This window comes from Aquarana catesbeiana, linkage group LG08 (assembly GCF_042186555.1).
Source record: "Aquarana catesbeiana isolate 2022-GZ linkage group LG08, ASM4218655v1, whole genome shotgun sequence".
In the NCBI taxonomy this organism is placed as follows: Eukaryota; Metazoa; Chordata; class Amphibia; order Anura; family Ranidae; genus Aquarana; species Aquarana catesbeiana.
In genome coordinates this window covers 30,197,331-30,485,688 of record NC_133331.1, presented here as the reverse complement: position 1 = coordinate 30,485,688, position 288,358 = coordinate 30,197,331, and the positions used below count along the sequence as shown (strand labels likewise).

At 44.2% G+C, this 288,358-nt stretch overlaps 2 protein-coding genes across 7 annotated transcripts in view; one reads left to right on the top strand and one right to left on the bottom strand.

The window, feature by feature from the left end:
- Positions 1–62,786: 62,786 nt before the first annotated feature.
- On the top strand, positions 62,787–269,917 carry CTBP2 (C-terminal binding protein 2). 6 transcript variants are annotated; one of them, XM_073595662.1, is made up of 11 exons: positions 62,787–62,988; positions 122,519–122,637; positions 191,551–191,705; positions 209,155–209,299; positions 215,829–216,035; positions 228,144–228,358; positions 233,786–233,916; positions 238,543–238,670; positions 247,285–247,402; positions 260,203–260,258; positions 269,172–269,917. In XM_073595662.1, the coding sequence occupies exons 2-10, from the start codon at positions 122,580–122,582 to the stop codon at positions 260,240–260,242; spliced, it is 1,197 nt and encodes a 398-aa protein (XP_073451763.1). In that variant the 5' UTR covers positions 62,787–62,988; positions 122,519–122,579; the 3' UTR covers positions 260,243–260,258; positions 269,172–269,917. The 6 variants fall into 6 exon arrangements, with proteins under 6 accessions (XP_073451763.1, XP_073451762.1, XP_073451765.1 ...); XM_073595661.1 differs by having other exon boundaries at positions 62,787–62,995; XM_073595664.1 differs by lacking the exon at positions 122,519–122,637 and having other exon boundaries at positions 62,788–62,988.
- Positions 269,918–277,254: 7,337 nt separating this feature from the next.
- Positions 277,255–288,358, bottom strand: part of ZRANB1 (zinc finger RANBP2-type containing 1) — a 111,053-nt gene continuing 99,949 nt past the window's right edge. The window contains exon 10 of the mRNA XM_073595658.1: positions 277,255–278,446. Coding sequence (XP_073451759.1) covers positions 278,228–278,446 — 219 coding nt within the window. The 3' untranslated portion in view covers positions 277,255–278,227. The remainder of the gene's footprint in view (positions 278,447–288,358) is intronic.

Genomic DNA, 288,358 nt, shown 5'->3' with positions numbered 1-288,358 from the left:
CTCACATTAAGGTGGTTAATGCTTGCGGGGAGGAGCTGAAACAGCCGCCGAGGGACCCCAGAAGACCAGGTTCGGGGCCACTCTGTGCAGAACGAGCTGCACAGTGAAGGTAAGTATAACATGTTTGTTATTTTAAAAAAAAAAAAATTTTACCTTTACAACCCCTTTAAGCAGAGAAAAAGCCGCTACAGGAGGAGGGATCCTGCTATTGGAAAAGTCAGTGGATACAATGCCCTTGGCCAAGTACATCTGGTAAGCGGCGCTGTTTTTACTTTGTTTGATGAACAGAAAATTCGTTTGTCTTTCTGAGAAGTTCGTTCTGATTGTCCATATTGGGTCAAGCACTTTTTGGACTATACATCTACACTATAATTTTTGTTTTTGTGTTTTTTTCATATCTGTATTTTTTATATTCGCATTTCTTTATATTTGCACCTTTTTGAGCTTATTGGTTTATTGGAGCACATGCTGGCATTTGTACGTGCTTCCTTGTTTGGATGTTTTGGATTGCGCATCTTTATTGGATACACACGTTTATGGACTAAATATTTAGGTTTTTCAGATGCAGCACCTTTTCTTTAAAAAGGTGCTGCTTGACATATTTATATATATATATATATACACAGTTTTGTTTGTTTATTGGGTTTAGCACAGATATCCTGCTATACATATTTATTATTGCAAATGGTGATATACAGTAGGTGCATGGGTATATATTCTATGATTTGATGCTCTATATAGGATTGATTTATTTGAGTTTAGAGCAGCATATTTTTATAAATACACATAGGCTAAAGCCAGGCTAGGCATCCAACAGTCTCTTCTGGTAGTTAGAGGTCCGGTTGCATGTCCGAATAGAAATTACCGGGAGCCTATGAGTTCCATGGTCACACTACAGTTTCTGCCGGTGAGAAGCGGCGTTCTAGACTGGTTGGACAACAGTTGGAGGATCTTTGCTCCCCATCATGCATCACATTGCAAACATCCTCAGGGGCCCCTGTAACTGAACTTTGTGCAACATTCATCCGGAGGTATCTTTTTAAAATAAATATACATTTTTATTGAACATTTTTCAATACAAAAATCAGAAACCGCATACATAGCTCACTGCCAGCAAGGCATGAAGGAAGGTTACAAAGGTCATGTTATCGATATATTTCCATAGAGCATTTAAAACATATATTGGAGCATGTAAAACATATTAACACTTTTTACATGTGGTTTGAATACAAATGAGGCCAGTGTAACAGACGGTATGGTATGAAGCCTCTGAAACTGCCAGGGCACCGTGGAAAGTACCTTCCCAGTAAACATCACAAGGCACTTGATTATCAGTACAGCCATGTAAAGAACTAAGAAGGGGAAGAGAAAGAGGAGAAGAAAAAGGGGGGGGGGGGAGTCCCCATCTCTCTGTGAAATGAACACTGTTGTGTTCATTTGTACCGCCCCTTGTAAGGAACACAGCTGAATCAAGAAGAGTATCGTCTCCATATGATGGATGGATGATCCCTCTAGTTTAACAAGAATTGAGGAGTGACCGTGGACAGAGCAGATGAGACATATGAGCCCTTTTTGAAACCCCCCCCCCCCCCCCCCCCCCCAATAGGTGGTCAATACTCTCTGTTAAGAATACATCTTAACTTTTGGTGGTGGAACCGAATTTGATAGTGACACACACATATTAGATTGCTGTAAAGGCATCACACTGGTGCCATATTGAAGACATATGGACTGATTTATCTAATTTATCTAGGTCTAATAAATCACATCTTCTTGTATTTTTTGGATATTCCATTGGCAAGATAGCTACTTATTAGTTCTTCTACCACAAGTCCAATATCATAGGTTAACTCTCGCACTTTTGGACTAGCAAATTAAAAAATTATTCCAGGCATCAGCATGTTTTACATAGTTGCATTGGTCCAGTTTTGACCAATGTAACTATGTATTTACCATACCTGGCTGATGCCCCTGCAAGCTGGAAATTACTGAAGTAGGCATCACTACTCCAGTGATCTCCACTTGCTTCCGAGTCCCATGTTGAGTGGCTGCTCTCCTGCCTTGTGAACACAGGAGGTCTTCTGCTTAGCACTGGCACCATTCCATACCTCCCAACATTTTGAGATGGGAATGAGGGACACCTACTAGCAAATGTATGTAGGCATAGGACACGCCCCCCTGCCACGCCCCCCTTAAAGGAGAATTAACAAAAAAAGGTTTAATTAAATCCACAAGTGCTTTTTTTTTATCACTACTATTTCTTTATATTGGCTTTTAAAACTTACAAATGCAGCCATTTAGAAATTGGATGAAAGGTTTAGCACTGGGAAACACTATTTGAAAGATAAAAAGTGCATTTTATATACAACTATATAGATTAGACCAAAATGAGGGACAAATGAGGAAGAAAGAGGGACAGAGGGACATTGCTCCAAATCAGGGACAGTCCCTTGAAATCAAGGAGCTATGCCATTCAGAGAATATACAGACATTTGGGGGTGTTCTGCGCAGATGGTGACTTATATACTATTGTGGGAGCTGCTGCCTCCACTAAGACTACTACCTGGGTAGGGTCTATATGGGTCTTCCACTCAGTAATATGTGGAAAGGGGGATGTTATTTATTGTCCACATATTGCTGAGGAAAAGGGGAAAACTGGCTAAAGGAGAAAGGAGAGGAATATACACGTGGATCTGGGTCCTGTTATACAGCACATTAGCTGTGAAAGCGATACCCCCTTGAGGGGAGCACCTTTTGGCGAGTGCAATAGCATAGGAGGAGCACCGAGTGGAGCACCTGCACTGGATGTGTTACAAGCACCGATAAAGAGCACCTGTCACTTTATTTTGCAAACTCTTTTTAAATTTTTTGGTTATGGACAAACCATTCACACCAGGATTTGATTGTTTACAGATTGGGTGGTTATATTTACCACCACAGAGTTCAATGTTTACCAGTTTCAAGCACTTGTCACTTTATTTATTATTGAATTTAATTGTGCAATTTGTTTGCACATATTATAAAATGTTTTAATAGTAGATCACAAACATACTTTCTCATTATAAATAATGTGTTAATATTTGTGAAAGCACAGAACACCAAGCACTTGTTTTTTTAATTTTTTTTATTTTATCGATGTAAAGGGAAACACATGTTTATACATACTCTGCAAGAGCAGCACCATACCCACTACCCCTTTTTCTTTTACCATTCAGAGTATGTTTTGCAGTTTCTTAAAGCGTAACTCCACTTTTGTTGAGAAAAAAACATTCCCCTCTGAGTGATCTATGTACATTGCAAGGATTATAACAACCTTTGTTGCAGATTCCTACCTTTTGTTATTCTGAAGTAATGTATATATGTGCTTGTCTGTGCCTCTGTACCGAGTGGGTCTAATGGGAGTGGTTTCACAATTAACTGTCAGGTGTGCCGAGCAGGACACTAATGAAGAAATCTACTAGGTATGCATCCCTTTAGACGTGCTCCTACTGACAGTATCTCTCCAAAAACTACATTTTTGTTGCAGGGGATGCCTGAAATCTGACTTGTATCTTAGGCAGACTTCTGGGAAAATTGGTGAGCCAATCACATAAGCAGGAAATTAGTTTTCTGGGGAGTGGTCAGTACACACTCTGTGTACGGAACACCTCCAGGTAGCCATATTGCAATGCATTCTCAGAAAATTACAGCTGCTGCAGATTGAAAAGGAAAGGTTATTTTTAATAACATTCAATTACAATATGATTATGAATATGTGTCGCAGTTATATGTGCTATATTATTTTTTTCTTTGTTTGCTATTTTTTTTTCCCAAGAAAGTGGAGTTACCCTTTAAATGAATGCAAAGCACTCTTTGATTTGACGATGTGGAGAGGCAGAGCAGTGATGTCACGTTCTCCGCCTTGTCCACTTAGAAAATGCTGTGTATTCATTCAGAAAATGCAAAACATTCTCTGAATGTTGTTAGAAACTAATAAATAAGAATCCCCTTGTGCACACCTATTAGTGTTAATAAAACAAATAAATATACATAAAACCAAAAGAAAATAAAATCTATAAGTGTACCACTCACTCCAAACAATATTAGTGAGAAAACAATGATTTGGCACTTCACTGTACCCATTAATATAAAGTGAAAGTCCAAAACAATTCACTTGATTGATATATATATATATATATATATATATATATATATATATATATATATATATATATATATATATATATATACAAAAGGATAAACAAAAAACAACAAACAAACAAATAAAACAAATAATAAAATAAATAATAATTTTAAAATATAAAATTTTAAAGCGCCCCCATCACCCCATGGCAAACACACACGTCGGCACTGCACGCATATGTAAACAGTGATTGCACCACATATGTGCGGTACCACTGCGATCGTCAGGGCGAGTGCAATAATTCTAGCACCAGACCTCCTCTGTATATCTAAACTGGTAACCTGCAAATGCTTTTAAAACATCACCTGGGACCGAATCAGCCGAATGCTTGATTTGGCTCCTCCTGTGTCCCCGCTGGCGCCATTGGGGGGGTTCCTCTGGTTCCCTCCCGGAGAACAGATGGCATTCTTTGGACCCTGGGTGGATGATGGTAATGCCAGTTGTGGAAAACTTATGAGGAATGGAAAACTGTTGCCCTTTAAGACTCTGAAAGCCAGAAAATGGGGATCTCAAATGGATTTTTGGAGGTACAATTACACCACTTTTTTAAGGTGCATGGTAGTTCCATAAAAGTTATTACTTTTCTTACATTATTTGAAGGCCTTTTTATAGCTAATGAGCCTATACCGCATATGGTCTCTGAACTTTATCAACTGTTGGGGTCTGCCTCCTCAGCCGCTAAACCCACATATATCTGGGCCTGGGAAAAGGACCTAGGGTCCGAGCTTACCGCTACTCAACTGACCCACCTGTACCAGCTCACTCATTTGAGCTCTATTTACTCTAAAATGAAGGAGACAAATTATAAGATTTTGTCACGCTGGTGCCCGCTGACTTGGCCCGGATATATCCTTCTACCTCTGAGCTATACTGGAGGGGCTGTGGAGGCCGAGGTACGCTCTTGCATCTATGGTGGGAATGTCCTGTGATAGTACCCTTTTGGATGGACGTTAGGGCACAGATTAAAGGGATCCTAGGTCTTGATGTTCCCTTCTCTCTGACTCATTTTCTTCTGCATATCCCTCCCATGCCGATTAATCAGTATAAAAAGAGCGTGCTGCTCCACTTGCCGAACTCAGCCAAACGGCTGCTCCCAATCTACTGGAAGCGAACACAGATACCGGGTCAGGGGGAATGTGTACGTAGGGTAAATGAGATCAGAGAGGTGGAGGACTGGATTGCAACTTGTAAGGGTACCCGAGATACGTTTGCCAGCACATGGTCCTTATGGCTGGACCATATCCGTGATTCCGACCAAGTATCTTCCAGTCTAGACTTGGCGGTGTTAGAACTGGTGGAACCATTTCTTAGACAATGTATCCAACCCCAGCAGTAGTGGGGTTGGATTTACCCTTGGTAACAGCTGTGGCTTTGAATATTTACATCTCCTATATTCGGTGGTGGTGGGCTTGGCGTGGACGGTGACAGCTCTCATGAGATTTCAGGTATGATCCTGATTCTTCCCTTCTTTTTTCTTTCTTAATTTTTTTCTTTATTGAATTAAGATTTGGTTTATACAGTCTCCCAAAAGTGAGTTCACCCCTGACATTTTTTGTAAATATTTTATTATATCTTTTCATGTGACAAAACTGAAGAAATGACACTTCGCTACAATGTAAATTAGTGAGTGTACAGCTTGTATAACAGTGTAAATTTGCTGTCCCCTCAAAATTACTCAACAAACAGCCATTCATGTCTAAACTGCTGGCAACAAAAGTGAGTACACAATTAAGTGAAAATGTTCAAATTGGGTCCAAAGTGTCAATATTTTGTGTGGCCACCATTATTTTCCAGCACTGCCTTAACCCTCTTGGGCATGGAGTTCACCAGAGCTTCACAGGTTGCCACTGGAGTCCTCTTCCACTCCTCCATGATGACATCACGGAGCTGGTGGATGTTAGAGACCTTGCGCTCCTCCACCTTCCATTTGAGAATGCCCCACAGATGCTCAATAGGGTTTAGGTTTGGAGACATGCTTGGCCAGTCCATCACCTTTACCCTCAGCTTCTTTAGCAAGGCTTTTCTAACACACTTGGGTGGACTGCGAGCGCAATGCTCTGCGCTCCAAGTCCACCATTTTTTGAAGCCTATAAAACCCTTTGGCTCTAATCAGGTGCTTCAAAAAAACACCCCCGCCGCTGTAATTCCGGTGCTTGGCGTCCGAAAAGGGGCCAGATGGCTGAATAGGGGGTGGCTACAGTGGCCATGGATAGATTCATGCCATGCCTGAATCTATCTATTCTACACAGAGGGGGTGGAGTGACAGGGGAGTGGCGCCCAGGCGCCCCTAATGGACGCAATGCCACTGGGGTACTCTGTACTCCCTACTCAGTCACCAAAAAAGTGTCAAACATATATAAAGACGCAGTTTTTGACAATTCCTTTATTGAAAAAACAATCCGCTATAGCAGCTACTAGCGATAATTGAAAGAAAATCCGGCAGGCTGGTTGTACCAAAGTTGAACGATCAATCAACTTGGTACATTAAGCCTGCCCATTCACTGTTCGAACCCCAGACGGTTCCTGCTGAAACGGCTGAGATTTAAGCCGTGTATGGCCAGCCTTAGCCATACATTATACAATTTTCTTATACAATTTTCCTTTAGATTACTGTGAATATTGGACAGTCCAAAGCCTCACAGCTGGGGACCATAAGGCAAATCTCTTTGGCATCTGGTTACCCTGCTGGATTGATCCATCGAGGAGGTCGGATTACATATAGGAGGAATCCACATATCTGTTCACCTCATGCAATATATGATCTCTTATAACTTGGAGATCATTGGGATCTGGTAAGCGACACATTCATATATATTTGGAAAAACGGATTGAAAATATTCTTTCACTGGAAGTGGTTCACTTGATTTTATAGAAAAATTTGAACATGGATTGAAATGAAAACACCAGGACACTTTATATGTATATTTTTTTGAAGAAAAATTATAATTTCATTAAAAAAAATTTTTAGGAATTTTTATTTTTTGATGAATAATTTCCTGATGAATTTGGTTTCACATTATGTCATTATGTTCGTTTAATCACATGGTGGTAATTTTTGTGTTTGTTCACAATACTTCACTTTATTGATTCACATAAGACAGCACATATCTTTTATATTTTGAGCTCCATATCTGGTTACCCTGCACCACTACACAGCTATTGGTACCCAGTGCAAACTCCGGACCATTGTACAGTACAAGAGAGTACGCTTCTGTAAACTCACAAACCAGGATACTGCCAAGGATGGGGAATGGCCAGTATCTGAGACCCTATGAGAGCTGTTTCAGGATCATTACTCACAAGTCCTCCGGGCAGCTGCCACCTTGCAGCCTCCTCCGGACACGTCCAGTGAGTGAGACAGTCCTTCTCTAGACCCAGATACTTTTGGTGAAGTCCTACAGTCAGTTCCAGATCAATTCAAGGTCCCATCTCTGCCATCGCTAAGACCTCACAGAACAGCAACACAGTCTACAGACTGCCTCAGGGGCAATATGCCCTTGAGGCTTGTAATTCTCCTTGCTGGGGAAAAAGACCATCTCTCCAGGGCTCCAGACTATTTATCAGCTTCCCAGCCACCATCTGGGCACATCTCCTCAGGGATTGGCTAGGTCCTGATCATAGGCGTGTGCACAGGATGTGCCTGGGCACACCCTAATCATCTAGTGCGCATTAGCATTATTGCTCTGTGTAGCAGTACTTACTGCTTACGCACTTATTTCACTGCGCTGGCAGGGAGATCAATGTACCAGGGCCATTGATCTATATCTATCTATCTATCTATCTATCTATCTATCTATCTATCTATCTATCTATCTATCTATCTATATATATATATATATATCTATATATCTATATTCAAACGGAAGGTGGAGGAGCGCAAGGTCTCTAACATCCACCAGCTCTGTGATGTTATCACGGAGGAGTGGAAGAGGACTCCAGTGGCAGCCTGTGAAGCTCTGGTAAACTCCATGCCCAAGAGGGTTAAGGCAGTGCTGGAAAATAATGGTGGCCACACAAAATATTGACACTTTGGGCCCAAATTGTACATTTTCACTTAGGGGTGTACTCACTTTTGTTGCCAGCGGCTTAGACATTAGTGGCTGGCTGTTGAGTTATTTTGAGGGGACAGCAAATTTACACTGTTATACAGTGGTGTATTTAGGTTTTTCGCTGCCCTAGGCCTAACTAAACTCATGCACCCCCTAATTAAAATATGGGTCACGGCTCCCTGCCAAGGCCACACCCCTTCCTGTTAAAGACCTGCCCTATCTATAAACCACTTCCTATTTAGGCTCCACCTTTTCCTTTTAGAGCTCCACCTCTTCTGCTCTGTACATTAAAAGTGGGTACCAAGTGGCCTCGTCAGTGGCCATCAATGCAGCCTATTAGTGCCCATCAGTGCCGCCTATCAGTGCTCATTAGTACAGCCTCATCAGTGCCCATCAGTGCAGCCTCATCAGGGGCAACCGGTGCAGCCTATCAGTGCCGCCTATCAGTGGCCATCAGTGCGGCCTCATCAGGGGCAACCAGTGCAGCCTATTAGTGCCCATCAGAGCAGCCTCATCAGTACTCATCAGAGCAGCCTCATCAGTGCCCATCAGTGTGGCTTTATCAGGGGCAACAAGTGCAGCCTAATAGTGCAGCTTATCAGTGCAGCCCATATCAGTGCCGCTCATATCAATGCAGCCCATATCAATGCAGCCCATATCAGTGCCCATATCAGTGCAGCCCATATCAGTGCAGCCCATATCAGTACCCATATCAGTGCCGCCCATATCAGTGCAGCCCATATCAGTGCCCATATCAGTGCAGCCCATATCGGTGCAGCTCATATCAGTGCAGCCCATATCAGTGGCCATCAGTATAATAACTTCAAGAGCACTTGACACATGCACATTAGTTATACTAACCTTCTGTCCTGGCCACTGGCTGGGGATTCCCCTCGTGGTCCTCTCTCTCCTCCTAACGCCCGGGCTGGGAAGAAGATTCAGTGAAGTAAGCTATGCGGAGAAGAGTGGGCGGAGCATTGAGCTCCACCTCTGCCAGTCAGCCGGCCTGGCCAATCACCGGCTGCTTATGGGGGTGCTAGTCGTCGTCACTGCCGCCCCACCCCCAGCCCGCCGGCCATGCACGCTCCGTATACTGAGCACAAGTACCGCGCTACAGCAAGGCGGCCGCAGGAACCAGGACTTGGGAAAACGGGATGGGGGGGCTTTTTTGAATGCGGGGGGGCGGCTTTTTTGCCGCTCCTCGCAAAGTGCCATCCTAGGCCTGGGCCTTGTCAGCCTAGGCCAAGAAACAGCACTGCTGTTATACAAGCTGTACACTCACTACTTTACATTGTAGAAAAGTGTCACCTCTTGAGTTTTGTCACATGAAAAGATATAAAATATTTACAAAAATGTGAGAGGTGTACTCACTTTTGTGAGATACTGTATATATTTATATATATATATATGTAGGCACACACACACATTAATGTGTGTTTGAGCTTTGGGGTTCACACCCTAATGCAATAGGTTACGCACACCTATGGGCCTGATTAATTCAGGCTGGTTATCTGAATTCTTCCTCTCTAAGCTCTAGAAACTTCTTCTAGAGGCAGGGGGGAAGCAATCAGCAACCCAGCCTGTGAAACCCTGAACTGACCAAATCAAACAATTACCGTATTTATCGGCGTATAACACGCACTTTTTTCCCCTTAAAATCAGGGGAAAATCGCGGGTGCGTGTTATACGCCGATCCCCCGCTGACTGTGAGCGGAGTGAGCGCCAGCCGCCGATATACATAGAAAGCCGAGTGTACTTGGCTAGGTTCGGCTAGCTCCGCTCACAGTCACGCCCAGTCCCTCCCTATGATGGACATAACACAGGGACTGGGCGTGACTGTGAGCGGAGCTAGCCGATTCTAGCCGAGTACACTCGGCTATCTATGTATATGGGCGGCGCTCGGCTCCGCTCACAGTCACGCCCATCCTGGGTGGGACTACGAGAGGAGCCGAAAGCGTCCGGGAGCCGCCGAGATACACAGGACCGGCTCTGTGTGTCTCGGCGGCGCCATTTTCAAACTGCAGTGACACTGACAAAGCTGCAAATGGACACTGACAAAGCTGCAGATGGGCACTGACAAGGCTGCAAATGACACCAAGGCTGCAAATCACACTGGACAAGCATGCAGATGGACACTGATAAGGCTGCATTGATGGGCATTTAAATGTAAGTTTTTTTCCTTAAAACATTTTTTTCCTTAAAATTCCCTCCTAAACTTGGGGTGCGTGTTATACGCCGGCGCGTGTTATACGCCGATAAATACGGTATTGCTCCCTTGATTACAGAAGGAGCTAAAGACTACATTTAACTAGTATCCCACTCGAGGAGCGTGCTACATGGACATTTATTCACTGAGCATTTATCCAGGGGCATATTGTTTAGTAACTGTGCAACAGAATTCAGCCTATTTAATTGACTGTTCTCCCAAATACAGCAGGCAGGGAGAATTTGAGGCTACCCATAGACAATGCAGGAGCTGTCCAATCTGGGTGGACTAAGTAAGGATCATCAAAGGAGACCTTTTGAGCTCCGATGTCAAGTTCTTATATGTTACCACCAGAGGGTAGCAAAAGACTGAATGATTAAGACACCGAGATGGAATCAAAGATGTTATGACAAGCACACAATACTTGCAGGGCTAAAATTCTGCATTCTTTTATCCTTTTACCTGTGATACACAGCTTTAACCTTTTATGTTTTGAAGCTTAGTCTTAGATGTCTTTTAAAAATAGATATCGGCCTTGATATGGTGTGAAACAAAAATGAAATACTGACTTAGGTGATGATGGACATCATAGGTGTGCGCAGCCTATTGCATTAGGGTGTGCACCCCAACACATATATGTGTGTGTATATATACTGCCGGTGTCAGAAGAGCCGAGGACAATGTCAGTAGGGCAGAGGAAGGTGTCAGTAGTTTCCATTTTTATTATTATTTAACATTTTATTTTTTTAATTATTTTTTAACATTTTTATTATTATTATTTTTAACAAATTTATTTTGTAATTATTTTTTAACATTTTTTTTATTATTATTTTTAACAATTTTATTATTTTTTTATTTGTTTTTTCCAATTTTTTTTTTGGAGCCCCAGTAGGGGGGGCTTTAGTAAAATATCTAAACAGGGGGCATCCACAGCACACAAAGCGATGCACGCCTATGATGGACATGATGACGATAACAAATGTAGGCTCTCCTGAAGGCCGGTATATTTTGCTTGGATTTAGATAATACATCCTGGTGGTTCTTTGGTTAAAGAAAACATTCTAGGCAAATGTATGAAATAAGGGGTTTTTGTTTAATACAGCTAGTATCATTACCATTTTTTTTTTAAATTGAGTTTCTAAAAAGTTGAAATCAGGCTGGGAGTATCTTTGTAAACAGGCATTGGGGTTGCTGAGGTCATTTACTGATGGAGGATTGCTCAGACTGGGCTTTGCAACTGTGCTGATGGTCAACAAATGCAAAACATAAAGGTATAGTGTGGGGCAGCGACTCTGGGGTTGGTTTACTAATGTCATTTCTATTCCCGTGACAATGATTCCCTAGAAAACTACTGGAATGTTTGGATTTGATTGATTACAGTGATGATCTGTCCCATAACTGGACTCAACAGCCAGGGCTGTCTTAATGAGAGGGCACACCTGGGCTCTGCCCAGGGGCCCTTGCACTTCTCCCAAAGCAGCTGGTCCTTGAGCCCACGCTGCCCCAAATTTGGGGGCCCCCATGATGGCACTGAGAGTGATGGATACACAGGGGAGGCAGGCTGGCAGCGGTGCGCCATGCTGTGCAGAACGATACCAATTATTTCACAGCCAGCAGGGAGAGACGGGGCCAGAGCCCCAGTGATGCTCTGACCCCGCTCCATGCGGCTTGAATGCTCGGTACTCGAAGACTGCGGGGTAGGAGATGGAGTGGGAGCTGCTGAGTCGGCAGCACTGAGAGCCCACCTGCGGAAGTAGCATTGTGGGTGGTGTCATGGTGAGCCCAGCTGTCCAGCACTGTTTGCACCGAAGGGCTTGGAATGCCCAGAGGGATGCTCCCTCCTCCACCCCTCTTTCTGCCTGCTTGATTGGTATAGGTGAGTGCAGTGCTGGAGGTGGGCACATAGCCAAAAGTTTACATGCACTGTATCTCCACTGGAAAAGGGGATTCTACATGGATGGAATAATGAAGCTGGGGGATATCAAGGGTGTATGCTGAGGGGGGATCTGGGATATATAGGGGGTAGCAATGCTTGGGGTAGCTTGGGTGGCTATAGTGCTAGAATTATCAGGGATGTAGAGAGGCCACAGTGTAGTGGGTATCTGGGATGTAGTGGGGTCGCAATACAAGGGGTATCTTATGGTATATGGTAACAGTGCTGGGGGGATATCTGGGATGTAGAGGGGGCAGAGTGCTGGGGTGATATTTGAGATGTAGAGGGGTCAGAGTGCTGGGGGGATATCTGGGGTGTAGAGAGGTCAGAGTGCTGGGGGGATATCTGGGGTGTAGAGGGGTCAGAGTGCTGGGGGGATATCTGGGGGTGTAGAGAGGTCAGAGTGCTGGGGGGATATCTGGGGTGTAGAGAGGTCAGAGTGCTGGGGAGATATCTGGGGGTGTAGAGAGGTCAGAGTGCTGGGGAGATATCTGGGGGTGTAGAGAGGTCAGAGTGCTGGGGGGATATCTGGGGTGTAGAGAGGTCAGAGTGCTGGGGGGATATCTGGGGTGTAGAGGGGTCAGAGTGCTGGGGGGATATCTGGGGTGTAAAGAGGTCAGAGTGCTGGGGGATATCTGGGGTGTAGAGGGGTCAGAGTGCTGGGGGGATATCTGGGGTGTAGAGGGATCAGAGTGCTAGGGGGATATCTGGGGTGTAGAGGGGTCAAAGTGCTGGGGGGTTATCTGGGGTGTATAGGGATCAGAGTGCTGGGGGGGATATCTGGGGTGTAGAGAGTCAGAGTGCTGGGGAGATATCTGGGATGTAGAGGGGTCAGAGTGCTGGTAGGATATCTGGGGTGTAGAGGGGTCAGAGTGCTGGGGGGGATATCTAGGATGTAGAGGGGTCAGAGTGCTGGGGGGATATCTGGGATGTAGAGGGGTCAGAATGCTGGGGGGATATCTGGGATGTAGAGGGGTCAGAGTGCTGGGGGGATATCTGGGGTGTAGAGGGGTCAGAGTGCTGGGGGGATATCTGGGATGTAGAGGGGTCAGAATGCTGGGGGGATATCTGGGATGTAGAGGGGTCAGAGTGCTGGGGGGATATCTGGGATGTAGAGGGGTCAGAGTGCTGGGGGGATATCTGGGATGTAGAGGGGTCAGAATGCTGGGGGGATATCTGGGATGTAGAGGGGTCAGAGTGCTGGGGGGATATCTGGGGTGTAGAGGGGTCAGAGTGCTGGGGGGATATCTGGGATGTAGAGGGGTCAGAATGCTGGGGGGATATCTGGGATGTAGAGGGGTCAGAGTGCTGGGGGGATATCTGGGGTGTAGAGGGGTCAGAGTGCTGGGGGGATATCTGGGATGTAGAGAGGTCAGAGTGCTGGGGGGATATCTGGGATGTAGAGGGGTCAGAGTGCATATCTGGGATGTAGAGGGGTCAGAGTGCTGGGAGGATATCTGGGATGTAGAGGGGTCAGAGTGCTGGGGGGATATCTGGGATGTAGAGGGGTCAGAGTGCATATCTGGGATGTAGAGGGGTCAGAGTGCTGGGAGGATATCTGGGATGTAGAGGGGTCAGAGTGCTGGGAGGATATCTGGGATGTAGAGGGGTCAGAGTGCTGGGAGGACATCTGGGATGTAGAGGGGTCAGAGTGCTGGGGGGATATCTGGGGTGTAGAGGGGTCAGAGTGCTGGGGGGATATCTGGGATGTAGAGGGGTCTGAGTGCTGGGGGGATATCTGGGTGTAGAGGGGTCTGAGTGCTAGGGGGATATCTGGGGTGTAGAGGGGTCAGAGTGCTGGGGGGATATCTGGGATGTAGAGGGGTCAGAGTGCTGGGGGGATATCTGGGGTGTAGAGGGGTCAGAGTGCTGGGGGGATATCTGGGGTGTAGAGGGGTCAGAGTGCTGGGGGGATATCTGGGATGTAGAGGGGTCAGAGTGCTGGGGGGATATCTGGGGTGTAGAGGGGTCAGAGTGCTGGGGGGATATCTGGGGTGTAGAGAGTCAGAGTGCTGGGGAGATATCTGGGGTGTAGAGGGGTCAGAGTGCTGGGGGGATATCTGGGATGTAGAGGGGTCTGAGTGCTGGGGGGATATCTGGGGTGTAGAGGGGTCTGAGTGCTGGGGGGATATCTGGGGTGTAGAGGGGCCATAGTGCTGGGGAGGCATCAATCTAGCAGATATATTATATGCACAGGACAGCTTTGTTACTTTATGTATGTAGTATTTTCCCACTGTTTCTCTGCTGTACAGAATGATTGTTCATGTAGTTAATGTGGAGCTCCACCCAATGGGAAGCTCCGCTTGTCTGCCTCCTACCTACTTGATGTCTGTTTACCTGTGCTGTCTCCATTGTAGGGGCCCCAGAGCATTACATTGCCCAGGGGCCCATGATGCTATTAAGACGGCCCTGCCAACAGCACACTGACACACCAGTGAGAGCAGAATGGGCTTTATTATAAACAGGAATAGGCCCTGTAAGTGAAACACTGATAAACATAATGGATAGTGGCAGGATTAATACATTTCAAGACTCCAAAATATCCATAGGCACATTGGAACATTTGAGGTTCATTTCCTTTAATTCCCTGTGAAGGGCTCCGCCAGAAAACACTCTGCAAATGATAGAGTAACAACCCCGCATTAAAAAAACAGCCGCAATCACGCAATGAGCGTTTCCGAATTGTGAAGGTGAACGCCTGTAACCAATGGCCTACCTATGATGTCAGACCCTATCTAGCTATTGGACAGGAGATCAGGCTGATGCAAAGTCTTGGATTCTACGTTGGAGCGGTCACCTTCCAATCACGGGTATTTTTAGATCGGTGTTCCTTTCCTCTTTCTCCCTCCCCTCTCTTAGAACCTGTCTATCAAGGCTAATGCCCCGTACAACGCGATCCGAATATCGTACGAAAACGGTCGTCCGAGGAAGGATCGTACGATATTCGGATCGTGTGTACACTACTTCTGACAGCCGATCACGACCGTTCATCTGAAATTATTTGATCGGACATACCCGAAAATTTTCCTCGTACGATTCCAGATCGTACGATTTTCGTTTAGCCAGTATAGTTGTCGTCCGAAAATACAATACAAATATATTACAACACGTGACATCACTTCCGATTTTTTTGTCTGTCGTACGAGAATGTTTGTGACTTTATTTAGCTATTCAATTTCTACTTGCAACTATTAAGCGAGAACGGTCGTACGATCGGTCGTACGATATTCGGATCGTGTGTACGGGCCATAAGGGTGACAAAGGATTCTGTGGTGCATTGGTGATGGTCTGGACGGTGTTGCTCCAGCTAGTTTAAGGGACTACCAGACAGGGCTATGCATTTCGGTAATACTCAGAACCCTAACCACTTGCCGACCAGACGCCGTCATTATACTGTGGCAGGACGGCTCGTTCCCGCAAATCGCCGTAGGTGTACGTCGGCTCCTTTAGTAGCCATAGTAGGCACGCACCCGCTGCACGGCGGGGGACCCGATGAGCGTGGCCAGCAGTGGCAATGTCCGCCGGCCACCTGCGATCGCGGGAAAGAGAACCAGAACGGGGATCTGTCAATGTAAGCAGACAGATCCCCGTTCTTACAGGGGAGGAGAGAGAGATCTGCTGTTCCTAGTGATTAGGAACAGCAATCTCTCTCCTCCTCCAATCAATCCCCTCCTCCCACAGTTAGAAACACCTCCCAGGGAACACACTTAACCCCTTGATCGCCCCATAATGTTAACCCCTTCCCTGCCAGTGACATTTACACAGTAATCAGTGCATTTTTATAGCACTGATCACTGTATAAATGTCAGTGGCCCCAAAAAAGTGTCCGATCTGTCCGCCACAATGTCGCAGTCCAGCTAAAAATCGCATATTACTAGTTATTACTAGTAAAAAAATAAAATAAATAAAAATGCCATAAATCTATCCCCTATTTTGTAGACGCTATAACTTTTGCGCAAACCAATCAATATACGCTTATTGCGATTTTTTTTTTTTTTTTACCAAAAATATGTAGAAGAATACATATTGGCCTAAACTGATGAAGAAATTTGTTTGTTTGTTTTTTTTGGATATTTATTATAGCAAAAAGTAAAAAATATTGTTTTGTTGTTTTTTTTTTTCAAAATTGTCGTTCTTTTTTTGTTTATAGTGCAAAAAATAAAAACCGCAGAGGTGATCAAATACCACCAAAAGAAAGCTCTATTTGTGGGAAAATTTTGTTTGGGTAAAGCGTCGCACGACCGCGCAATTGCCAGTTAAAGCGACGCAGTGCCGTATCGCAAAAAATGGCCTGGTTATTAAAGGGTTTATAAACCCTTGTTTTTTTTTTAAATAAACATATCATACTTACCTCCACTGTGCAGTTCATTCTGCACTGAGTGGCCACGATCCTCCTCTTCTGGGATCCCCTGGCGGCGCTCGCAGCTCCTCCTCGCATCGGTAAACCCCCTAGGAGAAGTGCTCCCCCAGGGGGGTTACCTTGCGGGCGCGCTCCCAAGTCCAGCATTTGCGTCCACAGACACAGAATGCCGGAAATTGCATTAAGGTGAAAAAACACTAGGGTTTACAACACCTTTAAGGGAGAAAATTAAGTCCTGCTAGATATCTTCAGGCTGGCCCCTTTTGCAGGTATGTAAAACATTAAAAATAAGTGACTATACTGTTTATTAGGCTATGGAAGTGAACATAGCTTCACCCCATTCAGTAATAACTTTGCACAGTAAATATGCTGTATATTTAATTTCAAAATGAAACCCACGGAGTCTACGGGAACTGCAGTCTGTGAAAACGTTGTCGCCTGTCTTCTGCTATGTAGTTGGTTGAACTGGATGGTCTTTTTTCAGCTAGATTAACGATGTAACTAGGTTTAACATCCAGTAATACACTGTCTCACCCTGCTCTGCACGTGCTCAGTTGCTTTCCATTTTTGGCATTGTGCTGAAAATCAGAGCCATTAGAGGCCAAACTGCTGACAGCCCAAAGATTTACTGCTGTTCAGGGGATCTGGGCTTTAGCAAAATGGCAGCCTCCGGCAAGAAGAAACAGGGGCAATGCTGGAGGCTAATTTTGGTAGCATGATTATTAATGTGGAATGTATGTTCCTTCAAAGAATGTTGTTTTTTATCAAGTTTTCATGGGTAAAGTTCCGATTTAATGCATCATACTAGAGCACCACACCATACATACATTATGTGACTCATCTCTGCATTGTGGTGCAGTGAATTGAAAACAAATGGCCAGGTGTATTTTTTTTAAGTGCGTTTGGTGTGCTACCAACCTTTTTAAAATGAATGGGGTGCCTTAACAAATGAGAACGCATCATATTTTTGCAATGTGTTCAAGGCCCAACCCCACCCCTGGTTGGTCGGTCGGCGGCACCCTGCCCCCGAATCTTACCCCATCTTGATTGCGGGCCCCTATGGGGACAGTGGGCGGGTAGCGAGTTGCGGGTTCCTACGGGCAGCGGACGGGGTTGTGGGCTCTATGGGCAGCGGCTCCTGTGTCCTCTCCTCTTCTGCATCACGACGGCTTCCGCTGTGCGGCTCCTCCTAGGCGTCCATTAGGATCGCCTGTCTTTTCAGCCAGTTAGTGACGGGTCTCAAGACCCGCTTCCTGATTGGCCGGGTGGAGGATCAGTGTGGCGATAGTGAATTTTTATTTGCTGTTGTCACACAACTGGGTGGGATCACTGCGCCCCGAGCCCACCCTTTTTTAAAGCCTATTAGAGCCTCTGGCTCTAATCACATGCTTTAAAGAAACACACCCCCGCCATTGGAATCCATGCGTCCGGTGGCCTGCATGTAGATCAGGGGGCTGGACGCATGGATGGGGGGGGGGGCAGCGCTGGTAGAGGCTGTTCACTTTGCAAAGTGTATATTCACTTAACTTGATAAATATGGTAAAGCTGTGTTTTCTTTAACCACTTCCGGACCGCCGCATCCCGATATACGACCTTATTTTGAAGAGGAATATAGTTGTTATGGCAGATGCTAGCTGCCAAAAACTCAGTATCCTCTTCTTCCGCCGGCGGTCCGCTTTCCGATAAGAGTGGTCTCTACGGCAGATTCACCGCCAGATCACTTTTATCGGCGGCAGGAGAAGGGCCCCCCCACCGCACTCCGATGCCCTCCGCTGCCTACCGGAGCCGTCGGCAGCGGCGGAGGCGATCAGATCTTCACCTTTGCTGGGTATGGAGACAAGTGACTGGAAGATGGCCCCCCACCCGTCTCCATAACATTTCAGGGCGGCAAATTTTATATTTTTTTTATTGCAGCTTAGTGTAAATATGAGATCTGAGATCTTTTTGACCCCAGATCTCATATTTAAGAGGTCCTGTCATGCTTTTTTTCTATTACAAGGGATGTTTACATTCCTTGTAATAGGAAAAAAAGTGACACTTTTTTTTTTTTAAAAACAGTGTAAAAAAATAAAATAAAAAGTAAAATAAAAAAAAAAAAAAAAATTTTAAACGCGCCGCGTCCCGCCGAGCTCGCGTGCAGAAGCAATCGCATACATGAGTAGCGCCCGCATATGAAAACAGTGTTCAAACCACACATGTGAGTGGGAGCAATAATTCTAGTCGTAGACCACCTCTGTAACTTAAAACATGCAACCTTTTAAACGTCGGCTATGGAGAATTTTAAGGGTAAAAGTTAGCCACCATTCCAAGAGCAGGCATGATTTTGAAGCGTCATATGTTGGGTATCAATTTACTCGGCGTAACATTATCTTTCACAATATAAAAAAAATTGGGTTAACTTTACTGTTGTCTTATTTTTTAATTCAAAAAAGTGTATTTTTTCCCAAAAAAAAGTGCGCTTGTAAGACCACTGTACAAATACGGTGTGACAAAGTATTGCAATGACCGCCATTTTATTCTCTAGGGTGTTAGAGAAAAAAATGTATAATGTTTGGGGGTTCTAAGTAATTTTCTAGCAAAAAAAAAAACAGTTTTTATCTTGTAAACAACAAATCTCAATAAGAGGCTCGGTCCTTAAGGCTCGGTTCACACAGGGGCAACACGACTCTGGCCGCGACTTTGCGAGGCGACCTGGACATGACCTGAGGGCGACACCACAGCGTGACTTGGGGCGACTTGGGGCGACTTACAAGGTGGTTTCAAGTCGCCTCAAGGACAGGCGACTTTCCAGTGGCCAATCAAACAACAATCAGCTCTGTGGGAGGGAGGGGGGAGGGAGGGGTTTGCTTGAGAAAACCATCTTCTCTTCCTGTATTGTTGCTTCAGTTAAGACACGATCCGACTTTGGAGGCGACTTCCATTGAAATCAATGGGTACAAGTCGCCTAGAAGTCGGATTGAAGTAGTACAGGAACCTTTTCTGAAGTCAGAGCGACTTCAGTAGCGTACATTAAGACGGCTCTCATTCACTTAAATGGAATTTCTGATGTCAAGCGACTTGGGGCGACTTGAGGTCTGACAAGTCGGATCCCAAGTCGCGGTAGTGTGAACCGGCACTAAGTGGTTAAATAATCAGACAAGTGCAAAGCAAAAAAAAAAAACAAACAAACAAACATACAAGCGCAAAGCAAAAAAAAAAAAAAACAAACAAGTGCAAAGCAAAAAAAAAAAAAAAAAACAGGACTTGCTTGCACATGATTGTGGTATTGAAGTGAACAAAGCTTCACCCCATTCAGTAATGACTTTGCACAATAAATATGCTATATTTCATTAGTAAATCAAACCCATGGAGTCTACTGAACTGCAGTCTGTGGAAGCTTTGTCGCCTGCCTATGCAGCACAGCAGGGGTGGATGGTCACAGGAGTATTTGTAACACTTTACAAATCGTTTGGCAAATAAAACAGTTCCTGTCTGCAGACAAGGCTGCATGTTATCCCATGACTAGTTTTGACCAGACATCTGTAACTGTAACACGGTGCTGATAATTGAAATCTTAATATGGGTCATTTATGAGCTTATCTTTGTGTGCAGAGTGACGGAGCCAGTAAGCAGGCCGTATCAATGATTCATTGTCAATAAAGCTGTCGTGATCCAACATCCCCTATCTACCTTTTTTGCCTGTTTGTAGGGCAATGTTATGTGTTCATTGTAATAATCATTTCTAACAAACAAGGCCTTTCAGTGAAGTAAGTGATTCCATTATCTTTATTTTACTAAACAGTCACTTCGGTAAATGCAGCAGCACATCGCCTATCATACCGGGGGCCACTTTTTAGTCCAGTCTAACTTTAATAAAAAAATTTTTTTTTCTATTGTCAAGAAAAGTCCCGTATATGTATTTCAGCAGCAATATTTATGAGCTGAAAGAGGAGCTTCACTTTGCCATACAAAAAGAAAACTTAGAAGCCAAAAGTACTATTCTGTATAGAATATATATAAAAAAAAAAAAAAACACACACACACATACTGGCTCACGAAGTCCAGTGCGTCTTCCTTGCACCCAAAGTTTTTGCAGCGTGTCCTATCTTCCGTGCTGCCATCTTGGATTCAGGAGTCGTTAGTCACTTCCTGATCACTCACAGCCGGCCCCTGATGAAGCGCTGCTGCTGCACATGCACAATATCGGCCTACTGCGAGAGACTCCTGAAGCCTCCTGGGATGTGTGATGTGATATCTAGGTGGCTGACAGCTATGCCATCCTCATTTAGGCAAGAAATGATAAAGCGAGAGCAAGCACCCCCCCCCCCAAGGTTGGTCGGTCATCAACCCCATCTAGGTTGCAGGAAGGCAACAGGCAGGTTGCAGGCTCCTAGGGGCGGGCAGCGGCTCATGTGTCCTCTCCTCCTCTTTTGCATCACGGCGGCTTCTGCCGTGCGTCTCCTCCCTCCTCCTCCTCCTAGGTGTCCAATTGGATCGCCTGTCCTTTCAGCCAATCGGTGATGGTTCTCAAGACAAGCCTCTTCCTGAGTGGCCGGGAGGAGGATCAGTGTAGCAATAGTGAATATTCACTCGCTATTGTCACACAACTGGGTGGGCTCTGCGCCCCGAGCCCACCCTTTTTTGAAGCCTATTAGAGCCTCTGGCTCTAATCACGTGATTCAAACCCCACCCTCCCCCAATTGGAATACATGGTCCGTCGCCCTGCATGTAGATCAGGGGGCCGGACGCATGGATGGAGGGGTGACGCTGCTCCCCCCCCCCAAAAAAAATACATGCAAATGTGTAAAAAGGAGGGGGAAGGATTAGAATGATGCTAAATGTTCGTTTTGAGTGAAGGTCCACTTTAGAGAGGACTTTTCAATAGGTTGACAAGTCTGTAAGAATAAATTCCTGACTTGTACAGTATATACCAACATTTTTCAAAAGGGCTGTTATCTTTAAAAAGCAGTCCTTGGTGTCTAGTCCAGTGACTTTGCCTAGGTTGAGATGAGGTCATTAGTCTGCTGCAGGCAACAGCGAGCATTTTCTTATTCTCCTTTCCTCCAGAGATCACACTGCAACATTGCAAAATTGTAGCAAGACACAAGTTAAGAGGCCACAGCATGTGCTTATCTGTGTTAGACAATTGTTAACACAGCCAAGAACTGCACAGCCACCAGGATTTACATTACTTATCTCAGAACTGGGTTCTCAGTCCAGAAAGTACATGCTGACCCTGGGTAATGCTGGAACAAAGATGGATCTTGTGATGAGAAAAGCAGATGATGCATCCTCTGGGGCAGTTTTGTGAAATACCTGTAAGTGTTTCACTTAAATATTACTTAGCATGCATGCACTTAACATAAAAAAATTAATATCTGATGCCAGGTCCACCTTACAGCAGAACTGAAGTCTGCAAATACTCCCCTCTGCCCCAGGGATGTGATGTCCGCGAGCTTCCCTCACCGGTGCCAACACCTTCTCTCTGGCATCTGCACAACCACCTTGCCCATACACAGATCAAATTTGCGTCTGGTTCCTGCTGAACCGGCTGAGTTTCGATCCATGTTTGGCCAGAAGCAGCTTTCATTGCAAAATAGACCTCTTTTCTGTCTCTTCTGTCATAAAATACCTTCCTGCTCTGAAGAATTTATTTTGAGGCCACAGTTCCACTTTAAGTTTTTTGCAGTTTCCATTGAATTATCAAGAGTGTAGTTAATCACAGACCCTTAAGCTGTATACACGTTGAGTTTTTTTGTTCAACCGACGGATTGAACCAGGGCCGGGACAAGGGGTGGGCATGAGGGGCAGCTGCCCCTGGGCACAGTGGTATCATGTGAGGTGGGGGGCACCACAAGGAGATTGAGGGGGAGGGGATTTTTGTTGGAAAGGGGGGAATCTTGGGGGCGGCAGGGGGTAAGTATTGTTCTAGGAAGGGGAAATTTGGGGGAGGGGGTGATAAGAGTGATGATTTAGGGGAGTTTAGGGGAATTTGTGTTGGGAGGGGGGAAATGGGGGGGGGGGGATGATCTGTGCTAGGAGGAGGGATTTGGGGGGGGAATTTGTTCTGGGGGGGGGCAGAAGATGTGACTAAGGAGGGGAAATTTTAGAGGTAGAGGATTTGTGCTAGGAGGGATGATTTTTTTTGGGGGGGGGTCACATTTGAGCTGCGGCTATTTGGGGGATGGGGGGGGAGATATGTGCTGAGAGGGGGGATTTCAGCATGGGGCAGATTTTTACTGGGAGGGGGGCGATTTATGCTTAGAGGGTAGGCATGCAGATTAGTGCTCAGTGTTTTTGTGGGGGGGATTTTTGCTGACACATAATGCTCATACATCTTGGGGGAGGGGGGGCGCAATTTGGCATGTTTGCCCTGGACTCTAGATGATCTTGTCCCAGCACTGAGTTGAACGACTAAAAAAAACTCACAGATTCCTGCAGTCATGCAAGCAATCTGGATGCAGAGATCTCCCCAACTGCACTATTGTATTCCTACAGCAGGGTCCCCCCCCAGCAGAATACACAGATCAGAGCCACAGTCGTTGGCTGCAGCAGATAATCGGATGTTGGTTTTCCAGCAGGATCGTTCGACAGAAGCCAGTCTAACGAATGACTTGCTTCTGTTGAACAGAAGTACATATGTTCCAAAATGTGTCCACTTCCTGCTGATCCAGCTAAATTTCGCTAGGTGTGTACCCGGCTTAGAGTAAAAGGGTTGTGGATAAATACACAATTTTTATCTACAAGGTTATCTAAAATGTCAGCCAAAAACACAATGTCAGGGGTAATTAGGAAGAGAACAGAATCAAAGACAAAAACCAGAAAGATTTGTCAGCCCCGTACAAACACAATACAGTTGAACCTTGGTTAATGAGTAATGCGGTTAACGAGCGTTTTGAAAGACAAGCAACTTTTTTTTTTTTTTAATTCTGACTCGGTTTGCGAGCGTTGTCAAAACGAGCAGAATTCAAGCTAATGGGGTGTGCAGTACCGCATTTGGCCAGAGGTGCGGGGGCTCCGGTGACACTTGGAACGGTTCGGAGCCGTTCGGAAATATTCGGAACCACTCGGAAATACTCAGAAACACTCCGTTCCCGAGTGTTTCTGAGCCTTTCCGAGTTCAGCCGAGCTGTCCCCAAGTATTTTCAAGGCTCTCCGGCGCCCCTTCCCTCACCTCTGGTCGCATGCGTTGTTGCATGCAATAGAAGTCAATGCGGAACAAATGATCTCGTTTCCATTGACTCCTATGGGGAAACTCGCTTTGATATGCGAGTGCTTTGGATTACAAGGATTCTTCTGGAACGGATTATGCTCGTAATCCAAGGGTCCACTGTACAAAATACTGCAGTGTGCTGAGACTATAGAAAAAAATAAAGAATGGGCAGGTGGCATGTAATTAAATCTCACACACTCTTGGGTAACCTTAGTAACATAGTAACATAGTTGGTAAGGTTGAATAAAGACATCAGTCCATCCAGTTCAACCTGCGTAGGTGTGTGTGTGTAGAAAAATAATTTCCCATATGCCCTTAAATTGTTTACGTTAAGATTCACGTCCAAGAGTCTTTTAAAGCTATCCATACTTCCTGCCGACACCGAACGTGAAAGAAAGTTCCACATCCTTACCGTCCTGACAGCGAAAAACGCCCTACGTAGCTTAAGGTTAAACCGCTTCTCTTCCAGTCTCATCATGTGGCCCCCGTGTCCTCTAACAATCCCTGGTAGAGCTGCACGATTCTGGCTAAAATGAGAATCATGATTTTTTTTGCTTAAAAGATAGATCACGATTCTCTCATGATTCTCGCGGTGTAACATCTTTCACATTAAAACAAAACAAAAAAAAAATTGGGCTAACGTTACTGTTTTGTTTTTTTTTATTCATTGAAGTGTATTTTTTCCCAAAAAATTGCGTTTGAAAGCCGTTGGGCAAATACAGTGTGACATAAAATACTGCAGCAATTGACGTTTTATTCCCTAGGGTCTCTGCTAAAATATATATAATGTTTGGGGGTTTCAAAGTAATTTTCTAGCAAAAAATATTGATTTTAAGTTAAGAAACAAGTGTCAGAAAAAGATTTAGACTTTAAGTGGTTAAACTTCCTGCATTTACACGTTGTTTAAAAACTTGGCAGATTGCCTGGATTTTTTTTTTTTACACAGAAGTTTATCCCTTTGATCTAAGAAAGGAGAGTTAGTTACAATGTTTCATGTTAAAAACTTGGCAGACTGCCCTGATGTTTTCTTCTGACAGCTGAGTGAGCAGATAGGTCTCTCTCCAAACTCTGCAATTGAGATCTCAGGGGGGTTGAATAGAGATCATGATTTTTTTAACGATGAATTGTGCAGCTCTACTCCCTGGGACTGAAAAGTTTCATACTTACGCTGGGATCACCATTGAGATATTTGTATAACGCAATCATATCTCCTCTCAAGCATCTCTACTCCTGGGAGAATAAATTTAGCGCTTGTAGTCGTTCCTCATAATTGAGGTCCTCCAGTCCCCATATTAATTTAGATGCCCTTTGCTGTACTCTCTCCAGGACCGGTAACCAGAACTGGACGGAATATTCCAAATGCGGCTGAGCCAGAGTTTTATAAAGTGGCAGAATAATAATTTTATCTCCGGAGTAAATTCCCTTTTTAATGCATGCTAATATTCTGCTGGCTTTGGAAGCCGCAGCTTGACATGGCTTGCTATTGCTCAGTCTGTCTTCTACTAGGACCCCCAGATCCTTCTCCATCCTGGAAGCCCCTAGAAATTCTCCCCCCTAAACAGTAACTTGCATTTATATTTTTACCCCCCAAGTGCATTACCTTACATTTACTAGTATTAAACTTCATTTGCCATGTAGTAGCCCACTCCATTACTTTATTCAGGTCCTCTTGTAAAGTTTCTATATCCTGCTGTGTTGTTATTGTAGGGTTGCCAACCTCCCGCAGCATTTTTTACTGACAAAACATGGTAAATTTACTGGCGGAGCACATTTTTTACTGGCAACCTGAGAAATTACATAGTTAAATATTTAGTCAGGTTGGAAAAAGACACAAGTCTATCCAGTTCAACCAGAAAAAATAAATAAAATAAAAAATATCGTACAATCCAATATACCCAATTCTATACCTATAAATGTCAGTACCCAGTTATATTATGTACATTTAGGAAAGTATCCAGGCCTTTCTTAAAGCAATCTACTGAGCTGGCCAGAACCACCTCTGGAGGGGGTCTATTCCACATTTTCACAGCTCTTACTGTGAAGAAACCTTTCCGTATTTGGAGAAGAAATCTCCTTTCCTCTAGACGTAAAGAGTGCCCCCTTGTCCTCTGTGTTGACCGTAAAGTGAATAACTCAACACCAAGTTCACTATATGGACCCCTTATATATTTTAACATGTTGATCATATCCCCCCTTATTCTCCTCTTCTCAAGAGAGAATAAATTCAGTTCCTCTAATCTTTCCTCATAGCTGAGCTCCTCCATGCCTCTTAGCAGTTTGGTTGCCCTTCTCTGCACTTTCTCCAGTTTCCCGATATCCTTTTTGAGAACTGGTGCCCAAAACTGAACTGCATATTCCAGATGAGGTCTTACTAATGATTTGTACAGGGGCAAAATTATATCTCTCTCTCTGGAGTCCATACCTCTCCTAATACAAGAAAGGACTTTGCTTGCTTTGGAAACCGCAGCTTGGCATTGCATGTTATTATTGAGCTTATGATCTACCAAAACCCCCAGATCCTTCTCCACTATGGATTCCCCCAGTTGTACTCCCCCTAGCATGTATGATGCATGCATATTCTTCGCTCCCAAGTGCATAACTTTACATTTATCAACATTAAACCTCATCTGCCACATAGTCGCCCAATTAGACAGTGCATTGAGGTCGGCTTGTAAATTGGAGACACCCTGTAAGGACGTTATTCCATTGCATAGCTTGGTGTCATCTGCAAAGACAGAAATGGTACTTTTAATCCCAGACCCAATATCATTTATAAAGATATTAAAAAGTAAGGGTCCCAGCACTGAACCTTGGGGTACACCACTGATAACCATTGACCATTCTATTCTATTCAAATTGCAGAACTCCTATTAAAAACTAACACAGTGAATATTTGAACAGTATAAACATGATATGGAAACACTGACAATACCTATAACAAAGTAATTTGCTTGATTTACACTTAAAAAGTCAGCACAGCATGAAATTATCAGCCCCTGATATTTACTGGCAGTTGTAAAAAAAAAATCAATGATTTTTACAAACTGTCAGTAAATTTACTGGCGGTTGGCAACCCTGTGTTATTGCCCTGCATATTTTTGTGTCATCAGCAAACACTGAGATTGAGCTATTTATCCCATCCCCTATGTCAATTATAAATAAATTGAACAGAATTGTGTGATTAAATTCTCTCCATAGACTTCAATATCCCATCAATTTGCATAGTGATTGATCTATACTGTTAACAATTTTTTAAAATTGGCTTGAATTTTAACCCTTTGAAATGTTTTTTTTTTTTTTTTTGCCCACAATGTCGTTTGAATTACACTTCTGATAATATATTACAAATCTGAGACATAATTGAGAGTAGAAGCCAAACGGCTGACAATACTCATTCCTTATTTATCTCTGTTCAAAATCTTTCCGGTGAGCTGAAGGATGGATGGAGAGACGCGATCGCAGCGATACGCTGCAAGCTGTATAGAGAACAGGCGTGACAAAAGAGGTGATGTGACTGCAGCAGATTGAGGCAGTGATGGCAGAAGCTCTATATGTTCTGCTGCAGATGATGAACTTGTTCATACACACACACTTCTCCAACAGATGGTGGGGAATGTGAAGAGGGTGGAGGAGACGGCAAGCCTCGGAGGCTGCTGGCCTTCCAAAACACAACCATGTCTCTGTCACAAAGAAACCAGATGACATCTGTCACCGTCCTCTGATCACATCCCTTCCTAACCAGGACAATGGCCTGCATCCCAATTCACTTGACACACTGAAGGGTCTTGGGAATTTTAAAATTGGAAATGCAGTGTAAGAATCTGCTCTGCTTGGGGGACTGCATTTCAATACCTAGTCTTTACTAGGGATCGTCTGATCCAGTTATAAATGTATGCATAGAATATATCTTACCCCAGCCAGATTAGCTAGGATGTTTGGGAAAAGAACACTCTCTATGCTGGCGATGCTCTGCACCCCTGCACGTATTTTGGGACTGTCCCCACATTAAGCCCTATTGGCAAGACATAGCGCAGTGTACCAGGTCGGTCATCTCTATCTCGATTCCCCTATCAATTGAAGTATGCTTGTTAGACATGTGTGCCGTCAATACATTTATTTTGTTTCGTTCCGTTTCGTATTGGAATTAATTCATATTTCGTAATTCGTGTCCGAAATTCAATTTGGATTCGTACAAAAGACGAATTTTTGTTAGGTTCGTTAACTTTTCGTAACAATTAGAATGTTCGTTATGATGAATTTATCATTATGAGGGGCTCCCACCATCCCTGTGCTGTGCTGACTTCCTGGGTTTTGCTTTTTAACTTTTAGGTTCGTTAACTTTTCGGAACAATTACGAATGTTCGTTATGATGAATTTATCATTATGAGGGGCTCCCACCATCCCTGTGCTGTGCTGACTTTCTGGGGATTTTAACTTCATCATAACGGATAATTAACGAACATTCTTATTTTGTCCAATTCTGTTTTAACGGAATTTGGATCCGAAGTTCATAAACGAAATTGCGTACAAAATTCGTATGCATAAAAATTCGTACTTCGGACCCTCACGAATGTACGAATTTCCGGAAATTCATACGAAACTAATCGCACATGTCTAATGCTTGTTGCACCTGGTTGAACCTTTGGCCACGACTAGGGCTATACGAACTCTTCTCACCCTCCTGCTGTTTTACGCCAAAAAAAGGATTATCCTGTCATGGAAGAGTTCTTCTGCCCCAACTTTGGCATCCTGGAAATCTCTTGTTAACAAGGCAGTACCTTTTTACAAAGCAACTTACTTGAGTAGGGGGGCTTTGGCCAAATTCGACAAGGTTTGGGGGGGGGGGGGGGTGGATGGCATCTGTGGACACGGTTTCAGATTAAATTAAAATTAGATACAGTTAATGGTCCTTGGTATGGTATATAAAGACAGGAGGAGGGTGTTTCTGGGGTTATGGGTGATTACTGACTGAACTCATGTTAAAGACAGGATTTATGTTTTTAAATTATCCTGATGGGGGTTGGGGGGCTGGGGAACCGAAATGCTGTTTTTATCCTGTATGGTTGACTGATGCCGCGTACACACGATCGGACTTTCCGGCATACTTGGTCCGGGTACCGGAGTCCGTCGGACAATTCGATCGCGTGTGGGCTCCAGCAGACTTTGTTTTCTCAAAAGTTTGACAGGCTTAGATTTGAAACATGTTTCAAATCTGTCCGACGGACTCCAGTCCGGTAGAAAAGTCCGCTCGTCTGTATGCTAGTCCGACTGGCAAAAACCGACGCTAGGGCAGCTATTGGCTACTGGCTATCAACTTCCTTGTTTTAGTCCGGTTGTACGTCATCACGTACGAATCCGTCGGACTTCGGTTGATCGTGTGTAGGCAAGTCCGTTCATTTGGAAAGTCCGTCGTAAAGTCTGTCAAAGTCCGCCGGACAAAGTCTGCCGTAAAGTCCGGTCGTGTGTATGCGGCATTAGGTGTCATCAAGCTAGTTGACTTTATACCTACCTCCAGCCGGAGGTTTAAAGTAAAGTATGTACATATCTGTCTGGGCAAGTGCTGTATCATTTTTGCTTTTATTTCTATTTTTTTGTTTTTTGTGTATTTTGTTGTTGTAAGTTGTTGTTTTTTTTTTACTGTAATCGGTTGTCGGTTTCCCTTACTTGCGGTTCGATCTTGTATGTATTTACTGTAAAACTCAATAAAGAGTAATTTGCAAAAAAAGAACCTACTCTGTGTTGATGAATGAACATTCATTCATTAACCAACATAGTAAGAATGAATGATAACCTACCTTTCCCCCCTAATATACTTTGTGAAAGTCGAAATACAACATGTATGTGGCGAATTCAAAAGATCTGTGTGATAACATTTTTAGCAAATTGAAATAAAGAACAATAAATTATCAAATTGTATAGGGAAGTGAAAACATTGCACGTGTTGGGCTTTTTTGATGGGACATTTTTATGTTTCATACACACAAGTAACAATAAATTAAATAAAAAGAGCAGATTTAAAGCTGAACTCCACACACATACAGTATAAAAGAAACATAAATTAAACAATAATCAAGGGTTGGGGGGGGGGGTGGGGGGAACAGGTTTACTTACTTGATCCTCTGCTCCTCTGGCAGCTGTCACTTCCCCATGATCCGTTGGTTGACTGTCCCTCAGAGTCCTCAAGTCCAGAGCAGGACTACAGACCCTGCACTGGTCTTGATGACATCGGGACCCTAGACGGGTGAAGTGTGGAGGTGCAGACTCTGCGGGGACTGGTCTTGATGCAGGGAGGAGCAGAGGATCAGGTAAACAATTTTTTTTTTCCTTTTTTTCCTTCTAACGAAAAAGCCCACACTCTGCCTGAGTGCTTTTTGTCAGTCTCCAGTCTGAATATAGATATCAGATATTCCAAACCGTTGACAACCAATAACTAGACAGTACTCGTTTTGGCTACTGAACATGAAACTGTTTATTGAAATACAGGTACACAGGAGGTATTGTCCAATTACCAGGGAGAGCTGTTGGAGGAATTCCCCCCTCCCTCCTCACAGCAAACACATATATACATCCCATAATACCCAAGGCAGACAGACACAATAGAACAATGGGATACAGCCACACCCCAAACGACCCAACAGAGAGCACACCATAGTTTGAGACTATATATATATATATATATACAAACACACGCACACACACACACAACATGCCCCTTATAAACACAGGGTAAATTAGATATAGGAGGTGCATGGGGAGCTAAGGCAAGGGTTTCCCACCCTCTCCAAGGGATTTTGGGTTCCACAGGCCCCCTGGCCAAAGTGACCCCCGTCACATTCCCTTAGACATAACAAGAAATTAACCCTTGCAGGACAGGCACACTCCCACTGCTGGACTTTTGGTGGTTATACTGTGATGATGTTTGCAGCTGCAGGCTTCACCCGGTACCATTTTTTATAGCCGGCGGTTGTCTCTCTTGTAAAAGCAATCCTAGTGGCTAACTAGCTGCTAGTTTTCACAAGCAGCAAGAGAGGACCCCTCCCCCCCCCCCCGTTTTTCCTTCCACGGCTTGCTTAGGCTCTCCCGTCCCTCCCAGAGACGCGTCCGCTGGCTGGTCGGACAGCCGAATCAGCTTTGATTGGCTCTCCGCAACGGCGTGCGCAATTTTAAAGCATGACATGTTTGGTATCTATTTACTCAGCGTAACATCTTTTATTATTTAAAAAACAGTATAATGACTGCGGCTGGTCGGGAAGCGGTTAAACAAAGTTATACAGAAGGTACCATATAGCTGAAATCATTATATTGGGCTTGATTACGCAAGCCGCAACGCTAAAGTGTTTTTATGAAGTTTCGAGCGCTGCGGAGAAAATTGCATTACAAACTAAACTTCGCTAAAAGCGTCGCTGCTTGTTTAATTGAGCCCATTGTTAGCTAGATAGATTCATATGATTTACAGCATAGGCAGACATAGATTATAGTATAGCAATTGATCCTATAATATAAGCAATAGGATGATCAGCCAGGATCATCATAGGAGATTTTTGGGTCATTTGGTCATACATTTTCCAAAACACCCCAGTTTTATTCTGATGAATTATTTTTAAATTTATCCCACACCTGCAAGGAATGCCAATCCCTGGAAATGGAATCCTGCAGACAGTGTCACTATTCTTCCCTCCTATGCGGCTGGGAGGAAGTGACCTAATAAAATGATGCCACTTCCTCTCAGTGCGGAGGAGGTAAGGAAGAATAGTGAGACCTGACAAGCACAGTGATGAAAGTGTTAAAGGAGTTGTAAACCGCTGCGTAAACTGTCGGCGCTATAAAAATCCTGTATAATAATAATAATAATAAACCCTCAAGGTTTTTCACCTTAATGCATTCTATGCATTAGGGTGAAAAACCTCCTGTGATGCAGCAGTCCCCCAGAGCCCCTCGTTTTACTTACCTGAACCCGGTCTTTCCAGCAACAGTGACGAGCACACCAGCTCCAGCCGGTGTCTCGGGTCCTGATTGGATAGATTAATAGAAGCGCAGCTATTGGCTCCTGCTGCAGTCAATCAAATTCATTGACGCGGTAGCTGGGGGGCGGGGCCAAGTCCTGCTGTCTGTGTCAATGGACGCAGCAGCAGGACACGGAAGCGCGCCCGCACGAGTGCCCCGAGGGAGAGCGGCTCTCCAATGGGGGACTTGAGAAGAGGAGGAGCCAGGAGTGCCGCTGAGGTACCCCAGAAGAGGAGGATCGGGGCCACTCTGTGCAAAACCAACTGCACAGAGGAGGTAAGTATGAAATGTTTTTTTTTTTTTTTTTTAAAAACCTTTACATATCCTTTAAGGCCAGCCACTACAGTGGCAGCGGTCTTTTATCAACTTCACGGGAGATCTTTGTGATCTCCCCATGGGTTTCCTGATGCCTGACTCATGCCCCTAAGGCAGTCCCTCTTAGTTTCGCCACGGTGAGGTGGCTGAGGGAGAGAGCCCCGGAGTCTGTGTCAGGGAAGAAACCACAGAAGAACTGGCAGATATGCCAATATCCATTATGGCCGTGCGAATCTGCGCATGCGCATTAGCAATCGGTGCGTAACGGCGAACGTACGTATGCAAAACGTGCTAATTACCAGTGTTTTCCTGGCCTATATAAGGACTACAATTGCTCTCATGAATCGCTGGATTAACGTCAGCACTGTATCCCGTGTTCCTGTGTTTCTTGCTCCTGTTTGATTACCTGTTACCGACCAGCTTACCCTGACCTGCTCTGGCATCTCTCCTGGCTCTGAACCTGCTCTTGCCTGTTCCAGATTGACTTTCTTGTGTTTGACCCTGGCTTGATCACAACTACTCCTCCTGCCTCTGCTTCTGAATGCCTCCCTGTGTTTGACCCCCGGCCTGGCTTCTGACGACATCTCTGCTTTTCCACCTGTTAAGATCCGCCAGGGAATCATTGCCTGTGACCACCTTCTCTGCTCCTGGGTGTCCGCTTCTGGTACCATCAGACAGCTTCACCGGCAGGCAACCCGTGCATCTCTGGCCATAGCACCCTCTGTCTCCAACTCCAGGGGTACTCTGCACTCAGCCACAAGGGGAGCCCTCTTGTCACCTCAGACTCCAGCCTGGTAAGTGACAGACTGTGATATTTTCTCGGTGGGGGGCAATTGCCCCATTCCCCCCCCCCCCCCCCCCGGATCCGCCCCTGTGTCTAGGTACAGGGTACAGCTTACAGGCCACATCACCAGCAGAAAGTCAAAGAAAGCCTGTACAATTCAGCAGAAAAAAGAAATTCTGAACACAATTTCACCATCCAGCAAAGTACATAGTAAGGTACACAAAATCCCTAATAATCACGGGTGTTTATAATTTAATGCATGTTCACGCTGCGTATTCTTTGGAGCAGTACAGGACATGCAGCACAGAGTAGGTTTACATTTTTCACATATAAATTGCTTTGTTCCGTACTCTGCTGTTTCCATAATGACTCTATAAGAGGTTATATGCCTAAAGGCATGAGTGGTCAATAACTGATTTACTTGTTCACTTACTTTTTGTGCAGAGCTGAGGATGAACACATGGTCTTTAGATGTTTACAATAAGCCAGGTCACATGGGGTGGGGGGGGGGTTGGGAGGGGGGGTCAAATAGTGTTTGTAAATTCAAGGGACAGTATTGATTGTAGTAACATGTATTGATTTTCTTTTTTCTTGAAGTAATGGCAATGACACATCAAAGTGGCAAAGAAATAAACACTTAATGACCCTATTCAGTATGCATAAATAAAACACAGTATTGGTGCCAAATATCTGCCACACTGCTGCAAAAAATTGATACTTAATCTTTATCTAGGTATCAATAGATAGAGACAGATATATAGTAAACATTTAGTGCAGCAGAGAGTCTAGCATACATTTATTGTATTGTGTAGGATAAACCTTTTTTTTTTTTTTTGTTTTGTCCTCATTTACTGCTTCTCAGCATCAAGGAGAGTCAATATGGTTCTTTTAACCTGGATCTCCCCAACAGCTATGGTTGTTCTGGGTACACTTACAACATACTGTATATTAACCACTTCAGCCCTGGAAAATTTGGCCGCTGAATGACCAGGCCATTTTTTGCGATTCGGCACTGTGTTGTTTTAACTGAGAATTGCGCAGTCGTGCGGCACTGCACCCAAACAAAATTGCCGTCCTTTTTTTCCCCACAAATAGAGCTTTCTTTTGGTGGTATTTGATCACCTCTGCAGTTTTTATTTTTTTCGCTATAAACAAAAATAGAGAGACAGTTTTGAAAAAAACACATTTTGTACTTTTTGCTATAATAAATATCCACATTTAAAAAAAAAAAAAAAAAACGATTTTTTTCTCAGTTTAGGCCGATATGTATTCTTCTACATATTTTTGGTAATAAAAATTGCAATAAGCGTATATTTATTGGTTTGCGCAAAAGTTATAGCGTCTACAAAATAGGGGATAGATTTATAGCATTTTTATTATTACTTTTTTTTTACTAGTAATGGCGGTGATCTGCGACATTATGGCGGACACTTTTGACACATTTTTGGGACCATTGGCATTAATACAGCGATCAGTGCTATAAAAATGCGCTGATTACTGTAAAAATGTCGCTGGCAGGGAAGGGGTTAACACTAGGGGGCGATCAAGGGGTTAATTGTGTTTCCTCTCTGTGTTCTAACTGAAGGGGGGAGGGGACTGTCTAGGGGAGATGACAGATCGATGTTCATACTTTGTATGAACACATGATCAGCCTCTCCTCCCTTCAGAGAACCGGGATCTGTGCGTTTACACACGCAGATCCCGGTTCTCGCTGTGTCACGAGCGATCGCGGGAGCCTGGCGGGCCACAGGGCGAAGCGACATAACATAACGTCGTTTCGCCCAGCCATGCCATTCTGCCGCAGTAAAACTGCGGCGGTTGGTCAGCCAGTTGTTAAAATAGAACTTCTTGCAAAGATCATCCTTTTTAGGGTCCCACGTTTTATGAAAAAAATTATTTTATTTCATTATGAAAAATTTATTCTTTATTGATATTAATCCATACAGCAAGGATAAAAACCGCTAACGCGTTTCACACCGTCAAGGCAGGTGCTTACTCATAGCTATGAGTAAGCACCTGCCTTGACGGTGTGAAACGTGTTAGCGGTTTTTATCCTTGCTGTATGGATTAATGAGTAAGCACCTGCCTTGACGGTGTGAAACGCGTTAGCATTTTTAATCCTTGCTGTATGGATTAATATCAATAAACAATACAATTTTCATTGGACTGTGGCCATCCAGACTTTTGTTCTGTTCTTTTCCTGCATATGGTTGCATATTGAGCCGCACCCACACCTGAGGAAGTGCAGATAGAGAAGGTCTCAGCCGCATGTCCTATCCATGATACTAATACCAATCAGAAGAGATGATTATTGCCAGATAACTAGGACTGCGTTCCAGACTGGTTGGGTAAAGGATGGAGTGTCCTCTCATCACCGCAGATCTTGTCTTCAGGTCTCTGATACAAAGACAGATACTGCATCATCCTCAGGGGTCCCTGTAATGGGACTTTGTTGCAACATTCATCTGGATGTATCTCCATAAATAACTATATATACCCAGGTGCACAATTCCACCAGGGCTCTCATATGGTCCTCTGTTGATAATATCTATTTGGACATCAAATGTATCCACTGTTATTAATCTGCTCTTATATAAACCTTGTACTATTTCCATACTGATGTGCACCTCTATGCTTAAAGTGGATGTAAACCCGATTTTTTTTTTTTAAATTAAGGCTTGCACCTTGTACAGAAAAAGGGGAATGAGTACAGCGCTGCGCCAAACGTTGATAAAGCCAGAGGTGATTAAAATATACAGTTAGCAGCTAACACACCTCTAGACATAGGCAAAGACAGAAATAGTAAAAAATATATAGTGTAGCGCTGTGTATATATAAATCATAAATATAACATATGTGAACAGTGAGTTAGTTTGTCCTATGCGGGACCAAACCAATATAAAAACAACACTAAGTGGTACAAAATAGACGTATGAAAATGACTACAATAGATGAGTAGTATAAATCCGTATTATAAACGTAAATGTTTAGTATATAAAAACGTATAAATGTGATAAATCAAATAATATAGTCCATTAATTGTTTAGGTCAATAATGACTAATGGAACAGAAAACCACCACCAAAAGTCTATGAAGATAAAAATAGAAAATGAAATATATGAATATAAAGTAAAATAAATTCCCAGGGTTTCCTCCTAAGCGAAGTGGTTCACTTCTAGTAGATGGATAAATAGATCACAGATGGGTGGAAGGTCTAGATAGGTGGCAGGACCAACACCGAAGCATCTAAGGAGGCTTACCGGAATCAGGTGACTTGAGAAGACTTACGTCTCACAAGTCTAAGAAAGCTTAAAGGCCACCAGGTCTTGCAAAGTGAATCTTCAGATTGTCCTCAGCTTCCAAAGGAAGGGGGGGGAGGGGTTTCACCACAGCTTCAAACGTCCCCAAGACACTCCAACAGGCCCAATGGATAATTCAAGTATCATGCGAGAAAAAAAGCTCACATGGCATAATAATGTTTTTTAAAAAGACATAAATTTATTAAAATAACAAAATGAACACTCACATGGTAGAAGATCAGAAATAGCTCATATAAAATCGTTTGCGGTAATAGTGAGGGATCCACCCGACGTGTTTCGGCTACCAAGCCTTGCACCTTGTACAGTAAAGGATTTCATGTCATCTGTGCTCAGTCTTGCCACGAAGAGTTAATCCAGCTCTGAGCATTCCTCTTCTCTTTTTTCAATGAGATAAAAACAGACAGACAGAGAAATAGGAGTCAGTTCTTCCCCCTTGCTGTGAATGACAGGTGATTTACATATCTCATGCACAAGCCTGAGAGAGGCATTCTGTGTACTTCAGATCCCCTCCTCTTTTCTTCTCCAGCTCTCCCAGGATTGGCTGCTTCACACCTCAGCATGATTGGCACCACAGAAGTCATGTGGTGACTTTACTGGATTTTGACTGGATGTTAGTGATCATAGCAGAAGTTCAGTGTAAGAAATACACAGGAGAAAAATGCATGTTGACAAGGGGAGTGTAGAGGTGGGCGGGAAGTCTACTGATATCACAACTCCACCCACCGAGCTCCAGACAACAGACCCACCCACAGAATCTGCAGTTGATGAGTATGTCTGTCGCCTCCACAGCATCCTTGTTTGACCCTCCTGTGCCCCTCTCCCTCAGTAGTGGGGTCACGGTAGCTGACTGATGAAGAGAAATTGAGGGAGAAGAGAAACCTAGGAATACTAGTCAGTACCAGTGTGCAAAAAAATATTTGCTTTGGAAGAATAAATCACCTTTAACTTTGGATGTTCTACGTGTGGATGTAGCTGCATTGTGTAAAACTATTAGAACAGTTTTTTACATTTTAGAATGGGGTGCCTCGAGCCCGTCCATAATTTTAAAGGGGGTCTTAACTGAAAAAAGGTTGACAAACGTTAGTTTAGGACATTGATCGTTCATTAACTAAATAATATGTTGACTTTTAACCAAAATGTTTTCCTGAATGTGAAAATATTCCTCCTAAAGTTTTCACTTGTAATAACAATCTAACCCTGGAATGTTTCAGCAGTAGGTCACTTCCCTGGGGCCTCCATTTTATAATTTCTAGCATTATTTTAACCAGTAGCGGCCGGTGGTAATTTTTTTGGGGGGGGCAAACAGTATGCCACCCATCCCACCAACCCCCCGGTCGGTCGGTAGCACTTACCCCATAGCTTCACTGGCGGCTTCCCCTGCTTGGTGGCAGCTTCCTGTTGCCCTGCTCTCCACGGGTCATCATGGCGGCGGCTTCAGTTTCCTCCCTCCTCCTCGACAGCCAATCGAGAGTCTTCTCTTTTCGGCCAATTGGAAAACGGGTCTCACACCAGCTTCTGATTGGCCGGATTGAGGATCAGTGTTTCAACAGCGAATATTAATTCGCTGTTGTAAAACCTAGGTGGGCTCATGGCGCAATGCTCTGTGCCCACGGGTCCACCCTATTTTGAAGCCTGAAGGTGCTGCGCTGTAATTCTGGCGCCGGCTTCCTGAAAGTGGCTGGCTGCCTGAATAGCGGGTGGCCGCGGCAGCCATGGAGCCTACAATTCACGGAGCCTACGAGGGTGATGTCATCACGTTTTTCTCAGGATTTTGATGGGCAAAAGGAAAAGGAAGCGAATGGAAGCTGGAAGAGATGCCGCAGACCTCACTGATGAGACACGTGGATAGATTCATGCTATGCATATATTATACATATAGGGGGTGGCGTGGATGGGCCGCCACTGATATTAACAGAAACCTGAAGCGGGACAGTGATGTGATTTTTGTTTTCATATCATTTTATTGGTGAAGGAAATGCATAGTCCGGTGTGTGATAAAGTAATTACTCATAACAGTGAGCCATGGTGAGGTATCCAGCTGGATGTCGGACCATGGCTCACACCATTGTAGAAGAATTCTAGACCAATGCTTGTAAGCTTTGCACCATTTGGAGATCCTCAAACATAAACAGCCCTTTCCATGTCTTGCCACAACAGGAATAATCTTAAAGTGACACTAAAGGTTCATGTTTTAAAAAAAAAAAAATAACAAACATATTATACTTACCTCCACTGTGCAGCTCGTTTTGCACAGAGTGGCCCCGAACCTGCTCTTCTGGGGTCCCTCGGCGGCTCTTTCGACTCCTCCCTACATCAGATAACCCCCTGGGAGAAGCGCTGGGGGGGTTACCTTGCTGGCGCGCTCCCGAGTCCAGCATTCGGCGTTCGTAGATGCCGAATGCAGAACTCGACCCCGCCCCCCCTGGCGGTCACATCATTGGATTTGATTGACAGCCAATGGCTCCACTGCTATCAATCTATCCAATCAACAGCCGAGAACCCCCTAGCAGAGAGACAGCGTGTCCCCGTGGGTTCAGGTAAGTTCAAGGGTTCAGGTAAGTAAAACGGGGGTGGGGGGGGGGGCGGTCGCTGACAGGTGTTTTTTCACCTTAATGCCTAGGATGCATTAAGGTGAAAAAACACGAACCTTTACAACCCCTTTAAGTTATTCAATAACTTTTTATGTATTTATATTCAGCCCCTTTGTGGCTGTTTTCTTTGTATACAGCAGCTGTCAGACGAAACAGGAATGGGTCTAAATACCTTTTTTAAGCACTGTAGCTGGGCAGAAGCTTGCTAGAGGGTAATGTGTTTTCAATTGGTTCTTTGGAAACAGCTGTATAATGCGGAATACATTGGAACAAAATGACACACATATAATAATGTGTAAGTTAATTTCAATAACACAAACTATTGATCTAGTAGGGTGGCTGCATGACTAAATGCAGTGTGCACAGCATATTGAAATCCTTAAGCTGAGCTTAATTGTGTTATTTAATACAATTAAAGATTTTCTTCGCTTACAGGCAGCCATCAACGCTCCATCCACTATGCTACAATGACAGTCTTAGTAAGGTGAATATATATTGTGATATTCACAGTTACCTGGTCAGAACATCAAGGTGTAGTATATTAGGTGAGACTGGCCTACAGTATAACACACTTTGCTGATTGGGCTCCTGTGAGCAGAACTGTCGGGCCAATTATTATTGAGCCAGGGATCATTGTAAATAAAATTCTGTGAAGCTTTACCACGTTGTGCTTTATCTATTGTGTCATGCTCAACTGTGTATGGCTCAAGATATGAGACAGATGCTCATCTTCCAAGGTACCCAGGCTTTGGCATGAATGCCATTATTGCTTGATGCCAAACATGATGCAGATTACTAAAGTTCAACCATGCCAGGCTCTAGGACGTTAAGCAGTAACTTCTTGGATTGGCAAAGGTTTCTGGAATAAGTTCTGTGACCAATGCTCAGGCAGATTGCACTACCAGCATGATACTACATGTGATCAAAAAGCATTAATAATGAGTATAGTAGGTTCAATAATCCAGCTACACATGGAAAAGAAAAATGTACTTTCTACTTGGCTTTGCTGAGCCCTGTTGAGAGAGTGGGTTTTATTGGATAGCATTCTTGTTGTATTAATTATGCATTTTATGTGTTTATACAGACCACATAATCCTATAGACTTTAGAAGAGTGTGGGTTTACTAATCCAGCCCACAGGAATGAGAAAACTGGGTTTTGTCCTTGTTTTAACTGAAACCTGATGATTTAAGAGAGAGGATTTGTAAGGAAGCATTCTTACTATGTTGTTTTTATTTTATGTATTTATACAGAGTACATAGACCCATAGACCACACATAGTTTATTATCTAAGGACCCTGACAGACCTAATGATATTAGAGCAAGGTTTCTCAACCAGGGTTCCGTGGAACCCAAGAGTTCCTCCAATGGTTTCTAGGGGTTCCTTGAGCAATGACCAATTTTTCCCTCTCAGATAAGTTCCCAGTGACACCAATGATCTTTTTAGCTATTTGTAGGGGGGAAATTCTTCCCCAAGACCACAGATGTAAGGAGCACTCTTCCACTGACCATTACACCAATGTATCATGAGTTGTAGATATAGCCATTTTTAACAGAGGTTCCCTGAGAGCGAAAGGTTTTTTCAAGGGTTCCTCTGTGTTGAAAAGGTTGAGAAAGTCTGTATTAAAGGAATATTGTAGATATATGCCAATTAACCCGCTTTAAAATTTGGGTTTGGGGAGAGAGTTGGACTTGGCCACAGTAGAAATGTATATACTGGAAACCAATGAATGGACTTCTATTTAGAAAGGGAAGACTCTACATTGCGCACTGTAACTAATACGATGCTTTGGTTTTGACCAATTTGAAAGATTGACTGTGGCATGTGGATTGAGGGACAGGCTTCCATAAGTCCTATTTGTTTGCTCTACGTCCATTTTAGGCCACCGCACATACACTACCTTGAATGCCCTTTACATACCTCCCAACATTTTGAGATGGGAATGAGGGACACCTACCAGCAAATGTATGTAGGCATGGGACATGCCCCCTTCCCCTCCCCCGTTAAGGAGAATTAACCCAAAAAAAGGTTAATTAAAGTGATACTAAATGTTTGTGTATTTTTTAAAAATAAAATAACAAACATATCATACTTACCTCCACTGTGCAGCTCGTTTTGCACAGAGTGGGCCCGGACATCCTTTTCAGGGGTCCCTCGGCGGCTCTCGCGGCTCCTCCCCACATCCGATAACACCCTGTGAGAAGCGCTCTCCCAGGGTGTTATTTTGCGGGCGCGCTCCCGGGTCCAGCATTCGGCGTCCATAGACCATAGAATGCAGGACTCGGCCCCACCCCCCCGGGCGCTCGCATCATTGGATTTCATTGACAGCAGCAGGAATATTTGTGAATATTTTCAAAAGGACTTTTTTTTAACCACTACTATTCCTTTATATTGGCTTTTAAAATCTACAAATGCAGAAATTTAGAATTTGGAAGAAAGGTTTAGCATTGGAAAACACTTTTTGAAAGATAAAATGTGCATTTTATACACAACTATATGGATCAGACCAAAATTAGGGACAAATGAGGAGGAATGAGGGACAGAGGGACATTGCTCCAAATCAGGGACAGTCCCTCGAATTCAGGGACAGTTGGGAGCTATGCCCTTTATAGGAAGCCTGAAAGCCCAACTCCAGGCTCCACCTACTAAGTAATCCTCTTCCCCTGGAAGCCCCCCTTGTGTATTTTATGCTTTACAACTTGTATACTTCCCTTTTTGGTCATGTGGCAAGCAGAGTCCTCGTCACCTCTTCTCTGGCACTGGGCAGTTCTCAAAGCATAGCAAAAAGCGAAAACAAAAATGTAATATAGCTTACCAGCCCTTAGATATGGTGACTGCATTACATTCTTTTCCTAAAGCTTGAGTTCCTTCATTTTGAGCTGGTAATTCTGCTAATAACACACTTCTAGTCCTAGGATGACAATACTTATTTGCCCTTCTGTATCAGTTTAACAGGAACCAGAAAGGACTTCAGGAGCCTGTCCCTCTACTATTGTCCATAAAGGGTACAGTTCTGTAGTCTTTAGAGAACAATGTTATTGATAACAGTCAACGCAAGCAACACACAGGAAGCTTAAAAGATCAACAGATATTTTTTTAATTTAGCCAAAAGATATAATAAATTACTTTCAATGGTATATTTAAAGTAAAACTATTGGCAAAACTTTTCTTTTCAATTTGGATAGAGTAAGGGAGGGTTATAACGCTTGTCAGATTTTTTTCTGGCATCTGTGTCCCATTGCGGAGATTTCCCTTCACTTCCTATCCCAAAGCCGAACAGGAAGTGAGAGGAAATCCCGGCAAATTAGGAGAATACTGCAGGGACCCCCAGGCCACCAGAACTAGTGTCTCCATTGCCCCACTATTACTTTTCTGGGGACAACCCAAAATTTGGGATTTTCTTTTACTTTTACTTTCAATGATAATGGTAAACAGGACAAATAGAGAGTGTGAATTTCCTTAACAGGGGGCACATACAGCAAATTTAAACTGACAGGAGTTCTAATCCATCTCCACTCTGTCCAAAACTGGGAAAAAAGTTTTGCCCTTAGTCATACTTTAAAGTGGAGGGCCACCCAAAAAAAAAAAGAAAAATTGCACCAAAAATTAAAAAAAAAAAAAAAAAAAATGTGAAAAAAAAAAATTACTTACCTGAAACCCTTGTTGCTAGGCAGTCTTCCTAATCTGCCTCTTCCTATTCCGCGGCGTGTAATGCTCCTCGGTGAGCGGCCCCCTTGCCTTCTGGGAACTGTGTGTGTTCCCAGAAAACCACGGGGCCATTCACAGAGCGCCGCTCGCGCGTGCGCAGTAGGAAACTGGCAGTGAAGCCGCATGGCTCCACTGCCTGTTTCCCTTACTTAGGATGGCGGTGCCTGAGAGCCGAGGGACGGGTCGGCCTCGGGCGGCCGACATCGCGGGCACCCAGGACAGGTAAGTCTACTTATTTAAAGTCAGCAGCTACAGTGTTTGTAGCTGCTGACTTTAAAAAAAAAAAAAATTCGCTGGCCGGAATCCCGCTTTAACATACCAAAAGGGCCACAAAATCATAATTTTTTTTTTTTTTTTTAAATTTGTATTTATTTATTATTACATTTTTTAACTGCCCTTTTGGTTGGCTCTGGTAAAATATCAGGGTTCTAAACAGACCCCTGATGTCCTACATTTAAGACTGAAAAAGAGTCTGAGGACAGGATGGAGGCGCAGAGGCTAGAATCGATCTCCCTACAGTGCAGCCGGAGAGAGGGAGAGGAGGAGAAGCCTGAAGCGCTGCAATGGGAGGAACAAGAGGATCGATATCTGAAGTAAGGCAGTACAGCTGGTCCTCCTGCCCGGCAGATGCCTGGACCCCCCCTTTAGAATTAATGGGGCATGGGCCTGGTACAGGAGGGCAGGCTGTACTGCCTTATCATTGGCCCTGGCGCACAGGGTGATTAGGGTGTGCCTAGGCACACTCAGCGCACCCCCTGTGCACGCCTATGCCCTTTAAGTGCTTTGCCACTTAGCAGAACATTTCTAAAAAAGCTACTAGGAACATAATTAGCTTTTAACCAGTGAGTCCTATTATTATTTTCTGGGAACATCAGACTCCTCTATGCCTTCCATGGAAACCATGCTGGCAGTTACAGATCTGGGATTTCACTGACTCTGGATAGCTTGTATTATTCCACTTCTCGAAGGGATCCTTATCACCATCGTAGACTTATGCCCCGTACACACGATCGGATTTTCCGACGGAAAATGTTCGATGGGAGCTTGTTGTCGGAAATTCCGACCGTGTGTAGGCTCCATCGGACAATTTCCATCAGAATTTCCGACACACAAAATTTGAGATCTGGTTCTCAAATATTGCGACAACAAAATCCGTTGTCATAAATTCCGATCGTGTGTACACAATTCCGACGCACAAAGTTCCATGCATGCTCGGAATCAAGCAGTAGAGCCGCACTGGCTATTGAACTTAATTTTTCTCGGCTCGTCTTACGTCTTGTACGTCACCGCGTTCTTGACGTTCGGAATTTCCGACAAGATTTGTGTGACCGTGTGTATGCAAGACAAGTTTGAGCCAACATCGGAAATAAATCCAGGGTTTTCTTGTCGGAATGTCCGATCGTGTGTATGCGGCATTAGATTGTGGCTGTAAGTAGTAGAGGCAAGAGCTTCCTCAGACATTTATTAAAGGGAACTGAATCAACATGGACAGAACAAAACAAGTGAATTCATGTCACAATAGTTACACAATGTTGCAAAGTATTATTAAGGGACATTGATACAACATTGTGCAATATGAATGTATTCACTACTTTACTGTCTATTATCATCTTCCTATCTATACATATGCAAATGTTTTTTTTTTTTTTTCTTGTGAAGTTATGAATGAATGAATGAATGAATGATTTGTATAGCGCTGCACATGCGAACTGAATCGCCTCGAGGCGCTTGATCTCTCCTGTGTTGTCCAGCTCCTTAGAAGAGGTAGGTCTTGACTTTCTTCCTAAAGGCCTGATGGTTTTCTTCCATGCGGATGTGGGTAGGTAGAGCGTTCCATAGCCGTGGTCCTTGGACTGAGAATCTTCTTTCTCCTTTTGTTTTGCAGCGGGTTTTTGGAATAAGGAGGAGGTTTTGGTTTGAAGATCGAAGACTGCGATTGGGTGTATAGTGCTTTATTTTTCTCGCATAGGTATTGAGGAGCGTTTCCTTGTATACATTTGTGGGTGAGGCAGAGGGTCTTGAATTTGATTTGGTTCTTTACAGGTAGCCAATGTAGGCTCCTCAGGGAAGGGGAGATTGATTCCCAGGGTTTTTTTTCCTGTTAACAGTCTTGCCGCCGTGTTTTGGATGAGTTGCAAGCGCGCAAGCTGATATTGGGGTAGTCCTATGTAGTTTGCGTAGTCAAGTCTGGAATTGATGATTGTTTCAACTACTGCTGCTTTGTCCTCTTCTGGGACGAAGGGGATGAGTCTACGTAGCAGGCGGAGGAGATGGTGAGATTGGCTGACTACTGATCCTATTTGTGCATCCATTGTCATTTCTGAGTCCAAAATGACTCCGAGACTCTTGGCTTTGGTGCTTGGAGAGATGGTCTGTCCGAAGATGGTGGGTGGTGTCCATGGGGTCTTAGTTTTGGAATTTTGATTTGCGTGTAGGAGAAGAAGCTCTGTTTTTGATCCGTTGAGTTTAAGAGAGTTATACACTATATTACCAAAAGTATTGGTACGCCTGCCTTTACACGCACATGAACTTTAATGGCACCCCAGTCTTAGTCCGTAGGGTTCAATATTGAGTTGGCCCAACCTTTGCAGCCATAACAGCTTCAATTCTTATGCGAAGGCTGTCCACAAGCTTTAGGAGTGTGTCTATGGGAATGTTTGACCATTCTTCCAGAAGTGCATTTGTGAGGTCAGACACTGATGCTGGATGAGAAGGCCTGGCTCATAGTCTCTGCTCTAATTTATCCCAAAGGTGTTCTATCGTGTTGAGTTCAGGACTCTGTGCAGGCCAGTCAAGTTTCTCCACCCCAAACTCGCTCATCCATGTCTTTATGGGCCTTGCTTTGTGCACTAGTGCAAATCATTTGGTGGAGGGGGGATTATGGTGTGGGGTTGTTTTTCAGGGGTTTGACTTGGCCCCTTAGTTCCAGTGAAGGGAACTCTTAAGGCGTCAGCATACCAAGACATTTTCGACAATTTCATGTCCAAACTTTGTGGGAACAGTTTGGGGATGGCCCCTTCCTGTTCCAACATGACTGCGCACCAGTGCACAAAGCAAGGTCCATAAAGACATGGATGAGTGAGTTTGGGGTGGAAAAACTTAACTGGCCTGCACAAAGTCCTGACCTCAACCTGATAAAACACCTTTAGGACAAATCTGAGTGGGGACTGTGAGCCAGGCCTTCTCATCCAACATCAGTGCCTGACTTCAAAAATGCGCTTCTGGAAGAATGGTCAAATATTCCCATAGACACACTCCTAAACCTTGTGGACGGCCTTTCCAGAAGATTTGAAGCTGTTATAGATGCAAAGGGTGGGCGAACCCAATATTGAACCCTACGGACTAAAGCCTCATACACACGGTACGATTGTTGGCCAACCAATCGTCTGATTTTTGTCAAAAGGGTGTGTGCCAGGATCTTGTCTTGCATACTAACGGTACACAATTGTCGTGCCACAAACATGAACAGAGTGACGTAGTGAAGGAATTTCAGCTCTTGAGCGCCACTCTTTGGGCCCCTTCTGCTAGTTTCGTGTTTGGTGAGCATTGATTCCGAGCGTGTGTGTTTGTACTTTCGACTTTTGTGTGACGGATTTGTGTACTGACCATACGAAAATCAAGCCGTAGTCCGCCGAAAATTTACTAGCCTGTCATCCAACATTTGTTGGCTGAAAATTCGACAACAATTGTCAAAAGGAGCGTACTAATGGTAAGATTTTAGGACAACAGTCTGTCAACAGACAATCCTCTGCCAACAATCGTACCGTGTGTACAAGGCTTTAGACCCCAAACACTATACAACTTTTGTTGTTTGATTTATTTTAGATTTACCAAAACCATGTAGTACAAGGGCCTGCCTGATTGCACACAAATTGGAACGCTTAAGGTTTGACTTCATATTATATGATTTTGTTAAATCTGAAGGAAAAAAATCTCCAGAAAAATGTATAGTGTGTATCCAGCCTAAGACTGGAATGCCATTAACCTCCCTGGCGATATTCCCGAGTGTGGCTCGGGGTTAAACTTCAGTACCATTAGCAGTAACCCCGAGCCACACTCGGGATTGCATTGCAGGATCCTGGTTCAGTATACTTACCTTGTCCCCAGGATCCTGCGATGTCCCCCCGCTGTATCCGTGGGCTCCGTCCTCCGCCCGATGCCTCTCTGTGCCAGGCTCCGTTCCCTGCGAGTATCACGACGCACGGGGGCGGAGCCCTGCGGCAAATTCAAAAAATAGAAAATTCATAACACATTCAGTATACAGTAATCTTACAGATTACAGTACTGTATGAAATCATTTCACATCCCTTTTGTCCCTAGTGCTTTGGCCCATGTCCTGCATGCAGTTTTATATGATAAATACTGTTCTTTCTGTCTGGAAACTGGAGATTGTCCATAGCAACCAAAATGTGTCCCTTTACATCAAAAGTGGTTTTATACCAGCTAGAAAACAGCGATAGTAAATTAGAATCACTTGCAGAATTGAGCGATAGTGAATCGTGGGGAAATTCATTTTATTATTATTATATTATTATTTTTTATTATTATTTGTAGTTATTTATTATATTATAATTTATGATTTCGTGTTTCAAACTTTATCATACCCGGGATGTCTACTAGACTCTTGTTTGGACAGATTTAAGTGTGTTATTCCTAAGGCCCCTTTCACACTGGGGTGATGGGGGCGTCGGCGGTAAAGCGCCCCTATTATTAGCGGCACTTTACCGTCGCTTTAGCAGCTGTATTCGTGGCTATATCGCCGGCAAAGCACCTCTGCAGAGGCGCTTTGCGGTGGTTTTTAACCCTTTCTCGGCCGCTAACGGGTGGTAAAACCGCCCCGCTAGTGGCCGAGAAAGGGTTAAAAACGACCGCAAAGCGCCTCTGCAGAGGTGCTTTGCTGGCGATATAGCCGTGCTGCCCCATTGATTTCAATGGGCAGGAGCAGTGAAGGAGCGGTATACACACCGCTCCTTCACCGCTCCAAAGATGCTGCTAGCAGGACTTTTTTTCCGTCCTGCCAGCGCACCGCTCCAGTGTGAAAGCCCTCGGGGCGTTCACATTGGAGAGACAGCAGCGGCTGTTTCAGGTCGGTTTGCTGGCGCTATTTTTAGCGCAATAGTGCCTGCAAACCGCTCCAGTGTGAAAGGGGCCTAAGAGTTACAGGCCTACAATATAAAACGCCAAATTTCCATGCAAAACAATTGTGCCGCTTTGAGACGCAAAAATCTGACATAATCATACCGCCAGGGAGGGTAAAGTTCATGTGCATGTAAAGGCAGGCGTCCCAATACTTTTGGTGACATAGTGTATAAAGAGTGATTGTTTCATTGACATAAACCTCTTAAAAACATTTTTTTGCTATTTGGTCAGAAGAACCCCGGGATTTATGTTTTGTCATCTGAGAAGAAAAGTGCGTACTATAAATTTGTTTACAATTTGTTTGTCCCACAATCTCCTTTTCCCCCCAACGTAAGAAATGAACAGGAAGAATGAATCCTGAGCTCGCAGGCGTTCAATAAATCCCATTTTATTTTCACATAAACTGCACCGAGTGAATCTTTAGGCAAATATAATTTGATTTATCCTCACACATTCCTTGGCATGATAGGCCATGAACTGATTCATATTGATTGCAATTCTGTTAACACCTGCTTAATGTTCTCTTTTCTGCTGCCATGGCAACCGAGAAAAGATGTCCTGTCAAAATATCTTATAAGGGAAGAAATGGACATTTCTGTGTAGATGTGATGCACTGGGAGCCACTCGGACTCACATTAAAATCCTGCTTTCTTTGGCTGTCTCTGACCATGCTAGTAATGCGTCTTTTCCTGCCACGGGTTTATTATCCCAAGTGTTGTCTCTGAGAGCTTCTGCCTGTAATAAGATGTCAAGTTGGAAACCTGTGATGTGATGACTTTCAATGACACAATGGGGTTTATTTACTAAAGCTGGGGGGGGGGGGTGCAAAACCAGGCTCACTTCTGCAACCAATCAGCTTCCAGGTTTTATTGCCAAAGCTTAATTTAACCCTTTCAATACAGGGCATTTTCACCCCCTTCCTGCCCAGGCCAATTTTCGGTTTTCAGCACTTTCGCACTTTGAATGACAATTGCGCGGTCATGCAACGCTGTACCCAAGCAAAAATTTTTTTATCATTTTGTTCCCACAAATAGAGCTTTCTTTTGGTGGTATTTGATCACCACTGGGGTTCTTATGTTTGCTAAACAAATAAAAAAGGACCGAAAATGAAAAAAAAAAAAAAAAAAAAGTTTTTTCCTTTGTTTCTGTTATAAAATGTTGTAAATAGGTAAGTTTTCTCTTTCACTGATGGGCACTGATGAGGCAGCACTGATGAGGTGGCATTAATGAGGCACTCATAGGTGGCACTGATAGGCAGCACTGAAAGGCCGCACTGATAGACACTTAGGCTGGATTCACACCTATGCAGTTTTAGTGCTTTTTTGCATTTTGCGGATTTGCACTACAGTCCATATAACATGGTTTCCTATGGAACACGTTCTGTAGTGCAAATCTGCAAAATGTGAAAAGCACTAAAAATGCATAGGTGTGAATCCAGCCTTATAGGTGGCACTGATAAGGCGGCACTGATGAGGCACTAATATCCAGCAATGATGGGCAGTGATAGGTGCATTTTTTTCCCCCCACAAATGGAGCTTTCTTTTGGTGGTATTTGATCACCTCTGCAGTTTTTATTTCTTGCCATATAAACAAAAGAAGAGTGACAAGTTTGAAAAAAAAAAAACACAATATTTTTTACTTTTTGCTAAACATCCCAATTAAAAAAAAAAAAAAAAAAAAATTCCCTCAGTTTAGGCCGATATGTATTCTTCTACATATTTTTGGTATAAAAAAATCACAATAAGCGTATATTGATTGGTTTGCGCAAAAGTTATAGCGTCTACAAAATAGGCGGCCACGCGCATCGGCTCCAGAGTGACGCAGTTTATTTCAATTTGGGTACTAATATCTAGGGTTGATTATCATGAGCATGTGAGAGCTGCCTGGTGAATTGATGCAAATCTGCCATCCCTGCCCATCATTATAAGCCTGAAACGACCCCTAGACTGAAAAGCTAAGGGTCCATTCCATCCGGTGAGTGGGGACATAGGAAGGGGTGTTGCGCTCCTCAAATTTTTTGGAGCACTTTGCACTTTATGTATTGGAGCACATCGTTCACTTTTATATGGACATTGACTTAATAATGAATTGTATTATATGATTATCTAAGTTATTGTTTATGAATGCGAGCGCTGTAATATATATATGTTTTTGTTTGACAAGTGAATAGCACCTTGTGTACAGCAGCGGCAAGATATATTTTTGCAAAAATTCTTTTCACAATTGTTTCATTTCTAGCGGAAATATATATATATTTAGAATATATTTTGTTCACATTCATTTTGCATGGCAGCGCAACACACATTTCCAGAGCACTTCAATGCATTTGTGTGAACCATCTGTGGATTGTGGTGCGGCGCATTGGAAAAAAAAAGTGCAGGTACAGTTTTTCTTTTACAAGAGTTTTATTGGATTTAGGCCCCTTTCACACGGGCACCTCCGCTTGGCAGGCTCCGCTTGCTCAGCGGGGGAATCACTTCACTGATCCACGCTGAGCAGAGCGGAGACGGACCCAGTCCCGCTCTCCCCATGGGGAAATCGGGTGAAAACAGACCGACCTGTCCGTTTTCACCCAAACATATCCGATCCAGACGGATTGAAAATAGGACCACCATCTGTCTGGATTTGGGGGACAGGATCAGATCAGATAACGGGGGATGACTGGATAGGACAGCCTAGGTGAAAGGGGCTTAAGGGTGTATAAAGCATACATTGTCAACCATTTCAACAAAGAACTCCAGTATATTAAAGGAGCAATGTTACACATATGCACACCCTAAATTGTATAATAGTGCAAAGAGTCAAATTGGGGGGGTGAGTGGTGGTTAACAGAAAGTGGAGAGGAGAACTGACTGTGATGGGCGGTAAGGTAGAATGAGTTTTGGGGTATCACTGGGTAATAGCCAGGAGGTGGGAGGTGTCCAAAACTATATGGGGTGTGCGGTGGAGTGTTGGAGGTGTAGCTCCCTCCCAAATAAGCTGCTAGTTAGGTGAGGCAAATTTAGTTTTGTGGCTGTGCTGTAATCAGGGGAGCAGAAAGTGACTGCTTTGGCCTGCTCTAGGCTCTCTACGCTGCTTCCCATCTTCTGGTGGCTTTCAGAATTTCGTGGGTGGGAGAGTCAAATGAGCAGCCTGAATATTTATGCAACTCCAGCCAAGCCCTGGGAGAGAGTGCCCAGGTGGTGTCTGGGAGAGTGTATAAATAGTCTGGAGCCTGCGAGAGAAGGGTTCTTCCCCAAGAAGAGAGGTTCCCAGCCAGAAGGACTGCTGCCCCTCCTTGCAGTCTAGCTGAATGATCTGCTTGTCTCATTGAGGTCCCAGCTGTGCATAGCTAGGGGTACTCTTCTACTACAAATTCCTATTGGAGCTAGGAGAGACTGAGGTCCTGTCTAGAAGTTTTACAGAGGAGACTGTCTGGCTGAATCTGGAGGAAGGCAACCAAGTCCCGGGGACACCGAGTACAGACCTGCGTGCTGCTACTGTTAACCCCTGCTGCACCAAGTTTAAGGCTTGCCTTGGCCTGGAACATTACTAATGGTGTGCCAGTGCTTTCCACTTTATGCCCTACTGCGCAAAGGATATTGCTAAGGGTGCTGTCCATTTTAAGTCCAACTGCTCAAAAGGCTTTGTTAAGAAGTAGCTGTTCAGGGAAGAGTGTCCTCACATTCCTGTACAGTATTCTGGAGTATCCCACAACATCCCTAAAACCCACCCAAGCTGATCGGCAACCAATTTTAAAAAGGCAACCCCTAGACTGTTTTCTAAACCAGAGGAGTGAATGTTGCTGTTTGCCCGGCTGCCGTTGCACTAGTGGGAGAATAACCTAGGACACAATTTAGCGGGTGGGGGTCAGCACTACAAAGGGATATGTGCAGGAGATAGGGTGAGGGTTGTCAAAGGTAGGGTAGAGAGAGGAAGAAGCAAGGTAGAAGGGTAGAGGAAAGAAGAGAGAAGAGTGTGTATGGTCCCTTTCTCATGGGCTTTCCGATTAGGTCCGCCTGTCAGTTTTTCAGGCGGACCTGATCGGACGCCCCATTCAGCCCCTTTAAAGGAGAATTAACAAAAAAAAAAAAAAAAGGTTAATTAAATTCACAATAACTTTTTTTACCACTACTATTCCTTTATATTGGCTTTTAAAATGTACAAATGCAACAATTTAGAAATCAGATGAAAGGTTTAGCACTGAGAAATACTTTTTGAAAGATAAAAAGTGCATTTTATGTACAACTATATAGATCAGACCAAAATGAGGAGGAAAGAGGGACATTTCTCCAAATCAGGGACAGTCCCTCCAAATCAGGGACAGTTGGGATCTATGCATTACTAGACAATGTATAGTCTTAATGGGCCCTAAGGATTTGTTTATTTATTTATTTCAGTTACTTATATAGCGCCGTCAATTTACGCAGCGATTTACATATACATTGTACATTCACATCAGTCCCTACCCTCAAGGAGCTTACAATCTAAGGTCCCTAACTCACATTCATACATACACATAATAGGGACAATTTAGACAGGATCCAATTAACCTACCAGCATGTCTTTGGAGTGTGGGAGGAAACCGGAGTACACGGAGGAAACCCACGCAGGCACAGGAAGAACATGCAAACTCCAGGCAGGTAATGTCATTGTTGGGATTCGAACCAGTGACCCTTCTTACTGCTAGGCGAAAGTGCTATCCACTACACCACTGTGCCGCCCCATTTGTTTACAATTAGTTACAAATGTCCAGTTACCGTTTACATTTTCCCACTTACTAAATGACGCTTGAAGCTGTTTTTGAAGACAGTTCTGTGTTAAAATTTGATGCCCGAGTTGAAGTCCAATTGGACGAAACGCGTCGGACGAGCTACACTCTTCCCTACACTTGATTTTATATTTTGTACGTGATCACGCTATTTTAAACTGTTTTGATCATTGGTGTCATCCAATAAATACATCTTTTGATCTGCACCATTGGCGCTTTCCTATATTTTTTTGAGAACCATCCATTCATCTGTGACTTCCATGTGGCTGGGACTCCCCTTTGGCCTTTCGGACTGGCAGTCGTGACTGGGACAGCAGAAGGAAGATTCCCCTTGAGATCCGAGGGTTTCTTGGACCAACCATGTCCATCGTGGATCTCTGAGCCTGTTTGATTCGGTGTCACCGGCATCCGAATCCACCATTTCTGGTAAGCGTATTTCATCTGTTTCCTATTCAAGATCGTATAACTAATGACATACAGACGTGAAGATTCTCCATTCTGGTTGGATTCATTCCACACACTTACCATTATGGGACTATCATTCCATTTTTACCTATTTGGACACCATTGAACTTTATTGGTTTATTGTGCCATAATGGTCACACTCACGTTTTTGTTTCAGTGGATATTACCTCTGACTGGTTCATTGTTATCATCATTAGCGCTACATTTTTTCTATTACCTGTGTTAAAATTTCCCTCAATATCCTCATTTATACCTCCATGTATTAAATTCCATGTATTACCCAGTTTACAAGTTATTCTGAATGTTTTTCCCCAAAAAATAAATTCCAGTGCTAGAGAACAAACTGATTATGTTTGGGACTTGCAGCTTGTTGGCGTTTTATTGGCAGGCGGTGGCACGCACGTGATATTGCCAACTACTTTGGCAAGCGGGAGGATTTCATTGAGTGTCCAATGTATTGTGATTCTCACTTTTATAAATTGTGCATGAACAAAGAGTTGTACAAATACCTTCCGTATAGCAAAATCACCAGGTGTTCTCCTTCCAAATCCACAGTCTAAAGAAATCCAACAATTAATCACCTCTTGTGCAAAAAAAAAAAAAATAAAATCTATTATTACCTATTCGTTAATGGCAATGTAGTTGTCATGGAAACAGCATAATAACAGCCTTCTTGTTTACACACAGCTCCTGTTGTCGAGGATGGAAATGTTTGGAACTCGCTCATAAAATGCCCTTTTCCAGTATAGAAGCACCTTCGCCGTTTACAGCCGCAATCTGTATGTATAACCTTTAAACCTGTGTTCTCTAAATGCACTCAAGTTCGAGTTTGTATACACGCTTGTACATACATTACGTCTCTATTTGTCAATCCTTTTAGGTTCTCCGTCTTTTTGATCGGTGTTTGTTTCCCGACACACAATTATTTATTGCTATAGATACTAGACTTAGCAAATAGACAGATTTTTACATGACAGTCCCTCAATCTGTCTGAGAGCTGAACTCCAGACACGAAAACCTTTATCCAAAATCTATTCCTCAATATTCACAAAGGATTGAAATAAGTTTTGTGTGCAGCCTAATGTCTTTGCGAACCCAGATATTACCCTGTATAAAGTAGCAGTGACATATTACCTCTCAACTTTTTGAGATTTGAATGAGGGACACCTATCAGCAAAAGTATGCAGGCATAGGACACACCCCTTGCCACGCCCCCTTAAAGGAGAATTGTACAAAAAAAAAAAACAAGATTGGTTAAACCCACAAGTGCTTTATTTACCACTGCTATTACTTTATATTGGCTTTTGGAATTTACAAATGCAACAATTTAGAAATTGGATGAAAGGTTTAGTGCTAAAAGACACTTATTGATAGATAAAAAGTGCATTTTATATACAGCTATATAGATCAGACCAAAATGAGGGACAGAGGGACATTGCTCCAAATCAGGGACAGTCCCTCGAAATCAGGGACAGTTGGGAGCTATGGTGACATCATACCTGAGAAGAGCAGAGCTGTGGGAGGGGCCAAGCAGGCACACCCATTACACCAGCCTGTAAAAAAAAAAACTACAAGGGAGGGGGCGGAGCCCTGCATAAGGAGAGCAGCAATGGAAGTAAAGTTTCATGCTGGATTACTGTGCAGATCCAGAAGAAATTCGCTAAGATTACCAAGATTCAGGTTAGAATACGCAAGCCTCTTGTATTTAGATAATATTTGCTTATTTTGGAATTCAGCTTTAAAAATGAAATCTCCAGGTATGCCTGGAATTTGTATGTAGTTACATTGGTCTATATGAAACCACTACCCACCACGGCCTATAGCAGAATGACGGCCGGGAAGTGTCCCGGTATCCTGACTGGGTGTCATATGACGTCCAGCAGGATAAGCCGCGGGGGCGCGCATCGCGGCGATCGTTGGTGTGGTGTGTCAGTCTGACACACTGCATCACCGATCTTGGTAAAGAGCCTCTGACGGAGGCTCTTTTCCATTTGATCAGCTGTGTCCAATCACAGCGTAAACAGAAAAAGCCGTTTATTGGCTTTTCCGCCACTCGTACTGACAGACGCAAGTAGAGGAGAGCCGATCGGCTGCTCTCCTGACAGGGGGGGTCTGCGCTGATTGATTATCAGTGCAGCCCTCCAGAGGATGCCCATCTATGCCCACCAAGGATGCCCACCCATGACCACCAGGATTGCCAATCAGTGCCCATTAGAGGTGCCAATCAGTAATGCCTGCCAGTGCCTCCTCATCAGTGCTGTCTATGAGAGCCATCTATCAGTGCCACCTATCAGTGCCCAACAGTGCGGCATTTCAGTGCCCATCAGTGCGGCCTTTCAGTGCAGCCTATCAGTGCCCATCAGTGCTGCATATTAGTGCCTCATCAATGCCCATCAGTGCCGCCTTATCAGTGCCCGTCAGTGCAGCATCAGTGTTGCCCATCAGTGCGGCCTTTCAGTACTGCCCATCAGTGCCACCTATCAGTGCCCATCAGTGCTGGATATTAGTGCCTCATCAGTGCCATCTTATCAGTGCCCGTCAGTGCAGCCTCATCCATGCCCATCAGTCCCACCTATAAGTGCCCATTAGTGTGGCCTTTCAGTGCTGCCTATCAGTGCCGCCTATCAGTGCTGCATATTAGTGCCTCATCAGTGTCACCTCATCGGTGCCCATCAGTGCCGCCTTATTAGTGCCCGTCACTGCAGCATCAGTGTTGCCCATCAGTGCGGCCTTTCAGTGCCCATCAGTGCTGGATATTAGTGCCTCATCAGTGCAGCCTCATCAGTGCCCATCAGTGTCGCCTCTCAGTGCCACCTATAAGTGTCCATCAGTGCGGCCTTTCGGTGCTGCCTATCAGTGACACCTATCAGTGCCCATTAGTGCTGCATATTAGTGCCTCATCCGTGCTGCCTTATCAGTGCCCATCAGTGTAGCCTCATCAGTGCTGCCTATCAGTGCCACCTATAAGTGCCCATCAGTGCAGCCTTTCAGTGCTGCCTATAAGTGCCACCTATCAGTGCTGCATATTAGTGCCTCATCAGTGCCGCCTTATTAGTGCCAGTCAGTGCAGGATCAGTGTGGCCTTTCAGTGCTGCCTATCAGTGCCCATCAGTGCTGGATATTAGTGCCTCATCAGTGCCATCTTATCAGTGCCCGTCAGTGCAGCCTCATCCGTGCCCATCAGTACTGGATATTAGTGCCTCATCAGTGCAGCCTCATCAGTGCCCATCAGTGTCGCCTCTCAGTGCCACCTATAAGTGCCCATTAGTGTGGCCTTTCAGTGCTGCCTATCAGTGCCCATCAGTGCTGGATATTAGTGCCTCATCAGTGCCGCCTTATCAGTGCCCATCAGTGTTGCCTATCAGTACCACCTATAAGTGTCCATCAGTGCGGCCTTTCAGTGCTGCCTATCAGTGTCACCTCATCAGTGCCGCCTTATCAGTGCCCATCAGTGAAAGAGAAAACGTACCTATTTACAAAATTTTATAACAGAAACAAAGAAAAAAACTATTTTATTCTTTTTCAAAATTTTCGGTCTTTTTTTATTTAATTAGCAAAAATAAGAACCCCAGTGGTGATCAAATACCACCAAAAGAAAGCTTTATTTGTGGGAACAACATGATAAAAATGTAGTTTGTGTACAGTGTTTCATGGCCGCGCAATTGTCAATTAAAATGCGACAGTGCTGAAAGCTGAAAATTGGCCTGGGCAGGAAAGTTCACAGCGATGTGACGACTGGTCTGCGACTTCAATCCAGTCCTAAAGAAGTCTATGGAGCTGAAATTCGCACCGCACTAAACTCGCACGTTTCTGAACCGGATCAGATTCGCACCGCATATATGTGAACAGCCTCCATTGGAAATAATGCTTTTTTTTAGATGACATGCGAATCTATGCATTTCAAATTAGGATTTGCACAAGTGAACCGGCACTCAAGCTTCAGGTAAAAAAAAAAAGGGGGCTTACATGCACCATTGAATATAATGGAAATCAGTATTGACGCACTTCCGACAAATTGTGTAAACAGGGCCTAAGGAACATCCAGTTATTATACCCACCAGACAACACACCACACTTTACATGGTACACTTTATATAGCTCATAGAATCTATCCCTGCTGTGTAGGTTGTATGCTGAGCTCCCCCCCAGGGTAAAGATTTCCGGTCCTCCTGTCTAGACTGACATTTGGTGACGGTATTGTTGAGTGAAGGAAGTGGATGGTGAAGGGTCACAGATTCTGCACCATGTTGGGAAACGTCTGTGTGCAATAATGACAGTCCACATACTAGCAGGTGATTATTACTCAGCAATCAATCTTGTAGTCCAGATGCAAGTAATAGTCAGATCAGGGGAAAGGATTCTCAAATCTCAGGCCATGTTTAGTCGCCTGTTTTCTGAATGTGGCCCTTTTCAGAAGACATTGTAAAGCAGGCCCCCAATGCCCCCCCCCCCCCCAAAAGAGAAAAAGATAATCCTGTTTTCCTGGCACATATCAAATGTTAATCTTGCTTACATTTAGCCTTCCCTGGTTCCACTTTTCACTGCTCAGAAACATGCTAATGAAATTGTAAAATGTTTAAACGGCTTCATTTTTACGACATACTATATTTTAAAGCCAGTGACATCATCACTGGGTCTCTGTGCTTCTCTATGCAATGCAGCAGATTATTGCTGGAGTGAGAGGACAGCAGTGTGCTGTACATAGCTTTGGGAAAACATCATAGTACCCCAGTGGTGGGCAGCGTGGCGCTGGCAGCACCCACCCCGGGTGGCGCGGCACTGGCAGCACTCACCCCGCCTAGGGTTGCCACCTCATCCCTTTAAACCCGAACACATATGAATTACACAGGTTCTGAGGCTAATTAAAAGCAGATAAGGCAACAAGTGAGTTTAATTGCCACCTTAATCAGCCACAGAACCCGTGTAATTTATATGTGTTCGGGTTTAAAGGGATGAGGTGGCAACTCTAGCCCCCCCCCTCCCCCCCCGGTCCGGCACTTACCCACTCCTGTGGCGGGGCCGTGGTGTCCTCTCCTCAAATGTGGGCAGCAGCGGCTTCCAGTGCCCGCTCCTCAAGCTTGTGTATTGTGTCAAACTTGTGTCTCCTCTTCTGCCAAAGCGCTGGGCATCCAATAGGAGTCAATCTGATATTCCAATCGCACACGTTCCCGGAAAAATGGCACAAAAATGAATGGGTGCTGTAGCGATTACCATTTGGGTTCTGGAAGTATCAGACAAATGTACATCTTCGCCAGCACACCATGGATCACACCATTTTTTAATGGAAAAAAGTTACATCACAAGAGAGGTGCAACGTTTCGGGGCCGCGCAGGACCCCTTCGTCATTCATCACTTGCCTGACGAAAGGGGTCCTGCGCGGCTCCGAAACGTTGCACCTCTCTTGTGATGTAACTTTTTTCCATTAAAAAACCTTTTTTGGACAACTTTTCTTGCTGATCCACGGTGTGCTGGCGAAGATGTACGTTGGGCATCCAATAGGATCGCCTGGCGCTTCGGGCCGATCAGGAAACAGGCTTCACGACCTGCCTCCTGATTGGCTGGGAGGAACTTTAGAATTAATTCGCTATCGTCACACAACAGGGTGGGATCGGAGAGCAATGCTCTGCGCTCACCCTTTTTTAAAGCCTATTAGAGCCTCTGAGTCTAATCAGGTGCTTCAAAATAACCCCCCCCCCCCCCCCACATTGGAATCCATGCGCCCAATGTCCTGATATGTAGATTAGGGGGTTGGACGCATGGATAGGGAAGGCGGCGCCCGTGTGCCCTCTATAGACGGGCCGCCACTGATAGTACCCTACCATAGCTCCCAACTGTCCCTGATTTGGAGCAATGTCCCTCGGTCCCTCATTCCTCCTGATTTGTCCCTCATTTTGGTCTGATCTATATAGATGTATATAAAATGCACTTTTTATCTATCAAAAAGTGTTTCCAGCGCTAAACCTTTCATCTGATTTCTAAATTGCTGCATTTGTAAATTCCAAAAGCCAATATAAAGGAAGAGTAGTGGTAAAAAAATCACTTGTGGGTTTAACCAATCTTGTTTTTTTTTTTTTTTTTGTACAATTCTCTTTTAAGGGGGCGTGTCAAGGGGGTGTGTCCTATGCCTGCATACTTTTGCTGATAGGTGTCCCTCATTCCCATCTCAAAAAAGTTGGAAGGTGTGATGTTGCCAGGTACTTTTTTTTTTTTCAGCAGAACCGCTCCAGTGATTTCACATAACGTAAATAGCTCAGCGTGCTGGAAAATATCTCCCACCATTGTTTCATCATACTGCTGCTCAGAAATGGCTTTTTTTCCGGTTGTTGGCGATCCAGAAAAATAGCTGCATGCTACGCTAAAAACCTTCATCAAACCACCCCCCCCAAAAAAAAAAAAATCAGCTAAATGTATGTATCCATGTTCCCCTACATTGCTGTCTTGTAAAAAAAATAAAAATAAAATAAAAAAAATTTTAAATATTTTTTTATTTAAAAAAAAAAGATACTCAGCAGAATTTTCTATGTTTAGAGGATTATAGATTTATAATAAGAGAGATCTATGAAAAAGTTGGATTCACTTTCTTTTGGGGGGGGAGATTTCTGCACAGGGCGGGTTGTAGCTACGTCTGTCCATTGTCCTTTTATTATCATGAAAATCAGAAGCCGTCACTTCCCTCATTGTGCAAACCCTTCATAATGAAAACCAGCTGTGCAGTGTGTGCCGGATCCCACACAAGAGGACTGCTGTGTGCTATACCTTCCACCCATCACACCCTACCCTTCATACCAGGGGACCCCGCTCTGTGTCTATTCCAGGGGGCACACTCAAGCTGGGGACACACTTTCACTTTTTTTTTTGTACAACCAGCGGGAAAAAAAAAAAAAAAGGATCGCTGCATCAACACAAGCGATGTTAATGCAGCGATCTCTCTCGCTGGGACACAGTGGGGACAATTTACTAAAACTAAAGTGGCTGCAGTGCTGATCTGTGTATTTTGATGGGAGGGGGAGGGATTGGTGACAGGGGGAGGGACCTCCAGCAGATTGACAGCCTCAGCTCTGTTCCTGTGTGCTGTGTGAAAGGGGGGGGGTGCCCCTTCCCATCCAATCAGCTCACTGAGCTCTGCAGAATGTAACTTCAGCTCTCTCCGCCCACTTTTTTTTTTTTGGAACCCTTCGACAAGCTTTATAATTCAGCACTTTGAATGGATGTAGAGAAGAGAATGCTGCAGATAGACTGGTACATCTTATGTAGGAGGAGGGTTTGTTTGACCAGTCACATACCTCCCAACGTTTTGAGATGGGAATGAAGGACACCTATCAGCAAAAGTATGCAGGCATAGGACACACCCCTTGCCACGCCCCCTTAAAGGAGAATTGTACAAAAAAACAAGATTGGTTTAACACACAAGGGCTTTTTTTTACCACTACTATTCCTTTATATTGGCTTTTGGAATTTACAAATGCAGCAATTTAGAAATCAGATGAAAGGTTTAGCGCTGGAAAACACTTTTTGATAGATAAAAAGTGCATTTTATATACATCTATATAGATCAGACCAAAATGAGGGACAAATCAGGAGGAAAGAGGGACAGAGGGACATTGCTCCAAATCAGGGACAGTCCCTCCAAATCAGGGACAGTTGGGAGCTATGCAGTCTCCGACCAGCTGCTTTAATTATACTGCGGCAAGGTGGCATGATCCTGTGAATCGCCATACGTCCATTCGGGAACTCGCTTTTGTAGGGACGCGCCAGCGGGGGGGAGCCAATCAGCGGTAGAAACTGACCGGAAACTGACTGCATGGTGTGAACTACAGCCATTGGAATACATAGAAAACACTGTGCATGCATTTTGTGCAGGAAAAAAAAAAAAGGCACGGAACTGCATCTGCATAGCTCCCAACTGTCCCTGATTTGGAGCAATGTCCCTCTTTCCTCCTCATTTGTCGCTCATTTTTGTCTGATCCATATAGTTATATATAAAATGCACTTTTTATCTTTAACCGCTTGCCGACCAGCCGCCGTCGCGAGCACGAGGGACAGAACACGGAAGTGTGTGTGTAAACACACAAATCCCTGTTCTGTTCTGAGAGGAGTGACAGATTGTGAGTTCTTAATAGCTAGGAACCGCGATCCGTCACTTCCTCTAGTCAGTCCTCCCCCTACAGTTAGAATCACCTCCCAGGGGACACATTTAAACCCCTTGATCGCCCCCTAGTGTTAACCCCTTCCCTGAGAGTGACATTTTTAAAGTAATCAGTGCATTTTTATAGCAGTGATCGCTGTATAACTGCCAATGGTCCCAAAAATGTGTCAGAATTGTCCGATGTGTCCACCATAATGTCGCAGTCATGATAAAAAAATGCAGATCACAGCCATTACTAGTAAAAAAATAATAATAATAATAATAAAAATGCTATAAAACTATCCCCTATTTTGTAGACGCTGTAACTTTTGCGCAAACCAATCAATATACGTTTATTGTGATTTTTTTTTACCAAAAATATGTAGAAGAATATATATTGGCCTAAACTGAGAAAAAAAAATAGCTTTTTTTTTTAAAAAAATGGGGATATTTGTTATAGCAAAAAGTACAAAATGTGTTTTTTTTTTTCAAAATTGCCGCTCTTTTTTTGTTTATAACGCAAAAAATAAAAACCGCAGAGGCGATCAAATACCACCAAAAGAAAGCTCTATTTGTGGGAAAAAATGGACGTCAATTTTGTTTGGGTACAGCATCGAATGGCCGCGCAATTGTCAGTTAAAGAGCTGTGCCGTATCGCAAAAAATGGCCTGGTCATTCAGCAGCCAAATCTTCCGGGGCTGAAGTGGTTAAAAAAGTGTTCTCCAGTGCTAAACCTTTCATGCGATTTCTAAATCCCTGCATTCGTACATTTTACAAGCCAAAATAAAGGAATAGTAGTGGTAAAAAAAAAGTCCTTGTGGATTTATTAAACCTTTTTTTTGTGGTTAATTCTCCTTTAAGGGGGCGTGGCAGGGGGCGTGTCCTATGCCTACATACATTTGTTAGTAGGTGTCCCTCATTCCCATCTCAAAATGCTGGGAGGTATGCGTCTGGTTTGAACAGGCCCTCAAAAGAAATATAAACAGGGAACACATTTAACCCTTTGATCGCCCCTGATATTAACCCCTTCCCTGCCAATGTCATTAGTACAATAACAGTGCATATTTTTAGCACTGATCACTGTAATAATGTCACTGGTTCCCAAAAAAAGTGTCCAAAATGTCAGTTAGGTGTCCGATCTGTTTCCGCCGCAATGTCACAGTCCTGCTAAAAATTGCTGATCGCTGCAATTAATGGCACCCCTGCAACTGCTAAAGAGCAGCGCGTTTCATCTGCGAGTTGGGACATGTGTGCGATTTTGCAAGTGTTCCTGACCTGCACAGGTGTGAACCTTCAGAAGATCTGTATGTCTGTAGACACCTACGGCTGGAGGAATAGTCTGCAGAGCCTGTGCATTGCACCTAGGATGGAGGAAGTAATAGTCTGCAGGAGCCTATTTATTGTACCCATGATGGAGCATGGAGGAAGTAATAGTCTGCAGGAGACTGTGCATTGTACCCATGATGGAGGAAGTAATAGTCTGCAGTTCCCCATGGATGTACATTGTGTGTATTTGGTGTCCGGACATACAGATCTCCTATGAGATGGTGATGTGAAGTTTGTAGCCCCGCCCCCCTGGTATGGTGTCACCCCGCCCCCCCCCCTCCCCGTCATTGTGTGCGGTCCCGTCCCCGGTCACTTCCTCCGCACAGCCCGGACCCCCCCTCCCCCTCCAATCATTGGTGAGTACGGACAGACCCCGCCCTGACAGAAGTGGAGGGAGGTGTGGAGAGGAGAGCCCCCCCTCCCGTCCATCTCATCGCCGCACCACACTGTGCCCGGAGTCCGGAGGGAGCGCCGCTCCGCGGGTGGCAGCTGGAAGGAGAGGAGTTGGAGGAGAGCGAGAGGAGCCATCCCCGGCATGGTACAAGGTACACCCCCACCCCCTCCCCCATACCGTCACCCCCCCACACTATACCGTCACACCCCACCCCCATGCCGCCACCCCCCCCCCCCACTATACCGTCACCCCCCCCCATACCATCACCCCCTCCATACTCCCCCCCCCCCCCCCCTATACTGTCACCCTCCATACCCCCCCACTCTACCATCACCCCCTCTATACCCTCCACTCTACCATCACCCCCTCCATACTCCCCCCCCCCCCCCCCCCTCTATACTGTCACCCTCCATACGTCCCATCAAAACCCTCCATAACCCCCCACTCTACCATCACCCGATCTATACCCCCCACTATACCATCACCCCCCCCATACTCCCCCCCCCCCCCCCCAATCTACCATCACCCCATCTATACCCCCCACTATACCATCACCCCCTCCATACTCCCCCCCCCCCCCCCCCAATCTACCATCACCCCATCTATACTCCCCCCCCCCCCAATCTACCATCACCCCATCTATACCCCCCACTATACCATCACCCCCCCCAATCTACCATCACCCCATCTATACCCCCCACTATACCATCACCCCCTCCATACTCCCCCCCCCCCCCCCCCCATCTACCATCACCCCATCTATACCCCCCACTATACCATCACCCCCTCCATACTCCCCCCCCCCCCCCCCCCCCCCAATCTACCATCACCCCATCTATACCCCCCACTATACCATCACCCCCTCCATACTCCCCCCCCCCCCCCCAATCTACCATCACCCCATCTATACCCCCCACTATACCATCACCCCCTCCATACCCCCCCCCCCCCCCCAATCTACCATCACCCCATCTATACCCCCCCCTATACCATCACCCCCTCCATACTCCCCCCCCCCCCCCCCCTCTATACTGTCACCCTCCATACATCCCATCAAAACCCTCCATAACCCCCCACTCTACCATCACCCGATCTATACCCCCCACTATACCATCACCCCCTCCATACTCCCCCCCCCCCCCCCCCCCCAATCTACCATCACCCCATCTATACCCCCCACTATACCATCACCCCCCCAATCTACCATCACCCCATCTATACCCCCCACTATACCATCACCCCCTCCATACTCCCCCCCCCCCCCCCCCCCCCCCCCCAATCTACCATCACCCCATCTATACTCCCCCCCCCCCCCCCCAATCTACCATCACCCCATCTATACCCCCCACTATACCATCACCCCCCCCAATCTACCATCACCCCATCTATACCCCCCACTATACCATCACCCCCTCCATACTTCCCCCCCCCCCCCAATCTACCATCACCCCATCTATACCCCCCACTATACCATCACCCCCTCCATACTTCCCCCCCCCCCCCCCCCCCCCAATCTACCATCACCCCATCTATACCCCCCACTATACCATCACCCCCTCCATACTTCCCCCCCCCTCTATACTGTCACCCTCCATACATCCCATCAAAACCCTCCATAACCCCCCACTCTACCATCACCCGATCTATACCCCCCACTATACCATCACCCCCTCCATACTCCCCCCCCCAATCTACCATCACCCCATCTATACCCCCCACTATACCATCACCCCCCCCAATCTACCATCACCCCATCTATACCCCCCACTATACCATCACCCCCTCCATACTCCCCCCCCCCCCCCCCCCCAATCTACCATCACCCCATCTATACTCCCCCCCCCCCCCCCCCCCAATCTACCATCACCCCATCTATACCCCCCACTATACCATCACCCCCCCCAATCTACCATCACCCCATCTATACCCCCCACTATACCATCACCCCCTCCATACTCCCCCCCCCCCCCCCCAATCTACCATCACCCCATCTATACCCCCCACTATACCATCACCCCCTCCATACTCCCCCCCCCCCCCCCATCTACCATCACCCCATCTATACCCCCCACTATACCATCACCCCCTCCATACTCCCCCCCCCCCCCCCCCCAATCTACCATCACCCCATCTATACCCCCCACTATACCATCACCCCCTCCATACTCCCCCCCCCCCCCCCCCCCCCCCCCTCCCCCTCTATACTGTCACCCTCCATACGTCCCATCAAAACCCTCCATATCCCCCCACTCTACCATCACCCCCTCTATACCCCCCACTCTACCATTCCCACCACTCTACCATCACCCCCTCTATACCCCCCACTCTACCATTCCCACCACTCTACCATCACCCCCTCTATACCCCCACTATACCCCCCACTATATCATCACCCCCTCCAAACCCCCCTCCCCCACTCTACCATTCCCACCACTCTACCATCACCCCATCTATACCCCCCACTATACCATCACCCCCTCCATACTCCCCCCCCCCCCCCCCCCCCCCATACTGTCGCCCTCCATACGTCCCATCAAAACCCTCCATATCCCCCCACTCTACCATCACCCCATCTATACCCCCCACTATACCATCACCCTCCATACCACCCTTCATTGTCTGATCCCTCAGCCCAGCAAGGGGAGCGCGCCGGGGGGGGGGGGCACCTAATACAATGGAGGGGCCACACAGGGGGGTGTAGACAATCACCCCCCCCCCCCCCTCAGAGAGATGTGTACAGGAGGTCAGGGAGAACTTATACTGACAGCCTTTATGCCACCCAGACCATATGGATGACCTTGTGTGATCAGGTGTATTATATATATATATAATAGTACAGAGTGAGATATATAACATACTGTGTGACCATGATAGTATACAGTATATACTGTGTATGTGTCTTACACATAGGAAATTTAAATCGCAGGCAGAATCGCTGCGATTCTGCCTGCGATTCCGGATTTGCAGCAAAACACACGACGTGTTTGTAATGCCATTATTTCTTAACTTCTCCCCATACACAGTGCAACTCTGCTTTGATTGTCATGCGACAAATCACACGATGTGTGTGGCCTAAAATAAGTTCTGGAACTTCCTTCTTTTGGGCCACATGCATTGCAGGATCATCGAGGCAGAATCACACTGTATTTGGGGTGCCATTAAGAAATAATAGCATCGCAAGCGCGCCCCGCATTTTGCCTCAATTCTGAAATCGGGGGGGGGGGGGGGGGGATGGGGTTAGGCTGGCAGAATCGCAGTGATTCCGCCCAGGGTTCAAATCACCTGTGTGTGACCGGAGCCTAAGTGATGGTAGACAGCAGAATTTCTCACCCTTGGTAATACAGAGGAACCCTGAAAATAATATGTTTGTCTCAGGGAAGCCCTACTCAATGATGACATCTGTAGAGCTCACAGAACATTGTGTGGTCAGAAAGTTGTAAATATAATATATAAAAAATATAGAATGTTGTGTATCCAGTATGACTGATAAGCAGTGCGGAGAGTTTTGTTTTAATACTCCCCTGATCTATAAGAAAGAAATGTTTCAGTAACAATTGTGAAATGAGACAAATAATAACATTAGCCAGAAAGGAAACACCCCTCACATTTTTGTAAATATTTTCTTCTATCTTTTCATGTGACAACACTGAAGAAATGACACTTTGCTACAATGTAAAGTAGTGAGTGTACAGCTTGTATAACAGTGTAAATTTGTTGTCCCCTCAAAATAACTCAACACACAGCCATTAACCACTTCCATACCGGGCCTGTAATGGCACTCCTCTCCTACATGTAAAAATCATCATTTTTTTTGCTAGAAAATTACTCAGAACCCCATAACATTATGAACATTATGTGTGTGTGTGTGTGTGTGTGTATATATGTGTGTTTTGCTAGCAAACACCCTAGGGAATAAAATGGCGGTCGTTGCAATTTATCTCGCACGGTATTTGCGCAACGATTTTTCAAACGTGTTTCTTTTGGGGAAAAAAAAAAACTGTTTCATGTATTAAAAAATAACAAAACAGTAAAGTTAGCCCAAATTTTTTGTATACTGTGAAAGATGATGTTACGCCGAGTAAATGGATACTCAACATGAAGTAGATATTTGCCAGCACACCAAGGACCAGCACAATGTGGCGTCCAAACGGGTAGTTGATTGCATGAGCACAACACAATGAAGGTGCAACGTTTTCGGAGTCACGCAGGACCCCTTCGTCAGGCATGTGAACATCACATGCCTGACGAAGGGGTCCTGCGTAACTCCGAAACATTGCACTTTTCTTGTTTTGTGATCATGCAATAAACTACCACTTTGTGCCGATCCTTGGTGTGCTGGCAAATATCTACTTTGTGACTTGAATCAGTGTGCAGATTGTTGTTGCTACAGCACCCAAATCGTGAGAGCTTATACCAGGAACGCATGCAATGGGAATATGAAGTATTAGACACCCAACGTGCCACGCTATAAAATTGCGACGCTCGTGGAATGGCGCCAAACTTCAGTACTTAAAAATCTCCATAGGCAATGCTTTAAAATTTTTTAGAGGTTACCAGTTTAGACTTACAGAGGAGGTCCAGTGCTGGAATTATTGCTCGCGCTCTAGCACACGCAGCGATACCTCATATGTGTGGTTTGAATGGTGTTTACATATGTGGGCGGGACTAATGTGTGCCTTCACTTCTGAGCGCGAGCTACCAGTGACAGGCGTTTTAAAAAATATATATTTTTTTTATTGTTCATTTTACTTTTATTTTTTATTTTTACACTTTCTCTTTTACATTTTTTTTTTTTCCTTGATCACTTTTATTCCTATTGCAAAGAATGTAAACATCCCTTGTAATAGGAATGGTGCGTGACAGGTCCTCTTCATGGAGAGATGTGGGGGTCAATAAGACCCCACATCTCTCCACCAGGCTGGAAAGCATCTGCTTACCAGATTGCGGCTTTGTTTACAATCGTGGCCCGGACGTGATGTCATAAGGCCGCGCCCAGGCCTCCGACAGTCATAGAGATGATTGGTGACCATCTGATCACCGGAAATCTCTATGGTCATCACCCGGCATTCTTTCTCCGGGTCCACAATGGCACTGGAGAGCCCAGAGAAGCACCAGATGGCGGGGGGGGGGGGGGGGGAATGTTCCCATGTCCCCATGTCCCCATGTCCCCTCTTGTTGACTGTAAGAACGATCAAGCACTGAAACAAACTGCCGCTATGATCATTCGTATGGTGCACAGAATCGCTGGCTGAAAACAAGGATATCTGAATGATGCCTGTAGCTGCAGGCACCATTCAGATATTCCCACTGAAATTCAAGGATGTCCTATGACAACCTTGGGCTGGAAGTGTTTAATGTCTAAACCGCTGGAAACAAAAGTAAGTACATCCCTAAGTAAAAATGTCCAAATTGGGCCCAAAGTGTCAATATTTTGTGAGGCCACCATTATTTTCCAGCACTGCCTTAACCCTCTTGGGCATGGAGTTCACAAGAGCTTCACAGGTTCCCACTGGAGTCCTCTTCCACTCCTCCATGACGACATCACGGAGCTGGTGGATGTTAGAGACCTTGCGCTCCTCCGCCTTCCGTTTGAGGATGCCCCACAGATGCTCAATAGGGTTTAGGTCTGTAGACATGCTTGGCCAGTCCATCAACTTTACCCTCAGCTTCTTTAGCAAGCCAGTGGTCGTCTTGGAGGTGTGTTTTGGGTCATTATCATGTTGGAATGCTTTCCTGCTGTCCAGTCTCTGAAGGGAGGGGATCATGCTCTGCTTCAGTATGTCACAGTACATGTTGGCATTCATGGTTCCCTCAATGAACTGTAGCTCCCCAGTGCCGGCAGCACTCATGCAGCCCCAGACCATGACACTCCCACCACGCTTGACTGTAGGCAAGACACCCTTGCCTTTGTACGCCTCACCTGGTTGGCGCCACACACGCTTGACACCATCTGAACCAAATAAGTTTATCTTGGTCTCATCAGACCACAGGACATGGTTCCAGTAATCCATGTCCTTAGTCTTTAGAAAACTGTTTGTGGGCTTTCTTGTGCATCATCTTTTGAAGAGGCTTCCTTCTGGGACGACAGCCATGCAGACCAATTTGATGCAGTGTGCGGTGTATGGTCTGCACTGGCAGGCTGACCCCCCACCCCTTCAACTTCTGCAGCAATGCTGGCAGCATTCATATGTCTATTTCCCAAAGACAGCTCAACTTCTTTGGTGGACCATGGCGAGGCCTGTTCTGAGTGGAACCTGTCCTGTTAAACTGCCGTATGGTCTTGGCCACCGTGCTGCAGCTTCATGGTCTTGGCAATCTTCTTATAGCCTAGGCCAGTGACGGTGAACTTTGGCACCCCAGATGTTTTGGAACTACATTTCCCATGATGCTCAACTACACTGCAGAGTGCATGAGCATCATGGAAAATGTAGTTCCAAAACATCTGGGGTGCCAAGGTTCGCCATCACTGGCCTAGGCCAGCTTTATGTATAGCAACAATTCTTTTTTCAGATTCTCAGAGTTCTTTGCTATGTTGACCTTCCAGTGACCAGTATGAGAGAGTGAGAGCGATAATGCCAAATTTAACACCTGCTCCCCATTCGAGTCATGTGACATCAGGGAGGCAAAATGGCTAATTGGGCCCAATTTGGAGATTTTCACTTAGGGGTGTACTTGCTTTTGTTGCCAGCGGTTTGGACATTAATGGCTGTATCTTGAGTTATTTTGAGGGGACAGCAAATTTACACTGTTATACAAGCTGTACACTCACTACTTTACATTGTAGCAAAGTGTCATTTCTTCAGTGTTGTCACATGAAAAGGTTTAATAAAATATTTACAAAAATATCAGGGGTGTACTCACTTTTGTGAGATTCTGTAAATGGTCAGTGGGAGGACGACACTCTTACATTGGTGGTCAGTAGGAAAGTGCCCTCTTATATTGGTAGTCAGTGTAGTGGTTTCCTACATTGGTGGCCAACGGGAGAAGGACCCCTTATATAAATGGTCAGTGGGAGAAGGACCCCTTATATATTGTCAATGGGAGAAGGACACTCTTACATTGATGGTCAGTGGCGAAAACTGCCCCTCTTACACACAGCTAAAATGATTGATATCGGTGGTAACTGGGAGGTAGAAACTCTTTATTGCTCCAGGAACCCCTAGCAACCTCTCGAGGAATCCTGGTTGAGAAACCCTGGCATACAGTATATACTGTGTGTGTTAGTGATGGAATATACTGCGTTTTTCTGCCTGGAGACATCATGTATTAGGAAGTGCAGGGAGCAGGACTCCACGTGGATTGATAAGCTAGAGGAAATGTGATTCTGGATTATATGGCTGATGAACGTCTATAGAACTGCAAGAGTACTGTATATGTGCGACCGTGTGTAAGAGCCCTATATTATCTATGACGCTTTGCTATTTATGAGTATGTATTATCCATGACACTTTTCAGTTTAAAGCAGCCTTTCTCAACTGGGGTTCATTTGAACACTAGAGTTCATCCAGAGTTTGCTGAGGGTTCATTGAGCACTTAACAGTTTTTGCTTCTCAAATAAGTAACTCCTGATCTGTCTGTAAGGTGGCATAGTTTGCTGATCACCAATGTAAGGGTGTCCTTTGCTCACTGACTGCTAGTGTAAGGGTCAACTTTCCCCATTGAACACCAATGTAACGGGGGAGGGCTTTCCCCCTAGCCACTAATGTATCGGGTTCTTCCCCAGTTACCACTAATGTAAGAGGGACCTTCTTCCACTTACCACCAATATTTTTTCCCCCTAACCACCAATGTAAGGGTTTTTTCCCCCTTGTTGACCAAAAATGTAATGGCTGCAATTATCTCACTGATCATCAATGTAAAGGACCCTTCCTCTACTGACCATCAATGGTAAGGGTTCCTTCCCCCTACTGACCATCAATGGTAAGGGGTCCATCCCCCTACTGGCCATCAATGGTAAGGGGTCCATCCCCCTACTGGCCATCAATGGTAAGGGGTCCATCCCCCTACTGGCCATCAATGGTAAGGGGTCCATCCCCCTACTGGCCATCAATGGTAAGGGGTCCATCCCCCCTACTGGCCATCAATGGTAAGGGGTCCATCCCCCCTACTGGCCATCAATGGTAAGGGGTCCATCCCCCCCCTACTGGCCATCAATGGTAAGGGGTCCATCCCCCCCCTACTGGCCATCAATGGTAAGGGGTCCATCCCCCCCCTACTGGCCATCAATGGTAAGGGGTCCATCCCCCCCTACTGGCCATCAATGGTAAGGGGTCCATCCCCCCCTACTGGCCATCAATGGTAAGGGGTCCATCCCCCCCCTACTGGCCATCAATGGTAAGGGGTCCATCCCCCCCTACTGGCCATCAATGGTAAGGGGTCCATCCCCCCCTACTGGCCATCAATGGTAAGGGGTCCATCCCCCCCCTACTGGCCATCAATGGTAAGGGGTCCATCCCCCCCTACTGGCCATCAATGGTAAGGGGTCCATCCCCCCCCTACTGGCCATCAATGGTAAGGGGTCCATCCCCCCCCTACTGGCCATCAATGGTAAGGGGTCCATCCCCCCCCTACTGGCCATCAATGGTAAGGGGTCCATCCCCCCCCTACTGGCCATCAATGGTAAGGGGTCCATCCCCCCCCTACTGGCCATCAATGGTAAGGGGTCCATCCCCCCCCTACTGGCCATCAGTGGTAAGGGGTCCATCCCCCCCCTACTGGCCATCAATGGTAAGGGGTCCATCCCCCCCCTACTGGCCATCAATGGTAAGGGGTCCATCCCCCCCCTACTGGCCATCAATGGTAAGGGGTCCATCCCCCCCCTACTGGCCATCAATGGTAAGGGGTCCATCCCCCCCTACTGGCCATCAATGGTAAGGGGTCCATCCCCCCCCTACTGGCCATCAATGGTAAGGGGTCCATCCCCCCCCTACTGGCCATCAATGGTAAGGGGTCCATCCCCCCCCTACTGGCCATCAATGGTAAGGGGTCCATCCCCCCCTACTGGCCATCAATGGTAAGGGGTCCATCCCCCCCCTACTGGCCATCAATGGTAAGGGGTCCATCCCCCCCCTACTGGCCATCAATGGTAAGGGGTCCATCCCCCCCCTACTGGCCATCAATGGTAAGGGGTCCATCCCCCCCTACTGGCCATCAATGGTAAGGGGTCCATCCCCCCCCTACTGGCCATCAATGGTAAGGGGTCCATCCCCCCCCTACTGGCCATCAATGGTAAGGGGTCCATCCCCCCCCTACTGGCCATCAATGGTAAGGGGTCCATCCCCCCCCTACTGGCCATCAATGGTAAGGGGTCCATCCCCCCCCTACTGGCCATCAATGGTAAGGGGTCCATCCCCCCCCTACTGGCCATCAATGGTAAGGGGTCCATCCCCCCCCTACTGGCCATCAATGGTAAGGGGTCCATCCCCCCCCTACTGGCCATCAATGGTAAGGGGTCCATCCCCCCCCTACTGGCCATCAATGGTAAGGGGTCCATCCCCCCCCTACTGGCCATCAATGGTAAGGGGTCCATCCCCCCCCTACTGGCCATCAATGGTAAGGGGTCCATCCCCCCCCTACTGGCCATCAATGGTAAGGGGTCCATCCCCCCCCTACTGGCCATCAATGGTAAGGGGTCCATCCCCCCCCTACTGGCCATCAATGGTAAGGGGTCCATCCCCCCCCTACTGGCCATCAATGGTAAGGGGTCCATCCCCCCCCTACTGGCCATCAATGGTAAGGGGTCCATCCCCCCCCTACTGGCCATCAATGGTAAGGGGTCCATCCCCCCCCTACTGGCCATCAATGGTAAGGGGTCCATCCCCCCCCTACTGGCCATCAATGGTAAGGGGTCCATCCCCCCCCTACTGGCCATCAATGGTAAGGGGTCCATCCCCCCCCCTACTGGCCATCAATGGTAAGGGGTCCATCCCCCCCCTACTGGCCATCAATGGTAAGGGGTCCATCCCCCCCCTACTGGCCATCAATGGTAAGGGGTCCATCCCCCCCCTACTGGCCATCAATGGTAAGGGGTCCATCCCCCCCCTACTGGCCATCAATGGTAAGGGGTCCATCCCCCCCCTACTGGCCATCAATGGTAAGGGGTCCATCCCCCCCCTACTGGCCATCAATGGTAAGGGGTCCATCCCCCCCCTACTGGCCATCAATGGTAAGGGGTCCATCCCCCCCCTACTGGCCATCAATGGTAAGGGGTCCATCCCCCCCCCTACTGGCCATCAATGGTAAGGGGTCCATCCCCCCCCTACTGGCCATCAATGGTAAGGGGTCCATCCCCCCCCTACTGGCCATCAATGGTAAGGGGTCCATCCCCCCCCTACTGGCCATCAATGGTAAGGGGTCCATCCCCCCCCTACTGGCCATCAATGGTAAGGGGTCCATCCCCCCCCTACTGGCCATCAATGGTAAGGGGTCCATCCCCCCCCTACTGGCCATCAATGGTAAGGGGTCCATCCCCCCCCTACTGGCCATCAATGGTAAGGGGTCCATCCCCCCCCTACTGGCCATCAATGGTAAGGGGTCCATCCCCCCCCTACTGGCCATCAATGGTAAGGGGTCCATCCCCCCCCTACTGGCCATCAATGGTAAGGGGTCCATCCCCCCCCTACTGGCCATCAATGGTAAGGGGTCCATCCCCCCCCTACTGGCCATCAATGGTAAGGGGTCCATCCCCCCCCTACTGGCCATCAATGGTAAGGGGTCCATCCCCCCCCTACTGGCCATCAATGGTAAGGGGTCCATCCCCCCCCTACTGGCCATCAATGGTAAGGGGTCCATCCCCCCCCTACTGGCCATCAATGGTAAGGGGTCCATCCCCCCCCTACTGGCCATCAATGGTAAGGGGTCCATCCCCCCCCCTACTGGCCATCAATGGTAAGGGGTCCATCCCCCCCCTACTGGCCATCAATGGTAAGGGGTCCATCCCCCCCCTACTGGCCATCAATGGTAAGGGGTCCATCCCCCCCCTACTGGCCTTCAATGGTAAGGGGTCCATTCCCCCCCCTACTGGCCATCAATGGTAAGGGGTCCATTCCCCCCCCTACTGGCCATCAATGGTAAGGGGTCCATCCCCCCCCTACTGGCCATCAATGGTAAGGGGTCCATCCCCCCCCTACTGGCCATCAATGGTAAGGGGTCCATCCCCCCCCTACTGGCCTTCAATGGTAAGGGGTCCATTCCCCCCCCTACTGGCCATCAATGGTAAGGGGTCCACCCCCCCCCCTACTGGCCATCAATGGTAAGGGGTCCACCCCCCCCCCTACTGGCCATCAATGGTAAGGGGTCCACCCCCCCCCCCCTACTGGCCATCAATGGTAAGGGGTCCACCCCCCCCCCTACTGGCCATCAATGGTAAGGGGTCCACCCCCCCCCCTACTGGCCATCAATGGTAAGGGGTCCACCCCCCCCCCTACTGGCCATCAATGGTAAGGGGTCCACCCCCCCCCTACTGGCCATCAATGGTAAGGGGTCCACCCCCCCCCTACTGGCCATCAATGGTAAGGGGTCCACCCCCCCCCTACTGGCCATCAATGGTAAGGGGTCCATCCCCCCCCCCCCCCTACTGGCCATCAATGGTAAGGGGTCCATCCCCCCCTACTGGCCGTCAGTGTCCACGAATGTGAGAGAACACCCTACAATTTTTGCTGTCTTGTTTTTTTTCTGGGCATTATTATTATTTGGTTCATGTTATTATTATTATTATTATTATTTAAAATAAGTTTGTCATATTGATGTGAAATTTGGTAATTATACCACAATATCTATCTACATTCAGAAGTCGTTTTAGGTAAATATAAAATGAAATTTTAAAAAATGAAATCAGTTGGGAAATCCATGTGTCTATTCCCCATGTGTATAAACGTAGTGGGTCAGTAGCAGTAGGGATAATTGGCACATTAGTCCACCAATGCCAGAGATTTAATGACACCATTCATCAATAGTCCAATAATAAACTGGACAAAGAGCACAGAATTTGTCCCGCAGGGGACTGTAAAGTAATATTATTGTGTCCAGTATCCCCTTTATTTCCTTCTAAACTACTTTTATAACTGATAATGAAGAAATTTGCATTAGTGCTAATGATCTCATGTTATAAACCTCCCATGTGCTGAGGCCTAAAATCATCAGCACTTTGTGGCCCCCGGGGGGCTGCGCACAGTCGCCAATATAAGTGAATGGCTAAAGTGATGCACTGCTCAAGGTAACTAAATCCCTCCACTCCGCTGCCCCTGCGCATAGAGAGGGTGCCGGCCCTGCATGCTTTAGGAATGCAGGTCCGGGTGGCCGCACTCCTGTAAAATCACATTTATTGATCCGTATATGTAAAACGACAATCCATACAGTAAGATGGGGGTAACAGATACAGCACAGCTAAGGCATATCGCACCTTTCCTGGTGCTTATTCATAGCTGACTATGATTAGGCACCAGGAAAGATGTGAAACGCGTTAGCTATGCTGTATCTGTTACCCCCCCATCTTGTATGGATTGTCGTTTTACATATACGGATCAATATATGTGATTTTATAGAAGTGCGACCAATCCGGGCTTTCTTTCACTATATAAGTGGCTGTACGCACCTGTGCTTGGGTACATGCAGATAGCTTCTACATTGGCACACGTGCCGCTTTTGTTTTCAGATAGAAGCACCGTACACACATGCACTGTAAAGCGCGTAATGCAGCAGTCATCGGCTTTACCTGAACATGGCCACATACAGCTATTCACTTGTACTGGCGGCTGTACGTGGCACGTGCAGCTCCCTGGGTGCCAGAAAGTGACGGGGATTTTACAGCTCGGCACACAAGAGCTGCTAAGCATCTGTACACGAGGCCTTAGAAAAAATACAACAGAACAAAAAAAATGTATGTTTAAAAACCTATTGTATGCAGTACGGGAAACGAGCCCATGTTTAGTCTGTTTCTTTCTGTCCACCCTATGGCCTTGTGCAATATGTGGTGAAGAGCTCCTATGTGACCTAATAAGAAAAAGAAATGCACCAATCCTACTGTAGCTCAATTGTGTCTGTTGCTGCAGAAGGGAGTCTCACTAATCAAGCTGCATTTTCCATAAAACTATATTGTATACAGTTGATAAAAAAAGGAAAAGCCAGCAAGGAGGGTGAGACAATAATGTCATGGCATTAGAACTGGAATCTCATGGTTCCTGATAAATTCCGTTGGATGGGGATTCACCTTGACAACATCCCCAAAAATTGAAATGTGTATTTTTTGGCTGAAGTGATGTGATGACTATAGACAGAGCACCAGTGACCTTTACATTCCCATTCATTGTAGGCCTCTTAAAAAAAAAAAAAAAAAAAAAAAAAAAACACAAGAAAAAACTCCAGGCAAGCAGGAAGATAGTAATTTTTTTTTTAAAGCAGGGTGGATTTGATTTAAATCGCTAGTAAAAAGGCTTGATTTAAATCAACTCAATTTAAAGCGGAGTTCCACCCATATTAAGTCAGCAGCTACAAAGAGTGTAGCTGCTGACTTTTAATAATCAGACACTCATCTGTCCCACGGTCCAGCAATGTGGGGGAACAAAGCCTCACTGCCTTGACTGTGGGGGCGCCTTGACTGTGGGGGCGCCTTGACTGTGGGGGCGCCTTGACTGTGGGGGCGCCTTGACTGTGGGGGCGCCTTGACTGTGGGGGCGCCTTGACTGTGGGGGCGCCTTGACTGTGGGGGCGCCTTGACTGTGGGGGCGCCTTGACTGTGGGGGCGCCTTGACTGTGGGGGCGCCTTGACTGTGGGGGCGCCTTGACTGTGGGGGCGCCTTGACTGTGGGGGCGCCTTGACTGTGGGGGCGCCTTGACTGTGGGGGCGCCTTGACTGTGGGGGCGCCTTGACTGTGGGGGCGCCTTGACTGTGGGGGCGCCTTGACTGTGGGGGCGCCTTGACTGTGGGGGCGCCTTGACTGTGGGGGCGCCTTGACTGTGGGGGCGCCTTGACTGTGGGGGCGCCTTGACTGTGGGGGCGCCTTGACTGTGGGGGCGCCTTGACTGTGGGGGCGCCTTGACTGTGGGCCTTCACAGCCGGGCATGCGCAAACCGCGGTTGTGATTGGCCGGGCAATCTTCTGGGACCTGTGACAAGTCCCAGAAGATTGCACAGGGGGAAGGAGGAGAGGTGAACTTCCTTCCGACGCTGCGGAGCCTCGGGAGGAAGTGGGAGCTGGGTGCCTCCTAAAAAGAGGGTATCCACTCCCCCTCCTCAAAAAAATTACATGCCAAATGTGGCATGTCAGGGGGTCACCTTCACTTAAAGCGGAAGTTCCATTTTTGGGTGGAACTCCGCTTTAAATCATATTTTTACAGAGCAACTGTCATCTCTGTCCTGCAGAGGTGGCTCCTCTGACCCGCTGTTGACTCACCGACAGTCCCGTTCACTTTAATGGGATGGCTGGTGATGCGGCAGTGACACAACAAGGTGAGGGACGTGGCGGCAGCAAGTGAGTGGATGCCCGCTAACAGGCGCTGCCATGATGGATCTGAAATGACAGGTGCTCCTTTTAAATGTAAGGACTTATTCCTTCTGGTAGTTCGAATCTTTAATATTTGCAAACAAATTTAAGGGTTTCCTGTTTAGAATAATAAGCTGTCAGGTAAAACAGCGATATCGGAACCTATTCAATCATACAGTTTGTAGTGTACATAGATTTGCAAAACGGTGGGATAAAGTAATATTCCTGAACTTTGTTTTATCTCGTTACTGTATTACTGTGAAATTGTTTGCATCAATGCAGTGTTATCTCAGCTTGCAGTGCTTGGATTCATTGAATGAGTTTACCAAAAATGTAAATATTGCAGAATATACAGCCTTATGCTGCATAACTAAGCTCCACTTCATGATGAATAAACAATTATTAATGTATCTTACATAGTTATATAGTAGGTGAGGTTGAAGAAAGACACAAGTCCAATCTGTGTGTGATTATATGTCAGTATTACATTGTATATCCCTGTATTTTGTGGTCGTTCAGGTTGTTATCTAATAGTTTTTTTTAAACTATCGATGCTCCCCGGTGAGACCACTGCCTGTGGAAGGGAATTCCACATCCTTGCGCTCTTACAGTAAAGAACCCTCTACATAGTTTAAGGTTAAACCTCTGTTCTTCTAATTTGAATGAGTGGCCACGAGTCTTGTTAAACTCCCTTCTGCAAAAAAGTTTTATCCCTATTGTGGGGTCACCAGTACGGTATTTGTAGATTGAAATCATATCCCCTCTCAAGCGTCTCTTCTCCAGAGAGAATAAGTTCAGTGCTCCCAACCTTTCCTCATAACTAAGATCCTCCAGACCCTTTATTAGCTTTGTTGCCCTTCTTTGTACTCGCTCCATTTCCAGTACATCCTTCCTGAGGACTGGTGCCCAGAACTGGACAGCATACTCCAGGTGCGGCCGGACCAGAGTCTTGTAGAGTGGGAGAATTATCGTTTTATCTCTGGAGTTGATCCCCTTTTTAATGCCAATATTCTGTTTGCTTTGTTAGCAGCAGCTTGGCATTGCATGCCATTGCTGAGCCTATCATCTACTAGGACCCCCAGGTCCTTTTCCATCCTAGATTCCCCCAGAGGTTCCCCCCCCAGTCTATAGATTGCATTCATAATTTTTGCCACCCAAATGCATTATTTTACATTTTTCTACATTGAACCTCATTTGCCATGTAGTCGCCCACCCCATTAATTTGTTCAGATCTTCTTGCAAAGTTTCCACTTCCTGCAGAGAAGTTATTGCCCTGATTAGCTTAGTATCGTCTGCAAATACAGAGATTGAACTGTTTATCCCATCCTCCAGGCCCTTTATAGACAAATTAAATAGGATTGGTCCCAGCACAGAACCCTGTGGGACCCCATGTACTCACCCTATGGTCCATGCCAATGGACCTTATTTTGTACAGTAAACGTTTATGGGGAACTGTGTCAACTGCTTTTGCAAAATCCAGATACACCACGTCTACAGGCCTTCCTTTATCTAGATGGTAACTCTCTTCCTCATAGAAGGTTAATAGATTGGTTTGGCAAAAACGATTCTTCATGAATCCATGCTGATTACTGCTAATGATACCGTTTTCATTACTAAAATCTTGTATAATAGTCCCTTATCATCCCCTCCAAGAGCTTGCATACTATTGATGTTAGGCTAACTGCTCTGTAATTCCCAGGGATGTATTTTGGGCCCTTTTTAAATACTGGTGCTACATTGGCTTTTCTCCAATCAGCTGGTACCATCAGTAGACCGTCAGTAAAAATTAGGAACAATGGTCTGGCAATTACTTGACTGAGTTCCCCAAGTACCCTTGGGTGCAAGACATCTGGTCTCGGTGATTTATTAATGTTACGTTTCCCAAGTCTATTTCTAATTCTGTCCTCTGTTAGCCATTAGGGTTCTTCCTGTGTTGTGTCATGAGGGGATAAACACTGAAGTTTTGGTTACTGAAGCCCCCCGATTCCCTCGTGAAGACTGAGGAGAAGAATAAATTCAATACCTTCGCCATCTCCCCATCCTTTGTAAGCAGATGTCCTTCCTCATTCTTTATGGGGCCAATATGGTCTGTCCTCCCTTTTTTACTGTTTATATACTTAAAGAATTTCTTGGGATTTTTTTTTTTGCTCTCCTCTGTGTCTTGCGTGTTCCATCTTAGCCGCCCTTATATTTCTTGTTGCATTCTTTATAAAGTTTGAATGCTGATGATGATCCTGTAAAAGAGGAAGTAAACCCTGATGGGTTTTACTTCCTTTTTTGTTCCCTGCAAAGTAAAAGCTTATCTGCAAACGAAGCCCGCGCTGTCCCGCTGGAGGCCGCATCCATGTTCGCCCTTCTTCCTTCTGGGGCCGCGGACTTGCATGTAGGAGCCACCAGTCGTGGCACTCTGTAGTGAAGAAACAGCATGGAGAAAAGGTCCCAACGTCTATGGGGGAAAACACAATGCCCCATCTTTGTGTCAGTGGGAGGAATTGTGCCCCATCATTGGTGTTATTGGATGCCATTGTTGGTGTCATTGGGAGAAAGTGTGATAGGGAGGAATTGTGCTAGTTTATTGGTGTCAGTGGGGGAATGTGCAGTGTGTACCCCTTCATTCTTGTCAGTGGGAGGAATTATGCCCCATTATTGGTATCAGGGGATGAAATAGTGCTTCAAGGGCCAGATAAAAGCAAGCAAAGAGCCACATCTGGCCCCCGGGCCGCAGTTTGGAGACCACTGCCCTAAACCAATCCAAAGAATCAGATCTATATTCCACTGTATTCTCATATACGTGTATATATTGTATTTTGCTTTTATTGTATTCTATTCTATACAATTATTCATCCGAGAATTTTGCGTCACTAACCCTTTGGAGTTTCCAACAATATATGTCTAGGCATTATAAACGGAATGTGACCTCCAATGCTTGATAACACACAGTAGAGCTGCACGATTCTGGCTAAAATGAGAATCACAATTTTTTTGCTTAGAATAAAGATCCTTATTCTCTCTCGATTCTCGCGGCATAACATCATCTTTCACATGATACAAAAAAATTGGGCTAACTTTACTGTTTAGTTTTTTTAAATACATTAGCCACATGCCGACCAGCGCACGACAATGTACTTTGGCACAATGGCACGGCTGGGCAAATGGGCGTACAGGTATGTCCCCTTTAAATCATAGCATTGTGGGCACGCACGCGCCACCGCGTACTTGTGAGTGTGCCTGCGGGTCCCGTGGACTGTATGTCCGCAGGGGTCTGCGATCCTCCGCGATCTTTTGTAAACAAGGCATTTCCCCGTTCTGCCTTGTGACATGACGAAGATCTACTGCTCCCTGTGATTGGGAGCAGTGATCTCTGTCATGTCAGTGGTAGCCCATCCCCCCCCAGTTAGAATCACTCCCTAGGACACGCTTAACCCCTTGATCGCCCCCTAGTGTTTAATCCTTTCCCTGCCAGTATCATTTACACAGTAATCAGTGCATTTTTATAGCACTGATCACTGTATAAATGACAATGGTCAAATGGTGTCATGTGTCCGCCATAATGTTGCAGTCACGATAAAAATCGCAGATCGCCGCCATAAATCTATCCCCTATTTTGTAGACGCTATAACTTTTGCGCAAATCAATATATGCTTATTGCGATTTTTTTTTTTTTTTTTTTTTCCAAAAATATGTAGAAGAATACATATTGGCCTAAGCTGAGAAAGGACATTTGTTTTTATATATTTTTTGGGGGATATTTTAATATAGCAAAAAGTAAAAAAATTGCTTTTTTTTTTTTTTTTTTTTTCAAAATTCACCCCCTTTTTTTTTTTTGCGCTATAAACAAAAAAAGAGCGTGAATTTTGAAAAAGGAAAAAAAAAAAGCAAGATCGCACGACCGCGCAATTGTCAGCTAAAGCGACGCAGTGCCGTATCGCAAAAAGTGGTCTGGTCAGGAAAGAGGGAAATCCTTCCGGGGATGAAGTGGTATAAAGTGTATTTTTTTCCAAAAAATTTAGTTTGAAAGACCGCTGTGCAAATACCGTGTGACATAAAATATTGCAATGACCACCATTTTATTTTTTAGGGTCTCTGCTAAAAAATGTATATGTTTGGCGGTTCTAAGTAATTTTCTTGCAAAAAAATACTGATTTTTAACTTGTAACAAGTGTCAGAAAAAGGTTTAGTCTTTAAGTGGTTAAACTGACCTCATCTACAGACAGAAGTTCATCCCTTTCATCTAAAACAGCGGTTCTCAACCCGGGGGTCGATTGCCGATTCGCCAGGGGGTCTGGAAAGCTGGCATGTGTACGGTGTGTACGCCGGAGTCTGTCCGTCTCGGCCAGCGAGATGTCCTTTCCAGGAGAGGAGAGACCGCGCGGAAGTGACGTTCCATCGCCGCCATTTTGGTGCACTTTTTCCGCAGTGAGGCTACAGTTAGAAGTCAGCAAGCGGACATCTTTTTACACCCACCGAAGTCTTGCATTTTACACGTATTTTTACCAGTAAACTGAGCTTTTATACTATATAAGGCTTATAGTATATAAACTCCGTATAAGTGCAAAATAAAAGACTTTGGTGGGTATAAAAAGATGTCCGCCTGCCGACTTCTAACTGTAGGCTTGCTGAAGATGAGCGTACCAAGATGGCGGCGACGAAACGTCACTACCCTTTAACACATTAGACGGGTTGCTGATTCTGACGGAACACCTGAGTGACTGAGTGGTAAGTCAGAGACGCTAATTAATAAAAGCATTTCTGTACTGTGTCACCAGCGCAATCGATACTTAGATAGTGACTAAATAACTCTGACATGACTGTACAAAAAAAATTATAGAAATATATATATATATACATATACACATACACACATATATACATATACACACACGTCCCAGTTGGTTCCTCAAAAGTAGTTATCCGTGCCAGTGCTAAGATGCATGTTTGGATGCTATGTATATACTTTGTATAGCACTGGCACGGAATAACCACTTTTGAGGAACCAACCGTAATGTTTATATATAAATGATATGTCTTGTATCATAATATTTTTTTTTGCTTGCATAGTCACGTCATGTTGGACTTCTTTATTCAAATTCTGTGATTAATCACTACGCTTTAAGATGTAAAATTTTGTAAGACTGACAATACATCCTGCATATCAGATATTTTATATTTCGATTCATAACAGTCGCAAAATTACAGCAATGAAGGACCAACAAAAATAATTTTACGATTAGGGGTCCCCACAACCTTGGAAATTTTCACAAGGGGTCATGGCACTAGGGAGGTTGAGAACCTCTGATCTAAAAGAACCAAAATGTTACATTGTTTATAGTTATGTCAGCGCTGAGGAATGTTCAGACGGCACGTGCCGTTTCTTCAGGAGCATGTGCCGTGACCGGCGGCTCCCATGCGCGAGAGTGACATCACGCAGCTCCGGCCAGCCACGGATCCTTCAGAGCGCATTCACAGCTGAATATTTCCGGATTTAAAAAAAAAAAAAAAAAAAAAGCTTACCTGTAGGTACAGTGAAATTTGCGCTACGGGAATGAGCACACCAGCGCCGGCTGGTATCTTGTGTCCTGATTGGATATTGATAGCAGCGCAGCCATTGGCTCCTGCTGCTGTCAATCAAATCCAATGACCCAGGGGGCAGGGCCGAGTCATACATTCGGCGGCTATGAATGCCGATTGATGGACTTGGGAGCGCTTCCCGTAGGGGGTTATCTAATGAGGGGAGGAGCCGCCGGGGGACCCCAGAAGACGAGGTTCGTGGCCACTCTGTGGAGGTAAGTATGACTTTTTTTTGTTTTTTTTTTGTTTTTTATTTGTTTTTTATAAAAAAAAAAAAACCGAACCCCTACAATCACTTTAAGGCTCAGTTCACACTACAGTGATGCGGGAACCTTGCAAATCCACTGCATGTCTCCCGGCAGCAGTTCACACTGCTCTATGCGAACAGCTGAGAGTCAATTTGGAAGTTAATGACGGCCCCAAATCAGTTCGCATATCGCAGTGTGAACTGCAGATTCGGACAGGAATCGGATTGGATGGGTATGAACATCCATGCGATCCGATTTTGCTGCGGACTAAAAAAAAGGGTCCTGTGTGAGTGTGGTCTGAATGAGATGCATATTCAGCCATACAATCTGGCATGTGATCTGCACTGCAGTGCTAATCGCATCTGATGTTGGACATCGCACCAATGGGAATCGGCCCTTAAGGTGAACTAACCTCTTTTTACGTCTGCAGAGACAAACTTTAGATACATTTACCCTACTATTGGGTCTCATTGTTTTCTTGTGCTTTGACTCTTGAAGAAAGAATCAAACGCTTATTATAAAACAAGAGAAGATCAATAATAAAATTTGAAATGCAATGTGAGCGAACACATTCAATCGCAATATTATCACATCAAAGGCTGTAACAAAGAAAGCATTTGCAATATAATGGTGCTTATGATGCTTTTTTTCTGATGTGAAGCATAACTGAAAAGAGAACCAGTGAGCACCAAGTATGACTATAGACTAAAGCCTCGTACACACGATCGGACTTTCCGACGGGAAATGATCGATGTCAGGCTGTTGGTGGTAAATACGATTGTCTGTACGCTCTATCGGACAATTGTTGTCGGACTTTCCGCCAACAAATGTTGGATGGCAGGTTTTCAAATTTTCCTCTGACAAATATGTGTCGGATTTTCCGATTGTGTGTACACAAGTCCGTACAAACACGCATGCTCGGAAGCAAGGACGAGCCAGAAGCGGTCGGTCTTGTAAACTAGCGCTTGTAATGGAGAATTAACATTCGTGACGTGGCAAATTATGAAATCTCCAAATGTAGCGCACAATTCTCTTCTTCTTTAATGGGATAATAATGAAGCTGCTTTGCTGGTGATACTGATGGAGTTATTGCAAATGAATTTTCAAAGGCTTTTTTTTTTTTCTAGTGATATCAAGAATAATATTATTATGTGTTTGGGGTTTTTTTTGGGCAAGTTACCACAACACCATTATCCCGTAGTTTTTAAGATCAAAGATACAACTATGTTGGTGTCCCTTGTTAATTTTACATTGTATTTTTTTAAATGTAACTGCCGACTCCCAAACTGTCATTTGAAGTAAAACACATAGCCAAGTATTATTCCACACAATTTTTTTTTTTGTGCATTTAAAAAAGAAAACAAAATTAGACATGCTATCTGCTAATAGAACTTAACCAAAAATTGCATTCTATGCATCCAAAAATATAGAAAATATACCAAATCAAATCATTATTATTCAACCAAAAAAATAACGTTGAAGCAATAACTCCAAGGCCAATAATAAATAACACGTTATCTCCTCCGATTCCGCAACATGGCTGGTCGTTTAGAAACGAAATGAAAAGCGCGAATCAACACTCACCGAACTTCTACTAACACGAAATTAGCAGAAGGGTGGCACTAAAGAGCTGAAAAATAACGTAGTACGTCACTACATTCGTATTTGTTGGCCGACATTTCCTTGCCGTTTGTAAGCAAGACAAGTTTGGGCCAACGCCCTTCGGACAAAAGTCCACGGTTTTTGTTGGTCAACAATCCGATCGTGTGTTGCTATTGTTGGCAGGGGAATGTCTGTTGACAGACTGTTGTCCTAAAATCTTACCATTAAATGAGGTCCACGGACAACAGGGGGTAAATGAAAAGTGGTGTTTATTGATCATGGAACCTGTATGAAACCATATCATAAACATAGACCTCATGTAAAAGAAGAACATTATAATAAATGTCATTCAATACACCTACGCACATTTGTGTGAGCGCATGCACTAAGGCAGTGGTTCTCAACTCCAGTCCTCAGGGCCCCCCAACAGGCCAGGTTTGCAAGATAGCTGAAATACATCACAGGTGATATCACTTGCTGCTCAGTGATTGCAGTATTCTAGTCTGCAACTCCCCAAGGTAATACTTAAAATCTGGCCTGTTGGTGGGTCCCGAGGACTGGAGTTGAGAACCACTGCACTAAGGCATCAAGAGTACATCAATATGTCAACTAGAGGCCACGTGATAGTCACAAGCAATTGATGGAAACATACAGTGATAAATACATATATATACACATAAAAGCAGCATTGAGCGATGGAGGTAAAAATGTGAGAAACCATAATTGATTGAAGAAAAATGTTCTGAGTTGATAATGAGATGTGAGCATGTATCTGCGTAACAAAATGCCCGACGCGTTTCGTGTGATATGATATACTGACTATGCATTTTCCTTTTTCTCAGACCCCGTTTGGTAGTTATCACTGGTAGGTCACTGTCTCATCATTAGATCCAGTGTTCCGGGTTTTGTGCATGTGGGGGGGCTCTGTGCATGCGCCCCGCCAGTGCATGTTTCTGTCACCTCAACTCCCGGTAAGGACTGCAATTTTGGCCTTGGCTCCACCATCACCACACCTCCTCTGCACTGATTTTATGTAAGTACTCAGGGGTCGCACAATTACTTCCCCTGGCTACAATCAGTTGCATATAGATTAATTGTTCGTTTTATTATATTTTATAGATATGTTTGAGCACTGTGCCCCTGATGAGTGGTTCACACGAAACGCGTCGGGCATTTTGTTACGCAGATACATGCTAACATCTCATTATCAACTCAGAACATTTTTCTTCAATCAATTATGGTTTCTCACATTTTTACCTCCATCGCTCAATGCTGCTTTTATGTGTGTGTATATATATGTATTTATCACTGTATGTTTCCATCAATTGCTTGTGACTATCATGTGGCCTCTAGTTGACATATTGATGTACTCTTGATGCCTTAGTGCATGCGCTCACACAAATGTGCGTAGGTGTATTGAATGACATTTATTATAATGTTCTTCTTTTACATGAGGTCTATGTTTATGATATGGTTTCATACAGGTTCCATGATCAATAAACACCACTTTTCATTTACCCCCTGTTGTCCGTGGACCTCATTTAAAGTCCCAAACTCCCATTGCTTTCTCTGAATTAGGGATGGAGGCACCTTCCCCATGTGCCTCATTTAAAGTCCCAACTACTCCAATATCCTAAAATCTTACCATTAGTACGCTCCTTTTGACAATTGTTGTCCAACTTTCTGCCAACAAATGTTGGATGGCAGGCTAGTAAATTTTCGGCGGACAACGGTCTGTTGTCAGATTTTCGTATGGTCAGTACACAAGTCTGTCACACAAGTCAAAAGTACAAACATGCATGCTCAAAATCAATGCTCACCAAACACAAAATTAGCAGAAGGGGCCCAAAGGGTGGCGCTCAAGAGCTGAAATTCCTCGTAGCACGTCACCACGTTCGTGTTTGTGGCACGACAATTGTGTACCGTTAGTATGCAAGACAAGATCCTGGCACACACCCTTTGGACAAAAATCAGACGCTCGGTTGGCCAACAATCGTACCATGTGTATACGAGGCTTAAGACCCCATACACACTATACAACTTTTGTTGTCTTATTTCCTTTAGATTTACCCAGACCATGTAGTGCGAGGGCCTGCCTGATTGCATACAAATTTACCTCATATTCTATGGTTTTGGTAAATCTAAAGGAGAAAAATCTACAGTAAATTGTATTGTGTGTATCCAGCTTCACAGTATATTGCAAGGCAGAAAAAAAAAAAAAAAAAAAACATATCCCGTACACCTGCATATATCCTTGTGTTTTTTTTCCTTGAAGACCCCTAAAAGTACAGAAAAATACATGTTGCTCTGCACTCAGATCTCTAATTTATTTATTGTGGGATGACAACACATGTCATTTGTGTGGACCTTATGGTGTCAGCCCTGCCCAGTTTTCTTTTTTTGCTAAATTACTCAATCCATCCCAAAGTCTTCATCTCCGAATCATAGACACCAGTTGCCTTGGAGTTCCAAATATAACAAAATGCTTTCAATTGTATATTCAACAGACCAAAATAAAGCAAATTGGAGAAGTTCTTTCTTGGGGGTTTTGCTTGCTTTATAAAATGTACTTCCACATTAGTAGTCAAATTTAAGAGACCACAATATTTTATGTGTTCACATTCACTCACCAAATCTAAAAATAGTAAAAATAAAAAAAAATGGCAAAATGCGTATTTTTCTAGTTGTCTCTTTGTGGCAGCTTTTATACATACATAGGACTCCAAAGGCAGCTTGATTTGTTCAGAATCACTTGCAATCTGCACTTAGGGGACAGATGTTAAAAAAAAAAAAAAAAAATGCATTAACCACTTCAATACCGGGCACTGTCACCCCCTTCCTGCCTAGGCCATTTTTCAGCTTTCAGCGCTGTCACACTTTGAATGACAATTGCGCGCTCATGCTACACTGTACCCAAGTGAAATTTTTATCATTTACTTCACACAAATAGAGCTTTCTTTTGGTGGTATTTAATCACTTCTGGGTTTTTATTTTTTTCCTAAAAAAAAAAAAAATTATAAAAAAAATTTAGAAAAAAAAAAGCTTTTCTTAGTTTGCCAGTAAATTTTGTAAATAAGTAATTTTTTATTCTCACTTATGCATTTATGGGCACAGATAGGGCGGCACTGGTGGGCACAGATGGGTGGCATTGACTGGCATCACTAATGGCCACTGATTGCTGGCACTGGTGGGCACTTATTGTAATCAGGGCACTGATCATCAGTGCCCTGATTTATATACCTAGATGTCATCTGCGAAGAGATGCCGCTGATCGGCTCTCCTCTCCTCACAGGCGAGGCGAGGAGCGCTGATTACAGGCACCTCCGTGTTGACACGTGACTGGCTGTGATTGGACACAGCCGATCACATGGTTAAAGGGCCCGTGGCTCTTTAAAGAGATCAGGGTCGCACCGCGTCCTAGCAACACAGCGCAGCTGCGATCGCCGCTCTGCACGCTCGTTCTAGGAAGCCGTCATATGACGTCCACCCAGAACGAGAGCCGCACCGCCCCGCCGTCATTTGACGGTGGGCGGGCGGGCGGCAAGTGGTTAAAGAGGTTGTAAAGGCAGAAGGTTTTTTACCTTAATGCATTTAATGGCGTCTTAGTCCGTAGGGTTCAATACTGAGTTGGCCCACCCTTTGCAGCTATAACAGCTTCAACTCTTCTGGGAAGGCCATCCACAAGGTTTAGGAGTGTGTCTAAACAAAGTGAAGGTTTCCTTTTTAGAATAATAAGCTGTCAGGTTAGTAAAACCGCGATATCGGGACCGATTCAGTCATACAGTTTGTAGTGCACATAGATTTGCAAAACAAACGGGATAAAGGAATATTCCTGAACTTTGTTTTATCTCATGGTTACTGTGAAATTGTGTGAATGCATCAATGCAGTGCATGTTATCTCAGCTTGCAGAGCTTGGATTCATTGAATGAGTTTACCAAAAATGAAAATATTGCAGAATTTGCAGCCTCATGCTACATAACTAAGCTCCCTTACATGGTGAATAAACTAAATTATTAATGTATCTTGCATAGAAAACTATCGTTAGATTGATTCTTACTCCAAAAGCATTTTATTAAAATAAATTTGATAACCTAAAAAATCTGATTTTATTATTTTTTTTAAATCATTGATTTATATCCACCCTGCTTATGACATCATGCACAGCTCTCTCACTCTTGTGTAAGTTTTGCCAGGAAGGGGGGGATTAGTCATAAGAGGGCCAATGAGAGCTGCAAAGCAGGAGGTGTGCCTCCTATATAAATCCAGGAAGTGAACAGGCAGCAGCTTCAGCTGCCCACTAGAGCTGCACAATTAATCGTTAAAAAATCGTGATCTCGATTCACCTCCCCCGACGATCTCTCCTGCTGAGTTTGTCGATTCTTTCATATAAACAAGTTGAGAGATTATCTGCTCACTCAGCTGTCAAAAGAAAACATCTGGGCAGTCTGCCAAGTTTAGAACTTGAAACATTGTATCTAACTTCCTTCTTAGATCAAAGGGATAGAACTTCTCTGTGTAAACAAATAACCTGGGCAATCTGCCAAGCTTTAAACAACCCGTAATGCAGGAAGTTTAACCACTTAAAGTCTAAATCTTTTTCTGACACTTCTTAAGTTAAAATCAATATTTTTTGCTAAAAAAAATTACTTGGCACCCCAAACATTATATATATATATATATATATATATATATATATATATATATATATATATATATATATATATATATATATATATATATATATATATATATATATATATATATTATAATTTTTTTTTTTTTTTTTTTTTTAGCAGAGACTCTAGGGAATAAAATGGCAATTGCTGCAATATTTTATGTCACACTTTATTTGCCCAGCGGTCTTTCAAATGCAATTTTTTGGTAAAAAATACACTTCAATAAATAAAAAAAAAACGAAACAGTAAAGTTAGCACAATTTTTTTTGTTTTAATGTAAAAGATGATGTTACGCCGCGAGAATCGTGAGAGAATCGTGATCTATCCTCTAAGCAAAAAAATCGTGATTCTCATTTTAGCCAGAATCGTGCAGCTCTACTGCCCACAGTTAAAATGGCTGCAGCCAGACTCGGCGGTGGGAGATTTCTGCAGCATATTTGGCAAGTACAGAATCGCAGTATATATAAAATAATATGCAAAGTGGTTGGAGGGAAGCTTCAGAACTATTACAAATTATGTGAGCAGACTGCAGTTCCTCTTTAAGTGCAAGAGCCTGCCTTGATATGGATTGTATCGGTTTGTCCTTTTTTTAATGTTGGTACATCTAAAGAACATTGTACAATCAGATTGTATAGTGTGGTCAGCTTACGTCCTATCCGGACCCTCAGGTCACCTTGACAAGTTCATAAAAACGTTGATGTAGCTGTTCCTCACCATTGACCTGTCATGTTATCCAATGTTCATACTGCTGTGTTCTGTACATGTAATAATCTGATGGTTCTGCTAGTGTATAAAACATGATGGTGGGGAAATGAGATGTAGAAGTTGGGGAATTGTGTGTTTTTTATTTGCTTGCCTCGTATCGCTGAAGGGCTTCGTTCTTAAGAAGGGTTGCATCCTTATCTGTTGTGACAAAGCATTTGTCAGCGGTGGAAAGGGAAGCACACAGTGTAAGACATAATCACTGCAGATGTCAGGCACTCTCTGTAACCGATTGATGATTCACCTTGGACCAAATAAAACAGCCTGTTTAGAACAATGCCGCCATCGCTCTTCCACGATCAGTGACATTTAACAGATCTACTGAGGGAAATGAATCTGACACTCTTAAAAACCGCCCTAGAATAGTTTGCAAATGAGAAGGTTTCATCTCGGAAATGTCACTGCTTGTTGCTAATTTGTATGCATCAGTATTCTGTTTTTAATAAGGTGATCGGCTTCCAGAAAACCTGTTTATCTCGCCGAGATTAAGGATACATTTCACATTTACCGTCCATCCAATTTCAGAAAAACATTTTATATTCCGCTATTCTGCGGAGTACAGGCGTGGATTATTGTTTGAATATGAATTGCGTGTCTCTGTAGGCCTCGGAGGATTATGAATGTGCGTTAATGCGGGATACTTAGAGGTGAACTCTGCTTCATTTATGAATATGCATAACGGCTATTTACCTATGTCCGCTTTTTGTATTTGTATTTCTGTTTTTGTATTTGTATTTTGTACACTGGGGACGGAAAGTATTCAGACCCCCTTAAATTTTTCACTCTTTGTTATATGGCAGCCATTTGCTAAAATCATTTCAGTTCATTTTTTTCCTCATTAATGTACACACAGCACCCCATATTGACAGAAAAACACAGAATTGTTGACATTTTTGCCAATTTATTAAAAAAGGAAAAACTGAAATATCACATGGTCCTAAGTATTCAGACCCTTTGCTGTGACACTCATATATTTAACTCAGGTGCTGTCCATTTCTTCTGATCATCCTTGAGATGGTTCCACACCTTCATTTGAGTCCAGTTGTGTTTTGATTATACTGATTGGACTTGATTAGGAAAGCCACACATCTGTCTATATAAGACCTTACAGCTCACAGTGCATGTCAGAGCAAATGAGAATCATGAGGTAGAAAGAACTGCCTGAAGAGCTCAGAGACAGAAATGTGGCAAGGCACAGATCTGGCCAAGATTACAAAAAAATTCTGCTGCACTTAAAGCGGGAGTCCGGCGACCAATCTTCTTCTCTTTTTTTTTTTTTTGTCATTGAGACACTTTGCTAACCCCAAAATAATACTCACATTTTGGATGTAATATTTCTGCCTCTCTGTTTTCGTACTGAAGAATAGCTTAAAAAATGTGATGCTGGCTGTTTCCATCTTGCTTGTGGGCACGTGAAGCCCACAAGCATTGATTTCCTGGATGCGGTGAATCCTGTTCATTCACAGCTTGTTCACAAGCATGATCATTGTTTCCGCACTGAATCTTGGGAAGCCTGACACTAAGCTCCCAGGAGACAGTGCGGCGCCGGGGAAAGGCAATAAACACGCCTACTTCCATGGGAGAAGAGACAGGAAGTGCCACAATAAAGTACAATATAAAGGTAATTGCAGCGATAATTTTTTTTTTCGTGTATTTGAACATCTATGCAGTTAACTGAAGGGGGTAAGATTAAGTTAAAAATTTGAGTGGAACCCTGCTTTAAGGTTCCTAAGAGCACAGTGGCCTCCATAATCCTTAAATGGAAGACGTTTGGGACAACCAGAACCCTTCCTAGAGCTGGCCGTCCGGCCAAACTGAGCTATCGGGGGAGAAAAGCCTTGGTGAGAGAGGTAAAGAAGAACCCAAAGATCACTGTGGCTGAGCTCCAGAGATGCAGTCTGGAGATGGGAGAAAGTTGTAGAAAGTCACCATCACTGCAGCCCTCCACCAGTCGGGGCTTTATGGCAGAGTGGCCCGACGGAAGCCTCTGCTCAGTGCAAGACACACGAAAGCCCGCATGACGTTTGCTAAAAAACACCTGAAGGACTCTAAGATGGTGAGAAATAAGATTCTCTGGTCTGATGAGACCAAGATAGAACTTTTTGGCCTTAATTCTAAGCGGTATGTGTGGAGAAAACCAGGCACTGCTCATCACCTGTCCAATACAGTCCCAACAGTGAAGCATGGTGGTGGAAACATCATGCTGTGGGGGAGTTTTTCAGCTGCAGGGACAGGACGACTGGCTGCAATCGAGGGAAAGATGAATGCGGCCAAGTACAGGGATATCCTGGACGAAAACCTTCTCCAGAGTGCTCAGGGCCTCAGACTGGGCCGAAGGTTTACCTTTCAACAAGACAATGACTCTAAGCACACAGCTAAAATAACGAAGGAGTGGCTTCACAACAACTCCGTGACTGTTCTTGAATGGCCCAGCCAGAGCCCTGACTTAAACCCAATTGAGCATCTCTGGAGAGACCTAAAAATGGCTGTCCACCAACGTTTACCATCCAACCTGACAGAACTGTAGAGGATCTGCAAGGAGGAATGGCAGAGGATCCCCAAATCCAGGTGTGAAAAACTTGTTGCATTTTTCCCAAAAAGACTCATGGCTGTATTAGATCAAAAGGGTGCTTCTACTAAATACTGAGCAAAGGGTCTGAATACTTAGGACCATGTGATATTTCAGTTTTTCTTTTTTAATAAATCTGCAAAAATGTCAACAATTCTGTGTTTTTCTGTCAATATGGGGTGCTGTGTGTACATTAATGAGGAAAAAAAATGAACTTAAATGATTTTAGCAAATGGCTGCAATATAACAAAGAGTGAAAAATTTAAGGGGGTCTGAATACTTTCCGTCCCCACTGTATTTCTGTTTTTGTATTTTGTATTTCTGTTTTTGTATTTTGTAATTTGTATTTCTGTTTTTGTATTTTGTATTTCTGTTTTTGTATTTGGATACACCACCAAAGTGGTTGTAAAGTAAAAGAGAGATTACTGCCAGCCCCTCTGTTTTGCCAAGCCTTACTACACAGGGTAAATGTATAAAATTATGCCTCTAAATACCTTAAAGCAGAGTTCCACCCAGAAATGGAACTTCCGCTTATTGGATTCCCCCCCCCCCCCTCCGGTGCCACATTTGGCACCTTTCAGGGGGGAGGGGGAGCCAGATACCTGTCAAATCCAGGTATCTGCTCCCACTTCTGGACATAGATCAACGCGAACTACGCAATGTCATCCGTCCGTCCCCCCCCCCCCTCGCTGTCTTCTGGGGGAGTCACAGGTCCCAGAAGACAGCAAGGGACCATTCAGATCACGCAGCGCATCTCACGCATGTGCACTAGGAAACAAGGTGTGAAGTCACAAGGCTTCCCTTTACTAAGGATGTCGCCGCCTCCACCCAGAGCCGAGGGACAGGTCGGCTTCGGGTGAGGACATCGCAAGCTCCTTGCACAGGTAAATGTCCTTTTTATATTAAAAGTTAGCTGCTTTTTTTGTAGCTGCTGACTTAAAAAAAAAAAAAAAAAAAATTCCCAGACGAAACTCCACTTTTTCAGAAACCATGAAATCAGGCCAAGACAGAAGTACAGTTAAATCACACTTGTTTAATAATAAAAGTAAAAAGAACAAACGTAGTCAAAACATAGCCAAAGTTCAGTAACCGGAATGGATAGTCGGCCAAGCCAGAAGTCAGGGATCAATGTAGTGGAACAGCAAGCACGCTCTGGAGCAAGAAGGGATGTCAGCCAAGCAAGTCTTGAACAGGATCGCAGGAGTTTCTGTGATGTTGACCAAGGCGAAGGCAGAGCTCCTCTGGACTGGATGGCTTAAGTAGGCAGGACTGACGAGCAGGATATCATCAACAGGTGAGTCACTGTGGAGAGATAGGAGCTGGCAATTAGCCGACAGCTGAGCGGCCAGCTCAGAAGGAAGGGCTGAGCCCAGCCCTGACAGCTTTAAAGGAGTTGTAAATGCAGAAGTTTTTTTTTTATCCCAATGCATTCTATGCATTAAAATAAACCTTTTGTGTGTAGCAGCCAACCCAGCGCACCCCCCCCCCAATTGCTGGAGAGAGATGGGGCTCAGGTAAGTAATGTCCACAAATGTCTAAGCCACCCGGGACACTCCTCCTGATTGGCTGAGACACAGCAGCGGCACCATTGGCTCCCGCAGCTGTCAATCAAAGTCATCTTTGGGAGAGAGTGCTGAGTGTCTGTGTGCAAGTGAGCCCGGGCTGCGATGTTTTTCACTTTTATTGTGACAACGTTGTCATGATTTTTTTTAATATTGGTGACGGTTTCACTGTGGCTAATAGCCATACGTTATTGGAATTGTCTCTTTTCTATTAATAAACTTTGTATCTGTGAGTTCCATATTGAAGCACCTTTACAAACCTGCTTGGCTTGTTTTCTTTTTCTTTGCATATTCTATTTGGCTTTGAAAACCCCAACTTATTAAGTTGAGTCGGTAAAATACATAGCATCTTAACTTTCAGTGATATTTTCCCTATTTTATCATGTAATTTTGAGTCAGTCAGCCAATCAGGGGAGAGAGGGGGCGGGGCCAGGTTGGGGCTCAATGTCCGACTGAGGCACATCAACAGGCCACGGTATCAAGAATCGGCAGCCACGATTACCATGGTCAGCACACTAAGGGGGGGACACAGGAACAGGCAGGATTAACCAGTTTTTTTTTTTTTTTTTTTTTTTTTTTTTTTACAGCATAAAAATTGAGCATAGAGAGATTAGACAATACAAGTACTATGCTGTTTAACCTGCTATAAAGGAACAGGATCTCCTTCTTCTCTTTTTTTTTTTTTTTTTTTTTTTTTTTTTTTTTTTTTTACTCGGCGTCATATGCCAGCAGGTCAGCTCATTCCCGCGTATGTAGCTGTATGGAGGTCCCTTTTTTTTTTTTTTTTTAACTGCTACAGCAAGCGGCGGGGGAGCCGATGCGATGCAGTGCCGTATCGCAAAAAAATTGCCTCGTCATTAAGGCATTAAAGGGGTAAATCCTTCCGGTCCTTAAGTGGTTAAAGTGTAACCTGGTTAAGCATTGCATGCATCAAAACTGTCCTCATAAAATAGCTCCAAATTAACTTCCAGTTTCTAATTCTGATTGCGTTTCCAGTTCTACAAAGTCAGCACTGTTCATCACGCTGAGAACATCATTCCCGTGGTGGAGTATGGAGGTGATCTGATTTGGTGTGGTTGCTTTTCATTGGCAGGGACTCTTAGGCCTCATTCACACCTTTGAACTCCCCAAAAAACACTTGCGCTTGCGGTGCTATTAATTCTTAATGGCATCCCAAATGCAGGGAGAAGTTGCATTATGAGACACACGAGGCTCACTGCAAAAACAAAACAAAAAAAAAAAAAGTGCTGGAGCTACTTTGAATATGAGACATGCAAAAAAGGCTCTAAAAGGGCCCATTATGCTTTTTACCAAGGTGTGCCTGAACCTAAACGCTATAGTCTTCTGCAACAGGGCTATGCATCCAGCGTGCATGATGCCTTAAAGTGATTGTAAAGCTGTGTGTTTGTTTTTTTTAAATAACAAACATGTTATACTTGCCTCCTAAGGGTTTTGCACAGAGTGGCCTGATCCTCCTCTTCTGGACCCAACCCCCCCCCCCCTCCGTGGTGGCGCTCCTGCACTTCTCGAGTGCTCCCACGGAGAGCCGCTTTCTATGGGGGCACTCGTGCGGGCCTGCTCCCGAGTCCTGCTGCTACGTCTATTGACACGGACAGCAAGACTCGGCCCCGGCTCCCCGCCTACCGTGTCACTGGTTCTTGCTGCTATCACTCTATCCAATGAGAACCAGAGACAGCGGCTGGAGCGGCTGTGCTCTTACCTGAACCCGATTGTCGCTGAAACAATCGGGTTCAGGTAAGAAAAAGGAGGGGGGGGCGGTCTAGGGGAGAGCTGCAGCACAAAAGGTTTTCACCTGCATTAAGGTGAAAAACAGTGAGGGTTTACAACCCTTTTTAAAGTGGTTGTAAACCCCGTTACATCACTTTTACCTACAAGTAATCTTATAATAAGGCTTACCTGTAGGTACTGGAAATATCTCCTAAACCTGTACGGTTACCATATACGGCTGCGCCGACGTAATCGGCACATGTACACTAAAGAGATCGTGCTGTTTCTAAAGGGCCCGTGCCATGACCGGCAGTTCCCGCGCGCATATGCGGGAGTGACGTCATGCGACTCCGGACAGTCACAGAGCCGAAGTCCGCGGCCCCGGAAGAGGGTGAAGATGGATGCAGCCTCCAGCGGGGACATCGCGGGCTTCGTTTGCAGGTAAGCGTCAGCTAATGGGCTAGTATGTGATGCATACTAGCCCATTATGCTTTTACTTTGCAGGGGAAAAAAGAGGAAGTAAAACCCACCAGGGTTTACTTCCTCTATAAGCTGGCCATACATGGATGAAAACTTGGCAGATTCAGCACAGACCGGATGAATTTCGATCCATGTCTGGTCAGGCTAGTTGTGTAGAAGTCGATCTACTAAATGACCTCTGTAAAACCAGCCTTGTTGGAATTTCCCCGTTCGATCAGCGCCGTTGGTTATAGCCAGCAGTGCTGATCAGTGTATTCTGATGGGGAAGTCCCCCCCGCTGTCAGAATACAAAGGCTCAGCAGGGAGGATTCCCTCATCCACATTAAGTATGTGCAAATCAAATCATTATTTTTCATCCAACCTACTGGTTGAAGGGAAAAAAAAAAAGACTCATCTATGGCCTGCCTGAATGGTTCATCCAACCCCAGACCACAATCCAATTGAGAATCTGTGGCAAAAATTGAAAACTTGAAATTTTTCCAGCCTGAAGAAGTTAGAACAACTTTACCAAAAGTGAGTGGCTGGTGAGGCACTGGCTGGTATCAGAGCCAGATACACACAGGTTATGTACACTGCGGTCCTCCTGTAACTCTAAATGGGTAAACTGTAAAAAAAAAAGTTAAAAGCGTCACCTATGGAGATTTTTAAGTACTGAAGTTTGACGCCATTTCACGAAAAAAAAAAAGCGTTTGAAAAATTGCTGCACATATACCATGTAGCATAAAAAAGTTGCAACACCTGCCATTTTATTCCCTAGGTTCTCTGCTAAAAAAAAAAAAATATATATATATATATTTTTAGATTTTTACACATATGAGAGAAGTGTCAGAATTGTCCTGGGTGGCAAAGGGTTAAATACCATAAGTAAGTAATATACAGATAATTATTATATATTGTGTTTTAAGGTAATTTTACTATATTTTCAAAAACTGTACTCAAGCAGGTGGCTTAATGGACAAATTACTGAAATTATAACTTCCAAACAGTCATTTCACAGTAAATAGATGAATAATAAATTATTATGTTATAACCTATAGCATAATATGATTTAGCTTGTACCTTTTTCAGCAGGCAGCAGATTCTCATTCTCCCTCTTACCTGTGTGGGAAAAACATGGGATTGTGGGTAAATCTTACACAGGCAGTCCCCGAGTTACGAACGGGTTAGGGACTGCCGGTTTGTTAAGTCAGATATGTTCGTAAGTCGGCAGCGCATGCGCAGAACGGCAGAGATGGCGTTTTCCGATGTTCTGTCAAGTAGCCGCGCATGCGCAGATGCGTTTTCCGAGGTGCCTGCTGTCAAAGTGGCCGCGCATGCACAGAATGTCATGCCCCCTTCCGTTCGTAAGTACCCTGTTTCCCCAAAAATAAGACCTAGCGTGATTGTCGGTGATGGCTGCAATATAAGCCCTACCCCCCCAAATAAGCCCTAGTTAAGGTCCTTGTAGGTCTTATTTTCAGGGTGGGGCTTATTTTCGGGGAAACAGGGTAGGGCTTATTTGGGGGGTAGGGCTTATATTGCAGCCATCACTGACAATCACGCTAGGTCTTATTTTCGGGGAAACAGGGTAGGAGATGTTCAAAAGTCGCAGGTTCGTACCTCGGGGACTGCCTTTACCCATAAACACGTTTTTTTTTTTTTTTTTTTCCTTCTAGTTAAGAGGACTGGGCTGGAATGGAGCATTTGTCTTTTTAGACACACGCCCCCTTCTCTGACATTGCAGTGAGAGGTGTGCCTCCACTGCAGCATTTTTATTGGACAGCTTGTTCCAATGGTACTTTACCATTGGTCCAAGGCTCCAAGCTGTCCATTGAGCTCAGTGCCTCTGACAAGAAGTGAGGAGAGGCACTGTGAGCTCATCCTCTGCTGCAAACAGAGTGTGCCAGCTTGTATTTAAACTGGCCGCTCTGTAGGTAGCTTCTGACAGGCTGCACAAGAAGCCCTGTATCTCCGGAACCATGGGTGCGAGGAGCCCCAAATTTTGACCAGTGGTGGGGTAGGACTTCAGCTACATATCCCCCAGGTTGCCGCGCTATGACTCTCAAAGCTCGATTCGTTTTTTTTTTTTTTTCGTTCATGGCAGGTGAGGCTCAGCCTCACCTGCCTCCCCTGACTGCACGTCCCTGCTCAGGGTCCAGATGTACAGTTCGGTAGAGGCGTGCTTCTGAAGGGTCGTGGTATGGTTCAGAGATGAATATTTATTCTGCCAACAAATAATTTAAAATCATTAAAAAAAAAAAAAAAGATCTTGTACCCAGGTCAGATTTATGTTTCAATATGTTTAGAATGACACCACAATTATTTCCGACGCTGACCTTTGACCTGCATTAATTAGCCTCCATTGAGATGTGCTGCTGTTTTTTTCTGCTTGTAGCAGAAGCCGATGATGATATTTCTGCAGGATGAGATGTGTGCTTGTCAGGAAAAAATGACTGTCAAGGCTAATAAAATCCTGCTTCCCATTGCATATAAAGTTGTTAAGTCTCCATTATGTTGCTAAGCAACGCACTTATAATGACCTTCAGAAATGCAGGCCTTTGTATGCACTGTGCCAGAATTGTTTATACTTTACGGGTGACCCAGGTGATGAGATGCTTGGGTTCAGCTATATACGGATGCACTTATCAAAAGACTTTATCATTTCCTTTGACCGGAGGAATACATTTAAACACTATTCATTTAAATCATTTTACATGTGTCTCTTGGTATTATGGCCCTGGAGAATATATATTAGTTAGGAGCCAGGCTATTCATGGTCGGTTTTATGCATCGTACTGTCTCCAGCGGAAATTAGTAGAAGGAATATTTTCTTTCCTGTATCGGGTGCAAACATATATTTCAGTGTGTTTAATGGTTCCCTATACAGGGCACCTGGAAAGTATTCACAGCACTTCACTTTTTCCACATTTTTGTCTTATTCCAATGGCAACCTGAAATAAGTTTTGTTTGAAATCTTTGCAAATTTATTAATAAAAAAAAACTAAAAAATCCCATGTACATAAGTATTCAGTCTTTGCCATGACACTCAAAATTGAGCTCAGGTGCATCCCGTTTCCACTGATCATCCCTGAGATGTTTCCACAACTCAATTGGAGTCCACCTGTGGTAAATTCAGTTGATTGGACATGATTTGGAAAGGCGCACACACCTGTCTATATAAGGTCCTACAGTTAACAGTGCACGTCGGAGCACAAACCAAGCCATGAAGTCCAAGGAATTGTCTGTAGACCTCCAAGAAAGGATTGTATCGAGACACAGATCTGGGGAAGGGTACAGAAAAATTTCTGTAGCATTGAAGGTCCCAATGAGCACAGTGGTCTTCATTTATCCATAAATGAAAGCGGTTTTGAACCACCAGGACTCTTCCTAAAGCGGGCTGTCCAGCCAAATTGAGCGATCGGGGGGGAGAAGGACCTTAGTCAGGGAGGTGACCCAGAACCCAATGGTCACTCTTGACAGAGCTCAAGTGTTTCTCTGTGGAGAGAGGAGAACCTTGCAGAAGAACAACCATCTCTGCAGCACTCCACCAACCAGGCCTGTATGGTAGAGTGGCCAGATGGAAGCCACTCCTCAGTAAAAGCCACATGACCGCCCACCTGGAGCTTGCCAAAAGGCACCTGAAGGACTCTCAGACCTTGAGAAACAAAATTCTCTGGTCTGATGAAACAGAGATTGAACTCTTTGGCCTGAATGGCAAGTGTCATGTCTGGCCAGTGCCATCCCCCAAGCATGGTGGTGACAACATCATGCTGTGGGGATGTTTTTCAGCGGCAGGAACTGGGAGACTAGTCAGGATCGAGGGAAAGATGAAAGCAGCAATGTACAGAGACATACTTGATGAAAACCTGCTCCAGAGCGCTCTGGATCTCAGACCTGGGTGAAGTTGAAGATTCATCTTCCAACAGGACAATGACCCTAAGCACACAGCCAAGATAACAACAAAGGAGTGGCTACGGGACAACTCTGTGAATATCCTTGAGTGGCCCAGCCAGAGCCCAGACTTGAACCCGATTGAACATCTCTGGAGAGATCTGAAAATGGCTGTGCACTGATGCTCCCCATCCTACCTGATGGAGCTTGAGGGGTCCTGCAAAGAAGAATGAGAGAAACTGCCCAAAAATAGGTGTGCCAAGGTTGTTGCATCATACTTGAGGCTGTAATTGGTGCCAAAGGTGCTTCAACAAAGTATTTATCAAAGGCTGTGAATAGTTATGTTCATGTGTTTTTTTTTTTTTTTTTTTTTGTTTTTTTTTCGTTGTTTTTTATTTTTAATGAAGGAGAAGAATTATCTTTTTTGTTTAGTAATTATTAAATACCACCAAAAGAAAGCTCTATCTGTGGGGAAAAAAATTATAAAAATTTGATGTGTACAGTGCAGCATGACCACACAATTGTCATTGAAAGTGCGACAGCGCTGAAAGCTGAAAATTGGCTTGGGTAGGAAGGGGGTAATAAGTGCCCAGTAAGCAAGTGGTTAAAGAGATTTTATGTTTCTCTGCTGCCAAGCACTTTTATAGATAAAGGTGTATATGTAGGGTGGTTCTATAGGGTAGACTCTGGTCTGTACAAACTTTTTAAGATGTAGTCGATATCGGCCCAAAGTATAGCTCTGTCCTTTTCTAGGGATAGGCATGAGAATTAGAATATCTGTCCTCCTGAAACATTCTTGGTTTTGATTATTGGCCAAGGGAAGGAACTCCTCCAGTGAGGGCGGAGCAGGGGGGTGGAGTCGGGAAAGTAAAGACAGATTTTTGGTGGTAGGGGACTCAATTCTCAGAAGGACAGAGAGGGCAATCTGTAACATAGACATGAAGCACCGAACTGTATGTTGTCTACCGGGCGCTCGGATTCGGCACATCACGTATCTGGTGACAGATTACTGGGAGGGGCTGGGGAAGACCCGGCTGTCATGGTGCACGTTGGCACCAGCGACAAAGTCAGAGGAAGATGGCGTGTCCTTAAAAACAATTTTAGGAATTTAGGAGCCAAATTGAGGAAAAGGACTGCCAAAGTAGTATTCTCAGAAATACTACTGGTACCTCGAGCTACACCAGAAAGGCAGTGGGAGATTAGGGAATTAAACAAGTGGCTGAGGAGCTAGTGTAGAAAGGAAAGGTTTGGGTTCCTGGAGAACTGGGCCAAATTCTCAGTCGGTTACCAGATCTTTAGCAGGAACGGACTGCACCTAAATGGGGAAAGTGCAGATCGGCTGGAAGAGAAGATGGCCGAACAGTTAGAGGGGCTTTTAAACTAGGCAGCGTGGAGCAAATTTCAGTGGGTAGTATTGGGGGCATTAGTGGTAGGTTGACTAAAGCACCTAAACCCGTGGTAATTATAATACCCAGTCCTATTTGCAACCTCAGAACACCCAATAAGGAGATAGTATGCGTCCGGATAAAACTACGAGGCATGTTCACTAATTCCAGGAGTCCGGCGGACAAGATGGGAGAACTAGAAACGCTATGTATAAGGAGGATTTGAATTTTGTGGGAATTTCAGAGACTTGGTTCAATAGCTCTCATAATTGGCTGGCAACCATTTAATGGTATTCCCTAAATCGCAGATATAGGGAGGCTAAAAAAATGGGGAGGGGTATGCCTGTATATCAAGAATGATGTGAATGTGAGAGATGACTTCACTAATGGAGCGAAGGGGAGGTGGTTACCAGCTGATTGGGGAAAAGCCAATTTAGCACCAATATTTAAAAAATGACCAAGATATATCCCTGGGAATTACAGACCAGTTAGCCTAACATCAATAGTATGCAAGCTCTTGGAGTGGATGATAAGGTACTATATACAAGATTTTGGCAATGAAAACGTTAACAGTAATCAGCATGGATTCATGAAAAATCGTTCTTGCCAAAGAAATCTATTAACCTTCGATGAGGAGGTGAGTTACCATCTAGATAAAGGAAGGCCCGTAGATGTGGTGTATCTGGATTTTGCAAAGGCATTTGATACAGTTCCCCATAAACGTTCACTGTACAAACTAAGGTCTGTCGGCATTGACCAAAGGTTGAGTATCTGGATTAAAAACTGGCTACAGGGGCGAGTTCAGAGGGTGGTGATAAATGGGGAGTACTCAGAATGGTCTGGTGTGGAAGGTGGAGTCCCCCTAGGGTTCTGTGCTGGGACCAATCCTATTTAATTTATTCATGAATGATCTGGAGGATGGGGTAAACAGTTCAATCTCAGTATTTGCGAACGATACTAAGTTAAGCGGTGCAATAGCTTCTCCGCAGGATGTGGAAACCTTGCAAGAGGATCTAAAGAAATTAATGGGGTGGGCAACCATATGGTTAATCAGGTTTAATGTAGAAAAAATGTCAAATATTGCATTTAGGTGGCAAAAACATGCAATGCCAAGCAGCTGCAAGCAAAGCCAATAGAATATTGGCATACATTAAAAAGGGGATTAACCCTAGAGATGAAACGATAATTCTCCAGCTCTACAAGACTCTGATCCGGCCGCACCTGGAGTATGCTGTCCAGTTCTGGGCACCAGTCCTAAGGAAGGATGTACTGGAACTGGAGAGAGTCCAGAGAAGAGCAACAAAGTTATTAAAGGGACTGGAGGACCTCAGTTATGAGGAAAGATTACAAGCACTGAACTTATTCTCTCTGGGGAAGAGATGCTTGAGAGGGATATGATTTCAGTTTACAAATACCGTACTGGTGACCTCAATATAGGGATAAACCTTTTCCATGAAAGGGAATTATAAAAAAAAAAAAAAAAAACACGGCCATTCACTAAAACTAGAAGAAAAGCAGTTTAACCTAAAACTGCGTAGAGGGTTCTTTACTGCAAGAGCGGTAAGGATGTGGAATTCTCTTCCACAAGCAGTGGTTTCAGCAGGGAGCATGGATAGTGGTGTTTTTTTTTTTTTTTTTTTTAATTAGATCGGCACCTAAACAAACACAACATACAGGGGTATACTATGTAATATAAACCTAAACGCACACACACACACAGGTTGGACTTGTCTTTTTTTTCAACCTTACCAACCATGTTAAAAATAAATAAATAAAATAAAGGTTGTAGCAGTACTGCCCTTGTGGAATGTTACTTCCACTTCTAGACCTAAACTATGATGGGGGAAAAGGGGGTTTAACCACTTACGGACCGCCGCACGCCGATATCCTAACTTTGAAGAGGAATATCGTTGGTATGGCAGCAGCCCCGTTATTCTCTTCTTCGACCAGTGGTCGGCTTTCCAATAAGAGTGGTGTCTGCGGCGGATTCACCGCAAGATCACTTTTATCGGTGGCGGGAGAGGGGCCGCAGCCTCTGCCGCTACCGACAGGTCCAGTAAGCGGCAATCGGATGTTTCCCCTTGCTGGGTATGGAGACGAGTGAGGGGAAGATGGCCCCCACCCGTCACCATAACATTTCAGGGCAGAAGCGACATCAGAATGTCACTTCCGCCCATAGCTCTTAAAGGGCCATTTTTTTTAAATTATTTTTTTTTTTTAAATGACTTTATTTTTATTTTATTTTTTTTTATTGCATTTTAGTGTAAATATGAGATCTGAGGTCTTTTTGATCCCAGATCTCATATTTAAGAGGCCCTGTCATGCTTTTTTTTCTATTACAAGGGATGTTTACATCCTTTGTAATAGGAACAAAAGTGACCCAATTTTTTTTTTTTTTAAAAAAGAACAGTGTAAAAATAAAAGGTAAAATAAATAAGAAAAAAAAATATTTTTTTTTAAACGCGCCCTGTCCCTCTGAGCTTGTGTGCAGAAGTAAACACATACGTGACTAGCGCCCGCATATGAAACCGGTGTTCATACCACACATGTGAGGTATCGCTGCGATCAGTAGAGTGAGAGCAATAATTCTAGCAAAATACCTCCTCTGTAACTCAAAACATGCAACCTGTAGAATTTTTTACATGTCGCCTATGGAGATTTTTAAGGTTTAAGTTTGTCGCCATTCCACAAGCGGGCGCAATATTGAAGCGTGACATGTTGGGTATCAATTTACTCGGCGTAACATTATCTTTCACAATATTAAAAAAAAATTGGGCTAACTCTACTGTTGTCTTATATTTTTTTTAATTCAAAAGTGTATTTTTTTTCAAAAAAGTGTGCTTATCTCTTACTGTCAAAAAAAAAAAAAAAAAAGTGTGCTTATAAGACCGCTGCGCAAATATAGTGTGACAGAAAGTATTGCAACGAGCGCCATTTTATTCTCCAGGGTGTACGAAAAAAAAAATATATAATGTTTGGGGGTTCTAACTAATTTTCTAGCAAAAAAAAAAAACTGTTCTTAACTTGTAAACAACAAATCTCAAAAAGAGGCTCGGACCTTTTTAAGTGGTTAAGATGGTGCAGCTAGGATAGACTCTAGAAAATGGGTATATTTTATCCTCCTTGATATATTTTGTAAACTTTGGAGTGAATGTAAGCAATTAAGCTTTAATTGGAGCCTTGATGAGATTTTTAAAGTGTTATACAAGAGCCGAAATACTTAGCTTTCCTAGAGACAATGTTTTTTTTCTTTTCTTGCTTTCAAGGCTAGCCTGATGAGCAAAGTCTTAGGCATTTGGTCATATCATCTCTGAAGTGGGGGAGAAGAGAAAATCTGATTTAATTGTCTTCCCCTAGAGATGACTAAAGGCCTAGGTGAGTAGCACTGACACATTATTTATTCATCACAAGTTATTATATATTAATATTTTAGTTATAGGTTCCCTACAAGTGAATATTTTAGGCCATCCCTTTACAATTTTAAAACTGAGGGCTTGGTGCATCTTTATCATGGCTGCTCCTTGGCCCAGAAAGACTCGGTGCTTCTTGGTGAAGTTTTGGCTTTGCAATCACTCAGAATGAATAGGGAGAGCAATATCTGGCTGCAAACGATGCTGCAGGTCCGTTATAATTACTCCCCAGACTGGAAGCCTGCCGGGTTGAGCGCTGACATTAAACGTTGCATCCCAAATTGCGTACAGCACTTCTGCGTAGAATTCTGTATTCGTGTTTTCTATAGCGATATATTTTTTTTTTTTAGAGGATTGTTAATGAATGAGCTATATTTTCATATAGGCTAGTGTTGTGTGTGTGTTTTTTTTTTTTTTTTTAATATTATTATTATTATTATTATTATTTATTATGTTGTCTTTCTTGTAATGACATGAGAACACCGTTCAACACCTTTCAGGGGATTAAATACAGTAGTAAAAATAAAGAAAGTCCAGCAAACACTGGATCATAAATACTAAATACTACTGTATTTATGCCATTTTCTTCCTTTTTTAAACAGCTGCTTTCTACTTTTGAATATTTATTTTTTAATACTGCACATATAATTGTGGGATTTAATATTCTTAAGTGTTTATTTATTTTACACTGCGCATAGAACTGTAGGATTGATCTGGCGCTGAGCGTGTGTGTTATAGGCCTCATTTTACACACCTTTCTCTACCTTTCAGGGGCTGTTCACAAGGCAACATGTGCATTGCGTGCAGGTAAACATACGTGCGTTGATGTGTGTTCACATGCTGTGTTGTGTTTTAGTAATGCACTTTTCTCATTACTTCCTGGTACATGCAAAGGATCTAGCCACTTCAGCCCAGGAAGATTTTACCCCCTTCCTGACCAGAGCACTTTTTGTGATTCGGCACTGCGTCGCTTTAACTGACAATTGCGCGGTCGTGCGACGTTGCACCCAAACAAAATTGACTTGTTTTTTTCCCACAAATAGAGCTTTCTTTTGGTGGCATTTGATCACCTCTGCGTTTTTTTTTTTTTTTTTTTGCGCTATGAACAAAAAAAAGCAATATTTTTTACTTTTTTGCTATAATATCCCCCAAAAATATATAAAAAAACGAATTTCTTTCTCTAAGGCCGATTTGTATTCCTATACGTATTTTTGGTCAAAAAAATTGCAATAAGCGTATATTGATTGGTTTGCGCAAAAGTTATAGCGTCTACAAAATAGGGGATAGTTTTTTAGCCTTTTTTTTTTTTTTTGAATTAGTAATGGCGGCAATCTGCGATTTTTATCGTGACTGCGACATTATGACGGACACATTGGACACTTTTGACACTATTTTGGGACCATTGTCATCTATACAGCGATTAGTGGTATAAAAATGCATTGATTACTGTAAAAATGTCACTGGCAGTGAAGGGGTTAAACACTAGGGGGTGATCAAGGGGTTAAGTGTGTCCTAGGGAGTGATTTCTAACTGTAGGGGGGGGGGGGATGGGCTACCACTCGCATGACAGCGATCACTGCTCCCGATGACAGGGAGCAGTAGATCTGTCATGTCACAAGGCAGAACTGGGAAATGCCTTGTTTATATAGACATCTCCCCGTTCTACCTCTCCACACCGCAATCACGGGCTGCCGGCGAACATCGAGTTTCCGAGAGCCACGGGCACGCTCGTGCGCCAGGCGTGCGCCCGATAGGCGGCAAATTTAAAGGGACGTACAGGTACGCCCATTTGCCTGCCTGTGCCATTCTGCCGACATACATCTGTGTGCGGCGGTCAGCAAGCGGCTAGGGAACTGCAGAGGAGCCCAACTTGTGGTGGCCTGCTGTTTTTGTTTTGTGCATTGATGAGCCTCGTGCTGCACTAATATGAGCCAATCATGCATTTCATTGCATTGGGAGAAGTAGGGCTTCCGTTACTTTTTTCCACTGCACATCAGCGCAAAGCACCAATGTGAACTGCTCCCATTCTCACTGATTATATTTTACAGGTCCTTACGATGGCATGCATTGAAAAAAAGTACCAACTCCTCTGGTGCAAAAGGACCCTCATACATGGAAAAGATTGACACATTTCTGATCATATCTCCAGTGCAGCATAAATGCATAGGTGCATGCATCCGGAAAATAGTGCAAACAGGGCCCCCCTTTTTTCAGCATATGTTAAAATAAAATTCCAGGTATGGCTATATTATACGTAATTTCACCCCCCCCCCCCCCCCACACCTCTCCCTGTAGTCAAATCAGAGAATGCTTTGCATTTATTCAGGCAATGCACAGCATTCTCTGGATGGCGCCCATGCTGAGTGGCCTGCCTCCTGTGTTCAAATGCAATAGGCCAACCACTCAGCGCGGTGTCCTGGAAACAAGTTGAGATCATTAGTAGTAGTGGTGTCTACTTCAGTGATTTCCAGCACCCGTGAGCATCAGCCAGGAATTGTATGTACATACAGTACAGTAAAACCTTGGATTGCGAGCATATTTCTTTCCAGAAACATGATGTAATACAAAGCACTCGTATATCAAAGTGAATTTCCCCATAAGAAATAGTAGAATCTCAGATGATTCGTTCCACAACCATTTATTCATAAGTCCTTCAGTTTATAGTCCATATAAAAAGATCATAGCAATGTGATAGGTTGTGTAATCATAAAATGTCCATCCACAAGGGGATTAGAAGCAAAATCCAGCAGGAGCTCCAGAGTATAAAAGAGAAGAGAGGCGCCTCTAAGTGTAGCAATATGGTTACATTTAATGAAGGTACAACATTTAACAACTCACATGGTTGATGATTAAAAGAGGCACATCTAAGTATGCAGGCATCGGGGTAAAGCTGTCCACATAGACCATCCTCCACACCGCCGGCTCTCACCAATGTCAGTCTGCAATCGTGACCGGGGAGACTACCCTGCAGTAGAACGATCTGAAAGCGAAGCTTGAACCGCTCGTGGAAGGGATGACGTTGATAGCGGTGAGGAGGACGGTCTATGTGGACATCGTTACCCCGGATACCTGCATACTTAGATGTGCCTCTTTTAATCATCAACCATGTGAGTTGCTAAATGTTGTACCTTCATTAAAGGGGTTGTAAACCCTTGTGTTTTTTCACCTTCATGCATCCTATGCATGTAGGTGAAAAAACACCTTGCAGTCACCGGCCCCCAGCCCCCCCCCCCCCTTTTTTACTTACCTGAGCCCTGAATTTCCAACGGCACGTCACTGCCGTCCCTCTCTCCATGGGATCCCGGCTCTTGATTGGATAGATTGATAGCAGCACGCAGCCATTGGCTCCCGCTGCTGTCAATCAAATCCAATGACGCGGGTGCCGGGGGGGGGGTGGGGCTGAGTCCTGCATTCAGCCTCCATGGACGGCCAGGGCTTGACGAATTTGTTTGGAATCTAGCAGCCAGCTAAAAAAGTTAGGAGCCAGGTTTTTTTTTTTAAACGACCGGCAACCACAAGATGGCGCCAGATTCCAGAAGTACTGCAGAAGGCCGCAAAGCCGCGGCCTCAATTACCGGCTGGCGCGGCCCGACGTGATCGCACGGGGTCGGGGTCATCACAGAGACAGAATGCCCCAGGTGTGCTGCGCCAGGTCGCTAATTCTAGTCGCAAATGCGACCTGGCGACTGGGGTTTGTCGAGCCCTGTGGACGGCGAATGCTGGACTCTGGAGCGCGCCTGCAAGATGACCCCCTCGGGAGAGCGCTTCTCCAAGGGGGTTATCTAATGCGGGAAGGAGCTGCAAGAGCCACCGAGGGACCCCAGAAATGGATGTTCGGGGCCACTCTGTGCAAAATGAGCTGCACAGTGGAGGGAAGTATGACATGTTTGTTATTTAAAAAAAAAAAAAAAAAAAAAAACAATCCTTTAGTATCCTAAATGTAACCATATTGCTACACTTGGAGGCGCCTCTCTTCTCTCTTATACTCAGTTGTGACATGAATCTACTCTTGTATCAAGACATCGCTTGTATATCAAGTCAAAATGTATTAAATTTTGCTTGTCTTGCTAAATGTGATCCCAAACCAAGCTTACTCTCGATCCAAGGTTTTACTGTAATTGCATGGGTCCAAGCTGGACCAACGGAACAGTATTCCAAGCCTGTAATTCTTCTTCAAGACCTCCCGTTGTGTTCCCAAGAAAAGATTTTCATTTTGTCAGTACTAAGATCGGCACTTGTAGTGTGCCAGCTACATTGTTGCCCAAAAGGGCTTAATAAATCTTCAACAATGTACATGTGTGCGTTGCCCAGGTGGGTGATGATGCCAGCGGTGTGTATGTGAGCCAAAATACAGACTGCATGAGAGAAGTGGGATCAGGAAGACCGCTCCTCTCTTCTCTTGGCATCTTTTCTGGCCATGTACATGTGATCAGTACATTTTGGGAAACCAATACTTTCTAAATTGCTGTTGTTAATGGGAGCCCTATTAGTGTCAGTCGTCATGGGTATGTGAAATGATTTTTTTTTTTTTTTCTTTTGGCCCTTCTTCTCTGCACACCATATTTTGTGCCGGTCCAAAACCAGAAAAATTTCACTCTTCTAACGTAAAAAGAGCTGTATAATTGTTGTATTGCTATATGCTGACAGTGACCTTCAATAAGCATGTTGTATATATGAAATGATCATCGGTTGAGGGACCAGCACTTCATGATTTGTATTTGATTTGTAGCTTTTCTGCAATAGAGTCGTCCACATTTCAATAGCTGGACAGTAACCAGTTTTCTAAAATGTGTTCCCTTGGTGATAAGATGGCACGGAAGGCCCTGCGCTGTTGAAGCTTTTTATTGTGTATTATCTTCAACAGAAGCACCATTTAATATGCCTGATTGTTGTTTACAGACACAGTCTATTATTACAGAACAAAAGATCCTTCCAAGTAACATTCCCAAAAGCAGCTTTAAATGTTCTATGCAGACACTGCCCTCTTGTGGTGGAATTACAGAATGACCAAGTTCATTTCCGAAGTTGGGGGGGAAAAATATAGTTTTTATGCTGCGTTTCTATAGGATTCACACCATGATTGGTATGTTAAATAACACAAATTTAAGTTTTGTTATGCCCTGTGACTTTTTAAACATGGAGATATTCAAGCCCCCTAAACAGTTAAAGTGTATATCTGAGCAAAAAAAAAAAAAATGCAGTACATCTATGCAATACATGCTCATTCCCCCACGTTTTGTTTATTTAAAGATCTCGCAAATATCGAAAAATAACTTGTTGATCTGCCAGAAATGCACTAGCTCTTTAAGGCTGTTGTGGGGCTGACAATATGCAGCATGAGTGGTGTCAGCCCTGCCTGGTTTTCTCTCGCCAAACTACTCCCCCTTCCCATTCCCTCGCTCGCCCTCTCATTTGCAAGATAGGACTGGGAAGGCTACTTATGCTAGCCATATACCTGTCGAAAAATCAATATATAAAAAAAAAAAAAAAAAAAAAAAACGAACACATGGTCGTGAGAGCAAATGATTTTGCCATCATGTAATGACCGAAATTTGATTGATTTAAATAAATCGTTTACCTGACATAAGTTGACCGATTTTTTTTTTTTTGTTTTGTTTTTTGTTTTGTTTTGTCACATAAGCCTAGTGCAAACTGTTCGGGCGAGAAACACATTAACCTTTCAATTTATCGTCCATTCGGCCGAAGTTTTCCAAACTTTTCCTTAGATTTTTCGGGCTCAAATGTCACAACCGATCGCTTTGTGCCCATTAACTAGACGATAAACGAACAAACTGTCTAAATGACAGATTTTTGAGTGATTTATCGTCTAGTGTACAGCCACCATTACTCTACTTGAGATAACACAGACAGAGTGCACTGGACACAGGACGGCTCTGAATATCTGGCAGCATTAACAGGTATTTTTTTGCACTTTTCAGACAAATCGATCGCACTGTTTTTTTGTTTTTTGTCTAACCCAGCCAACTAATGGTGGTTGTTGCAATATTTTATGTCGCACTATATTTTCGCAGCGGTTTTTCAAATGCAATTTTTGTTTTGGAAAAAAATACACTTTAATGAATTTTAACCACTTCAGTACAGGGCACTTATACTCCCTTCCTGCCCAGACCAATTTTCAGCTTTCAGAGCTCGCTCTTTGACAATTACTCAGATATGCAACACTGTACCCATATGAAATTTCCGTCCTTACACAAATAGAGCTTTCTTTTGGTGGTATTTAATCACTACTGGGTTGTTGTTGTTTTTTTTTTTGTTTTTTTTTTTGTTTTTTTTTTGTTTTTTTTTTATTGTCATAAAATTTAGAAAATTAGTAATTTGTCTTCATACAGTTTGGCCAAAATGTATACTGCTACATATATTTGGTAAAAATAACCCAAATTGGTGCATATTATTTGGTCTTTGTGAAAGTTAAGGCTCCATCACACATTTTCCATCGGAATTTCCGACACACAAAGTTTGAGAGCTTGCTATAAAATTTTCAAAATCAGTTGTCGGAAATTCCGATCGTGTGTACACAAATGTACACAAATGCGACGCACAAAGTGCCACGCATGCTCAGAATAAATAAAGAGACGAAAGCTATTGGCCACTGCCCCGTTTATAGTCCCGACGTACGTGTTTTACGTCACCGCGTTCAGAACGATCGGATTTTCCGACAACTTTGTGCGACCGTGTGTATGCAACACAAGTTTGAGCCAACATCCGTCGGAAAAAAATCCATGGATTTTGTTGTCGGAATGTCCGATCGTGTGTAATGGGGCGTTAGAGTCTACAAGCTATGGTGCCAATCGCTAAAAATTGATCACACCTGATGTACTGAAGGCCTATCTCATTTCTTGAGACTCTAATGGCATACACACGATCCAAAAAGCGTACGAAAAACACCGCTTTAGTACGATACGAAAACACGCGATCGTACGATAATCGGATCGTTGGTACAGAGCTTTCGAGAGCCGATCACAACAGCTAATCCAATGTATTATTTTATCGGACATGCACGAATATTTTTCTCGTACGATACCAGATCATACGATTTTCGTTTAATCAGTACAGTTGTCCGAAAATACAATACAAAGACACTACAACACATGATATCAATTACGATTTTTTTTTTTTTTATTCTGTCGTACGAGAGAATTTTTTTCGAATTTTCGTAACTTTAGTAAACTCTTCAGGTTCAATATACGACTAGCATGCAAAAAAAAAAAATGGACGGTCTGTCGTCCGATTTTTTTCAGATCGTGTGTACGGGGCATAACAAGCCAGGAAAGTACAAATACCTCCCAAATTGCCCCTTTTTGGAAAGTAGACATTCCAAGGTATTTAGTATGAGGCATGGTTCGTTTTTTTGAAGTTGTAAATTTTTCCCACAATTCTTTGCAAAATAAAGGTTTATTTATTAATTTTTTTTACAAAATTGTTATATTAACAGGTTATTTCTCTCACAGAGCATTGCACCCGAAAATACATTCTGCTACTCCTGAGTATGGCGATACCACATGTGTGAGACTTTTTCACAGCCAGGCCACATACAGAGGCCCAACATACAGGGAGCACCATCAGGTGTTCCAGGGACATAAATTACACATCTAATGTCATGACAACTTATCACACTTTTGAAGGCCCTGGAGCACCAGGACAATGGAATTGCCAACAAAATGACCCCATTTTGGAAAGCAAACACACCAACGTATAATCCTATGAGGCATATTGAGTCTTTTGAATGGTTAACTTTTTCCCAGAAGTTTATGGTAAATGTGGAAAAAAAATGAACTTTTTTTTTTTTTTTTTAACACAAATTTTTCCATTTATAAGATATTTCCAACACATAGCATGTACATAGCAAAACTGACACCCCAAAATACATTCTTCTACTCCTCCTGAGTATGGCGATACCACGTGTGAGACTTTTACACAGCCTGGCTACATACAGAGGCCCAACATCCAAGTAGCACCGTCAGGCGTTCTACGAGCATGAATTACACATATAATTTCCTGATAACCTATCATTTTTTGTAGGCCCTTCATATTTCTAACACATAGCATGTGCATATCAAGAATTACACTCCAAAATAATTTCTATTGCGGTAGGGGAAAAAAAGTATTACCTGTGGTTATAGAGGAGAGAATTGGTCCAGGCAGGTGTGTCCACAGAGGAGAGCACTGGTCCAGGCAGCAGGCAGGGATGTGCTTAGCAACAACAATAGTATTTATCCAGGCAGCAGGCAGGAATATTGTCTATAGTCAGCACAAGGATATTGTCAGCACAGCCAAAGCATTTGTCCATAGGAATTGCCCAGGCAGAGCCAGCACAGCCATAATATTGGTTCTGGTACACTGTTACCTGCAGACACTCATTATTGTACCGCTCTCCAGCCCTTGATAAACTTACTGCCTCTTGCTACAGCTATTTCCATAGTCCAGGTAGCAGGCAGAGGTGTGGTCAGTTCATGCAGCAGGCAGAGGCATGGTGACAGTAAGTCAGCAGTAGACTGAGGGCCGCAATCAGGTAAGACTTGTGCACAGGATTAGAGGCATCACCTACCCAAATCTCTGTGAAGCCTCCGCACTCCAGACCCTAATCCGGAAATTACGAAACCCGAAGAAAACAAAAAAAATGGTTTTCTCCATCCGGAAAAATAATTCTGGAGCCCCTCACATATGTGAGACCCATGTGTACTACAGTAGCAGGGCAATAGATAAGTCCAAGCGGTAGGCAAAAGTGGAAGGCAGTGGCATGGTTATTTGAGGAAGCATAGAAAATGGTCAGCAGAGATAATGGGGACATGGTTAAAACTATGGGCTAATATTTTAGGAAAGTGTGGAAAAGTCTGAAGCATTCAACAATGCAAAGGCCAGGTTGGAAGGGACACTTGGGACAATGGAAGCTGGTATCTTTTCGAAATCCTCTTTTGGTGCATACGCGACATATTTTTTGGCGTCTTCGGCCTGCTTCAGATGGTGGAATGTTGTCTGGGAAGTGGCGCTCATTGTCAGCTAACTGCCTCAGAGCGAAGGTCTTCTGGGAGGGGTCTTTATTTGTAGATGAGGGACGTGACAACCTCTTCAATTAATTTTAGGAAGGAGGTGGGGCTTTCCGTGGATTTGATGTAGATAATGTATGCGTTATAAATGGCAAATGGATGAGATATAGTGCAACTTTCTTGTACCAGAAACAGGACCTTTTTATTGACAAATGGGGCTGAAGCATTTGGTCGTTGAAATCCCCCCCCCCCCCCATGTAGAGATTGTAATCTTGGACACATGTTGACTTTGCAATGGGACCTCGTCTTCTTTGAACCTCAACTGTAGTGTCCTCATGGATGGTGGACATCATGTGCACATTTCTGGTATCCTGCCACCTCAAGACCAGCACTTCATTGCATCTCAAAGCTGCTCTTTCCCCTCTTCGTAGTTTTTTGTGGACTATAGATCGTGGGAAGCCCTTGCTGTTTTTTTCTAGAGGTTCCGCAGGCCAGGGTTTTTGCGAGGTATAGGTGTTTGAAAAGGGGCAGGCTGGTGTAGAAGTTATCCAGGTATATGTGGTAACCTCTCTTCAGCAGTGGGTATGCCAGGTCCCATACAATTTTTTTTTTTATTCCATTTGTGCCCATGTAGGCCAGGCACACAGGGGTAGAAGTCGACCGATATATCGGCCGATATTTGGCGTTTTTTACTTAATCAGCATCAGGCGATTGTGCTGATAAAAAAGGCCGATTATAACTTCAGCCGTGACTTGCAAATGACTTCTGTAATAGAAGTTAATGCAAGTTTCCTTAAGTTATCTGTGGAGAGGATTCTCTCCTCCTCTGGGCAGCCTGCCAAGTCTGATAAGAAGAAACATTGTATCTTTCAGGTTCTTTTTATCAATAGACTGAACTCCGTGTGTAGAAGTTCTCAGTTTAACCATTTAAAGACTAAATCTTTTCTGACACTTGTTGCTTACAAGTCAAAATCCAGTATTTTCTGCTAGAAAATCACTTAGAACCCCCAAACATTATATATCATTTTTTAGCAGAGACCCTAGGGAATAAAATGGTGATTGTTGCAATATTTTATGTCACACGGTATTTGCGCAGCGGTCTTTCAAACACAATTTAAAAAAAAAAAAAATACAGTAATGAATTAAAAAAAAAAACTAAGCAGTAAAGTTAGCCCATTTTTTTTCGTCCAAAAGTTTTGATTACCTGTTTTTGTGTATTTATTATTTGATAGTTTTTTGTTTTTTTTTTTCTAAATTATACATACAAGTGAACTGATTGAAGGTTTGTTTTGTTTAATGTTTAAATGAAAAAAAATTTCTGTATTACTTAAGGTTGCTTTCACACTGGAGCGGGCATGCGTTGATGGTAAAACACTGCTAGCTTTAGCGGGGCTTTACCATCATTTTAGAGGCGCTATTCGGCTGCTAGCGGGGCGCTTATAACCCAGCTAGCGGCCGAGGAAGGGGTTAAACGCGCCCCTGAAGCGCCGCTGCCAAAACGCTTTGCAGGCGCTTCGGCTGCGGTGCGCATTCATTTCAATGGGCAGGAGTGGTGGAGGAGCGGTATACACCGCTCCAAAGATGCCGTTTGCAGGACTTTACATCCTGCCAGCGCATCACCTCAGTGTGAAAGCACTCGGGATATCACACTGAGACTGCAGGGGAGCCGTTTTACAGGCACTTTACAGGCGCTATTTTTAGCCCAAAAGCGCCTAGAAAACGCCCCAGTGTGAAAGGGGTCTAACTGTTAGATTTTATGAGATGAAGGGAAAAAAGAAAGGAAAAAAAAAAAATCGGCCAAATATATCGGCCCAAAAAAATCGGCATTACATATCGGCCATCGGCCACCGCGATTTCTAAATATCGGCATCGGCCAGAGAAAAACCCATATCGGTCGACCTCTACTCAGGGGGCTGGAGCTGGGAATCTCTTCCCTTCGTATATGCGGAACGCATACAGATATCCTGTGACTCTCTCGCAAAGTTTATAAAATTTTACTCCGTATCTGGCCCTTTTGCTTGGCCTGTAAAGGGTACCAGGGACTCATCTACCGATAAATGTTAATCGGGGACTGCAAATCGTTGGGAAAAGAAATTTTATGAGTGAGCGAATTTTATATAATTTATCGTAATTTGGATGATTTTTGGGGAGGGCACTGGATATTGTCGCTGAAATGAAGGAAGCGCATAAACATCTCATTTTGGGACTTTGGCATTACTGCAGAATAAATGGGCATGTGATGGATAGGGTTGTGGACCAGTAGGCATGTCGTTGGGTTTTTTTTTGTTTTTTTTTTGTTTTTTAAGCCCCATGTTTATGGTGAGGCCCATAAACAATTTGAACTCCAAAGTCAATCTCTCCACTCAAACGGATGGGCATATGATGATTGGGGGTTGTTGGCAAAATACTGCTGGGCATATAGATTGGTCTGGTCCACGATCAATTGCGGCAAAGTTTTGGGCAAAAATGGATAAAAGCAATCAATCTCTGAAGTTTTTGGTATTGGCCTGCACACCTGGCTGTGCGGTGAAATCGGGAATTCTTGTTCATCCTGAGTTGGGAGGCAGCCATGTTGGGTTGGCAAGACCAGCTGGGATGTATGCATCGGCCCTGGCTCTATGGGGACGTAACGCTCCAGTGCTGGTAGTTGGAAGATTTGCAGGTCTTGTGCTAGGACTTGGGCGTGATGGGGCACTGCTGGTACTAGGTATTTGTTCCTGGGGGGCTATCGCTGGTGACAGAGCTTGTACTGGGCCTTTATTCCTGGGGCCTATTGCTAGCGGCAGCACTGGCACTGGGCCTGGGAATGTCTTCTTGGGGCCTAACGCTGGCAGCAGCGCTAGTACTGGGAATTGATTTCCAGAGCGCGGTGCCCTTTTAGGAGGGACCCATTCTTCATCCGAATCATTTGCCGATCCACTACTCTCGATGGGTTCAAATGGCGAATTTGATTCGGAATCAGAATTGGCATTGGAATCGGAGAACTCCCCGCTGCTCTCATCAGTCATGGAGAGGATCTGGAACGTTTCCTCACTGTTGTAATACTCTTTTGGACATGACGCTGATGGTTGTGTGACGGGTGGCAGGTGACGGGCGATGATGACTGATGGGTGACGGGTGATGATGGGCGATGGTGACTGATGGGTGATGGGTCACGGTCTGTGATGGTCACTGATGGGTGACAGGCCATGGTCACTGTGTGATGAGCGACAGACCAACGGTCACTGATGGCAGTCTCTTACGTGACAGGTGCACTTTATGGGGTGACTGTGGTGACTGTTGGGTGATAGGTGACAATGGGGGAGGGGGGGCAATGTGACAAGTGTTGTGCTTGGTGCAGACACTACAGAAGACAAATCTGTACCTCTCTGCTCCTGGCTCTTCTCTCCTCACATTGGAAATGGTGTGTGAGGAGGGAAGAGCCGGTAACAGTTAGTTACCGGTCTGTGTTTACATTTAGTGATCAGCTGTGATTGGATCACAGCCGATCACATGGTAAAAGCCACCTGCCAATGGCTATTTACCACTGTCGTTGACGAGCAGTGTTCCTGGGAACACGCCGACATGCACGCGCCGTGTGCAATGGGGCAGTACCGTCCGTGATCAGCCGTGACTTGATCACGTGGTAAACAGGCCATGCCCAATTGCTGTTTGCCCCGGTCAGTGACGAGGTGTGTCTCAGTGACACGCTGCCACTGACAGTGCAGGGATGCGCGCACCCAATTGCATGGAATCCCTGTTTGAATGGGACAACGTGATATGACGTCACAGAACGAGAGGCGACAACTAGTTAAAAAAAAACTAAACCGTAAAGTTAGCCCAATTTGTTTTGTATAATGTGAAAGATGTTATGCCGCGAGAATCGTGATCTTTATTCTAAGCAAAAAAAAAAAATCGCGATTCTCGTTTTGGCCAGAATCGTGGAGCTCTAGATCCCATTATGCAAATTGCACTGAATTTTGCAAACCGATTTTGGGCTGTCGTTAACATACACTCCCGCAGCGGTTCGCATGAATGGGGTGTGATTTTGATGCAGTGTGGGAAATGCACAGAAATCACTGCAAATCCCGCACAGCATCATAAGGAACCGGGCCTAAAATTAATTGTCTCTGTCTCTGTTTCTGAGGCTGGGAAATCTTGTGTAATGCAAATTTGCTGTCCATGCGGATAGCAGTATTTGATCATTGGGAATCTGGAAGTGTTATGTTTTGTCTGTCTCCCCTAATGACAGTTATGATATGCTACTGAGAAGTAGTGGACACGTGCGGGCCTTACATTTCTTTTTTCCACATCTATGTGACTGCTGTTGATGTATTTCTTATGATCACCAGTAAGGGTCAATGCACACTAGGAGCAGAAAAAACAGGCAAAACCTCTGGCAGAAAAAATACCCATAGTGGCTCGCATTCCACAAGAGTTTAGGAAGAGTTTATGGGCATTTGCTTTTCTAAGTTTTTTTTTTTTTTTTTTTTTTTTTTTTTTCAAAAACATTCCCCTATGCTCATTTTTCACTATATTTTGATGTACACTTGAAAATGCCAAACACTACTAAACGCAGAGTTTATGAGCGTTTTAGCCTTTTTTTTCTGCCTAAATACTTCTCTCAAAAATGCACTCTCCTCTTGAAATATGCTTTTAAATTACCTAATGTGCATGGACGCATAGAGGTTGATTTATTTTTTTAAGGGAAAAAGACTGTGCGCTTTGCAGTTGCTCCAGAGCTTAGTAAATGAGCAGAAATTCTGCTGACTTCCATCATCCTATCATGTACAAGCAGCTATGCGCCCCCCCTCCACGTGATTGGGTATTCTTTGCAAAGTGAAGCCTTACCTCATTTAGTAAACTCTGGAGCAACTGCGCTTTGCAAAGTGCACAATCTATTTACCTTGTGAAAGGGGCCTAAGTCTCTAGGGTTCAATATTGAGTTGGCCCACCCTTTTGCAGCTTCAACTCTTCTGGGAAGGCTGTCCACAAGGTTTAGGAGTGTGTCTATGGGAATATTTGACCATTCTTCCAGAAGCGCTTTTGTGAGGTCAGGTATTGATGTGTCAAGAAGGCCTGGCTCGCAGTCTCCACTCTTATTCACCCCAAAGGTGTTCTGTCGGTTGGAGGTCAGGACTCTGTGCAAGCCAGTCAAGTTCCTCCACCCCAAACTCACCCATTCATGTCTTTATGGACCTTGCTTTGTGCACTATAGCTGCAAAGGGTGGGCCAACTCAATATTGAACCGTACGGACTGGGATGCCATTAAAGTTCATGTGTGTTAGAGCTGCACGGTTAATCGAATAGAAATCGCAATCTCTTTCCCTTCCCGATCTTCAAAACGATTCTTTCTAACAAATGCAGCTGGAAAAAAAAAATCCAGGCAGCCTGCCAAGTTTTATCACAACACAAATAAGTAGAAACAAAGTATCTTTTGGTTCTTTCATCAAAGGAAAACTTCAGCTTGTAAATGAGGGAGGTTTAACCATTTAAAGACCAAACCTTTTCTGACATTTTGTTGCTTACAAGTAAAAATCATTATTTTCTGCTAGAAAATTACTTGGAACACCCAAACATGATATGAAATTTTTTTTTTTTTTTTTTTAGCAGAGACCCTAGAGAATAAAATAGTGGTTGTTGCAATATTTTATGTCGCGCTGTATTTGCGCAGCGGTCTTTCCCGTGCGTGACGTCATTCACGCCAGTCACAGAGCCGGATTTCGCGGCCCCGGAAGGAAGATGGGTGAAGATGGAAGCTCGCTGCTCGTGGGGACAGCGGTGGCATCGCAGGCTCCTGTGTCAGGTAAGTGACACATAATGGGCTACTATGCAATGCGTGGTAGCCCATTATGCTTTACCTTTGCAGGGAAATAAGAAGAAAGTAAAACCCATCAGGGTTTACTTCCTCTTTAACCACTTCATACCCCGTCCATAGTCAAATGACGTCCGCAGAAGGGATCTCCCATCCTGGGTGGGCGTTATACGACGTCCTGGGCTTCGCGGCCGTCTAGGCGGCGCGTGTGCTCGCTGCGTCACTCGGGAGCCGGTGCGCATGCCCAGCGGCCGTGATGTCCGCCGGGCACCCGCGATTGCCGGTAACAGAGCTGGGACGTGGATCTGTGTGTGTAAATGCACAGATCCATGTCCTGTCAGGTGAGAGGAAACCGGTGGTGTGTTCTCAGTACAGAGGAACAACGATCGGTCATCTCCCCTTGTGAGTCCCCTCCCCCCACAGTTAGAATCACTCCCTAGGTAACACATTTAACCCCTTGATCGACCCCTAGTGTTAACCCCTTCCCTGCCAGTGACATTTATACAGTAATCAGTGCTTTTTTATATCACTAATCGCTGTATAAATTCCAGTGGTCCCAAAATAGTGTCAAAAGTGTCTGATGTGTCCGTCGCAATGTCACAGTCACGATAAAAATTGCAGATCGCCGCCATTACTAGTAAAAAATAAATAATAAGGCCATAAATCTATCCCCTATTTTGTAGACGCTATAACTTTTGTGCAAACCAATCAATATATGCGCTGCGTAAACTGTTGGCGCTATATAAATCTCGTATAATAATAATATGTGATATTATTTATTTTTTTTACCAAAAATATGTAGAATACATATCAGCCTAAACTTTTTTTTTTTCAAACTTGTCACTCTTCATTTGTTTATAGCGCAAAAAATAAAAACCACAGAGGTGATCAAATACCACCAAAAGAAAGCTCTATCTGTGGGGGAAAAAAGGACGTCAATTTTGTATGAGTGCAACGTCGAACGACCGCGCAATTTTCAGTTAAAATGACGCAGTGCCATATCGCAAAAAGTGCTCTGGTCAGGAAGGGGGTAAAATCTTCCGGGGATGGAGTGGCTAGATCCTTTGTATGTACCAGGGAGTAATGAGAAAAGTGCATTGCTAAAAAAAAGTAACGCAGCATGTGAACACACATCAACGCATGTATGTTTACCTGCACGCAATGCACATTTTGCCTTGTGAACAGCCCCTGAAAGGTGTTGTACGGTGTTCTCATGTGACCCCAAGAAAGACAAAATAGAACAGATATATATATATATATATATATATGTCGTTCATTAACAATCCTTTAAAAATTATCTCTATAGAAATCACGAATACAGAATTCTATGCAGAAGTGCTGTACGCAATTCGGGATGCAACGTTTAATGTCAGCGCTCAACCCGGCAGGCTGCCAGTCTGGGGAGTAATTATAACGGACCTGTAGCATCGCTTGCAGCCAGATATTGCTGTCCCTATTCATTCTGAGTGATGCAAAGCCAAAACTTCACCTTTAACTTAAAGTGGACTTCCACCCAAAAGTGGAACTTCCGCTCATCTGATTCCCCCCCCCCCTCCGGTGTCACAATTGTCACCTTTCAGGGGGTAGTGGGGTGCAGATACCTGTTTAATACAGGTATTTGCACCCACTTCCGGGAATAGACTCCCGTGGGAGTCACACCCCTTCCCGCACTCTTCCCCCCCCCCCCCCCCCCCGCTGTCTCCTGGGAAACACACAGGTCCCTGGAGATAGCGGGGACCAGTTAGGATGCACAGCAGGGAACCGGGAAGTGGACCCTGGGACAGGTAAGTGTCCATTTATTAAGTCAGCAGCTGCAGTATTTGTAGCTGCTATATATATATATATATATATATATATATATATATATATATATATATATATATATATATATATATATATATATATACATACATATACACACACATATTTTTTTTTCTCCCGCTTTAATGAATTTAAAAAAAGAAACATTAAAGTTAGCTTAATTTTTTTTGTATAATGTGAAAGATGATGTTACACTGCGAGAATCGTGATCTCTATTCTAAACAAAAAAATCGTGATGCTCATTTTAGCCAAAATTGTGCAGCTCTAATATGCGTGTAAAGGAAGGTATAGACACAAAAAGGGCAGGAAGTGTGGTGTTTGCAGCATTACCAGATGAAAATAAAGGAAAAACGCCAGAAACGAATGCAGCCAGCACAGACTGTAAGCTGTGATATAGATCGTTTTTTGGGTTTAGGTACACTTTATATTGGGGTTGTGTTATTGAGCCAGTTTAGTGTTTAGTGGAATTCCTATATAATGTTCACATTCTAGGGCAGTCTTCTTCATCGTGTTCAGCACTGGGAAGTAGGTATTCCATCTACTTGGCTCTGCTATGAACTGGCACACCTTTGATGTTGTTCTGCTGACTGTCTTGTATATGAAATAGTTCCTGGCGTTTCTTTCCAGTGCTATTTATAAATCTGGTAGCATCATGATAAAAGTAGCTGTTGTGCTGTTTCAAGGATAAATCATTTGACTCCCTGCTTCCTTGCAGCCTGGCAAGCAGTGACGTGGGGTAGATATGCCAGGGTATAGCAGATTGGCCGCAGAAGAAGATGGACGTGTTGGAGCGGCAGAAGGTGAAGAGGCTGCGGCTGGACCAGATCTGTGAAGGTAAGCATGCTGGAGTTTGCAGTTCCGCTGCAGCCGGCCGACCACAGGTTGCTATTCTACATTCAGAGACCCTCATGGATGAAAGTGTATGAAAGCCGAACTGTTTGTGTTGCAGCTATTCCACTTCTTTTCACTTTAAAAACTTGCCATAACAACATGATGGAAAGAAACAGATAGGTTGCTAGTGGGCAACACATACAGTTCAACTTTCTGGTATGTGTGTACTGAAGGTGTGCCGTTGTGATTGTATTGCTGTAATATGTAGATTTTTTTTTGTTTAAAACACATTTTAATTGTATGTTTGGTCAGCGGAGCATTTTATTGTGCTGTGTATATACAATGTTCTCTCTGTAGTCCACCTAGATTTCTTATATATAAAATGCAACTCTGTTTTGAGTCTTTTCACATATGCAGCTGTATGGTGGCGAAATTTGTTAAGGCCCCTTTTTCACTTGAAAGTCGCGCGACTTTGACACGACTTGAAGCAATGCCTGTGTAATCTTGAGGTCTATGGACTTCAAGTCGGACCAAAGTAGTGCAGGGACTACTTTAAAAGTCGCTGCGACTTGAAGTCGCACAGATATGAACGGTACTCATATCATAGAATACAGTAAAACCTTGGATTGCGAGCATAATTCGTTCCGGAAACATGCTTGTAAGCCAAAGCACTCTTATATCAAAGCGAATTTCCCCATAAGAAATAATGGAAACTCAGATGATTCGTTCCACAACCATTTCTTCATAAATCCTTCAGTTTATAGTCCATATAAAAAGATTATAGCAATGTGATATGTTGTGTAACCATAAAATGTCAATCCACAAATGGAAGCCTCCACAAGGGGATTAGTAGCAAAATCCAGCAGGAGCTCCAGAGTATAAAAGAGAAGAGAGGCGCCTCTAAGTGTAGCAATATGGTTACATTTAATGAAGTTACAACATTTAGCAAGTCACATGGTTGATGATTAAAAGAGGCACATCTAAGTATTCAGGCATCCGGGGTAAAGCTGTCCCCATAGACCGTCCTCCCCACTGCCGTCTCTCACCGCTTGCACAATTGTGAAAGGGGCCTTATAGCGAGGCCTTGCTGTGATTGCAGTTTCTCCAGTTGGGAAGTGAATTTACAAAGAATCTGTTGCATGTCCCTACTTTTGTGAGGGCTTCCTACCATAATCTGAGTTGCATGACTAGTTTACGTACCTTAATTGCATATATGTTATCACCTTGTACAGTGCTGCAGATGATGCTAGTCCTAATATATATAATAATAATAATAATAATATACAGCTGCAGCATATTGCTCCTGCTCTCCAGTAGCGGCTCTTTTTCAGATGACAGGTGACAGGAATACTTTTAAGCTGTCCTATGACTTGATATAGCCTAAGCTTCTGGTTGACATTTGTTCTGGTGCTTTGTCTTTGTGTCCCCTGATGTACGTTGTAATCGCAGCCTTTACCTTAGGTGATTGCACAGTAGGGGGCAGGCAAATTTCAGCTTGTTGTTCAAGCCGGCATTGACCATCTGCTCCTCTCTCTCTCATCAGCCTGCAGCACAGGATAGAAATAGCTACAGATGTGTTCAGTGAACACCAAGATTTAATGTTAGAGTTATTCCTGAGCTGCACCTGATTATTGTTTATAAATAGGTACAGGAGCATCCGATCTCTCTATAGCATTACATAACTTCTATTGTTAGATACAAGGCTGATTCACCATCAGTGAATGTTGTAGCATCACATGTCGTTATTTTATTATTTTAAAGATTTTTTATGTGTGTGTGTGTGTATGTATGTATGTATGTATGTATATATATAGATATATATATATATATATATATATATATATATATATATATATATATATAAATCTTTTTTTAGAACCACCTTTCGCTGCAATTACAGCTGCAAGTCTTTTTGGGGATGTCTCTACCAGCTTTGCATATCTAGAGAGTGAATTTTTTGCTCCTTCTTCTTTGCAAAAAAGCTCAAGCTCTGTCAGATTGGCTGGAGAGCCACAGATTCTCAATTGGATTTAGGTCTGGACTTTGACTGGGCCATTCTAACACATGAATATGCGTTGATCTAAACCATTCCATTGTAGTTCTGGCTGTATGTTTAGGGTCGTTGTCCTGCTGGAAGGTGAACCTCCGCCCCAGTCAAGTCTTTTACAGGTTGTACTGTGTGTATATATGTATGTGTGAGAAAAAAAAAAAAAAAAAAAAAAATATATATATATATATATATATATATATATATATATATATATATATATATATATATATATATATATATATATATATATATATATATATATATATAGTGTGTGTATATATGTGTGTGTGTGTGTGTGTATATATGTGTGTGTATATATATGTATGTGTGTGTGTGTGTGTGTATATATATGTATGTGTGTGTATATGTGTGTATATATATATATATATATATATATATATACACACACAGTATCTCACAAAAGTGAGTACACCCCTCACATTTTTGTAAATATTTTATTCTATCTTTTCATATGACAACACTGAAGAAATGACACTTAGCTACAATATAAAGTAGTGAGTGTACAGCTTGTAGAACAGTGTAAATTTGCTGTCCCCTCAAAATAACTCAAAACACAGCCATTAATGTCTGTTAGTACACCCCTAAGTGAAAATGTCCAAATTGGGTCCAATTAGCCATTTTCCCTCCCCGGTGTCATGTGATGTTACAAGGTCTCAGGTGTGAATGGGGAGCAGGTGTGTTAAATTTGGTGTTATCCCTCTCACTCTCTCATAGGCTGCTTTCACACTGGGGCGGTGGGGGCGTCGGCGGTAAAACAGCGCTACTTTTAGCGCTGCTTTACCGTCGTTTTTGCGGCGGTATTCGGCCGCTAGCGGTGCGGTTTTAACCCCCGCTGGCGGCCGAAAAGGGTTAAAACCGCTCGCATAGCGCGGCTATAGCTGCGGTATTGCTGCGGTATAGCCGCACTGCCCCATTGATTTCAATGGGCAGGAGCGGTTTAGGAGCGGTGAATACACCGCTCCTTCACCGCTCCAAAGATGCGGCTTGCAGGAGTTTTTTTTCTTCTCCTGCCAGCGCACCGCTTCAGTGTGAAAGCCCTCGGGCTTTCACACTGAACAAACAGTAGCGGCTGTTTTGGGTCGGTTTGCCGGCAGTATTTTTAGCGCAATAACGCCTGCAAACCGCCCCAGTGTGAAAGGGGCCATACTGGTCACTGGAAGTTCAACATGGCACCAGGCGCAGTTGTAATTCTCTCCTCTAAAGGTGTGGCTGGGGGCGGGATTTGGGTGTGGTTGGGGTGGAGAGTTGGACAGAGGGTAAGTTCCTGCACCTATTCTCTGAGGGAAAAAAAAGAAAAAAAAAAATATATATATATATATATATCTCCTGTTTCCCCGAAAATAAGACCTAGCATGATTGTCGGTGATGGCTGCAATATAAGCCCTAGTTAAAGTCCTTGTAGGGCTTATTTGGGGGGTAGGGCTTATATTGCAGCCATCACCGACATCACGCTAGGTCTTATTTTTGGGGAAACAGGGATATATATATATATATATATATATATATTATACACACATACGCGGCACTCTTCTGTTTTTTGTGGGGTTTTTTTTTTTTTTTTTTTTTTTTTTTTTTATCTGCAGAAGGTAACAATGTTTCAAAAATAGGGGCAGTCAACAGGTTTATGTCCATTCACTTGACACCTTTCCCAGGCCTATTGTCTAATGCTGACAAACGTAAAACTTTCAGTTATCTTTATTACACGCCAACAGGAAAAATGTTAATAAAATTTGTTGATAACCTTGAAAACTGATGGTGGGGTTCATGTACACAGGCCAATTTTTGTAGTTTTTTTTTTTTTTATAATTTAAAATGTAATACAGAAAGTTACCAATTCATACATGTTTATGTATTTATTAATAACATGCCACCATGGTGTGTCGTCTATCAACAAACCTATAGCCGTGATCACCAGACTTTCATGTGAAAGATCTTTTTAAGCTGCACAGCTGAGCGTCTCTCCATGGTGGCACTGCTCATTGCTCCCTTCCCTGCTTGTTGAACATTGCAGGGTTGAATGGAAGCCAAGTAGCCTTCCCCAGCAATGGTGTAGGGATGGGTTTTGATTGGCCACGGTCCTGTAGATAGACCAGGTCAGAGCTGTGGGGTAACGCGTTATAGGAGAGCCCAGAAAAGAGAGGGGAGTGAAGCTCCCATTAGCTTGCATAGTATAAACACAAACGAATAACCTAGAATCCCCTGCGCACCACTATCCAGTTTAAGTAAACAAATCTCAGAAACTAAATAGAATAAAAAAATGAAAACTACCAGGTTGCCAGCTAGCACCTGAAAGCGATCTCACTCTACCTTAAACTGCAACTCAAATAACCCAAGAGTGTAGCGCCACCAATTAATAATGTGAAAAAATACTTCAACAAATATACAGTGTATCAATTACGGTAATCATCATCCACTTATGATAAAATACAGTGCATCAATATCTGAGTCCCAATAAATCACAAAACTCAGTGATTGATACAACTGTGAATGATTGTGAGAAAAGAAAAAAAAACTGCAATTTTCAAGTGTAATGCTTGTGACACCTAATTTTACATGCGTTCTCCCGCCCCTTTTGACATGTATTACTCAATCCTGGACTTCTTTAGAAAGTCCGGGATTGGACGATGCACTTCAAAGTTGTGGGGCTTACATGCAGATGACGTCATCATGCTAGTTTTTGTGATCTAAAAAAAATACAAAAAAGGAAGCCACTGGCCATTACAGCAAGCAGCATTGGAAGGCTACATATGTTAGAAAAAAAGCCAAGGATAAATCCAAGGAAAACTCCAAGCTCACTTACCGACCAGCCCGCGGACAACCAAATTATCCTGTCTAACAGCATGCATTAAAAAAAAAAAAAAAGCGTTTAATCTGCACACATTTGCAAATACATGCGTAAGCTGCAGAGCCTCTTCACTGCACCCCAATATTATCTGCAACCCTAACTCTATACATTTTTGAGAACCTCCATAGTAGAAGCACATGCATTATAATGGATAGAGGGCAGGTGAGCCTGGAGATAGCCCACCCCTTCTTAAAGGCACTGGACACCAAGCATATAGCACTATGGCAGCAAAGGTGTCCAGTGCGTCCCCTCACCAATACTCCAACAGTACAAACAAATGGCCTTTGCCCTCACCTATAACTGGCCTTCACTGCAAGGAACACATGGAGTTGTTAGACGGGATAATTCGGTTGGTTGCAGGCTGGTAGGCAAGTTCAGCTGGGAATTTTCTTTGGTTGTCTTTTTCACTTAATTTAAATGGTGGCGCTGCACTTTTTTGGGTTATTTGAGTAGTTATGGGGCCTGAGAGCTAGGTTAGTTGGTGCAATGCTGCAGCTGTGAGTCCAGAACATGTGCTAGGGGCCCTTTGGACTGCCTGGTAGAAGAGTTCTACTGCTGCAGTGTTGTGTACTGCTGCACCCACCAGACACTGTATTACTGTCAAGGACTGAGCTGAGCTGCAGAGTCCACATGCTGGTCCATTATTCTAAGCTACTGTAGGAGACCAAGTGCTGTTGGACTAAGTTGCTGTGTTACTGTTCCATGTTGCTCAAAGAGAGAGAGCTGCGGAGTGTTCAAGGGGCTCGGGCTTGAGAGGTAGGCCCAGAGTCTTTCTCCTGATTACACTCTCGTGGTGGTCTAGATCCTATCTTTATCTTTCTTGAATATGGTAGGGGCCAGTGCTGGGCTGGACTGCATCTAGGTGGCCTGAAATACCAGAGTGGTGAAAGGTCTAGGTACCGTGTACAGTTTCTGCTGTCTTTTGCTTTAAGAAAAGCTGTTTGTCAGAGTATTGTAAGGTTTATCTCCATACATGGTTAAGCCAGCGGGCTGAAAAAAAAAAAAAAAAATCTTGACAGATTCCTCCATCCACACAGACAAGGTCTGTGATGGATTTCAATCAGTGTATGGCCAGCTTTATCCTGTCCTTCCACTTGTAGAGTAAGCGATCCTCCTCAAATAAAAGAAGGGCCTTAACACTGGTGGGACTGAGGAATACTTGTCCCCCAATGGCCAGCGGCTTAGTCAGGGACTGGGACTTAGGTTGCTGTCTATTCATGTCTTGTTGATTGTGCTGGTGTCTGACAAATGCCTATGTCCGTTATTGCGATAGTTTCAATATTGTACATTGTGGATTACTGTTACTTAAGACTGCTGTTTCAGTTTTGTTGCATTTTCCTGTCTTGCCCATCCATCCTTTACAGGGCTTTTTACCTGTTCAGTAAAGCCCTTTTCAACAGTTCCAGGGGTGTCTGTGTTAGTTGGGTGGAGGTACAGGTCAGATAATCATTGGAGCAGGGCAGGAGGACCCAAACATTCCAGGACCTCCTCTGGTGGTAGTGCTACATAGTAAACCTATATTCACAAATACACATAAGTACCAGATAAAATGGAGACAATATAGTACAGAAAATGTGCATGCATATTACATACCGTTTTGAAATGGACATACAAAATTTTGTCTGTGCTGAAGTAAGAAAGAAAGTTCATCACTACAGATACAATTTTGCTGGTGACTGTAATTTTTAATTGTGTGAAAAAAATGATAGTTGGGTAGACTGCTTGTAAAGCATACTTTTTTTTTTTTTGTTTTTTTTTTTTTTTTAAATCAAAAAAAGGCTATAGTTGCCTGCTCTGTGCATTCATATTGCACAGAGCAACCCCTTATCTCCTCTTTTGGAGTCCCATGCTGGCGCTGTCCGCTCCTCCTCCTCCTCCTCCTCCTCCTCCTCCTCCTCCTCCTCCTTTTTTCTTTTTCTTCTTCTTTTTCTTCCTTTTTCTTCTTGTGCTCCCAAGACCAGCTGTGTGTGTCCACAAACACATACAGAGTGGCTCAGTGTCAGAAACCATGAATCAGACTGAGACAGAAGTACAGTTAAGGCCCCTTTCACACTTATACGACTTCAAAGTCCTGCGATTTTGCCGCGATTTGGGAGCAGTACTACTTTGTACGACTTTGCCACATTTTTGGCATTAACAAATTAAAACGTACAGTAGTTGGTATTAATCATAAGGGGGAACTCCACGCCAAGTTTTAAATAAAAAAACTGGCGTGGGTTCCCCCCCATGGGCATACCAAGCCCTTAGGTCTGGTATGGATTGTAAGGGGAACCCCCTACGCCGAAAAATCGGCGTGGGGGTCCCCCCAAAATCCATACCAGACCCTTATCCGAGCATGCAGCCCGGCCGGTCAGGAATGGGGGTGGGGACGAGCAAGCGCGCCCCCCCCCCCTGGACCTTACCAGGCCGCATGCCCTCAGCATGGGGGGGTGGGTGCTTTGGGGCATGGGGGGGCGCCCTGCGCCCCTCACACCCCAAAGCACCTTGTCCCCATGTTGATGAGGACAAGGGCCTCTTCCCGACAACCATGGCCGTTGGTTGTCGGGGTCTGCGGGCGGAGGGCTTATCGGAATCCGGGAGCTCCCTTTAATAAGGGGGCCCCCAGATCCCGGCCCCCCACCCTATTTGAATGAGTATGGGGTACATGGTACCCCTACCCATTCACCTAGGCAAAAAAGTGTCAATAAAAAACACAGTACACAGGTGGTCTTCCGACTTCGGGGGTCTCTCCGGCGTCTTCTCCCGGTGTCCGCATCTTCTGCCGGCTCCACCGCTATCTTCTGCCGCACTTTCCAGAGATGTTGACACGACGCTCTCTCTCCAGCTGCAATGGTCTCTGAACGCTCCGCAACGGACTTATATAGGCGGTGACCCCGCCCCCTTATGCCGTCACAGTCCCTGGGCATGCTGGGACTGTGACATTTTAGGAGGCGTGGTCACCGGGTGATGACCATGCCCCCTTATGACGGCACAGTCCCAGCATGCCCCGGGACAGTGACCTCATAAGGGGGCGGGGTCTCCGCCTATATAAATCCATTGCGGAGCGTTCAGAGACCATTGCAGCTGGAGAGAGAGCGTCGTGTCAACATCTCTGGAAGAGAAGAGGGAAGAGGACGATGCAGAAGTCCGGACCACCGCTGGCAAAAGTGCGGCAGAAGATAGCGGTGGAGCCGGCAGAAGATGCGGACACCGGGAGAAGACGCCGGAGAGACCCCCGAAGTCGGAAGACCACCTGTGTACTGTGTTTTTTATTGACACTTTTTTGCCTAGGTGAATGGGTAGGGGTACCATGTACCCCATACTCATTCAAATAGGGTGGGGGGCTGGGATCTGGGGGCCCCCTTATTAAAGGGAGCTCCCGGATTCCGATAAGCCCTCCACCCGCAGACCCCGACAACCAACGACCATTCCAGCTGGAGAGAGCGTCGTGTCAACATCTCTGGAAGAAAAGAAGGCAGAAGGCAGAAGTCCGGACCACCGCTAGCAATTGAGCTGCAGAAGATAGCGGAGGAGCCGGCAGAAGATCAGGACACCGGGAGGAGACGCCGGAGAGACCCCCAAAGTCGGCAGAGGACCCCCGAAGTCGGCAGAGGACCCCCGAGCTGCCTAATAAATTACTTTAAAAACCTGTGTACTGTGTTTTTTATTGACGCTTTTTTGCCTAGGTGAATGGGTAGGGGTACCATGTACCCCATACTCATTCAAATATAGTGGGGGGCCGGGATCTGGGGGCCCCCTTATTAAAGGGAGCTCCCAGATTCCGATAAGCCCCCCGCCCGCAGACCCTGACAACCAACGGCCAGGGTTGTCGGGAAGAGGCCCTTGTCCTCATCAACATGGGTGCTTTGGGGTGGGGGGGCCCGCAGGGTTGAGGGCATGCGGCCTGGTACAGTCCAGGAGGGGGGGCGCTCGCTCGTCCCCACCCCCATTCCTGACCGGCTGGGCTGCGTGCTCGGATAAGGGTCTGGTATGGATTTTGGGGGGGTCCCCATGCCGATTTTTCGGCGTAGGGGGTTCCCCTTAGATCCATACCAGACCTAAGGGCCTGGTATGCCCCTGGGGGGGAACCAACGCCGTTTTTTTCATTTAAAACTTGGCGCGGTGTTCCCCCTCAGGATTCATACCAGACAGCTGTCAGCACTGCCTGTCGCTCATCGCGAAAGGAAAAAAGTTTTCCTTTCCCAATCAGCGAGCCAGGCTTGTGCTTACAAAGTCGTACTGAAGTCATGTCTATATTATTCAGGCACGATTTGCATGCTACTTCAGGGTTTAACATTGAGGTCTATGGAGTACAACTCGAATAGAAGTTGGACCAAAGTAGTGCAGGGACTACTTTCAAGTCGGCACGACTTAGTCGTGCCAATATGAATGGTAGTCATTGAAAATCATGGAGAATGACTTGTCATACGATTTTGCAGTACACAATCGTGGGACAAGTCGTATAAGTGTGAAAGGGGCCTAAACCTCACTTGTTTAATAATAATAAAAGGTAAACAGACGAAAACGTAGTCAAAACATAACCAGAGTTCAGGAACCGGAACGGATAGTCAGACAAGCCAAAACGTCAGGGAGACAGATGAGCGTAGTAGAACAGCAAGCGGGATCTGGAGCCAGAAGGAATGTCAGCCAAGCAAGTCTTTAACAGGAACACAGGAGAGCGTCGCCAGAGATGTGACCAAGGCGAAGGCAGAGATCATCTGGCCTGGATGGCTTAAGTAGGCAGGACTGATGAGCAGGATATCATCAACAGGTGAGTCACTGTGGAGAGATAGGAGCTGGCAATTGGCCAACAGCTGAGCAGCCAGCTGAGAGAAGGAAGGGCTGAGCCCAGCCCTGACACTCAGACATGCCACCTGCTCCCTCCTCCACAAGATTCAACTGACAGCTCAGAAACCTTTGGATCCCGGCAGATCCCTGTTGTTGGAGGAGGAATGAGCTACTAAAAACCAAAAGGTAACTGTTACTGCTATAAAATTGAGAATGAACTACTCCACACTGCCTTCAGCTACAGAAATATGTGAAGGATTGATTTAAATCTCATTTACTGCTTGGTAAGACAGTGTAAATAGTTGTAGGTCCATAGCCTGGCCACAATTTTACTTTTAGAGTGGAACTCAAGCCACAGACATTACAAAGTCATATGGGGAAAAAAAGTTACCTCAAGGTTCTGTTTAGTGTTTAATTCATTCATTTGTTTACACACCCTTTCCTCTCCCCTTGTCCATTTAAGGAACATCTTATATTCTGTGAAAGGAGTACAAGGTGTTCTGTGAATAGACAAAAGCTGTGGGTCTCATACAGTGATAAGATCCTGTCATCTATCTCCCTCTCCTTTTGTCCATTCATAGAAAGACTTGTATTCTCTTCACAGTATAGAGAAGACGGACAAGGGGAGAGGAGAGGGTGGGTAAACTGCAGGTTCCCTTTACTGTATGAGAGCTGCAATGCCAAAAGTAGCACTGGTTGTATTGTCTGGTGAGAAAACACTAAAAAGAACTGAGCAAAATATTTAACACACCATGCAAGAGGTAACTTTTTTCCACGTATGAATTTGTATAGATGTCTTAAGCCCCACATTTTTTTCAGGCAGTCCTTATAGAGCAGTGGTCTCCAAACTGTGTCCCTTTGCTTGCCTTTATCTGGCCCTTGAGGCATTATTCCTGCCACTGACACCAACAATGGGACACTATTCCTTCCACGGACACCAACAATGGGACACTATTCCTTCCACGGACACCAACAATGGGACACTATTCCTTCCACGGACACCAACAATGGGACACTATTCCTTCCACGGACACCAACAATGGGACACTATTCCTTCCACGGACACCAACAATGGGACACTATTCCTTCCACGGACACCAACAATGGGACACTATTCCTTCCACGGACACCAACAATGGGACACTATTCCTTCCACGGACACCAACAATGGGACACTATTCCTTCCACTGACACCAACAATGGGACACTATTCCTTCCACGGACACCAACAATGGGACACTATTCCTTCCACGGACACCAACAATGGGACACTATTCCTTCCACGGACACCAACAATGGGACACTATTCCTTCCATTGACACCAACAATGGGACACTATTCCTTCCATTGACACCAACAATGGGACACTATTCCTTCCATTGACACCAACAATGGGACACTATTCCTTCCATTGACACCAACAATGGGACACTATTCCTTCCACTGACACCAACAATGGGACACTATTCCTTCCACTGACACCAACAATGGGACACTATTCCTTCCACTGACACCAACAATGGGACACTATTCCTTCCACTGACACCAACAATGGGACACTATTCCTTCCACTGACACCAACAATGGGACACTATTCATAGTTACATAGTTAGTCAGGTTGAAAAAAGACACAAGTCCATCCAGTTCAACCATAAAAAAAAAAAAAAAATATTCCTTCCACGGACACCAACAATGGGGACACTATCCCTTCCACGGACACCAACAATGGGGACACTATCCCTTCCACGGACACCAACAATGGGGACACTATCCCTTCCACGGACACCAACAATGGGGACACTATCCCTTCCACGGACACCAACAATGGGGACACTATCCCTTCCACGGACACCAACAATGGGGACACTATCCCTTCCACGGACACCAACAATGGGGACACTATCCCTTCCACGGACACCAACAATGGGGACACTGTTCCTCCCACCGACACCAACTATTTCTGCCCCTAATACCAAAAATCGTGCATTGTTTACTCCCACTGAGCACAGTCCGGCCCCCCTAAAGCCTGCAGGACAGTAAACTGGCCCTTTCTTTTGAAAGTTTGGAGAACCGTTATAGAACGTCGAGTGTTATAGGACATTTTCTGAATTGAGCTTCTGCAGAATGTACCTAACTAGTTTACTCTGAGCATGTACATTTTTTTCTTCATCTGTCTTGGAATGGGATTAGCTTTAGGGTTTAGTGCTGCTCCTGATTAGTGAATGCCTGAGCTATTTATTGCTTGTGTTGATGTGTGGTGTGTGAGTGGATTATTTGCTTTCTAGTTAGAACACAAAGTCGTTTGCTTTGCTTTTCCTTTAGGGATGACACCAGAAATTGCTGCTTTATCAGCAATTCCATGCTAGAGGCACAAATAATTCTTTTACCGAAGTCAGGCCAAGACCCGTTGTCTTGTTCTTTGTACAGACCTATTGCGCTTTTAAATCAAGATCTTAAAATTCTCACGAAATTATTGGCTACCAGACTGTCACAAGTTATCACTACCCTAGTGGACATAGACCAGACTGGTTTCATACCTCAAAAATCTATGGACACTAACCTACGCAGATTGTTCGCTCATTTGCAGATTGATCATGACAATCCGGGGACTAGGGCGGTAGTGTCCCTTGACATGGCCAAGGCCTTTGACTCAGTCGACTGGCATTACATGTTAGCAGTACTGCGTCATATGGGATTTGGGGAAGTATTCATGACCTGGATCTCACTTTTATATAGTGCACCTCGGGCTGCCATAAAAATGGGCACTTCAGTGTCGCATCAGTTTTCAGTGGTTAGGGGCACACGTCAGGGATGCCCGCTATCTCCGTCCTTATTTGCACTAGTTATAGAACCCCTTACTATAGCTTTGAGAAGGTCGGCTGAGGTGAGAGCATTGGAAGTAGGAGGTATACGGGAATGTACTGCTCTTTACGCTGATGACATGCTTCTGTTTTTGCAGGATGCCGGTTCTTCCCTGGAAGCAGTGTTTCAGATACTGGACAAATTTGCCACGGTCTCCGGGCTGCGGGTAAATTGGGGAAAATCCAATGTGATGGCCATTGATAGCGGCGCCCAGACTTTGGCAACCAACAGGGTTCCCATTCTCTGGGTGTCGGAAATTAAATATTTAGGTATACGTATATCACCTAGGGTGGGGGAATTTCTGTCCTTAAACTTGTTGCCTTTTATTGAACAAGGTTAAGATGCAGCTTGAGGCATGAAGACACCTGCCGTTGTCCTTGATTGGTAGGGTTAACCTATTGAAAATGAAGATTCTTCCAGTTTTTCTGTATTTCTTAAGAAACTCTCCAATATGGATTCCCTGTTCTTTTTTTAGGAGGATGAACATCTTATTCAGTTCCTTTCTCTGGTCCGATGCACATCCTAGAATCAGCCTTCGTACTTTACAAGAGCCGCTGGGGCAGGGTGGACTGGCGCTATCTGATTTATTCAAATATTCCATAGCTGGACAAATGGTGTTTGCTAGACGTTGGCTGACTAGAGATGACGGGGACTCAGCGACAGTGCTGGAGACTGCCTTTATGGGTTCATATGAGAGTCTGTTTTATTTGGTATATAGAGGACCTCAGGCATCTCCGTCTTTGACTTCCTCGATTCGCGTTACTATACGTGCATGGGACAGGGCACAGAAGTTGATGAAATCTCCAGTAGGGAGTTGGTCACAGGGCACTCCATCGTGGTTTAATCCCAGATTACCACATTTCAGTGAAATCCCTGACCCAATAATTTGGGCTAGAGTAGGTATCAAGCATCTTAAGCACTTGGTGGGAGGACAGAAACTGCTAACCTTTGATCAAATTAAGGAAAAATATAACCTACCTAACTGGTATTTTTTCCGATACATCTAGCTAAGGCATGCTTTTCTAACCCAATTCGGTTCAGATAAGCTGGAGTTGGGCCTATCACCATTAGAGAACATGTTGGGGGCAGAAGACTTACCAAAAATGCTATCGGCAGTATACAAGGAATTATTTGTTGTAAGACCAAAAATGCTTGCCAAATGTAGGGATACCTGGAGTGCACTGGTACCAGACTTTGGGGGGGAAGATTGGGATGATATGTGGGATCACCCCTTCCAGACCTTAGTGTCGGCCAGAGATAGGCTCATCCAATTTAAATTACTGCACCGGGTATACTATACTCCTGCAAGGATAGTTGAACTAATGTGTATGTGTTGATTATCTACACCACTGACTTTATTGGGTACCCAATGTAGGTATTGGAAGTAAGAGCATATGTATAACCTGTAACTAGGGGAAGCTGCACAGGGATAGGGAAGGGGGGGGGGGGGATTGGTACATGTTGTACTGAGGTATGTTGTTGTATTATTGAAAATATTAAAAATAAAAATTTAAAAAAATAAAAAAAAGTTGAACTCCAGGTAAATATTAAGTAGACCCTTTCTTTTCAGTTATATATTATGTAAAACTGCAGATTTTTTAAATACAGTGGCCTTTTGTATAAGGTCATTAGCTTGGCCCCCTTCCCCAAGACGCTAAGCTATGCCACTCTATGGTAGGGGTGCCCACACATAGGGAAGCATGCAACCTTGGGCTCACAGGCTTTATGCTAACTGTCCGTTTGCAATGGCTCCAATGGAGTAGAGGGGGGATTGTGAGTAAAATGGGTTGAACTTTAACTAGACTGTTACTTTGCCCTGACTGCTTCTCTTTTACATGTAGATAAACAATCACTTGTAAACTCAATATATAGTATAACTTTTTAATGTTTCAATTTGGTTTCCAGTATAAAGTGTAACATGATTTTGTGCTAAAAAGAGTTTGATGAGTCATTTTGAAATGTGATCAGCCGGCCGCTCATTGGATTCATTTCAATTATTTATCCAGCTCTAGTGATCAGTAACAGATCCCCGCTCCCTTTGACCTTGCTGTCATGAGATCTCTGCCCCCACGTTGGTTGTCTTTTGCCGTGTTGTTTGCTGTCCCAATAATTTGTACGGCACTCTATTTGATGAGGACACCTCCCCCTTTGGAAGCTGTGTTTACCACATCATTACCATGGAGCGAGGACATTTTATGCTGTAACCGATACTTCCTATTATTTAACTGTGACACAGTCTGCGGCACTGTATACCGATCAGCTGGATAGTGGCTACTGCCAGGGATATGTAGTATCGTGTCTCCAAGTATGTTGATTATACTTCTTTGATTGCCACTAAATCTTTATTCCAGTTCAGTGGACCGGTATAACGGACCAGTTGCTGATAGTAATCTAAACAGGTTCCCGTGACTCTACGGAAATATCGTCTTTCTAGCATAAACCCTGGGATGCGTCATACAGTGCCTTCAAAAAGTATTCACCCCCTTGGCATTTTTCGTGTTTTGTTGCCTCACAACCTGGAATTAACATGGATTGTTTGAGGATTTGCATCATTTAATTTACAGAACATGCCCACAACTTTGTTTTTTTCTTATTTTATTGAGAAACAAACCACAAATGGGACAAAAAAACAAACAGAAAAAGTCAATGTGCATAACTATTCACCCCCCTAAAGTCAATACTTTGTACAGCCACGTTTTGCGGCTATCACAGCTCCAAGTCGCTTTGGATAAGTCTCTATGAGCTCGCCACATCTTATCAATGGGATTTTTGCCCATTCCTCCTTGCAAAACTGCTCCGGCTCCTTCAAGTTGGATGGTTTGCGCTTGTGAACGGCAATCTTTAAGTCTGACCACAGATTTTCTATTGGATTGAGGTCTGGGCTTTGACTAGGCCATTTCAACACATTTACATGTTTCCCCTTAAACCACTCAAGTGTTGCTTTAGCAGTGTGTTTGGGATCATTGTCCTGCTGGAAGGTGAACCTCCATCCTAGCCTCAAATCACACACAGAGTGGTACAGGTTTTTCTCAAGAATATCCCTGTATTTAGCATCATCCATCTTTCCCTCAACTCTGACCAGTTTCCCAGTCCTGACTGCTGAAAAACATCCCCACAGCATGATGATGCCACCACCATGTTTCACAGTGGGGATGGTGTTCTTTGGGTGATGTGATGTGTTGGTTTTGCGCCAGACATAGCGTTTTCTTTGGCCAGAAAGTTCAATTTTAGTCTCATCAGACCAGAGCACCTTCCTCCATACATTTTGGGAGTCTCCCACATGCCTTTTCACACTCAAAACGTGCCATTTTGTTTTTTGCTGAAAGTAATGGCTTTCTTCTGGCCACTCTGCCATAAAGCCCAACTCTATGGAGCGTACGGCTTATTGTCGTCCTATGTACAGATACTCCAGTGTCTGCTGTGGAACTCTGCAGCTTCTCCAGGGTTACCTTAGGTCTCTGTGCTCCTCTCTGATTAATGCCCTCCTTGCCCGGTCCGTGAGTTTTGGTGTGCGGGCATCTCTTGGCAGGTTTGCTGTTGTGTCATGTTCTTTCCATTTGGTTATGATAGATTTGATGGTGCTCCTAGGGATCATCAAAGATTTAGATAATTTTTTTTTTTTTATAACCTAACCCTGACTTGTACTTCTCAACAACATTGTCCCTTACTTGTTTGGAGAGTTCCTTGGTCTTTATGGCAGTGTTTGGTTAGTGTTGCCTCTTGCTTAGGTGTTGCAGCCTCTGGGGCCTTTCAAAAAGGTGTGTCTATGTAATGACAGATCATGTGACACTTAGATTTCACACAGGTGGACATAATTTCACTAATGTTGTGACTTCTGAAGGTAATTGGTTGCACCAGAGCTTTTTATGGGCTTCATAGCATAGGTGGTGAATACATACGCACATGCCAATTATCAGTTTTTTATTTATGAAAAATAGTTTTATGTATATATCTTTCTAATTTTATGTCATCAACTTAGACTATTATGTTCTGATTCATCACATATAATTCAGATTAAAAAAACATTGAACTAAAGGCTGTAATGTAACAAAATAGGTAAAAAGCAAAGGGGGTGAATACTTTTGCGCGGCATCGTATGTGTTTACCCCTGCGGTTATTTTAGACGTTGGATTGAGGCCAAAGAGAAGTGGAATCTTACTTTCTGAAAACGCTAAATGCTTGGCCTTTAGGCCTCATGCACACTGGACGTTTTTCTATCTCTCCTAAACGTCTTTTCTCCTAGCAGGGGCATTTTATGCCTCTAAAAGCCTGTGTGCATGGACACATAGGCTTACATGCAGGGACATTTAGAGGCAGGGAAAAAAAAAAAAAACGCCTGACGCCCCTAGGAGCAGCTGTAAAAATGTCCAGTGTTCATGAGGCCTTACGCTGATCCATTGACTTTTAGTACTTCTGCTGTCACTAACTTGGAACAAGTATAGAGATCCAGAACAGTGAATAGCTCAAAGCCAACAGCAAGTGATAGGTGGGTGATGCCTCAGCCTATGATTGGCTGCCAGCTTTGACCGCTTCTCAGTGGGATAGCTCAGGCGGGTTCAGACTCGTGTCCAAACACTCTTTAATCAAGAATTCTAACTTCACTTGCTGCAGGCAAGCAATTCAAAGAATCAGCATAATGGCCAGAAAACTGGCATGTTCAGAAACAGTTCAGCAGTGGCAGCCTTTATATTTTTTTTTTCAATACAGGTTCTTTGTAGCTGAAACTGCCAGCAACATGTAAAATCAATTAGTGAGCTCCTTATAGTGTCCCGGAAAGTTGATCAGTAGGTTGGCAGAAAGTTTTCCTTTAATCCAGTTTATATATAAAACATTTCAGCCAGCAGCAATAGACTTCTTGCAATGCTTCTGGATAGGACTTCATCTACTTGCCACATGCCTGTTTGGTTGTACAGCTTTTTCCTTTCTCTGTGCCTGGCTCTGACAGTAGCCTCAGCGAGAGGGTGATCTGGAACTTTGGAACACCCTGGCCTGCATTTGCAGCCACAAATGAATAGCCATTCAAAACGCGTAGGTACAGACAGCTATGGGGTGCGTAAGTGGTTGCTAAAATTTAAAGAAAAGCCAAAACTTGGTTACTGCTCGGAAAACCGACATTGGAACATTGTTCATGGTACAATAAATGCCATATTTTGATAACTGAAAACCTAAGGAAACAAACTCAAGGAGACATATGAAGTAGAAATATCTAAAAAAAAAAAAAAAAAAAAAAAAAAAGTAATTGAAAATTTATGGAAAAAAGAGGTCCTATTTTTAATATTAACTCGCTATTTGTCTACAAGGCTTGTTTGAAGAAGTAGGAAAGGTTAGCAGCAGACAACCTGCGTAGGCTGTGGCTCAGCACTCAATGGATTCCCTCTACTTGATTGAAGCAGAAGGTCCATATTGTCTAAACTGTTAGCCGTGGCCAAAGGTTTTGAGACTGACACAAATATTAATTTTCACAAAGTCTGCTTCCTCAGTTTTTATGATGGCAATTTGCATATACTCCAGAATATTATAAAGAGTGATCAGATGAATTGCAATTAATTGCAAAGTCCCCCTTTGCCATGAAAATGAACTTAATCGCATAAACATTTCCACTGCATTTGTGAAGAAGGCTTTGGGGCGCCCAAAAAAAGTCCAGCAAGCGCCAGGACCGTCTCCTACAGTTGACTCAGCTGCAGGATCGGGGCACCATCAGTGCAGAACTTGCTCAGGAATGGCAGAAGGCAGGTGTGAGTGCATCTGCACACACAGTGAGGCGAAGACTTTTGGAGGATGGCCTGGTGTCAAGAAGAGCAGCAAAGAAGCCACTTCTCTCCAGGAAAAACATCAAGGACAGACTGATATTCTGCAAAAGGTACAGGGATTGGACTGGTGACAACTGGGGTAAAGTCATTTGCTTTGATGAATCCCCTTTCCTATTGTTTGGGGCATTGTGAAATAACCTTGTCCAGAGAAGAAAAGGTGAGTTCTACCATCAGACCTGTGTCATGCCAACAGTAAAGCCTCCTGAGACCACTCATGTGTGGGGTTGCTTCTCAGCCAAGGGAGTGGGCTCACTCACAATTTTGCCTAAGAACACAACCATGAATAAAGGATAGTACAAAAACATCCTCCGAGAGCAACTTCTCCCAATCATCCAAGAACAGTTTGGTGATGAACGATACCTTTTTTCCAGCATGATGGAGCACCATGCCATAAGGCAAAAGTGGTAACCAAGTGGCTTGGGGAATAAAACATCCAAATTTTGGGCCTATGGCCAAGAAGCTCCCCAGATCTTAATCCTATTGAGAACTTGTGGTCAATCCTCGGGGCAGGTGAACAACAAAAACCCTGCAAATTCTGACAAACTCCAAACATTGATTATGCAAGAATGGGCTGCCATCAGTCAGAATGTGGCCCAGAAGTTGATTGACAGCATGGCAGGGCGAATTGCAGAAGTCTTGAAAAAGAAGGGTCAACACTGAAAATATTGACTTTGACTTTGCATAAACTCCATGTCATTGTCAATTAGTCTTTGACACCTATGAAATGCTTGTAATTCTACTTCAGTATCCCATAGTTAACATCTGACAGAAATATCTAAAAAAACACTGAAGCAGCAGACTTTGTGAAGAATAATATTTGTGTCATTCTCAAAACTTTTGGCCATGGCTGTAGAAGGGAAGCTTTATAGTAAAAACAAAAATGAGCAGTTTTTTATATATATATATATATATATATATATATATATATATATATATATATATATATATATATATATATATATATATATATATATATATATATATATATATATATAGTACATTTTATAATAATTCAAAGTCAGCAGCTACAAATATAGATTTTAATAATCTAAATCAGAAAATTACAGCGCTATCCTTATTCCAAAACATATGTTTCTGGGTCTGGTGACGTCACATCCGGCCCATGGAACGCATGCCAACTGTGGCAGTTCCGGACCTGCATTTGGTTTTATAGATGCCAGAATCTTATTTGATGCCTGAATGCCTAAAAACAAGTGTGTGTATTTGCATGTATAGTTTTATGAGTATTAAATAGTCTTTTTGATACACATGGGGTAACCTAAACTCTGGAAGGAGATACTGCAGGTGTGAAGCAAATAAGGTACCTTGGAGGAAGTCTTGCAGTATTAATCCTTTATAGAATAGTAGAAGTAGAGGAAGTGAATAAAAAAAAGCTGGTTGAGATTTGTATAGCCGTATGGTTATTCAGTCGCAACCCTCTGGTGAGTGGGGATCACACCCTCTGGTGAGTGGGGATCACTTACAGGGGGGGTGTGACGAAAATATAAGCGTAGGATAGTTTTGCCTTAACTAGATGTGGTGTGATCTGTAGTAGTGTAATTGTAGATGTAGTTTAATTCTGGGTTATTAGAAATATAGTATTCTATGTCAGTCATGCACATATGTTCTTTCATTAGCATTTGAAAAGGACAGATTTTTTCTAGGATCAATGTGACACCTAGATGCCAATAAAAGTTCCCATTAGAGTAAACATAGATTGCCAGCTTCCTGAGGCTCAAAGAAATCTGCTAGTCATCTTGGCCACACGGATCTGCAGGGGGCATTCACAAGGCTCCGGACAGTCTGTAAGCTTTGATTAAAATCAAGAGATCTAAGGAACCATTTTTATCTCTCATAAAAGCTAAAATATTAACGGCAGAGAGATGAAAATAATTCCTTGTGATCGTACACCTGATGGGTTACGTTTACATGTGACTCTGTATGTTTAGCAGGTGTGGAATCCTGGAGAACCACACAAAACCGTTATATGGCGCCTGATTGCGGCAGGCAGGCAGTGATTGGTACTGTTGCGATCGGCATGATGCGCTGGTATCGGAAATCCTATTCATGACCCAGCAATCAGCGCCATTCTGGGCCAATTTGACTCTGGTCATTTCAGAACACAAAACATTTGTGGGCTGAGACAGGAACACCCCCCCAGGGTTGATTGGCCAAGGGCTAAAGTCCAGCCCGCATCCATATTTCAATAAATTGGGTAGCCTGAGATATGGACATGGTTCTTCCACGAAGCCAGTTCGAAACTGGGGAGTTCCCATATGTTCCAGTATGCTTCTACTAACGGAAAGATTTACTTGGTAAAGTTTATTTCTGTTTTTATCCCTTTTTATTTTCATAGCAAATTGCCATTGGTGTGTCTTTCTGCATTTTTTGTATCTTTTTTGGTAACTCCTTTTTCTTTGTATATCTTATATGCACTGCCCACTTTCGGGATATTAAATGATAAAATTAATAAGTGACTTCTGTGTACTAAGCTAGGACTCATATCTCTGGAGAGGTTGTTGTATTTTAGTGCCTAAGTACTCGGTTTAAGTTACGTATCAATCGGTATGCAATTGCACTGTGTGTTGGCAGATTGCATGCAGATTGTAAGCTAACAGATCTTCCAGACAGAGATCTGTGTGTGTGTGGTGGCTCAGCAGACCAGTCTGCGGACAAACTGTTGGGTGGTGGCAGGCTATCGTTTATTGTGTGTCTGGTGTGTGGGTGTGGGGACAGTGGGAAGAGTGATTAACACCGGGGTTCAAGCTTGCAGGATAGCTGGAGGAACCCTAGAAGTGTATAGTAATTGCTAGACTGCTCCCCAACCCTTAGAGTGCACCAGATTGTATGTAAGATTTGTATCTGCCTGTGTGTGGTCAGCTAGCTGGATTGGAGTGGAGTCTCCCTCTAGTGGTGGCCAAAGGTAGTGTAGGCTGTGAAAGTACTGCAGCCAGTCTTACATGCGCAGTATAAGTTCCCCCTTATTCCCTTAGTTCCTCATATACCCCGGTCACGGAACGCACGTCGCGGTTAGTTAGTAGCCGTTGGGGTGTGAATTCGTGACAGATTGGCGGCAGCGAGCGGAATTTGCTTAGTACATTAGTACATGGTTTATTCATTTAACCTGTGTACTAAAGGTTGGAAGCTTGTTAGAAGCAACTGACCTACAGAAGCTCACTCAGTGCATAATTTTTGTTTTGTAGAAGACATACTTGGCTATTTGCTCCCCACCCCCTCTTGTTTTTTCTTTTCTATCTTTTATTTGGGCAAAAAACTTGGAGATGGTAACCCACGAGATGATATGCTGGTACAAGAGGCAATCCGAAGAGACCGCGATTGACCTCTGTGAGCTAAGAGGCATCAGTACAGTCGGCAAGACGAGGACCCAGCTTTTATGTGCGTTGATAGAGGATGACCATGAACAGTTCACCATGGCATCTAAACCCAGAGACTGTGCCATTCCAGATGACTGTGTGAGACAGCATGATTCTGTTCTCAAACCCTCTCAGCGGAAGAAATCACTACAGCAGATGAAGCAAAGAGGGAGAGAGCACAAACTGAACAGTACCCAAATCCAGCATGGAAATGCAACATCACCTCCATCTGCATCAAGAACTACAAGAGCCAGACCTACATCTGTGGAAACCTTGAAGTGTTTTGTCTGTAACCAAGGTGGACATTACTCGAGCCTTTGTCCAAAGAGGAGGAGGCCTAGCCCACCAGCAAGTGTGAAAAGTGCTCCCCCTACTGTGTTGCTTGTTGGGGAAAATGTAGGAGACCGAGCGGATAACCTGCAGCCAGTTACCGCAAGTAACAGCGTTACAGTCGGACTCCGAGGTATGGGATCAGAGGATGTCCTAGCTCTTCCAGGATTGAGGTGCTGTGAGGATGTGATCCCAGGGGAAGCCATGTTTGTCACCGGAGGTGGAGGAGCCATCTCTGCCGTGCCTATGGCTTGTGTTTCGTTGAACCTGGACTCTGAAAGCCAAATGAAAGAAGTGGGCAGAGCAGATCCCACGTATGTAGGAGGCCATGCGGATAGCCTGCAGCTGGTTACCGCAGGTAACAGTGTTACAGTTGGACTCCAAGCTATGGGATCAGAGGATGTCCTAGCTCTTCCAGGATTGAGGAGCTGTGAGGATGTGATCCCAGGGGAAGCCATGGTTGTCACAGGAGGTGGAGGAGCCATCCCTGCCGTGCCTATGGCTTGTGTTTCGTTGAACCAGGAATCTGAAAGCCAGGTGAAAGAAGTGGGCAGAGCAGATCCCACAAATGTAAGAGGCCATGCGGATACCCTGCAGCTGGTTACCGCAGGTAATAATGTTTCAGTCGGACTCCGAGATACGGGATCCACAGATGTCCTAGCTCTTTCAGGATCGAGGAGCCATGAGGATGTGGTCCCAAAGAAAGCCACCGTTATCACAGGGGTTGGAGGAGTCATCCCTGTGTTACCAACAGCTTGTGTTGCTTTGCTCAGAGGATCAAAAAGCAAAGTGAGAGAAGTAGGCATAGCAGATGCCAATAACGTACTATCGGATACTGACCGGGTGCAGTTGGTAGCTCGCTATGAGCCAAATTCAGCCCCCCTGGAACCTGCATCTCCACCTGAAGCCCCGGATTCACGTAAAGTACTGTTGGGTGACTCAGTGCACGTTGGGAACTCTGGGGAGGGTCAGGGGACTAGTGACTGTGTGCCAGGTCCTGGCCCTAATGGGTTTCTGGAGCCAAGGCCCAGAAAGGAAACTAAAGTCACAATGAACTCTGAAATTGATAATGTTTTGTGTGATGTAAAAAGTCATGATCTGTGCTGTGCAGACATTCCCTCTGCTGCAGTGGTGACTCCCGGGGCCCACCGGGCTGCCCCGAACTGGTCACTGCCCACTGCTACAGAGGGACTGTCTGTGAAAGGGCCCAATCCAACTGGGTCGGACCCTTGTGAACTTGGTGAAGCAGGCCTGAGGTCCCCTCACACCGTTGTCTCCCTGGTGTCTGTGGCAGATCGCTCTGAGTCCCCTGAGGCTGTTAAAAATGACATCAGCCTGGAAGAGTACAGAGGTCTGGCTGACGGATTGCCAGTTGGGGATGGCGGGATGAGGGTGTATGGGGAACAGGACTGTGACTCTGTAACCACATGTAAAGAAAAGGAATGTTTTGAAGTACCTGCTGAAAAGGCCAATTGTGTTTCAGTAGATCCTGGTACGGACAAGCAAGGTGTGCTTGTAACCTTATGTGAGGCAAAGTCTTCTGTAGTCTGCTCCTCTGCCATCACAGCTACCAGTACTTCCATTGTGGATTCTGGGCTGTGCATCACAGAGGAAAGACCACAGAGTGAGGGGGCAAATCTGATCCAATCTGACTCTACTCCCTTGGCAGTTGTGGCTGACAGCACTGAGTTCTTAGGGGATGATACATTTGTTGCCAGCCCAGAAGAACTCAGGTGTTGTGCCAACAGATGCTCTGCTGAGGATGGAGTAGGAGTATGGGATGTGGGTCAAAGGACAACCCCCGGTGGAATTCAGTCTTCTGTGATCTTCTCCTCTGTCACCACAGTTGCGAGTACTGCTATTGCGGATTCATTGCTGTGTGTCACTGAGGGAATATTACAGGGTGACAGGGCAAATTTGGCCCCATCAGGGCTTACCATCTCAGCAGCTGCAGCTGACAACACCGGGTACTTTCTGGCTGATAAGTCTGATGTTAGCCCAGAGGAACTGAGGTGTTGTGCTGGCAGGCCTTCTGCTGAGGAGGACAGAGTAGGAGAGTATGACACGGGTCAGAGCATGACCCCTGGCAGAATAAAGTCTTTCGTGGCTTTATCCTCTGTCCACACAGCTATGAGTATCATGATTGAGGATTCATTTCTGTGCATAACAGGGGAAGAACCACAGAATTATGGGGGAAAACTGACCCTATCTGAATCTGCTCTCTCAGAGGCTGCAGCTGATGGCACTGAGTTCCTACAGGCTGATATGTTTGGTGTCAGCGTAGAGGAATTCAGGGGTTGTGCTGGCAGGCCTTCTGTTGAGGCAGAACGAGAAAAAGTGTGGGAGACAGGCCAAAGAGTGGAGGCCCTGGTACCCAGGTCATGGAACCAGGCCCAGATCACCCAGGGACGGCCTTATGCCAGGCTCAAACATCTGGGTGTGGTAGCTCATAGAGTACTACCAGATGGCCAGGGCCAATGGCTGAGAATGCTGACAACACACAATGACAAATTTGCCTGTACCCTTTCAGTAGGTAGTCAGTGGCCAGTGGATGAAGTGGATCCGCAGGGCAATCTACTGGCCAATCCTGATCCAGACCCGTTAGGATCAGTCAGAGAGGGGTGCGGTCGCCCTCTCCTATCTGCAAAGGGACAGGCTGAAATGTCGGTGGTGCCAAGCTTCAGTTGGGGGAACCTTCACCCCCCATCTTAGGGAATCTTCCATGCAGACGCGTTAGCTGACCCGTTTAGGCTCAGCTGTGCGTCATCTGGAAGGGGGAGATGTGACGAAAATATAAGCGTAGGATAGTTTTGCCTTAACTAGATGTGGTGTGATCTGTAGTAGTGTAATTGTAGATGTAGTTTAATTCTGGGTTATTAGAAATATAGTATTCTATGTCAGTCATGCACATATGTTCTTTCATTAGCATTTGAAAAGGACAGATTTTTTCTAGGATCAATGTGACACCTAGATGCCAATAAAAGTTCCCATTAGAGTAAACATAGATTGCCAGCTTCCTGAGGCTCAAAGAAATCTGCTAGTCATCTTGGCCACACAGATCTGCAGGGGGCATTCACAAGGCTCCGGACAGTCTGTAAGCTTTGATTAAAATCAAGAGATCTAAGGAACCATTTTTATCTCTCATAAAAGCTAAAATATTAACGGCAGAGAGATGAAAATAATTCCTTGTGATCGTACACCTGATGGGTTACGTTTACATGTGACTCTGTATGTTTAGCAGGTGTGGAATCCTGGAGAACCACACAAAACCGTTATATGGCGCCTGATTGCGGCAGGCAGGCAGTGATTGGTACTGTTGCGATCGGCATGATGCGCTGGTATCGGAAATCCTATTCATGACCCAGCAATCAGCGCCATTCTGGGCCAATTTGACTCTGGTCATTTCAGAACACAAAACATTTGTGGGCTGAGACAGGAACACCCCCCAGGGTTGATTGGCCAAGGGCTAAAGTCCAGCCCGCATCCATATTTCAATAAATTGGGTAGCCTGAGATATGGACATGGTTCTTCCACGAAGCCAGTTCGAAACTGGGGAGTTCCCATATGTTCCAGTATGCTTCTACTAACGGAAAGATTTACTTGGTAAAGTTTATTTCTGTTTTTATCCCTTTTTATTTTCATAGCAAATTGCCATTGGTGTGTCTTTCTGCATTTTTTGTATCTTTTTTGGTAACTCCTTTTTCTTTGTATATCTTATATGCACTGCCCACTTTCGGGATATTAAATGATAAAATTAATAAGTGACTTCTGTGTACTAAGCTAGGACTCATATCTCTGGAGAGGTTGTTGTATTTTAGTGCCTAAGTACTCGGTTTAAGTTACGTATCAATCGGTATGCAATTGCACTGTGTGTTGGCAGATTGCATGCAGATTGTAAGCTAACAGATCTTCCAGACAGAGATCTGTGTGTGTGTGGTGGCTCAGCAGACCAGTCTGCGGACAAACTGTTGGGTGGTGGCAGGCTATCGTTTATTGTGTGTCTGGTGTGTGGGTGTGGGGACAGTGGGAAGAGTGATTAACACCGGGGTTCAAGCTTGCAGGATAGCTGGAGGAACCCTAGAAGTGTATAGTAATTGCTAGACTGCTCCCCAACCCTTAGAGTGCACCAGATTGTATGTAAGATTTGTATCTGCCTGTGTGTGGTCAGCTAGCTGGATTGGAGTGGAGTCTCCCTCTAGTGGTGGCCAAAGGTAGTGTAGGCTGTGAAAGTACTGCAGCCAGTCTTACATGCGCAGTATAAGTTCCCCCTTATTCCCTTAGTTCCTCATATACCCCGGTCACGGAACGCACGTCGCGGTTAGTTAGTAGCCGTTGGGGTGTGAATTCGTGACAGGGGGCACAGAGCATGTGCAACGTTTTTATGGAAAAGCACAAGAGAACTTCAATATTCACTGTGAAGGCATGGATTACTATGCATGGTTAGTTAAAGACTGCATGAGCCCCTAAGACTAAATTGTTTTTGCGATTACTACTTTATTATGGTGGAAAAACGGTGGTATTGTATTGGTTTCGGTCTGAACCCTCACATATTGATAGCGAGTCAATATACAAATTAACTTATGAGACTAGGGGCTGCCCTAGGAAATTTACCAAAATTTGGGGTCCTTGGCTAGACTCACAAGACAGTAGTGACTCTTTGCTAAGTTTAATATCTAGTCCCCCTCTATAATGATGGAGTATTTATAATGAGAACATTCAAGAGGCTTTTCATGATATGTAGAATTTAATAGGTAACCATGTTGCTTGTACTCACTTTCCCTACATGGGAAGTATGTTTACTGTTTAGTAATGAGACAAACTGATTTAAGTGATTAAGAGGCATGTTTCCGTATGTTTTCTTCTTACAATACTAAAATACTGGAATTTTTGGTGTATAATTTATGTAGAAGATGGATTGCTGAGATGTATTCTTATGCTTTTCATTGTGTACAACCTGTATGCCTCCTTTTTGTTATTTTCAATAAAACAAGTTAAAAAAAAAAAAAACTGCACGAGCCATGAAATAGCAGGGAAGCAGAAGTAGATCCGCTGGGAACACTATTAAGCACTTATTAAAAAAAAAAAACAATTTTTTTTTTATATTTTTGGGGCTTTTCTTTGTACAGCGTTTGTCATATTTCTTTTATATTTTTTTTTATCTTGCGTGGTTTACTTTGATGTAATCACATATATTTAAAATAAGGATAGTGCTGTCATTTTCTGGTTTACTTTAAAGGGAAAGTGTACCCTCTATGAGCAGCAGCAAGTCCAGTTACCATTAGTAACACACAGCTAATGTAACACACAGTTTCTTTTACACTAGATAGATTTGAATAAACTTCAAAAGCTGGCGTATTCATGAAAAGGTTGCTTTTTAGTTTAAACTTGTTACAATGTCAAAGATGGGCACAGATATTGTAACTCGTGCCTAGTGACCCATTTCACCCCGGGCCCCCCCCCCCCCCCCCCCCCAGATGCCACATTTGGCACCTTTTTTTGGGGGGGGGGAGTGGATATCTGTCAAAGACAGGTATCCTGTTCCCACTTCCGGGAGTTTGGGCCATGGCCCATGACTTCTCCACTCAGCTCCCTCCTCCACCCCCTGCCGCTGGGCCAGTAGGAAAGTAGCGGAGCCTCGCGCATGCGCAGTAGGGTTCCCGGTGTGAAGCCATAAAGCTACACTGCTGGGTTCGCTTACTCGCAATGGTGGTGGGCATGCACCCATCAGCTGCGGTGTCGACATCGCTGGATTCCAGGACAGGTAAGTGTCCGATTATTAAAAGTCAGCAGCTGCAGTATGTGTAGCTACTGGCTTTTAAATTTTGCAGCGGTGGGCGGAACACCGCTTTAACAGGTGTAAAGATATAGCTTTATATAGGATATATCAATATTTCCTCTTGTGTTCTTTTCTATTACAAAATTACTGTGTGATGCAAGCTTCTATAAGTAAAAACATACACTTGGACTGTTCCATATACATTTTTTTGTAGACCGTAATAAGGTTACACAGTCAGTCGTTTGGAAGTTAAAGCAGACTTTCATCTGTAAGGATGACTTCCTCTCCTCGGACTCCTCCCCTTCTCTCTCTCACACAATTGATTGGGGGGAAATTTTTTTTTTTTTAAACTTCACGCTTACAGTGCCTTGACAAAGTATTCACACCCCTTGAAATTTTCCACATTTTGTCATGTTACAACCAAAAACGTAAATGTATTTTATTGGGATTTTATGTGATAGACCAACACAAAGTGGCACATAATTGTGAAGTGGAAGGAAAATGATAAATGGTTTTCAACATATTATTTTTTTTTTTTATATATACAAATATGTGAAAAGTGTGGTGTGTATTTGTATTCTGCCCTCTTTACTCTGATACCCCTAACTAAAATCTAGTGCAGGGATCCTCAAACTACGGCCCGCCAGCTGTTGCAAAACTATACTTCCCATGAGGCATTGTAAAACTCTGACATTCACAGACTAGGCATGATGGGAATTGAAGTTCCTGAACAACTGGAGGGCTGTAGTTTGAAGACCCCTGATCTAGTGGAACCAATTCCATTCAGAAGTCACCTAATTAGTAAATAGAGTCCACCTGTGTGTAACTTGATTTCAGTATCAATACAGCTGTTCGGTGAAGCCCTCAGAGGTTTGTTAGAAAACCTTAGTGAGCAAACAGCATCATGTAGGCTAAGGAACACACCAGACAGGTTAGGTTTTAAGTTGTGGAGAAGTTTAAAGCACTGTTAGGTTATGAAAAATATCCTCACAGACAAGTGTTCAATCTGTTATCCGAAAATGGAAAAAGTATGGCAGAACTGCAAACCTACCAAGACATGGCCGTCCACCTAAACTGACAGGCTGGGCAAGGAGAGCATTCATCAGAGAAGCAGCCAAGAGGCCCATGGTAACTCTGGAGGAGCTGCAGAGATCCACAGTTTGGGTGGGATTATGGTCTGGAGACTGGCTAGGCCACTCCAGGACCTTAATGTGCTTCTTCTTAAGCCACTCATTTGTTGCCTTGGCCATGTGTTTTAAGTCATTGTCACGCTGGAATACCCATCCACAACCCATTTTGCAATGCCCTGTCTGAGGGAAGGAGGTTCACACCCAAGATTTGACGGTACATGGCCCTGTCCATCGTCCCTTTGATGCGGTGAAGTTGTCCTGTCCCCTTAGCTGAAAAATGCCCCCAAAGAATAATGTTTCCACCTCCATGTTTGATGGTGGGGATGGTGTTCTTGGGGTCATAAGCAGCATTCCTCCTCCTCCAAACACGTTGAGTTGATGCCAAAGAGCTCGATTTTGTCCTCCTCTGACCACAACACTTTCATCCAGTTCTTCTCTAAATCATTCAGGTGTTCCTTCGCAAACTTCAGACGGGCCTGTACATGTGCTTTCTTGAGCAGGGGGACCTTGTGGGCGCTGCAGGATTTCAGTCCTTCGCGGCGTTGTTACCAATTGTTTTCTTGGTCCCAGCTGCCTTGAGATCATTGACAAGATTCTCCTGTGTAGTTCTGGGCTGATTCCTCACCATTCTCATGATCATTGAAACTCCACGAGGTGAGATCTTGCATGGTCCCCCAGACCGAGGGAGATTGACAGTTATTTTGTGTTTCTTCCATTTGCGAATAATCACACCAACTGTTGTCACCCTCTCACCAAGCTGCTTGGCGATGGTCTTGTAGCCCATTTCAGCCTTGTGTAGGTCTACAATCTTGTCCCTGACATCCTTGGACAGCTCTTTGGTCTTGGCCATGGTGGAGTGATTGGAATTTGATTGCTTCTGTGGACAGGTGTCTTTTATACAGGTAACAAGCTAAGATTAGGAGCACTCCCTTTAAGAGAGTGCTCCTAATCTCAGCATGTTTCTTGTATAGGAGACGCCTGGGAGCCAGAAATTTTGCTGATTGGGGATCAGATATTTATTTCACTCATTAAAAAGCAAATCAATTCATACATTTTTTGAAATGCGTTTTTCTGAAAATTTTTGTTACATAGTAGGTGAGGTTGAAAAAAGACACAATTCCATCAAGTCCAACCTATGTGTGTGATTATATGTCAGTATTACATTGTATATCCCTGTATGTTGTGGTTGTTCAGGTGCTTATCTAATAGTTTAAAAAAACTAGTAACTAAAAAACTATCGATGCTCCCCTTTCTTCATAACTAACATCCTCCAGACTCTTTATTAGCTTTGTTGCCCTTCTTTGTACTCCATTTCCAGTACATCCTTCCTGAAGACTGGTGCCCAGAACTGGACAGCATACTCTAGGTGCGGCCGGACCAGAGTCTTGTAGAGCGGGAGAGTTAACGTTTTATCTCTGGAGTTGATCCCCTTTTTAATGCATGCCAATATTCTGTTTGCTTTGTTAGCAGCAGCTTGGCATTGCATGTCATTGCTGAGCCTATCATCTACTAGGACCCCCAGGTCCTTTTCCATCCTAGATTCCCCCAGAGGTTCTCCCCCCAGTCTATAGATTGCATTGTTGTTCTTCGGTCTCTCACTGTTAAAATAAACCGACCATTAAAATTATAGACTGATCAATTCTTTGTCAGTGGACAAATGTATAAAATCAGCGGGGGATCAAATACTGTTTTTTTTCCCTCGCTGTATAGATTTTTGCCATGCTTACTGTGCTTCAACAGGTGACTTGCAACTCTTACACACAAGCTGCACTATCACTTCTCCGCCCTTCTCTCCTCTTGTCCTTTCGCAGAATACTAAGCATTCTGTGAAATGACGGGGGAGGAGGGTGGACAGTGGGGATTTTGTGTAAGAGTTGCAGAACTTTTGTAGTTCCCTAATATCTGCATACATTGCTTCCCTGGCGACCAAGGCACAGTGGAAGATGGAGGTTGAGTTGCAACCAGGTGGCAGTGGCCAATTATGTTAGTGGCTTGCTAAAGATGCTGTGCACAACGAGAATTGACAAGAATAATTTGGCGGAGGGTCCTGAGGGTGAGAGGTAGGCATGACATTGACAGCACAGGTGGAAATGGCGGATATAAATGACAGACTCCCATGAGATACTTTTTTTGATTAAAATTTTTGGACATATAGTCGGGCTCCCCCAAGGAATCCCCTTGTGCTCCAGCAGACAGGTTGGCCTTGATCTCTGCTGTTTAATGTTCATAAGTCATTTTTTAGAAAGTAATAGCTAGTCACATTAAACTGAAGTTGTGCTGTAATGTTGATGGAGTTTCACTACTTATCTAAGTAGCTTTCACAGTTTAATGTTATAGAACATATATAGTTGGATGTGACTAACCACCACTAGCTATACCATGACCTGGTTAAGTGAGAACTTTTTAGAGCAGTGGTCTTCAAACTGCAATGGGACACTATTCCTTCCACTGACACCAACAATGGGGCACTATTCCTTCCACTGACACCAACAATGGGGCACTATTCCTTCCACTGACACCAACAATGGGGCACTATTCCTTCCACTGACACCAACAATGGGGCATAATTGTTTCCATTGACCGCAGAAATGGGGCATTGTTCCTCCCCTTGACACTAACTATTTCTCCCCCTAATACCAAAGATTGGGCATTGTTTACTCCCACTGACCACCGCTTTACAGACATACTGTCTGGGCTAGCTTGTAGTCAGTACTGGTGCTTCTCTTTTCACAATGTCAAGGTCTGCTCATCCACTTCCTTCCTTCCACATTTGGAATTCTTTAGGCTTCATGTACACTAGCCTGCTCTGGCAGCTCCTAAACTTGAGATTAGTAGTTTTTGGATTTTTTTTTCTTTTGCCAAAGCTCCTAAACTCAATTCCAGAAAAGCCTGTGTGTCAATGTACAGTACACACAGGTTTTTAGCAGAGTTTAGGAACCGTCGTGTTTTAGGTGAGCTTCAACCTCCCTCTCCTGAACATGGAAGAATCGTGCTCGGGGTAGGAATGTTCTGACCGCTGGCCGTGGGAAAACTCAAAACGCGGCAAAACCGGAGCAAAAATGTGCCGCGATTTTGCCCCGTTTTGCGTGTACCCGTGGCCGCGGTAAATGCAGTCCAATATACATGAAGCCTTATCCTGACAGTGTAACTATAAATTAAAGTGTTTAATTCTATATGGTTAGATTGGCGAACCATTGAAAGTAAAGCGCTAAATATGGAATTAATATATCTATTTTTCTATTTTCCTTCTAAATTCTAGATAGGGGAAGGTATGAGAATAGAACAAAACAAAGAGCAAAATAGTTAAAGTGTGTGTATATATAGAGATAGACTATATACGTATTTAGTATGGGTTGGGGAAAAAAGGGGTTGTGGGGTGAAGAGAACGTATGTTATGCATTACAATATTGGAATATGAAAATGCAACTGTTGTTCTTGTCCCTTTTTACTATTGCAATGATTATTGCGTTATTGAATTTTGTATTGGAAAAAATTGAATAAAGAATAGATTATAAAAAAAAGTGTTTAATTCTAAATTCATGGTCACTGCCAGCCCCCCTATTAGAGTCTGGCATACCACGCTATAAGTCATTTCTAAAAACGAGCATTGTAAATGCCTATTTAGAGCTATCTTCAGGCCGGTCACGTGAGTCGTGGCCGCCTTACAGCTCCGATGTATGGCTTCTTTGGGAGAGGCCGAGATCTCCCTCTGACGTCAGCCGTGAAGATCACGTGGCCTCTCGCGGTAGCCCTGTCTCAGCTGTAAAGCGGCCCCAAGTCACGTGACCGTCCTGAAGACAGCTCTAAATAGGTATTTACAATGCTCATTTTTAGAAATGACTTGCATAGTGTGGTATGCCAGGCTCTAATAGAGGGGCTGGCAGTGACCATTTTAGGTTTTTTATTTTTAATGGGGCAGAGACAGAGACACGGAGAGGGAGCCGACAGGCGAGGAAGAGGGTGTGAGGGGCGGAGAGAGAGGAGAGCAGAGAGGACAGCTGCTTATGACGGAGGGACGCACTCTGACCACGGTGGTCAGGGCTCAGCAGCCCTGATTTTCGTGGTCAGTATAAAGTGGGCATAGAGGAAGTGGCAGGTTCAGGGAGGTTTTTTTTTGTACAGTTTAGAGGGGTGCAGATTACACAGCACAAGCACTGTGCCTGTTTAATCTGCTTTTAAGGGACCGGGATCTGAATTTTTAAAAAAATTTTTGGGGTTAACAAACACTTTGGGTCACAATGTATTTTAAGTAACTGTATAACTTTGAGATTAACGATGTTAACAATTTACTTCATCTTCATTTTGAACTTTGCCAAGTTGACCTCAATCAGTCTATGAACAGAAATTAGTTCTGGAACTCGAACGACTGGTTTACGCCATTATCAGTAACTTCCTCAAATATTTGGCCTCTTCTACTAGTATTTCCTAGTCCCATGTAAGTAATCCTTTTCCATAGCTTGCATGACCTTTTTATACGAGTTAACTTGCCTGAAGAACTGCTGTGAATGGGTTAATGCCATCCTAATCCCAACATGGCCGGCTAATAACAGGCACATCTGTTACCTCCATGTGGCCCTCAGATCATATAGTTTGGTGCCTTCTTGCCAGCAGGACAGTGGGCTGCATCCAACTGCACGGGGGTGTATGCGAGATGGTGATGGGGGACATGCAGCCCCCTGCTGTCACTGAGTTCTTCCACTGGGCTGAGGATGTTCCTGTAGGAAAACAATTACGTCTCTGTGCCTGTGTGCTGTGTATTTGTCCTCTGTATATAGATTTAGGGATTACTGTGTTATCCTGCAAGGATTAAGGTCAGCGTGAGTTAGTGTGATGAGCAGGAATAAGCTGCTGTATGGTGCAGTGACGAGCCGGATCAGGAAATTCATTACACTAAAGATGCATTTTAAGAGAGTAAATGGATTTCAGAGTTCAGGTGAAAGGTTTCTGTTCTGGGTTTTTTCCCCCCATTTCTAGAAAAATTACAAACTTTAAACCAGCTACAGTTTATTTTAATAGATTAATACTTTATTAGATACTATACGCTAATCATTGTTGGTAGTATAGGCCAGCGTGGAGATTTAATTTTGGCACAGGCCGGCATGAAAGTTTAATTTGGCACCGGCTCTGCATTGCTGTATGTTTCTGCTGCGTGGCATTCAGCGTTCTACACACAGAGAATTATTGTAGAATGCCTCCGATTCTCAGTGCCAGTCACTGTGGAAGTTTAAAGACGTTATCTGTTCAGTTGTGCCCAACTCTTGGCGATTTTAGATGGCCCAGCTCTTTCACCCTTTTTTGATCTTCTACTCCTACTCCCTTTTTTTTTTTTTTTTAGTTTTATGTTCTGACTGATGTCTGCTTTTATGGTGTCTAACTATCGTGTGGCATGACATGTCTAAAAAAAAAAAAAAAAAAAAAAAAAAAAAAAAAAAAATAGGTGAGCCTTCGTTTTGTAATTTTGCCGTCCAGAGAAATGTAGACTGCTATGGGTAACACAATAGCATGGACTAGTCTGCTTTTGGTTGCCAAGCTAATATCCTTGCTTTCCCATATAGAGTACATTCTCATCATTGCAATAGTGGGCCTGCTATCAAAAATGATCTTCAGTTACACTGTACCGAAAGTTTATGGTTGCCAATAATATAAATGTAACCGTATAAGAAAATGGTAGTCTTAACGCACCAAAACAGAGACCTTCTCTGCAGTCTGTATTTTTTTTAATCTTCCTAGTTGAACATCTAGGAAAGAGGGGGCGGAAGAAAAAAAAAGGATCCAGGGATTGGGGTTTGACAGTGGGGGCAGTAGCAGGAAAGGGTCTAAAAGGTGCGGTATTGGAAGGGGGGGTGAGGGACCCAATGCCTTGAACTTGGATGGTAGATCCAATCAATTCAGCCAAGCGTCCAGAAGTTGTACATCTATATAGGACAGTGATGGCGAACCTTGGCACCCTAGATGTTTTGGAACTACATTTCCCATGATGCTCAACTACACTGCAGAGTGCATGAGCATCATGGGAAATGTAGTTCCAAAACATCTGGGGTGCCAAAGTTCGCCATCACTGATATAGGATGATTGATTTGAGAGGCAGATGTGGAAGCTGGTAGGCAAATTCCATATTAAGAAGAGTAATTATATTTGATCCAGTAGTGCCAAATTTGTATGAACTGTTCGTTGTGATGCTTCAATAAGGCTGTAAGTTCCTTCATAGTCATAATTTTGTTTGTTGGAGCAAACCATTGCCCAGTCGTTGGGGGAGAAGAGCTCTCAGAGTGGTGGTATGCAGGCTTTTGCTGAATTAGCCAAATGAATAAGAAAGGAAGATTTGTAAGCATTTCTGGATAAGGGGGTGAGGTGAAAAAAGGTGCTGGGGGATTGTTGAGAAGGAAGAGTCTTGTTTACTTATTAAAAATCTGGACAATTGCTGACCAGAAGGGACTAAGTTTGGAGCCTGACCAAAAAATGTGTCCCTTCTGCTTCTTTACATCTCCAACAGACATTGGGAACTGTTGGGAAAAATGTATGTAAGGTCATAGGTGTTTTGTACCAATGGGTTAAGAATTTGTACTTCGTTTCTTGACTGTTGGCCATGGATGCTTTGTGGTTAAATATATGGTACAGTCTATTTGCGCCAGAGTAAGGGAAGGATTCAACTCTTGATCCCAAATATAAGGTGGTGGGGATTCTGGGTGCCCATCAAAAAGAATTTCATAAGATTCAGTTCTTAATTGGTGTGTAGTAGAAATTGGGGGTGGGAGGGAGTTAAGGATCCATAAAAGTTGCACTTTCTGTCGAGAATCCCAATGTTATGGATAAATGTGTAGGCAGGGCTAGTTTATCAGATTGAATGGGATGAGTAGCTCTGAATTTTGTGTTTTGTCAGAGATCAGTGATATATACACTGAGCAAAAATAAACGCAACACTTTTGTGTTTGCCCCTATTTATCATGAGCTGAATGCAAAGATCTGCAAATTTTTCTATGTACACAAAATGCCTATTTCTCTCAAATATTGTTCACAAATCTGTCTAAATCCTGTGTTTAGTGAGCACTTCTCCTTTGCCGAGATAATCCATCCACCTCACAGGTGTGGCATATCAAGATGCTGATTAGACAGCATGTTTATTGCACAGGTGTGCCTTTTGGCTGGCCATAATAAAAAGCCACTCTAATATGTGCAGTTTCACTGTATTGGGGGGGTCCGAAAACCAGTCAGTATCTGGTGTGACCACCATTTGCCTCACGCAGTGCAGCACATCTCCTTCGTATAGAGTTGATCAGGTTGTTGATTGTGGCCTGTGGAATGTTGGTCCATTCCTCTCCAATGGCTGTGTGAAGTTGCTGGATATTGGCAGGAACTGGAACACGCTGTTGTATACACCAATCCAGAGTATCCCAAACATGCTCAATGGGTGACATGTCCGGTGAGTATGCTGGCCATACAAGAACTGGAATGTTCTCAGCTTCCAGAAATTGTGTACAGATTCTTGTAACATGGAGCCGTGCATTATCGTGCTGCAACATGAGGTGATGGTCGTGGATGATGGGCACAACAATGGGCCTCAGGATCTCGTCACGGTATCTCTGTGCCTTCAAAATGCCATCAATAAAATGCACAAATGTGTTCGTTGTCCATAGCATACGCCTGCCCATACCAGAACCCCACCGCCACCATGGGCCACTCCATCCACTACGTTGACATCAGCAACCCGCTCACCCACACAACGCCATACACACTGTCTGCCATCTGCCCCGTACAGTGAAAACTGGGATTCATCGGTGAAAAGAACACCTCTCCAAAGTGCCAGACACCATTGAATGTGAGCATTTGCCCACTCAAGTCAGTTAGGATGATGAACTGCAGTCAGGTCGAGACCACAATGAGGACGAGCATACAGATGAGCTTTCCTGAGATGGTTTCTGAAAGTTTGTGCAGAAATTCTTTGGTTATGCAAACCGTTTGTTGCAGCAGCTGTCCGGGTGGCCGGTCTCCGACAATCTTGGAGGTGAAGATGCTGGATGTGGAGGTCCTGGGCTGGTGTGATTACACAAGGTCTGTGCTTGTAAGGCCAGTTGGATGTACTGCCAAATTCTCTGAAACACCTTTTGGAGACGTCTTATGGTAGAGAAATGAACATTCAATTCAAGGGCAATGGCTCTGGTGGACATTCCTGCAGTCAGCATGCTCCCTGAAAACTTGTGACATTTTGTGGCATTGTGCTGTGTGATTAAAACTGAACGTTTTAGAGTGGCCTTTTATTGTGGCCAGCCCAAGGCACACCTGTGCAATAAACATGCTATCTAAGCAGCATCTTGATATGCCGCACCTGTGAGGTGGATGAATTATCTCAGCAAAGGAGAAGTGCTCACTAACACAGATTTAGCCCAGGTTCCCACTGAGCTGCGGGAATGAAGCCTTGCGAACTCAGGTGAACTCGCACAATTTCGCTCCCACGTGTCAGTCCCGATTTCGGCCGCGATTTCAGAGACATCTGTGCACAGATGTCAATGTAAATCGTAGCCCGAAATCGCAAAAAGTAGTACAGAAACTACTTTTTGAAATTGGTGCAGCAGCGCAGATGCGGCGTTGCACTGATTAGAATGGTGCCATTGATGCTGATTTCACATGTCAAATCATCTTTGGATTCAGCTCATGATAAATAGGGGCACACACCCAAGGCCCAGTTGGAAGATAGGGTATCCTATGACTGGAGCGAGGAGGGTGGCAACTGATGACGTAGGCCTAATAGTTGGGTGTCTAGATAGAGGAAGATTAACATTTTGTGGGGGGCCATGGTATTCATGGAGAGGCAAAGTAGTAAATCCCTGTTCTGTGGGATGCCCCCAACTTATGTAATGGAAATAGCCCACAGAGTTCCTAATGGGACGCTGACTCCCTGGATCACCTCTTTAGCCTTTTCTGTTTAGATTACTAAACTTTCAGGATCGTGACACCATCCTGGCACAAGTTCGAAAACACCCTGGGTTAAAGTTCGAATGCCAAGATCATGCTGTTTCTGATTTCTTGCCGGTAACACAGAAAAAGAAGAGGCCCTTTTACAGAGGTCCACTGTAGGTCGCAGGAGAAGTGCCTTCAATACAGTATTCTCCACTCTGCTCAGGAGCCATTATCAGAAGTTTACCAAGTTCTTTGTTCCACCGCAAATGGTTAGGAAAAAGATTTGATGTGGATGAAAACAGGGGGGTAGAAGAGAGAACAGGACTCTTGCAGAGATCCCCCCCCCCCCCGCCACCTCCAGCGGTACTTAAACTAACTAGCACCGAGGTCCATACCACAGCATGGCTGATAGCCACCAACCACTGTAGTTTTCTATACTGCCAAGGAAAGGATGGATTCCCTGTGACTGGATAATGTGCATACAGTGTGGTCTTTCTTCCTGTTGAGACATAACCGTTTGAAATCCTATTCTGTTTTTTTTTTTTCTTTCCCACCGTGTTTACTGGTCAAATGGCCTCCTGCATACACAGATTGGGCCTTTTTGTTCTGACGTTCCTGGAGATTTATATTTGCACTTGGCACTTCTCTTTCTTTATACACCTTTCTCTATGGAGGTGGCCGTACTGGTTTCCTATGTGGGATCTGTCTCAGGGACTTATCTCTGTACCCCTTAGACTTTTTTCTAATAGCAAGATTTTCCTGTTGCATGGAGCTTCTAGTCACTTAGAGTGCAGGCTTTGTACAGTGGGATGAGAACTGTTACCATGCTCTAGTACAGTGATGGCAAAACCACATGTTTTGTAACTACATTTCCCATGATGCTCAACTACACTGCAGAGTGCAAGGAGCATCATGGGAAATGTAGTTCCAAAACATCTGGGGTGCCAAGGTTCGCCATCACTGCTCTAGTACTTCTGAACATTTTTTATTGTTGTGATTTAAGCTGTATACTTCTATGGTATGTTGATGTTTAGTATATCAGCAGGGAGTTTTTTCATAGGGGGTTTGTATTTTGGTGCCTCTCTGAGATATATTAGCCCCCTACTTTATGTATATACACCGTTTTAGGCTCCAGGTGGTTATGTTTTGTCATTTTTACATCAGCCCCTGCGTTGTCAACTATGGCCTTTTTATATTTCTATTTTATTTATTTTTTTCTATTTTTGTATTTTTTTTTTTTTTTTTTTTTTTTATAATTGCTCTCAAAATTCTCAAACAGAATTTTCAAAAAATAAAATAAAAAATCCCCTCCAAACCATTTTCGCCTTTAAAAGTCACCTATTTGTGCAGCAGTCTGTTTGAGAAATGGGGTGTGGTTAGTTTGGGAGGTAAAAGTTAGTAAGCAAAGGGTCCTTTTGACAAAGAGGAAACAGCCCAGTGGATCAGATTTAATGCTAACGAATCACCAAGAAACAGTGTTAGGAATTAGGATACCGACGCCTCACAAATGAGTTGGCTGGAGTAGTTATGAGGAAAGTATTGACTGGAGCGATAATAAAATTGATCTTTCTTGTAAAGTGTTTCCTGGAGGAAACCTATTCGAGTATGCAGTCAACCTAATTTGTTGAGAATGGCAGTGTTTGGCAGGATGGTGGAAGGCCTTGACACTAAGAGATGTAAAGGATTAGGCTAGTCATTATGATTCAGTAGAATGTGATCAGATTCTCCACCAGTCGAAGCAATGGGGAGAGGGGTAAGAAGAAAGGAGGTGGGGTAGAAAAGCGAGTCTTCCTGGAAGAAGTGGGTCTAAAGGCAGAATTGTGAAATGGAGATATGGGGGAAGTGGTCTAGGGAGAGGAGGAGGTGATTATGGGGATTAGGAAAGAGTAGGGTCTTGGGGATGAGTCTCGTGGAGGAATCCCTTAACCGTCCAATGCTAGACTGTGTGAATTCAGGAGTAGGGACCCTTGTGGGGGAGAAGTGTCTCTTAACAGCAGAGGAGGGAGGGCTAATCCATTACCCAGCTGTATCATTATTACATTGTATGCAGCTATAGTAGAATAAAAGAGCTACTGCCTCATTTAAAAATCTCTAGAACAAATGCAAACCATAGTTAAAACTGTGCAAAGTGAGAAACAACAAATGTATAACAATGCCCAAAGAGGGGCACTTTAATTAGTAGCTGTCTGTCTGATTGGAGATGTTTTCCGTAAAAGTGCTGGTTCTGCCTAGAAGGGTCCCGGGGTAACATAAACTGCAAAAAGAAGTGCCCAATATTGTGAACTAGGTGAGAATCTAAACTGTAAAATCCTGTTGTAGGCACACCCAGGTTGTAGAGGAAATGGACTGAAAGAATACTGAGAGAAAAGCTGGTCTTCATCTCTGGAATGAAGAATGTGGTCAGAAGTGGTCACATTGTATGTATGGCAGATCAGTTCAGTTGTCTGATGGGGACAATTTTAAGAGTCAACAACGTAGCCGAGGTGAGAGAAAGTCAGGTGTCCTAGCCTACAGATAGTTGACCTGTAGGGGGTTACACTTCATGTCCAATAGGTACAGGCTGTAACCGTAATTGGTCAACTGAGTAGTTGAATTTACTTGCTTTAGCAAATAGGTGGATCCTCCGTTTCTCCTCATTTGTGGGGCACATAAGCGCCATTCTCGGGGTGGTAGTTGCCTGGAGTTTGTCCAGGCAGGAGGAGTAGACCTCTCTGAATGGCCTCTTAACCAGTTGAGAATGTGGAAAGGTTCAACCTCTAGAACAGGGGTAGGCAACCTCGGCACTCCAGCTGTGGTGAAACTACAAATCCCATCATGCCTCTGCGAGTCATGCCTGTGATTTTCAGGGTCTTGCAATTTCTCACGGGACTTGTAGTTTCACAACAGATGGAGAGCTGAGGTTGCCTACCCCAGCTTTAGAAGTTCATAAGTTCATCCAGATGGCGGAGAGTAAGAGAATGAGTGCCCTTTCAAATATTTAAGTATGGCCTCATCGATCAGGCTGACCTGGGTGGTGAAGCTTGTCCAATACAGGTTTTATAATCAGCCACATTTTAATGGTGAGATGGGAAATGTCAGGCAGGATGTGAATTTTGACTCCCATCATAGTCCTGGGGACAGTGTTTCCAGGTTTTATATTGGGTGGCTTCTTTAATTTTGTAGAAATGTATTCAGCAGATGATGTCTCTTGGTCTTTTTGGATCATCGCTCTCTAATCCCATCTGTGGTGGTTGACTGAGTAAGGTGTTAAGAATGGTTGTCACAGTATCTGGGAAGTCCCTACTTGGGGTGGCCTCAGGCAGGCGCCTAATATGAAAAAAAAATTTTGATTATGGTTTTCCATGTTTAATTAGAGAAAGAACCGGTATGGTTGTACCTTAAAGTGCGTCTTTGTCACTTTCTAAGCTCTGGAGTGGTGACTCTAGAGTCCATAAGAGAGAAATCCTGTCATCTCTTTAATTTTAGAGCATAGATTGTCTTCCATTCTCTTTGCCAGTTCAGATCTAGTTTGGTAGGTAGGAATTCTAGGATATTTATCCTGGCAGACAAGGATTGGAGGATTTCCAGCATTTCAAGACCATGAGGTTTGATTTTCCCCTGTAGAAGAGGAACTGTGCAGGAGCATGCACGGGCTCTGGTTCTATCTGTAAGGAAAGCCCTGCGGGAAGTAAGCCTGGATCACTGTGACTGCTATTAGTAGAGCTTGCGGCCGGAGTGTTGCAAGTCGCAGTTTCCACTTCCACATGGATGTCAGGCCTTTCCAGCACCAGCGGGTTGGCTAGTGAATGAGTTGATCTTGATGTTCAAAAAGAATGCAAACTCCTCACTTTCTTCTTGGTCCTTTTGATCAGATGTATGTTTCATGCTTATTTTAGTTTCTGAAAGGAGGGTTGTGTCATCGATCAGAGTATCGATGTTCCTTTCTCTAACATTTTCTCGTTTTTGAAAGCTTTTAATTCTGTCAATTCCCAGCAGATTAGTTCCTGGGAATAATAGGTTAATTCCCCCCAGCAAGAGTGAACCAACTTCTCTCACATGGACTCGCGTAACTGTTTTGAGGCTGCAAGATGTACTTATGGGTTCTGAATGCATATCTTTACAAGTTTTACGAGTACAGTGGCCTATACACGTGATAAGTTTTTAGAGAAATAGATGCTTCATTTTTTATTTTTCTCATTAAATCTACTGTGTGTGGATGCCGTTAACTTCAACTAAAACACTTGAAACCCTTTTGAGCGCAGCAGAAACCCGAACACTGCATAATTCTTTAATTCCCCACTTATTCCCTCCTTTCTACCGTATCTCGAGAAATGGGATCTAGAACATGGCTCATCTTTATCTGATGATCCGAAACGTAAAATTCTGCCACTCGCCATTTGTGTGTCTCTTCTCTGGATACCAATACAGCAAAAAAGACTTGTCAAACTATTTGCCAAAATATTGGTGAAGGGACGCACTGGACACCTATGCTCCCATAGTGCTATGTGGTGGGTGTCCAGTGCGCCCCTGTGCCTTTTGAGGGGTGAAATCCCTCCAGGCTCACCTGCTCTCTGCCTATCCGTTATTATGCATGTGCTTCTACTATGGAGGCTCTCGAAGTTTAGAGTTGGGACTACAGAAAATACAGGGGTGCCTTGATGGGGCTCTGTAGCTTACGCATGTATTTGCAAATGTGTGCTGACTAAACCCCTGTTTTTCTTGCATACTGTTGAGACCGGATAACTTGATTGCAGGCTGGTCAGTAAGTTGAGCAGGAAATTTCTCTGGTTTTGCTTTGCATGTGTTGCCCTTCCATGTGCTCCTTGCTGCAAAGGCCAATTATAGGTGAGGGCTGAACTTTTCACCGAATGCTCTGCACTTATGTTAAACGCTGCAAAATTTCTCAACCCCCGATTTATGTTAATCTACTTGTAATACAACTATATAAAGGAATAGGTTGAAAAAGTGGACAAAATATATTTCCTTAAGAGAATTACTAAAACACAAAATTATATTTTAGGATTCTTACAGATTGTTGTGCCTGTAATCTGTCCTAATGCCAATGCTTGGCATACACACTGGGGTTGATTTACTAGAACCGGAGGGTGCAAAATCTGGTGCAGCTCTGCACAGAAACCAATTAGCTTCCAGGTTTTATTGTCAGCTTAATTGAATAAGCTGAGGTTAGAAGCTGATTGGCTACCATGCACAGCTGCATCAGATTCTGAGTGCTCCACTTTTAGTAAATCTCCCCCATGGTGTTTTTTTTTTTTTTTTTTTTTTTTTTTTTTTTTTTTCTTTCAGCCTAAAGGCTGAACTGAAAATATCTAGCAGATGCCTCCATTGACACTACAAAGCATTGATTAATGAATCTCCTACTGTGACCCTATTGTATTTTGACAGGCAGCCCCTCCAGTGGCATCTGATTGGATGCAAGCGCTATTTGGCTGAAAATTTCCCACCAGGCTCCTTCGATTTTTCAGTCAAGGGATGTCAGGCAGCACCCACTCAGCAAGTTTCAACTCATTTAATTAGGAAACTGTTGAAATGCAATCAGTGTATGGCCAGCTTTAGACAGCTTGTGACATAAGTTTGTTACTAGTATTTAGATGCCTTACGGTTATGTCCATATATATTTGGACACAAGCACAATTGTCATACTTTTGGTACTGTATGCCACCAGAATAAAATGAAAGAAACAATTAGTGATGCACCGAAATTTCGGCCGCTGAAACATATCGGATGAAAATGGCCTTTTCGGCAGAATGCTGAAAAGGAAATCTGGCTGTTAACGGTGCCGAAAATGGGGGCGGGGCCCTGTCCCTGGTGCCGGCCATTACGGCGGCATCCTTCTGGCGCGGCTCGCTGAAGTCCTCTCTTCTCCTCCCCTCTCTCCCTCCCTCCTCGCCGCAATCTCCGTTGTGTCACGGAGGTTAACTACACAGACCGTAGTAACAATGTCCCGCCTCCTGTGACAGACGGCACACTGATCCAATGGTGGGACATTGAATCAGTGTGACGTGATTACAGGAGGCAGGACATTTACTGCGACCCGGGCAATTCAAATGCAGCTCCGTGACACACGAAGACTGCCGCTCTGATTCGGGCACTGGCAGGCTACATGATGGGCACTGGCAGGCTACATGATGGGCACTGGCAGGCTACATGATGGGCACTGGCAGGCTACATGATGGGCACTGGCAGGCTACATGATGGGCACTGGCAGGCTACATGATGGGCACTGGCAGGCTACATGATGGGCACTGGCAGGCTACATGATGGGCACTGGCAGGCTACATGATGGGCACTGGCAGGCTACATGATGGGCACTGGCAGGCTACATGATGGGCACTGGCAGGCTACATGATGGGCACTGGCAGGCTGCATGATGGGCACTGGCAGGCTGCATGATGGGCACTGGCAGGCTGCATGATGGGCACTGGCAGGCTGCATGATGGGCACTGGCAGGCTGCATCTTATGGGCACTGGCAGGCTGCATCTTATGGGCACTGGCAGGCTGCATCTTATGGGCACTGGCAGGCTGCATCTTATGGGCACTGGCAGGCTGCATCTTATGGGCACAGGTGAGGCTGCATCTTATGGGCACAGGTGAGGCTGCATCTTATGGGCACAGGTGAGGCTGCATCTTATGGGCACAGGTGAGGCTGCATCTTATGGGCACATGTGGGCTGCATCTGAGGGGCAAACGCGGGCTGCATGACGGGCACTGGTGAGGCTGCATTGATCTCTTGTACCATGTCCCCAGTCTCTGACCATCTCCTGTACCGTGTCCCCAGTCTCTGACCATCTCCTGTACCGTGTCCTCAGTCTCTGACCATCTCCTGTACCGTGTCCCCAGTCTCTGACCATCTCCTGTACCGTGTCCCCAGTCTCTGACCATCTCCTGTACCGTGTCCCCAGTCTCTGACCATCTCCTGTACCGTGTCCCCAGTCTCTGACCATCTCCTGTACCGTGTCCCCAGTCTCTGACCATCTCCTGTACCGTGTCCCCAGTCTCTGACCATCTCCTGTACCGTGTCCCCAGTCTCTGACCATCTCCTGTACCGTGTCCCCAGTCTCTGACCATCTCCTGTACCGTGTCCCCAGTCTCTGACCATCTCCTGTACCGTGTCCCCAGTCTCTGACCATCTCCTGTACCGTGTCCCCAGTCTCTGACCATCTCCTGTACCGTGTCCCCAGTCTCTGACCATCTCCTGTACCGTGTCCCCAGTCTCTGACCATCTCCTGTACCATGTCCCCAGTCTCTGACCATCTCCTGTACCATGTCCCCAGTCTCTGACCATCTCCTGTATAGAAATATTTTTAAAAACAGTCACTTTCGGTATCGGTGCTGTTTTGGTACCGCTTTCAGTTTTCGGCCTAGTGCATTTTTCAGTTTCCGTATCGGTTTTGGCACCGCTTTCAGTTTTCGGCCTAGTGCATTTTTCAGTTTCCGTATCGGTTTTGGCACCAAAAAACCCATTTGATGCATCCCTAGAAACCATCCAAATGAATTTGAAGTGCAGACTTTCAGCTTTAATCCAAGGGGTTGAACATAAATATCAAGTACAAAGTTAAGGAACTGCAAACCTTTTTATTCAACCCCCCCCCTCATTTTCAGTGGCTCAAATGTAATTGGACAAATGAATATACCGTATTTATTGGCGCATAACACTTTTTTGTACCCAGAAAAATACGCCGATAATTTTTTTTTTTTTGCTAACGGGGGAGGGGGGTCTGCCACTCATTTGGAGGTTGTCAAGCAGGCTGCCCTGCCTCTCCTGGCCCTAGGACAGCACTTCCAGCATAGTCTAAATTTAAGAAAACGACCAGCCCCTTCTTACACACTGCTCCTCCTGTGTCAGTGTCATTGAAAAACGAAGCCTCTAAATATCTCATTAGCGAGTTATATAGAGGCTTTGAAGGGGCTGGGAGTGATTTTTTTTTTTTTTTTCTTAACTATGACTATGCTGACAGTGATTTCCCAGGAGACTCCTGGGAGTGCAGGGGGGCTGTGTACTGTGCAGAGGGGGGGGGGCTGTGTACTGTGTAGGAGGAGCGGGCTGTGTAATGTAAAGTGGGCTGCATAATGCGCAGGGGGTCTGTGTAATGTGCAGGGGGCTGTGGAAAGTTTTTTTTTTTTTTTTTTCCCTGCAACTTCCCTCTTAAAATTAGGGTGCGTGTTATAAGCCTGTGCATGTCATACGCCGATAAGTACGGTAATCATAAAATGTTAATTTTTAATATTTTGTTGAGAATCCTTTACTAGCAATGACTGCCTGAAGTCTGGAACCCATGGACATTACCAAAGTCTGGGTTTCCTACTTTCTGATGCTTTGCCAGGCTCTAACTGCAGCTGTCTTCAGTTGTTGTTTGTGGGCCTTTCTGCCTTTAGTTTTGCCTTTAGCAATTGGGGTGAGATCAGGTGATTGACTCGGCCAGTGCAGAATATTCCACTTCTTTTCCTGGGTTGATTTTGCAGTGTGTTTTGGATCATGGTCCATCTGTACTGTGAAGCGCCGTCCAATCAACTTTGCTGCATTTGGCTGAATCCGGGCTGACAGTATATCTCTAAAACACATCAGAATTCATCCGGCTGTTTGTCTTCTGTCGCATCAATAAACATCAATGACCCAGTGCCACTGGAAGCCATGCATGCCCATGCCATCACACTGCCTCCACCATGTTTTACAGATGTGTGCTTTGGATCATGAGCTTTTCCAAACCTTTCTCCACACTTTTTTTCTTCCTGTCATTCTGGTACAGATTAATCTTGGTTTCATCCGTCCAAAGAATGCTTTTCCCGAACTAGTCTGGCTTTTTTAGATTTTTTTTTTTTGGCAAAGTCTAATCTGGCTTTTCTATTCTTCAGGCCTATGAATGGTTTGCACCTTGTGGTGAACCCTCTGTATTTGTTTTTTTTTTTACCATAGAGCGGATCCTGCTATCATCCACCACTGTTGTCTTCCGTGGATCTTTCACTTGCATGGACAGCTCCTTTGAATGTATTATATAGGTTCACAGCAATAGATTTCAAATGCAAACACAGTGGAACCTTGGTTAACGAGTAACACGGTTAATGAGCTTTTTGAAAGACGAGCAACTTTTTTTTTTTTTTAATTCTGACTCGGTTATCTCGTAAAATTAGCAGAATTCACGCTAATGGGTTGTGCAGCACCACATTTGGCCAGTGGTGCGGGGGCGCCGGTGACACTCGCAACGGTTCGGAGCCGTTCGGTAATACTTGGACCACTCGGAAATACTCAGTTCCTGAGTGTTTCCGAGGCTTTGAGTTTAGCCAAGCTATCCCTGAGTATTTCCGAGGCTCTCTGGCGCCCCCCCACCTCTGGCCACATGCGGTATTGCATGCAGTATCAGTCAATGCGGAACAAATTATCTTCGTTTTCATTGACTTCTATGGGGAAACTCGCTTTGATATGCGAGTGCTTTGGATTACAAGCATTCTCCTGGAACGGATTATGCTCGTAATCCAAGGTTCCACTGTACCACACTTAGGATCAATTTCAGACCTTTACCTGCTTAAGGGCCCTTTCACATGGGCTTTCCAATCAGGTCCGCCTGTCAGTTTTTTAGGCGGACCTGATCGGACACTCCATTCATCCCTATAGGGCAGCAAATGTCATCGGTGACATGTCCGCTGACACCCGCTGCTAATCGTTCCGATCCTGTCCGCCAAATCCAGAGGGATGATGACCCTATTTTCCATCCGTCGATTGGATGAAAATGGACAGGCGGTCCGTTTTCATCCGATCTCCCCATAGAGGAGAGTGGGACTCTGACAGGTCCGTCTCAGCACAGTGAGCAGAGATGGACCTGTCATCCGACTGCTCAGCGGAAATCAGTGGCTCCATCCCCCGCTGAGCAAGTGGAGTCAGTCAAACAGACAAGCCTGCATGAAAGAGCCCTACTTGATGAAGAAATGACGAAGGAGTAGCCCACACCTGGCCATGAAACGGCTTTTGATTCAATTGTGCAATTACTTTTGGTCCCTTGAAAAAGGGGGATGGCTATTCTTAAGAGCTGTAATTCCTAAACCTTTCCTCCGATTTGGATGTACATACTCTCAAATTAAACCAAAGAGTGTGCACTTTCAGCCCATGTACATTATATTACTATTTTGGTAAATAGCTGAAAAAAATAAAATTGTGCCAAATATATATGGATCGAACTGTGTATCAAATAGTAAAGTTGTATTATCTAATACGGGGGTTGGTAATCTGTTCGCAATCTACCTGTCCATCATGGCCATCTTACAGGTAGATCATGACCGGACATGGCCGACATCCTGAACGCGCCGAGCCGCTGCCGCAATCATGACACATCCGCAGCACACATGCAGAGCTGCAATGTGGAGCTGAGTGTGTCCCAGCATTTGACACTATTGTGGAAAGTAATGCATTATGTCAGGCGGAGTGATCTCAACCCAGCAGATGATTTGTAGTCTTGGCCTCCGACTGGCTGTCATTCAGAGGCCGGGAGGCGAGAGAGCGCGGCACCGTGAATGTGCAAGTAACAAGTTTGTTATGGGGGTGGGGGTATTGGCATGTGTCATTGTTAATTACCCCTTTTATGCTGCATTAGTGGTCTGTGGCAGTGTTTAATAACCCTTCCCTGCTGCAGCATAAAGGGGTTAATTGACACTGGTGCCACTAATGCAGCGTGAAAGGATTGATCTACTGCCACTGGTCACTGATGAATTAGTGACCAGTGGCAGTTAACCCCTTTGTGCTGCATTTGTGGCACCAGTGTCAGTGTTAATTTAAACCCTTTATGCTGCAGCAGGAAGGGGTCATTAAATACTGCCTGAGACCACTAATGCAGCATAAAGGGGGTAATTAACACTGACACATGCCATTACCTTCCCCCCCACAACAAACGAATGTTACTTGCATTCATGGTGCCCGTACCACTAATGTAGCATAAAGGGGTAATTAACACTGACACTGGTGTCACCAATGCAGTACAAAGGGGTTTATTACTGCCACTGCCCACCAATAGGGAGGGTAGTTTGAAAATGCACTACCATTGACCATCAGTGCAGAGAGGCACCGGAGAGTGGCAAGATGGGGGGGGGGGGGGGGAGACCCCATTCTGCCACCTGTAAAAGCAATTGAGCAGCTAATTAGCCACTAGGATTGCTTTTACAAAAAACAGCATCGCCTGCCCAAAAAAAACATCTTTTTCATCTGCAACTACAGGCATCATCCCGGTATACCACTTTAAACTGGCAAAGTAAATGTACATTAGCCAGTCTTAAAGTGTGTTTGTTTTTTTGGGGGTTTTTTTGTGTGGAAATCCAGCTTAAATCTATGCCCCTTCCCCTCCTGACACCTATGTTGACTAAACAATTTTTAGACCGCTCCAAGCTGGTCACGTTCTCTTACCTACTGCATGTGAGCCAGCGGTGTATGTAGGGGAGAGGGAGAGCCAAGAGCAGCTGGGGTATGGGAACTTATGGGTAACATCGCTGCTCCAGGTTATACTAGCTGTTAAGTGCTGTCTTCTCTACAGCCGCCGCTGGCTGACACAGGAAAGATCGCATGGCTGGAAAGGGGCTGGCTGATAATCTGTAAATAAATTTTAAAAAATGATCAGCGCTCTCAGCTAATGGCAGAGAGTGTCAATTGGGGGGGGGGCATCCTCTGTCAGAACACAACAGCTCAGCGAGGATGATTGCTGGACTAACCTCGCATGGTTAGTACAGTGTCTTCGACCGGAGCTGACAAACTGTAGTGTGTACCCAGCTTTGGGTAGATCTCCACTTCTCAAAGGTTGCCTACCCCTTATCCAGTAGTAGATTAAAGTGGATGTAAACCCGAATTTTTTATTTTTTTTTTTTTATTTAAGGCTTGCACCTTGTACAGTATAGGATTTCAGACAGGACTCCTACTGCATCCTTACTTTGTGCACTGGTCCTAATCATTTGGTGGAGGGGGGATTATGGTGTGGGGTTGTTTTTCAGGGGTTGGGCTTGGCCCCTTGGTTCCAGTGAAGGGAACTCTTATGGTGACAGCATACCAAGACATTTTGGACATTTTCATGCTCCCAACTTTGTGGCAACAGTTTGGGGGATGACCTCTTCAAACATAACTGCGCTCCAGTGCACAAAGCAAGGTCCATAAAGACATGGATGAGTGAGTTTGGGGTGGAGGAACTTGACTGGCCTCCACAGTGTCCTGACCTCAACCCAATTGAACACCTTTGGGATGAATTAGATCAGAGACTGCAAGCCAGGCCTTCTCGTCCACATCAGTGCCTGACCTCACAAATGTACTTCTGGAGGAATGGTCAAACATTCCCATAGACGCACTCCTAAACCTTGTGGTCAGCCTTCCCAGAAGAGTTGAAGCTGTTATAGCTTGCAAAGGGTGGGCCAACTCAAATTTGAACCCTACGGATTAAAACTGGGATGCCATTAAAGTTCGTGTACGTGTAAAGGGAGGCGCCCCAATACGGTTGGTAATAGTGTGTGTATGCAGGCTGCTGCATGCAGTGCTCTCTATAGACTGCCAGCTATTTGCTCAGTTTAGGAGCAATCAGCACATTCCGTTGCATTGAGTGAAACAAGTACAATCTTGGGACTTCCAGTTTGAAATATCAGCATTTTGTAGGGGGTTACTAAACCCTTCTTATTGAGATCCAAGATTTTTAAATGTATTATTACTACCTGTGTTAATATGGTATGCGGCTTTAATTGCAAGTTCCCCACCACTGTAGATTTTAACACGTCTTTTCCCATTCAATGTGTGTTTAGGGCTTTGCTTCCTGCCTTCCCTGGTGAGAACTCTACCCGGCGTGAAGAGCCTGTGTGGAGTGTGTGCCTGTTAAATCCTAGCCTTAGCTAGGTTACTCTTTCATCAGGAGAAATTTAGCTGGAGCCGCGTCGTTTTAGTTTTCTCGTGTCCCCATTTCAGCCATTCTCCCCTGACACAAGTAAATATGAGACTAGAGAGGCATAGCATCGAGCGGTTGTCTGATCGCAGCAGGTTACTGTGACATCAGGAAGTTTCTGTGTGTGGGACCACTCTGTCACACCGGATTAGGGCTTTGCAGGTTTTCTAATCTGCACACAGTTATCCATATGAATAAAATGTTCCCTCTACCATTCAGCCAAAGCCATGGGGATTAGTTGCGGACACCCAGTCTGTGCCTGAAGCCTGGAGAGACCGCTGTCTACAGGGTGTTGTACTGTATCGTCTTCTATTACCTGGGATTAATAATTCAGCCGATACTTTTGTAACTCAAGCCGCCTGTTTCTGTTGTGCCTCCAGAGAGCTCAGGTGCAGCTACATCTGTTTATTGTGTGTGTGTTTTTTTTTTTTTTTTTTTTTTTTTCTTTAGTACATGTAACAGAAGATTTTAACTGAGACGTTTCCTCGCCTCCTCCTCTACCACTGTATCTAAGCTGAAAGGTTTTTTTTTTTTTTTTTTTTTTTTTTCTTCCAATGCCGGTTCCAGGCAGGCACACAAACATCAGCCGTTCTCGTAGCTGGGATGCAGCAGGTTGGTATGAAGGCAGCTGGGAGGGAGACATCTCATCAGGACATCACAGAGCAGCCGGCATAAACAATTCTCTGACCTACAACGGAGAGGAAGCTTTTCGCAAGCTGCCAAGCAGCAGATCCCGCGATATTCTCGTGCCAGGCAGCTCGGAGATAAAGGCGGACCTCTCTCCGTACCCAGACGCATATATCCGAGGTCAGCAAGGTCACCTGGTGCGTCAGGACCGCAGGCCAGTGAGGAATACCTCAGTCCCAGACTTCAGCTTTCCCAACGAGAGGCAAATGGCAATGTCTGGGCGTGGATCTGTGCAAACCCACGATTATTATAATGAGCCTTCTCTGCCTGGAAGAACCCTGGAGGATCCTCGTTATTACAGAGATCCAGTAATAAATCGTGCAGGACATGCTTATGGTCCTCCCACAAGTCGTACAGCCTGGGAACAGGCACCTGCACGTCCCTATCACTCACAAGAAGTAGGTCGCATGTACAGAGATCCTACAGGTAGAGTCATCACCGAGGGACAACGTTCCAGGAGTCGAGATTCATCCCCCGCCAGATACACAGTAGATCTACCCAACCCCAGATATGGCTCAGAGGCGTCTACGTTCTCCAATAGACTGATTTATAATGATATGATGGAACGAGCCATTGATCCCACAGGAGGGAGGCAGGCGGCTCCTACCTGCCTAGTGGTGGAGCCCAGTTCATCTGCTGCCATGGATGGCACTCTGGGGACTTCCTCTATCTCTGCAAATCGGGGATATGGCTCAGTAAGGGATAATGTCACTGCTAAGATGACATATGATGCCTATGATGGCACTCTAACTCAATCGCATCCCCAGGCCCCAGTGTCACTTTCTGGAGCTGAACTAAAGAGGGCTATAGATATGGAGTTCCTTACAACTTTAAGGAGTGAAGGCCTTTCTGAAGCAACTCTTGGTGCATTGATTCAGCAGGGGTTCGACACGCCCAGCTCGCTGGCTGTCATGGAAGAACATGACATTAAATCAGTGGCTGCTAATCTTGGCCAGGCGAGACTGCTTTCAGGTCTTATCAAGAGCTACCGAGCAGATTTGCAGATGATGAGACAAGATCCACAGAAAAGCAACTCCCTAAGGGCTCGAGCTCGCTCAAATAGCTTCAGCCACCGGGGAGATCTCATGCGCAGCGATTTCAGTGCACAACCCCTAAATAACCAAATGATGGATGGAGTTTCTAACCCTCAACATTCCTTGTCATTGCAGCCAGTCTCGCCTCGAATGGCTGAACTTAGCCGCCGTCCTTCTAGTGCCCCATCCCAGCACTTACTGGAGGCAGCCAGCTACCCAGCTTGTGGAATGAGTGCCCAAAACCCACAGTTCATGCAAACTACTGGATACTCCATTCCTGTTCAACCTCGTTCAGCGTCAGCCTACCATGCCCAGTCTGGCATACCAATGACTGTTGTACACACAAACATCACCAGCGGGCCAAAAACTGCTTATCCTACTAGTTACACTGTGCCCATGGAGCTTTTGAAAAGAGATCGCCTTCCACCCACTTCTCCTGTACACAGCCCTCACTGTAGCCCTCAGCTTCTACGCAAACATGGGAGTCATATGGAGACCACAGTAAGCTTACCTCCACCTACCATAGCTAATCAGCACTCTCTCCAATCACCCTACCAGAAAGTAACCAGAAGGACTGGACCACCCATCATTGTCTCCACCATGGCATCACCAGAGCCAAGTAACTATACCATGCTATTTGCTTGCTTCAAAAGAGGATTTAATGATGTGTCTATTGTTAGTTGACTGTTACACTGCCCTAGTTCTTCCAACTCCTGAAATTGGCTATGTAGGTAGTATAAGTAGATGCCACAAGATGAGGCAAGAGTAACTGTTCTACACAAATATAACTTTCATGGCTTTTCATGATTGTATGCACCAGGCAGTGCTACTTCTCTTTTTGTAATTCATCTCCAGCCTCTGGCAAGCTCTTCTGTATGAGGATAGAGCATGCTAGGAGTTGCAGTTCATCTTCCCAAAAGAAAACATGGTGCGGTTGCAGTACCGTAGATGTAGCTGATGGGATGAGGACTAATGTGAGAATTTTAACAGGGAAAAAAAAATAGCTGCCATCTTTAAATCTGCTATCAGCACTAGACAATTACAAATCACATAGATTTAATTAATTGCTAATTAGTATTGATTGAATGCCTGAAGTGAGATGTATACATGTAAAGTAATGGAGATAAGGTATCTGCCTGATATGCAAGTGAGCAGTGGAGATTGAGACAGATATCAGGCATTTTTTTTTCTTCTTGGCTGTAGACTGCCAATCTGAAACGGATTTGGTGAACGACATGACAGGCAACCCAGTCCACCGTGAGTGACTGGAATAAACAGGTCTTCTGATTTATTTATTTATTTTGCTTTCCTGATCGTGGTCTGCAAGTCATTTAGGAGTCATTTATTAGCAGGACATGTCTAAATGATAGTCTCTCTATTCCAATAATTCATATGTTATACAGAACCTTTGTATATCAGAGACCATTTTAATAGGCGTTGACTGTGATGTCACACAGCGACCATTTATATTTAAACCTGCAGAAGAAAACTAAAGTGTGAATTGGGTTGCTGTGGCACAATATAGTTCCTTTAAGACTGATCAGGTCTATAATACTTGTACATAGTAAGTGCAACATAGTAGTATAGTCAAAGCCAATATTTTTTTTCTTGTCTGTACTGGAAGACACATTTGCTTCGGTAATATTCTATAGGTAGTTTTGTCACAGTTGCTGTGTAATCAGATGAACCGTGTGTGTGTATATATATGTATGTGTGTGTGTATATATATATATATATATATATATGTATGTGTGTGTGTGTGTGTGTGTGTGTGTGTGTGTGTGTGTGTATATATATATATATATATATATATATATATATATATATATATATATATATATATATATATATATATATATATATATATTATTTATGTATGTGTGTATATATACATGCACATCCTCACAGTTGAGGAACTGTATGTGCCAGCATGCCCTATCAGCTAGTTGGGTTTTTATTTTATTTTTTACAGCCACAAGGGTTGTGTTGAAGACAGGTAGTTAACTTCAGGTCATATCACATATTTTATTCAGCAAGCACTATCATCATCTGCAATGCTTTTGTAGAGTAGGTAAATCCTTTACAAGCCGTTACCAGAGTATTCTGGTTTGGGATGAAAGCCAGCTAATCCAACTATATCTTTTTGGTTATGGAAGGACCAGCACGATGCACTCACAAACTCCATATCTGAAGTACCCAGGGCCGGGACAAAGGTGTGGGCAGGAGGGGCGACTGCCCTGGGCACTCTGGTATCATGTGAGGTGGGAGGGCGTCACAAGCAGTGGCGGCCCGTGCAGTTTGGGCACGGGCGCCACCACCTCATCCATGCGCCTGGCCCCTTTCAGGACGCCTGATGCATGGATTCCTATGGCGGGGGTGGTACATTTTGAAGCACCTGATTAGAAACTGAGGCTCTAATAGGCTTTAAAATAGGGTGGGCTCGGGGCGCAGAGAGTGGGCCCTGATTCCACCCAATTGTGTGACGATAGCGAATTAATTTTCACTATTTTCACACTAACCTTCCTCCCCACCAATCAGGAGGCAGGACGTCAGACCAGAGCCGTGTGGTGGTGGTGGGGGGGATGCAGGCAGAGCCGCAAACCCTGCGAGGGTGGGTGGGGGATGGGTTGGTGGGCACAAGTGGCTGCATTTGGGCACAAGTGGCGGTATTTGATGGGCACAGTGGCTGCATTTGATGGGCACAGTGGCTGCATTTGATGGGCACAGTGGCTGCATTTGATGGGGGGGGGGGGGGGGGTCAGTATTTTTCAGGTTGCGCCCCCCCCAAAAAAATTTTGAGCATCAGCCACCACTGGTAACAAGGACTGGGGCGGAGGGGACTTGTGCTGGAAGGGGGAATTTTTGGGGGTGGCAGGGGGTAAGTATTCTGGGAGGGGAATGCTGAGTGATGATTTAGGGGAATTTGTGTTGGGGTGGGGGGGGGTGGGGAGACGGGGAAGTAGTTTGTGCTAGGAGAGGGGGGATTTGAGGGGAATTTGTACTGGGAGGGGGGAATTGAAGTGGGTGGGAGTAGAAGATGTGTACTAGAAGGGAAAGTTTAGGGGTGGAGGATTTAATTATTTAATTTTCTCTTCCGGGGAAGTGGGGGGCAAAGATTTTTGCTGAGGGGGGATTTCAGCAGGGGGTGGATTTGTACTGGGTGGAGGGGGGGGGGGGTTTATGCTTAAGGGGTATGCATGTGGATTAGTGCTTAGTGGGTTTTTTTTTGGGGGGGGGGGGGGGGGGGGATTTTTGCTGACACATAATGCTCATACATCTTGGGGAGGCGCAGTTTGGCATGTTCGCCCTGGGCTCTAGGTGAGCTTGTCTCGGCACTGATAGTAGCCACATAGGTACTGGAGTTAAGAGTGATTCTTGACCAAATACAGTGAGTCCTAGAGCCTGCACCTTTGAAAAACAAATCAGCAATAGCTGTTCTCATGTTTGCATCCTACAACTTAACTTTTAAGTGGAACTGTAGTGTGGAGAACGGTGGAAGCTCTTGCTGTGAGTGATGCTCAAGCATACTATGCATACTTTATGGCCGACTTACCTTTTGATTTTGCCTGCCTCCAGTGCTGACAGCTATGCTCTTCCTTCCACTTCTGCATCCAACTTTTTCTTTCTTTGATCTTTGGGTGTCCTCTGATTAAGAAACTCCTGCTCATGTGTACTAGACCTGCTCTTTTCAACCAGGGTGCCTACAGGTTTCTTCAGGGGTGCCATGGCAAAATGCCTAATGCCGTGTACCCACGACCGGACTTTCCTGCAGAAAAGGTCAGACGGACTCATTCCGTCAGACATTCTGATCGTGTGTGGGCTTCATCTGACTTTTTCTTTCTAAAATTCTGACGGACCTAGAAATAGAACATGTTTCAAATCTTTCTGAAGGACTCCATTCCTATCGGGAAAAACGTTCGTCTGTATGCTAGTCCGACGGACCAAAAACGACGCAAGGGCAGCTATTGGCTACTGGCTATTGAACTTCCTTTTTCTAGTCCCGTCGTACGTCATCGCGTTCTAAACGAACGGACTTTGGTGTGATCGTGTGTAGGCAAGTCCGTTTCAGCGGAACTCCGTTGGAAAGATCAGCGTCTACTCTGACGGAAATACTGGTCGTGTGTACATGGCATAACAATTGCCCAAAAATTGTATACAAGCCGAGGGGTGGATGAAGCTTGCCTTTTAGTTACACGAAGCCCCAGGTTTCCATTGTGCACCATAACAACCTTCCAGCTGACAGCCTCCTAACAACCATTGATGTCATCAGTTGATATGGTGGACATTGGCGCCTGCACACCATCCTTGTTAGCTCCTCTGCTTTAGCAGTGGGTCACATAAGCCGAGTCAGGGATAGAGGGAATACTAGTCAGTGCTAGTGTGCAAAAGGTGTGTTTGGTTTGGAAGAATAACCTTACCTGTAACGTTGGGTGTCCTACATGTTTGGGTGTTGCTACATTATCTAAAACTATTCGTTTAGTTTTTTCAACATTTTAGAATTGGGTGCCTCCATGACTGTGTATCATTTTTAAGGGTGCCTTGACTGAAAAAAATAAGGTTGAGAAACACTGCGCTAGAGTTGCATCATCCTAGTGCCTGGCATTTCTCAGCATCTTACAGACGATTGGAGTAGGCAGATCCAAATTTGCTGCAGGAAGTCTACAGAAAAAGAAAAATGCCAGGGGCAAGGTGGAATTATTTTGGGCAAAGAAAGATGTATGAAGTCTATTTCTACTTCCTGGCAACTTTTTTTTCTTTTTTTTTTTTTTAAAGGCTTTAATTGATATAGATGTAGGCTATGATTGTCCTGGCATGGTGCATTTTGATACTATGTCTAGCAAATCAAGAACCTGGAAGAAGTATTCATCAAATGAAAGGGAAAAGGCAGAATTTTCTTATTACTATTCTTGTTTCAGGTCATTGACTCGGAAATGACTAAAGCTAGCACTTTTTAGAAGGAGGGTCAGCAATGGCAGCCTCCATATCTCTCCTACAATAGGTTTCCTTAAAGGAGAAGTGGGGCAAAGGCTATGTTGGCCCTGCATCTCCTGGGGGTCACAAGAGTGCTCTTCGTTCTGCACACCTGTGACTCGTTTTCAGATGACAGTGGGCTAAAATCCGCTGTCGGCTGATGTCATTGAGCCGGTCCAAATGCTGGAGAGATACCTTGACCATCAGCTGGCTCAGCCTCTCAGCAAGCCGCTGGGGGACTGAGGGGACTGAGCCAGCTGCTTTCTTTTTTACAGGCTTTAGTTGGTATAGATGTAGGCTATGATTGTCCTGGCATGGTGCTTTTTGAAGCATACTATGTCTAGCAAATCAAGAACCTGGAAGAAGTATTCATCAAATGAAAGGGAAAAGGCAGAATTTTCTTATTACTATTCTCGTTTCAGGTCATTGACTCGGAAATGACTAAAGCTAGCACTTTTAGAAGGAGGTCAGCAATGGCAGCCTCCATATCTCTCCTACAATTTGCTTCCTTAAAGGAGAAGTGGGGCCAAGGCTATCATTTTCAGATGACAGTGGGCTAAAGTCAGCTGTTGGCTGATGTCAGAGTCGGTCCAAATTCTGGAGAGATTCCGACTTTACAGTTGGGATCCAACCGAGATACCTGGACCGTCGGCTGGCTCAGCGTCTCAGCAAGCCGCTGGGGGGACTGAGCCAGCTGCTCCGGTCCCCTCCATAGCCCAATTCTCCAGTGAGCACCGGAGGGACAGTGCAGAGAGCCGGTGACTGATGGTCACCGCACCTCTGCTCACTGAAGACCGAAAACTGAGCAGTTGGTCTATGGTTGGTCTATGATCTCTCGTTTCTCGGTCATGGAGGTGGTTGAACAGATGCAGCATCGGACCGATGCTGCATACACCTAGGTGATTTATAAATTTTTGTTTCTTTTTTTTGCATTCCCGAACTTCTCTTTCAAAATCAAAGAGGAAATATTTATCAGGAGTATTTAGTAATGAAGAGCAATGTGCAGCGTTGAGGTGTGACATGCAGTAACGCACAGCTACGAATATTGATTTTTTTTTTTTCGCTATTATCACTATGGTAAACTGAAATGTGATTGGTTTGTTAAGCATTCCTGCTTATTACACATCACTGCATTTTGTCTTCCTTACAGTTGAAGCTTCCCATGGAACCTATGGTTGGAAGTCCACCTTTCTGACCATGTTTCCCCCAATATTTAGGATAGAACATGAAGCATGGTCAGAGTCTGCAGCCCCTTATCTCCAAACTTTCCCCCATTTACAGAATTCAGGGGTGGTTTTCCCCACTGATCCCTATAATTACCATATTGATCGGCATATAACACGCACTTTTTTCCCCCCTGAAAATGGGGGGGAAAATCGCGGGTGCGTGTTATATGCCGACAGCGTACCTCCAGAGGGGGACGAGTGCCGCCCGAATTCACAGAGCTGTTATCTCCTCTCCACTCGGCTCTCACGTAACACACATAGTCCCGCCTCCGCCACCAGCATTGGACCAGTGTTCTGTCTATCACAGGAGCTGGTCCAATGGCGGAGGCGGGACTGTGTATGTGACTGCCCACTGAGAGCCGAGTAAACAGGAGATGACTGCTCTGTGATTTCCTATGAGAGATGGTGAGCTGCTTTGATTGGCACAGATCAGGCTGCACTGAAGATGCAGATGGGCACAGATCAGGCTGCAGATAGGCACAGATCAGGCTGCATTGATGCTCACTGACCATTTATTTTGCTTCACAGTGGTTTATTTTAAAAAAAAATATATAATTTTCCTGAAACTTCCCTCTTAAATTGGGGTGTGTGTTATACCCCTGTGCGTGTTATACGCCAATAAATTTGGTATTTAAATTTAGCGTGGCTGGGCAAAGCTCCACCCGCTCAGGAAAGTCATTCATTCAGAGATCTAAAAAATACAAGGCCCACCTGCCACAGCAGCAGAGTAGTTCTCATGGAGCACCATGCGGTGACATCCCTGCACCTGCAGTCTACTGATACTTCCTCCCGCCCCATAGCTGAAGGTCCGTACTTTGGGGAGGGACCTGCATGTGGAGGAATAGTCTGCAGGAGCCCGACCATTGCACCCGCTATCCACTGATTGCAGTTGCAATGCTTTGCAGGCTTCAGTGCATAAAAATTTCAAATTTTTTATTAATCATTGTTGGTGCATTTTATAATTTTTGTTTTTGTTTTTTGTTTTTTTTTTTTTTTTTTTTTTTTTTTTTTGCAAAAGGTGGGCCTTTAAGCTGTTGCAGATTATTTTAAAAATGCACCATTTTTCATTTGCAGTAACAGAGTTTTTTTTGTGATTGGTGTTTTTGCTAACATTGGGAGCTTTAATGTATAACCTCATTCCTCTATCTGCTGTAAGTGATCATGTGCAATAGTGTTGCAATATTAGAATTGTAATCTTGCTGCAGTAACTTTGGTGTTTTTTTTTTTTCTTTTTTTTTTTTTTTCTCCCTTTAAAATATGATGTTGCTCAGCAACCAGAGGGTGTGACTATACTCCCAGGATGAGCATCTCCACAGCAACCTCCAAATTTATCTGCCGCGGCCTGCAGGCTCAGGAGGGATGGAGCCCTGTGCTGAATTTGCACGGCTGTTTACAGAAGGGAAGGAATTAGTAATGTAAAGTGTTATCACGCAGCTATTATTATCATCTCCACAGCATGGGGAATAATGTATGGCAAGGTTCTACAGCGCAAGAGGGTGTTAATTAGGTAATTACACCCGGCCACTGAACAGCTTCTATTTCTCTGAGTGCAGCATGTTTGCCGAAAGATCTGCGAACTACATAAATCAACAGCAAATCTGTTTGGTTACTGCAGCAGAAAATGTACTGGTCGATTAATTTTGTGTGTTAGCATAATGGCTGATAAGCGTTTTCTGAATTGGGGGCAGGTGATGTTATCCATTTAAAACACTTGAAAGTTGATCAGGGTGCAATAGTCCATGGCAACCAATCAAACAGCTCAGCAGCAGAGTATAATGGGCACACTAATGATCAGTTTTGGTTTATTTGGGTTTTTGTACGATCTCCTTTCTCATTTGTATCATCTAAATTTTAAATGTTTAGGGGGAAAAACACAAGTTCTTAAAAGAGAAGTTTTGTGTATTTTTTTTGTTTTTTATCATACTTACCTAGGTGGATGCAGCATCAGTCCCGATGTTGCATCTGTCCCCTGCCGGCTGGGAGACTGAAAACCGAGCGATCAAACACTGCTGATCACTCGGTTCTCAGAGCTCCGTGAGCAGAGAGCTGGTGACTGTCAGTCCCCGCTGTCTGCTCTGCACCCCCCCCCCCCCCCCCCGCACTGAGCTGTGGAGGGGGCAGAAGCGGCTGGCTCAGGTTGCCGGTCCAGGGTTGTGGGCGGATACCGACCACATTGTTGCAATCTTTCCCCAGCCTAGACCAGCTCTGTGACATCAGCCGACAGCGGGCTTCAGCTTGCTGTCTGCTGAAAACGGGTCACAAGAGTGCAGAACAAGCTTTGGCTATACTTATCCTTTTAAGGCCCAACTCCAGCCATTACATAAATTTTACTTTTGCCGTACCTAAGACCCCCTTACCCCCCGCCCGGACTGCAAGGGTGCAATGCTTGTTAAGTCTAGGGCAGGAATATGCAATTAGCGGACCTCCAGCTGTTGCAAAACTACAAGTCCCATCATGCCTCTGCCTCTGGGTGTCATGCTTGTGGCTGTCAGTCTTGCTATGCCTCATGGGAATTGTAGTTCTGCAACAGCTGGAGGTCCGCTAATTGCATATCCCTGGTCTAGGGAATGAGGAATAAGGTGCAGTCCTTCTTTACACCCCTCACTGGCAGGCTTCCTCCATCTGTAAGACCGGTCCCCCCCCCCCCCCGAACCAGCTTCTAATCTGGGCCGTGGTCACATGATGATGTCATGAAGTATAATGCAGGACCAGTAGCCCTGCATTTTTTGTGAGGACAGGGAGGGTACTGCCCAAGCGCCGGAGCAGAGAAGGGCGCTGGAGCAATTTATAAAGTACTATTTCTTATTCCTCTCCCACTAGAATTAACAAGCATTTTTCAGTGTGGGGAGGGCCCCACTGCAGGGTTAGTTGTTTGTTTATTTTTTTTTTTGTTCCTGGAGTTGGGCTTCACTTATCAGTCCATCTTTTAGTACTTAGAGGAACTGCAGTCTGTTCACGTAATTTGTAATAAAAACATATTTGCCACTCTGAAGCTTCCCTCCAATCACTTTACATATTATTTTATATATACTGTGATTCTGTACTTGCCAAATATGCTGCAGAAATCTCCCTCCGCGGAGTCTGGCTGCAGCCATTTTAACTGTGGGCAGCTGAAGCTGCTGCCTGTTCACTTCCTGGATTTACACAGAGGCACACCTCCAGCTCCGCAGCTCTGATTGGCCCTCTTATGACTCATCCTCCCTCCCTTCCTGGCAAACTCTCACCAGAGTGAGAGAGAGCTGTGCATGTAAGCCTAGGCCCGTGATGGCGAACCTTGGAACCCCAGATGTTTTGGAACTACATTTCCCATGATGCTCATGCACTCTGCAGAGCATGAGCATCATGGGACATGTAGTTCCAAAACATCTGGGGTGCCAAGGGTCGCCATCACGGGCCTAGGCTAATGACCAGACAAGAAACAGGAAGTGGGCTGTAAATACTGGCAGAAAAAAAAAGTTTTACTATCCAAAGTTAAAACCACAACAAGGGCAGAAGATTTAATAGATGGAAAGATGAAAAAAATGACTGAAGGTTCCGCTTTAACAGTAATAACATTACGTCTGCATCCATTGCTGAGTTTTCCTCAATTCCTGAAAGTTATTGTCACTAGGACAGGTGAGGGGAAATCTCTATAAAAAAAGCCCAATATAGCAAAAAAAAGACAAGGGCTCTAACCCTTCTCCGCTCTATCCAAAGAAAAGGTTTTGCTGGACATACACGTTAATAATCTTTAGAAGCAATCCTGTTTTTTTTTTTTTTTTTTTTAAAGCTTTGTCCTTGGAATAATCCCTTTTCCTTTTATTGCTGACCAGCTGCTTCGTATGATGTACACATATAATGAGGTTTTAGGTTTTCCTGACAAACTACCGAACCTCTTTGATGTTAAAGCTGACCTCTTGACATCTAAATACACAAATGAAATGCATATACAGTATGGGAACTTGTGGCACCTACCAAAGAATTTTCTGTCCATTGAGTTCAGAGATTCACCCAGCCTGCCAGAAAGCACAGCCAGTCTGGTGACCTGACTTTTCTCTGCTGCAGTTAACTGCTTCCGGACCGCCCACCGACCGACCGCACATATACTGCAGCATAGATCTGCACGGTTCGGGCCAAAATGAGAATCGCCATTTTTTTTTTTTGCTTACAATAAAAAGATCACGATTCTCGTGACGTAAATTTTTCACATTATACAAAAAATTTGGGCTAACTTTACTGGGTTTTTTTTTTTTATTCATTAAAGTATTTTTTTTCTAAAAAAAATTGCATTCAAAAGACAGCTGCGCAAATACAGTGCGACAGAAAATATTGCATCAACCACCATTTTATTCTCTAGGGTCTCTACTAACAAAAATATATATATGTTTGCGGGTTCTAAGTTAATTTTCTAGCAAAAAAAAAAAAAAGATTTTAACCACTTGCTTACTGGGCACTTAAACCCCCCTCCTATCCAGACGAATTTCCAGCTTCAGCGCTGACGCATTTTGAATGACAATTGCGCGGACATACGACGCTGTACCCAAATAAAATTTTTATCATTTTTTTCTAGGGCTGCAACTAACGATTATTTTCATAATCGATTAGTTGGCCGATTATTGTTTCGATTAATCGATTAATCGGTTAATCACCTTAGGAAAAAGTGTGGTGTATAATTTAGTTAATATGTAAAGTTTTTTTAAAAAAAGGCAATTTATTCTTAAATATCTCTATGCAGTGGTAAATATAAATAACCAACTATACGGTTAGGGAGCAAAATATCTAATCCACTCTGAGAATAACAGACAGAAGAGATATACTGTATATACTATTAGAGGAGATATACTGACTATATTGATCTGTGTGGCCAGCATAAGGCTTGGTACACACCTATGCAGTTTGCTTTTGATCCGTTCCTGCAGTGCTTTTTGCTGTGCGTTTTGATTTTTGCACATGTGATTTTGCGGCGATTTGCGTTTTTTGCAATTTTTTTGCCCAATTTGTTGTTGGGCAGATTAAAAAACACAAATTGCTGCAAAAACGCATTACATGCTTTTCTGCAGCTTCTCTATTGAAGTATATTGAACCGTTTTGCGTTAAAAGTCCCTGACCCTTTCCAAATACGCAGCGGCTGAAAAAGCGTAGATGTGAACTTGTCCCGTAGGAAACCATGTCAATGAACTGTAGTGTGTTTCTGCAAAAAGCACCACAAAACACACAGATGTGAACCAGGTCTAAGACGTTTAGTAACATAATGGGGTTAAAAAAAACTAAAATTATAGTACAAAAAAAAGCAGATAATCACTACTGTAAGGGGTTCATTTTTTTTTTTTTTACTGTAGAACTGTGAAAGTAATATTTACAGTAACAATTATTTGCTCTTTTTGTACTATAAAGGACTCATTTTAGTTTTTTTTTTTTTAACCCCATTATGTTACTGGCCGATTAATCGATTATGAAAATAGTAATCGATTAATTTCATAATCGATTAGTTGGCGATTAATCGATTAGTTGTTTCAGCCCTATTTTTTTCCCACAAATAGAGCTTTCTTTTGATGGCATTTGATCACCTTTGCGGTTTTTATTTTTTGTTAAAAAAAAAAAGACAGAATTAAAAAAAAAATAAAAAAATGTTTATTATAAACTTTTACAAAAGGTAATTTTTCTCCTTCATTGATGTACGTTGATGAGGTGGCACTGATGGGCACCGATGGGTGACAGTGATGGGTGGCAATAATGGGCACTGATCGGTTACACTGATAGGCAGCACTACTAGGTGGCACTGATTGGCACCACTGGTGGGCACTGATAGGTGGCACTTGAAGGCATTAATTGGTGGCACTTATGATCATTGATGGGTGGCACTGTCAGGTGGCAATGGCAGGGGGTACTGGTGGCACATATGAGGTAGAATTGCCTCTTCCTCTTCGGAACCGATGTCCCTTGCTGATAAGCCGGTGATCGGCTTTTTTCTCTCCTCACGCTGTCAGCGTGAGGAGAAAAAAAAAACGATCACAGAGCTTTTGTTTTTGATCCCATGATCAGCTGTCATTGGCTGACAGCTGATCACATGGTAAGGGGACGGGACCGGCCCCTTACTCGGATCAGTGATCACCCGAGTCTCAGTGACTCAGTGATCACAGCGCGCTCCGCGCACGCCCTGCAGGGGGCGTACACAGGGGAAGCCATCATATGACGGCCTCCCGGAAATTCAGGTCTGTGCTGTAGCCGTCATTCGGCTATAGCGCGGATGTCAAAAGGTTAACTTGAAACTAGAGCTGCACAATTAATCTTCAAGAATCGTTATTGCGGTCTTGACTAAAGTGTTTCACAGTTCTTTCTATGCAAAGAATTCTCTCTGCTCTTCTGAAGCCACAGCCTTCAAAAGAAAGGAAGAGAAAAAACGGGCAGTCTGCCAAGAATCGCAACATTCTTTATCAGTTGAACTTAAGTATAAACATTGTAACAATTTGTTAATGGAATAGACTTTGTGTGTAAGTGAAAAAAGTTTAACCACTTAAACACTAAACCTTTTTCTGACATTTGTTGGTTTCAAGTTAAAATCAATTTTTTTGGCTAGAAAATTACTTAGAACCCCCAGACATTATATATTTTTTTTTTAGTAGACACCCTAGAGAATAAAATGGTGGCTGTTGCAATATTTTATGTCACACTGTATTTGCGCAGCGGTCTTTCAAATGCAATTTTTTTTTAAATTGCTTTAATGAATTAAAAAAAAAAAAAAAAAAAACAGTAAAGTTAATCCATATTTTTTTTTTTTGTATAATGTGAAAGTTTTTACGTTGCGAGAATCGTGATCTTTTTATGCTAAGCAAAAAAATTGTGATTGTCATTTTGGCCAGAATCGTGCAGCTCTTCTTGAAACCAACAAATGCCAGAAAAAGGTTTAGTGTTCAAGTCGGTTAAACTTTCCTCACACAGAAGTCTATTCCATTGACAAATTGTTACAATGTTTATACTTCGTTCAACTGATAAAGAATGTTGTGATTCTTGGCAGACTGCCCGTTTTTTTTTTTTTTTTCTTCCTTTCTTTTGAAGGCTGAGGCTTCAGAAGAGCAGAGAGAATTCTTTGCATAGCAAGAATCGTGAAACACTTTAGTCAAGATCGCAACGGGGAAAAAAAATCGCGATAACGATTCTTGACGTTTAATCGTGCAGCTCTACTGCAGCATGGAGGCCCGGCTGGGCGAAACAACGTACTTGTACGTTGTTCTTTTCTTTCGGGGAGCGTGCATGTGCCGCCGGAGACCCGCTCCCACTGTGATTGGACACAGTGGGAGCCAGTCGGCAGGTCTGGCGGCTACAATGGCCACCGGGACCCGCCGATTGTTCCGAGGAGAGGCAGAATGGTGCTCTGCCTATGTAAACAAGGCAGACCGCTGTTCTGCCAGAGAGGAAATGGAGATCTTATGTTTCTGCTAGGCAGGAACATGGATTTCCTGTTTTCCTCCAGTGTCGGCATTCCCCCCACAGTTAGAAAGCACTCCCTAGGAGCAAGCTTATCCCTTTGATCGCCCCCTGGTGTTAACCCCTTACCTGCCAGTGTAATTTATTTAGCAGTATCACTGTATTAGTGTCACTGGTCCCAAAAAAGTCTCACTAGTACAAAATATAAAAAAAATAAAAAGTCGAAAAATCTATCCCGTAGTTTGTAGACGCGATAACTGTTGCACAAACCATCAATCTACACTTATTGGGATTTTTTTTTTTTTTTTTATCGAAATTATGTAGCAGAATACATATTGGCCTAAATTGATAAAGAAATTAGATCTTTTACATTTTTTTTATTGGGTATGTTTTATAGCAAAAAGAAAAAAATATATTTCTCTTTTCAAAATTGTCACTCTTTTTGTCTATAGCGCATAAAGAAAGCTTTATTTGTGGGGGGAAAAAAAGAACATAAACTTTGGGTACATTATCAGTTAAAGTAATGCAGTGCTGTATCGCAAAAAATGGCCCAGTCATTAAAGAGGCACTGCAGTCTGCTCACATAATTTGTAATAAAAACATCTTTGCCATTCTGAAGCTTCCCTCCAACCACTTTGCATATTATTTTATATATACTGTGATTCTGTACTCGCCAAATATGCTGCAGAAATCCCCCTCCACTGAGTCTGGCTGCAACCATTTTAACTGTGGGCAGCTGAAGCTGCTGCCTGTTCACTTCCTGGATTTACACAGACACACCGGAGGCACACCTCCAGTTTTGCAGCTCTCATTTTCCCTCTTATGACTCATCCCCCCTCCCTTACTGGCAAACTCCCAGGAGAGTGAGAGAGAGAGAGCTGTACATGATGTCATAAGCCTAGGCTAATGACCAGACAAGAAACAGGAAGTGGGCTGTATAAGGGTTTTACTGGCAGAAAATAATGTTTTACTATCCAAAGTTAAAACAACAACAAGGGCAGAGGATTTAACCACTTAAGGACCGAGCCTCTTTCTGAGATTTGTTGTTTACAAGTTAAACAGGTTTTTTTGCTAAAAAAATTACTTAAAACCCCCAAAATTTTCCTTTTTTTTTCTAGCACCCTAGAGAATAAAATGGCGGTCGTTGCAATACTTTCTGTCACACCGTATTTGCGCAGCGGTCTTACAAGCGCACTTTTTTGGGAAAAAAAGTTGACCCAATTTTTTTTAATATTGTGAAAGATAATGTTACACCGAGTAAATTGATACCCAACATGTCACACTTCAAAATTGCGCCCGCTCGTGGAATGGCGACAAACTTTTACCCTTAAAAACCTCCATTCGCGACGTTTAAAAAAAAATTTTACAGGTTGCATGTTTTGAGTTAGAGGAGGTCTAGGACTAGAATTATTGCTCTTGCTCTACCGATCGCGGTGATACCTCGCATGTGTGGTTTGAACACCATTATCATATGTGGGCGCTTACTCGCGTATGCGTTCGCTTCTGCATGCGAGCTCGTTGGGACGGGCGCGTTTAAAAAAAAAAAAAAAACCTTTTATTTTTTATTTTTACACTGTTTTTAAAAATAAAAATAAAAATTTGTCACTTCATTGTCACTGTAAACATCCCTTGTAATAGAAAAAAGCATGACAAGTCCTCTTAAATATGAGATCTGGGGTCAAAAAGACCTCAGATCTCATATTTAGACTAAAATGCAATTAAAAAAAAAAAAAAAAAAATTGTCATTTAAAAAAAAAACTATTTAAAAAAAATGGCGCTTTAAGAGCTGTGGGCGTAAGTGACGTTTTGACGTTGTTTTCCACCCAGCAATTGTATGGAGGTGGGTGGGGGCCATCTTCCCCTCACTCGTCTCCATGCCCAGCATGTGACAGGAAGCGACCGCCTCCACCGCACCCGACGGCTCCGGAGGGCACTGGATCGGGAGGGGGGGGGCCCTCTCCCGCCACCGATTTAAAAGTGATCTTGCGGCGAATCTGTCGCAGAGACCACTTTTAACTTGTAGCGGACCGCCCGTTGAAGAAGGGGATACCGGGGTTATGGCAGCTAGCTGCTGCCATAACGATATCCTCCTTCAAACAGCCAATGTAAAACTGTGGCGAATCCATTGCAGAGACCACTTTTATCTTGTAGCTGACCGCAAGCTGAAGAAGAAGATACTGGGGTTATGGCAGCTAGCTGCTGCCATAACAACAATATCCTCCTTCAAACAGCCAACGTAAAACTGCGGCGGGCGGTCCGTAAGTGGTTAATAGATGGGAAATTGAAAAAATTACTGAAGTTCTGTTTTAAGGGGGTAAAACCTTCCAGGGCTGAAGTGGTTAAAGAAAACAGGTCACCTCCTTGCTCCCAGCCTGTGATTGGACAGCAAGAGAGCACCAGCAGATTATTGGGGCCATCGCTTAACTCCCTCCTCTTGTCGGCATGTTCTCTGTCGGCACATGTGAATGCAGCACAGCAGATTGGTCCCAAGTACTCCGCAAAGTACCCGGCTCTCTGGGTGGTACAGTGCAGAGTATTTAAAATTGACATACCCGCATTAAGTGTTTTTAGTCATTTCTTGGAGTTTTGCTTTAGGTATGTGTTAAAGACATGTTTGGAGTTTTTAATATTCGGTTTAGTCCCAGAAGTGTAACATTTTACATGTAGGCTGCCTTGTGGTTTTTTGGTTTTTTTTTTTAGCTTTTACATGTTTTTTATGTCTACCATGTCTGCCAAACTTAGATAAAATAATAACTACAGAAGCTACTTAGAAATATTAAAAACTTTGTGTAGATGGAGTGCGAGTCTGATTAACATGTTTCCTTGTCTTTATGAATATCCAGGTATGCGGCCTCAAACAGTCAATGGTCCAATGCACCCCCGCCCTCTCATCGCTCTGCTGGATGGAAGGGACTGCACAGTGGAGATGCCAATACTCAAAGATCTTGCTACTGTAGCTTTCTGTGATGCCCAGTCCACACAAGAGATCCATGAAAAGGTAATTATTTATTTGAGGATGCACAGACATGTGGTTGGTATAATTTTTGGCTTGTATAAAAGTGTAGCCTGGGCTCTATTGACTTTTGTGACCCCCTATAGTGACCAGTGCCTAGGGCAGCAGGAGATAGAGGATGGCCTTGACAACAGTGGAACATTCAAAATCTATAGTAAATAAATATAGTATATTAGTTGCATAGTACAGGACACAGGCCTAATATTCATAGATCCTGGGTTATAGACTCGTACCTTCACGCGACTGGACACTGGCAAAAAGGACACGCCCCCTGTTCATGTCCGTAAGTCCTCGTTTTTTTGCTAATGTCCCAGGGTGATGGACCCCTTTTCCCTTGTGGAGAAATCACTCTTGGCTTAAAGCGGAGTTTCACCCAAAAATGGAACTTCTGCTTTAAGGGAAGGTGACCCCCTGACATGCCACATTTGGCATGTCATTTTTTTTTGGGGGGGGGGGAGGGGGGGGCGGATACCCTCTTTTTTGAGGGTTCCAGCTCCCACTTCCTCCCGGGGCTCCGCGGCGCCGGAAGGGAGATCACCCCCCCCCTCCATCTCGGCAATCATCTGGGACATGTCACAGGTCCCAGTTGATTGCCCGGCCAGGCGCGGCTCGCACGGGCGCAGTGCGTGCTCGGCTGTGCAGCCACAGCCGGGCGCCCACAGTGACTATGCCGGCGCCGCAGAGAGGAGGGGGAGATGAGCAGGGCTTGGTTCCCCCACATCACTGGACCCTGGGATAGGTAAGTGTCCGATTATTGCATTTACTGCAGTATTTGTAGCTGCTGACTTTTTTTTTTACGTGAACTCTGCTTTAACTATTTTAATATTTTCAAGGCCTATATTTAAAATCAAAGTGTGTTTACCCCAAAGTCAAATTTTGGCAGTGTGAACCTTGTACATCTTTAAACAAATCACAAGTGCACAAACAATATAATCAAAATCCACCAAAAGTCCATAAAATTATCGCAGGAAAGGTTGTGCTGTGTTTCCTTCCAATCTTTAACCACACGTCCCCTGTGCACATGAGGACCTTCCCCGTTTGGGGAAAAAACTAACCGAAGCTTAAAGCGGTTGTAAACCCTCGAGGTTTTTCACCTTTAATACATTCTATCCATTGAGATGAAAAACCTCCTGTGACGGAGCTCCCCCCTTTTACTTGCCTGAACCCGGTCTTTCCAGCGACAGGGACGAGCACACCAGCTCCAGCCGGTGTCTCGGGTCCTGATTGGATAGATTGATTGCAGTGCAACCATTGGCTTCCGCTGCTGTCAATGAAATCCAATGACGAGGGAGCTGGGGGGCGGGGCCGAGTCCTGCTGTCTCTGTCAATGGGCGCAGCAGCAGGACACGGGAGCGCACCCGCATGAGTGCCCCGAGGGAGAGCGGCTCTCCAACGGGGCACTCGAGAAGAGGAGGAGCCAGGAGCGCCGCTGAGTGACCCCGGAAGAGGAGGATCTGGGCCACTCTGTGCAAAACCAACTGCACAGAGGAGGTAATTATGACATGTTTTTTTTTTTGGTTTTGGTTTTTTAAATGAGCCTTTAGATATCCTTTTAATGCCACGCATTCTCATGACTAGCATAATTCACTTAGTGTAAACAATAATCCTGGAACTCTTTAACACTGGGTTATTCCTCCATCCGACCCACATCTCCCCACATATTGTATGGAAGATAGAAGAAGTCATCTCCAATGGTACAGTAACCAGATCCACCAGAATTTATTTATAAAAAAAAAAAAGCCACTCACAAGTTAAGTCAATTACGCTCATCCATAAAACATAGTGACATCAGGCACTCATAAGCTGTGGTCTCCCAATGTCTCACCACCTCCGGAACAATCGGGCACCTCCACCTCAGCGCATCTGGTTCCAGCTCTGTCACTTCTGGTCATCGGGTTTTATGGATGAGTGTGATTATTGATTGTAACTTGTGAGTGCCTTTTTTTATAAACAAATTCTTGTGGATCTGGTTACTGTACCATTGGAGATTGCTTCTTCTGTTCTTTCATACAATATGTGGGGAGATGTGAGTCGGATGGAAGAATAACCCAGTGTTTCTTCTTTGTTTCTTGTTTTTTTTCCATACAACATGTGGGAATACAGTGGGTATAGAAAAGAATCACCCCCTTTAAAATCACATTTTGTTGCATTGCCGCCTGAAATAAAGACAAGCACAGTTTTGGTTTATCCAGCTGTATTTACTCATTGCAACTTATATTATCCAAGTGAAAGATAGAACACCAACATGTCAAAAAAAAAAAATAAAGAAGTTCAAAAACAGAATCATTGAGTTGAAAAAGGATCACCCCCTTGTGTCAGTCTTTTTTGTTGGACCACCTTTTGCTTTAATTCCAGCCTTTAGTCTGTTGGGATTTGTCTCTACTAACTTCGCACATCTAGACTTTGCAATATTTGCCCATTCTTCTTTGCAGAACTCCTGAAGTTCAGTTAAATCTGATGGTGACCATTTGTGGACTGCAGTCTTCAAGTCATTCCACAGATTTTCAATGGGGTTTTAAGTCTAGGCTGACCAGACCATGCAAGGACATTCACCTTTTTCTCCTTCAACCACTGTGTAGTCATTTTTGCTGTGTGCTTTGGGTCACTGTCATGTTGGAAGGTAAACCTTCTTCCTATTGAAAACTGGGCAGCAGATTTTGCTCAAGAATTTGACAGTATTTTTCCCCATCAATTATTCTTTCTAACAAGTGCTCCAGTCCCTGCTACAGAGAAACACCCCCATAACAGGATATTGCCAACTCCATGCTTTACTGTAGGAATTGTGTTATTTGGATGGTGAGCTGTATTGGATTTCCGCCAGACATATCGTTTGGTTTTGAGGCCAAATATTTCAATTTTAGTCTCCTTTGACCATAACACCTTTTTCCATGTGGCCTCAGAACCTTCAAGGTGTGTTTTGAGGAGTGTTTTTTTTTCTTGCAACCATCCCATACAAGCCACATATGTGGAGAATTTGTGATACTGTTGTAACATGCACACAATGACCACTCTTTGTCATAAATTCCTGCAACTGCTTCAGAGTTGCTGTAGGCCTCTTGGTAGCCTCTCTGACCAGTTTCCTTTTGGCTCTTTCATTCAGTTTGGAGCGACGTCCTGATCCAGGGAGGGTCTGCTTTGTACCAAATACCTTCTGCTTCCTAATAATAGACTTCACTGTGCTTTCTAGTCATTGATAAATGTTTTGAAATTATTTTGTATCCATCTCCTGACTTGTGCCTGTCCACAAATTTATTCCGGAGATCTTTTGATAGTGCCTTGCCACCCATATTTGATTTGTTTGCTTCAGTACCACTACCAGGGACTAAAATGCTCCAGGAAAGCTCTTTCAATGCTGAGCTAATCAAAATGACCACATCTGATCACAGTTGAATGTCAAATGGCTTTGTGTGCCATTGAGTAGGTGATTAGCTACATCTGGTTGAGTTTTTAAAGTCATTTTTAGTAGGGGGGTGATCCTTTTCCAACCTAGTGATTCTGTTTTTGAATTTTTTTTCTGACATGTTGGTGTTATACCTTTCACTTGGATGTTATAAGTTGCACTGAGTAAATACAGCTGAATAAAACAAAAACCTGTGTCTGTCTTAATTTCAGGCCTCAAAGCAACAAAATGTGATTATTTTAAAAGGGGGTGATTCTTTTCTATACCCACTGTATTTGAGTCGAATGGAGGAATAACCCAGCGTTAAAGAGTTCAAGGATTTTGGTGTATTGTTTACACAAAACAAATTATGCTAGTAATGAGAATGAGTGGCAATAAACTGTTACTAAACCCTCAAAAGTAAAATCAGTCTGTATATGCAGTAAAGCATGATTGTTATACTCCCTGTGTAAACTAAGGGGTTAATTCTGCGCATTGTGTAAAAACGCTGTTTGATCCTGTCTTCTCTATTCATCTCCTTGCACTGACTCCCAATATATTTCCTGATATTTACAGAGCCAGGGGACAGGCTGCACATGCTCAGTTTGGTGTGTATTGCTTGGGAGAATGCATCAGCACAGGGCCAATCAGCACTGTCCAGCCCGCGGGTCAGGGGTTCTGCATTCTCATAGGACAGGGATATGCAATTAGCGGACCTCCAACTGTTGCAAAACTTCAAGTCCCATTATGCCTCTGTCTCTGGGTGTCATGCTTGTGGCTGTCAGAATCTTGCTAGGCCTCATGGGAATTGTAGTTCTGCAACAGCTGGAGGTCCGCTAATTGCATATCCCTGTCATAGGACAATCCTGGGAGACTGAAAACTCCCCCTACAAGCTTTAACTAGACACTCATAGAAGTCACAAGACTGCTATATACTGCTGATGAAAAAGAGTATTTAGCAGTTTATACTTACTAAAATAATTGGATTCCCATGTTCTGTGTAATGTGGGAGACCAGATATAGTGAATGCAGGCTCCTGGGTTTAGTAACACTTTAAGATCTGGTGAGTTTCTTCCTAAAGGGTGAGGGCCCCTCACGTGCAGAGGTGGTGTGTGGTGAAAGATTGAAAGGAAATGCAGCACAACCTTTCCTGCCCTCATCTTATGGACTGCCGGCTGCTTCCAATACAGGATCCGAAGGTGAGGAAAATGCGGATGCATTGAAATGCGTCATCTGACACGTCCACACGACACTTCCGCTGTTCCTCCTCCAGTATCCGGTGCGCTCCACGCTGGTTCTCTTCCGGTTCCTGTGTCTTGGTTTGTCGACCGATCCTATGCTGGTTCCACCTTGCAGACACCTGGGTTCCTCTTCTCCCCCCACAGTCCAGCACCCACCAGCTGAAGATCTACATTGCGGACAGCCTCCCCCCAGCGTTTTAGAACACCTTTGGATCCTGTATTGGAAGCAGCTGGCATGATGTCTGTGGACCACCCACCTTGCTTTTATGTGCCTGTTTTTACTGCAACATTGTGAGTAGCCATTTGGCCGCTGTTTTTATCAATTATATTAAATCCAGTTTTTTGATACTGCACTTAGATTGGCGCACCTTGTCTTTTTCCACTATTGTCTTTCAGAGTTTTGCTTCAACTCTCAGGGGAGCTGCCGCTGGTGTTCAGCATCATTTTCATTTTGATCTTTTAGTTCTCTTTATTTGGGACTTTCCAGCTATACTGCATTTTATATCATCATTTGGGACTCTGACATTCATGTTCATTTCTCATTGTGAATCCATTTTATTGGTTATTGTTTCCCTTTGCATGATTTCGTGACATCTTGCGCCATTTTCTCCTTTTTCAACTTTTCAAACTTGGCACTAAAATTTCACCCCACAGAGCTTGGTCTCAGGTGGATGAGCAGCTGTTACATTACATGGCAGGTCGCACACTTTACTGCCTCACCTAGAGCTCTTTATAAGGTACTCCGGTGCTTCCTCCCACCCATTTGTTACGAGGACTTTGTTACAGTGTGGTCACTGCCTGGTTGCTGCATACTCCATCCTGGACACACTTAATTTCTGCACCCTACTCTGTGAGTACCCCATAGGTAGCAATAGTGGGGTAGCAGCAAGAAGGAGTAAAGGAGGGAGAAGGTAATGATCTGCTTGAATTTTAGCATGGACCATGGCCTGCGTAATCCTGTGCTTTGTCTCCACTATTCTCAGGGTGGCAGACTTCCATGACTTCTCTATTGTTTGTTTCGTAATTATGGTTACTTGTAATAATTAAATTGAGTCGAGGTGAGGGCCGATGGGTGGGTATTTTAGAAGTGGAAGTTGAGGATCGGGAGCATCTGGTATTGAAAATAGTGCAGAGATAATTTGGAATATATCTATCCAGAATTGGTACACTATTGGCTGCAAGTCTGTACCCAAGCCTCCACAGCCTCAGAAACAAGCCGCTGAGTAGTTGGGGACAAACGTAGAAATTCTGGTGGGTACCAGGTACAAGCAAGTCAAAGCATTGTAGTTTGGCTCCATGGCAACAATATTTTGTAAGGAGGATTGTGATGGACTCGTACTCCTGAGGAGTATGTCCGCCGTATTAGCTTCCCTTGCCCGGGACCAGCACGATCCAAGATCCCTCAGCTCACCCATTCACTTGTCGAGCCACCAGTGTAGGGTAAATAAAAGCATAAGACTTTATTGAAGCACAGACACAAATATATATCTCTGGAAACAATTCCCCCTCCTTGTTGGCATAGAGACATAGGGCAGGGTAAACTTTACATCCAACCACATGAGGCACATGTACATTCAAACATTTCAATACATCTTCTAAACAAAAACTGGGCACAGAGCCAACAACTAGTGGTACTGAAACATTTAACCTTTCAACAACTGTTTAAAACAGTAACTGAGTGCGAAGACCACTTCTTTCATGGGGAGAACAATTAAAGGAGCGTCTCCTCTCCTATGACTTGGGCATGCGTGCCTGCACACAGTTCAAATGTCCACCGTGAGCCGAGAGTGATTGGTACTTAAGAGCAATAGCAGGGTTGAGAGAGACCTGAAGCAGACATCTCAAGTCTCCCGGAAGGTGCGGGAGACTCCCGCATTTCTGCGGCGGCTCCCGCACACCAGCAAACGTCTCCCGATCTCCCAGAAATGATTGGTGTGGCGGGGATCAGCTATGATCACCGATCTCCTTTGTATAGCTTTTTAGCTGGGAGCCACGGGAGGGAGAGAAGGAGAAGCGGCTGTCAACTAAAAAGCTTTACAGGGAGATCGGTGATCACAGCTGTCCCTACAGCCGCACCGGTTACCCCCTGCTGCTCTGTGTGCTTCTCCCCCGGCCCTCTCCATGTCCTTCTCCGCCCCCGTCCTTCTCCGCCCCCGTTCTCCTCCTGCCCCCTACATGTCCTTCTCCACCCCCGTTCTCCGGCCCCCTCCATGTCCTTCTCCGGCCCCCTCCATGTCCTTCTCCGGCCCCCTCCATGTCCTTCTCCGGCCCCCTCCATGTCCTTCTCCGGCCCCCTCCATGTCCTTCTCCGGCCCCCTCCATGTCCTTCTCCGCCCCCGTTCTCCGGCCCCCTCCATTCCTTCTCCGCACCCCCTTGTCCCCCGCAGCCGGCTCCCCTCCTCTCCCACTGGCTGCAGGGGGAACTAGTTACTGGACACATCGAGCGAGATCGCTCCTGTGTCCTGAGATAAATGAGCAGAGTAACCTGTGTTTACTCTGCTTAGTTTATGAATGGACAGGAGCCTCTGTCTCCTGTTCATTCATCTTTAATCCCGAGAAAGGGACTGGGGAATGTGTGTCCTCAGTCCCTTTGTCTCAAATGGGAGATGTCAGGGGTCTGTTTAGACCCCTGACATCTCACCAAAGCCCCCTAAAAAATATATAAAAAAAAAAAGTAAAGAGACTACTGACACCACTCTCCCCTGTCCTATCAACGCTGTCCACTGCCCCAACCCCCTCCCCCCAAAAAGCATTGTGAAAAAAAAAATAAAAACAAATTAAATTGTAAAAAAAATCAATTATTAAAAAAACTAAAAAAAAAAAAAACTACTGACACCGTTTACATACCACCCATCCCCACCCTTACCCAGAAACGCTGCGAAAAAATATTGAAAAAATTATTTAAATAATATTTTGCTGCGGGGGCTGGGCGTTTGCAAGCGCAAAGCACCACCTCCCTGAAATGAGTTTCTGCAGGTTGGCATGTCTGCTGAATGGAGTTGGCTGTCACAAGGATCTTGTTGCTTAAATGCTGTCCCAATCTCATTCTTCAAAAATGACTCCACTGCCTCCCAGTGATGTGTATACGTGGGGGTGTTATGACCAGGCTTGTCAACTAGTTGTAGGTAGAGACTCGATATGATGCATGGGGGTCGTGCCTACATGTTTATTCAAATTGGATTATATCAGTGGTCTCAAACTCAAATTACCTGAGGGCCACAAATTTTTACATCCAATGGGGACCTCATGCAAACTGTCCTTTCCCCCCAGCACTGGTGTCAGCAGACGCAATATTGACCCCCAGCACTGGTGTCAGCGGACGCAATATTGACCCCCAGCACTGGTGTCAGCGGACGCAATATTGACCCCCAGCACTGGTGTCAGAGGACGCAATATTGACCCCCAGCACTGGTGTCAGCGGACCCCCAGCATTACCCCCTACACTTCACAAATTTCAACCCCAGTCACGCAACTAAGGACTTTGCTCAGCCTCTGTGTGATGGCTCACTTACCTCTCCTCCTGGCAGTCAGCTGGTGGCCTGATCTTCTGCCTCCCGAGTCCTCTCCTCCTGTCAGGTCCTGGCTTCATCACAGGCCTAGTGGCAGGGCACCCCGAGACTGCCACAATCTTCCCCCCTGAGGTGGCAGCAGGACCCTGGATCCAGGGCCAGTGTTCTGTCGAAGTGCCTGCTATCGAATAGTGCCCGGGATGAACTGTGCATGTGCTGTACGTAATAGCACAACAGCTGATTTTACGATCAGCTGTTTTGTCGGCGAGACGGTGCCTTCGCACAATAGCCGACTGAAGACATTTTTCAGTCAGATCGTGCCTCGCACTGCCGAGGAGTGGAATTTAACATGAAGGACGTAGATGTTTTCAATGATGGCCAGTGCTGCAAAGATGGGGCAGAATTTTTAACGATTCCCAAACAAATCTGCTAAATAAATCTTTATCTGCTATTCTTCCTGGAGGGCCTTTTTAGCTAGCTAAATGTTTAAAATTCTGTCCCCCTTCATGTTAAATTCTGCCCCTCACCTACATGAACGTGCCTCGGCACAATCTGACTGAAAAATGTCTTCAGTCGGCTATTGTGCGCAGGTGCCGTCTTGTCGACACAACAGCTGATCGTAAAATCAGCTGTTGTGTATTGCGTACGGTGTTCTGTGGAGAAATGCCCCCCCCATCGGATAGTGCCTGGGCTGAAGGGTGCATGTGCAATGCATGCGCTGTACGTAACGCCACAACAGCTGATTTTGCCATCAGCTGTTGTGATGGCGCAGGTGCACAATAGCCGACAGATTTTTAATTTTTTTTGTCAGATTGTGCCCCGCGCTCCCGTGGCGAGTTCATGTTCATGATGGGCGGATTTATGGGCACTTGGGGGCAGAATATCACAAAGTTTTATTTTTTTGCAGCACTGGCCATCTAATTCCGCCCCAAAGTGCCCATAAATCCACCCACAAGAAATGTAGAAATCCGCCCATCACAGTTTTGCAGCACTGGCCATGGAATTCCGCCCCCAAGTGCCCATAAATCCGCCCACATGGACATGAACTCTCCACGGGAGCGCGGAGCACAATCTGACCGAGAAAAAAAAAATTCTGCCGCCACGACAGCTGATGGTAAAATCAGCTGTCGTGGTGTTGCGTACGGCGCATGCGCCTTCAGCCCGGGCACTTCGATGGGGGCATTTCTTGACAGAACAGGTGGGCGGGGCCTCCCTCCACTGTGCTCTCCTGTGTTGTGCGTGCTGGGCTGCAGCAGCGGAGGGGGGGATCAGAGAGAGAGAGAGCTCCTAGCCGCTGCCACCCGCCCAGGATCGGCCCTGCATGCGAGCTATTTGTAACCGTTCCGCGGGCCGGTACTTTGAGACCCCTGTTTTAGACAGTTTAATTCCTAGATAGCAGAACTGGCTCTGTGCCCAGGGAAAGGGGAATATAGCCTGCAACTGGGATACCTCAGATTCAGGTAAAGATACATTGAGAGCTTGTGATTTCTGTGGATTCATTGTTCAGGTATTTTGACAAAGCTATCTAGACTTTGCAGAAGGTTATGTATGGAAAATAGTGGGGATATCAAGAAGAGGAGTCCATCGTCCACAAAAAGACAGTTTGTGATCCTATCCCCCTAGTTCTATGCCTTTAACATTTGGGTCAGAGCATATTAATTGGGTAGTGGCTCGGTTGTCAGGGCGAATAGAAGAAGGGAAATAGGGCAACTTTGTCTAGTTTCTCTATTGAACATAAATGGGTCAGATCTGTAGTCTAAAAATTTCAGGTATGCCCTTGGGTTGTTGTATAGTGGAGTCACCCACTGCAAGAAGTGGCTGCCAAAACCCCAACAGCACCAAACATACTGTATGCATGGCCAGGATACTGTGTTGAATGCTTTCCTGATATCCAAGGAGAAAAGGCAAGAATAAATATGTTGGAAGTGTGCTGCACTGAGTCACTTTACGAATATTGTCACTCGCTTGACATAAAGATATGAACCCCACTAGGTCCTTGTGAATCAGGGATCGAATTATTGGATTGTTGGCTGGCAATATATAGTTCGACCAGGTAGTGGCATCAGAGTTTGGCTTGGAAAGCGCAGTCATAATCGCTGCAAGTGTTTCAGCCTGCAAAGATTGTTGTTCTAAGAGGGAATTAAAGGTGTTGATCAACAGTGGAACCAGTAATTCCGTGAAGTTTTTTGTAATATGTCACTGATGGGCCGTCAGGGCCAGGACGCTTATTCAGTCTAGATTAATGGTGCAATGGACTTCTTTAGGAGTGATAGGTTATTCAGGAGGGTCTCGCTGTGCCGTGGAAAAGCTTGGTAGTTTAGGTTGAGCAAAAAGTTTGTCTGCTTGTGGTTGTGAGACATCCCCTCAGCTGAGCACAGTCGTGACAGGTGTCTGCGGAATCCATGGAGCACTTTGAGGGTGTTGCTTGTGTTAACCTTATTTAAGAGCTTAAGACGAATAGGTTTATGGGTATCTTTAAGCTTCCTAAGGACCAAGGCCAAGAAGGCACTGGGTTTGTTTGTCTTAATGTTGTATTTATGCTTGGATCTACAAACTAGTTTTTGGCAGGTTCTGTCAGGAACTGGTCTAATTCTAGTTGGGCTTTTCCTAAAGGGTTTTTTAGCCAATGATGGGTCCCATTGGAATGCAGCAATGCAGGATTGAAAGTCAGTATCTAGCTTTTTTTATGAAGACGACATTCTTTTTCCAGCTGGGCAGCCAACTGTATGCATGAGTTGCGTATTATGGGTTTATATTTGGCCCCCACAGAGTAACCGTCAGGTGTGGAATTATGGATAAGATAATCTTTAATGGCTATTTGAATATCTGTGCAGTGGCAGGGTGAGCTAGAAGGAAATCATTTATGCAGCAAGTGTTGGCTGAGGCATTGGGTAATAAAGAGGACAGGGACGTAATGACAGCACAATGGTCTGTCTAAGTCAGCAATTTGATGGAGGAACATAAAAGTATAGGGACAGATCCCACTGAAATTTAAAATATGGTTAGTTCCTACAAAAGGAGTGATGTGGGTTGGATTTAAGTGTATTGAGGATGAGCAGGATGAATTTCTCTCCATGATCAATTAGTGAATGTTGTAAAATTGTCTGAAATTGGGGTTTTAGAGGGTTAGTATGGGCTGTAAGGGGGGGGGGTAGTCTAGAAATGGGTAGAAGACCCGATTTAGATTGAAACTGTTTGAGTTTCAACAACCTGGAGTAAAGGTGAGAAGGGGGTTGGGTTCTTATTGGGTGCATAGTAGGAGACCACTGTGACTTCAGAGTCTTGCAAATGACCTGTTGGGATCAGATATTGGCCGCCTGGGCCCTGAAGTTCTGTTAAGGGAGTGAAAGGGGTTCTTTGGTGAAAGGCTATAAGTACATGACTTTTGTCTTTTGTCCATGTGGAGGTTGGATAAATTTGTGTATAATGGGGGCTAGAAAATGTTGTTCTGGTTTGGGATGCATAATGGGGTTTCCTTAAGGCACACTACATCAGACTACGTTTTAAGGGCTGCTAATGTATTCAAGGCTTTGGCACTCTTATGCCCTGTACACAGGATCGGACATTCCGACAACAAAATCCATCAGATTTTTTCCGACGGATGTTGGCTCAAACTTGTCTTGCATACACACGGTCACACAAAGTTGGTGTGAAATTCCGAACGTCAAGAGCGTGGTGATGTACAACAAGTACGACGAGCCGAGAAAAATGAAGTTTAATAGCCAGTGCTGCTTTTCTGCTTGATTCTGAGCATGCAAGACACTTTGTGCATTGGAATTGTCTACACACGATCGGAATTTACGCGAACGGATTTTGTTGTCGGAAAATTTTAGATCCAGCTCTCAAACTTTGTGTGTCAAATTCCGATGGAAAAAGTCCGATGGAGCCCACACACGGTCGGACTTTCTGACGACAAGCTCCGATCGCACATTTTCCGCCAGAAAGTTCGACCGTGTGTACAGGGCATTATTGGGAAAATGTAATCCTTTGATGTTAAGTGTCAGCACATTAAATGGTGCCATATTGAAATAAAATTGGAATGCTCAGGTGGCGATTAGGAAGAGGCCAGGGTATGGGGGCCCCTGAGAAAGGAGACAGAGTGGTGACGGAGGAGGTTGGGAGAAAAGGGGGGGGGGGGGGGGTGCAGATATGATTAAAAAAAAATCATTCAAATCAAGATTAGTCATTAAAACATCTATTTGACGGATGTCCTAATTCAGGATATCTGGAAAGAGAATCTTCTTTTTTTTTTCTTTTTTTTTGGAAAAAGTATCTAGTTGTGGATGCAGAGACTATCCCCTGGGAGATCACAGACAAAGGCAATTGGTAAGAACAAACATAAACCATACAAGATATCTGGCCGATCACACCGATCAGGCAACTGAAGCTTTTATCAGAGAAAAGTGGGTTTAGTAGAAGAACATATGAGGTGGCTCTAAGATCCCTGATTTTGGATCTTCACGAGAGAAGAAAAATCTCCTTGGTAGGAGAGTGGTATGAGGCTCCAGTTGTCTGTTGACTGGGACACGTTTAGTACATGCATGTCAAGGGTAAATCAAATGGGAGCCTAAACTTCTGCACATAAAGATACCGGAAGGAGGAGGCCTAACGGTTAATAAATAATCCGATAACAAACTAGAACATTAACCAGCTATAGTTAAGTGACGCAACATACAGCGGAAGGGCTCTAGAGTTTTTGTTGATTGTGCCTGAAGAGAATGCTAGTTATCGATCCATACTTCAGCTTGGAATGGGACCATGGTAAAGAGGACTTTTAGAGCTTTTTGCCCTGCAAAAGGGTCAAATAAAGAATATAGTGTCTGTTTAGAAATATGATTTGACCTATTTGCAGAAAACATGTGGCTGAATACATAAGTACGAACAAGAGCTATGGAGTAAAAGCAGGTAAGACAGTAAGTACCGTATTTATCGGCGTATAACACGCACTTTTTTCCCCTTAAAATCAGGGGAAAGTCGCAGGTGCGTGTTATACGCCGATCCCGAGCTGTCATATTTTCAAAATCGCGGATCGCGATTTGAAAATGGCGCCGCCGGAGCCGAAGTACACAGAGCCGGTCCTCGGCTCTTTCCGGCGGCTCTCGTTTACGTTCGGCTCCACTCGTAGTCCCGAGCGGAGCTATCCGAACCTACTCGGATAGCTCCGCTCGGGACTACGAGTGGAGCCGAAAGTAAACGAGAGCCGCCGGAAAGAGCCGAGGACCGGCTCTGTGTACTTCTGCGCCGGCGGCGCCATTTTCAAATTGCGGACCGCGATTTTGAAGCCCTGGAAGCAGGGACAGGGGATCCCAGGCTGCACTGGGGCAAGGCTGCACTGGGGCAAGGCTGCACTGGCAAGGCTGCACTGGGGAAGGCTGCACTGAAGGGCATTTAAATGTAAGTTTTTTTCCCTTCAACTTCCCTCCTAAATTGGGGTGCGTGTTATACGCCGATAAATACGGTATTCATAGAATCAAAAGGTCTACAAAGAGAGTCTAATCATTTTTAAAACTTAGCTGCAGAAACTCAGCCCAAGGCAAAGTAGGGTCCGAGGAGGAGGTGGCAAGACGTCAGCCTGTCTGGGCAAACTGGGCGGTAGGTGGGGAAGCAAGAGACTGAACTGTCGGGGGCTGAATCTCCAGAGGTCGGGGGAAGGCTTTCCAGGATGTTTTGTACCTCCTCAGGGGTATGACATGTATAATGGGTCCCCTGATGGGAAAAATGAATAACAAATGGGAAACCCCATCTGTGGTGTGTCAAGACTTGTATCTGGGGTTTCATGGTCCTGCATTTGGTTCTGGTCAAGTGGGCGAGGTCCTGAACAGTTGGTAAGTGTTGCCTTGAAAAGTGAGCTAATTCTTCCTCCAGGTAGCAGTGAGCAGTTAATCATTTGTTCTGTAGAAGTGCAGTCTAGCTATTATGTCCTTGGGGGGCCATCTGGCTGGTGACATGAGAGAGCCCAATGCACACGGTCTCGCTTGAGCCTTTCAATAGGGATCGAGGTTACCAATTCCTTAAAGAGGGCTGTGTCTGTGGATTTAAGATCCAGCATGGGATGTACGGGGGTGTTTGAAAGTGTAAAGGTGCGCTGATTCTAATATAAAGTGTGGGAAAACCCACAGTGGTATAAAATATAATGCACAATAATGTTGCCCAATGGGAACACAATGGTTAAATTAGAAACAGGTGTGTGGTCTGGATTGACCTGTAACACATGTGGAAATTCAAAATATCTTAAGACTGTATGTGCATAATCAGAAAATGAACAATGCAATTCAAACACAACTTATATATGATCTGAAAAGGAAAAAAAAAAAAAAAGAGAGAAAATATATATCAACAGTCTCTCTCAGGTTCCAAAAAGTCTATGTGAAAACAAATCAAATTCAGCACAGCGAATGGGAAGAATTGAAAACTCCTCCAATTGACTTGTGAGTCCCAAATCAAACAGATGCCGATCCCAAGGTGTGTGGACACTTTAGTATGAAGACACCACCATGCTCAAAAGTAATAAAAAAATTGGCTGCTTACCAGACCCACATAGGTCACAAACGTGTGTGCTGATCCACAGCTTAGGGATGCATTCCTCTGTCTGCCAAATCTCAGAGATTCACAATGGACAACAGCTTCCAGCAGACCCGGGTGGATGAGTAAGCATGGACGCTCATCTGCAGCTGATAAATAGATTCCTCTGCATCTTCCTCAGAGGGCTCAAGTGGATCCCCAGATTAACAGCTCATGATGGATAATGAAAAATTGGAGGAAGACTATTAGTGCATTATCTTTTAATAAAAAAATCTATTTTAAAAGGCACTTAAAAAAAGTTACAGCGTTTTTTTTTTTTTTTGGCATGGCTGCCTGCAGTGCGGACCGCACTCTCCGACGTTACAATTGTCTCCCTCCTCTGGCGCGTTTCCACTAAGAAGGCGGCCATGCCAAAAAAAAACAAATTTTGCTGTAACAATTTTTAAGTTTTTGAAAATTAATTGAATTTTTTATCCAAAGGTAATGCATCATTAGTCTTCCTCCAATTTTCTCTCCCCTGCAGGAGATCTTTAGATAAAAACAGATCTATCCAAGTTCTTCAAGCCATTGCTCCAGGAGTTCTTCAATTTTTCTTTGTCCCATTTCTATTCGCAAAACCCCTAGACCAGCCTCTCTCGACCTTTTACCACGAAGGAACCCTTAAAACAACTTTTCAGTCTCAAGGAACCCCTAGCAACCTCTGGAGGAACCCTGGTGTTCCACAGAACCCTGGTTAATAAAGGCTACCCTAGAACTTTTCCATTACCCGAATGAACAGCTTTTTTACTTCTTTGCTTTTCCATTTTTGTTTTTTTGTTGACCTTTTTAAGTAAGTGTTTGTTTTGGGTTTTTTTTTTTTTCTTCCTTTCAGTTTGAACACCCAGGTGGCTTCTGTTTTTTACAGAGCATATACTTCTATTGTTGATCGATATTTTGGATATTACCATAGATTAAAGATTACCTACCAAGTTTGGAGTGTTCCCCCCCCCCCCCTTCTCATTCCAAGCAGTACTGATAGTCTTAAATGTTCTGTATCAGTACTGTTTAGACTGAGAAGGGAACACCTCAAAAGCTTAGTGTAAAAATATAACTGTTCATGCAAATAAAAAAAAAAAGTATCACAAACAGCTAATTTTATTTCACGCTAATACGACTGCAAACACCTCAAGCACAATAACTACAATAATAGTATTTTTTTTTTTCCTGTTGATTTGCCATCCCTTCCCATTCTATTTGAACATTTTGGATTAACCCAGCAGTACATTGGGTTGTGCAAAAAATGCTAAAATGAGTCAACACTTTGTAGCTTGTTTAGCATGAAGCCAAGTCCTTTTTTGCTGCAGGCTGTTGATTTGTGAACAGAACTTGATAACAACGCATAGATGTCAGTCAGGTGGCTTTCTATCAATGTCGGCTGGTGGTCAAAATTGTTTTTTTTTTTTTGGGGGGGGGGGTGGCAAACAGACCTGGCCCTCGCACTAGCATACCCCCAAACCCCCCCACGTGTGCACGGCACGGCGATCGATCGCTCACAGAGGCGATCCTCTTGCACTAAAGCCCCCCCCCCCCCCGCGATCTGTGGCCTTGCCTTATACTGTGGTAGAGGTGTGGGGAGGAGGATGAGGCGGCGGTGCACTGCTGAATTCAGGGTAGGCTGCTGCTGGGGCTGATGCTTCTCCTCCCGGCCAAACAGGAGGCAGGTCCTGTGACCCATCTTAAGACTCCCGGCCAATCGGGTCTCAGGAGCCGCTTCCTGATTGGCCAGGAGGAGAAACAGGAAGACATTAGCGAATATTAATTTGTTAATATCACACGTGTGTGGGCTCCTGCGCCCCGAGCCCACCCTCTTTTGAGGCCAATTAGAGCCTCTGTCTCTAATCATGTGCTAAAAAACCCCAAAAAAACATAGAAATCCATGCGTCCAGCGCCCTGCATGTACATTAGTGGGGGCGGTGCCCCTAATGGATGGGCTACCACTGCTTCCTATAATAGTTGCATAGTAGGTGAGGTTGAAAAAAGACACAAGTCCATCAAGTCCAACCTATGTGTGTGATTATATGTCAGTATTACATTGTATATCCCTGTATGTTGTGGTCGTTCAGGTGCTTATCTAATAGTTTCTTGAAACTATCTGCTCCCAGCTGAGACCACCGCCTGTGGAAGGGAATTTCACATCCTTGCCGCTCTTACAGTAAAGAACCCTCTACGTAGTTTAAGGTTAAACCTCTTTTCTTCTAATTTTAATGAGTGGCCACGAGTCTTATTAAACTCTCTTCTGCGAAAAAGTTTTATTTCTATTGTGGGGTCACCAGTACAGTATTTGAAAATTGAAATCATATCCCCTCTCAAGCGTCTCTTCTCCAGAGAGAATAAGTTCAGCGCTCGCAACCTTTCCTCATAACTAAGATCCTCCAGACCCTTTATTAGCTTTGTTGCCCTTCTTTGTACTCGCTCCATTTCCAGTACATCCTTCCTGTACATTCTGGTTTTCATGTTCATGATCCTATAAATATACGGAACCAGTATGAATGGGTGTGATGTGTATCTAGGATGGTATGATCTGTTAAAACAACCTCACAGCCAGTGTGCTTCAGATGAAAGGCTTACAAGCCAAGCATGAAGATGTCTTTAGTACACTAGTTGGAACTCAGAGCATCAGTAAACTGATAGTAGAAATGCTGTACATGGGCCTGATTTTGGATGGCTTAGTATGGGCAGGAGTAAAACCTTTTTTTTTTTTTCTCTCAGGTATTTGTGATGGCATATCTGTGTTTATTTTTTAGGTCCTAAATGAGGCAGTGGGAGCCATGATGTATCACACTATAACGCTAACACGTGAAGATCTAGAAAAGTTCAAGTCTCTGCGAGTTATAGTGCGGATAGGCAGCGGATTCGACAACATTGACATCAAGGCTGCCGGAGACATGGGTATGTGACCGCAATGCAAATGATGAGACAATCACACTTCTAGGCTTATTCACGAAGAGTGCAGGACAATAATGTGCAGAATTCAGTACAGGCAGTCCCTGAGTTACATCCATCCAAACTACATATAACTTATAAACGGAAGGAGACAACCGGAAGTGAGAGGAAATCTACCCCTAGGAAGGGAAATTCACTACTGTAACAGTTATGGGAAAAAGGTACCTCCACTGAAGCTTTATCACCAATCCTTATTTCTACGACAACCCAAAATTTTTCAAAGACAGAAAGTGAGGGGACATCTTCTGAACAGGGGCTCAGACAGCAAAACAAACGTTACAGGGGCGTTAACCCTTTTCTATGCTATCTACCAAAACCCTAATAGTTTTTTGGCTGGAGTTGCACTTAAAAAAAAAAAGTACCTGTTCCAACTTCCATATGAATTCAACTTAAGAACAAACCTATAGAATCTTTCTTGTTTGTAACCCGGGAACTGCCTGTAACCTGTTTTTTTACTTTACCCATTGTCGCTGCTTTTTGTACTACCTCTTTACGTTTTTTTTTTTTTTTTTTTCCATCCTGAAGTTGGGCTTTAAACATGAAACCATGTTTGCACATTATAGATGTGTTTTCTCTCTTTGAGATTGATAATTACTCAATTTTTGCTTGTTCTATGGACGCATTCAAATGGGCATAACTGGTTAAATTGCAGTTGCTGGTATTTAATTTGTCATCACTAGCTGCTAAATGAATGTTTTCAGTACAAGCCGTCACATAAAGGGCTGTCTTCATTCTCTTTTAGTAACCATTTTGTTAATAATGTGATTCAGAACAGAAAAACATTCCATCATCTACAAAGCAGAGAAAACGTTTCCAATTTGTTCTTTCTCATGAATGCAATCCTGGTATAAAGCTTGATTGTCAGCATAGATACTGGAGAGCCTCTCCAGGTATCCTCTGCTGTATACAGATACAGTAAACTGATAAGTGCAAAGTGTATTTCATTTACAAAAGGGCCGGAGATGTTTTGTGCTTCTTGTAAGCAAATGTATTTTTAGTGTTTATAAATTATATATTACTTTTAAAAAATTAATTTTATGAAAATGTCTAATGTGGGGGTTGCACCGAATGGGAAATTTTGGCACTGAAAATGCAGGATACACTTAGCCGAAAACTGAAAATGACGGTTTTTAAAAAATATTACTTTTTTTTTTAATATATAATTGTATTATATTCAAATTTTTTTAATTAATATCAATTTAAATGAATATGAATTTATTGTTGGCCATTATTGGCACCTTTTTAGTGCAAGAAAAGCTCAAGAAAAATGCAGTCTCTGACCATCTCTTGTATCATGTCCCCATTCTCTAACCATCTGTTATATCATGTCTGCAATAACTTAAACACACTGCTAATAGTATTAGCAAAATTTCCATTCGGTGCACCTCTAGCAGGCATGATACAGGAGATCAATGCAGCCTCACCGGTGCCCGTCAGGTGCAGCCTCACCAGTGCCAGTGTCTTGTATCATGTCCCCAGTCTCTAACCATCTGTTGTATCATGTCTGCAATAACTCGCTTAAACTTAAACACATTGCTAATAGTATTAGCAAAATTTCCATTCAGTGCACCCCTAGCGGGCATGATATAGGAGATGGTTAGAGACTGCAGACATGATACAAGAGATCAATGCAGCCTCACCAGTGGCCGTCAGATGCAGCCTCACCAGTGGCCGGATCAGCGTGGCGATCTCTCGCTGTGTCACAGAGCTGGATTTGAATTTCCCGGCCAGGTGGCCGCAGTAACAATGTCCCACCTTCTGTGATACCTCACACGGATCCAGTGTCCCGGCATTGGATCAGTGTGCCGCCTATCACAGGAGGCAGGACATAGTTAATGCGGCCGCCTGGACAATCCGCTCCGTGACACAGGGAGATCGCCGCTCTGTGTGAGGAGGAGGGAGGGGAAGACTGACTGAGCCCCCAATGTACCGAACTCGGAAGACCCGCCCCCTTTTCGGTGCCATTATCTGCACCTTTTCTTTTGGCAGTTTGCCGAAAATAGTTTTCGGCCGATCTGTTTTGGCGGCCGAAATTCCGGTGCACCACTAGTCTAATGTTTAGAAATGTTATTGCTGTGTCTATATTAATGTTATGGTAATTAATTTGGCACTGAACTGTCTCATTAAAGGATACGTTCACCCTTTTAAAATAAATAAATGCACATTTTTTGCAGGCAAAAAAATGTGCATTTATTTTTTTTTCTTAGGAGCCTGTAAAGCTTTGCATCAGCAGGGGATAAATACTAATGAAAAGAAAAACGGCAAAGAACAGCCCTGGGTCGGACTTTAAAGGCACATTGGGATGGTGTGTGTGTGTGTGTGTGTGTGTGTGTGTGTGTGTGTGTGTATGTATATGTGTGTGTGTATATATAAACAATTCATTGTGCAAACCGAGCAAAGAAGTAGAGTTAAATACATATAACACACAATAAACATAAATACATGGTACAGCAAGAGTATTTGCACCGTATGAACAACAGTGAGCCCCTGTGCGTCAACGCGTTTTTACTGATTTGCCTCGTCAAGACACATTCAGTGATTGTTAGAAGAAACAGGTCTCACTATCTAAGATAATACACATAGATCAGACTTTATATAATGATAACATATGCATAAAAACATGAACCATCGTCATATTCGAGTGATATGTACAACACACACATAACTGCCTTGTCAACAAAAAATCTGCATATGAAAATCTCCCCGCTGGGCATCAAACATCTGCATAAAAGTAAGCTGTCATAGTATTGAGATATTTGGGACTGTATGGTAATCTAGAATAATTCACATAATAATGCACATTACCATCACAGCAAAACCATATTCCATATTTAGATAAAGAATGGAAGTGATGTGGGTGTACTTGCTGACACAAGATGTCACTCCAAGCAAATCTATTGCAGTAATATTATTCAAAAGTAATGGGGGGAGAAACAGAAAAGGGGAGAAAGGGGGGGGTGTTATGGACACAACCATATAGGACTGCATTGAATCCATAGTGCCAGTGGTATATGTATTAGCCAGGTGTAACCGCATCCTTGTAACCAGTAAAAAAAATAGGGTGCAGGGTGGGCTGTTTTTTACTGGTTACAAGGATGCGGTTACGCCTGGCTAATACATATACCACTGGCACTATGGATTAAATGCAGTCCTATATGGTTGTGTCCATACCTCTCCCCTTTTCTGTTTCTCCCCCCATTACTTTTGAAGAATAATGCTGCAATATATTTGCTTGGAGTGACATCTTGAGTCAGTAAGTACACCCACATCACTTTCATTCTTTATGTAAATATGGAATATGGTTTTGCTGTGATGGTAATGTGCGTTTATTCTAGCTTACCATATGCTCCCAAATATCTGAATACTATGACACCTTACTTATATGGGGGTGTTTGATGAATGTGTCCTGACGAAGCAAAACAGTGAAACACGTTGACGCACAGGGGCTCACTGTTGTTCATACGGTGAAAATACTCTTCCTGCATCATGTATTTATGTTTATTGTGTGTTATGTTTTTAACTCTCTACTTCTTTGCTCTGTTTGCACAATGAAGTGTTATCAATAATATATATATATATATATATATATATATATATATATATATATATATATATATATATATAATCATCCAATGTACCTTTAAAGTCTGACCCAAGGCTGTTCTTTGCCCTTTTTCTTTTCATTAGCGTGGATGGCGCGCCATAGATGTGCTCGTGTTCTAAATTCATTGCACCAGCAGATCGCGGGTGCAATGTCTGGCTCCTGCAGACTGTCAGTGTAGCTGTCTACCTTGTACTGAATAACAGGAAGCTCAATGGACTACGAGAGTGCTCACCAGCTCGTCGTCGGATCATTGAGAACTGCAAGCCATCTATCGCAAAGGTTGATGGAACTTGTAGGCTGACGAAACTCTGTGAACGAATGAATGACACAACGGTGTCGGCGGAGTTGAACACAGCCACCCTCTTTTAAAATTGTGACAGCGGGTGTGGGGTGGGGGGGAGATCCCTGACCTGCTGTCATGGGGGAGGGGGGGTTGAATGGGGGGGAAAACATATAACATGTTCCAAAGGTGCACTTATTCTTTAAGCCCGAAGACTGTATGGGGGAGATTTTATCGTGTTCAAAGCAGCTCAAAATGAGCGCGGCACCCATTTCAAAACATGGACCTGACCACTCCTGCACATGTTATGTGAAAAACTAAAACTATTACCCACACAATGGTGTATTGCACTTAATTGCACTAAACAATCCAGGCCTGCTGACACATTGGTTACAAATGCATGTACAGTGAGGTAAAGTATTTGATCCCCTGCTGATTTTGTACGTTTGCCCACTGACAAAGAAATGATCAGTCTATAATTTTAATAGTAGGTTTATTTTAACAGTGAGAGACAGAATAACAACAAAAATCCAGAAAAATGCATTTCAAAAAAGTTATAAATTGATTTGCATTTTAATGAGTGAAATACGTATTTGACCCCTTCGCAAAACGTGACTTAGTACTTGGTGGGAAAACCCTTGTTGGCAATCAGAGGTCAGGCGTTTCTTGTAGTTGGCCACCAGGTTTGCAGACATCTCAGGAAGGATTTTGTCCCTCTCCTCTTTTGCAGATCCTCTCCAAGTCATTTAAGATTTTGAGGCTGACGTTTGGTAACTCGAACCTTCAGCTCTCTCCACATATTTTCTATGGGATTAGGATCTGGAGACTGGCTAGATCACTCCGGGACCTTAATGTGCTTCTTCTTGAGCCACTCCTTTGTTGCCTTGGCCGTGTGTCATTGTCCTGCTAGAATACTCATCCACGACCCATTTTCAATGCCCTGGCTGAGGGAAGGAGGTTCTCACCCAAGATTTGATGGTACATGCCCCCGTCCATCGTCCTTTTAATGCAGTAAAGTTATTCCGTCCCCTTAGCAGAAAAACACCCACAAAGCATGATGTTTCCACCTCCATGTTTGATGGTGGGGATGGTGTTCTTGGGGTCATAGGCAGCATTCCTCCTCCTCCTCCAAACACGGCGGGTTGAGTTAATGCCACATGGCTTGAATTTGGTCTCATTATGACCACAACACTTTCACCCAGTTCTCCTCTGAATCATTCAGATGTTCATTAGCAAACTTCAGACGGGCCTGTACATGTGCTTTCTTGAGCAGGGGGACCTTGCGGGCGATGCAGGATTTCAGTTCTTAGTGGCATAGGGTTACCAATTGTTTTCTTGGTGACTATGGTCAGAGCTGCCTTGAGATCATTGACCAGATTCTCCTGTGTAGTTCTGGGCTGATTCCTCACCGTTCTCATGATCATTGAAACTCCGTGAGGTGAGATCTTGCATGGTCCCCCAGACCAAGGGGGATTGACAGTTATTTTGTGTTTCTTCCATTTGCGAATAATCACACCAACTGTTGTCCCCCTCTCATCAAGCTGCTTGGTGATGCTCTTGTAGCCCATTCCAGCCTTGTGTAGGTCTACAATCTTGTCCCTGACATCCTTGGACAGCTCTTTGGTCTAGGCCATGGTGGAGAGATTGGAATCTGATTGACTGATTGCTTGTTTGGACAGGTGTCTTTTTTTATACAGGTAGCAAGCTGAGATTAGGAGCACTTCTTTTAGGAGCGTGCTCCTAAACTCAGCTTGTTACCTGTATAGAAGACACCTGAGAGCCAGAAATCGTGCTGATTGATAGGGGATCAAAAACTTATTTCACTCATTAAAATGCAAATCAATTTTTAACTTTTTTGAAATGCGTTTTTCTGGATACTTTTGTTATTCTGTCTCTCGCTGTTAAAATAAACCTACCATTAAAATTATAGACTGATCATTTCTTTGTCAGTGGGCAAACATGCATTTGTTTCATCTCTGTGTCCTCTGAGGCTGTTCACTTCACTGGGTATATGTGAGGGTTTACATCCACTTTAAATAAGAGACAGCCTGATTGTATCAGGTAGCTTCTGATTCTTGATAAATCCCCTTCATAGGCTTTATGGCATTTTATTTTATTTGATCTTTTATTGTTCCCCTGACGTCTGCATTGATTAGGTGCTGTTCATGTAGTGTCATCCACAGCTATTGATTTAGCCATGGTTCCAAACCTGCTCTAACTTATCTCCTGGATGATCAATGGTTCCACTATGCCATATACATCCTATGTGCATGGACGATAGAAAATGATAGGGGAGTAATATTGGTATTGGATATGTGAAAATTATCAAAAAAGTTCATAAAGTCAAGTTCTGGGCAATTTTTGTGTTCAAATTAACTTATTATATTGTTAAATGGAAAGTGTTTGAGAGGTTTTTTTTATTTTTTTTTTAGGAATAGTGTCTTGAAACTCCTATATACATTGCAGTAATGCTTCATAAAGGTTTCGGTGAACTCCACTTCTGTTTTGTCCTGCCCAGAGCAGACAAGTTGCGTTCGGAGATGGTTTTTACGTAGGCGATGACAACTTGAATAATGTGTCTGTCTTTTTAGGAGTGGCTGTGTGCAACATCCCATCAGCGGCTGTTGAAGAGACGGCTGATTCTACAATCTGTCACATCCTTAATCTTTACCGGAGGAACACGTGGCTGTACCAGACATTGCGGGATGGGACACGGGTACACAGTGTGGAGCAGATAAGGGAGGTAGCGTCTGGAGCAGCCCGGGTGCGCGGAGAGACGCTCGGCTTAATAGGATTTGGTAAGTGCTATCCTGGAGAGCTGGCTAAAATGGGCCTTGGAATTCAATTCCATAACAACTAATCGGGCACTAACCTGCCCTGAAATAATGGAGGTTAAAAGGGAGAATATGGTTGGAAGCTGTGAGGCAGCACAAGTCAGTTCTTATTTTGAACTCGTAGCTGTCCCATTATTTCAATTGTTTCATTAAATAAAATATTTCCCTTGGGGTAGTTACTGCAGCAGTGGGCAGTAATTACACAGCAGAAATTACATTTAAATATGAATGTTGATAATTTCATTTCAACCCAGTATACCTGCAATGCGGCTCGAATTTTCGATTTGGAAACCTAAGTGCCCCGCACCAGCTCCACCTGGTCAAGAGTATCTTTTTTTTTTTTTTTTTTTTTTTTTAATTTATTTTGTTATTGTCTAGACCTATGTGATAAGAGCCTAAACTGTTCTTTACCAGAAGAAATGTAAAGATGAATCTGGTTGCAGTGGGAGTAGGACCTCTGTATCTTGCTAGTGTTTTTAGGATCAGATCATGGATTCATCCAATTCTTTAAAAAAATTTGCTTTAAAAAAAATGTTCTTCAAACCTAGACTGGGAGAGGTGTTGCAGTTTCTAAAACATGGGATCAGATTTACATTCCACGTTCTTGAAGTGGATTCATGTGCAACATAACATTTTGCCAATTAAAACTACTTGTCATTGGAATAGGATGTCTAGGTGTTGTCTAGCACAGCATTTCTCAGCCAGGGTTCCATGGAACCCTAGAATTTCTTCAGAGACTGCTAGGTGTTCCTTGAGCAGTAGCGGATTGATCTCCTGTCAAAAAAAAAAAAAACAAAGAAAAATTCTCTGCTCACTAACCAGCCAGGTTGCAACAAACCGAATTGTCCTGTCTAATAGTCCACCTTAAAACCAAGAGGTTTAGTTTGCACATAATTGTAAATATATGCCTAAGCTGCAGGGTCAGTTCATGGTAGTGTACTGCAGTCCTAACTCTATACCAGGCTTTCTCAACCTTTTAACCCTAGAGGAACCCCAAAAAAAAATTTTCAGGTCTCGGGGAACCCTTACTAAAACCAATTCATCAAGGGTCAATAGAAAAATGCCCCTTATACTGGTGGTCAATAGGAAGCATGTTCCCCTTAAAATGGTGCTCAGAATGCCACCCTTAAAGACAGCTAAAAATATATTTTGTCATGCTGCTGGCTTTGCTAAGTGATGCTGAACCTTGAACTCTGTAGGCATCATCAAAAAGGTGGTTCATCAGCCACAGCTCAAGGAACCCCTAGCAACGTCTGGAGGAACCCTGGTTGAGAATGGCTGCTCTATACAGTTGGAGTGCATATATAATAATGGATAGATTAAGGGCAGGTATGCCTGGAGGGAGCCCACCCCTCCTTGTCTCCCTTTGCTGCCCTGCCGGAGAATACCGCAATCGTGCCGATCCCAGTGTCAGACACACCATCTTGGACACATTTCCATCCATCATAGCATAGAGCAGCAGCCCTGAAGAAGGGGGAGTCTTTGTCGTTGGTTTTATCATGCTCTACTATTTCCAATAAAAATGACCATTCGCCTTTTATTCACTTCTGATTGGATACTGGGCGCTCCTTTTAGCTATCCTCACAAGTTTATCTGGAAACAACCTTGAGGCCGTACCCAGAGGTAGCAGCCCAAGCCCTCAAAAGGGGCCCACCGCCACCTTTCTGCCAAGTTGGGCTGGATTCACCGGGAGAGAACTTCCCCAAAATGCCCCCACCATCACTGACTCACAGACCCTCAACCGAGCAAGTCAGTCCAGCGCAGTCTTCCACTTCTAAGAGCACCCCTCCTTAAAGGTATAGGGATGCACTGGACACCCAGCAATAGTCCAATGGTAGCGAAGGTATCCAGTGCGTCCCCTCAGGGTCTGCACAGATGTTCCAGGCTGACCAGTGGCAATGAGAGATTCAGGTGAGCTGAAAATCCTGCTGCTGTTACCTGTAACAATGTCTTCTCACTTCACCCACCATACCGCCTCACCCACCCTCCATACCACCTTACCTACCCTCTATACCGCTTCACCGACCCCTCATACCACCTCACCTTCTCTCTAGGTACAGCACCTCACCCCATCCCTTCCTAATCACTGCACCTCCCTTTCACCCACCTAACCCCCCCAGTTACAGCAACTTCCACCCACCTCCCCCTTGTTCCACCCACCTAAACCTTCCTCCCCAGTCAAAGCACCTTACGCATGTCTCATTTTGCCCTGCTTGTAACACTGGAAGTGTCTGCTGACACATGAAACCATGCATTCCCCATGTGGTTGGTATCTTTTTTTCATTTGTTACTAAAATGGTATCCCTGCCTAACCACAACTATTCTCAAAAATGTAAACCCCCCCACTTACCACTGACCCATAAAATCTGCCTCACTACAGACCCCTGAACTCTGCATCTCTTACTACAGACCCCTGAACTCTGCATCTCTTACTACAGACCCCTGAACTCTGCATCTCTTACTACAGACCCCTGAACTCTGCATCTCTTACTACTGACCCCTGAACTCTGCATCTCTTACTACTGACCCCTGAACTCTGCATCTCTTACTACTGACCCCTGAACTCTGCATCTCTTACTACTGACCCCTGAACTCTGCATCTCTTACTACTGACCCCTGAACTCTGCATCTCTTACTACTGACCCCTGAACTCTGTGTCCATTTAAGCCACAACCAATATTCAGCACAAAGAGAACCACACCCAATATTTGCTTTGGGCGCTGGGTGCGCCCACATTTTTTTTTCACAGCCAGGAGACTTTTATAATTTTGCACACTGGCCCACTGCTTTCAGAAAACACCCCCATAGCCAACCTTATGGAGCAATGCAAGAGGCACGATCTTGTGTCAGTTTGAGAGCTGAACCCCACCCCCAGGAAAAATAATGATCTACGGCCCTGCTCTGCCAGCTTCCTAACTGTCTGCTGGCTTCACCACACAGTCTGCCGATGTTCCCCACACACTGCGCCAATGTTCCGCATACCGCTGGATTAAATAATGTTAGCTGGAGACAAAGCCGTCTCCTGCAAACTTCATGCAAAGCCGTGAAGGGGTATCCATATCCAGCCAGTGAGGTGCTGTGCAAGCCGTTCTGCGCACAGCATCACTTCCAGCTCCCCAGTCAGTCTCCACACAGAACGAACGTTGGCAAGGAGGTGAGTAACCATCCCTGCACAGGATGCATTTGCCAATTATGTTAAGAAATGTATCGGGACTTGGACTGCAAATCATATGCCTTTTTAATATAATGGTATCCTCATCCTGGGGGTGCAAGTAGCTAATGTTGCCTAGGACACAAAATAGTCAAGCATTGGCCCCGTTGATCTCCTGCCTCCACTTACTACCAGTGTAAAAGGGGCAATTTTCTACTGACTGCCAAATTTAAGGGGGCACCTTTATCACTGATTACCAGTGTAAGGGGGCACTTCTCTACTGACAGCCAGTGTAGATCAGCACTTCTCTATAGATTGTCAGTGTAAGGGGGCATTTCTCCACTGACCATCAGTGTAAGGGGGCATTTCTCCACTGACCACCAATGTAAGGGGGCATTTCTCTACCTACCACCAATGTAAGGGGGCACTTCTCTACTGACCAATGTAAGGGGGCACTTCTCTACTGACCACCAATATAAGGGGGCATTTCTCCGCTGACCACCAATGAAATGGGGCACTTTTCCACTGACCACCAATGTAATGGGGCATTTCTCCACTGACCACCATTGTAAGGGGGCACTTCTCCACTGACCACCAATGCAAGGGGGCATTTCTCCACTGACCACCAATGTAAGGGGGCATTTCTCCACTGACCACCAATGTAAGGGGGCATTTCTCCACTGACCGCCAATGTAAGGGGGCATTTCTCCACTGACCACCAATGCAAGGGGGCACTTCTCTACTGACAGCCAATGTAGACCGGCACTCCTCTATAGATTATCAATGTAAGGGGGCTCTTCTCCAGTGACCACCGATGCAAGGGGTGCTTCAACACAGACAAATATAATGGGGTGCTTCCCTACTAACTGCCAATGTGGGGAGCACTTCACTGACTGCCAGTGTAATGGGACACTCCCCATCTGATGTAAGGAAGCATTTCTCCACTGACCACCAGTGTATGGGGGCACTTCACCATTGACCGCCAGTGTAAAGGGAAACTTCATTACTGACCTCCAATGCGCTTATCAAGTGTCCATCGATGCAGAGGACACTACAATGATTATTACTGTAAATAATATTGTGGTATAAGGTGAAGAAGTTAAAAAGTGCTCCATACTGGGGTCAAACACTCTAGGTACTCCTTCTTTCCTATCCCATTTATTTTACTTAAAACATTTTACAACTTACTGGGAGTAGTAGAGATATTCATTTTATGTTGAGGTTTTCTTACACCAGAAAAGTATTTCAAGGGTTCCTCGAGAGGAAAGAACGGCTCGTCTAGTGATTTAGTAGGCAAATTCGATGCATGCTTTGTGAGATTTCCACTGCAGCTCTCAATGTTTTCTAATAATGTCTACTGCACCAAAGGAGCTTTTCATCACTTGCAGTGCTGCTGTCATTTACAATCAGCTTCTTTCTTCTAATCTTTAACCCCCTGTACTCAGCAAATTACATCACACTGGTAATACACTGATTGCAACTGGCTTAACTCTCCAAGATAGCGTATAGTTACTTGGCATTAAGCCTACAGCCAGAGCCAGCTATACCATTTATTCTGTCATTGCCAGGCTCCAATGTTGTATTTTTGCTTTTAAAGCTGCCTGAATAATAGTATACTGGTATCTCGTATCCGTTCTGTAAAGTGTCTTCGGCGGATAGTCGGATAATGTTTGTAAAATAAAAACCTTTTATTAAATGGCCATTTTGGTTTAAAAGCAAATTTAAAGAATTTATTGTATTTGCTAGGTTTAGGCGGTGTTAAATTAAAACTATAGGCAAAACCTTTTTTTTTTCTCATTTTGGATAGAGTAAGGGAGGGTTATAACCCCTGTCAGTTGTTTGCCATTTGTATCCCACTGGGGAGATTTCCTTTCACTTCCTGTCCCATAGCCAAAACAGGAAGAGAGAGGAAATTCCTGCAAGTTCACCAGACACCAGAACTAGTGTTCATATTGGAAGAGTTCCCCTCTATTACTTATCTGGGGACAAGTCAAAATTTGGGAGTTTTTTACTTTCAATGCTAATGGTAAACAGGACAAATGGAGAGAGTGAATCGCCCTTACTGGGACACAGACAGCAACAGACCTAGCAGAGTTCTAATTCATCTCTACTCTGTCCAAACCCCCCCCCCCCCCCCCCCAAGAAAAAGTTTTGCCTTTAGTTATACTTTAATGTTACATAGTTGGTAAGGTTGGAAAAAGACCCAAGTCCATCCAGTCCTACCTGTGTGTGTTCCTTGTTTATATTACATTGTATATCCCTGTATGTTGTGGTGCCGGTCTAATAGTTTTTTGAAATTATCGATGCTCCCCACTGTAACCACTGCTTGTGGAAGAGAATTCCACATTCTTACCGCTCTTACGGTAAAGAGAACCCTTTACACAGTTTAAGGTTAAAGCGCTTCTCTTCTAATTTTAGTGAATGGCCGTGTGTCTTTTTTTAAATTCTCTTGCACGGAAGAGTTTTTTATCCCTATTGTGGGGTCACCAGTACGGTATTTGTACATTGAAATCCTATTCCCTCTCAAGCGTCTCTTCTCCAGAGAGAATAAGCTCAGTGCTCGTAATCTTTCCCCATAGCAGAGATCCTCCAGTCTCTTTATTAGCTTCATTGCCCTTCTCTGGACTCGCTCCATTTCCAGCACATCCCTTCTGGTGCCCAGAACTGGACAGCATACTCCAGGTGAGGCTGGACCAGAGCCTTGTAGAGCCGGAGAATAATAATTTTTATCTCTGGAGTTAGTCCCCTTTTTAATGCATGACAGTATTCTGTTGGTTTGCTTGCAGGAGCTTGGCATTGCATGCCATTGCTGAGCCTATCATCTACTAGGACCCCCAGGTCCTTTTCCATCCTAGATTCCCCCAGAGGTTCTCCCCCCAGTGTATAGATTGCATTCATAGTTTTAGCACCCAAATGCATTATTTTACATTTTTCAACATTAAACCTCATTTGCCATGTAGTTGCCCACCCCATTATTTTGTCTTCTTGCAAAGGTTTCCACATCCTGCGGAGAAGTTATTGCCCTGCTTAGCTTAGTATCGTCTGCAAGTACAGAGATTGAACTGTTTATCCCATCCTCCCTCCAGGTCATTTATGAATTAATTAAATAGGATTGGTTCCAGGACAGAACCCTGGGGGACCCTGCTTTCTACCACTGACCATTCCGAGTACTCCCCATTTATCACCACCTTCTGGACTCTGCCCCATGGCCAGTTTTCAATGTAATTTCTGAATATCATTAATGCATCTTAAACGCACCAAACTGGCCAAAGGTGTGTGTGTGTGTGTGTGTGTGTGTGTGTGTGTGTGTGTGTGTGTGTGTGTGTGTGTGTCCCCAAGAATCTCAGGCCATCCTTGATGGTTGGAGTAGCTGAAAAATGTATTGCCATAGAATCTGTGCAGATCCGTCTCTGTTTAAGGCAGAAATGTCAGTTGCCTGAAAGAATACCTGAACCACGAAAGCGGTTTCCAAAACAAGAAGGCAAAGCACTAGCCACTAGTATTGGCCATGGTCTGCCTGAAGCTGGTCTTTCCCATTACTACTTGCCATGCCTCGTTCTGCACTGTGTCTCTGTGTGGAGGCAGCCATCTTGGTAGAGAAAACCTACACAATAGGGCGCAAACGCCCAGCGCATTACCACCAAAACCATCAGAGAAGCTCTGAAGAAGGCGGGGGTCTGTCCCCCGAAACGCATAAGCTTTTCTACCGTGTGGCAATAGTCACCAGCTGGAGCGTCTTACATGACGAGCTTGATTTTCTTTTCTACTTTGTGAGTATAGCACTGTCGTGTGTTTTCAATAAATGGTTTTGGTGGTAACGCACTAGGCGCTTGCACCCTTTTGTGTATGTTTTTGCAGTGTTTGGCGGACCGCCCAGTCTGAGGAGAGCTGCATCACTGAAACCACTGCCTGCCGTGTTCCTGGTTTTTGGGGAAGTCCTGGGAATGACTGCTGGGTAGTGTTTTTTTTTTGGTGTATCTTGGTAGAGAAGCAGGACACTGCTTTCTCATGTCAGAGCTTCCCCGTGTTGACATGTAAACTGAGGATTAGTGTGGAGTAAGAAGATGCAACAGGTGGAGGAAGCACAGATTCACAGAATGAAGAAGCAAGGGAGTTCCTTGCACTGCGGGTCCTCTCGGGAATAGCTTTCTGTGCAGAAAGGAGAAGATGGAGCCACACAATAGTGACATCTCCAAGTCTCATGAGACCAGCAAGTCAGTCTGTGTACTCCAGTTGCAAAACTCATAAGACCTTTTAATTGAATGAACATCTCCCACTTGTTCAATGTTTGCATGCCCAAGTTTACCCTGTGGCTTTTATTTTGGATATTTTAAGTATTTTAAATCTGACCATACATTAATCGTAATTTGGCCACTCAAGCGAAGAACCGTGTGAATTTTTATCAGTGTGTGGGTGCCCCTCCATTGACAGAAGTCAATTTTTGTGTGTTTTTTTTTTTTTTTTTTTTTCCAGAGACTTTTATTAGTCATACCAAAAAATGGCAATAAATCATGGTATTACAAAGGTATCAAAGATGAAACAGAAAATATTCTAGATGGCATCACCATTCACAGCAATCTTCCGGGGCTGAAGTGGTTAAAGTAGATGACATCGTAAAAATAATTTCAACCATAAAGTTCAATAAAAGTTGCTAACAGTGTTTTCTTTACCAGATATGATACCCAGGCAGTTTCTCCATCTCACCGCTCATCCCACTCATTCTGGCAGTTGGCCCCGCCTCCCTCTGCACCCATTGGCTCTCAGCAGCCCGGCATCCCCAGAAACGACATAGGGATGGCTGCGATTGATGACAGCGGAATCCCACGTCACGATGGGCTAGCGATTTGGAGGCTTCGCATGGGCTTGGGAGGGGTCGGATTCGGGGTGTTCCATGTGTGTGCATGGAGCAAGCAGCGGCGATGGGGGGTTGGCCAGGCCAGGATCATATTCGCTCCATAAGACACACAGACAGTTTCCCCCATTTTTTGGGGGGGGGAAAGTGCGTCTTATAGAGCGAAAAATATGGTACACCATCTGTGTGACACAAGGCCCAAGTTGGCTTTAGACAGGAGTTCAACAATTCCCAGCAGTTCTCTGTAGTACTAACAGACAGCCCTCACCACCATATGGCAAGTGGAAAGCTCAGTTCCCTGGATTTGGAATGCTTGTCCACACGCTGGCTTGCTGTCCACACCTCCACTCCATAAGAATAAATGCGTATACTCTGCCAAAATTCTGCCTAAGGATAGTCAGATCTTGTTTGAATGTTCTGCTATCCTTGTATGTCCATGAGCAGAACATTCACTTTTTGCCTCATATTGATTAATCCATGGATGACATTCCTCCTTCTATCATGGAATCTGTTCCCCTGGGTAACAAGTTCTCTTTTGATGGACACTAGAAGACTTTCACCTTTGGGTTTTACTGCCACCTACAGGAGGACTGGATAATGGCAAACTAACCAACTGTAAGCAAGCCCAGGGTAACGCCTCTTACTACCAGCATGCCTCAGTTTTTTGCTAGTGTGATGAAAGATACATTTTTGTTCTTCAACTGTGCTGTGTTAAAGGCTAAACTCTCTTGTTTTGATGGCACTTTTTAATACCTCTTCTTTTTTTTTTTTTTCTGTTCAGACTTAACTGCTCATCACTGCTGGCATTTTCCCTCAGATTGAAACTATCCAGCGCGGTCATCACTCTGGCTTTGAGAGTACCGTGCCTGGGACTGGTTGGACTGGATGTAGTCTGGAATTCACCTTCTGGCACTGGTTTCTGCATGGGATGCTTTCCAGGTTCTGGTAAAAAATTAGCAGTGGAGGACTTTCCAGGTCCAGAGCCACTGGCCCTGCCCTCAGCACTTGCCTTTTCTGTGAAGACTTTCTAAAATTAATAGGCTGGCCAGGCCAAGCATCGGATCTAACTCATTTGCATAGGTCGCTGGGCTCTATTAATCCCTGTTTTCCATCGGTTTTGCTGTGGAAGGGGTAAACACTGTGGAGTTACCGCTGGGTGAAGTGTTGTGTGCTCCATTCTTTTTCCTGCCATACAGCGTCAAGGAAGATTATCCTTGCTGCTGCTTCTGCTCCTGCTTGCAGTGAGCAATGTGGAACTTTGATCTTCAGTCCTTTTCTGCTGCCTACCTACAGTGACTTAGGTCAACTCCATGCATTCATGCATTCAAGCCTTCCTTGCTACCAGCATTCTGAGTACTTGAGGCCTTGCCCAGAACCAATACTACCCTGAGCCTATACATTGCCTTACCACCACGTGGTTACAACATGCCTAGACATGAAGGAGACAGTTCACTGTACCGAGGGCCCCTGGCTCACTTTCTGCTTATGGCAGGCCTACTGACAGAGTGGTATTGTCCTTTACCTCTGTTTGGTGTGGCTGGATCATCTTCCCTTTTGACTGAGGTATTTACCACAGTCATGCAAGACTTTATGACCCAAGTGACCCAGTTATTTGCTGACTCTAATCACAGAGGCCACAGGCACATTTCGGCTTCCTCTTCAAAAAATCACATATCTGATATACCCACATCCTAGTAGATTGAAAACCATTGATTAATCAAGTGGAGCAGATGGCTGCAGTGATCAATTTCAGCTCTGAAGCCACTTTGGCTAAAGTGCTATGCTGGGGATCCCTTGTAAAAGAAGAGTTTGACCTGTATGGCCTTTGAGAGACAATGGGGTTGATTTACTAAAACTGGAGTGCAAAGGCAGGTGCAGCTCTGCATAGAAACCAATCGGCTTCCAGATTTTTTTTTTTTTTTTGGTCAAAGCTTAATTGAACAAGCTGAATTTAGAAGCTGATTGGCTACCATGCACAGCTGCACCAGATTTTGCACTCTCCAGTTTTAGTAAATCAACCCCAATGTCTCTTTATACTGGCACCTGATAACCTATGAAGGATGCTACTGGCGGCAATACCCATCTTTCTCGGCAGAACGAGTCAGCAAAGTTTTCTCCTCCTCTGAATGTTAAGGCCTCATGTACACTGCTGCTGGTAAACGAACATTTAAGAGCAGTTTGGAGTTTTTTTCAGCTGACCCTGGAACTCTCCTCTGTTATCTTATCTGTCCATGTACACAGGGTCCTTTACAGTAGTTTCTAGGCAGTTGAGTTTAGAGGCACTTTTTTGGAACGCAAAAAAATGCGTACAGAAGCTGAGTGTACAGGCATTTCAAGCGCCAAAAGCGGTAACTCGCATTTTTTGTTTACAGGCGTTTTTAATTTTGGGCTATTTAAAATGCTTCTAAACACAAACGCGGCAAAACGGATGTTTTAAATGCGTGTTACTATCTGTCAAGTTAAAATCGTTCAGGAGAGGTTGTAAAAACGTTCCGTGTACATGAAGCCTAAGAAACCTCCCTTTTTTGTTTTTCCTCTACCTTGACCTTGCTCATTTTCCTTCATCAACATTTATGTATGATGATAATATAAAATCATTCACTTTTTTACTCCATCAAATGATCAGTCGTTATTGATGTATTTACAGTGTATGTTGTCAAATTTCTGTTTTTGGGTGGAGTGGGGAAGAATTTGGAAATCTATGTGGGGCTCTGTCAGAGAGGTTTCCCCATTCCTTCCTATATTGCTGACAACTGTACAAGACAGGAAGTGAGGGGCAAAATCTGCAACAATAACACATGCCGAAATAAAAAATCTGCTAGCATTCTCCTACTATACTAAAGAAAAATGTTTTTTTAATTTTTACTGCTGTTGGAGAATTCCCCTCACTTCCTGTCTTGTAAAATGTTCCCCATGACTAAGCTCCGGGGGAATGGAGTGAAATGTGTTGGGGGTGTGGCCTGGTTGGAGTCCAGGCTGAGGTTGCCACTCCATTCATCTCTGTAGGACACCATAGATGTCAGCCTGGGCAGGAAGTAAGGAGAAGTCTCTCTAATGGATCCCCAGACAGCAGTAATATTCTGGCCCTTTTCCATTCCACGTAATGCCAGAGAAAAGTTTTTGGCCTGACTAGAGATGTGAAGGCCCGGAAAAAATCCGGAAAAAAACTTTTTCTTTTCCTTTTTTTTTTTTTTCCAAAAAATTGTAAAAAAGAAAAAAAAATTGTGGAATATTTTATTTTAACATGATGAATAAAATATTTTAAGACAGGGTGTTCAAATATTTTCCAAATGATTTCTAAAAAAAATATGATATCAGATTATTCTCATTTCTGTGCACTGAGTGAGGAAAAGCAAGTCCTGGGTAACAAACTGAACCCTCCAATGCAAGAACAGTATGCATTTCTTCCTTTAGGAGGTGCTGTGCTGCTATTGTAACAAGAACTGGTCCAACCGGTCAAACCTTACGTTTTTAGAAGTTCCTAATTGTCATGACGGACAAAAAAGAGCAGCTGCAGAAGCAGAGAGACGGATACTGACCATTTCAGCCCAGAAAATGATTCTGATTAAATGTCCATTGAAACTTAGTCCCACTCTCTTCTTAACACTTCCCCCATCTTCAATTCTTTTTATCAGAATGGGGTTTTTATTTTTATTTAATACTGTGGAGAGGAAATATGAAAAATTGTTACTTTTGGTTTTGAAAATTTGTTTTGTGGAGGCTTTTTGGCTGTTCCACATAAACTAGTAAGTAGTTCAGGAGATTGTTGCTCCCTTTGTTACAAATAAACTCATCTGGACAGAATCATAAACTCGGGTATGTCCTATAACCAACAAAATGGACTGCTCTGTGTGATTTCCAAACACATTGATTAGACGGAATGTACCTTCATGCAAAGATAAATTTTATATATATATTATATATATATATATATATATATATATATATATATATATATATACACATAATTTAGTTTATGGCTCATGGTAGGAGCACCCCGTATGGTTCACAGTTAGTTTTTGAAGAGGTCTCATCAGTTTCATCATCTGATGTTTTTGTCTCCTCGCAGGTCGTGTTGGACAGGCCGTAGCAGTGCGAGCCAAAGTGTTTGGCTTTAATATTATCTTTTATGATCCGTACCTGCAAGATGGGACAGAACGGGCTCTGGGGGTGCAGAGGGTGTACACACTACAGGACTTGCTTTACCAAAGTGACTGTGTGTCTCTGCACTGTAACCTGAATGAACATAACCATCACCTCATTAATGACTTCACGATCAAACAGGTAACTGGATTGGTTATGTGTTTTTTTTCACAGAACTCCCCTTTCCCAACAAGCAGCGGGATTCAACCTTTTTAGGTTGGTTATTTTCAAATGTTCTTTTGTACCAGTTTTCGTATCCTAGTTCCAGCTGTGCTGTAGCATTTCTTTCTTATGCATTATTATGTGTTCTCATACAGCATGTTTGTACCAGGTAGTTGCAGAAGGCAGTAATTCTTTGTGCATGCACAGGGTCGCTGTTAGAAATCACGGGGGCCTGTACAGCTTACCTGACATGGGGGCCCCCCTTCGACCCTGCCCTTGGACCCTCCCCTGGCCCCGCCTTGAAACAAATTGCAGGTTTGTCTTCAAGTGATATTTATCTTTCTTTTGTTATCGGGTCCTCCCATTCACTTCTATGGATCGGCAGATGTAAACAGACTTGTGTCTGTTTACACCCGCCTACCTCCAATCCGATCCGCTAAGAAAAAAAAAGAGAAGGGGATCTGTTCCATTCCGTCTGAGTGGATCAGATTGGAGGGCGGATAAAGAAAACAAAAAGGGATGGGGCAAGTAGGATTTTTCTGGTACTGTCACAAGACATTACCACAACTTTACTTAAAAACAATTTAGTTTTTTTTTGACATTGCGATTTAAAAATATGTACATTAAAATTGCATGGTGAGTCCTCTAAGATGGTCAATACACCTCTGAGAGGTCACTCAAACCCTAAGGATATCTCCAAGAGTCGTATGGACATCAGAATAATCACACGCTCAACATGTTTCACGGTTACCCGCTTCTTCAGGAAAGGAAACAAAAACAAGTGGAAGAGAGGACCATACACTCAGAGGCTAAGTCATGGCTAGCAATCAAAGGGGAGGCATCAGGGCCACCAATTTTGGGCGAGCATTGGAGCAAATCCAAGGGGTCCTTGATGCACACTTCTAAATCTCCTCGTCCAGGAGCTGGTTTAGGATGTTTGGAAAGCCCTCCCCTTTTATCTACAACTGTCATTTCTACTCTGTGGAGTCTGAACCTAATTCATACACACTGGACACCATAATGGTGGTATTATGCCATCAAACTTAATGGAAGTAATAATGAGATGTATTCAGTCTTCTGATATGAAATCTCCTTTCCACGATCTTAAGATTCAGTTGTGTTCCATTTATCCCACTGCCATATAATTATCTGCTTTTCCCTCAGTATTGTTTATCTGACGGAAACATCATACTGAGTACCTGTAGGACCCCTTGGATTTTCGCCCATGCTCGCCCAGAAATGGTGGCCCTGATGCCTCCCCTTTGATTGCATAGCCATGACTTGGTCGTCCTCTTCCACTTGTTTTTGTTCCTGAAGAAGCGGTTAACCGCCAAACATGTTGAGAGTGTGATTATTCTGATGTCCATACCACTCTTGGAGGTATCCTCAGGTTTGAGTGACCTCCCATTAGAGGTGTATTGACCATCCTAGAGGGCTCACCATGCATTTTTAATGTACATATTTTTAAATTGCAATGTCAAATAAAAACCAATTGTTTTAAAGTTAAGCTGTTGTAATGTCTTGTGAGGGTACCAGGAAAATCCTACTTGCCCCACCTCTTTTTTTGTTTTCTTTATTCCAACATGATTTTGGGATGTAGGTACCTGTAGTCTTCATTACATATTCCTTCTGAGCAGTCATTTCTGCTCACAGATTGGAGGGCGCTCGGCTGTAAATTGACAGCTGGTCTGTTTTACATCCAACCGCCCATAGAGCAGAGCGGGCTGTGTCTGTGTCTGCTCTCATAATCGGAGCAGACATGGACCTGTTATCAGCCCCGCTCCTTTCTGCTCAGCGGACAGATCCCCACGCTGAGCAAGTGGATTCTGCTCTGTGTTAAAGGGCCTTATGCCAACACACAGCACAGCAGGTTATGATGTGATAAACACACAGGCAGCAGGCGCTCTATAAATAGCTATGTCACAGTGTGTCACATGGTGTTGGGTGCTAACCTTATTAACTTATGACCAATAAGGTCAGCACCCAACAGCCATGTGACAACTGTGACAGAGAACCTGCTGACTGCATGTTATAGTTATCATTCGATATTCACCTGGGCACCCCTGTGCTGCAGCTACAAAGTTCGGCTCCTGCTACTCCGTTAGCCGCCTGCCACCACCCGCCTGCCTCATATAAGCCTCTCTGTCTCCACTACTGAGGACTGAGTCTGGAGCTGAGCGGAGCATCACAAGATCATTCTGCCAGGGAAGGCGGTGGGCAGTGGCAGCCAGCAACGCGCAGAGGGGCCACGGGAAAAAAAAAACAAGGTCCCGCCACTGCTCTCACTTATCACATCAACAAAGGGGCCCAGAAAATTGTAATTATATACCCATCATGTGGATTCATAGTACAGCCTCCACGCTCTGTCCACATGTATCACGTTTGCTGTATATGCGTTTGTAAAGAGGCCCTGTTAGAAGGATCAGTCATCTTCATGACACCAGCTGAGGAGCCTTAGGATGGGGACATCATAATTGGACACCTACAGAAATAAGATGCCCATCACTCCGGCCAGACTGATCAACAATCAATGTACTTGTGAAGTATTTCTCATATAACAGGCTGTATGTGTCACAAGGTAGTTATCAGCCTGAAACCTCTAGATTGCTGAATAACCGAAAATCAGGCTTCCGGAGAAAGTGGCTGCACAGTACATAAACATGTGTAATGGCGTGTATATATGTACCCAAACTCTACCGCCATGCTTATGCTGCCTGTGTGGCTAAAGCCATATTTTATAGGGCTCATTCACACCAATGTGCTACGGTGCCATTAACTTTGAATGTACATCAACACAACTGTTGCTTTCATTTGAATAGGCTGACTTAGTGTTTGTTACCCTAAAAAAAAAAATGGATCCTGTTCCCTTAAAGCATGAATAACAGCACAGTGCTTGTGCTGTGTAACTTGGCCCCCCTTATCTCCTAAAATACCTGGCTGATCCTGCCTGGCTATATCCTTCCCCCCCTGTAAACTGACAACTGTATATCATGGCTGCTGAGCCCTGACACTGTGGTCAGTTTACGTGCCGTTATTTGCAGCCCTGCTCTCCTGTGTCCTCCCTCTCCCCCCTCCCTCCCTGCCTGTCGGCTCCATCCACTCCACGATCCAACCCTCCTGGTGCATTCAAATCTATAATATAAGCATGCCATCCCCTCTGTTCTATAACACTATATGCCCCTGTGTCTGTGCTGTATAAAAAGATGCAGATTATACCGTATATCAGAGTGACTCCCAGTGCTCACGTGACTCCTGGATCTCTCTCCTCCCCTCCTCCATGGCTGACGTCAGCGGCAGTGCTCGGCCTAGCCCACTATAGCTGTCAGCAGAGAAGAGAGCCGACGAGTCATGTGAGCGCCGGGAGCTGCTCTGATATACGGTATAATGGGCATTTTTTTTATACAGCACAGGGGCACATAGCGTTATATACAGTGACGGAAAAAAGTATTTGATCCCCTGCTGATTTGTATGTTTGCCCACTGACAAAGAAATGATCAGTCTATAATTTTAATGGTAGGTTTATTTTAACAGTGAGAGACAGAATAACAACAAAAGTATCCAGAAAAACACATTTCAAAAAAGTTATTCATTGATTTGCATTTTAACAGACGTCAGACGTTTCTTGTAGTTGGCCACCAGGATTTTGTCCCACTCCTCTTTGCAGATCCTCTCCAAGTCATTAAGGTTTCGAGGCTGATCTTTGGTAACGCGAACCTTCAGCTTCCTCCACATATTTTCTGTGGGATTAAGATGTGGAGACTGGCTAGGTCACTCTGGGACCTTAATGTGCTTCTCCTTGAGCCACTCTTTTGTTGCCTTGGCCGTGTGTTTTGGGTCATTGTGGTGATGGAATACCCATCCATGACCCATTTTCAATGCCCTGGCTGAGGGAAGGAGGTTCTCACTCAAGATTTGATGGTACATGGCCCCGTCCATTGTCCCTTTGATGCAGTGAAGTTGTCCTGTCCCCTTAGCAGAAAAACACCCCCAAAGCATAATGTTTCCACCTTCATATTTGACGGTGGGGATGGTGTTCTTGGGGTCATAGTCGGCATTCTTCCTCCTCCTCCTCCTCCTCCTCCTCCTCCAAACACGGCGAGTTAAGTTGATGCCATAGAGCTCGATTTTGGCTGCCTTGAGATAATTGACCAGATTCTCCCGTGTAGTTCTGGGCTGATTCCTCACCGTTCTCACGATCATTGAAACTCCACGAGGTGAGATCTTGCATGGAGTCCCAGACCGAGGGAGATTGACAGTTTTTTGTGTTTCTTCCATTTGCGAATAATCACACCAACTGTTGTCACCCTCTCACCAAGCTGCTTGGCGATGGTCTTGTAGCCCATTCCAGCCTTGTGTAGGTCTACAATCTTGTCCCTGACATCCTTGGACAGCTCTTTGGTCTTGGCCATGGTGGAGAGATTGGAATCTGATTGCTTTTGTGGACAGGTGTCTTTCGTACCGGTAACAAGCTTAGATTAGGAGCACTCCCTTTAAGAGAGTGCTCCTAATCTCAGCTTGTTACCTGTATAGAAGACACCCGGGAGCCAGAAATCTTGCTGATCAATAGGGGATCAAATACTTATTTCACTCATTAAAATGCAAATCAATTCATAACTTTTTTGAATGTGTTTTTCTGGATATTTTTTTTTGTTCTTCCGTCTCACTGTTAACAAACACTTTAACAATGCACATCATAACGTGCATTAAATATATTGTGAAGGACCAGCTCATTCACAATAAATGGGCTGCTAAAGCTCTGAAATACTCAAATCAGACTTGCAGCATTTTTTTTTTTTTAAATCCATGCACAGCAATGGTTCGCATCTGTGCATTGAGGTTAATAATGCGAGTCCCTTGGCGTGCCAATCAAAATGATCACAACCACAAGCCATGGCACCACAACGCATCATGATGTGTTTCCATAGGTTGCAGTAAACTTGCGTGTTTTACTATGTTATCTCAGCACATTGGTGTGAATGGGCCCCGGTGCAGGATACACTTCTCGTCTGATGGCTGCCTGCTCTTTAACATTGCATCCATTTATCCTAGTTTAAGAGGTGAATATGTGATGAACAGAATAGATGCAGTCTTGTAACCGTTGATATTAGATGTCTGTATCACAGGTACAGGGCTTTGAAAAAGTATTCATACCCCTTGAAATTTTGCACATTTTGTCATGTTACAACCAAAAACGTAAATGTATTTTATTGGGATTTTATGTGATAGACCAACGCAAAGTGGCACATAATTGTGAAGTGGAAGGAAAATGATAAATGGTTTTCATTTTTTTTTTTTTTTTTACAAATATGTGCAAAGTGTGATGTGCACACTTTTTTTCAGGGCACTGTATATAGAGTCTCTCCTAGAAGATTTATATATGATCTTTTTCTATCTTTCTCTCGCCAGATGAGACAAGGAGCCTTCCTAGTAAACACGGGACGTGGGGGTCTGGTGGATGAAAAGTCTTTGGCTCAAGCTCTGAAGGAGGGCAGAATCAGAGGAGCTGCTTTAGATGTACACGAGTCTGAACCTTTCATGTGAGTGTGGCAAAATCAGGGAGTCACAGGATATATGTAGTTTTCTCTTGTGCCCTCCAGTGCAAATCAAGTGTTCTCTGCAGATACTGCAGCTATGATGACAAAATTTGCACCGACTAGTTCTAGGCAACCGGTGTGTTCTGCAAGGTAGGTAATTAGACGTGCAATGCACAGGTACTTCGACTGCTAGTGGTTTTTAACCACTGGGCCATACTTCCTTCTGGGTCTCCAACCAGTTGCAGAACCCCTCTCACAGTGCCTTCCAGCTTGCTTCTCTAATGCAGGGGCGGACTGATAATTCATGGGGCCCCCGGGCAATAGGAGATTATGGGGCCCCCGGGCAATAGGAGATTATGGGGCCCCCAGGCAATCAGAGATTATGGGGCCACACAGTATACACACACAGTATACACACACAGTATACACACACACAGTATACACACACACAGTATACACACACACAGTATACACACAGTAAACACAGACAGATGTAAAAAAAACACAGATTTATACATACTGTCCTGGGTTTTACTGAGACTGGCAACCCTGATGGGGCCCCCTAGTGGCCCAGGGCCCTCGGGCAGTGCCCGAATGGCTCAATGGTCAGTCCGCCCCTGCCCCTTAACCTCCCACAGTACCCCCTGAAAGCCCTCAGTGCTCATAGTGCCACCCAGTTCCCTGCAATGTCCCCTAGCTTTCTGCAGAGGCTCCAGCTCACCCATAGTGCTATCAACCTCAATCAGTGTCTCCCAGCACCCTCAGGGCCCTACAGTCCTCACAGTGCCCCTGCAAAGCCCACAACCCCCAGTTACCTCCAGCTCCCTCGTGAAACCTTATCGCCTACAGGGCAACCAAGTCTGAGTCCTCCAGCATTTCAGTAAACAAATTTGTATTTCCAGAAATAAAGAAAGATGTATATCTGCGCTGTGGCGGGGCGGCAGCTGACACGGATAAGTAATACGCCAAACTTATAAATAATCTTAAGAAAAATTGTGTAGTGCGAAAAGTAAATGAACAGCGATGAGAATACTGTGTTATAAATGGACAGCACATTGAAATAATGTCCAAAAGAGGGTTAAAAGTGAAAAAATTAATAAAAAGTTATCTATCTCTATATCTAGATGTCTCTATCTCTCTCTATATCTAGATGTCTCTATCTCTCTCTATATCTAGATGTCTCGATAGATAGATCGATCTATGTATTTATATACATAAAGTCCAACCATGTGGATGGAAATCAACAATAAAAAAAACAATGTAGTGAAAAATATAGATTTAAATGCACAGTCCCATGATGGGATCAGCAATATAAACTTATTGATGAAAACACAATAGTTCAGTGCAAAGATGTGGACAAAAAATTTGGTGGTGACTTGAAAAGTGAAGAGTTGATCCAGTACAGAGCTCCAGAATCTTCCACTGCACCCCCCCCCCCCCCGTGAAATGGACAATCACCGGAAAACCTGCCCGCCACTACAGCAGCAAAACACGCACTCAGTGTAGATCCGTCATCCGTTGTGGGGAAAGCTGTTCAGCAACTCTCACCATCCAGATCTAGCCGTAGTAAATAAAGCTCACCGGGAGCCAGATGAGGTCTCCGTAGTGTAGCTTTTATTGGAATTGTAAGTTAAAAGCCAAAAATAAAATGAATCAAAAAAACATGACAATGGGTGCCACTGCCGACCCGGTATCAGACAGTGGCCTGAAGTCAGCACTAGTGACTCCTCCCCAAAAGTATTTCCATACTTTTAATATTTAAGTATGAACTTTTTTTTTTAATATTGGTGCATGGAATGATTTGGAAGAATTTTATAGGCCCTGGTCTCTATAAGGTGGAGAACCATTGCTCTTTATAGAAGTTCTTTCTGTATTTCTCAGCACAATCATCATTCCTACACCTTGTACTTTTTCATACAGGTAAATTTTTCATTTGTTGGTCATTGGATTGTTACTAATTAAACTTCATAAAACCCTTTCCCTGCCCAAGCAATGTCTAAATGAATGCAGCTTTTACACTGCCCATCACCTAAACCAGAATCCCCAGCTGAAGTGTTAGATTGGCCTGACTTCTGATTGATTGAAGAGAGATAAGAGTCAGGAAGATGGGCATCCATTCATTATGGCAGCAGGCAGGTCCAGGTGTCATTGCCTGGCCTAGCAATACATTGCCTTACCCATGGAGCCTATTCCTGTCTCTACAACACATACATTACAGGAACCTGTACTAAGAGTAATATGGAAGCCTTCATTTTTACCTTTTTGCTTAGCTGCCATGTTTATCTAGTGGCTTTGATGGTTTTGGTGTCACTAATCCAGAACATGTTTGGAAGTCATACATGTACTGCATTTATGATCTACACCAGAGGTCTCCAAAGTACGGCCTATGGGCTGGCTCGCTAGGACGTTTTTTATGGCCCACAGCTAGTGTCCTCAGACTCACTGCAGAGATGGGTTGGGGGACTTGCTCTGCATATTGACAGTCATTGGGGGTAGGGCCTCTCCCACCGCCAGTATGCAGTGCAAGTCCTGCACCCAACAAAGCCCGTATTATTTCAGTGCAGACCTGCTGCAACCCCCCAGCTCCTGCTCCGTAGTTGCATTCAGTGCCCTATACCGCTGTCATTTCACATACAGTGTGTCTATAACAGCGGGGCTGATGAACGGGTAAATATAAGGTGGTGTAGGGAGACTGCTGGGGAAACATATGTGCTGGGGGGGCTCTGGTGGGGGACATGTGTGGGGGGGGCTCTGATGGGGGTCACGTGTGGGGGGGGGCTCTGGTGGGTGACACTTGTGGGAGGGGCTCTGGCGAGGGACACGTGTGGGAGGGGCTCTGGCGAGGGACACGTGTGGGAGGGGCTCTGGCGAGGGACACGTGTGGGAGGGGCTCTGGCGGGGGACACGTGTGGGAGGGGCTCTGGCGGGGGACACGTGTGGGAGGGGCTCTGGCGGGGGACACGTGTGGGAGGGGCTCTGGCGGGGGACACGTGTGGGAGGGGCTCTGGCGGGGGACACGTGTGGGAGGGGCTCTGGCGGGGGACACGTGTGGGAGGGGCTCTGGCGGGGGACACGTGTGGGAGGGGCTCTGGCGGGGGACACGTGTGGGAGGGGCTCTGGCGGGGGACACAAATGGGCTAGGAGGCCCCGATGAGGACACAATTGTGTGGGGAGTAGTGGCTAGTTTTTCTTTTTTTTGGGGGTGGTGTGTTTAGCAAACGATCTACCACCACGCCCCTCCCCCGGTCATGGGTGGGACAACCCCCGGGGGTCAGTGAGTCAGTCGGGGCCCCACACTTACCGCCAACTTGCGGGCAGCGGCAGCTTCTCTACGGGCTGCGTGTTTGCCCCTCGGTTTCCTGCGTGCCTCTTTGCCCTCCTCTCCTCCGTGTGCTTCCTGCCGGCCAATCCGATTGGAACTCCTTTCGGCCAATTGGGTGATGGGACTCATGACCCGCTTCCTGAATGGCCAGTAGGAGATTCAGTGTTACAATAGTGAATATTCATTCGCTATTGTAAAACAACTGGGTGGGCTCAGAGCGCAATGCCCAGAGACCACTTTTTTTTTTTTTTTAAGCCTATTGGAGCATCTGGCTCTAATCACGTGCTTCAACACCCCCCCCCCCCCCCATTGGAATCCATGCATCCGGCACTCCTTCATGTAGATCAGGGGGCCGGACGCATGGATAAGGGGCGGCCACTGGTGGGGAGGTTCTGATGAGGTCACAATTTTGTGGGGAGATTCTGATGGGGAAACGGATGTATGGGGGCGACTGATGGGAACACAGATGTAAGGCCTCATGCACACGCAATGTTTAGACTTTGGCATTTAGGTGAGGGCAGAGGATACAGGTCCACCATCCAGGCCCGCTGATGGCAGCCTTTTAAATTCTATTCTCTTCCAAGGCTGTGGATTAATTTATAAAGAACTCATTTTTCTTTTTTTTTTTTTTTTTTTTTTTTTTTTTTTTTCAGCTCACAAATCTCTGTAAAATATAAAATTTTGCCCCTTAAAGTGAAAAGTTTGGAGACCCCTGATCGATAGCATTGACTCAGAATTCACTGGAGCCAGGCACAGCCAGAAAGTTAGCATTTTCAGGACACAAATACTTTTAATTTTTCACCTACAGCATAGTTCAGTCTGAACATATTTGATCCTGTTGGGGTCTTCAGTGAATAGTTTTTATTCATACTGTACTTGTATGTGAAAGTGTTTCTGCTGGTAAAAAAAATACAGAGGAGAGTTTACTATAATGAACAGAGAATCTGGAGAAGCTGTGCATAAATCAGCTTACAGTCCCAGGTTGTTAATTTAAAGCCTAACTCCATGTTTTAGTGAACCATAGTTTGGGCCAAAAGTTGGACCTCACAAATTATTTCCTTCACTAACACATGGAGCAGCTGTTGGCGCTGTTTGAACTGAATGTAGTTTGGGGTGCCAATAACCATCAATTGGTATCCATGCACGTCTCGCAGGGGCAGCGCATTTACATGTGGTGTGGGAAATGCGCAAGGAATGTGCCTTTCCTGCACCGTGTTCCAGTGTGAATGAGCCCCAAGTAAATCCCGTAATGTTTGCTGCTGTAAGGAAATTGGAATGATTTAGCCCTCCTTGGTCATGCCTTGCAGATACGGTCAGGGTCCTTTGAAAGATGCTCCCAATCTGATCTGCACCCCCCATACAGCTTGGTACAGCGAGCAGGCCTCCCTGGAGATGAGAGAAGCTGCAGCCACGGAGATAAGAAGAGCAATCACAGGTAGGTGCTGAACAGACTAATACATTATCATAAGCAGAGGTTCTATTTCAAGGAGTCCTCCGGAAACACCAACACTGGTCAGACACTAGAAGTCCACTTCCTTTAATCAGCTATGAAGTGTGAGCGTCCAATTTTCTGTCTCATTTGAATAGGTTATTTCGGTTGAATGTTCCACTGCCCATTCTTTGTCAATATAAAGGGAATTTCATAATTTAGTTGTAGGGTTGCACCGATACTAGTATCGGTACCGAGTATTTGCACAAGTATTGGTACTCGTGTAAATGCACCGATACCTGAAACCGATACTTTCAGGCTCGGCTCTTTGAGCTGTCAGTGGGTCTCCCCTGTGTTAACCCTTTCATGACTAAGCCTATTTTTGAAATTTGGTGTTAAAATCCGTATTTTTTGCTAGAAAATTACTTAGAGCCCCCAAACATTATATATATTTTTTAGCAGAGAATCTAGAGAATAAAATGGCGATTGTTGCAATATTTTATGTCACACGGTATTTGGGAAAAGGGACACTTTCATGAATTAAAAAAAAAAAACAGACAGTAAAATTACCCCAATTTTTTTGTATAATGTGAAAGATGTTACGCCGAGTAAATATATACCAAACATGTCACGCTTTACAGTTGCATGCACTCGTGGAATGGCGACAAACTACGGTACCTAAAAATGTTTTAATTTTTTTTTTTTTACGGTTACCAGGTTAGAGTTACAGAGGAGGTCTAGTGCTAGAATTATTGCTCTCGCTCTGACGATCGCGGCGATACCTCACATGTGTGATTTGAAAACACTCTTTATATATGCGGTCACGACTTACGTATGCGTTTTTCTTTGCTGTGCGAGCTTGCGGGGACGGGTGCGCTTTAGAAAAAAAACAATTTTTCTTATTTATTTAATTTATTTTTATATTAATAAATTTTGTTTAAAAAAAAAATTTGATCACTTTTATTGCTGTCACAAGGAATGTAAACATCCCTTGTGACAGTAATAGGTGATGACAGGTACTCTTTATGGAGGGATCGGGGGTCTAAAAGACACAAAATCCCTCCTTTGCACTTCAAAGTATTCAGATCACTGTTTTCGGCGATTCTGAATACTGTATATTTTTTTAAAAACCGGCGCCATTGGCAGCCGAGTAAACGGGAAGTGACGTCATGACGTCACTTCCGTGTTTACACGCAGGAGACTTACGGCTTCGTTCCAGACTGTCACTAGCCGCTGGAGAAGGGCGGATTGTTGATCAAGCCTCCTGGTGGAACGGGAGGCCTGGTAAGAGCAGCGGGAGGGGAGGATGTCCCCTCCCGCTCCTCCGGTATAACAGCAGAGCGGCTTTTAGCCGCATCGGTTGTTATCCCTGGAAAGCCGGTCACCGGCTCTAAAAAAAAAACAGTACCGGGATGATGCCAGCAGCTGCGGCCATCATCCGGTATAACCCCCCTGAAAGCCGCGTACGCTCGGTGGGAGGGGGTTAAAGAAGTCCGGTAATTGGAGCTGTCAAAAAAAAAAAAAAAGCAGCCGGCAATGTTTATTAACAACATTGCTCAGCCCTGAAACACTAGAATAAAAAGAAACATTGTTTCTTTTTGTAAATGTATGTTTCTTCATCTGCCATCAAAGGGATGAACAAATTGTGCCTCTGTTTAACCCCTTAACCCTTAATTTACTCTAATTGGCCTTAATTAACTCCCTATTCTCCTTCATTTAATTATTATTATTTTTCTGTTTTTTTTTCTTTTGTTCACGTCTATTATAAAAACAATTAAAACTTTTTGTTTGCTTTGTTAGCGAATATTTTTACACATGTATATTTACACATTTCACATTGAAAAAGCGCTAAATTAAAAAAAAATCTATTTATTTCATTTGTAAATAACGTTTCAATGCTTTGTACCATTGCTGACAGCTGACGTTAAAACAAAACGGTTGCGGTAAGTATCGGTAAAGTACTAAAAAAAAAAAAAGTATCGGTATTCGTACTCATAAAAAAAAATGGTATCGGTGCGTCCCTATCCAGTTGTAAGGTGTGGGATGCAGAGGTTCTGTTTTCCACATTACATTCTGGAACTTGGATAGAATTTCAAATAAAAAATTTAGGAAAATTTGTACCAAAATTCATCAGGAACTGTCCGAGATTCAGACCATGTATGGGCAGGCTGAATGGACCGAAGGTGATCCATCGATTAACTTGAGTACAACCAGCTTGTGGGACCAGCCAGTGGCTGTTATAGCTGCTAGCAATAATCACTGTGTTAGCAATAATCACAGCTTGCCCCCACCAGGACTATACAATGGCTCCACAGGAAGGATTCCACCATCAACACTGACTGAAAATCACTCTGTCTATGGCGGCTTAGGAAGAGTCTGCAGCATTTGGTATCACTCATCTGGGCTTGCAGCAAGGGGAGCGACCCCATATGGGGGGGGGGGGGAGAGAGACAACAGTGAATGTTCTCTCTGCCCTCCATAGTGATCCTGTCACTGGAGAGCTGTCTGCAAACTCCTAATGTCTTTCCTTGGTTTGGTGCTGCCACCTTCTGGGGAGACACAACACTGCTAAGACCCCATTCACACTGAAGGCAGTTTTTGGGCGTTTTAGCGCTAGAAATGGCGCCTGAAAACTGCCTCTCATGCCTCCCCAGTGTGAAAATCTGAGGGCTTTCACACTGGGGTGGTGCGCTTGCAGGACGGGTAAGAAAAGTCCAGCAAGCCGCATCTTTGGGGAGGTTTGGGAGCGGTGTATACAGCGCTCCTCCACCACCCCGGCCTATTGGAATAAATGGGCAGCGCTGCAACACGCGCGGTTTTAACCCTTTCTTTGGCAGCTAGCAGCCGAAAAGCACCACTAAAACAATGGTAAAGCGGCCGCGGCTACAGTGTGAAAGTAGCCTAAAATATGCATTTTCACGGTTTTTAAAAATGCAGCTACCCAACGGCTTTCCTACCCTAGTTAAAAAGAAAAATCCTTTTGGATGTATAATTATTTATTTTTTGTTATTTATGGAGAAGTTTTACTCACAACTAGGCCTATGTTCACACTTGTGCAGGATGCGCTTTTGCAGAGTGTTTTCAATGCATTTTAAAGCATCGAAATGCTAATTGCCTGGCTGTCACGCTGACCTTGTTTTATCCACTAATCCTGAACAATTTGGTCTAGGATGACTATTGATTTTTTTATTTTATTTTTTTTTTTACCACCTTCCATGATGGGTCACTGACCCAACACAAGTATACATAAAAACCAGGTCAGAATAACAACCAGACAATTGTCTCTTTCAGCAATGGCAGCGCCCATATTTCTCCTAGGAGATATTTAATTTAGGTTAATGACATGGTAGAGATACCACACCAAGTCATAACAATGATGTACATAAAACGGGCAATCGTTTTATTCTTTCAACCTCTAACATAAACACAAAAAATATCAGCAAGAGGAATTCCGGACCTGGGACAGGAGTAGTGGGTCCTGAGGACAGGAGATGAGAACCACTGATCTAGTTCAACCAATAAAATGGGAATAAATTAATAATATCCTTAAAAAAAAAAAAATCCTATATCCTGGAGCTGAAAAAAAAAATCATACAATCCTATACCCACAGTTGATCTGGAGAAAGGAAAAAAAAAAAAAAAAAAAAGAAGCCCCAAGCAAAGCAGGATCCAATTTGCTCCAGCAGGGGAAAAAATTCCTTCTTGATCCCCGGAGAGGCAATCGGATATTCCCTGGATCAACTTTACTTATAAATGTTAGTACCCAGTTAGATTATGTACATTAAAATGGGGTTCCACCCAAAAAAAAAAAAAATACATGAAAAATCTTAAAAAAAAAACATTTGGATACTTTTTTTTTTTTTTACTTGCCTCTAAATGCCTGTTGCTAGGGGGTCCCTCGTAGTCTGCCCCTTCCAGTGCCTGGGCTGGTGACATCACTTCCCCCTCAGCACAGGAAGGGCTCAGCTCTGCTCCCTCCCTCCTGTCAATCATCTGGGACCCATTACAGGTCCCAGGTGACTGAGCGGCCAATCACGGCACGCGGCGCCGCTCGCGCATGCGCAGTGGGTGCCAGGCTGTGAAGCCACAGCCCGGCGCCCACAGTTGCAATGCCAGCGCCGCTGAACGGAGGGGGAGACGAGCGGGGCTTCGATCCCCTGCATCGCTGGACCCAGGGACAGGTAAGTGTCCAATTAAAAGTCAGCAGCTGCAGTATTTGTAGCTGCTGACTTATTTAATTTTTTTTTTTTTTTTTTTGACTGGACCTCGGTTGGAACTCCTCTTTAAGGAAAGAATCCAGGCCTTTTATAAATCTACTGAGTGGCCAGAAGTTTTAGGTTTTAGGTGAACTTCTGCTTCAATGGAATGATTGTGCACCTTATTTCATGCATTCACCTTTTACACATAATTGTGAGGCTGGGTTCACACTTATGCAAATTGGATGGGTGTTTCCCCGCATTAAATTTGCATGACAGGAGAACATGAGCGGTTCTCATTGGAGCCGGTTCACACATCTCCGGGGCGGCCGCGGAGCGCACAGCATAAGGGTCCTGTGCATTTTTTGCCTCTGTTTCAGGTCCAAATTTAGGCAAAAATGCGGACCGGATTTGCCCCCTGAAACAGAGAACGGGGACGCACTGGACCCCCCCCCTGCTGCGAGCCGCATCTGCACACAGTGTGAACCCGGCCTAAATGTTTAGCAACCAGGAAAGGACTTTGTGATGGAGCAGCTGATGGAGCAGTGGTTTGGGGAACGATCGCTGACACATATTTTATAGTTACAATCAGCAATGTAAACAATCACCTTGTAAAACAACCCATTCCGTTTAAAATAGAAATGAAAGGCAAAACTTTTTTTGTATAGATATTATACAAAAGATATACAAAAGATATAAAAAAAAAAAGGGAAAAAAGGTATTTATAATGTGTTTTTTTTTTTTTTAAGTGATCATATTCCCTCTGTTCTCAGCTGCACAAGAGCAGCGGAGGAGAAGCAGCAGCACACTGAGCTTCCCAGTGAATGGCTGGGCAGCGGGGGCGTGTCAGAACAGGTTTGATCATTGGAGGAGAAAACAGTGAGTTCCCGGCATATCTAGAGAACTGATCACGGTGTGTTCTCCTGCTTAGTGTGGTCAGTTTCTAATCGGAAAGCAGAGGGACTGACAGGAACGAACATGTCATACTTGCCTCCTCTGTGCGGTTGGTTTTGCACAAAGTGGCCCTGATCCCCCTCTTCTGGGGTGCCTCAGTGGCACCCCTGGCTCCTCCTCTTCTTGAGTGCCCCATTGGAGAGCCGCTCTTCCTCCCCCCCGAGTCATTGGATTTGATTTGAGAACGGAGGTAAACTGATGTCTCTGCAAGTGATATCTGTGTGGTTTTCCTGCACGTATGATGTGAACGAGCCCCAACGGAAACCGGTCATGAGTAAAATAAGCAGGCTGTAATAGATGTCCTCCTTCTGTGCAAATGATAGAGGTCTGGCTGCCCCGATGATCGATTGGCTTTCTGAGTCTCTGATCTGGAACAAGTCTGCATATTAAGGGCTCATGCACACAGGACGTTTTAAAAACGCCAACGCTACAGCAGCGCTAAAATGTTTTTTTACGTTTAGCCACATTTTTACGTTATTGCGTGTTTTTTGGGCATTTTTTTTTCATTAAAAACACTCTTTATAATGTAAAAACGCCAAACGCGGCTTGACACGTTTAGACGCGTTTTTTTGTTTTTACTGCTCCTGAAAGCGTGGGCTGTAGTTTTTTTTTTTTTTTTTTTTTTTTTTTCTACTGCCCCTAAATGCTTATACAGTGGAACCTTGGTTTACGAGTAATGCGGTTAACGAGCGTTTTGAAAGACAAGCAACTTTTTTTTTTTTTTAAATTCTCATTCGGTTTGCGAGCATTGTCTCGCAAAACGAGCAGAATTCAAGCTAATGGGCGGTGCAGTACCGCATTTTGCCAGAGGTGCGGGGGCGCCGGTGACTCGGAACGGTTCGAAGCCATTCGGAAATACTCAGAAATAATTGGAAAAGCTCAAATACTCAGTTCCCGAGTGTTTCCAAGTTCAGCCGAGCTGTCCCTGAGTATTTCTGAGGCTCTCCTGCGCCCCCCCCTGACCTCTGGCCGCATGTGGTATTGCATGTAATAGAAGTCAATTGCGGAACAAATTATCTTAGTTTCCATTGACTTCTATGGGGAAACTCGCTTTGATATGCGAGTGCTTTGGATTACAAGCATTCTCCTGGAACAGATTATGCTTGTAATCCAAGGTTCCACTGTGCCTCCAAACACCTCTGACAGTTTGTGTGTATGGACACATAGGCTAACATGGAGGGGCTTTTAGAGGCAGTTATAAAAAAAAAAAAAGTCAAACGCCCCTAACAGCAGCTGTAAAAACGTCCCGTGTGCACGAGCCCTAAAGCTCTGACCTCACAGGCTGCAGGCTTGTTCCAGGGAGCAGTGGAGACAGAGAGGCCATTTTATTTTCTGGAGGAAGTCGGGGATAACATCCGTATTTATCTCCTAAAAGATTTTCTTTCTAACCTGCAAACCCGACATTTCATTTTCCTGATATGTACCCTGCTGTACTGTGTACTTGTAGGAAATCATATTCTGTTCTCTTTGTATTACTTCCTTTTGTGTGAAATTCCTGGTGTTCCTGCCAGTCTGCCTCTGCTTTCCTATTAAAAACTGACCACACTAAGCATAGAGAGCACAACGTGGTCAGTTCTCTAGCTGTGCTGAGAAATCAGCCTTTTCTCCTCCAATGATCAGACTTCTGCTCACATGCCCAATCTGCAGAGCCATTCACTGGGAATTTTTAGTGTGCTGCTGTTTCTCCCCACCCCCAGCTCTCTGTTCTCAGCTGCATAGGGAGATTAGAGAATATGTGATCACTTATAAAACAGGAAGGGGAAGAAAGGTATTTTATAATGTTTTGCCTTTAATTTTCAGTTTAAACTGAATGGGTTGTTTTACAAGGTGAAAGTTCACATATACATTAAAGAACCCCATTAGGTATCAACTTTGACTCTTAGCTCTGTCATCACACAGGGCTGAAATGAGAACCAGTCAGGGGGGGGAGATTTACTAAAACTGGAGCACTCAGAATCAGGTGCAGCTGTGCACCATAGCCAATCAGCTTCTAACTTCAGCTTCTTCAGTTAACCGCTTCAGCCCTGGAAGATTTTACCCCCTTCCTGACCAGAGCACTTTTTGCGATTCGGCACTGCGTAGCTTTAACTGACAATTGCGCGATCGTGTGATGTTGTACCCAAACAAAATTGATGTCCTTTTTTTTCCCCCAGAAATAGAGCTTTCTTTTGGTGGTATTTGATCACCTCTGCATTTTTTATTTTTTGCGCTATAAACAAAAAGAGCTACAATTTTGAAAAAACACAATATTTTGTACTTTTTGTTATAATAAATATCCCCATTTTTTTTAAGAAATTTTTTTTCTCAGTTTAGGCCGATATGTATTCTTCTACATATTTTTGGTAATAAAAATCGCAATAAGCGTATATTGAGTGGTTTGCGCAAAAGTTATAGCGTCTACAATATAGGGGATTTATAGCATTTTTATTATTATTTTTTTTTACTAGTAATGGCGGCGATCTCTGTTTTTTTTTTTTTCTTTATCGGGACTGCGACATTATGGCAGACAGATCAGACAATTTTGACACGTTTTTGGGACCATTGTCATTTATACAGCGATCAATGCTATAAAAATGCATTGATTACTGTAAAAATGTCACTGGCAGGGAAGGAATTAACACTAGGGGGGCGATCAAGGGGTTAATTGTGTTCCCTGGTGTTCTAACTGAAGGGGGGATGGGACTGACTAGGGGAGATGATAGATCGCTATTTATACTTTGTATGAACACACGATCAGTCTCTTCTCCCCTCAGAGAACCGGATCTCTGTGTTTACACACAGAGATCCCCGTTCTCGCCGTGTTACAAGCAATTGTGGGAGCCCGGAGGTCATCAAGAGCACTGGGCACTCGCATCGGCTCTGGGGTCGAGCTGGCAGCGCGCACGCGCCCCTAGTGGCCACCAGAGGGAGCAACATAACGGCAATTCGCCTGCCCGTGCCATTCTGCTGCAGTAAAACTGCGGCGGCTGGTCGGCAAGCAGTTAAGCTTTGACAATAAAACCTGGAAGCTGATTGGTTTCTATGCAGAGTTGCACCAGATTTTGCACTCTCCAGTTTTAGTAAATAACCCCCTCTGTGTCTTCCGTCTGTATCACTATTCTTTTTTTTTTTTTTTGTCACTGGAGTAATTACTTTACAACACAGCAGCAGCAAAACATTCTATAAAAGAGAGCGATAAGCGCTGGTTCACACTAGTGTGATTTCTGATGTGACTTGAGTCACAAAAAATTGCATGATAAGGGAAATCGCATTATATTCAATGGTGCCTGTTCACATCACTACTACTCAGCATGGTGTGATTTTAGGATAAGGTTCCTATGCTGCTTTGGTGTGATTTACAGTGTGACTCGGCCCTATAGAATATGCAAAAACGCAAGCAAGTCACACTACATAATCGCACTGAAAATCACTGCAAAATTGCATGGCTTCTGCTGTAATAATAATCTTTATGTCGCTTCATATATCAACAGGCCGCATTCCTGATAGTCTCAGAAACTGTGTGAATAAAGAATTCTTGGTTGCAACAACTCAATGGACTACAATGGAGCAACCTGGGACAAATGTGGAGCTGAATGGCGCCACCTACAGGTGAGGGTCTGGCTTACACTTTCATTGCAGTCAAGAATGATTAACGTCTCAAAACTAAAGACTGTCCCTGTCGCCCAGAGCAGGCACTTGGGATAGTTCTCTAGTATAAGTTAGAAAATAATTAGCCATCAACTGATTGCTTTGGTCATTTGGTCAATAGTCCATAGTTTTTCCCCTTCAGTAATGTGTTAATTTATCAAAGTGTCTAATAAGTACTGTGTGTTACCCCACAGCAACAACTTAGATTCAGACTTTTGTTTTCTATTCCACGTCTGAATCCATTTGGGTACTGTAAGGCATTAACCACTTGCCAACCAGGGAAATTTTAAAGTTTTGCATATACAGCATCTCACAAAAGTGAGTACACCCCTCACATTTTTGTAAATATTTCATCTTTTCATGTGACAACACTGAATAAATGACACTTGTCTACAATGTAAAGTAGTGAGTGTACAGCTTGTATAACAGTGTAAATTTGCTGTCCCCTCAAAATAACTCAACACACAGCCATTAATGTCTAAACCGCTGGCAACAAAAGTGACACCCCTGAGTGAAAATGTCCAAATTGGGGCCCAGTTAGCCATTTTCCCTCCCTGGGGTCATGTGACTCGTTGGTGTTATGCCCCGTACACACGGTCGGATTTTCCGATGGAAAATGTGTGATAGGACCTTGTTGTCGGAAATTCCGACCGTGTGTAGGCTCCATCGGATTTTCCGACACACAAAGTTTGAGAGCAGGCTATAAAATTTTCAGACAACAAAATCCGTTGTCGGAATTTCCGATCGTGTGTACAAAAATCCGACGCACAAAGTGCCACGCATGCTCAGAATAAATAGAGATGAAAACTATTGGCTACTGCCCCGTTTATAGTCCCGACGTACGTGTTTTACGTCACCGCGTTCAGAATGATCAGATTTTCTGACAACTTTGTGTGACCGTGTGTATGCAAGACAAGTTTGAGCCAACATCCGTCGGAAAAAATCCTAGGATTTTGTTGTCGGAATGTCCGATCAATGTCCGACCGTGTGTACGGGGCATTACAAGGTCTCAGGTGTGAATGGGGAGCAGGTATGTTAAATTTAGTGTTATCGCTCTCTCTCTTACTGGTCACTGGAAGTTTAACATGGCACCTCATGGCAAAGAACTCTGGGGATCTGAAAAAAAGAATTGTTGCTCTACATAATGATGGCCTAGGCTATACGATTGCCAAGACCCTGAAACTGAGCTGCAGCACGGTGGCCAAGACCATACAATGTTTTTTTTTTTTATATAATCTTTATTATATATTATTTTCAAATATAACAAATAATAATACAGGGGGTACAAAGAGAAGAAAAAAAAAGGGGGGGAGGAATCTAATAAATCACAGTGTAGTACCATAAAAGTATACCAAACCATATATATTAAAAGGATGTGCTTTAAAGAGTAAAAGAACAGACGGTGCGAACTTTTACTAAAACCTTGACGTAAGTGTGTCATGAGATACTTATGACTTCTTCATCCTGCGTCCACCATCATAATAGAGGTGGAATCTATGGTTGAAACCACCACTACATCTAAGCAGGTCAACAGTAACCATGTTAAGTAAACAACAACCTGTTAGTGTCCAAGAGTTAGACCCTAGCCGGAAAAAAAAGGGGGGGTGGGGAAGGGGGTAAAAAAGAGGGAGAAAATTGGGGAGGGAGGATGATGGGTATATCTAATAATCCCTGACATATCTGTCTAATGGCTAGCACAACTGTGTGAATTAAAAGTGCAATATCATTATCATTATGTAGATCTTGGGGGTAAATAAGTATGCCGTGGCTCTCATCCTTCAAAGTTGTTTAAGGGGCAACTCCAGCAATGTCCGATCTACAGGAAGCGGCCCCAGGGGAAGCCTGGAGGGGAGTCGCCGTATCCCTAGACTTATAATGTGTCCATGTCGCCCAGATTGCATAAAATTTATCAAACTTATCTTTACATTTTGCCATCCACTCCTCCGCTGCCATGACCGAGTCAATCAGGCCCATCCACTCGGTTCGTCTCGGAATACGGGTTGATTTCCAGTGAACAGGGATCAAACGCCGTGCAGCATTTAAGAGGTGTGGGAGTATCGACTTCCGGTACTGACTTAGTGGGGTGGATGGCACATGCAACAAGAACTCCATGGGGGAGTCCGGTAAATCCACATCTAGGATAACCTTTATCTGGGCTCTAACGTCTAGCCAGAAGGGCCGGAGCCTCGGGCACTCCCACCAAATATGTAGGAAAGTGCCCCTAAGCCCGCAGCCCCTCCAACATGCAGCCGAAGATGTCGGATATATTTTCGCCAATTTCGTTGGTACCCTATACCATCGGGTTAATAGTTTGAAACAATTTTCCTGCGTTTTGGTATCTATTGAGCTTTTATGAGTGAGCCGATAAAGGTTATTCAATTGGACCTCAGTAAATGTGTGTCCCAGGTCTCTCTCCCATTCCCTAATGTATGTAGGTTTGTTCTGAGATTCCGCAGACTGCAGCATCGCATAAAGCAAGGAGATAGAGTGAGCAATGGGGCCCTCAGATTTACATAGTTTTTCGAAGGGGGTTAGTGATGAGGGGGGTCGCACAGGAAGAGGTAGACTCTTAATAAAATGCTGTAGTTGCCTATATCGCCATCCATCCATAGGAAAGCTACCAAACTGGGATCGGAGCCAGTCTAAGGACACCATACCTTGTTCATGAACAAACCGTCCACAGCGAACCTCCCCATCACCAGTCCAATTGCAGAGGTAGGAAAGGTGTTCCCCTGGAGTGAACCAGGGAAAGCCTCCTAGCGGTGCAAGCGGGGACGTTGGCTGTGACAGGTGCTCCCTTGAGTTAATGGTATCCCACAATCTCAGTACATGTATAGTGATCGGGGAAACAAAGCTCGAAAGACCTCTGTTCTCACGCGGGAGCCAAGGGGCATGAGACAAGTTGCGTCCCGCCAGAAACTTCTCGAGAGGAACCCAAGCCTTGGTAGAGGTGTGGTGGTGCCAGTCGAGAACTCTCTGCAGGGCCACTGCCTCATAATATTTGCGGACAGAAGGCACTCCCAGTCCTCCCATATTTTTAGGGCGTTGTAGCGTACGGAGAGCTAAGCGGGGTACATGACCCTGCCAAATAAATTTGACAAATAGGCTGTTGAAGGTCGAGAAAAGAGATCTGGGCAAAGCAATAGGTATCATCTGGAGAAAAAACAGAATTCGTGGCAGTACATTCATCTTCAGTATGCTGATCCGCCCCATCCACGAAAAGGAAGTACGATCCCACCTAGTTAAATCAGCTTTGATAGTTGTGAGTAATGGTGCAAAATTGCATGAGTAAAGTTGTGTTATATCAGCTGGGAGGTGAATCCCCAGGTATTTCAAGGAAGAGCAGCACCACGTGAAGGAGAAGGAGGCCTGTAGTTGGGAGCGCATTGCTTGAGGAACACTGAGGGGGAGAATCTCGGACTTGCTATAATTAATTTTGAAACTTGATAAAGAACAGAATCTGTTTAATTCAGACATGATGTTAGGTAGGGAGATCAGTGGGTCTGTAACATAGAAAAGAATGTCGTCTGCGTAAGCCGATAGTTTATGCTCTGTCGTTCCCACCGTGAGCCCCTTTATATTAGGGTTTGCTCTGATTATGTTGAGTAGTGGTTCTAGAGTGAGGGCAAAAATCAAGGGGGACAAGGGGCACCCCTGCCGTGTACCGTTTCGAATAGGAAAGGGGTTGGAAAGCGTTCCATTTACTTTAACCCGCGCTTCGGGGGAACTGTATAATGACCCTATCCATTGGAGCATATTACTTCCCAAGCCCAATCGAGAGAGCACCGCCTGCAGATAGGCCCAGTCCACCCTGTCGAAGGCCTTCTCAGCGTCCGTGGATAAGAGAAGACAGGGTGCACTGGGCCGACGCAGGTTCGCCCAGTGTATCAACTGTATGGCTCGATTGGAATTGTCCCTAGCCTCCCTACCTGTTATAAAACCCGTTTGATCTGTATGAATCACCGACGGGAGGATAGGTTTGAGGCGATTAGCCAACACTTTCGCGAAAATCTTGATATCAGTGTTCAGTAATGAAATCGGCCTATAGCTGCTAGGGGTGGAGGGATCCTTGCCCTCCTTCGGAAGGACGGTGATGTGCGCCATCAACGCATCCCTCGGGAGGGTGGTGCCCGAAGCTAACGCATTGAAATATGTGCACATTCGGGCAGCCAGGAGGTGAGAAAATTTGCGATAGTACGCATTAGTTAGTCCATCAGGACCAGGGCTCTTCCCATGCGGAAGATCCTTAATGATTGCTTCTATTTCCTCCACCGCTATAGGCCTATCAAGCTGAGCACTAATTTGTTGTGAAATTTGTGGTGTGAGTGCCTCCTCCAAGTATTGCTCAATACAGTCTGCCTTCTGAGAGGGCGTATGTCCTGCAAGTGTGGCTGGGAGTTGATAAAGTTGGGCATAATAATCGCGAAAGGCATCTGCAATTTTAGAGGATAGTACAGTTTGGGATCCCGAGGGCGTTTGAATTTTATGGACATGTCCGGATGTGCGTTGCCGTTTCAGGGCCCTGGCCAGTAGTTTGCCACACTTATTACCAAACTCATAGAATTTATGTGAGACGTATCGGAGTCTGTCACGGGTTCGTTTTTCTAGTAGGTCTGAGAGCTGTGCCCTGAGGGCTGTTAATTTCTCGTATAAAAGAGGGGTCAATTGTCGTTTGTGTTTGAGTTCTACTGTACGCAATTGTGTCAGCAAGGATTGGAGTTCCCCACAGCGGGCCTTTTTGAGCCTAGCTCCTTGGGCAATAAATTCACCTCTTATCACAGCTTTATGTCCCTCCCAAACATATGCTACCCCAGTTTCTCCCGTCGTGTTTTCTTTGAAATACAGAGAGATAGCATCTGTCACCTGAGCTAACGCTACTGCATCATCTAATAGGTTTTCATTCAGGCGCCAAGTCCATTGGCGAGCCTCTGAAGACAAAGGTGCCAGGGAGATGGAAATGGGTGCATGATCGGAAATCGTCATAGATCCGATTGACGAGCCAGAGAGTGATTCCAAAAGGCGTTGATCTACCAGTAGAAGGTCTATCCGCGTGTACACTTTATGTGTAGCGGAATAGTAGCTGAAATCTTTTCCAGTAGGATGTGTCACTCTCCAGCAGTCGATCAGATGACTAGCGTGTAAGGTTTTACGGAAGCGCTTAAGAAACGCAAATGAGTGTGTAGAGTGGCCTGAAGAGGTATCTAACTGCGGGTCGGGGCACACATTGAAGTCCCCTCCCACAATGAGACGCCCCTCGTGAAATTCGGAGAGGGAATCCAGGACCCTCTCCAAAAAATCTAGCTGCCTAGAATTGGGAGCGTACAGCGCCACAATTGTAAATTTTTGATTGTATATAGTGCCTTTCAGAAAAACAAATCTGCCTTCAGGATCTGCACGGTGGTCAGTGGTGATGAAGGGGCAATTTTTATGGATCGCCACCGCGACCCCACCTGATTTAGATTTGGGTGAATTGCTGAGGAACCATTGATTGTATATGTGTGTGGGGAGGCGAGGGACTGAGTCAGCTCTGAAATGAGTTTCCTGTAATAATAAGATATGTGCACCAGATCTCTTTGTCTCAAGCCACAACTTACTGCGTTTGGATGGAGGCCCCGTACGTTGTATGACACGATTTTCAGATCAGCCATTGCTGGTTATCCATAGGGTCCCCCAGAGGGCGCGAAAAGAGCGAGGAGAGAGCCACGGCATACGACCCAGCAAATCTAACGTGCTGATAAGAAAAGCAAATGAGTATAACCCATGTAATAGATAGACAACCCTTCCATAGACATCATCATAAAACATTGAGGAGAAAAACCATAAAAAAAGAGGGGGGGAAAGCATTGGGAGAAAAATTAGGAACATCAAGAAAACAAAAAACGTAATACCCTGTGGGTATTTAGTAACCTCTAGGTGCAACGGTGCCGAGATCGCCCGCCGGCCTAGTGGCACCACAAAATGCGGGCGATCACTGCGTCGTGCATTTCCTTCTACAAGGAATGTAACTCTCATGAGTTTACCTATGGGGGGAAAGTGGAGAGTCACTAAACAGGAGCCCCAACTGAGGGGACCCGCTCCTCTATGTGAGCACCTCTGAAAGTCAGGTGCATGTGAGAATTATCTGCAACAGCAAAAATTGAACCAGCAGAATTTAGAACCAAAACACGGACATAACGCCAGTCCTGTGGGTGGAAAGTTGAAGCCTCCAAAGTCGTTTCTCCACCTCAACGTACAGCTGGGGAAGAAGGAGGGTCTTGCTCTGTTGCGGCAGCTTGTCCATTCCGGGGTTTGTTGCGTCGTCTGCGGCGGGCTTGCTGCCAAGGTTCCTGACGGGCTGGTAGTGGAACTTCAGAGGAAATGCGCCAATCAGGTATGTCCACAGGGGGGAGACCAAGGCGTGAGAGGAAATGAGGAAGATCTGACTTGTTCCGCAAAGTGATTTGTTGGCCATCTTTTGTGACGGAAAGGCTGAAGGGGAATCCCCAGCGGTATACCAAGTGTGCTTCCTGCAGGACTGCCAGCAGAGGCTTCAAGGCCCTGCGCTGCATCAGCGTGCGTCTGGATAAGTCCGGAAATAAGGACACTTGTGCTCCATCAAAATCCACATGGCGCATACCTCTAACATGAAACATGATGCGCTCCTTCACAGTATACTTATGAAGTTTACAGATAATGTCTCGTGGTTTATCAGGGTCTTCTGAGGGAGGTCTAAGGGCCCTGTGCGCACGATCGATCTCTATATGGTCGGGGGCTTCTCTCCCCAGAATTTGGGTGAACAGCCCCTGAAGTGAGGGGATTATGTCCCTAGGGCCTGTGGCTTCTGGCAGACCTCTAATGCGAATATTGACCCTGCGACTTCTATTCTCCACATCATCAAGTTGATCGAGCAAAGAGTCAATCCGTTGATCCTGCATTTTACTGTGTGCTTGTAAAGCCTGTAGGGAAGGGTTAATGTCCTCCACTGTCGCCTCTAGGGCCTCCACCCTGCCTCCTATGTGGGCAGTGTCAGCTTGTAAATCCTCAATGTCCTTTCTAAAGGCCTTCTCCATGCGGGCCATGAATCCTTCAATGTCTGCCCAGGTAGGAGTGGCAAGGATATGGGACCTGAGGTCGCCGTCATCTTGGGCTATGTGCGGGCCTCTGAGTCCTGGGGCTATGTGTTGGGAGAGTCCAGAGCTGGGGGAGGGAGAGGCGGCAAGTCGGGCCGGGAAAGCGTGCAGAGGGGTATGGTCACGGCTCTTCCCCGCATCCCTCCTACCCGGGCTACTGAACGGGCTTCCTCTGGATTCTGGAGAGGATGGGAGAAGGGGGGATGTCGGTGGATGGCGCGGCGACATGGCTGGGGATGCCGCGTGTGCGGCCTGTGAAGACTCACCCGGCGCCATCTTGGATTCTGCTCCCGACCGTCTTCCCCCGTAAAAAAAAAAGGCCTCAAGAGAGCTGGAACGGAGCCGTGGGGTTCTCCGGGGCTGCGGGGATGGCTTCCTCCGTGTCGGCATCTCACAGAGCCGGCGTCTGGGTCAATTTGTGCTGCTGCAAGGAGCGAAGTATGGAGCGGGTCAGACGGAGCTCGGCTCATACGCGTCCGCTCTGTTCCATGTCTCGGCCACGCCCCCCCCCATACAATGGTTTAACAGGACAGGTTCCACTCAGAACAGGCCTCGCCATGGTCCACCAAAGAAGTTGAGTACACATGCTCAGCGTCATATCCAGAGGTTGTCTTTGGGAAATAGACGTATGAGTGGGGGGTCAGCCTGTCAGTGCTCAGACCATACCCTGCACACTGCATCAAATTGGTCTGCATGGATGTAGTCCCAGAAGGAGGCCTCTTCTAAAGATGATGCACAAGAAAGCCAGCAGTTTGCTGAAGACAAGATGGTGTCAAGCGTGTGTGGCGGCAACCAGGTGAGGAGTACAAAGACAAGTGTGTTTTGCCTACAGTCAAGCATGGTGGTGGGAGTGTCATGGTCTGGGAACCATGAATGCCAACATAGTTACATAGTTGGTGAGGTTGGAAAAAGACACAAGTCCATCAAGTCCAACCTATGTGTGTGATTATATGTCAGTATTACATTGTATATCCCTGTATGTTGTGGTCATTCAGGTGCTTATCTAATAGTTTTTTTGAAACCGTGCTCCCCGCTGAGACCACCGCTTGTGGAAGGGAATTCCATATGGTTGCCACCCTTACAGTAAAGAACTCTTTACATAGTTTAAGGTTAAACCTCTTTTCTTCTAATTTTAATGAGTGGCCACGAGTCTTGTTAAACTCTCTTCCGCAAAAAAGTTTTATCCCTATTGTGGGGTCACCAGAGAATAAGTTCAGTGCTCACAACTTTTCTTCATAACTAATATTCTCCAGCCCTTTTATTAGCTTTGTTGCCCTTCTTTGTACTCGCTCCATTTCCAGTACATCCTTCCTGAGGACTGGTGCCCAGAACTGGACAGCATACTCTAGGTGCGGCCGGACCAGAGTCTTGTAGAGCGGGAGAATTATCGTTTTATCTCTGGACTTGATCCCCTTTTTAATGCCAATATTCTGTTTGCTTTGTTAGCAGCAGCTTGGCATTGCATGCCATTGCTGAGCCTATCATCTACTAGGACCCCCAGGTCCTTTTCCATCCTAGATTCCCCCAGAGGTTCTCCCCCAATGTATAGATTGCATTCCTATTTTTGCCACCCAAATGCATTATTTTACATTTTTCTACATTGAACCTAATTGGCCATGTAGTTGCCCACCCCATTAATTTGTTCAGATCTTTTTGCAAGGTTTCCACGTCCTGCGGAGAAGTTATTGCCCTGCTTAGCTTAGTATCGTCTGCAAATACAGAGATTGAACTGGTTCCCCCATCCTCCAGGTCGTTTATGAACAAATTAAATAGGATTGGTCCCAGCACAGAACCCTGGGGGACCCCACTACCCACCCCTGACCATTCCGAGTACTCCCCATTTATCACCACCCTCTGAACTCGCCCTTGTAGCCAGTTTTCAATCCATGTACTCACCCTATGGTCCATGCCAACGGAGCTTATTTTGTACAGTAAACGTTTATGGGGAACTGTGTCAAATGCTTTTGCAAAAAACAGATACACCACGTCTACGGGCCTTCCTTTATCTAGATGGCAACTCACCTCCTCATAGAAGGTTAGTAGATTGGTTTGGCAAGAACGATTCTTCATGAATCCATGCTGATTACAGCTAATGATACCGTTTTCACTACTAAAATCTTGTATATAGTCCCTTATCCCCTCCAAGAGCTTGCATACTATTGATGTTAGGCTAACTGATCTGTAATTCCCAGGGATGTATTTTGGGCCCTTTTTAAATATTGGTGCTACATTGGCTTTATTCCAATCACCTGGTACCATTCCAGTCAGTAGACTGTCAGTAAAAATTAGGAACAATGGTCTGGCAATTACTTGAGTTCCCTAAGTACCCTCGGATGCAAGCCATCTGGTCCCAGTGATTTATTGGAGGTGCTTCCTGTGATGTGTCATGAGGATAAACACTGCAGTTTTGGTTACTGAAGCCCCCTGATTCCCTCATGAAGACCGAGGAGAAGAATAAATTCAATACCTTTGCCATCTCCCCATCCTTTGTAACCAGATGTCCTTCCTCATTCTTTATTGGGCCAATATGGTCTGTCCGCCCTTTTCCTCCCTTTTTTTTTTTTTTCTTTTTTTTACTGTTTACATACTTAAAGAATTTCTTGGAAATGTTTTTTTTGCTCTCCTCCGCTGTCTTTTCGTGTTCTATCTTAGCCACCCTTATTGTACCCTTACATTTCTTGTAAGGGTGCATACTGTTCAGTATGTACTGTGACATACTGAAGCAGAGCATGATCCCCCTCCCTTCGGAAACTGGGCTGCAGGGCAATATTCCAACATAACGACCCCCAAACACACCTCCAAGACAACCACTGCCTTGCTAAAGAAGCTGAGGATAAAGGTGATGGACTGGCCACGCATGTCTCCAGACCTAAACCCTATTGAGCATCTGTGGGGCATCCTCAAACGGAAGGTGGAGGAGCGCAAGGTCTCTAACATCCACCAGCTTCGTGATGTCGTCATGGAGGAGTAGAAGAGGACTCCAGTGACAACCTGTGACGCTCTGGTGAACTCCATGCCCAAGAGGGTTAAGGCAGTGCTGGAAAATAATGGTGGCCACACAAAATATTGACACTTTGGGCCCAATTTGGACATTTTCACTTAGGGATGTACTGACTTTTGTTGCCAGAGGTTTAGACATTAATGGCTGTGTGTTGAGTTATTTTGAGGGGACAACAAATTTACACTGTTATACAAGCTGTACACTCACTACTTTACATTGTAGCAAAGTGTCATTTCTTCAGTGTTGTCACATGAAAAGATAGAATAAAATATTTACAAAAATATGAGGGGTGTACTTACTTTTGTGAGATACTGTATATGTAAAAATCTGCCATTTTTTTGCTAGAAAATTTACTTAGAACCCCCAAACAAAATACAGTGGAACCTTGGATTACAAGCATAATCCGTTCCAAGAGAATGCTTGTAATCCAAAGCACTCGCATATCAAAGCGAGTTTCCCCATAGAAGTCAATGGAAACAAAGATAATTCATTCCACATTGACTTCTATTGTATGCAGTACCGAATGTGGCCAGAGGTGGGGGGGTGCCGGAGAGCCACGGAGCCACTCGGATGCACTCGGAAACCCTCGGGAATGGAGTGTTTCCGAGTATTTCCGAACGGCTCCGAGTGTCACCGGCGCCCCTGCACCGCTGGCCAAATGCAGTACTGCACACCGCAGAGGCTCGAATCCTGCTCGTTTTGCGAGACAACACTTTTGCGAGTCAGGATTTAAAAAAAAATAATAGCTTGTATTGCAAAACGCTCGTTAACCGCGTTACTCGCAATCCGAGGTATTACTGTATATTTTCTGCAAGAGCAGAGACCCTGGAGAATAAAATGGTGGTTGTTGCAATTTTTTTTTAACAGCACACAAATTTTACAGGAAGAAAACATTCCAGTTTGGGTGACCATTGGTAATTGCAAGGATTTTAACAAACTTTGTTGCAGATTCCTACCTTTTTTGTTATTCTGTAGAAATAGCTGTGTCCCTGTGCAAAGTGAATGGGGGTGTCTTTATAAATTATCAATCAGCTGCTGCATTTGCAGGGCTCTAATGAGAAAAGTGGCAGAGTCTGCATCCCTTATTTTTGTTGCAGGGGATGCCCAAAATCTGATATGTATCTTAGTGCAGACTAGGGCATTGTATATGATATTTTATTTGCAATTTTTTTCCCACAAAGGTGGAGTTATCCTTTAAATGCATTGTAGTGCACACAAACACTATATAATACCCATTTTTGTCAAATTATATAAGATGATGTGCTGAGTAAATAGATACCAAACATGTCGAGATTTAAAATGTTGCACGCCTGTGAAATGGTGGTAAACTATTGTACCTAAAGTCTCCATAAGGGACACTTTAAAATTCATTACAGGTTTCCAGTTTAGCATTAAATGTGAGCTCTGGCACTAAAATTATTGCTTTCACTCTGACATTATTGGCAATAATTCACATTTGGTGCAAAGGGAATTTTTTTTAAATCCAACTTTTTTGCTCTCTGGGGGTCTATAAGAGATTGCTTTGATTGGCTGCCTTTCACAGAGGACGGGAGGAATGGATGTTCCTCCCAGTCCTCTACTGGCCTGACAAAGTATAGTTGGTCCTCGGCTTCCCAGGGGAATGGGAGGGGGGCTTCCAAGCCTTGTAAAAGTGAGCAGGTGGGTGTAGAACTGTTCAGGTCACCTTTAGATAAAAGCCCATTGGCAGCTGCAAACTTTGATAGCAGGATTATGGCTGCAGCCATTATGCTGTTATTATAAGCACTTGTTTCTGAGGGCGTAAAGGGTATATCCTAAGGATGGGATTTGGTTAAAGTGATTGTAAAGTCAGGTTTTTTTTTTATCTTAATGCATTCAGCTAAAAAGCCTTGTGTGTGTGCAGCAGCCCCCTCATACTTAACCTGAGCCCCCTCTAGATCCACTGGGCTGCCTGGGACTCCCCTCCTCATTGGTTGAGACAGCAGTGTGGCACCATTAGCTCCGGCTGCTGTCAATTAAAGTCAGACAGCCAATGAAAGAAAGGGGGTGGGGCCGGGTCAGGACTCAATGTCTGAATGGACACAGGCAGTCTGTGGCTTAGCTTAGGTGCCCCCTTATAGCAAACTGCTTGCTGTGGGGGCACTTAACAGAAGGAAGGGGCCATAAGCGCTAAAGAGGGACCCGAGAAGAGGAGGATCGGGGCTGCTCTGTGCAAATCCACTGCACAGAGCAGGTAAGTATAACATGTTTGTTATTTTTAAGGGGAAAAAAGACTTTACAATCACTTTAAGTTCACTATATGTTACAATCACCTTTAGATCTACAAACTATACAGTGCAAGGGCTGGCCTGATTGGATAAATTGGGTAGGGTCGTAATATAATTGTAATTTTATTTCTGTGATTTGTAATTTTATTTTTATTTTTTATTCAAAAAAAAAAAAAATGGGTAAGGTCTTCATATTTAAATAGTTTTGGTAAATCTAAAAAGTTAATTGTAACATCTACACCGAATTGTATTCATGACACTGATTTTGCTTTCTGATAATTGCCATTTGTATTACAAATAGTAGCACAAAAAGAGTGGTATCTCGATTTATTACAGAAATAAACTGACCATAATTTACAAACCTGATCCATGCAGTGCTGATCTGTCCTCTTCCCCTTCATATAGATCTGTGTGTGCACAGCCGCTCCAGGGAGAAAAGCGCTGACCACTGCCTGCAGCACGTAAGTTCCCAGCTCTTCCAATATTATATACACAACACTGGTGTGTGATCTTTATGTGAGAGGATGTACTGTGTTTGGTGCTGTACGGTGTTCATAATTTTTACGTATCTGAGCAATCAATCATGGAGTTGGTGGTATTTTATCAACAGCAGAACAAGTAAATTGGTCCGGAATCATGAAAATCTAGTACAACCCAAAACCAGTGAAGTTTATATTTTTGGAATTCGTTCAATGCTTCCTTTGATTGGCTGAGGTGAAGAACATAAAGATGAAGAAGATGACCTCAGCCAATCATAGGATGTCTTGTACTTATTCAGAATATACACGTTTTGATGTGAATGAGTAATACTGTATGTAGCTACATACAGTTTATATCTGTTTGGTTTGCCCAACCTGTTCAAAACTCTTTTGAGAGTTGGGCTTTAACACTGACCATACACTGTATGAATTTCAGACAGTTCCTGCAGAAACCAGCTTAAAATTTGCTTAGCAGGTGGCCCTGTTGGCTGCTATCCACCAATCACCCCTCCCCCCACCACCAGCAGCCATCAATTGGAAAATTGTCAGCCAGTGGTTGGGTGAAATACAATAAGCAAAGATTAAACAAAAAGGTCCGGATGGCAGCACTCCAATGAAAACGATTTCTTTATTCTTATAATAAATCCATGTAGCAAGGATAAAACCACTGACGCGTTTCACACCGTTATAGCAGGTGTTTCTTCATAGCTTATACATAAGTGTGAAACGCGTCAGTGGTTTTATCCTTGCTGCATGGATTTATTATAACAATAAAGAAATTGTTTTCATTGGAGTACGGCCATCCAGACTTTCAGTTTTTGCATATGGTTGCATATTGATCCGCCCCCACGCCTGGAGAGGGGAGAGATCATTAGGAAGAAGACACCTGGAATTCATCTGCACTATATAGACTGCAGGTTCAACTTAAAAATGTGTATAGCCCACTTAAGGCTCTGGCCCAAATCTGCACGTATAGGAAAACTTTATTTTACTCACGTGTCAGATTCTGAAATAAGGAAAATCTATATTAATTGTTAGCACTGAGACTTTTTTCTTTTTTTACACAGTTGCAACAGCTTCTATTCCAGACAAAGGACAAGGCTCTTTTATATACATTTTTTATAGAGAAGGGCACCTTCTGTTTGTAAAGAGAACCAGCTTGATGTTTTGTTCTAAGTCCTAGTGATGGAGGTTTTCCAAACATATTTTACTAAAAGGAGAAGTGTAGACAAAGCTTTTTTGGCTATACTACTTCCGCAGGTCATAGTGCAGTCCATTCTGCACTCCTGTGACTCCCTTTTCAGCTGACAGCGGGCTACCATTCCAAAGCTGACAGTAGTCCACTGGTCCAGGCTCTGAAAAAATCCAGACCATATACGATCCACCCATATGTCTAGACCAGCAGCTGGCTTAGCGATCCGCCAAGAGCCTGAGCCAGCTGCTCCACAGTCTAGCGCTCCAGTGAGCACTGGAGGAGGGGCAGAGAAGAGAGCCGCTGACTGACAGTCACAGATCTCTCTGAAGAGTGAGAGCTGAGCGTCCAGCGGTGTTTGATCGCTCAGTTTTTGGTCTGTAGCTGGCAGGAGACTGATGCTGCATCCACCTAGTTTTTTTTCAAAATCAAACAGTTGTTTAATGTGTATCTTATCTAGCTTACCACTGTTTTGATCACAAAAAATAAAATAAAATTCATATTATGTGTTTTAGAAGGGTCCTTTACACCTGGGCTTTGTTTACTCTGAACTTCTATGAACAGATCTGTTGCTTAATTGGAGCAGGACAGAGATCACTCTTGTAACATTTGTGCCTGTTCGGGTTTTTGGCTGCAGCGTCGCAGCAGATCTGTGTTGGATCCATGTCTGGCCAGATTAAATTAATCCATTTATATCAGATTACCTCCAACCTGTAGTGGTTAGGTCTGGAAAAAACGAAAAGGAGCCAGTCCTCCATTTTATTTTATTTTTTCTTATCTGGATGGATGCAGATGTAGACACACAACAGTTTAGATCAGGGATATGCAATTAGCGGACCTCCAGCTGTTGCAAAACTACAAGTACCATCATGCCTCTGCCTCTGGGTGTCATGCTTGTGGCTGTCAGTCTTGCTATGCCTCATGGGACTTGTAGTTCTGCAACAGCTGGAGGTCCGCTAATTGCATATCCCTGGTTTAGATGCTCTATGCAAGTCTATGGCCAGGTGCATGTAATTGGGTCCATTTGAAAAACTGGCAGGTGGACACAATTGTATACAAGGACCCTTTCACATGGTAGTTTGTTGCTTTTCAGAGGGGCTAAATGGTACCTCTGGATGCAGCAACACTCTGGCCAGCTTGTGTGGAGCTGAACCTTTGAGAAGACGTATACTTACGGTGTCCAGGGTCAGTCAGAGGCTCTATGTGCATATATATAACCACACAGCCAATGCACAGAGAGTGCCACCACCAGCCATTGATTCGTACAGACAATCTGACAGCTGCATGCACAGTGTGTAGAAGTAGCATTTACAACCACTGGCTAGAATCTGATTCTTGGTGGCACCTGCCTACAGCTAAACTGCCATGCGAATGGAACCTTGTTGTTTGTAAATAGTAAGCCTCTACAGTTCAAAGTAGTAAGGCCAAAGTGTGTGTTTTTTTTTTTTTAGCCATACTTCTCTTCTGGGGCACAATGTTATACTTGGCTGATTCTGGGACTCAGGAGAGCACAGTGGTGGGTAAAGTCTGTTGACGGCCCAAATGCACTCGAGGCTCTGGAAGGATCCCCTGTATTATTGGGATACCCCCAGATGCCTGATCTGGATCTTGCTCAGTGTACTGCTGGGAGCCAATGCCAACGACACCCAGTGAGCCCTGGATGGGCAGTGCAAAGAGCAGTGACTGAGTCTGCTCACAGCAGACCAAGAACTGAGCGATCATCAGTCAAGTGATCATTCAGGTGTCAGGCTGAGAGCTGCTGTGGGGGACAGTTGCTGTATAAGAGGTGAGTTTTTTTTTTTTTTTTTTTGTAGTAACGCCAAACCTCTCCTTTTTAATAAGAAAGTATATATACAATTGTATATTGTTTATAAAGTACAGATAGTGTCCTGCTTATAGCTTGTTTTAAATGCTTACATTTATTTAAAATCACCAATCTGAGAAGAGTTTCCCTCCCATGTTATTTTACCCAGCCAGAATTTGTGACCGTTGAAGATCTAGATAGGATAGGGTTAGGCTGGGGCTACATATGATTCTAGACACAGATGCCAATTAAGTGTTTATTGTAATGCTCAGCACATTGTTCTCTGCCTAAGATGGAGCCTGAATTTACATGAATAGCTGTGCACCACTCTGAGTATACAGTAATGCTATCATGTGCACAGCATCTGGGCTTTTCCTTAAAAGAAAAATACAAAATAAGTTTAATTTTTGCTTTGGGCTGTTTACAAATCTGCACACAACCTTTCATAGCAATGACAGGCTACACCGCGCTAGACTAAGTAGAGCTGCAATTAGGTTGAATGGTCCCAGCCAGTCTGTGTGGAAGAGCCCTGAGTGCCAACTTAGCATTCTGTGTAAAATAGGCCTAAACCACACAACAGTATTTAATCCATTGTAGACATCTCCAAATAAAAATCAAATGTATTATAAGCAATAGAGTTGTGAAGAAAAGTGGTTAATCTCTTGCCACTAAGCAACATCTATTTTCTTGTCTAGCCTCGAAACTTTGGTAATGGAACAAAGGCATATACAGTTAAGTACATATATATTTGGACACAGGCACAATTTTATTTTTTTCAGGTATTTACCAAAACATATTCAAGCTATAGTTATATAATGGATATGGGCTGAAAGTGCACACTCAAGTCTAATTTGAAGGTATGTACATCCACATCGGAGGAAGGGTTCAGGAATTACAGCTCTTAAGACTAGCCATCCTCCCTTTTTCAAGGGACCAAAAGTAATTGGACAATTGAATTAAAAGCTGTGGGCTACTCCATCAATTAAGCAGGAAACAGGTCTGGAGTTGATTCCAAGTGTGGTATTTGGAATCTATTGTTGTGACCCTACATCATGCGTTCAAAGGAATTGTCCATGCAAGTGAAACAGGCAAAAACAAAACACATCCATCAGAGAGATAGCAGCAACATTAGGAGTGGCCAAATCAACAGTTGGGTACATTCTGAGGAAAGAAGAATGCACTATTGAGCTCAGTAACATAAAAAGGCCTGGAAGTCCACAGAAGACAACAGCCAAGTGAAGGACACTCTCCAGGAGGTGGGCGTATCATTGTCAAAGTCTACAATCAAGAGAAGACTTCATGAGAGCAAATAGAGTGGGTTCACCACAAGGTGCAAACTATTAGAAAGGCCATTTTTGACTTTGCCAAAAAAAAAAAAAAAAAAATCTAAAAAAGCCAGACCAGTTCTGGAAAAGCATTCTTTGGATGGATCAAACTAAGATTAATCTGTACCAGAATGACGAGAAGAAAAAAGGTGTGGAGAAGGCTTGGAACAGCTCATGATCCAAAGCACACAATGTCATCTGTAAAACATGGTGAAGGCAGTGATGGCATGGCTTCTGTGGCACTGGGTAATTGTTGTTTAAGGATGATGTGACAGAAACAACCAGATGAATTCTGCAGTGTTTAGAGATATACTGTCAGCCCAGATTCAGCCAAATGCCGTAAAGTTGATTGGACGGCGCTTCACAGTACAGATGGACAATGATCCAAAAGCCGCATAAGAGCTTTTGAAGGAAAAAAGTGGAATATTCTGCAATGGCCAAATCAGTCACCTGATCTCAACCCAATTGAGCATGCATTTCATTTGCTGAAGGCAAAATTAAAGGCAGAAAGACCCACAAACAAAGAACTGAAGACAGCTGCAGTTAGAGCCTGGTAATGTCCATGGGTTCCAGACTTCAGGCAGTCATTGTCAGTAAAAATTTCCCAACAAAATTTGAAAAATGAACATTTTGATTATTATATTCATTTGTCCAATTACATTTGAGCCCCTGAAAATGGGTTGGGGGGGGGGGGGGACTGTGTATAAAACTGGGTGCAGTTTCTTAAATTTGTACTTGATATTTATGTTCAGCCCCTTGAATTTAAGCTGAAAGTCTGCACTTCAAATTAATTTGAAGTGTTTTGTTTTACTTTTATTCTGGTGGCATACAGAGCCAAAAAATATGAAAATTGTGCCTGTGTCCAAATATATATATCTATGGATCTAACTATATTGTCTCCCAGGTAGCTGAAAGTCACAAACTGCCGTGACTTCCACCCACTATACTCAACATTTAACCATCATGTCACCAACTATTCTAACATCTACGCTCTCATCCACATGGGTGTTAAAAAAAAATTAAAAAAAGGACAAGGAGGCACCTTCTGTGTCCTAATAGAATGCTGAGCAACTTCCTTGAGAATCCATGCACCTACAAAGATATTTTTTTTTTCCCCATAGGATCTTGCTGCCCATAAGAGAATATGCTGTGTGTCTGAGCCCTAAAAAGAAAATAGATGTAGTGCTCCAAAAATGGTCATCAGCTTACCCTTATTTGGTGGAACAATGATAGAAGAATTAAGGGTCACACCATCGCTACAGTTTTCTCCCTACATGATCGTCACTGCTGGCACTAATATCATCCACGCTATGTAATAAGAACGAGCTTAAGGTTCAGTCTCAACATGTGTAGCACCATATCTAATAAAGGATATTACTGCCACTATTATACATGACCGTTTGATGTCCTTGTCGAGGACATCAGTGGATGGACACATATAGAAGCAAATTGGGCACTATGGGGTTCCCCCATAATTCATACTAGGCCTTGTAGGTTTTCCTATTGAATATTATCAGGTTCATCAAAGCCAGGTAAATCACTACTGACTACAAATAGTAGCAATGGTGGTCTTAAGTTCACCATGCACATAATCTGCTCATACAATCAACTTTAGGTTTACCTAAACTGTGAAGGAAAAGCGTCTAGATCAGAAAAGTTGAAATACCAAATACAAGTACCATCATCCCAAATGTCTAGTGTAAAAACAAAGGGCCGGAGGTAGAGAGCGGCCGCAGTGAGCTGCTTCTGTCGGCCAGTATCTCAATACCCCATGCAAAAAGGACCAACCTCTGAAGGGGGGGGGGGGGGGGGGACTATTGCGGTACTAGATATAATCAAGTATTCAATAAAGAAAAAGTAGAAAAAAAAAGGGGATCATAATATAAAAAATTACATTTTAATAGACAACATGATTAAAAGATTTTTTACAATGTCACATACAGTTGTAATAAAAAACGGAAGCAGTAAATACAACCAGTAGGATTACAACCCATAGTGATATAGACCACAAATAGAGCTTGGATTCTCGACCGGTTTTTCACCGCTTCCTCAGGAGAGCAATATCTGTGATATGACATACAATAATTGTAATCAATACATAACACAAGAGATATATAACAAGGTTATCAATGCAGCAAAAGCATTAGACAATATATTAACAATACATACAGTTGGGTAACAAAAGGATGAGCTCACCCGTTCAAGGCTCCTTAAGGGTGTGTAGGGCCCCAAGTGGTTCCCCCTGCGGCGGACACAGGGGATAGGACACCAGCCCCTGAGGAAGCGGTGAAAAACCGCGAAACCGGTCGAGAATCCCAAGCTCTATTTGTGGTCTATATCACTATGGGTTGTAATCCTACTGGTTGTATTTACTGCTTCCGTTTTTTATTACAACTGTATGTGACATTGTAAAAAATCTTTTAATCATGTTGTCTATTAAAATGTAATTTTTTTATATTATGATCCCCTTTTTTTTTCTACTTTTTCTTTATTGAATACTTGATTATATCTAGTACCGCAATAGTCCCCCCCCCCACCCCCCCCCCCCCCCCCCCCCCCCCCCCCCCTTCAGAGGTTGGTCCTTTTGCATGGGGTATTGAGATACTGGCCGACAGAAGCAGCTCACTGCGGGCCGCTCTCTACCTCCGGCCCTTTGTTTTTACACTTTACCTAAACTGTGTAACATGAGGACCTACCTACACAATCCATACTATGGATTTGTTGTTAGTAGACCCAAAAGGAGATTGTACAGTCAGACATGTAACACACATACAACTAATACAGTACTTACCCAGCAACACCATTCACAATGAAACTGACACGGTAAACAACATCCTTACCACAAACCTCTTCTGTACTTCTCTAATTGCAGTCACATTTCACCATACCCTTCCTTACACTTTCAACACTACACAAACACTATATTAACAGTCACTATTTGCCCTTTTCCCGTGGGCGGTGATCAGCACTCTACAAATATAGACAGTTGCACTTATTAGCAGCAGTGTGGAGGGGACTCGTATCTGTTATTTCTGGGGCCATTGGTTCCCACTGCTGTCAAATTCTGCATCGTGGGGGTGAAGCCACACTGGCTGTTTCAATAGACACAGACAAGGCAGCTCAGGAGCAAGCCCACATCAGTGCCCCCATTTAATTAAAAAAAAAAAAAAGCGGCTTTCTATAGGGGGCAGTTGGTGGGGGTCCCCAGAAGAGGAGGATCAGGGCTGCTCTATGCAAAACCATTGCATGGAGCAGGTAAACATAACATGTTTGTGAAGCTTCAAATATTTGTTTTATTAAAATAATCATTTTACTACTCTTAACACTGCTTCTGGTCATACACAGGGAATTGGATAGTAGTCTAATCTTAGTAGACAAAGTGAGTATATAATGTCTATATCTGCTGATGAGGATAAGTTGAATTTTCCAGACAGAATTCCAACCCACCTGATTGCTATTAACTGGTCACCGGACAATCATTTAGTGCTAGTTCACACCAGATGCAGTTCTGTGAGCTTTTTTCTGCACCAAAAATGCATGCACAGTGTTTTCCATGTATTACAATGGCTCTAGTTCACACCAATGCGATCAGTTCCAGTGCAGAAAAAAAAAAAAAAACCTAAGAGCGTGCTGCATTTTTTTTTTCTGCAGAGCTGTACTGGAACCTAGCAAATTGTATCAAAAATGCATTGGAACTGCGTGTGGTGTAAACTATAAGCAAAAACTGATCCGGAATGTAGGAGTACAGCAGCTTGTCAAAATCTGAGACAGACTAAAATATGCAGCAGCTAGCCGCTGTACAGAGTGGTCCTCACATTCAGGGCTGCATGCATACCTGTAAAACAAAATACCTGCGTCTTGGACACAAATGGTACCACTTAGGCTGAGGTATACAGCAACTGGATGCTGTCCTGTTAGACCTCGACAGGCTGCTGACAGCAGGGCTGGACACTATCTGTATGTATGTATGTATGTATATATATATATATATATATATATATATATATATATATATATATAATTATACACACACCATATCTCAGTGTAGGTGCAACACTGGGATTCTCTCCATGCAGCACTTCTGTACACAGGTGTAAGGATATCGATCTGATGCCTGCCATAACCACTAAGATCAACCAATATGAACTTGCCATGTATGTTACCCCTTCACCAGTAATCTTCCACCTCCCAAACCAAAATTTAAACTGGTATGATCCACCTCTACCACAAATCAACAAGTACAACACATCTTGCCATGCTGCGATTGTTCAATCCAGCAACCCCAATCCAATTGTTGGATGCATTAGGACAGGGGTAGGCAACCTCAGCACTCCAACTGTTTTGAAACTACAAATCCCATCATGCCTCTGCCTCTAGGAGTCATGCCTGTGATTGTCAGTGTCTTGCAATGTCTCATGGGACTTGTAGTTTCACCACAGCTGGAGGGCCGAGGTTGCCTACCCCTGCATTAAGGCATGCCTAAAGAGAAGATGTGTCAGGGTCTTCGTTTCTAACCTTATTTTGCTTTAGACTCATGATTGTTAGGTAACGTTCTCTCATCTCTTTCCATACAGATTCCTCACTGGTTGTGGCTCTTTTGCGGTCAGAGAGAATAATTCATTACAAGGGATCTCCCTACTTCCCTAATCATCCTTCAGTGGTCCATTCTGCCGGGCAGTACTGCATGTAGCAATAGGAAAACAAACTGTGCAGGTTACAGAAACCAGCAATCAATAAAAGAACATCAGAACACACAATGGCGGGGGAAAGTGCAGCTAAATGCACAGTGGTCACAGGATGACTTAAGATAATGAGGACTACATATATCTGCAAGCACACGATTACAGCAATCCAGGACTGCCTCTTCTGTGAGCAGCCATTCCCACAGTCCCCATCACCACACAACCATGTCAAGCGAAGACATCGCTGCCCTTCTGCGGGACTAGGAGATCAATGCTGGGATATTGTGAGAGTCACATCTGCATATCATAAAAACGACAGACAACAGCTACTTGTCCATGTAAGACACCAAACCTGAAGGGAACATTATAGTGTGATGTTTGTCTCTTGTCTGTCCTTCTGCTCCACTGACTCAGGAAACGCTCTATACAAATCAACTGTATTTTATACCACTGGTTTTCCACTTTTTTTATTACGTTACATTTTACCTGTTACCATTGACATAGTGACTGTAGGTATTGCATTTCTTGTTCTGTGTGTTCTGAACTGGGTTTTAATTTTTCCGGACAATGAATTCAGACATCAAAAAGACTGTCCCAGACACTTTGCAGTAAAAATAAACTAAAAAGGATAAAACCGATTTTTATTAAATGCTTATTGGCTTCTTGAAAAAGGTGTGCAACCAGATTCCAGCTGCCATTTTCACTGCTGGCTAAAGAATGGAGTAGTTGCTCCCTGCATCGTGATTAAGACTACTTTCACATCGGGGTGGTTTTCAGGTGCTTTAGCGCTAGAAATAACCTCTACAAAGCATCTGAAAACCACCTCCCATTCATTTCAGTGTATTGTCACACTGGGGCGGTATGCTTGCGGGACATTCCAAAAAGTCCTGCAAGGAGCATCTTTGGGGTGGGTTGGGATCACTGTATGTAGCGCTCCCAAAACTCCCCGCCCATCACAATGAATAGGCAGCGCTTCCAAAGCGCCACAAAATGTGACTTTTTACCCTTTTTGGGGTAAAAAAAAGTGGCACTAAAGCATCGCTTTAGCGCTGTCCGCATGGCGTCCCAGTGTAGTCTTAAGTTCACCTCTCGTAACAGAAATGAGTGCCGACATCCTTCTGAAGAGGTTAGGTGCCCATTTCTGTGTTCCAAAGTTGAGTCACAGACACAAAACTAGCATCCAGAAAAGTACAGATCTTTTATACTTGTTCTACTTTGGAGAAGCCAAAGCAAAGCATGACAGAAAGGCAAGTAAACATTTCAGAGGATGTCAATGACAGCCCCTGCTTTGCTCTCATTACACGTTTTCTTTTGGGCAGTTGGTACAGTAGATTTAAATGCAAGAATCTGCATTATTAGAGCCCTTGCACACTGGGGCGGTTTGCAGGCGCTATTGCGCTAATAATAGCGCCTGCAAACCGCCCCGAAAGTGCCGCTGCTTGCACACTGGAGCGATGCGCTGGCAGGACGGTAAAAAAAGTCCTGCTAGCAGCATCTTCGGAGCGGTGAAGGAGCGGTGTGTATACCGCTCCTTTACCGCTCCTGCCCATTGAAATCAATGGGACGGCGCGGCTATACCGCCGGCAAAGCGCCTCTGCAGAGGCGCTTTGCGGTGGTATTTAACCCTTTCTCGGCCGCTAGCGGGGGTAAAACCGCCCCGCTAGCGGCCGCATACCGACGGTAAAACGCCGCTAATAATAGCGGCGTTTTACCGCCGACGCTGCCCCCCGCCCCAGTGTGCAAGGGCTCTTAAGGCTGGTATGAGACCAGCATAGAAACATTTATCAGGACACAGAGCATATGCAATACAGGGCTAAACCACCAGGGGCTACCAGTGGACCCATAGCTGGGGACTGGAAGTTACGCAGCAACTGTTAACACCATTTGTCTTTGCCGTCAACCTATTCTAAATACTTATAAGCTCAAAACCAATGGAGTGCAAATACATTCTTTATCAAAAACATATAGTCCATATTTTACAATCCTTCATCAACATTTATCACAATCTTCCAGCGCTTCTTATGCCGCGTACACACGATCAGAAATGCCACCAGCAAAAGACCGATGTGAGCTTTTGGTCAGGAAATGCGACCGTGTGTATGCTCCATCGGATTCCGCCAGCAAAAGATTGAGAGCGGGTTCTCTATTTTTTTTTGGTTGGAAAAAGTTCCTATCCGAAAGTGCGATCGTCTGTATGCAATTCGGACGCGCAAAAAATCACGCATGCTTGGAAATTATTTGACGCATGCTCGGAAGCATTGAACTTAATTTTCTCGGCTCGTGTTCTTGACGGTCGAAAGTTAAGAGAACTTTTGTGTGACCATGTGTATGCAAGGCAAGCTTGAGCGGAATTCCGTCGGAAAAACCATCCAAATTCCGCTTGTGTGTACGGGGCATTATGCTCTTAGTAATATTTGTATTCACCTCCCCCAGTGGACCTCAATTTACTAATAGGACCACATGTGAATCTCCACCACACTTTATGCCTCTTCTCGCCCTCTTACAATCGTAGTCTCCAGCTCTCCAATATGGGTACTTGCAAATGAATGAATATCTAGTGCTCTATGTATATGGGGAGATGATGGGTGACAAATGATTGAACTCGCATTGTATTATTACACATAATCAGCTCAAAAAACAACTTATCAATATGATGGTTCAGCATGTACTAGCTGCTCACCTCAAGTGGACGTGCGTGCGTGTGTGTGTATCTATCTATCTCAAGGTCATGCAGAATTTTGGGGTTCAGTCAGCGTCTCCTCCTTTCCTTTGATTAACCTTCTTTCCTCCTCAACTCGACTCGACAAACAGTCCCATTTCTATCTGCATGTGGCTGGATATAATAGTTCATACTGCTAAATGATACTTTATTTAAAACCTACTGAGGGAGCCCGTTGGGTGTAACACATATAGGGGCAGAGCCACACTGCAAGGAGTCATAAGATATACAGTGGGGATAGAAAGTATTCAGACCCCTTTACATTTTTCACTCTGTTATATTGCAGCCATTTGCTAAAATCATTTAAGTTCATTTTTTTTTCCTCATTAATGTACACACAGCACCCCATATTGACAGAAAAACACAGAATTGTTTACATTTTTGAAGATTTATTAAAAAAGAAAAACTGAAATATCACATGGTCCTAAGTATTCAGACCCTTTGCTGTGACACTCATATATTTAACTCGGGTGCTGTCCATTTCTTCTGATCATCCTTGAGATGGTTCTACACCTTCATTTGAGTCCAGGTGTGTTTGATTGTACTGATTGGACTTGATTAGGAAAGCCACACACCTGTCTATATAAGACCTTACAGCTCACAGTGCATGTCAGAGCAAATGAGAATCATGAGGTCAAAATAACTGCCTGAAGAGCTCAGAGACAGAATTGTGGCAAGGCATAGCTCTGGCCAAGGTTACAAAAAAAAAAAAAAATTCTGCTGCACTTAAGGTTCCTAAGAGCACAGTGGCCTCCATAATCCTTAAATGCAAGACGTTTGTGACGACCAGAACCCTTCCTAGAGCTGGCCGTCCGGCCAAACTGAGCTATTGGGGGAGAAGAGCCTTGGTGAGAGAGGTAAAGAAGAACCCAAAGATCACTGTGGCTGAGCTCCAGAGATGGAGCTGGGAGAAAGTTGTAGAAAGTCAACCATCACTGCAGCCCCCCACCAGTCGGAGCTTTATGGCAGAGTGGCCTGACGGAAGCCTCTCCTCAGTGCAAGACACATGAAAGCCCTGAAGGACTCCAAGATGGTGAGAAATAAGATTCTTTGGTCTGATGAGACCAAGATAGAACTTTTTGGCCTTAATTCTAAGCGGTATGTGTGGAGAAAACCAGGCACTGCTCATCACCTGTCCAATACAGTCCCAACAGTGAAGCATGGTGGTGGCAGCACCATGCTGTGGGGGTGTTTTTCAGCTGCAGGGACAGGGCGACTGGTCGCAATTGAGGGAAAGAGAATGCAGCCAAGTACAAGGATATCCTGGACGAAAACCTTCTCCAGAGTGCTCAGGACCTCAGACTGGACCGAAGGTTTACCTTCCAACAAGACAATGACCCTAAGCACACGGCTAAAATAACAAAGGAGTGGCTTCACAACAACTCCGTGACTGTTCTTGAATGGCCCAGCCAGAGCCCTGACTTAAACCCAATTGAGCATCTCTGGAGAGACCTAAAAATGGCCGTCCACCAACATTTACCATCCAACCTGACTGAACTGGAGAGGACCTGCAAGGAGGAATGGCAGAGGCTCCCCAAATCCAGGTGTGAAAAACTTGTTGCATCTTTCCCAAAAATACTCATGGCTGTATTAGATCAAAAGTAGCTTCTACTAAATACTGAGCAAAGGGTCTGAATGCTTAGGACCATGTGATATTTCAGTTTTTCTTTTTTTAATAAATCTGCAAAAATGTAAACAATTGTGTTTTTTGTCAATATGGGGTGCTGTATGTACATTGAGGTAAAAAAAATGAACTTAAATGATTTTAGCAAATGGCTGCAATATAACAAAGAGTGAAAAATTTAAGGTGTCCGAATACTTTCCATCCCCACTGTACATCTTTTGGATTAGACACAAGACATTTGGCCATACTGACATGTTCTGTTTATACGCATAATATAGCGCGGTTGGTGCTTTTTTTTCTTTTATATGTGAGTGGAATATCTTAAAATTTACTTTATTTAAAACCTTGTAACGGTATGTCCTATTAGTCCCATTTATATCTGCATGTGGCTGGATATACAGTGCCTTGCAAAAGGCCCCAGAGGCTTCAACACCTAAGCAAGAAGCACCACTAACCAAACACTGCCATGAAGACCAAGGAACTCTCCAAACAAGTAAGGGACAATGTTGTTGAGAAGTACAAGTCAGGAAGTAAAAAGTCAGGGTTAGCTTATAAAGCACCATCAAATCTATCATTAACAAAATAGAAATAACATGGCCCAACAGCAAACCTGCCAAGAGACGGCCACACACCAAAACTCACAGGCCAGGCAAGGAGGGCATTAATCAGAGAGACAGCACAGAGACCTAAGGTAACCCTGGAGGAGCTGCCATAAAGCCCCATAGAGTTGGGCTTTATGGCAGAGTGGCCAGAAGAAAGACATTACTTTCAGCAAAAAAACAAAATGGCACGTTTTGAGTTTGCGAAAAGGCATGTGGGAGACTCCCAAAATGTATGGAGGAAGGTGCTCTGGTCTGATGAGACTAAAATTGAACTTTTTGGCCATCAAAGAAAACGCCATGTCTGTCGCAAACCCAACACATTACCCAAAGAACACCATCCCCTCCGTGAAACATGCTGTGGGGATGTTTTTCAGCAGTCGGGACTGGAAAACTGGTCAGGACTGAGGGAAAGATGGTTAGTGCTAAATACAGGGATATTCTTGAGCAAAACCTGTACCACACTGTGTGTGATTTGAGGCTAGGACGGAGGTTCACCTTCCAGCAGGACAATGACCCCCAAACACACCGCTAAAGCAACACTTGAGTGGTTTAAGGGGAAACATGTAAAATGTGTTGGAATGGCCTAGTCAAAGCCCGGACCTCAATCCAATAGAAAATCTGTGGTCAGACTTAAAGATTGCTGTTCACAAGCACAAACAATCCAACGTGAAGAAGCTAGAGCAGTTTTGCAAGGAGGAATGGGCAAAAATCCCAGTGGTAAGATGGGGCAAACTCATAGAGACTTATCCAAAGCGACTTGGAGCTGTGAAAGCCGCAAAAGGTGGCTCTACAAAGTATTGACTGTGAATAGTTATGCACCTAGATTTTTTTTTTTTCTGTTATTTTGTCCCATTTGTTGTTTGCTTCACAATTAAAAAAAAAAAAAAAACACCTTCAAAGTTGTGGGCATGTTCTGTAACGTAAATGATGCAAATCCTAAAACAATCCATGTTAATTCCAGGCTGCGAGGCAACAAGACACAAAAAATGCTAAGGGGGGTGAATACTTTTGCAAGGCACTGTCTGGTTGTCGAGTTGAGGAGGAAAGATAAATCAAAGGAATGACGGAGACACTGATTGAACCTCAAAAAAAAGTCTATGACCTTGAGACATATTGGGGTCAACTTAAAGTAAAAACTTTGCTCGTACTCCTTCCTCCCCCCCCCCCCCCCTCAGGTGCCACATTTGGCACCTTTCGGGTGGGAGGTGAGCAGCCATGACATACTGAACCATCATATTGATGAGGGCTTTTTTTTTTTTTGAGCTGCTTATGTGTAATACAATGTGAGTTCTATAAATCTGGTCACCCATCATCTCCCTATATACAGAGAGCACTAGATTTGCGTTCATTTTATACAAGTACCCACATTGGAGAGCGGGAGACTGTGATAGGAGGGGGGGTGTGAAGACACAGCAAGTGTGGTGGAGGTCATCTTGTGGTCCTGTAAGCACATGCATTTATGACCTTGGAATTTGAGGGCTACTGCGCAGATATATTGCGGATATCAGGGATATGCAATTAGCGGACCTCCAGCTGTTGCAGAACTCCAAGTCCCATGATGCATAGCAAGACTGACAGCCACAAGCATGACACCCAGAGGCATGATGGGACTTGTAGTTCTGCAACAGCTGGAGGTCCGCCAATTGCATATCCCTGGCGTAGAGCATAAGAAGCACTGGGAGATTTTAGAAGATTGTGCACAATTTTGATATTGATGAAGGATTGTAAAATATGGACTATTTTGAAAAACATTTTTTACACTCTATCGTTTGAGCTTATTAGGTACACATGGTGTGGTGAAAAAGACACATGAAGTTTTGCAGATATATATATATATATATATATATATATATATATATATATATATATATATATATATATATATATATATATATATATATATATATATATATATATATATATATATATATATATATATATATATATATATATATATATTTGGTGTTTGACACAGCGCTGGTTTAAATTTAAACAATTTTTTTTTTTTAGCAAATCCCAGTATAGGAGCCCTTAAGAATTACATTAGTATATCCTACACCAGGGATATGCAATTAGCAGACTTCCAGCTGTTGCAAACTACAAGTCCCATCATGCCTCTGGGTGTCATGCTTGTGGCTGTCAGAGACTTGCTATGCCTCATGGAACTTGTAGTTCTGCAACAGCTGGGAGGTCCGCTAATTGAAAATCCCTGTCCTACACCAAAAGGTACTTATTTGGTCAACAAAACGTCAATATAACCATCTAGGACAGGGGTCTTCAAACTACGGCCCTCCAGTTGTTCAAGAACTACAATTCCTATCATGCCTAGTCACGTCTGTGAATGTCAGAGTTTTACAATGCCTCATGGGAAGTGGAGTTCGGCGACAGCTGGAGAGCCGTAGTTTGAAGATTCCCGATCTAGTTTGATGGAATCTCAATTTCTGGAAGCCCCCCATAAATTGTGTCAAACAACGTTAAAACAATCTTTCATCTTTAGGCCTCATGCACACTGGGCATAATAAAAAACGGCCAGTAGCGTTGATGTGTTAAAATTAGTTTTTGCGCCATCTTTCTGCTTTTTTGCATTCATGTTTTTAGCAAGAAAACACAAGCTGCGTTTACAGCTTTTTTTTTTTTTAGCTCAAAAACTTCTCAAAACCCACCAACTCTGGAGGTTTTTTTTTTTTTTCCAGCCATAAATCACCCCTGCCAAAAAAACAAAAAAAAACAAACACAGATAACAGCCTATGTGTGAATGGCCACATAGGATAACATGCCGGGGAGTTTACTGGCTGCAGAAAAAAAAAAAAAAAAAAAAAAAAAAAAGACACCTGAAGCCAAAAACAGCTACTGTAAAAACATCCAGTGTGCATGAGGCCTCAGAAATGTTTGAGGGGAGCGATGGAAGCTCCAGGCTAAGAAGCTGCACTGGTGTTCTAAATAGATCTGCCTATCTCTCCAGCATGACCACAATCCGGAGTGTCCTCCGAGGAGCTGACTAAACACAGAAGTAAATGAACAGTCGAGAAATGTGTTCACAGCAAGACGATGTATTTGTGTCACATTCGCAATCAAGTCCAAGCTGGCAAACTGCACACAAATCGCTTTAGAACCTAATTCCTGCATGTGAGGAGGGGGACAAAGTGTTCATGAACAAATAAATATATAAAGTTTTCAGAGAAGGGAAGGAAAAAAAATAAAATAAAAAAAAATACTTGGGTGACAGGGGGGAAAATTAGGAAGCCATAAAGACAGGAAGTGAAAAAAATCCTCAGCTTTCCTTCACTTACCCTTTATAACTAATTCATTACCACATATTAAAAAAGGAAAACTAAAATAAAAATGCTCTTTTGGTCTGACCTCCGAGACCATCAATGTCTTGTGGGAAGGGCCTGAAATCTGTGTTACTGGTGTATAGAATTCTAAAAATGAAAGTATATTTAACCCCTTTATTGCTTGAGACAGCCATAAGCTATGAGTAACTGTGCAATATACAACTCTTGTGGCCAGTCTAGTAATGCCGGGGTTAAAAATCAAGTGCAGGGCAATTTAAAATAATATCTGAAATGAAAACGTAAGCCTTGCAATAAACAGAAAGGATCAGGAACTAGGAGCAAAGCAACTAATGGCCAGCCCATTGCTCTGATAGGTTGACCATGGGTTTTTGTGTTTTTTATTTTCTAATTTTTTTTTTTTTTTAACCTTCAAAGTCCTCTCTCCCCCATTGCACAACACATGCATTATACCAAGATTTACAACCCAGATTAAGAGGGAGAGACGAAAAACAAAAAAAAAAAAAAAAAAATAGAGTGTCCGGTCTCAATAACAAAAGGATGTTGTTGTCGTCAGAGCCAAAAAAGGTGCTGTTATCCCCAGGATTGGGTGGGCTGGAGCATTCCTCCCTGCATGGGACCCCAAGCACATAACACAGGGTCCCGTCAACGCAGGTCCCAGTCATGACCTCACAGCATGTGCTGTTTACGCATTAAGCCCAAGAGTCTTCTCACTCATCCTCATCTTCTTCATCCTCCTCACCATCAGACAGCGCTGTACAAGGGCGAATCTGACGATAACCATCCAACCATTTTTCCACCATTTGTGTCACTAGTGGGTGGTTACGACGGCGGGAGCTTTTCTGCATGGCTACCAAGACGCCGCCTTCTGTCACACAACAGTCCAACCATTCACGCAGAAGCTTCTCCTGTTGGTCCTCATTCCCAAGCTGCAATGGATAGAAAAAAAATAAAAATAAAAAAATAAAGCGGTTAGTACAGTTTGAAAATGAATACTCCATTAATTCAAAACATAAAACGGCTAACTTATCAAAAGAGAAGGCACATATACAGATAGTGGCGGTTTGCCTTGATCAGTTTCTCTGTACAAATCATGGATTTTATGGTGACTGCAGGTGACCAAGCAAAAGACACACACTGACACAGAAGAATTGTGGCTCTACACATTTTCTAAAGCAATATGATACAAGACCCCAGAGGTCTTATTTTAAAGCGGAAGTAAACCCATCCATAAAAGTTACCTTTCCGGCACGTGCCGGAAATGTAACACTCCCATTGGTTGTGCTCTCAACCAAACTGTCAAACCATCCAATGGCCGGTGTCATAAACGGATCACATGTGCAGCATCATGGCAGTTGTAGATTAAACAGAGGCCAAGATGGCGGCTTCCTTGGCTGAAAACGATAGGAGGGTTTACTTACACTTTAAGTTATGATTATACTTTAAAGCTGAATTCCAGGAATTCAGCAACTATGTAAAAAGTGCAGGCACACCGAGTTAAGTTCAAGTAGGTGCATGATATCTCCTGAACTTCTCTTATTTATAGCCGACGGGTTTTTGGCTCTGCTGTGGGAGAGGAGAGAGAGGCACACAGAGCAGCTATGCCTGCCCCTCCAGTGAAGACTTTGTATTATGTGAACTTAATAACAAAACACAAAGTCTTCTGTCAATGAGCAAGGGGATGGGCAGGCAAAGCGGCCGCACCGAACCGTGAAGAAGCTAAGACCTGAAGTATCAGAGTCGGGCTCCTGGAAATACAGCCATAGCCATCTTGCAGGACTGCAATAAAACAGAGATGTAAATAGAGATAAGCCGGAGCAGGAGATATCATGCACCTCCTTGGATTTAACGCTGTGTGCCTTCATTTTTTTTTTTTTTTTTACAAAAGGAGCTGAATACCTGAATTCAGCTTTAAGGTACATCTAAACCCAGGTTCATGAATGGAATATATTGAAACCATTTCGAAGATGTGGTGGCTGCATTTGTTTTACAACACCAATTCCAAAAAAAAGTAGGGACGTTGTTTAAAATCTAAAAATAAAAACAGAATGCAACGATTTGCAAATCTCAAAACCAAAATTGTAGTCACAAAAGAAAATATATTAAATGTTTAAACACGGAGAAAATGTAACATTTTTTAGAAAAAAAAATAAAAATTAAGGTAATTTTGAAATTTTAGGCAGCAACATGTCTCAAAAAAGTCAACAGGACCATGTTTACCACGGTGTAGAATAGTTTTCTTTTAAACACTGTCTGGGAATTGAGGAAAGCAGTTGCTGGAGTTTTGGGAGAGGCATGTTGTCCCATTTATGCCTGATAAAGGATTCCTAACGGCTCAAAAGGTCTGAGTTTTTGTCGTATATTTCACGATGCACCAAATATTTTACATTGGTGAAAGGTCTGGACTGCAGGCAAGCCAGTTAAGCACTTGGACTCTGTATTATGAAGCTATACTGTTGTCATAGATGCAGTTTAGCATTGTCCTGTTGAAATACACAAGGCCTTCATCATCTGGATGGGCTCTAAAATCTGGATATATTTCAGCATTCATGGTGCCTTTCCAGATGTGGAAGCTGCCCATTCTATACACACTATCGCATCCCCATACCATCAGAGATGCAGGCTTTTCAACTAAGCATTGATAACAAAGCTGGAAGGTCCCTCTCTTTAGTCTGTAGGACGCAGCATCCTCCTGATATATTTAAGAGTCTTTGCCATTACACAGGGAGGAACACTATTCTGAAACTTTGCTTGACATTTGGATGCAGCTTTTCACAGATTGGTGAACCTCTTCCCATCTTTACTTCTGAGACAGACTCTCTAAGATGCTCTTTTTTATACCCAATCATGGTAGTGAACGGTTTACTAATTAGAAGCAAAATATTCTTCCAGCTCTTCCTGGTTAGTGCCACTTTGGCAGCTTTTTGATGTCCTATCTCAACTTTTTTGTGACATGTTGCTGCCATCGATGTCAAAATTATTTTATTCTTTTCTTAAAATGGCACATTTTCTCAGTTTAAACATTTGCTTAACATTTTGTCCTTGTAACTTCCAGTTAACTGAAATTAAATATCAAATCTGCCTTTCAACCCATCAGCTTTAAAACAAAAATTCCTCCCCCCCTCCCATGTAATGGATGTGCTTGTAGTTCAAATCAGGGCGACAAGGCTGCTCCTTCAAAAGATAGTGGAGAGAGTGCGGCCAACCTAAGCAGGATCATAGCGTAAAAATGAGGAGGGGGGAGAAGAGTAGAATACTAATGCAGTCACCACATCCACTAAAAGGCACTTCCCGTCTATGGATTTCAAATTCATATTCCATTACAAAACCTGCAGCAGGAGAAAGACGACTGCAGTGGAAAAAGTACGTTGGAGCGACATACCTATTAGAATCTCTGAACGATTATAGCAGTCAGTGCCTGATTTAGCATTCACCAAAACCTGAAACACTGGTTTTGCATTGATGAAAGCTTTGCAGCTTAGTCAAACATCCAAAAAAAATTTAAACCCAACAACGGATGTACAGCAGACAAGCCCTTTACTTAGAAATAACCAGTTTTAAGTAATAAATACGCCGGTCACAGTACACTTCAGGTCATCCTTTTTGGGAAATGTAAACAGTCCCCGGAGACTTCCTGGCTGCCTTTCAGTCATCTGTTTTTCATCAAAACTTCCTATACAGAAAATCTATTCTGCCATTAAACAGCACTGAAGAAGCAAAGGCAGAACAAAATCTAGACAAGCAGAACTGTTGCATCTACAACCTATAAAGTTCTGGTTTGCAGATCAGGAAAGGTTAGAACTTCATGTGGGATTTGTATTGCTGTGACCTGTCGCTGCATTACATCAGGAAGTGAGGGGAATCTCCCCAATATGGGCATCAACACCTACTGCCGGACCGAACCCCGCTCTGTCCAAAGGAAAAGCAAAATAACGTTTTTTTGTTGGAGCAGATTAAATGATTTCAGGGTGATCAAGTCGGTTATATGGTTGTCCTGCCAGCACAAGGGTGGAAAACCGATTCCTAACCATGCAGAGTCTAGCACAGCGCGGGCTGCATACACTTCAGAAGTGACGCTGTATGTCTAAATTAGACGTTTTCTTTTTTTGGGCTGAAAATATGAGCTTGCACTTCATCATAGAAGTACAGAGCATGGGGGTGTATAGCAATCCACAGGAACCAACCAGAAACCATCTTTCCCCACCGTCCCCAATTCCCTTCTACGCAGAAGACCGGGACAGTGGCTACAGTGCAAAAATGGCCAGTCAATAACCACTTTGTGTATTCCATGGCAAACCATCCAAACCAGACAGTGCAGCTCCACACAGCCCTCTATATGCAGGCATCTTCTATATCAGAGACTCACAGTGACCTACAACTTCTAGAAGTCCAAGTGCTCAGGACTGCCATGACCATTACAAACCCAAATCATGGTTATATCCCCATTCCGATGGCAAGAGTTAGGTTATTGTTCCAACCTTGTGATAAAGGGTGAAGACCTAAAACGGAGCTCGACCCAAAAGGGGGAAGCACCACTTGTTTGCAACCCTTCCACTGCCACATTTACCACTTTTTTTTTGGGGGGGGGGATACCTGGTTTTGACAGGTAACCCGGCTCCCACGTCCGGCTCAGATTGCCGCGGCGAACCGAGCCAGCAGTTTGCCCTCCCCCACTTTACCTCGCATTCTTCTGGGACGCATCACAGGTACCAGAAAACGCTGGGACCACCCACAAGGCACAACGCAACTCAAGCATGCGCAGTAAGAAACCAGCTGTGAACCCTCAAGGCTTCACTTCCTGTTTCCCTTACTTGAGATGCTGGTGGCTGCACCCAAAGCAGTTTGAAGTAGCGGCTCGGGTGAGGACATCGCTGGATCCCTGGGCAGGCAAGTGTACTACTAATTAGTCAGCAGCTACAGTATTAGTTTTTTGGGCGAGCCTGGAGCTCCTCTTTAAGTAGCCCATAGATGACTGTTTTCTTTCCTTCCACCACGAGTGTGGGGAGCCTTTCCAGCTAACAGAACACAATGATTACTGGTAGAGACTATAGCCAGCGGGAGTAATCGAATGTAAAACAAATCTGGCAGGCTGGTTGTACCCAAGGTGATCAACGGATCACCTTGGGTACAATCAACCTTCCCATACATGGATTGAATATCAGCTGGTACCTGCTGAGCTGGCTAAATTTCCATCTGTATGGATAGGTTTAAGCTGGCCATACATGAATGAATAATCGTCCATTTCAACAGGGACTGGCTGATATTCGATCATGTGTGGCCACTGTGGTTAAACAGAAGTCTATCTACCGATCGACCGTCCTGCTGGTATTTTCTCAATTAGCACTGCAGGCAATAGACTTCAGTGCTATCTGTGTATTCTGATGGAGGGGGAGTCGTCGTCCCCCCCCCCCCTGTCAGAATACAATGACACAGTGGGGAGGATTTCCACATCCATATTAAATGTGTGGATAGGGGAATCGAGTCAGTCCTGCTGGTTGAATGAAAAAAAAACTGACCCATGTATGGCCAGCTTTATACCACCCTAGAGAAACTGCACTGTTGTATTTTACAAAGACAAGACACTGGGCAGGAGATTTAACCCACTGATGCCTAATGAGAATTGAAATATTGGGTAGCGGAGGAGGCTGACATTAAATTGGGAATAGGTGACATTCTAGTTCTGAAACCTTCTGCAAATGTCCTGATCCCACAGCCTAAACTTCACTATAAGATATATCAGACTACCCACGCAGGCTCCTGGAATCCAGGGTACCTTGTGAAGCACTCGCTGAAGCCTTTCATTATCTATAAAAAATGATTAGTCTTCTGTAGTCAATGGATTTTCTGGCATTTTAGGATCATAGTGAGAACATGTAAGTGTTCAATTAGACTCTGACCAGGAGTAGTGATCATTGTATTATAAAAGATGCAATCAATATATGACATTTGGATGCCATTAATCAATGCCTCCTATTTAACTAAGCCAGTTAATTACATAGTTTACAGACGTCTCCAAGGATAAATGTCACGTCAAAGACATCCTGATCCAGGATGATTCATCCAGGGGAGGAAGACTCCCAAGCACTGTTCAAACCTATGTTAGGATTAGGACAGAACCCGTGTGGTTGCTCATACTCTGCTATGTCAAGAAAATGATGGGAGTGCTACTACTGCACCCCTGCTTCAGGAAAACTGGATGAATGTGCACAGCTCATATTATATAGCCATAGTGGTGCCATCGCTTAGCAGCTGAGGTGGATGGAGACTGCCGCTTTAGCTAGCATCAAAAAACATCCTTTACATTATTAACTGCTTCACCGTTCTGAGTAGACGTACTCATATGTTCCTCAGAACGGGAGGCCGTGCAGCGGCACGATCCTGTGATGGCTGTAATGTTCAGGCACAGCCCATCACAAATAGGGATATCGGCACGGTGATTGGCCCTCCCGATCAGGTGATGGCTGTGTCCAATCACAGCCTTCACAGTGTAAACAGACACGCGTCTCGGTGCCGGTGTCTTGCCGAGAAAGTTCCCCCGTTGGATAAGGACCCCCCTGTACTGTGCAGGCGCAGCGCTTGCGCAGTACGAACGACTAGGAGCTGCCGAAAATAGCCGAAAAACGTCAATCAGCTGTACACGGCGCCTGCGCCCTGGGTCCAGGTTCAAGCCCCACCATCCAAGTGGACCTAGAGGGAGAATAAAAAAGTGGCGAGCGAAGGGAGGCCGTGCCTGAAGCGTGACTAGCGAAGTGAGCCCGCAAGGGGCCCTCTTACAGGCGCCGTGTACAGCCGATTTCTATTCGGATATTTCCGCCGGCTCCTACTGCGCAAGCGCTGTGCCTGCGCAGTAGAGGGGGGTCCTTATATGCCGAGGGGAACTTTCTCGGCAGAACACCGGCTCTACTCACCGACTCACTAAGTTAAGTGAGAGTTCAGTGCGGGGGGTCTGCAGCCTGTGCTTACAGCTCTCTGTGTAACTGATGATCACAGATCACACAGACTGCAGCATCCCCACACAGGACTTTTAAACCTTAAACCTTTTAAGTTAAACTTAAAAAAAAACAAAAAAAACAAAAAAACTCATGACATGTGTCTATTGTCTGAATGTACTTACATATTCAAACTGCTTTGCTTCTAGCAGTCAGCAAAAAGGTAGGCCTTTCACCATCCCCCTGAACTAGGGCCATAACCATCTTTCCTCTTCCTCAGAGGCCAGGGACAGATCTACCAAGGCTGGCACCATACCAGTACATGTTTACTGGTCTTACTAGTTTAGCATAAAGTGCTCTGGCTCCTGTGCCAGCCTGGCAAGACAGCATCTGCTATTGTCAGGGGAACAAACAAGTCCATCATGTCAGAGCAAGCTGCAGGTTCAGGACACAATCTGCTATGCTGAAAACTCCGCTCTGGATGCAGATGCACAGTACCCGGTATAATTCAGATATTTACCGATTCACGGTACAGGCAGTCCCCGAGTTACGAAGGACTCCTACTTACGAACGGCCTCAAATGCCGGCCACTTGTGCTCCACATTGGTCCTGGATACCTCCGGACACATCCCATACTGTAGTACTACATGTACTGCATGGCCAGAAGAGCCCCAGTTACCATAACAAGCGCCCCGAACATCCCACATCCATGCACAGGCGGACGTTACACTTTTGAATGCAGTGTTCCGACTTACAAACAAACCTACAGTCCCTATTGTGTTCGTAACGCGGGGACTTCCTGTACCCGATATAATTCAGGTATTTACCGATGCACAGTACACAGTATAATTCAGGTATTCATCAATCCTGATGGGAGTATCAGGTTTGTGGGGAATATGAAGTTGGTACAATAACACAGATTTTTTTTTTTTTATTAATATGGAAACAATGATTTTCTACAACCCATACCTACTACCCAACACTTACACCATGTCACTGCACTAGGTTAGAGCAGCCTTTTTTTATCAGGGTGCCTTCAGGTTTCTTCAGGGGTGCCTTGGCAAAATGCCTAAAAAATGGTCTAAAAAGGTTATATAAGCCAGCAGGTGGATGAAGCCTTTTAGTTACACAAAGCCACAGGTTTTCATTGTGCACCATTCCAGCTGCAGCATCCTACCAATGATGTCATTGGTTGATGAGGCTGACATTGGGCTGTTGCACAGCATCCTTGTTCCTCCTCCCCTGCCCCCTCTGTCACAGCACTGGGGTCACATTAGGAAGAGAAATCCCCTCCAACGTCAAGTGTCCTACATGTGTGGATGTCGCTGCATTATGTAAAACTATTAGTCTAGTTTTTCACATTTTAGAATGGGGTGCCTCAAGATTGTGCAGATTTTTAAAGGGTGCCTCAACTGAAACATTGTGAAGCCCTGGGTTAGAGTGTATGGAAACACCAACAACGACCTTCCGTACCAGTGGTATTCTATTTGTGTAATAAGTGCAAAAAAATACCTATTGAACGTGTCAAAAATTCAAAGCTACCCTGTGCTCACCTCTTGCATGGTCTCAAACTGGGGGATTAGCCCTCCTAAATCTCATCTTGGACTACAGATCAATCAGTATGTTGTGAACATAAAATGTAGCACAATTCAGTAGTTTAGCAAATGAAAACTGGGCAGGGCTGACACCACTCATTCCACCAACCGGTATTTCCCTGTACTTGCAGTGTCTTTGAAAGGATAAAATATGAGGAAATGTATTTCAGAGATGTACTACATATTTTTTGTAAGGATATAAACTTTAACCATTTAATTGTATACCTTCAGTAAGGTTAGGTAGTTCCTGTTGTGTTGAAGGCACTAGATCACACTTTATTAGAGGCTGAATTGTAGGTACTTTCTCTTGTGAAGGTTTTATGGTATTTTATAATAAAAAGTTTCACCTTATACCAGGTTCTAAATGACAAATGGTGACATGACATGGTTTCACCAAATATTTCCTTGATTCTATGCAACAAGTGCAGAGCCGCTCAGAGTTGTCAATTTAAAAAAAAGCAGGCAATGTTTATCATCATTCCTCAGCACTGGGAGATAAAGAGATACATTGTATCTCTCAGTTCTTTTAGCTCAAAGGAATGAACTTCTGTGTGTAAATGAGGTCAGTTAAACCACTTAAATACCAAATCTTTTTTTGACACTTGCTGTTTACAAGCTAAAATCTTTTGCTGCCAGAAAATTACTAAGAACCCCGGCAAACACACACACACATATATTATATTTTAGCAGAGACCCTAGAGAATAAAGGAGCAGTTGATGCAATATTTTGTTTTGTGTCACACTGTATTTGCACAGCGGTCTTTCAAACACATTTCTTGAGAAAAAATACTCAAAAAAAAAAAAAAAAAAAAGTTAGCCCGATTTTTTTTGTATAATGTGGAAGATGTTACGCCGCAAGAATCGTGATCTTTCTTCTAAGCAAAAAAAATAAAAAATTGTGATTCTCATTTTAGCCAGGATTAATGCAGCTCTACCTGACAAGAAGTGAGGGAATATCTGCAACAGGGACAGAAAGCAATAAAAAATAAATAATTTATTGATGTTCCATCAAAGTACATAAGGTTGAATAAAGACAATAGTCCATCCAGTTCAACCTGTGTAGGTGTATGTGTGTGAGTGTCTATAATAATTTCCCATATCCCTGTATGTTGTGTTCACCAAGATACACATCCAATAGTCTTTTAAAATATCCGTACTCCCCGCTGCCACCACCAATTGGTGGAAGAGAGTTCCACAATCTCATTGCCTTGACAGTGAAAATCCCCCTACGCAGTTAAAGGTTAAACCGCTTCTCCTCCAATCTCATTGCGTGGCCCTGTGTCCTCTTACACTCCGAGACTGAATCATTTATTTCCTACGCTGGGATCACCATCATATCTCCTCAAGAGTCTCTTCGCCAGCAAGAATAAAAATTTAGTGCCTGTAGTCGTTCCTCATAATTGAGATCGTCCAGGCCCCTTATTGATTTAATTGTCCTCCTTTGGACGCTCTCCAGTTCCAGCACATCCCTTCTGAGGACTGGTTACCAGAACTGGACAGAGTATTCCAGATGTGGTCTAACCAGAGTTTTATATAGTGGCAGGATTAGAGTTTTATCCCTGAAGTATATCCTTTTTTTATTCATGCTAAAACTCTGCTGGCCTTGGTAGCTGCGGCCTGACATTGCTTGCTATACAGTCTGTCATCGACTAGGACCCCCAGATCTTTCTCCATCCTTGATTCGCCCAGCGGTTCTCCCCCTAGTGAGTAGTTTGCTTTTATGTTTTTTTTTTTATGTTTGTGTAGCAGTTGGAGATTTTACCCTCGCTCAGTCTGATAAAACGAATCACTGGGACAGTAATGGAGCCACGAACAGCAGTTTAAACAGGGCTTCTATTCCGTCCCCAAAACATTTGGATAGACATGCACTTTAACATTACAGCCAGCAGGTGTCACTCTCTGTAAATAACTAGAGAAAAAAAAAAAAAAAAAAAAAACCTTCATAAGGCACAAAGGTTGGGGGTGCAAAGCTGATGAAAGTCAGCAACATGACTACTTTTGGCGGTAGAACAGAATGAATTTCTCTGCATGTGTTTCACTGATGCTGATCATAAGATTAGGCCAGGGCCTGGAAACAAGCAGACCTCTAACTTGATGGCGTTCTAAATGGAGACATCTGCCCGTGTAGGGCCACACCAAGACTAACTAAAGGCCAAACACAGGGAAATACATGTCTGTTTTAGAAGACATTTCTATAAGGATGCATATGCCATATATAATAAAGTAGACTACATTTCCCTTCCTCCACCAATTGTAAGTGAAGCGCATAACGGGATAGATTTATTGCTGTTCAAGACACAGCTAACAGCTCAGAGGC

Excerpts from the sequence above, each read along its gene's own strand:
- CTBP2 (XM_073595660.1), top strand. The coding sequence starts at position 173,940 with ATGCCGGTTCCAGGCAGGCACACAAACATCAGCCGTTCTCGTAGCTGG. Across the intron at positions 191,706-209,154 it reads CACAAGAGATCCATGAAAAG|GTCCTAAATGAGGCAGTGGG; the intron begins GTAATTATTTAT and ends TTTATTTTTTAG. Across the intron at positions 228,359-233,785 it reads ATGACTTCACGATCAAACAG|ATGAGACAAGGAGCCTTCCT; the intron begins GTAACTGGATTG and ends TTCTCTCGCCAG.